Raw genomic sequence first — 249,103 nt, 5'->3', positions numbered from 1 at the left:
AGCTTCCAACTTTGGTGCGTGGCTATGTTATGGGGTCTACATGGGTGAACTCAAATGAGCCTGAACTCCTACCTCCCAGGTGAGACACAGATAACCCTTTTCCAAGCAGAAGGTCTGTCAGAAGGGCGTAAAGAAGCTGAGTTGGACCAAGCCAGCAGCCCTGGGAAAGCAAAGCACTGGGGGAGGGAGAAAATGAAGAAGCAGGAGACTGTAATTTTTTCCCTTCTTAGGCAGAAGACTTGCTTAGTGAGTGTAAATACAATCTTAAAATGCATAGAGGCTTGAAGAAAACCCATCTGTTATGGTTTGCAATGGGATGAAATAGCCATCAGTGCAGCAGAAAGCATTTTCTCCTTTACAAAGGTGAGTATTGATTCAGGGGAGAACTGTCAATTCTCACATGCACGCTTCTTCACAGAGAGACGTACACACACCATTTTGCGGGCAGATGAGCGTGACCTTTGTTGTCACATCTTTTGGGAAGACAAAAGGGGAACTGGTTCCTCCCTCACAAACAAGCCACTGCTGCTGCCATCGCAAGCAGCAGATTTTAATTCATGCGTTGTTCCTCCTGGCCCTTCTGAATCCATCAGGCTGATAACCTCATTATGCCGCTCTCCTGGTCTTGGGTCTCCTCGTTCTGCCCTGAGCTGGCACCCCCTCTTCAGCCTTTTTGCTGTGTTACATCTTCATTTCTTTTGTAATGTCATTCAGGTCATCTAAGCACTGACACAAGAAAGAAACTTCCTTTTCCTCAGCAAACTTTTAATCTTTTCCTTCTTGAAACCCAAAGAACAGATCTGGAAGTTTTTCACATGCAATGACATAATCTTTTGTATTTTAAAATGTCTACAGACATGAGCATGAATTTGAACTACTCTATATCAAGTGGCTGCTGGCTGGTCACAAGCATATTTAAGCTGGAAATTAGAAGTTTCTAACTGTGAGAGCAATCAGGTTACAGAACACGCTTACTGCAAGAGGGTTAAGAGGAAAAGAATGAAATAGGTTTTATTCATCTCTTGAATGGGATGGTTTAGCACAATGCCTGTTAGAGGAGAGCCCAGGATGTGACGGCATATAGCTGAACACCAAATCGCATATCCCGTAATTAGACTGGATAAGGCTCTGGTGAGACCCTACTCAGGGCCTCTGATTAGGCTACCACCACTGAGCTGGAAGGGTCACATCGTTGCAGTCAAAATGAGTGTGATGAAGTGATATTAGAAACTGTAAAGATTACACACGTCAGTCTGAAAGGAACATTCAGGGGACTTTCCATCTACGCACCCAGAGTCAGGACTGGATATACCGATGGCACCCATGTGAATGTTTGCCTTCCCTGCACTTAACACACACCAGGGATGCTGCCACCTCCTTGATACCCATTCTACTGCTCATTGAGTGATAGCTGGGAAGGTTTTCTTCCTGTTTATAACCTAATCAATCTTGTTGCATCTTGATCTGTTCTCAGGAGATGGGGGGACCAGCATCTTCCTTCAGTGATATCCCCCACTCCTGGTTTCTCCCTGGTAGACTCAACCCTCTTCATTCAACCCTATGCACTTTGCATCGCCTGTACTGTTTGTTACCTTTTTCCAGTCCCAACATGAACTAAGCCTGTCTGAGACCTTGTGGGTATTGAGAAAGTGAAAAGGCACTCCCTTGTCTTATATGCAGTATGACTTACTAATAATAGCCAAGAATGACATTTGCCTTTTTGTGCAACACCTTCACAATGGTAATTCATACTTAGTTCTTGGTTTCTGTAACTCCTTGATCCATTTCCTCAGTGCTGTGGTCTATTCACTTCTTCCCCCTTTTTTTGCTGGTGCATTTAATTTTCATACATCTCAGTACAGTATTTTGCACCAGCCTTATGGGATTTTAGCTGACTGATTGTGATATATTTCTTCAATTTGTCACGGTCTTTTGATTTCCAATGCTGCCTACAGTCTTGCAAGTTCTTCCAGACGTGGGGCAAGCCATGTACTTTAAACATACTTTATTTCATCATCTAAGTTATTGAAGAAGCTACTTGATAGAACTGGTGTGACATCTCTGGAACAGATCTCAGTAAGTCCTCCTGGTCTGACTGCAGACCACTGGTAACTGCTTTCAGAGTGCACACCCATAACAAATATCGTACGGGATTGTTTCAAAAAGACTTACTACGCATCAAGGTAGCTTTCAGTGCTGCACCTGCTCTCTCCACTATTCCAGTTACTGCAACAAAGAAAGAAAGTTAACCGGTTTGATATGATTTGTTCTTGGTTTTCTCTTGGCTGGCTTTTTCTTATCACCTATTATTTAATAATTTGTTCCACAATCATTCGGGAGATGGAAAGGTAATGACTGAGGACTGAAGAAGCAATGTTTTCACGAAGGTATAGGGATACTTGCTGATTTTTATCAGGGCAGTGCTGACTTTGAGGGTAATTTAATAGAACAAGCATTAAGTCTTCAATGGTAATTAAGTCTTTACTAGTAAATTAAACAATGTCAAGAAATGATCCCAGAATACAAACTCAATCATCCATGTGAAGTGTCAGCACATCCCCAGTATGGTTTGGCTTGGTCCCACTAGGACTGTCCCAAACAATGTCCGGGCATGATTTAGGAGTTTTGACAGGCAAAGGACCTTTCCCAATAGGCTTTTGCACGAGGTCACTGTTTCAGAGGCGAAGAGAGTTTAATAATATGGATGTAAGCCATTCAGTGCTAGTTTGCAGGATGTGTCCAGGAGAATGTTCCTGTGCACTCCTGATTTACTACCTTCCTACCTCTTTTTGCCTTCTCCATCTGCAAGATTCACTGTGCTTTGTAAGCACAAATGAATCAGTCCTCTGACAAGCCTGAGAGGAAGCTGAGGCCAGACACCTCACTTTATAGACGTGAAGAGTGAGACAATATCTGGCCCTGTCTCCACAGCAAGTAAGTAGCTGAGTTAGCGCTGAGTCCAGAGGCCTGATCCCTTATCCCTGACTAGGTCATGGGGAGCAATTCTCCATTCCCCAAGCATCTCCTTCCCCATCTGGTCACGAGGCAGTGTCTCAAGAGGACGGGACGTCCCAGGGACCTCCTGAGCACAGGTTTCCCCAACACAGCAGGCGGCCAGCTCTAGCCCAGTGCCACCACTCCTCTCCCATCCCGGCCCTGCTGTACAAAATGCAGCTGGTCTCCGGGACAGAAGGACACCCAGCACACAGGAATCAGCAGAACACGTCACGGGGGCTGGGGCAGGGGTTGTGTGTTGACCACCTGGAGGAAGGAAGGGCTGAGTGAGCGGGAGGGGGAAAGCGAACAGAGGTGCTGTGAAACGGATGTGAGCTATAGGGACTGGAAAGGTGAAGAGCTCAGGAACAGCTGATGAATGGCTGCTAAGGCATGCTGAACTGAAATTGGGCAAATAACCTGTCCTTAGAGCTGCCTGCGGCAACAAGGGCTTTGCTTTTCCCCCATATCCCTTCCATAGGACCAACATATAAATTCCCTCCTTTCTCCCCAAACCCTATAAGCAGGGATGAAACTGCGATTTTGAAACAATGACCAGGGGACACAGATTGCGGTGCAGATATATCTGCCCCTAGCGGGGACACTGCAGAATTAAATGCCACCAGGGAACAGAAGAGTGACAGAAAATGCTGTCAGGCTTCCACAGGCTTCGAGATGCTCCTTCCTGTAGCGTGGGGTGTTTTTTTTTTTTTTCCTCTTGGAAGATATATATAGAGAACCCAATGGGCTGCATCTTCAGTTTTGCATTCTCTGCTCCCACCTTGACGGGCTCCACACACATTCTGGGAACAGCTTGAGACTGTGGAATTAATTAAATGAAATTAATCAAAACAACTTACCCGGAGACAAAACTGGCATTGGTGAAATGCAGAGCTGGGCCAAGAAGGGATTCTGCAGCCAGGGATGATGCCTGCCCTCATCGGTAGGTTCTGTTTGGGTGAAATCCCATGTCCTACACGCCTTGGTCAAACGTGAGGGGCTCTGCGGAGTTGTACGCCTCATGCAAGACCACACAGTGCAGTAATTGGAGCGGGAGCAGATGGAGTCCTGTTTTTCGCAGAGCCAGACTCTGCATGTAATCACAGATCTCACTTTGATGCTGAATGAAGCTGAACTCCAAAGCATGCTGTCTTAGTCTGGAGGACGTGGGAGAACTGGAGCAATGGCCTTTAAAGATGTGATCCTAGAGGGATTCATAGGGTCCAGTTGGTGGGTCTCATTCTGCAAAGCTGGGAGCTGGGGCACCGATTTGCCCAAATGCATTACTGAAAATTGGAGATGCCCCTTTGCTTTAGTCGCTGCCCGTTCCCCCAGGATGTGTCAGCCCTACTTTTCTTATGCCAGGTTACCAGTTAGGAGGCATTTTTCTGGGCCTGCCCCAGCCATTTGTGTTATTTGTTCTACAAAAGCATTGCTGTCCTGCTGTGAGCATGCAGCATCACACTGAGGGTCTAAAACGTTGCGTGGGCATAGTTCCTATCTATCGAGCAAGGAGAAGAGCACAGTTACAGGAAGAAATACATGGCAGAGTGTGAAACGCTCAGATATATCGTGGGGATGGGTCCCTTATAAATATCTGAGAACAGAGAGAGAAACCTAAGCAGCTTTATGAAGTGTTGTGTTATTGGGGCCGCCGCCCTGTGACCGAGTTTATCCTGCAGGCAGCGGAGGCGCATCCATCACAGAGACGGGTGCTGCGGTGCAGAGATGGCACAGGGCCCTGCTGATTGCCCGGCAAGTCATGGGGAGCTGCGTGTTTCTGAATCAGGGCACGGCTGAGTGGAACAGCACGCCCTGCTTTTAACATTTGGCAAGCATAAGCATCACGTGAGGAAAAAGGTGGCCGTCACAGTTCCCCAGGGCAAACGTGCTTCTGACCTGTTGGGGGGAGCTTGGCAGGTGCCCCCTCGGCATCCATGGCAGTTCAAAATCAGGTGGCTGGCTTTATAGCCGTGTTTTTTACTGGGGATCCTGCACAAGAGCCTAAGCTCTTTCTTGGAGATTTATCCCCTTGAATGGGCTCCAGGGAACCAGAAAGTACTTACGAGGCAAATGGGCTGCAGTGTTTTAGGGAGCTGAAGTTGGCCTGGTGAGGTGGAGCTCGTGCACGCATCTGTCTTGGCTTCAGAGGCAGTGACTGTTTCTGGTCCTGCACTGGGCAACTGGTTTGTAGCTCAGTGATCTGGCACCCACAGCCTCCATTCCTGGCTCCTGTCACCCTATTTCCACCTGCTCTACCTCCGGTCCCGGTTGGTGATGCTGTGAAAGGCACGAGGAAGCCGAACCACATCATCTGTTCGTCGTCAGCAGCACATTCTCCTTGGGTCCCCTGGGGGGTTTGTCCTACAAGATTCCGGGTCCTGCTGGGGTACCAAAGTGCTCACGGATTTTGTAGCATTGCTGGCAGAGGCGGGAGAAGCCAAATCCATGCCTCGTACTAGTCCATCCCCGTCTGCAGGGCTGGTGAAGGACTTGCCCTGTAATGTCTTCTGTGCTTTTCTGGATGGTGGGACGCTGCCTGAAAAGAAAGGGCATAATAATCATGCTAAGTCAACCCCCCCCCCCCCCCCCCCCAAAGTCCCCCTTGCTCAGCTTGGTGCTCACTCATTGTGGGCAGCCCCCTGTGCTCCTTCGAGGACGTTGCCAACCCTTTGCTTCTTGTTTCCCCTGGGCAATGGGGAAAATGGGAGGCTTGTGAGGACAGGGTGCTGGGGGCTCCCCAGGCGGGCAGAAGCAAAGAGGTTGCTCCTACACCGAGCTGTCTGCCAGCGGGAGGTTACAGCTGTTTGCATCCCTGCACGCTCACGTGTTTTGCAGGTAGGAGAGCGATTACGTCCTTCCAGGTTTGTGCTGAGCTCCGAGGGAACGTGCGGCTCGCTGCCTCTGATCAAGGGGCTACCAGGGAGTCTGCAAATAGCATTATTTCTCCTGCTATTGCTCTTGCTTCCTCAAGTGACTTTCCGGGTGATTGGTGGAGACAAATGCTCCAGAAATGGGAACCTGGCAAGGAATCTGAATGCCCCCAAGTCTGAGATGGCCAAAGAGCCGAAATCAGACAGACAAACACACGCATCGTTAGCCGCTAGCCTGCATGTGAAATGAATTGAGATTTCCTGAGCTGGGATCCAGCTGGCGCCCTAACGAAGACTTCCCTTCGTTCTTGCGAGCAGAAAATAAAAAACAACCCAGATACACCCCCAGCTTCCCCAGGCGTTTCTGTTATATAAGTAGTCCGGGTCTTGATCAGTGTTTCTTTGATTATCTCTGTGCGCCCACATAAATATCCTGTGTGTGTGCGCACACAAAATCCATCTATTTAACCACCCCACAAACCATTTTGCTGGGAGACAGCATGGTCTCCTGAATTTTTTATGTCTCTACTTAGGTTGGAAACAATCCAGGGGTCAAACACTGCGCTGTATCTCCAGTCACCTTGCCAGTCAGCACGGAGCATGGGTCTCTGATACTTTCTGAATCTCCGATCACCCACAGGGCACTAAATTACAGCTATTACACTGCAATTCGCTGTACAATTTTATTCTTTGATACACTACCTGCCTTTGTCTGTCTGCATAGCAGCGAGAGCGGTATGCATTATTTACCAGGCTAAGTACACTGCTGCTGCTAGTGTTGAAAAAAAAAAGAAGATAAGAGAACTGGAACAGGCTTGAAATATAAAAAGATGGCACAAATACGGCTTGCTGGGAAATGGTTTCGCTGTTATATAAAACTTTCTGAGGTCTTGCCTGCCTGTGCAGAGATGTAACCGGGGCTGCCAAGGAAGAGCAGAGGTGCTGGGAGCCCAAGCTGACCGTGTCGTGGCTTCAAGGGACCCCGTGACAAGTGCCGTGCCTGTCTGCAGGGTGCTGCTTCCTCCCAGACGGGGCACGGCAGGGCTTTTAATGGGTCTGCATCCCTCTCGGTTCGGCCAGAAATCCTCCTGTGGCTCCAGCTGAGGTACCGCACCGAGCAGGGATCGGGCAGCTGCAGCCAAAGCGGTTTCAAATCTAGTTTGTGGTCAGGAAAATGTTTGCTCGCTAGCTGGATGTCATGAGGCTAATCTGGAGGGGGGAGAGATCTGGGGTCTGCTTATTGCAGGGGTGGTTGAAGAGGCACTGGCCTGTATTGTGGCTCTGATTGTTTCCACTTTCCCCAGTGTTTGGGGGCCTGGTTCACTTTCTCTTCACCGTGCTTTCCATCCGAGCTGGCCCTATTATTGCTCAGCAATACAAAGTAGATTGCAGGTTGCTTTCTCCGGTTGTCCCCAAAAGCAGTCCTTACAGGAGATGGGTTTCTGATTGAAATCCTCCCTGTCAATTGCTGCTGGGATTCTTCCGGCACAGCGTGAACACACTTCTTGTCAAATTGCTAGCAAGATAGGGCTGTGTTTTCACCGGGCTCAGGCCCCCACTTCCTTCCGCTTGCTGGCAATGTGGCTTTGCCCCCATTTCAGAAGCTTTGCGTCCCTTCAGCTTTTGCAGGTCCCTGAACCAGGAGGTGTCAGAGGAGCCCATGGATGAGCACCCCCAAATCTCTGCCCTAAGCAAGCAAGGCTGCTGGTTGTACCTCCCGAGATAGGCATCTTCCTAAATTCAGTGCTAAGAAACAAATATTTTCCCTCTTGCTCAGGTGCACCAGCTGTGTGTGAGCCCCAAAGACGGTGTTTCTGGCACACAGAGCATCAGCCGTCTCCCTGTCCCTTCGGGGCAGCCCAATCCAATGGTGTTCAAACACAGGATCCCCTGTGCTGATGGGATGCAGGAGGTGCCATCCTTTTCAGTGTGGGTGTTGGAGGCTCCGCTGACGGAGCAGCGTGATACAGTCTGAGCGGCTTTTAGCGCAGCCAGGAGGTGCTTCAGGCACAGTCTGATGGACCTTGGGCTTGTTTCAGGGGCGGCACCTCAGCTCTCAGGGTGCTGGTGTGCCGGGGGAGTTCCCTCTGCTGCAAGGTTTTCCTCTGCAGACAGCAGAGGCAGCGGCCGTGTGAAGCAGGCTAATATCTTCACTGCCTTTTCCTCTCAGATCGTCTGGCTGATAAATGGAAAGAAATTAAAAGCCAGTACCATTTTCTCCATTCCATCCTCTGCCTGACGTTCCTTACAGGTGTCTCAGACACAAGGAAGGGTTTAAATGCCCAGAAGCTCATCTGTCTTTTCCAGCCACAGCAGCTGGAAAAGTGATTCTCCCGCCTCACATATTAGGCTACCCTGGCTGCGTTCGTTTCCCTCCCAGGAAGAATAGGGCTGCTCCACGCTCCTCGGATGGCCGTGAAACTGGGACGGCGTGCACATCTCTAGGAGGAGGCCAGATACAACTGGCTGTGGTGCTGCTCCAGGCTCAAAGCCTTCGCCTTGGCTGTGAAAGTGGCGTTGGCAGGCAGGAGGAAGACCGGGGCATGGAGGGGAAGGCGGCTGCAGCACGAGGCACGTGTTTTCTTTTCTGATTTGGGATTTGATGTGTATGTGGCACATGCAGGTGGGATTTGAATGCTTTTTGTTGACTATGCAAAGGAATTCCGCCGTTCCCAGATTTCACAACCGGGAGGGAGAAGGGAATAAGCCAAACTACTTACCTCCAACCTCTAATGGCCAGTCCTTGAAATGACACCAAGCATCCTGCTTCAGAGCTGCCACTGGGGGCTTGGGAGAGGCAGGAGAGGTGCCACAAATCAGGGGAGCACATCAAAAGAGGAAACAAACAGACGGACAGAGCCATTTTGTGCACCAGCTGCTGCTAAGCCTGACAAACAAGGACCCCAGGAGGGATCCCCATTCTGCTGAGGGTGCAGAGCTTACTTCAGAGCCCAGCTGCGGCAGGAGTCCCCAAACCCAGCCCTGGGTGCGTTGCCCTGGAGTAGCCTGGGACATGGCTGGGACCTACTGTGTCCTTGCTTCTTCTAGGGAAAATGGTTTGTCCCCAGCAGGCATGTTTGGCATATGAAGGCAGCAGGTAAGCCAGCTAAGGTAAGACCCACTCTGCGAACTCTCTGCACTGAGGCAAGGCACCTTCCAAATCCAAAGGTGCTCAACAGGAGACCTGACTTTTAAATTATCAAGAGCAATTTTTATTTTTTTTATGACTTCTCTTGCATACCCTGAGTGGCTGTCAATGCTGGAAGCAGCAGGGACCTGAAGCTGCCATTTGAAAGACCTGACAGTGGGGGACTGGCAACAGAAACGCTCTGGGTGAGCTGCTTGGAGAAGCCTTCAGAGCCATTCAGTTCAGACACTGATACTAGTTAATTTCTGCCTCCCGTTGGAGTTTATTATTAAGAGCCTTGAAGCAGACACCTCACCCCTTTGAAACGTCCCCCGGCTCTCCCCCTCCAGTCTCCATCTCCTGTCACCAGCATCCCAGGCAGCTCCAGGGAAATGAAGAGAGAAGCTGTGAGTGGCAGACCCACACTCCTTGGTGAGAGAGCAAACGCCAGGAGCTGGTAGTGGTTCTGTTCAGAAGATGACATCCCAAATGACAGTGCTCCAGGAACAGAGATGTGGGCGACACCTGCTATGAAAGCAAAATTTCCTCAGCAGGGCGGTAGTTGCAGTTCACAAGGAGCCAACACCTCATTAATTTTCTGCTGTGTGTAAAATAAAGCTGTTAATGATATTTAGTCCTTCTTTTGCACCTTCCCTTTGAGGAGCTTGAAAGCATTTTGCAGGCACTAATTAGTAACGGGTTGCAACTCCTTGGAAAACATGGCAAAAAAAAAAAAAAAATCTATCTTTCATGCCTAGGGAGACTGAGGCACAAGGACGATGCATTTCCTACGTGGTGCCAGGAGAGCACCATGTTGCCATCCGTGATATTGGTGCTTTTAATTGTCAGAGTGCTGGCAACAGGAACGTGCTCCGGAGGTGACCAGGAGCTGCTCTTCAGGGGAGGCAGGGGTATGCCGAGCTGGGTTTGAGGCCTGCTCATGCTGGAGGTTATTTGCTTTTCTTTTTTCCTGTATTATTGAAGTTCAGTAAAGGAAACCCTTCATGCAATAAATGGTTAATTTATTAACTGGTTAATTGTCCGCTGCTTTTTTTTTTTTCAGGTGGGAAGAGATTCAGGTCTTCTAGCTTCTCTTGGAAAAAGTCTATTTTCTATTTAGCCAAATCTTTGTCAGCTAACCTTGTTAAGGCCCGGCACAGGCATGGCAGCTTCTGTGTGAAATGAGCTGGGTAGGGCCTCAGCTCACACCCTAGGGTGTAGGTACAGGGTCAGAAACCAGGAGCTCGTCTCCTGCCCAGCCGTGGCCAGCGAGGAATCCAGCGGCCTTTGGGACCCGGGACACTAAGAACGGAGGCCAGATCCATTGCAAGGCAGGGCAGAGGAAAGGACACCATCAACGCCTCCACCGTCAAAGCCCCAGCCTCCCTGAGGACAAAGCACGGCCTCTCTGGAGGTTTCAGCTGGCTGCCTTTGTCTGGGGCTGCACAAGAAAGCATGAGAAGAGGCACTGCAAGACGCGGTCTGTAGCCAGTGCAACGGCACCACGTCTACGCTACCCGTTTTAGAGAGGTCGACAGACTAACGGGTTAATTGCTGATGAAAAGCCTCCCCCAGGTAGCTCTTACCCTAAAGTAGCAACAGCATGGCTGTGGTGTTCTCTGATCCATTAGGGCCTTATCTGGAGCTCTTTATTCATCTTCCAAAATCTCTTTAATTCACGTCTTCCCAGAAGACAAGCAACCCTCGTCTGACTTCATCCTACTTAGCGTATATAATCGTCTGTAGTAATCCACAAAAACACCACTGATACCTTCCTCCTTGGGTTATAGAAATCTGCTTTATCCTCTGTAGGAAGAATGTTTTTATCTCTCTCTTCCTTTTTCTTTAGACAGATTAATAATTTCCTGGGTTTATCACAACCCCCATGGGTGTCGGGCTGTTCCCCGTGCCTGGTATAAACTGCAGAGCTCTTGGAGGCAAAGTTCAGCATCTCTCCCACTATTTTAATAACACTCCATCACAAGCAGATGCTTTTTATTTTCTTTGCTTTCTGCTCTGAGGTCCTTCCTGATTTACCCCTCTAGTATCACGTAGGTTTGATACCGTGGGTGACCTGTGATGTGATTTGGTGAATCCCTCAGCAATACCGGGCAGCGAGGGCGTCGGGTGCAGGGGTGCTTGGTGTGTGAGAGCGAGCAAGCACCCACCACTCACCCAGACCTGCAGGGACGAGTTGGTTGGTGCCTCACCTAGGAGCACCCAGCCCCACACAGCCCTGGGGGCTATCTGCAGGGTGGAGAGAAGGTCGCAGCTAACCCAGCCTTCCTCTGGGACTGGTACCCACTTCAGCCTCTGCAATCCCCTCCCTGCGTGAAACACACGTCTTCTCACACCGCCTCCCACTTCTCCATGGTCCACTGTAAGAACCAGGAGCTCACCAAACCATGCTCACAGCTAGTGGGCTCAAAATGGAAAACATTTGTTCTTCATGCACCGTGGCTTTAGAAATCCTGGCCACAGGGCATTGCAGTGCTTAAAGTTTGCTTAAAGTTTCCTCTTTTTTTTTTTTTTTAAAGGGGAAGCTGGATAGGTTCATGGAGGAAGAATGCAAAGAACTTTTCATGGTGACTACCTCTAGCTGCATGCACTGAAAAGACCTTGCAGGGGGAAGGATGCAGGTGGAGGGGTGCCTGGTTTGTGTATTACAAAGCTCTTACCTGCTTATGGAGCAGTGATTGTAGCCTATAGGCTCTACAGGGATGTTTTAAGGATCTGTGTTTTGTGCTCACACATGCTGCTTAATTCACATTGTTTTTTTTTCAGTTCCAGATGGAAATGGTATTCACCCACCTGCTTCCTCAGCATGTTGTGCTGCTTAGGAAATCTTAACGAAATGTTTTGGGATCTTGGGATGGAAGATGATCCACAGAGGCAAGAACTGACATGTTGTTGACTTGGAATGGTGGCCCTCGAGTGAAGGCCTACAGGACCTATTGCAGCTCTCCCCTTTGGGGCAGCTGGTGAACCACGTCCCTCTGGCACACTGTCCCCCTGGAAAGGAGGGATAATGTGCCACGTCTCACCGGGAACTATCAGCCCTCATCTCAGTGCATGGCGGTGAAAGATGCTGAGCTCTTCTGAGAGAGGATAAATGTTGAACGCAAAAAGGCACAGAAACAAGTCCAGTCTCCTCTGCAAATCCATTTAAAGGGATGTTAGCACCTAAGTATTTACTCTTCAGCTTCGGATAACTGGAGTATTTTATAACTTTGTCTTTCCTGTGAAAATGCTAAAGGTATGGATGAGGTCAATAAGACTAGCTGAAAGCAAGTCAACTCTTCTGTGAAAGAAGGATGCTTTGGTCAAATTTGCAAGAGATAAAGGAACAGCCTCATCTGGCAGAAAGCAGGCTGAATTCTCCTTTCCTCCAGAGACATCAGGCATCTCAGGCCTCGGCAGATGGCTGAACAATACAGAGACAGAAATGAAAAGCAACTAAAATCCCTTCTACCAGCACCTTATCAATGAGTGGCTCAGCTGTCCCTCAGCCCAGTGTCCGTCCTCGTTCTCCTGCCAGCACCAAGAGCTGCAGAGAAGGACACGGCAGCACTGTGATGGGGACCCGTGGGCTGGAACAGAGCCCAAGCCTAGCAGACATTTCCTCTCTTCCCTCCCAGCCAGGCAGCAGAGGTCCTGCACTGGGCTGGGAGGAGTTAAAACCCCTTACAGAGAGATTTTATTCTGTCAAGTGTAATGGTGGATATTTTCATTATTCATATCAACGGCTTTTCCTGTTCTGAATGCTGCTAAGCCTCTGTCCTCGGTAAAATCCTGTGGCAGTGAACTTCACAGGTTAATTATTCATTGCGTAAGAATAGTCTCTTCTTTTATCAGTTTGAGATGCATTGCCATTCGCTCTAATTTTGTGTCCTCTCTTCTTGTACTGTTGAACTGTCTATGTTAAGGAACGATTTACTTCTGCCCTTCCAGCCCTATTTTGTACCTGGTTTTTGCATCGCTTTTATTTATCCGCTCGGTGTGTCACCCTTGCACCCTTCAGGGTGCCACATCTAGCAAGGAAAGGTGTGCTGCCTATTGGCATTGCTTGCTGTGCCGGGGCCCACTCTGTGAGCCCACTCGTGTCTCTCATTAGAGCCCTGCGTGGCTGTGGTCCCCTAACACATCACAAGGCAACAGGCAGCTCCAAAGCAAACTCGTCTTTGAAGTCATGTTGTTGTTAAGACCTTTTTTTTTGGTTATTGTTTGAGTTTCCTCTTAAATGTTTTACTTATTTATTTATTTTAATACTTGGCAAATGCAGCTTCCAGCTTATTTATTTATTTATTTATTTATTTATTTTCTATAATCAGGATGTTTGAAATTCGATAGGGACAAAGCAAGCTGAGATGCTCATGAAATAACGTGCCTCCAGGAGGTGAGGACTTGAGACTCTCCTTTTCCTATCCATCGAAGAGCATAAGGCTTATGGAAGAAAAGCGAAGACTGATAACAGAGGTTCAACCAGCTTTCCACACATTTCTCAAAGATTGATGAAAACAGAAACTCCTGTGTGATCTGGAGAGGTAGCAGAGGTACTCTCGTAGTAAAGCTACAGAAAGAGAGGAGATTGCTAAACTCTTCTTGCCTCTTTGATCGTTTGTTAATTCTATTACCCACACAGGTGCTGGTGCTGGTGCCACTGATTGTGTTTTAGCAGTTCTTTGAACCTGGTTTTGATCTTCAATAGCTGCTTACATCTTACTTTTGATGACTTTGCTTTCAAATGGCGCCAGTCACTAGAAGGAGTGTGGATGGAGGCTTTTTGAACATCCGAAAAAACCACCTCACTTCTCCTTTATCTGCTGTTTTGCTGACATGCACAAAGCATCCTATTACACGTGTGAGGCGTGAATACTTTTGCTGAAGCAGTGTTGGTTTGTTCCTGTTATATCATCACTGCCATCTAGATGTTTTATTCTTTGCACTTTAATTATCTTTTCAGCTAATTTGCCTAGTTCAGAGTAAGGCTCATTGGTCTGTAATTCCCAGGATCACCACTAATGCCAATTTTAAAGATAGATATGCTTTTACTGCCCTCTAATCCTCCTTCAATAGAGTAGCTTATTTTAATGAAATATCATAAGCATTAGAAGACCTGGATAAACCACTGAGGCTCTCCTTCCTGATCAGTGAGTTCATTAGGCTGTTCCTGCACCTATTCTCTCAGTCCTTTACAATCCTTTTTCCCATTCTGCTTGAAAAGAGGGATCCTTGGCTGGCTTCCTCCTCTTACTCCCCTGTCCCCCAAGACGAGTGCTCAGATGGATGCTGAGAAGGAGCAATCGCCTTCTTTCCCTACAGTGTCTTTCTGCACTCTGGTGGTCCCTTTCAGTCCCTTGCAACTGACTCCCAGCAATGCCTCCTGCTCCTGGCAATGCCTTGAGCAGAGGTTTCTCAACCATTTCAATACTTGGACCAGCTGCTGTGGCCCCCCAGAGGCAGTACAGGCCACTGGTGACCAGAGGTAAGCCTTCAGATGGCTGGTGTGCCCCCCTCGCTGCCCTTTACATCCCCAAGGAGGACCAGAGGGCTGTGGGGTGAAATCACTTCTTTGCAAAGCTCTTTTCTTCAAGCATTTCTTCTATTGCATGGTATGTGGCTCATCTGAGCCCAGGTTCAGGAGGCTGAAGAACCTCAGCATGGGCTATGCCAGGGGCTAGCACAAGAGTCCCTTGTCGTCTAGCTTCCCTCAGCACCCCAAAGAGGGTGACACACATGCCAGGGGCTTAGAAATGACCTTATGGGTGAATAAAGCCTGGGGCAGATCTCAGTAAAACTGGATCCTGCATGAGGCATAAGAGGAGACAGGTACAGTGCCTTTTCCCTCACCTCCTCCCATGCTGAACTGCTCTTCTCAACTAGGATTGATTTATCTACATAAGAATGACATTTAAGGGCAATCTGTTCACATTTGGTACATAGCAATTTATAATCCATATCTGCACCTTGTTTAATCCTGCTGCTCTAAAGCAAGTCTTTTTATCATCAGCTGGAAGGCTCAGTAAGTGAAATGATACATCTTTGCTCATTAAAAACACAACTCCCCTTCTCTGTGATGAGTATGTAGCGTAAAACATTTTAGCATCCCATTTGCTTTTCATTTTCTCAAGCTCGCTATCTGTCAAATGAGTCTTTTGCCTCTTAATATACTGATTTTATATGTGTATGTATCTGCCTTTCTGCCTCCTCCATACCTGTAGGCTGCTATATCACAAATCCAATGGTGGTTTCTAAACAGCAACTCTCATAACCCCCAGCTGAATTCTCTCCTATTTTTTGCTGGTAATGTCACACCTAGGGACTTTAATATATGGATCTGATTATGGCACTTAAACATATGCTCTGCCTTGCTGGCACACAATAATCTATAATGTCTAAGCACAGATCTAAATCACCCCAAGTTCATCAGCAGTGTCATAGCTACCTACCTCAATGGACCTACCTCTATAGGTCCAAACCTACCTGGAGAAGGGGCCAAGATGTGTTTCATGCTATCTGCTGTGCTCCACAAGAGGAACCCAGCTCATCCAGCTTGGATTTGCTCATGGTTAGGCGTGGGATGGAGAAGACTTCGGCACTGAGCTGGGTCTCAGTGCTCTCACTGCAGCCAGCAGAGATGGGGACAAGGCAGCCAGCGGAGTCAGGAGGGCAATGCAAAGGGAAGAGCCTATGTCAGGGTGAGCCCCGCAGCTCTGGAGCCTGGCAAAGGTGGGATTTAGCTGCCTAAATACAGATGCCTCATGCTGTGTGGGAAGCATTGCCTTGAACTCTTATGCTGGGTTCAGCCTGGTTTTGAGGTTTGAAATGGGAGAATGGTTATTAATATCGAGTGTTAAGTGGTCATAGTCATCGCTCAGAAAGCACTGATGTAATCTCAGGGAATGAACTCAGACAGTGGTGTCTGAGTGTCTTCACCCTGCTGCATGGTGTCTATTGGGTTTGGATGTGGGGAGGAAAATATTCAAAAAAAATTGTGGAGAGCTGTCAAACTTAAAAATGAGAGTCCTTATGAATGCCATTAGAAATACCCATTGCGGTAGGCACTGAACAAGCACGAGAGTCTGCTTCTTTGCTCAACAGGATTTCTAGCAGAGGAGAGGGAAAGAAGAAAAAGACATAAACTAAAGGCACTTTTTGATAACCCCAGTACACACCAGACACCTCTTTTATATCCATCCACCTAATGCCTGTACACAGTCAGTGTCCTGAGGAAATACACTGATGACACAGCTCCTGGAGAGTTGGATCATCATACGGATACTTTCTGGAATTTCTTTCTATGTGTGCACAGAAATAATCTGGCAGCAACATGTAAGAAGCCCTGCCTGGGTAGCTAGGGGACAAATGAGGACAGCGTGTTTAATTTTAAGTGTCAACACAACATGCTGTCCTCATTTGTTCCTCAGCCAAGATACTAGCATCTTTTTCTCTTAATTTGATCTGCTACTCCTAACCCACTTTATTTCTAGCACAACCTTTCGCCACAACAGTTACCCATCTGCCAGCTGAACAGCCTTTCTTCACGCAGGGAATAAAATAAAACATCTCCTTCTGTGCTGGAGTTCCCCAAAGCCCTAGACCAAGCCTGTGGGTGATGCCTGTTGGAAAAGCAGTCCTGGTGCCACCTGGGAGGGTCCCCAAGCATCCAGTACCCACCAGCCACAAGCTCCCAATGCTGCTGCCTTCTCATTCCCACCCTGGGGCTTCTCAATTTGCTTTTTGGCCAGAGGCAGCTGTATTAAGCTGTCAGCGTGTTCTCCCTGTTTTGACGGCCAGCTGAGAGCATCAGGTACCAGAGAGTCAAGCGATCGCATCCAGGATGGAAGCTGATTTCAAGCTCTGGATGTGATCATTTTGGAAAGTGTGGGTAATTCACATTTCCAGACACCGGAAGGACTTGCATGCAAATGGCAAGCAGCTGGCGTGGAGCTCTGATATGTCTTTCAAGCCGTGAATAACACCAGATTAGAGATTAGCGAAGGCAGTGTCTCTGGTTAATAAAGGCAATAAATGTGCTCTGGGTATGTACATGCCCATGTCTGACCTCAGCTATATTTAAAGCTTTTGAGCAACTTATGAAGGATGGACAAATTAGCAGAGGTAAATGGAAAAGGTCATACAATGAAGTATGGGTTTTGCCCTGGGCAGATGATGGCAGAGCAATTTGATATCTTTGAGAAGACAGCTGATTTTCTAGAAAAAAGGGGATGTGAGAGATCATTTTATGCTTCAAATACATTTTTGATGAGGTGGCAGTGAGAAATCAGTGGAGCTGAAGGATTTGGGGATCAGTAGCACTGACAAGTAGGGTAAAAACTGTCTCAAGAGGAGATGACAGCAGAGTGTGTTTCACAGGAGTGAACTGACAAGGCTTAAAGGTCTAACGGTGTTCCTTGGGGATGAATCTTAAGACTGATGTAGTATTTTCATTAACGAAAGCATAGATGTCCTCTGGTGGAATCTGGTAGCAGGGCTTGGACCAGGTGCCTCCAGAGGTCCCTGCCAACCTCCACCATCTATTTGAGTGCTTTCAAACAAATGTGGTCTGGAAAAAGGCTTTGTAAGCATCAGAAGGCAGTGGGATTCTGCAATAGTTTCCCAGCAAGTATAATGGGAAAAAGAAATATTCCAGTGGGATTTGAAAGGGAACTTGTCGACAAGTGAGAGGACATGGTCATTTGCTTGCCAGCTGGAGCAGGGGTTTGGGCTCAGGTGTTTCAGTGGCAAGCCTGTATTTTTAAACAGCCAAGGACAAACACAGCTTTTAGGGCATTTCTCCAAACCCAAAGGTTCAGTGAGGATCTCTTGGTATCAGCAGGTCAGCGCTCTGTTTTATATCCTTTCTTCTTCTGAATTATCATTTTTAAACCCTTGCTGAAAGTTCACTTCTTCCTGTTGGCTTCCCAAATTGGAAAAAAAAAAAAAAAAAAAAAAAAAAAAGCACAGGCATAGCAGACTTATAATACAATCTTCCCTGCTTTTCTAGGTTGCTGTAAATCTAGGTTTTGGGAAATCAAATGTGTCACTATAATTGGCCTGGGCTGCCTCCCCGATGCTCCCTTCTCACTGCTGGGGATTTGTGCAGTATTTCCTGCTGTTGGAGAGTTATCTTTGCCCATCATACACCAAATATCTTTAACCGTGCTCCCTGGGAAAATGTCTCCATTCAGCAGTTTTGCACTGCTGGGCAACCGGCTAAGAAATACAGCCCCCTGATGGCACGGGCAGCGAACCGAAGCTCCCCGCTCTGCAGACTGCACCAGGAGACCTTTGTTTCCCTGCTCAGACGTGGTGGCTCACCCCCTTCGGGCATCGCTTTGTCTCTGCCTTTCTTTGCTCTCCTGGAGTTGTCAGCAGCCTGCCTTTCTGGCTGAGGGCAGGAATTACAGCTGCAGGAAGCTCTGTGCTCTTCCCTTACAGGGGCTTGGTGCATCTTCATTCCGTACATCCCTATTTTTTCCTGCAAGATGCTCCTCGTTTGCCTGCTGAACCTTGACACATCATGGGAAGCTTCCTCTACCACTCAGCTAGCATCTCCCAAATCTGGTCTGACGGTCCCCATTCCTTTGCTGCCCAAAGCCCCCTTGCACCAAAGCCAGAGGATTTGGGGGCAGGCACTGGGCACTGAGGGGCTGCCACCGCTGCTCTGTGCAGTCCCTGCCTATAAAACTGGCACTTGGGCAGGATTTTCTGATGTGATTCAAGCTGTCAGAGAAGGAGTTCCCAGGGTGTTGGCTGGGGTGGGGAAGGAAGGGAAGGTGGGCATCTCTCCCTGGTGGGATGCTGGCAGGGAGAAGGGTCCTGTGTCACTTGGAGGTGACGGGAGGTGGAGAGGAGAGCCCAGAGGCATCTCTGTGAGCTGGCCCTGAGGAGCGGGCTGCATCATCCACCCTTTCCTGGCTGTGCTTCTGTGGAGCTGAGTTTTCCAAGAGAGAAAATGCTCTGCAGCAGGCCTGGTCATAGCCACCTCAGCCCCTGCCATGAGCCCTAGGCCAGCCACTGCAACCGAGCTCACATTTGCTAGAGGTTTATGAGCACAGGAGGGAGGGAGAGGAAATTCAGGTACCCTCATCCAGGCAAGATGTGACCAGCGCATCCCAGTGCCCAGCCCAGCATGCTCATACTGGTCTGAATTACGTTTCATTTTGAGCTAATGGAGGAGCTGTGGCACAGGCTTAACCACAAGCCAAAGAGAACAACAAAGCACTGATGTATCTGTCAGATGAGAAGTGTCATTTTTTTCTTTCCTTTGGTACAGAGGTGTGTATTTTACTGACAGCTTCAGCAGTAAAAGAACAACAGCGAGATGTTTGTGCTAAGAGACAATAATCCGTGACACGCTGGGGATCTGTGCTCCTCTGCTCTCTGCGTCATAGATAACAGCAATGTCACAGTGCATCTCCCCAGCTGAACAAAAAGCCACCGCAGCAGCAGACCCGAGGCTGCGGCTCAGAGTAATGATGCCATTGCACTTGTGGCTATTACTCAGAGGCGCTCTCCTTCCCATGAATATGCTGCCTGCCTTCAGCTCTCCTGGCTGCGACGGGCGATCTGGCCAGCTGGTGAGGCTCAGCGATGCTGAGACGTCAGCTTTCGGCTCAGCTCGGTGCTGCTGGGAACACCCCGAATCGCAGAGGCAGAGGGGCTGCCAGCCCCCCTGTGCACCCCAAGACCAGGGAGGGAGCACCCCATGAGCCTGGCAGCGCCTGCTACCTGGAGGTGGCAGCGCCGGGGGAGGCAGCTTTCAGGTCCCTGGAGCGAGGGCTGACAGTCCCATTTGCTGTGCCGGTCCTCCAGTCAGTGAAATGGGGATAATGAGTAAGTGAATAATTGCTTTATTCACTTCTTATCCCCCAGTTTGCAGAGCTGTGCTGCTGTGGGACTTGTTCAAAGTGCTGCCCTACTGCAGGCAAGTGGCAGTGAGAGGCAGAGGGTCACCCACCAGACTGCTGGTACCCCTTGGAAGGGGCTGGGACCACCCAGTGCCACAGACTGGTCACACTGAGCCCATGGGTTCCTCCTCTCTGAAGGAAGCGGGCTAAGCTGCTGCTTTTTAAGGCCCAGGAGACTGCAGGGAATGTTTCGAGACTCATTGCACCAAAGCCTCCCTCGCTTCAGAGCTGTGATAAGCAAAATATGGAAACAAACCCGGGTTTCGCCTCTTCTAATTACTGCTCAGCGCTTGAGATGTGTCTCTCACATTTCTGGCTGCCATGGGAAGGTGGTGATGTGGAAAGCTGATGTATATTAAAAGAGCACTGATTTGGCTCCTTGTTGCTGCTGGCTCTGCTTCTCCGTAGTGCCTGCAGTACACCCTGATTTTCTGTAGATGTTGCTGCACGCCTGCAGTCTCCCAGCGAGGATTTTCGCAGAGTCCCGAGCACCTGGAGAAGGTTGCACTCCCAGTTCTCTTCCCTCCCAGGGCCCCAGAAAGCAAAGATACAGGGCTGGGGGCTGATCTCTGCTGCCTGGCAGCAGGTCTTGAAGAACCAGCCTGGGATGGGTGCTGAGATCACTGTGATGAAACCTGGCGAGCCACAAAGTTGGGAGTTTGCCGAAAATTATCAGCATCCTTGTGTCTGGGGCATGTGTCCGTGTTGCAGCACCAGTGCCACTGGGCTCCTCAGCACTGGCTCTGCACCGATGGGTGGTGTCTGAGATAAAAACAAAGCTGCTCTTATTATTTTCCTTCCACCCTGGGCAACCAAAGGCTCTGCAGGTATAGCACTCCCTGGCGTGTCCCCAGGCATGTGTACCCACCCTCCTGGGCGGCCTGAGTCCCCTGGCTCAGAAGTACAAGGTCTGGAGGCACAGAGGATTCCTCTTATGACTTTAGGCTGCCTCCGCAAAGTTATCTGCCGAGTTACCAGCTGAAATTCACGGTGTGCCAGCCCACGCACTCCCAGTGGCAGGTCCTGCCCTGCGGCTGTTGCCTGAAGCCAGGTTAGAGATTGATGTGACTGCTCCTGACTGCAGGAGGGGAGGCAGCAGCCAGCCGGGCCCCGGGAACCCGGAGTAAATCCCAGCAGATGGGAAATACTCCTTGTGACAGACGCAGGACCTTAGAAGCAAGGAGCCATCAGAGACGATTACCCTGAGATGTGATCTGTGCCAGGCACATACAGAGCGACTGGGGAGGCTCTTGCATCATTGCTCCCACTGCCATGTATTGTCGGGCTCCTCAGCCCCACGGGACAGGCAGGAAGGAAGTGGGCAGCAGGGTGAGGACGAGGAGTTATGCTGTTGATAGCTGTTTTTCCCCTCCTAACACCTGCAGCAAGCTACATGCTGGGTGATGGGGACAGGGGGCTATACCTCCTCCTTTCTCCGTGCTCCTCCTGCGTAAACCCACCCTGTTTAATTAATACGAATCTCTGATCTGTGAATGCAGGAGAAATTTCTCATGGGGAAATTACTTGCTCTGGTTTAAGAAACCAGACAAGAAACACGATGATGAGTTTGAAGAAACAGCCCTGACTGAAAACCACACAGCGAGAGCTGGAATACAGGACTGATGTATTCATACCTGACTGGACCAGGCTCTGTTGGTGCTGATCAACATTACACAGTAGGATTAGCACAAGTGTTTGGCATGTTTGCTTGTAGGTAGTATTGCTTTCCGATGCTTATGTCCTGAAATACAAGGTACAGTGCGTGGGGGAAGCTGGAAGTCACTGGTTGTCACTGCACTGGAGCAGGGACAGAGCTGGGGGTGCAGGACTGGGGCTGATGGTGCTCGGGGTGCTCCGAGGCAAGTGCCACGGGGATGCCACATTCAGCGTGCAGGCTGTGGATTGCCTTTTAGGATATGCAGGTCCTCTGGACTCGGATATCACCCTACAGCTTCACCTTTAGCAAAGAGGAGGAGATCTCACCAGATACCCCCCTTCTCTCCCGAAATGCCAGGCACACACTGACTGGGAGCTCCCTGTCCTGCTGGCAGAGCTTGAGGCAGGGATGGTGAGATCCTGGCTGCGCTGGGCTCCCAGCATCGTAACGGCTGCTGGGTGTGAGCTGGGCTGGCCTGGGACCTGGGCACACCTGATGGGGACAGTGCTGACCCCCCTGTGCTTTCCATCACTCTCAACATCCCTGCCTCTGCAGCTGGGTTACTCCTGCTTGGCAAGCGGAAAACAAAACCCATCAGAGGCTTCAGCCATTCCTCCCCTGCCCTGATGTGCTGCTTTAAAAAATGCCCCTCATTTTGGGTAACCCCCAAATCAGCCCTGCTTCAGGGGTGCAGCTGGGGCACGAAGGAGGTGAGCAGGGAACATCCCTGGCACCACACAGCTGTCAGGCTGCAGGGCAGGCAGGCCTTCGGCGGGTTGAATGTGTTTTTTTCTAAAGAATACCTGAGGACCTCTAAATCCTGCCCAGAAATCTGCTTTGTCAAAGGCCAGCCCTGCCTCCCAGAGTCGGCTCCCTTTATTTTCTTTGTGCTTCGGAGCAATCTGCTCCTACACATGTTAAGAAGCACTTAGCGAGTGACTAAAACAAAGCCTCAGAAAAGGAATAACCTAAGGATTTAATAAACTGCAAACGAAATTATATAAAAAAATTTCCCAGGCAGTTGAGTTTTCAGTGATTAAGAAAATACAATTTCCTGTAATTAAATCTTAACAAGAAATGTTATTAAAAACACTCTGTCCCGGCTTTTGTAATAATTGCCCATTCCCCCAGAACAGTAAACAGAATTAGAGTCTGCAACACACACTGTAATCCATGTGTCATTTTGATCAAATTTGCCTTAATAACTTTATCCGGAGAGAAAAGTTGAATCACGGTGTCTGAAATGGAAACCCCCACACGGCAAATGTGACACGCGGCTCCTGCTGGGGCGGGTGACAGTGACAGCAGAGGGGGTGGTGGCACCGGCCGGAGGTGGGTGACGCAGGCAGGCTTTGCTCGGCTCACTCAGGTGCTGGGGACCTGCAGAAGGAAGCTCTTCCAGACCCTTTCCTGTGGGAAACCGCTGTTTCTGTCAGCGTTTCTGCTGCTCTGACCTCTGCCCCGTGCTCTGTGTGCAGGGACCCTCATCCAAGCACGGTGCAGACACCCAGGGCACCTCTCCTGCTCGTGGCTTTACCCCTCAGCATCTGCATCCCAAACTTCTTGGATGCCCAGGCTTCCAGAGACAGGTATGCCCCTGTGCACCTCTCCCAGCCCCACCACATCCTCTTACACCACTGTGGCCCCATCCCATAGACCTCCATGCAACACCTGAGTCACCACAATGGCAGGGGACACCCTTTGCTCACGTGCACATGCCCTTGGCTGTAGCCCTGCCTCTTGGCAGCCACGTTGCTCCCCATACAGCACCCCAAACCTCCCTGCTGGGGAGCCCTGCTCCGCAAGGGTCACTTGCCCACGTCCATGGCTGGAGGCAGAAGGGAGGTTTTCTCCCTCTGCAAGGTTTCTCTCCCTCCCAGAGCAATTCTTTTCAGGACATTGCATTTTCCCACCCAGCTTTATTGCCCTGTGGAGGTGTAGTTCAAGAGCCCGCTGTCCTTGTTCTCCTCTAGTGACCCAGCTTCCCAGCTAGGTGCTGCCCAACCCTTGAGAGCCTGTCACCCACAGCGGGAGGCTCTCCTCACTGCATTGCAGGAGATGCAAGCCCACACAGGTGAGGGGACTTGGCCTCTCAAAGAGGATCTGAAGCCTGACCTATAAACCCCATAAGGTGCTGTACTCACAGGGAAGCACAGCTTCAAACCAGAAAGGTACGTAAAACCAGCAGTGCTCCATCCCCTCGCCCTGTGTATAGGTACCTAGCTGTGAGAAGGGGACAGGTGCTACCAAGGTGGTGCTGGCCGGCCAGCATGGCAAATAGGAGGAAGATAGATGGTTAAACGTCTCTATCTATCTATCTATCTATCTATCTATCTATCCATCCATCCATCCATCCATCCATCCATCCATCCACCTGTCTATTTCTCACTCCAGCCCTCCTTACTCTACAGTCACACCAATCCATCCATCTCCATCAGAGGACTGCCCCATTACGCTGTTTGATGGTAGCAGCTCCCTCTCTGAGTAGTGTTTCTGTGGCGGCAATCATCACGGTAAAGGCACCACCTATCAGCAAAAGAAAAGGCTCAGAAAGTGCTCTGCGCCTCTGAAATACGGCCGCAAACCATTTTCTCTCTCTGAAAACCCCCAAACAAGTTCACAACAGATGCCGTCTTTCTAAACAACAGCTTCTTGCAGAAACTAAGTTATGGGCTGTACGGCATCCAGCGGTAGCTCTGCCCTGCAGAAGCTGCGTGCTCCCCCTGGATCCAGTCCTGCATTATTTCGGGGAGGCGGCAGGGCAGGCTCCGTAGCCCACGTACTCCATCAATGCATTTTGCTGGCCAATTTCTTATCTGTCGGAGTCTAAAATGCCTGCTGCTGTCAGAGTGTTTGAACAAACTGCCAAATACGCGCTCCGTGTCACACTGCTGGCATCTGTTGCTTATTCTGGCAATAAACCAGTTTATACTGTCACGATCCAACCCAACAGTTCTCGTGAGTCTCTGTGCGTGGTGGCTCAGGAAGGCGGCTTCCTTTTCGCAAGGTTTTTATTAAAAGCAGCATTGGAGAGAGGAGCTTCTGTGCTGAGATGGTGGAAGTGGTTCGGGGATTGTTTTTTATAGCACGTTGTGCATTCGGTATTTTATGTGCGTCCTTCCTGCAGGGGATGGCCTTGATTCTTCTCTTCCTCTTGCAGGTGTAAATGAGGAGGCTTTTTAGTGGAGTTACCCTGCTGTGAAGCAGGTGTAAGCAAGAGGAAAATCAAGCCCCATCTAAACGGAATTGGCACAGATAAGGTCTTGGGAGCATGTCGGAGATTGCTGCTTCAGTAGCTACTTGAGGAATACTCTCTGTCAACCCAGGCAGCGGGGCCTTTGGCAACAGAAACCAAGTTTAAATAAAAACTTCCTCAGCTATTCAGCAGAAAGCAAGGCTACAGCAGTGCTAGGCTTCTAACACCGGCACAGCCTCCATGCCAGGGTGGCATCTGCGTCCTTCCCCGCACCTCCAAGCAGCTCGGGTGGGAATCTGGGGGATCCCAAGGCTGGTTTGGGCACCAAATGGCTTTGGCCCGTCCAGCAAAGGAGAAATTATTTCAAAAGAAACACTGTCGTGAGTGAATCCCACTGCTTTGAAACAGCTTCCTCTGTTGTCTCAGCTAAAACCACCTGAAATCTGCAGGGGGGGAGTTGTTTCACACTCAGAAGGTCCACAGCAGCATTTTTAGTTGCTGTGTATGGAAGTGTGCTGCAGACCCTTGTCTGCAAGCTGGGGTCCAGGGATCTGGGAAAATTTGTCCATATGGGAGTCATCCTGGGGTCCTCCCAGCTGCTACTTGCCAGAAGTCCAGCTCAGGGTGATGAGATGCTGTGGGTATTTCACCTTGTGCCTCTTTCTTTTGGAAGCCTGGCGTTACTGCCCACTGGAAGGACAAGTATTTGGAAGCCCGTCTAGCTCCAGCCACTGGTGTAAAAGGGTTTATCTGAGCAAAGGAAGGAGAAAGTGCACAGCTGGCCGCAGGCCTTGCTCCAGGAGCCCCCTGGGTGGATTATGAAGCTTGGAGGACAGCAGTAAGACCTCCCGTAGCACTTGCGAGGAAGGCAGCTACCATGCAGCGTGCACACTGTGCCATCAGGGGAGAATCCTATTGCCCACCTGCAGCCCTGGGCTGCCATCATCTGTTTTTCCTGGCCCTGCAAACACCCAGCCAGTGGCTGAGCTCACTTGGCTTGTACCTCACCTCCAAACTCCAGCATCCATTGCTTTGTCTCCTTCCAGGAGACACAGTCACTTCTCTCTTCCCCCTCCACTAGGGAGGGAGCAGCATGATACGATCACAAGTAAAAGGCTGGGAGGAAAGGTGTTTGTTCTTGTAGTAGCAGACAGAAACAAGAAAAACTACAGAGATTGTGTGCCTGGCTCAGTTTCATTAAGGCCTTTAGCTGTAAGCCAATGACAGGAATTGAGTTAAATCACTCAGGTCATGTTTTATTAAAAAAAGGAGAGAGAGATTTTAAGCCATTTTCATGATTTCCCCTCCCTTTGCGTTACTGCGAAATTTTAATTATCTCACTCTGCGCTTTGCACTGATCTTTGGATGTTAAAACTGAGACCTTAAGCTAAGGATCATGCTCTAATTTGGCATGGCTGCTGCACAGCAATGCAGCTCCCTTGGCACGCTGCAATCCTTGAATTCTCCCTCTAATCCTGCACTGGCTCAGGGAGCAGCAGAGCTCTCTGCTTTGCCATGGATATTTTGAGCACTGTCCATCGGATCCTTCCCTGTCCTAGGAGGCCATGCAATCAAAGTGACACTCTTCAAATCAGTGTGCCCCATAGTGGTGTGCATGCAGTCAGTAGTCTTCACACCCTCCTGGCTTTTAGATATCAAACCTTCCTTCCCCTTGAAAATGACTCAAGAACATCCAGCTGGTCCTACACCATCATGGAGAATGGGAAAGCGTCTGTTTTTCTCTAAGTGGACCCAAAACAACGAGGCGCAATGGGAGAATGCTGCTGTTGGCTCAGAGACTGCAGGCTGGAGAGCTTTTGCTCTCTTTCTCTTCTTCCTCATCTCCAGAGGCAGCATACAGTGATGACCGGGGTTGCTGCTCAGCCCTGTGCTCCTCCTTGGTCTAGACACCTCCTTGTTCTGGCAGATGGGTGGCCTGGGTTGCTCACCGACACCAGGAGCTGATGGGTGCCCGCTTCTCTGCCCTGCTGGGAGCAAGTAAATTCCAGCAGGAAGGTGGGGAGAGCAGGCAGGTGCACGGATATATGAAGCTGCTTCAGGTAAATGTTGCAGGGCTCATCTTCTGGAACCCACAGACAGCCTTTAAAGCGCAAATGTGCCTGTCTGCCTCTGTTCGTTTGAATTTTGCTTGGCTGTTTTCTGAAGGCTTTGAATGGGCTCTAAGTTTGTACTGTGTTATGCATGTTCAATAATGCATTTCCTGCTCACAGTGTTTAAATTCTTATCTTCATTGTTATTTATTAAAACATCTCCAGGAATGTCTGGACATTCGTGGCTCTGCATCTCAAGTGATTCATTAAAACACCCACTTCCCCTGTCAGAAGCTCCACTCTTGCATTGTATTCCGATCTTCACCACCGAGAGGGTGAAAGGCCCCGTGTGAGGCAGGATGAAACCTTTATCCCACCGCACACCCACAGGACAGGGCGCTTTGTGCAGTCTCTTGCGGATGGATGTGAGCGTGTGCTTCCAGTTCTCCCCTCCGGTTACACGAGCATCTCCTCTAGCCTTAATGCCAAGCTCCAGCTCTCACGCCCCCATCTCGTTGGCATCTGAATCTCGAGTTCTGGGTTAAAGCTGGGGAGAAACACCAACAAACTGCAAGGAGCCAAGGGGAGGGACACAGATGGCTGTGGGCTGGGGCCGCGGCGTGTGCGAAGTCTGGAGAAGCGAGGAGCTATTTGCTGTTTTCAACCACCAAAAGATCATTGCAAACAAGGTGGGAAAAAATTGTTCTCAGGGGTGCACAGCAAAATGATGAAGTGCACAAATCACAGGGAGAGAAATAAAGGCATAAAGGACAAAATTCTGTCCTGTGAGAGTGGTTGAGCACTGGGATGGGCACCCAGAGAGTCTGTGGGGTCTCCATCCCACAGATACTGACAGGAGGTTGGGCTGGGCTGGGCTGAGCAGTCTCTTCCATCCTGAATTAGTGTGATCATAATGCTGCCTTGACTCCTTTAGCAAGCAACATTTCATAACCTCATAGCAGCCCTTCTCTTGATCGCCAGACAGAACTTGCTCCTCAAGCTATATGGCAGGTCTGCCTTTAGCCTCCTTCTGTCCCTACACAAAACACAACCTATCAAGGAAGACATTTATTCCTTCCTTGTGCCCAGACTTGCCAGCAGGCTTCCCTGCCTAAATTTTGGTCTCCTGAATGCACTCTCCACCTCGCTGTGCTGCAGTTAACACGTCCCTCACCCCAGCCGGGTGTCCCAGAAGGAGCTTCACCAGTCTGGGAATCAGGTCACAGAGTTCCCCAAAATGCCTGGAGGAATGACAGTGCCATCCCATTCTGTCTTGTTCTTTAAATTCAAGAGCCATCACATAACTCTAGCAGGAGCTGAGCCTGAAAGAAGCCAAAAAAGGCGTTCTTCTTCCCAGGAAAGGTAATTACTCTGCCACACTCTTTGCTGCTGGATGTTATGCTAAAGTGCCCATTAAGTCCAAAAGAGGAAAGCCCGCTGGTAGTTACTAAACACAGAGAAATTACCTCTGTTTCGGGAAGTCCCTGTGCTGAAAATGATTGGAGAAGAAGGGAATTAAGAGCAAGCCTTGTGTTTGCCTGCCCGATTCTGCCTTGGCCACCATAAGGTACAGATGCTGGAGGATCCTGTGCAAATGTTCCTATGGAGGGAATCGTGTCTTCCTCGCCACAAAACTCACCCCTTTCCAAAAAGACCTGCTAACAGTCTTCTGCCAGGCAGCTAGCTAAGACAACAAGCAGCCTGGGTTTCTGTGTTTGTTGGGAGAACGTGCCACATGCCTTCCCAGGCAGCTGTGTGGTCTTTTGTTCTTAGGTGGTCAGTAGGGAGTTCGAGGAAAGTGACATTTATCTGTAGCTGTGCACACAAGCACTCCTTTGGTTAGCTACAGGAACAGTGGCATTCAAAAAACAAACAAAACAAAACAAAAAAAAAAGAAAAGGAAAAAAAAACTGGGGGTCACTGTGAAATTCATTATTTTTCAGTTTCCCGTTGAAATGAAAAGCAGAAAAGTCATCTCGTGTTGAGTAAATGACTCGATTTGAAAGCAAATGTTCTGCTTAGGGATTTAAAAATAAAAGGTCTAATGGACTATTAGAGATCAGTAAAAATAAATGGTTATTTCAACAAGGAAACCCGAAACAGGTAATTCAGAAAATATTGAAATGGAGCCTTTGAACTTCTCAGGATTTTTCCCCTCAGCAGAAATAATTCGCTGATTTTTGCAGTGTTCCGTGACTTGGCTCAGTCAAACCCCAAACGTATATTTCAGTGAGAGACAGTGACCCTGAAAATTGACTCTTTCTCCTGCTCGGGTTCACCCCTAAAATGTACTCCTTCTCCTGCCATGCTGATTTTCAATTGCTACTGCTGTGGTGCTGTCCTTGCCACTGCTGAGCTCTCCAGCTCATCCCTGAGCCTTCCTGGATGGAGGTCTAAAAAAAGCCATTGTGGGGTTGTCCACTTTCTCCTCCTCCAGCGTCTTTCTAGCTTTGCTTCTGAAGCAGCCGGGACTTGAGATATACTTTCAGCTCTCTGTGATACCACAAGGAACCCAGCTTGGTCCCTGCCTTTCTTCCTGGCATGGAAAGTGGCACTGCATAAAAGCAAGAGCAGCAAGGCTTGCAGGAACCCTGAGGAACACCGTGGGGTTCAGGGGGGTTTGTAGCATGTGCAGCATCTGACTTGAGGTCCTGAGGTCCTGTGGCTGCAAACCCCCAGCATTAAGAGAGGAGAGGGTGGATGCTGGGCATTTATTTCTGACCTTGCACTGCCAGGTGGCCGAGGATGATGTGGAGCAGCGAGGTGCTGTGGATGCAGACACTGGTGCATGGGTGAGGGAAATTTCCACCCCATCTCCACAGGGTGAACGTGAGCCCTGCTCAGCATGGGAAAATGAGACAGGGCAGACTGAGATTTCCCATGCTCTACCACGGGTGGATCGTCCATCCTTGGGAAAGTGATTTCTTCCCTCTGTGCCTCAGCTCCGTCTTCCACGAGCGCAGCGCAGAGGGATTAACCCATTTCCTTGGGGGCTGCGGGCTGTATTCATTAGCATCCACCAGGAGGGAGGAGATGTTGGGGGCAAGGCTCTGGGATGGCGGGGCGGGGGATTAGTCACTTGCAAGCACCCCCCACGCTCAGGGGGAGCCGGGTGCTTGCTCAGCCCGGTTCTGCACAAACAGAGCGAGTCGCTCCTGCCGCTGCGCTTCCTCGCAGCCCCCTCCCGGCTCCCAGAGCTGAATGCGAGATTAACACATTTATCACACGCTGTCTGAAAATAAATAAATAAATAAATAAAGAGAAAGAGATCAATTTGGAGCGGCCTGTATTTGCAAACATCCGAGCCTGAAATAATGCAAACAAACAGTTGCGTGACAACTCCGCTGTCGCTTTCCACCCGCAGCGCTTTGCCAGGATCCTGCGGGCTGCCCCCTGCCTTGCTTCTCCCTGCCCACCGAGGGCTGATGCAAACAGCTTCTGCGCTTGAGCCTCCAGATATTCCAGCAAAAGCTCTTGAAGAGGCACCAAATACCATCTCAGCCAATGGCCCATGAACATCCCCAGCTGTGCCAGTGCCCTCACCCTCTGCGTTATGCTTCCCATGGTAATTTTCGGCGTGGTGTCCTCGGTGCTCTGACCCTTGGGAGAAGATAAGTCCTTCTGCAGCAGACTCCCATTTCCAAACATCTTGAAGGAGCTGAGCGTGGCAGCCTTAACTGCTTTGTATCCATACACCCGACACTGACCACTCTCAGAAACATGGAGGAGTTTTTCCAGGGCCATGATGGCCTTCCCAAAGGACGTGTCCCTCCCACTGGTGCTGTGATGCCTCCGCTGAGGCTCATCCCGTCCACCTTCACCCCTCTGGCCAGCCGCCAGCAGCAGCAGGCTCAGCGCTTCGATGGCTGGCCGAAGATGGGTTATTTGTACAGGAGGGGACGCTAAGATGCTCCGGCAGCAGGGAGAGCTGTTTATTTTTAATCTGTACCAAGGCTTCAGAGCCAGCTCCCTTCTCCATGCGTCTTTCTCAGTTCTCCCTCCGTCCCGCCCGCCCTCTTGTTGTCACTGTCGCAGGCTCACAAGGATGATGGATGAAGGGCCTTAAAAGCAGCTGGTTTCACATTTCATCACTGTCACATAACTCGCTCTCCTCTTTCCTGAAACCGCTGCCAGGAACGCCCTTGGCATCCCAAGGTGGGCTCTTCCCTCGCCGGAGCCCAGACGGAGGTGGCCAGCTGGAGGTGAGCGCCGCCGTCGTTCTGCGAGGTGCCTGGGTGCCTTGAGAAGAGGGATCCGTCACAGCCCCCTGCTTCTGACAGCTGGGGACGGCAGCCTGGACTTTCACCACGGGGCGAAGGGGTGGCCTGGGCGCAGCAGGGATGCTGAGGCACCCAAACTGGGAGACCCTGGTGGCTGGGGATGGGTGGGTGCAGCAGGCAGGGGGAGGACCAGTGATAACCACACTGGGTGCCCCCATCACCCAGCCTAGAGCCCTCCCCTGGGTGCCCCAGCAGGGAGCCACTTGGGGGTGAGGTGGGATTTCGGGCAGGCGTATTTTCGCTGCTGCTTCTCGGGTTTGCTCCGCTTCTAGCGCAAGCAGGTGAAAGGCTCAGTTGCAATCCCCCCGCCAGCAGCTGTGATTGAATGCCCGAACAGGGGAGGGGAGGGAACAGAGGAGAAGAAAAGAAATGATTGAATAAAAACCAGGCTAAAGTAAAATAAGAATCAGTGTGAAGCAAGAGAAGACATTGTAAATCAAATCCCGCAAAAGGAGGCAGAGAGCAAACACTTCAGCCAGGCCTGAGCCACCACCAGTTATTTATTCAGATAACATATTATTAGTGAGGAGAGACACTCACATCTGATATATATCTCCCAGTTCCAGGGAAATATGAAAAGGCAGCTGGCTCTGCTCCTATCAGAACCATTCCAGATGTTTTCAGCTGGTGTCAGACATGCTCCTTGGCATGACAAAGCAAAGGGAAAAAAGGAGAGAAAGAAGGAAAAAGAAAAAGAAATGCCATAATCTTATTTTTAAAGTACAAGAGGAAAAAAAAAACTCAAAAAAAAAAAACAAACCTCTGTGGCTTCTAATATTAAATGTTTCCCCTGGCAGCCTGTGGTGCAGTTGTCATTATTAGCTGAAACAGCAAGAAGGATGGCAGAACATGGGGCTCCTGGTTACCTCTGTTAATCAAGCACCAACTGCTGGTTTAGATATTCTTAAATTATCATGAGGAACATTTCAAAAGCATCAAGAGCCCAAGACCCCTTCTGGAAAGTGCTTCCCATATCCGACTATCAACATCTGAGCTCTTTAGGTGCTTCTGAAGATTTTTCCCTGAGTGGTCCCGGCTGAGATGGGAGCACGGATGTTTTGTGCCAGCTGCTGCAGCCGCCGTGCCCTGAAGGTTTGGATGAACGCTGCAAAAGGTACAGGAGGAACTGCAACCATCCGATTATACAGGCGGGGGATGAAGTTATACAGAGATTAAGGGTGGTGCCTGTATTGCCGTATTAGATAACCCGGGGAACAGAGGTCGGTGCAGCGGTGTGTGTGCCGTGCGGTAGCCGTGGGCCTTGCTGTGCGCTTCCCAAGCAGTCCCGCTGCTGCAAGACCAGGCTTTCCGCCTTCTGTCGGGAGGAAGAAGGAGCGAGCCACTAAAGGAGCAGCAAAGATAAACACAAGCAGCGCTGAGGCAAGGCAAACACGGGCTGGGATGTAGCCGGAGCCAGTTTCCATAGCTACTCCCCATCCCTGTGGGGACGGGGCGAAGGCAGCAGCTCCTGGCACCCCAAGCACGGGGAGCAACCAGGGCCTGGGCTGATGCTGGCCTGACCCGACCTGGGCAAGGAGAAAGTCCCCAACACCCTAAAGCTGGCATGGTGCAGCTCCGCGGCTGGGATCCAAGCCCACTGCTTCTGCAGGGTTTTGCTGAGGGATGGGCAAAGATGTGGGAGTGCAAAGAGCAACCAGAGGTTGGTGGTGGGCTTAGTGGGGCTGCTTGCCTTGTAGGTATGAGTCTGGGAAGCTTGTGGGAATGGAGGGCTTCTCTTGGAATTCCTGGTGTGGGATCAAGCTGGGATTTCCAGGATAGCTGACTGCTCTTGTTCACACTGAGACCTAAGCTTAGATCTCTTTAGGGCTGCTGGAGGAGCTGCCTGGAGGATCCCACAGGCTGTTCACCCTTCTTGACTATGCAGAGTGCCTCTGTGCTCTTGGGTGCCCTGCTCCCAAAGAAAACACCCAAACTCCAGCTTTGCTTTGGGCCCATCACTGGGATGTCAAAGAACATGCTTTACCTGTACTCAGCATGAGTCTGAGCCCCAAAAACCACCTGGAAAGTGGAGCTGTGCTGCAGGATGTCAAGGGTAGAAATGGCAAGGGCCTTTCCCTGGCAAGAGGCTGATGTGCAGTGGCACCGACCAGTGGCTGGCTTGTTCTCTCATAAACAGTGACAAGGAGACAATTACATGCGAGTGAGAGAAAAGCAGCTTGGAAAATGAACCAGAAGGCCCTGGAAGTTCACCTTGAGCAGACTGGTGGCCACCTGCAGCACCATGGCCTGGGGCTTGCCTGCTGGTGGGCACCCCAGCTGGTGTGCTGGGAGCCTCGGTGCAAAGCTTGGTGTCGAGCTGCAGGACAGAAAGTTTGAAGAAACAGAGACTTAGGGGATGGTATCAGGCAGCCCCATCCCACAGGATGGGGGTCAGACGGGCTCCGAGGGCTCCGCACCCTCCAGAGGCGGTAGCTGAGAGCCGGGACCGTAACCATGGCAGCAGCAGCTCCTGCATCGCCACATGGCTTGGGGACACGAGAAACAGGAAAAGGACAAAAAAAAATAAAATAAAATTAGAAATTCTAATAATTCTCTAAGCCTGCTGGCGGATCTGGCTTGCTGAATTACTCTCTCCCCGGCAGGGCCCACCCCCGGGCACCAGTTGCAGATGGGGTTCGCAGAGGATGCCAAGCGTGTGCTTCGGGAAATCGGGTCGTGAGCGCGCGGCTGGAGGCGGGGAAGGGGCTCCGCTGGCTGCCTCGCTCCTGCAGCTCTCATTACACTAATAGGGAGCACGGGGCAGAGGCATGGGTGTCAGCACCCTTGCTGTGCACTTAATAAAGCGCCTGAAGCTCCTCTATACTTTTTTATTAAAAAAGTGTCAGTGTCTCGGTGAAAGGCGGGGGGGGGGAGGACTAAATTGCTGTTAAGCGACATGTTGAGACATGAAATCAAGTGGAAGGCTACGTTTTTAAATTAGTTTTTGACAGTTCTTTCCCCTGTGTCTCACCAATCTGCAGCTCCTGGGAGAAGTTGTCCCCTCCCTCCCCTATCCCCTTTCACCACGACCTGCGGTGCCCGTTTTCCACATCGCAGAGGCTGGGCTGGGGAGGTGGGAGCAAGGCAGACTCTGCAGGCAGGACAGAGATCTGCTCCTCTGTGTTTAGGACCGAGCTGTCAAAGCACCAAGGAGGGGCTGGGAGGGAGCAGGGCACCTCGGGTGTTCCCCTAATGCTGTGTGATTGCTCCGCTCCCCAGTGGGCTGGCTGGTTTTGCTGTGATAGCGATGATGGGTTGGTGATGTTCTGAGTTTCATGGCTCTCCAGGATGCCCAAACCGACTCTTGGTCCATGCACGCAACCCAGACCCCCTCCCCACTGCCCAGCCCTTGCCAAATTTGTATTTTTCTGGCAAAATGGGGTGCTGCTGGGCTTTAGGTGCATGGGACTCTTCCAGTAGTGCTGCAAGCAGAGCAAAGCCACGTCTCTGAGAGGCAGACTCCTTCGTATTGCTCCTCACTTACTGCAGGAGTCCAACACCTCTCCCCAGCAGGGATGAAGTGAGGGGTGAGCCCCAGCTCCCAGGATTTGGTTTGCTTCGTCTTGTCTGGGATTTATCATAGAAAAAGCAGCTTCACAAGTTTAAAGAGTCAGGGCTCGGAGCTCCGTTAGCTGTCGTGGGGAGGACAGCAGCGATGGAGCAGGGAATGGTGGGGATGAAGGCAAGTTCAGGGATAAGCTAGGGGCAGCTCTCAGGCTGCATGCCTAGGTGCAGGGAGCTCATACATAAGCCTTCATCCCCTGTCTGAACCCCCTGAGAGCTTCTCAGGTCAGAGACATGGACAGGGACCCCTGCAGGAAGGGAGGGCAGGCTGTCATCTCCGATGAGGAGGGTGCCACGAAGAAAGGAAGAGTTTCCTGCCTGACACCCGCGTGCTTCTCCCATCCCTCGCTTCTGTTATGGAGTATTAAAAATTAACCAAACCATGTTCGTCATTAACACGCGTTGCCTTTGTTCTCCAGGCTCTCAGAACCCATTTGTGAGACTTTTGTTATGTATTTTTCAGCACTTTGTCTCTTTAATTGCTTGCTTCTCTCTGACATGCCAGGCTGTGGTTTGCAAGTCAGCTGCGGGGAACAGGGGGGCATTTTGATTGCTTCACACTGGAGGAGAGTGAAAGAAAAGGCTCTGCAAGCCCTGGCAATTGCAGTTGCAGCAGGGTCTCTGGGTGCCCGTGATGGATGCTCCCTGCCTACCGGGGGGCAGCTGGCTCCAGAGTCCTTAATCCCTTGGGAACAGAGGGATGGAGGGAGTCTCTTCTGAAACTGAGGCTGCCTTTGCTCCACTCCAGCCCATTCCTCCCACTGTTGATCTGTGTAGATCTTTTCCTCATGCTGATGTGCAGTGCAGGGCAGGGATGCAGGCGCTGCTGGGCTGGGGGCCCTGGGCAAGCTCAGCAAGGCAGCAGCCACGAGGTCACCTCTTGGAAGAGGTACCCGAGGGGGAGGTACAAGGGGCTGGGGTCTCTGTTTTGGGAGCAGGGGAGGGGGAGGCTGTTTGGGACTGAATCCTGCCCTCTGGCAGCTTGGGCAGAGGAGGAAATGAATTTGCCTTTGGGTATGGAGGATTAGTAGCACTGCAGCTGGGACTCAGCTCTTTGATCAACAAATAACCCAAGACACCCAGTTTCTGGGATTAATTCAAAGGCTGCTGACTGCAGTTCGACAAACCATGCCATGAGGAAGGGCAAAGATAAACATCTGTTTCTTCTGCCCCAAAACTCTGTCTGTCACCCTGCTGGCAGCAGTATCCGGGGCCTCAACTGTGCTAGTTCATCTCCTAACCATTCTGATCCTAAAGGTGGTAGATCCCCAAAGCATCCATCAGACCTGGTGAAGGACTCAAGTCCCACCGAAGGCAGTGTAAATCTTTCTCTTGGCTTCAGCAGGCTTTGGGTCAGTGCTGGGCTCACAGTGGTCTCCTCAAGGCAAGGTGCAATGGCACTGTGATGAAAACAGCTCCCAGTGGTGGTGATGGCAGGAAGTATCAGGAGGGGAAAGGCTGGTGTCAGCATTCCCTGCAAGAACTTTAACACCCAACGTGTTGAAATTTAATAATTAAGGAGCTGCTTTCATATGTTTTTTTTTTTTTTAATAGTCTAACAGCATGAAATAAGCCATTCAATAATTAATCGACAAAGTCAAACCACATGTTCCAGCACCCGAGCTGAGGGTGTGGGCTCAGCCTTTGCAGACAAATGAAGTGAGAAGTAATTGCTTGATGAAGAAAAGGAAGATATTAACATAAGATTTGTCAGGTCCCTCGTAGGAATTCATCATAGTGGGTCTGGGGCTTCGAATGGGATTTGTGCTGCTAATTCATCACTAATTAACACTATAAATTGGCCCAGACGTGAGGGGAGAAAGAGAGCTGGGGTGATTTGAGACTTTGAAGAGAGCAAGAAGGAGGGGGGGAGAGAAAACCTTGATTTGTAGGGCACGATTTGGAGGGAAGGAGGGAACAGACTGCTGGTGCTGGATGACATCTAGACGTGCATGTGTGCCATAGGGGAGGTGTCTAGCAGTGCTGACACCCAAAAGGACGATCCCAATGTGGATGGGGACCCAATTCTAGTGAAACAGGTCCCAGCTTCACTCCTGGCTGACTCCAGCCTCCCTCCTGCTCTCCCTTGTAGGGATGTTACGACTGCTCTGACTGGGGGAGATGAGCCGTTCAGCATGGCCCTGGTCCTCCGCTGCCCGAACTTTGCTGCTTCTGCAACCAGGAGAAAGCAATAGGTGCACCAGTGAGGGTATCCAGCACCTCCGATACACAGGCTGAGCATGTAATAGGTGACAAATCCTCCCAGCTTCCACCTAAAGCTGGCAGCTGCACATACGGTAATAGGTGGCACCTCAAAGATGTCCCAATAAGTTAAGTCTGCCTCAGCAATACATCACCGAGCAGAGCTGTGCAAACGCCTGCAAAGTCTCCCAAGCATTACAGCTGCTTACAACCTCGTTTGATCTGCCTGGTTACATGGCGTTAACACCAGGTTTTGTCTCTCTGTCTCTGCATGCGTGGTAAATGACTTGGGTCCCCTAACTGGCACCAGGTGGGTCAGCTCCACTGGGAGAGACAGGGAGGGCTCAGCCAGACTGCCCCAGCCTGGCACTTAGGGTACCCTTGAGAGGTGTGAGAGCATCAGATGCACTTTCTGACCCACCAGATTCAGGAATTTGACATCAGAAATGTTCTGTTCCCCTCCATGTACTGATTCCCTGGCTATTAGAGCAGTGTCACCTTCTCTGTCAATCTCTCTTTCTCTCTCCCTTTCTCCCTTTCGCTTTCCCTTTCTCCCCTTCTCCTTTTATTCCCTTCTCCCTCTTTCTCACTTTCTCTCTTTCTCTCTCTTTCTTTCTTTCTCCTCTTTATGACAAAGCTCGAAAGTCTTGCTTCAACATGATAAAACCACTAAAACCTTGAAAAGTGTGCCTGAGCAGAAATTGTTCTTCCCTGCTCCAAGTTCATTCCCAGGGTAACAGATTAGTGGTGTTTAAGGCTGAAAAGGATCGCTGTGTTAATCGATAGATTAAAGAAGATCACAGCCATTAGTGCCAGACTTTGATTTCCATGCTGCCACTGCATTTTATATGGCTGCCTCCCAACCTGTGGCATGTTAGAGCACTCAGAGTACCTCTGTGTTACCCCAGTCTGATTTGTCCTCTGATCTTATAGTATTTGCCTACATCTTTGCTATCTCTTATCTCTTTGGATGTTCCTGGATTGGACATGATGGTGTGGACAGGGTGTCTGCCAGGCTTGGAGCACCCGAGCCAGCTGCCAGAGTCTTCCCAAGTGGGACTGCCAGGAATTGGATATTCTCTGGAGAACAAAAGGCATTTCTCCACTCTCTCCTCTTTCCTATCTTACAGCAGCTGAGGTACTTCTCTCTCCACCCGACCTGTTTCTGATCCTGGGCTCTCCTGCTGATGATAACTCTGGAGCACTCTCACAAAGGGCAGATCCCAGGCTAAGTACATTGCTGTCCACCCAGCTGCTGCTTGGAGGTTGGGAGTGCCGTAGAAAAGTCCATGCCAAGAAGTATCCCTGTGCCTCTTGTTTGCATAGCATGGAGCGCTGTGGAGTCCTGGTCGGGGACCAACACCTGCCTGTGTCACTGTACAGATAATAAATAATATTGAGAGTGGTGACAGATTTACTGTGGAATGGGGAAAAGCTCTGGAGCAGGGAAGGAAAAAGAAATGGATTGCAAAAAAGTTGTTTTCTCAGAAAGTCATCTCCAAAGGTCCCCTGAACTTGTGTAATTTTTTTTTGCTGCCTAGATGTGTCTAGATACGTGGGTGGATGGATTAGGATGCTGCAGCAGGACAGGCTACAGACAGAAATGAAGACACTGACAAATAACAGTGTTTCCTTGGTGGAGCTTATTCCAGAGACCTTGCTGCAGCTTCTAGGAAAGGAGTTACCCTTGAGGGAATACAGCAAGTTTTTAACGTCTCAGGAGACAAAACCTCCTTTCTTAAAAATGCGTTTGGGTTTCCAGCTGGGACCCCTGTGAAAAGCATCTTGATGTGTTTTGGGATCTGGTTATCTGTGCATTGTATGCACAAACATACCCCTTCCTCATCTGCTATTCACCGAGAAGGAAAATTTTAGTGGCAGCTGCTTTTATGAATACTGGACTTCCTGAGTCAGAAAAGCAGAAGAAAACTTCATTGCAGAGAGCCACCAGTCTGTTTTCTTTCTTCGTGGTACAAGTCTCTGGGTGACTTTCTCTAGATCTGCTACAGACAGGTGACATTTTCTGTCCCAGCTTTGAATTGATTGGCACTGAGCATTTCTGCTCTGTTGTTATGTGTCCAGATGGGAAAATGAGAAATCCCTAACTGAGGCCTTTAGCTCCATATTTCTATCTTAGTCTTCATGAGGCCCCCTTGGTCACTGCTCGTCCAGCAGAAAGCCTGCTCAAGGGTTTGTTTCCTGCTGATCAGCAAAGCTTATTGCAGTGAGGTTTTATGTTTGCGTTTCAGGGTGAGCTGGGAGTTTTAACGGGCTTTGGACATCCCTTTTAAGGCCAAAACAGCAATGTTGTCTGATAAGTAGCTTCCTACAAGTCTTGTCATCCATCAGTGCTGTAACTTCACAAAAGTGCAAGCTCTCCAAAGCTGGTCTGAGATGCACAGGTCAGCAGTGATCCAGAGGGGAACCTTCCACCAGACTGCCAATACCTGTTCCTGAGTCCCCATGGCTACCTCTTGTGTCTCCCGATTTCTCCTGGCAGGTTTTCTGCTCCAGAACCCACCAAGGACCCAGCTGTGGAAGGGACATTGCCTCAGTGTGCCCACATAGTCCCGAGGATAGCACAAGCTTCCTTCTTCACTGGGAACAGCAGGTACCTGCAGCTCTGGAGTCAAAACAACATCTCCAACTACTTCCACAGTGGGATTTTTAAGACAGCAGAGACAGAGAATGGGCTCTGCTCAGTGAACCTCCGGGAGACCTGTGTCTTGCCACAGTAGTGAATGTGATTGTATTCTGGGAAGAAATTCTGGAATAAAATGACTCTGGTGTGTGCTTTTGGTGTGTATTGGGTGTGTATCTCTGCACCAGGCCTGGTGTACATAAGGCAGGTGGGTAACAGTTCGGTGTATGCCTGGAAAGTGTATCTGCAACATCATGTTAGGCTTGTGCCTCCCTGGAAAGACCCAGTGAGCTGCGAGCAAAAGCAATACATTAGTGTATTGCAAGCAAAAGCAATACATTAGTTTAGAACAAGCAATAATGTTTCCCTGCAATAGCGAGCAACTCTAATAGCTTTCTCTTGACTTTCTGCTGGAAGAATGACTCTTAGCTGGAACGATGTATTGGTGGGTAAGGGTGCTCTCCAGTACCAGCGGCTGCTGTGAGCTTTGCAAGGAACACTCTTGCATATACCCTCAAATCTGAAAATCTGCAAACAAAATGACCCTGAAGCATCCTCTTCAGTGACATTGAAAGGAAATCTCGTAGCTTCATAAATCAAACTGCAGTGAGGGAAGCGAGCGGAGGCTGCCGAGCCGAAACCGGCGGGGTCAGCCGATGGAAGGAGCACCTTTGTGCTGGATGTCAGATCTATCCGACTTCCAGGAGTAAGTGACGGTGTCCTGGCTGGGTCTGATAGGAGCAGGATGGATGGAGTGGTAAAGGCTGAGACAGGCAGATCTACAGCTGAGCAAATAGGACCGAACGTGCTGTGTATATCATGCAATTCAGACTCTTTTCCTCCTGGGGGGAATGCCAGCCATCTGCCATTTCGCTGAATCCACTTAGCATTCAGAATAATGGGAGTGGCTGGGAAAGCAGGGAGATAAGCACAGTTCTTATATGTGATAGCAAAAGGATCGACTGCAAGGGTCTGATCTGCCACGGCTTGTGGCCAGGCTCTGCTATTATCCCCCAAACTGCCCCTGCCATGCCCAGGGGAGCGTGGCACCTCCGGGGACCTCCTTTAGTTTAGTATCTGCTTTGCTGCAAATGCTTTCTGCTTGGAAAATTGCCTGCTGTAGGCAACCAGTCCAGGAGGGCTCCCCATCTACCTTCCCCCTGGGGGCACCGCTGATGGGTTGGGGCAGGGGGAGGCTTTGGCCACCAGTGGAGCATGCTAGGGGTGGTGGCAGGGCTGCAACGCTCCCACTTGCAAGCTCTCAGCTCTTCCTTCACTCAGGCGGATTTAAAAGGAAATCCAATGCGCGTTTACAAGCTCCCAGCCCATTAATGAACGGGTTCATAAAGCAGCGAACAAAGGCTAATCAATATGCTGAGTGCAGTGGAGAAAGAGCCTGAAAGCATCCCCTAATCAGGGGGACGCTGTCGGCCTCGTAAATAAGCAGGGTGTCTCTCTGATGGGGAGCGGGCCCCGGGAGCAACTCGGCACCTTTCATCCCGGTCACCTGTAAATGCTGCTCGCCCGTAATGAGCCCACCGCTCTCCTGGCTCCCGGGTGCAGGGCGAGGAGGAGGAGGAGGAGGAGGCAGGCGGAGCTGCTGCTAATGGTGACTTGCCACCACGATCAATGGATGGGGAGCAAATTAGCCAGGCTCCTGGGGGCGTCGATAAGAGGGGTGGCGGGGAGTGACACCACATCGGACGGCTGTGCCGCTTCGCACATACCAGCGTGTAATGAACACCCGAGGGACCCGCAGGATGGGCGTCCTGGCTGCCTGGGAAGCTGCCTTCCCTCACCTAATCCTCCCATTAGCATATACTTGGCTTTGATTTTCCCCCTAATGAGTCCTCTCGCTGCCTCTCTCTCCCTCTGCAAGATGCTGCTTCCCTAACAAACCCCTCCTGCAGATGGCCCTGGGAGCAGGAAAGGAGCTCGGACCCAAACCCACCGCGCTGGGGCTCCTCACGGAGAGTGACCAGGGGGGCTTTGCCTTAGGACACCCCTGAACCAATTCCCAGGGGCCTGCAGCCTCCCTCACTGCCTTTCCTGAGATGACACGCTTGAAAATAAAGCCCTGGCTTTTTGCTCAGCTTAATGGCTGTTGTGGGACAGTGCTGTGAGGCAGAGAGGCAGGAGAGAAAGGGCTCGGCTGGGCTTTCCTCCATCAACCCTTCCTTCTGGGCATGGGACAGGAAGGAAGCTTCCCCAAGAAATGGAGCTGCCAAAGCACATTCCTCTCCCTGCCAGGATGGCAAGTTGGCTGATTTTTAATTTTTTTGACCAACATTCCCAGAGACTGAGGTGTCCTCAGGGTCTCCAGCCAGCACCCAGCACAGGAGGCTGGTAACCTTATGGACACGGGACTGCCGTGAGGTTGGGGTTATGGAGCAAATATCTCCAACAGAAACTGATGCAGCCTTTATGCATTGTTGCTTGACCCTGAGCTGCTCCAGCTACAAAACTGGGGGAACAGCCCTTGGCTGGGAGCTCAGGGGTGGCTCCTGTCTGCAGTCTTCTTCTGCACGTGGTGTGCCCGGCACTGTGGGTGTTAGTCCTGAACCGCAGCCAGCAGAGCAGAGAGGAGGAGAAGGAGGAGCAGGACCAAGCCTGACTTGGAAAAGGGCAGGAGTTGCAAGCTCTGGTACCTGCTGGTGGTGTTTTGAACAGGAAATTTGTGTGCAAGTAGTGGTTTCAACAATTGGACCAGATCTCATTATCTCCGTGGTAATATTAGGCAGCTCTGGCAGGAGGGTGGGTGGATATGAAGGACAAGAGCAGGGGAAAATAGTGGGCTAAGAAAAGCAAGTCCTGCTCACACGCAACGACCAGGATGACCCTGCTGGAGCATGAGTCACGTCTGCGGAACAGATCCGTGTTTAGTCACTCTCCTGTGCTGCAGACCGCAGGGTGCGGTGTTGCAAGGCATGAGTCAGGTGCCCAGAGAGCCATGGACTGGACTTCCCAGGGCAGCTGGTGGAAGAGGAGCAAGATTCAGGTTCCTGGAAGCCAGCACCAGCCTTTCTGTGGGGCAAAACTTACGTTTAGACAACGGTGGGTGCTCCTCCTGGAGAGGGCCAAGGAGACTCTCATTCTCCTGGAGCCACCCAAAGCGGATCACAAGGCTGAGTCTGGGGAGGGCACACAAGCGCCCCAGGAGGCTGGGGAGCACATGGGCTTGAGGTGCATCCCTGAGCACGCAGAGGGGGGCAGCCACACCTCTGTCTCTCGCCTCCAGTGGAGGAGGGAGAGGAATGGAGGCACTCCCACAGGCACCTTTCTGGCAGCAAGCGATCCAAAGGAGCAGGGCCATCTCCGGGCTGCACTCCCTGAGCTGCTCAGCCGAGGGAAAGTTCTCGCTGTGCTGGGAAGTGCTGCCCCTCCTCGACTGCCTGACAGCTCATGCTCTGGAGGGCTTATTTGGTGCAGAGCCAGCAGCGAGTTCAAATCACATTTAATTTTGCCCGCACGCACAAAAGAGAAAATCCCATTGTTTCTGCTGCTAGCTGCTTGACTGGCTGCCCAAACAAACAGGGAAGATAAAGTGACCCTGGGCATCTCTGCTGAGCCGTGGCCAAGGCTTGATTGAACAAATGAACCTGCAGACAGAGAACAGAAAAGGCAGGGGATTTGCTCTGCGTTGGCCGTCCTCCCTCCAAAGGCTGCCGGCACCCGAGGGAGCAGGGCTTTGAATGAGTTTCACAGCAAGCAAAGCCAGGACCTGAGTCCCTCTCGGTCCTGGGCACCCATCTTGCTGTGGGCTGAGGGGGCAGGAAGAGGGCCAGCTTTATGGTGGGGGGAGAAGGAAGGAAGGGATCTACAGCATGCCCACCTGCCCCCTTCTCTGCTCATGGCAGGGATGGGCAAAGTGCCGGTGTCTGTGGGCACGCTTAGGAAGACGTGCTCAGGACCGTGTTGTTATCAGCCTGAAAATAATCCTTCCTTGCCTCCTTCTGTCTCTCTCACCGCCTTCTGCACCCTGCTTTCTCACCCCTCCGCCTCTCCTTGCCACTTCTCAGCCGATCTCCGCCTTCCTTCCTCGCCCCCCCTCCCTCCCTCCAGTCTCTCCCCTCCCCTTACTCCCACCCTCTCTCTGCGGCAGGGCTGTGCTTCCCTCTACAGCGGCATGCTGAGGGGCCTTGCCAGAGGAGCCATCGGCTGGAAGTTCAGCAGAGGCCTGTGGTGCTGACAGCAAAAGGAGCCCTGGTGGAGGGCAGGGGGTAAGAGCCACTCTGGGCAAGCTCCTCGCTATGCATCGAGTCTGAAGGTGACAGGAGAGGCTGGCAAGCTCCTGGCTTTTTCAGGTCGTTAGGAAATAGAAGGTAATAAACATGTTTTTCCCACAAAAGCACATTGCCTTGTTGACATGGCAGGGGCTGAGCATGAAGACATCTCAACCCTTGGTCACCGTTAGGAGTGAAGAAGAATGGTCTGCAAACAAAAATGGAAAATGAGTTGGACTCGGCTCCCCACCTCTCTGTGCCCAAACTCTTCGAGGTTAAAATAATGCCTGGATTTGGGACAACTTCCACTGGGACAGTTTAATAGGACCGCTAGCACATTATCCCTTTTCCTCCAGCAGAGGTTAAGCCTAGCTCCCTCCCCAGCACCACACGAGCAGTTTCCTCACACAGTTTCTGCCCGAGCAAAGCCCCAGTTTGTTCCTCCTATATATAGGATGTAGTGAAGCTGTAGATGTAAGTCGATGTAGATAAGTGCTTAATATCAAAAAATGAGCAGCATCGTATCGGTCTTCACCTAAGTGCTTTGAGATCCCCGAATATAACAATTGATATAAATGCAAAATCACTATCATTTTGCAAAAATTATTCATTTCCTTCTATTATACTCACATGCACCGAGGAGTACGTTCCCATTGCCAAGCATTTGTGAATAATCTCTAGAGAGGGGGTTGTCTGATGTGTTTATTCAGTGTAAATAAGTTAAATGTTAGGGAATGAATGGTTCTACTAATTGAATTTATTCTTGTAAATTTAATGCCATTCTAGCCAAATGCGCCATCAAAAATGTGCATTATTTTGTTCATCTGCATGGCCACCATTGAAATTCAAAGAACACATCTGATATCCTGGTGCATGGCTGGAGGAAATGGTCTTTCCAGCAACCCGTGGAAGTGCAGTGCGGAACTGCAATATTTGTATATCCAGAACGACTACTTGAGTTCTTTCAGTAGAAGGATCACTGACTGCAGTTGTAAGGTTGGAGTATGCCCACTGTGAGGGAAAGTAGAGTTTCTTGTTTTTTCTTAGGTCTCTCATAGGGCTCCCTTTGTGGCTCACAGTCCCTCTGCTTGCTGTATGCTCACAGAGGATTTCTAAAATAAAAAGGAAGGGACCAAGGAAAATCTGTAAGTTTTTCTATAACCGTGCTTTATGTGCGTGGTAAGAATTATACTCAGGCATAACTCAGCACCAGCTAGGCATATTTTGTTCTGATTCAAGCTGTTTTATAGCCCTTATGGAGACCTGACAGCAATGAGCAGGCTGTTTGTGAGGACACTATTAAGCGGTTTGGAAGTCCTGAGTGCAGGTGTGTCTTTTCATGTCTGAGTGCTAGGAGGGTCTGTTACACTCCTTGCAGCTCTTCATCCATGCCGCAGGCCACAGCAGGCTGTGTATCTGCCACAAACCCGTTGTGATCTTCTGAGCCTGTTCAACGAGGTGGCTCGGAGGTGGAGGAAGCTCCTGCTAGCCGTGCCGTAAGAAGGAAAGAGAAGCAAAGCAGAGCACATTGTTACTCCACTGCCCATGCGCTGAGTAGGGTAGACAGTTCTGGCTTCTCCAGCTCATATGTCTTTTATATTTTAGAGCTATAATGACTCAGAGCAGGGCAGCAAGGATGACCAAAGGTGTGGGATGGCTGGAGTGTGGGAGATAATTAACAGGGCCAGGACTCCCCTGCCTGGAAGAGATGGACGAGGAGCTAAAGTTTATGAAATTGTGAGCACTGTGGGGAAGGGGAAAAAGGAATGACTGCTATTTCCTAGCCTCAGGACTGGGGGGTCCTGAGGGGAGTAGAGGAGGTGGCTCCACACCTGTGACATTGCTGAGCTGAGAAACACCATGGTACCCAGCACCTGGAGCATCCTGAACGTGACCGGACAGCTCTGTGTTAGAAAAATCTATCGTGAAGTACGAAACACAGGAATGCCATGTGCAACCTGGGACATCCTCGAGAGAAAGGTGGCTGGGAGAGCAATCTGGGGAAATCCCACAGCATCCCTGCCTTGTTCTCGACTGCTGCTGGTTGCAGACAGGCTGTTGAGTTATCTGGGCCTCTGGTCTCACCTGATGTGGCCATTATTACACGTTCGTGTCCGTTGTTCAAAAAAACACCCAATGGCAGTCAGTTCAGCCTGAGGAACACTAAACTTTACAGAGTTCTGTAACTATTAACTGCTTTATCTTCATGCCATTAAGTATCATTAGGTCCCTACCACGGGTTTAGCAAAACCCAGATGAGCCAAGAGGGAGAAATAATTGCAGCCCATATGCCTGAAATCATCCATCCCACTAAGGGCTGCAATTCAGCTCATGAGCTGTAATCACATCAATTAACCTTTGTTCCATTTAACATTAGGAGGGCCACAGAATTACAGTGTTCGTAATTAACCTCCTGGATACAGATGCATCCAAAAACAAAGAAACATCCTTGTGTCTCCCAGGCCTGTGCAAAGGCGGGGCCAGAGGTGAGGGTTATTAAGCAAAAGAAAAGAGGGATTAACATCTCCTGAGCTCTGCTGCTGCCTTGCGAGGAGAAAGGCTGCCAGGAGCCCTGTGGGCTGAACAGCCACACCATGGGGTGTGTGCCAGGGAAAGGAAGGCCCTGGATCCAGAAAAGGGAAAAGGGGGAGTCCCCAGGGTCTACATGACAGTGAATAAAGGAAGACCCCTCCCCAGCAAGGGTGTCTGCGTGGTCCCCCAGCCCCTCTGGGATCAGGTGCATCTCTGAAGAACCATGGGCTGGGTGGGAGCTGGTCTCTGCTGTCCCGTCGGAGGGGCAGAGCTGGCCCCAGGGATGGAAAAACACAGAGCAGCCGTTTAAGTGGGAAAAAAATGGAGAAGATTCACTGAGCAGCAATGGGAAAGTAATTGAGCTAAACTGAAACGTAATTGGAAAATAATCATGGTGAACAGCAGTTTAACACATTTTATTCTAATTTGAACAGAAGTTGCTTTATGAGTTGGTGTTTGTGGCGTGCTGTCTATAGCCTAGACAAAAGACTTTTTTCTGTGGCTGGGACTGAAGCCAGAAGCAGACCCTGCTCCCACATCCTCACTGCCACCTCTGTCTCCATTCTCAGTGCTGGGGGCAGAGAGGGACGAAGCATCCAATTTCTCCAGCAGTGTGCCAGAAGGACGGTGGTACCTCTGCAGGAGGTGGTGGCTGCTGGTCAGGGGGATGAGGCTGGGAGACCCTGAAGGCTTGCTGTGCAGTAGTCAAGAGTATTTTCTGTCCATCCCTTCTCCGTGCTGTTCTGCTCCAAAGCTGCTTATGCAAAGCGTTCGATAAATACCCCCTGAAACGTGGAGGAGATGAACAAGGTAATGTGAAGAATAATGAAATGTCCCTCAGCCTCCGGGGAAGCAGTATTGACCAGCCATGGAGAGAGCTTGTAATGAGGCCCACTTTACCCAGAGAGAACAGTAATAGCCTTCCCTTCCGCAGCCCCCCTCACCCCCCCCACCCCGTAAATTGTGTTTGCTCAAGAAAATGATTTGTTCAGGAAAGGAGCCAGGCAGCGAGTGCTGGCTGGAGGAGCCAGCGAGGAGGCAAGGAGAAGGGCTGGGGGGAGAGTCATGGGCCAGGTGTGGCTCCCCAGGGTCGGTCGCTGTTGCAAACAAGATGTGCTCTGTCAAAATGCTCCTCTGCATCCTGCTGGCCCAGGAGGCCTGGGGAAGGAGACTTTGGGCAGCAAGAGGTGGCAGCAGGGGTGGATCCTGTGTCCTGTGAAAGCTACCCTCATCCTAAACGTTTTCCCTTTTGCCTCACCCGAACCTGTCCGTTCAAACCTCTGTTCTTTGCACAGGTGGTGAGATCTCTCTCTCTGCTGGTCGCCCTTGCTCTGCTGCAGAAGGCTCTCACGACATGTCTGGATTCAGTGCACTTGCACAGTGGGTTTACTGCTCACTCTTTGGCCCATTTATTGAGCACCGTCTGCCACGGAGACCCCCGAAGCTGTGGCTGTGGACTCATTCTTGAATCTGCAGAGCATCCAGCAGAGATTACACCCCTGCACAAATAGAGGTGCAACCCAGAAAACTGCCTGCTCAGCAGCAGGCTGCTCAGCCCATCAGGGCTGCAGCTTCCCACCCACAGCTGCTCTTGTTTTCTAGCCCATGACCAGCAGCCTCTTCTGCACCACAGTGCCCCTTATTTCAGCATCATGGGGGTTTCTAGGGCTGCTCATTTGGTTTTAACTATGCTATCTGTTCAAGGCACCACCCTGTCTACATTAACCTTTATTGCATTATTCCTGTGTCTTCCATTCCTCATTTCCATTCCTTGCCCCCTTGTTATCTGGGGACATAGCAGGTCACTTTGCTTTGCTGTTCTTCCTGTTTGCATCTCTGCCTTTTGCTGTCAGAGCTTCCTTTGCCTGCTCCCTCCCTGAGCAGCACTCCATTTGGGATCAGCATCTCATTGGACTGCAACTCCCTTTGCTTTGGTCCAGTGTACCAAGTGACAGACCCTCTCAAAGTGAGCTGGGACTCTTGCCTCACAGCCAGCAAGGTCAATGCTGTCCAAGGAGCTCCTCAGCATGTGTGTGTGTGTGTTGTGTCCCACGTTAACACAGTACAAAAGGTAGCTTGGCAAATTTTACAGCTATCTGAGTCGTCAAGCTGGTGCATTTGAACACCCACATGCTACATAGTGTGTTTGGAACATGGAGGGAGAATAAGGGTTTATGTTTATTATAATTATACAATTTATGTCCTTAGTGATGTCCAGAGGAGAGACTCCTGCCTGCCTCCATGGCAGCTGAGAGAAGGCTGCAGGGGAAAGCACCACAGAGGAGACAGCTAGTGCAGGGACCTGCCACGTATGACTGGGATATGTGAGACCTGAGTGAGCTGTGGATCACAAACACACAGCAGCTCACCAACCATGATGGTGTGGTCTGCCCCAGGAGGGTTTCTTCTTCCCTGCTATGTTCTGATGTGATCCAGCACATGGTCAATCCAGACAAGGTGTTTCAAAACTTTGCTGTGTCCTCCATGGTCTCACCCTGGTACTCGGGACAAGGTCATGATCCCTCCCAAGCTGTGGACAGTAGTGGACACATGTCTTTCCTCTCCAGGCAGGGAACAGAGGGGTTAGACTTCACCATGCCCTGGACAAAATGCTCTGGAAGCTGTCAGGCTAAAGCAAATTGGAAGAGCCTCCCTACTGTGTTCAATCTGTTGATTAAAGCAGCAGCTGATCCTATTGTCATTCCTAACAGATCAGCGCTGTGTTTTCCAAGGCTGCTGCTGAGCCTATTGTTAGCTTGGCTGGTTGCAATGATCTGAATTTATCCTAAGGGTTTTTGTTGTTGTTGTTGTTGGTTGGTTGATTGGTTTGTTTTGTTTTGTTTATTTGTTTTGGTTTTCAAGGCTTTGAGCCGCTCAGAAAAATAACTTCATTCTCACTGTGCGTTCATTGGGGTTTCACGTGGAGGAACCTGCCCACCTGGCCACAAACATTTGGCTGTGAGTTGCTGACTCACACTAACTAAAGGAAACTCATTGAAATCAGAAAAAAAAAGCCAAGATAGGACAAAAGCAGACCACGTTCAGACAGACCTCCTCAGATTAGCCCGAACCAGACCAAACCACAGACCTACCTTGATTTGAGCAGACCTGACCTGGCATAGCTGAGTTTAACCAGGCTGTTCAGATTCTGTGGTTTGGTTTTGCTATATATTGGATTAAATCAACCTGCTCTTCTGTAGACACAGCCTCTTCTGCAAACCAAGGACCTTCTGGGATGCATCCCAGCAGGACAGACCTGTAACCTTGCATTAGCTGTTGCCCTCATACTGCTTAATGTGGGATTGCTCTCATACTGGCTTAATGTGCAGAGATCCCAGGGACGGCTCAGAGCAGTTGGTTGAGTGCCAGCAGGTGCAGTAGGCTACCAGGTGCTGCTTGGCACCTAGTGCACAACGGCACAGAATTTCAGGGGGTGACCACTTTTCTCTAGGTAGAAAAAAGACCTTGTGATAAAAGCCAAATGAAAGCAGACCCTCATCCTTACCCAGTATTTGCTGCCTTGGGAATCTCTGGAAACAATTTGGGAAACGGCACCCATCCGTATCACACCTCTGAATGTGACTTTTCTGCTATGAGTGATGCCAGGTGCTGAACTTGATTTCCTCCTACCTGGAGGTGACACACAGCCCTGATCTAAATGAAGGAGCTAGGAAGCTGCGCATCTATGACATATACCAGTGTAATGTACACGGTAACTATCAATGCCAGAGGGGCTGAGCTAAAGGAGTCCCATATGTAACATGGGACTAAAGCTCCTTTAGACTTTTGATAAATCCAGACCTGAACACCAGGGTATATATAGATCCTTGACTCAAAGTTTTTGTGTTATACCTACTTAGCAGTCTGCCACCCATCTTCCAAACTAAAAATATTGATTGCATAAGCAGATAAAATGGGCTACCTGAAATTATCCCGTTCATTGAAACCCATGTAGGCACAACACTCATCAATAAAATCAAACTGAAAAATAAGAGGGTGTTATAACAGTTAGAAGGTGTAACAAAATGATGGGCAGACCTTGCAGGAAGGTCCCGAGGTGTTCTGGAAACAAAGAGTTTCTTCATCAGAGATCCCTCCTGGCTAAAAATACAGGTTCTGTGGGAATATCACAGGTCAGATTAAAGTGTACCCCGGATTGCCCTGGAAACCAGGCTAAGACAAGTTTGTTGCCTTAGCAGCTCTTTGCAGTCTACTAAGCCTCCATCTCCAAGTGAGTTCACCTTGCTGACTGCAATAGAGCTGGGGAGATGAGGGCTTCCTGGACAATGTTGCTACGTTGATGCTCTGCAGAGCTGGAAATCCTAGCACTTCCAGTGCCCGCAGGTCCCAACATTTGTCTCTCTGGTTGCACCCCCTCCCCCCCCCCCAAAAAAAAAGTTGAGCAACACCAATCCTTTCAGATCCTCTGATGTGAAGTTGTGACCTAGTTGTGTTTTCCAGCATGAGCTTTCAAGCCCAAGTGGGGCAGTTGGGACCTCTTGAGCCCTGTCAGCTCGGGATGCCATAGTTGTTCCCACTGTAGACAGAGCTCTTGGGACTTCTAGGGTCTCTGTATTTCAGCCCTGGAAACCCTGACATAAGCTCTCCAATGCACTGCGGAAAACTTGAAGTCCTGAGAGCCTGACTTGATTAGGATCCACTTGCTTCCCACCTTCTTCATATAGATGACAGTAGACTGTGCACTCCATGGGCCAGGAGACGTGTAGGAGAGGAGAAACAAAAGATCTGTGTCGGAGACGTATTGGTGAAGGTTATCCACTATTTTGGATGCTTCGAGGAAAAAAGCTTAGAAGAGAAAAACTAAAGTCTGAATCTTGGATGACATTTTGGACACCAAAAGCTGAAAGTCAATTTCCCATCCCTTTGAGTAACATCCTTTAAAAGTCCTCACTGACCCTGACCAGAGCCAGATGTCTTGCTGGCACTCTGTCCTTCCTAGCTAAGGAGAGAAAACTATTTTCAGTAGAGCCTGATATGGAGTCTCATGGATCACAATCAGCAGCACGACTTCATACCCTTGCTGCTTTCCACACAATGAGGCATCCAAGGGCAATCCTAAACAGGAACGCTGAGTGTTAAATGCAGCAGCTCTTTGGAGACCGGGTATTTACCAGACTGTCATTATCTGTTGAAGTTCCCCACATGATTTTCCCCATAAAAACAAAGAAACAAACAAACAACCCAGCAGAAATAATTTTCTGCAGTCTCAACAATCAGGATAAAATCTTTGTTTTTAGACGCTCTTTACTTCCCTGCGATTCAGGTTGAGCTTGTTACTTTTCCCAGCTAATTAGCATGCAGCCTGCAGGTTCCACAGCATCAGCTAAATATAAACCATCGTTTTATTTTTTCCCTTTATTTGAGGGCTGTTGACAGAGCTTTTTGTTCACATGAAAGGTAGAGGATTAGCCATGTGAGGTTCATCCCTCATGTCTGTCTCCTGTCATCAGAGGACGGTGGGTCTCATCCATTAACCAGGCACACGTCCAAGGCAATGCACTGGGCAAGGCTTCACAGAGGACAATGTCACAGCCAGACTCAGGGGACTGTGTTCCTGGGCTCTGACTTGGCCACGGTCTAAGTGCTGAGGACAAGAGCTCGGCTCTTGTCAGTCCTGGCTTTTCTTCCCTGCTCCTGGCTGTCCGGAGGAGTTACCTCCCTTCAATACGCTTTGCCTTCTCCATGTGGTCTTCAGGGAACAGTCCTGCTTGGGACGTGGAGTGGCTGAGGAAGGACCTGCAGGAAGACTTGATCCCAGTCTTCGACCTTTAGCTTTAACCAGTTTGTACTTGTAAACTTCTCTGAGATTTCCTAATAAATGAACTTCCAGCAGACACGGGGGCAATGATACGTGTCCTCTCCATGTGCTTTCCAGGCTTCTACTAACAGACTTGGCCCCTGTATCTGGCTTGCCTGCCAGTTTGTAATGCTTTAGGAGCAATGACATTCCAGGCTGAGGAAGGATGAACACAGCCTCTATGTTAATTTCTCACTGTTCGGTGCCCCCTGTGTCCTTTTTATACCCATTAGGAGGACAGGGTGACATTAAGGGAGCCACAGACTGCATTTCCAACCCTAAGGGATCCCATCTTGGCTGAACTGTAGCTGACATTTCACCCACTCTGGGCTTTAATGCACAACCAAGACCCTCTGGGCATGATACACAACCGTTTTATAGAGCACTGAAACTGAGCTTTCTCCAGCTGGGATAATAAAGGAGGGGATTTTTTTTCGATGGCTCCTGTTGGAACACATTATGAAGCCCTTTGTGAGAGGCTTTAAACAGTGCCTTTAAAGTGAATTCAAATGGAGTGAGACTTGGCAGAGATTGAAGTGGAAGATGAAGGTGGGGGTGTAGGGAGAACCTCCGAACCAAGGGGAATCATTCCTGGAGCATGAAGAAAGCTCTGTAGGATTAGATCTCCTTTGTCCTTCCAGCCACAAGACTGAGATTTCCCAGTGCCAGGTGCCCTGTGCCCTCCCTTGAGCTGGCACGCAGCCAGCCAGTTTGGCACTGGCTTACTCTGGGTGGCCCCAGCACAGACTCGCTGCCTGCCAGGGACCAGGTGATTTGACTGTGCTGTGACCCCAGATGAACGTCCCCTGGGCCCTGCACTATCTCTGTAGCCAAAGGGGTTCCCATTCATGTCTGCCTCGCTCCTATTTATTTCTTTGACTCCTGCTGGAGGTGAAAACAAACTGCCACCCCCTGTAGCATCTGTCCTCCTCTCTTGTTCCCCTCTCTAGGGCTGTCTCTATGACTTCTCTCTTTTTCTGCCCAGTTCCATTTATCAGTGTCCAGCATCATCAGAGATTTCAGCACGGAGAAGAAAAACTATTTGTTAAAAAGTTGAAGAGATCCCCACGGCCAACACACGTGGAGTTTTGTAGTGGAATCTACAAAGCCAGGGAGCCTGAACCTATCAGTTCAAGAGCTAAGACCTTCACCCTGCTGAGCTGACACCTCACCTAGCCTGTGTCCTGCTTGCTGACGGTTCATCCTGGCAAGCCTAGAAGGCTGTGGGACTCCCCTGCTTCCCAGTCCCCTGCTGCTGACCCTATGCTGCCTTCACCTGAGGACAGAAAGGGAAGAGGAACAAGCCGTTTGCTGAGGGCGCAGCATCATCGACGAGCACACAACAAGGACTTCTGTCACAGATTTTTTTTCTGACTGGCAGCGAGGGCTGCTGGTTGTCCAGAAATCAATGTCCTCCTGAAGAGTTAAGATGGTAGGTTAGAGGTTTTCTGGTACCTTGTGGTTCTCCTGGGGAGCCTGGTGAAAGAGAAAGCAGGTGTTTTCTGAGGAAGCCTTGATTTCTGATTTAAATTGAAGTGTTACTATGATGAGTAAGGGCATGAAACGTAAAGACAGGGTTGAGAGCAGAAGCCTGCTTGAAAAGGTCTCTCCTACATGTTTGAGTCTTCCGCAAAAGGAGGAAATAAAAATTAGTCTGGAACTGAAGTACAAGAGAGCCTGAGCCTGCCAGAGCCTTGGGAGAAGGAGGGAGTAAGGGAATAGTGTGTTTGGGGATCTTTATGGTCTGTCAGCGAAGCCTTCTGGCACAGAACAGGTCTTGTGTCATCTCCGGGCTTTCCAACGACAGCACAATGACACATCTGTGACACACAAAATAGAAAAGAAAAGCTAGAAATCCGATAGCTTGACCGGAGCCTGACTCTGCTATCTTTTCCTTAAATCCATCCTCATTGCTGCACGAGAGCCATTAGTTTCAAAACCTTGATTCCTCTGTGCCTACTCCAAAGTTGATCCGTATGTTAACTGTGCGAGCCGGGGTTTTCAAAGCTGGAAATATGCCTCGGGCTGTTTTAATGTTTCATCTAAAGTGTGCCATTCATTTCTGAGGGGAAGATTAGGGAAAAAATAAACACCGCTGGTTTGACCACACCAAACAGAATTCTGACAGACGAGTGGCTGGGAAGTGAAAGCTTATGTGTTGGAGAAGGGAAGCAATGTTTGTAAAACACCACTCAGCCCAGCTACAGCTGCCTCCGTGAAAAGTTGTGCACCTTGGAAAACTCCCCAGCCCATATATATTCTGCAGAGAGCAGTTGCAGCTTGACTGCTCTCTCCCTCAACGTGTCTGTGTAGGCTGAGCTTGCTCTGTCTTCCCCTGGCACCTACAGTCCAGTTTGACATCTCTTCCAACAGCTCCAGGGGGATTTTTTTCTGCAGCCGTTGTGTCAGGACAGGGTTTTCAACCCACAAGGCAATCTAAAGCACTCGTGCTAAAAGGCCTCTCCCCTTTGCAGGAGGCTGCTCCCCCTCCAGGAGCTCTCCTCACTGTTGCACATGGGGAGGGTTGGGAAGGAATAAGGCAGGGAAATGCAAAAAGCAGAAGGATGATTTCTCACTGCCCATCCCAAGGAACTGGCTTGCTTTCTTCTTCTGACACTGTCAGGAGGAAGGTTGCATAAAGTAAGGTGCTCACTGAGAGCAACATATTTCTCCTCTGAGTAATAAGATTTATTTGTGCTGTCCATTATACCCAGATGGACCCATGCTTTGGACACAAAAAATCCTATGTAAACCCTGAAAAAACAGACTTTAAGATCTTTGGAAACCTAGCTTCCCAAATCAATGATGATTTCAAATAAATTTGGCTTTGTTTCTGTCCCTCAGTTCCTTAGTTATGAAGATAATAAAACCACCTAATTCAACGGGGAAACTGCTGATGAACAATTCATTAATACCTGTGGCACTCGAATGCTATCATGAGCAGAGCTTACAAAAAGCTTTGAGGAAACCCATCAGGGTTCAGCTGAAACACAGCAAATAAAATACGGAGCTGCACGTGGAGAGATGTGGATAAAGCAGAATTGTGATGAACTCCTTCCATCTTGTGCACTGAATGACCCTCGAAATATAAAACACAGGGAGGAAATCAGAGGTTTCTGCACCTACTACGTGCAGAAGGATCCAACCAAGGTCAGAAGGCAAAGCCTGCTGAGATGTTGTCCGTCCCTGTCTCCCCTCTGGGCATCACTGGTTGCACCCAGGAGATTCGGGGTGCTAACAGACCCTTCCTAAATTCTCACTCCACGGAGATCATAACCCAAGGAGGCCTCAGCCACACACAGCTGGGTGGTTCTGCCTGAGGAAGCAAAGCCAGCAATCCCACCGGGGAGCCAAGGCAGCAGCATGGGGCAGAGGCACCGAGCGTGCCTGATGGCTGGTGGAAGTGCAGACCCCCTTACAGGAGGGCAGAGGGGGATGCACAACTGCTGTCCCCTGCTGAAGTCTGTGAATGAGCCAGAGCCAGAGCCAGAGAGACACTTTCTTAAGTACTAAGTATTATCTGAAAAACAGGAGTCACAACAGACAATTCAAAGCACCTGACAGCCTTCTTCATATGGCACAGTGGTAATGTGAGGATCCTCTGTCCCACAGAGGTCTGTTAATTATCAAAGAGATCAAAGTGATCACAGTGATGGGAACGATCTGTCTGGAGGGAGGCATTTCACATCCTCCAGTGGTCTAAGAGCCTGAGCCCAGGTGACTCCAGCTTCTTCCCTCGTATATCACCAGGAACAGCAGGACAGAGGTCTTCAGATGTCCTCTGGCTGAGTTAGCTTTGGGAGGAGAGCTTCGGTAAGGCCAAGCAGTGAGCTACTGCTTGGTACCAGCTGTAAGTCACCTGTGTGGGAAAGAGCTGTGCTTTGCAACAGCCTGAGCAGCCTAAGGTAAAATCTGATAAAGTGCCACAGCAATGGGGTCTTCCACTGTAAGGCTCCCATTCATTAAAACCCAGAGTGCGCGACGATGAGAGCTGGCTTCTGTGAGTAGGAAAAAATATACATGTGCGAGGGAGAGAGGAGCAAGCATCCCGATGCAGCTGCTGGCCACGGGCTTCTCCTCCTTCCCCTCCTTCCACGGAGCCTTTGGATGGAAAATGCCACATTGCCACTTGGCGAGGGGAAAAAGTGCTGCAGCCTCCCTCCCTGCCCGCCCTGCGGCTGGATCTGTCCCTCTGGAGCAGCAGGGAGGGGAGAGGGGAAGGCACAGCGGCAGGGAGGGCCGGGCGGGAGAAGCCTGTTTGAAACCCTCGATAAATGCCACGGTGCAGCCAGCGTGAAATGAAGAAATATTGCTCCTGGTAAATATTTATTTTATATCAGAAATTAGCATACCAAATGTAATTAAAAACATCTTTATGTGCACATCCCCCAACCCCCCAGTCTGTCAAATGACGTTTCGGAATAACTAGTCATAAAGAATGTGGCCTAATTAGCAAGCTTCCCAGCCTACTGTTGCCGTTTGATAATTACCCTGCAATGAGCATCTGAAATTAGGATTTCATACCCCCATCACAGCCCTCCTCCGGCAGAAGACAGTGCTGGCAGGTTCTTGTCATCCCCACCTTCATTTTACCTCTCTCCTGGTGAACACCCAGCCTGGGAAACCCATCACTTTGTGAGCAGGGGATCAGGGAGCGATGCCTGTCAGCAGGGGTGCCCCGTGCCCCAGCCTCTGCGCTCCCCGAGCCCCGGTCCAGGTTCCCCGAGAGCTTGGGGACGGGGACAATGCACCTCGGATGGGGGGGACAGGATGGAGGCATGGGAGGAGCAATGGGAAAGGTCTTGAGACCAACCAGGGAGCAATTAATCCTGCTGGGGTGTGCAGCAGTTTAATTGCTCGTCCCAGAGCTGCTCGGGGACTGCTGGCACACAGCGAGCATGCTGCCTCCATGCACCGGGGCGTGTGTGAGATAAAAATCAGTTTTGAAGAGGGCTTGCAAAGTCTTAAATCCATCAGAAATGACGCATCAGTGAAAAAAAAAAAAAAAACACAACATAAAAGGACCAGATGGCGCCTTGTAAAAGTCTTTCTCCTTTTGTAGCTCAAGTGAAAACGGTGCTCTCTGTGAGCCTGGGGAGCTGAGGCTTAGGGCAATAAGCCCCAGGGGCTCTGGTGGGAGCTCGTCACCTGCCTCGGCCACCTGCAGCCTGCGTGTCTCTGCCCGAACCAGCCCCTTGCTCCCTGGTCCTTACGGGAGAGGACAAGGTGCTTTGAGGGCTCGGTGTGCCTGACTTGTTTTAGACATTGACTCTGGCATGAGACAAATTACGTCATGGGGGTGGCTGTTTTCTTCACTGACTAAGCAGAGACCCCAGGGTGACTTAATCAGATGGAAAAGAAAGAAAAAAAAAACAACAGCAAGATGAATCCCATTCTGAGATCTTGTTTTCCCACAAATAAGGACTAACAAAGACAAAGCAGAGCAGAGGGGCAGCTAGTATTAAAGAACAACAGGATTAGCTGTAAGGGGAAGCATTTCCCAAGAGACTCTCAAAAAAATAAGGCTTTTCATCAGCCCGTGAGAGAGGCGCTGGCTTTGTCTTTGTCTGGGATGTTTCAGCCAGAGGGATGAGGGGAGGAAGGGCTCGGATTTTGGAGGGAGCACCAGCAGGAAGAGCCATGCTGGAGCCCAGTTCCCTGCAAATTCAGAAGTGGTGCTGAGCCGCCCTCAGCTCCGTGGTGGTGCTCTTGGCAGCTTGGTCGGGAGCAGCAGGGAAAGGAGAGGTTGTGGTGAGTTTGCCGGGCCTGTAGATGAGGGGGGCATTGAGCAGATATGCTGCAATAATCAATAACCTCACCATCTCTCTTGCTCTGCTTCTCCCCACCGTTTTGCGGGGGCTTGTGTCCCCACGGAGCTCCACGTGGGTAGATCAGGGCTGCCAAGCTGGATGAGGAGCTCCAGCATGCTCCGGCCGTCGCTTCCCGGTAGCCTCTGTCAGTGCTGCCAACTTTCTGGAGATCTCCTCCTCCTCCTCCTCCTCTCAGAGAGGTCAGGGAGGATCTCCATGCTGACATTGCAAACGCAGCAGCCCCAGGCACTGGTTTCCTAATTGCTGTGCATGGCTGAGTCCTCCTGGGGATCCGGGAAGGAGGGCTATTGAAGATAAAGAAAGCTGGCGTTTCGTTTAAGTCATTAGAGAGCTCCTTGGGGAGCTGGAGGGAAGACAAAGTGAGAGGGATGGAGGGGGAGAGGGAGGGCGAGGCAGCGGGAGAGGAGGGGAGCAAGGAGAAAAGGAGGGAGGGAGGGAAGGTGTGGGCAAAATCGGATGGAAATAGGGTGAAAGTATCTGGGAGGAAGGAAAAGAGAAGGGAAGAGGAGAGAGAAGGGTGTGGGTGAGGGAGATGGGGGGGTGATGGAGGAAGGGTACCCCTACCCTGCAGCTCAGGTCCCCCTGAGGAGCCCCGAGCTGTCCCCTGGGAAGGGGATGCCCATGGGGAGGGCACCGGCTGGGGTACAGGGCAGGAAGAGGCAGAAACTAGAGATGCTGCCCGACCTCCTGCCTGTGCAGGGCTGTAGCAGCCAGCTCATGGCAGCAGGGCGAGCTCGGCAGCGCAGGCTGTGCGCTCAGGAACTTCTCATTGGAAATGGTTGGCTTGTTTTCTCTGGAAATGTTTGCTGGCTTGAAAATAAAGTCTCTTCTCTATATACATTTTTTTTTTTTTAAGGTAGCAGATTGTTGTTTCTGTCGAGCATAACATTTAGTAGATGGAAAAAAATAACAAATATGTACAACTATATGCTTTCTTTTCTTCCTTTTTTTTTTTTTTTCCCCATGTAGGACATAAAGGGAAAAAGAGAGAAAAATGTGTCTGAATAAGTGAAATATTTTCATGGATTGTTTTGAAGAAAGTGATTTTTTTTGTTGTGGTTGCAGAGCAACAGAAAGAAAATAAGAGTTTTGATGAATTCTGCTTGCATCCTGAATAGACAAAGGGGAATACCTTCACTGCAGGTGTTTCAGTGCTGTTTTGAGGCAGGGGAAACTGAGGCATGGGCAGCATCCCTGGAGGATGGGGATATGGTAGAGAGGCTTGCCAGACATGCCTTACACACCTATCTCCCTGCAGTCTAAATGGCACCGTACCTTTCCCCTCCTGCACACAGCATACTTACACCACCCTTGCTCCACCCCAGATCCAGCTCGGGGGGACTGGGCACACTGGGAACGAGACTTGCACAAAGGGCATTTCTGCAAGTAGAGAGGCCATGGAGGAGCGGGGAGGAGATGATTTAATTGCAGGAACTCAGGACGTTTTACAACACAGACTTTCTCAAACAAGGGATGCATCAAACCTAATTGCTTTCCAGGCTGACCGGCTCCTTAATTAGGAAGCATTTTAAAGCCCCGTGTCACCTCGCAGCACAAAGTGAGGACCGGCTGCCCTCAGCTCCTTGTTGCGTGCCTGGACCAAGGCAGGAGCACAGGGTCCTGTGTGCAGGGAAACCCACGGGGCCACAGCACTGTGGGGTTTGAGGGTGCCCTCTGCCCCTGCCACCCCACCTTCCCCAGCCCATTCCCACCCAGGACGTGTGTCCCTGGGGATGAAGGGATAGAAAACCCCAGCTCAGCGAGGACTTGAGGGGTTGTTGTGGGTTCAGTCCTGAGGCTGGACGAAATGAGAGCAGCAAGGGGCACGCTGGGGAGATGCTCCATGGCTTCCCTGGTGTGGAGATGCTGCAGTGTCGGCTCTGCTGGTCCACGCTGCAGCACATCCATGGGAGCGAGAGGAAGAAAATATTCCCCAGTGCAGCCTCCTGCCTCTGAACGTGCCCCCCCCCCCCCCCCCCCCCCCCCCCGCCGCCTTTCCCCGCTACCCTGTTGTCATTTCCCACTTGGCCAGCTCCACAAACATCTTAATTTCATGCCTCCTTGTCAGGACCGCTTTGTGAAACATCTGAATGACATTAGCACAGTTTAAGAGTGTGACAGACTGAGGAGCAGCAGCCTCCTGCGATTACCTACTCCAGATGGTTGAGTGACAAATCTCACTTCTGAGATCTTAACTAGAGAGGTGTGGCAGGACAAAGCCCCCCGGGGAGCACCAGACCCATCCCCACGCTGGCTCTGAGCCCTCTCTGGGGGCAGGCAGCGGTTAATCCAGACGGAAGCAGACACGCAGCAGATGCTGTGTTCTTCAGGGACCCTGAAAGCTTTTCCTCTGACTTGTTGCTGTCTCATCTCAATTACGTGCACAGCCACAAGCAAACCCCTTGTTTTTTTCCCGCAAGCATCTTCTGCCCAGTGGCTACTCTCACTAGTGTGGTGCTCCGTCGTGTTGCCTTCAAATGGCATTTGCGGTCTCATAGACGCGCTTCAAACCCCAAACCATTGCAGGATGTTTTGGGGGAGAAACTCTGTGTTCACACATGTAGTGAAAGATGAGCATTGCTGGGGGAAAGTTTAGAGTCAAAACTTGATATGCATGTGAGCGTTTTTAAGTATTTTTAAGAATGGTGAAGACTCCTGTTCAGGGTGGCACTGCAAGCTGCTTGCATCTCTACTGCCTTGCTGTGTGCAGCTTGGCTTGGCAATGCAGCCCCTCCTGGGGCATAGCTAGCTCCCGGGCCACTTACACTGCTCAAAGAGGCTCCTGCTACTGCTGCCTCGGGGAGTGGTAGAAATGCACTGTAGGACCAGTGATTGCAGGGTCACACTCTGCTGGTAAGCAAAGCTAGATGTTTCTGGGCAGCACAGGTGACTCTGTGTGTATGGATTGTTATTCTGCCTCCTGAAATGCAGCTGGCCCAGCCTGGAGCACAGCAGCCGGCTGGACAGGACAGGGCGGGGGTTGGTAGGGAAATAAATACTGTAAAACTGAGGAGGGATATTTAATGATCACCTACAGCTGGAGTTTTGTGCCTCCACTGCAGCACAGCAGTGATACAACACTTCTAATGAATAACTGGCATAAAACGCTTCCTTTCATCCTTGCAATTTAATGCGCGTTTCCCATCCCAGCTCAGGATCTGAATCCTGAGGCGACTGTGTCTTTTCACAAAAAAGTGAATTTGAGGGTCTTGGGACAAGATCAGCTTGAGCAGCAAACCCCAACACCCCACCTAGTGCCCCGTCCCAGGCAGCTCTCTGTTTTGGGGGACACCCAAGGGGCAGAAGCAGCACATGTCTCACAGTGGCTTGCTCATGCCAGTGACCTGGACAGGGAGCAGAGCAGTTTACCAGTGCTGAGGCAAGGAAATCTGTCCATCTGTACTGTAGTCCTGAAGCAAGGGCTACCCTGCACTCTGAGCCAGAAGCTGAAGTCCTGGCAATAGGTCTAAGAGGCAGGAATAAAAGACAGCAGCCGATCAGAAAATAAAACCAGAGAGCCTGAGGAGAGGAATTAAACCCAGCTTTTACCGATCTTACATAAAATAGCAGCGACCTGATGGATAAATAATTGCTTTTGTAAAATGCTTAGGTTTTAATGTAGTGGTTGAAGGTTTTCTGGTGATGTCACATGAATAATTTTGGGTGCAGCTACAGCTTTGCTCTTGGTGAGACATTTGCATTTGGCATCAGGTGGCTCACAACTGCAACCACAGTTCTGGTTTGCACTTGCACTCAGCTACTGCAGTCTGGAGGAAGATCTTTGGCTTGCAGACTCGGGAGGAATGCTCACAGGAGGCATCCATCAGCATCCTGGTCCCTGCCTGCCTGCCCTCTGTTGCGCTGGTGCAGGTCTGTTACTTCAGAAGTATCCCTTGAGCCTCTCTGAAGTAGGACTGCATGGGAATTACTATGTGCTGTGGAAACTGTCTTCTGCCCTCTGCTGAAGGGAGGCAGAAATGGAGTTGGATCCAGCTACAATTACTCTGATGGCTGAAATGATTCCCAGGCTGGTCCCAGAAGGACAGACTGAAGTGTGGGTGCAGGCAGAACAAACCTCTAAACCAACCTTGCCAGTGGAGAAATGTTTCAAGTTACACTCGCAAGCAATAAATGAGATGTTCAAGGACCAAGGAAGGTGACCTGCCCTGATTTATTTCTTCTGAGGGGCTGTGAGCACGAGGAATCACCTGCCTCCACTGGTCCATGGCATGTCCATCACCTGCACCCACTGCCCCCCTCCCGAGGGATCCAGGGAAAAGTGGCAGGCAGAGCTAAGCGGGACCAGAGGGCCTCGGGAAGACAGCAGGAAAGTCCCCAGCCATGAGCAAACGGCACATTTCTCAGTGCTTTTAATCTGCTTATTATGGAAATGGGCTGATAACTGGTTGTGTAGTTAAAATGGAAGTTGACACCAGGGCTGCGGTTTCTCTGACTTCAGAGAGATGCCGCAGTAAACATCCTGGTAAAGGGCTGTAAGAGCTGGTGTTCTGCTTCAAGCCTGTGTTAATGGGAATCTGGAGAAGTGCAAGAAAATAAAGGGAAGCTGAATTTATGGGGATGGATGCATCAAATACCTTGGGTAAATAAAGCATTTCTTGGCCTAGAAAAGGGATGGCAAGAGAGGTCACCCTGTGGGCGATGAAGAAAAAGCATGGAACATACACGTTGGGTCTGGCTTACCCCTGCCACAGCACATCAGCTGCTCCCGACATTTTTCCTTTTTGCTTGGCCCAGCTGATCAGACAGGGCTTTAATAGCATGTCAGTCTTTTCCTTTACTGGTGCTTTAATTCCTGGCTTCTGTTTTTGTACTGTCTACTTCTACGAGATTTGGTGTGGCCCAGCATGTTGGCAAAGCTTTTGCCCTCCATGCATTTCCCTTGAGTTTTCCAAATGTTTGGGAGCTCATCTCTGTTGCTTCAAATGATCTGACAACTTTCCTTCTGTCCTGTCCTACCCTACCCTATCCTGTCCTGTCCTACCCTACCCTACCCTACCCTACCCTATCCTGTCCTGTCCTACCCTACCCTACCCTACCCTACTCTACCCTACCCTACCCTACCCTACCCTGTCCTGTCCTGTCCTGTCCTGTCCTGTCCTATCCTATCCTATCCTATCCTATCCTATCCTATCCCCTCCCATCCCATCCCATCCCATCCCATCCCATCCCAGATCCCCTGGTTCATTATAACACCATTCCAGCAAAACACAGTGCGATGACCGATATCCATGGCCTGTAGTTTGTTCTCCTATCTTCACTCTTGCCATTGCTCGGCACCCAGCTGTATCTGTACAATGGGGAAGAGGGATCCCTACCATGGTCTTAGCAGTTCAGTTGCAGGTGTTAAGAAGAAGGTAGCAGGGCTAGGAACCTATTTTCTTCTGTATCTCTATGAGTACCTCTCTCCCACACTACAGAAAAAGAAGGGGAAGAACCTCTCTCCACTTGCCCTTCTGAGATAGGTGACAACAGATGAGGCAAACAGTAAACTCCTCTGAACTGCTGAGCTCTCAGTACTTTTTCAAAACCTTTGGGGAATTGCAGATTGATTGACTGATGGCTTCTGGGAAAATCCTTGTGCAGACCTGCTGGATTTACCCCAGTGAAGCTCTTTATTTGTGCTTTACCAGCCACTTAGGCCACTCAGTTCTCCCTTTGAAAAACAGAAGGAAAAAGACTGTCATTGTGAGACTCTGCTTTCACTTTTTTTTTTTTTTTTTTTAAACTCATGGTCAAGTACATTTGCGTAAGGGACAAAAAAAAAAGACCCATTGAATTTCAAGGTCTTGGGCAGCAGCTATTTCCTGCATTAAGCAGACAGACGTGGGGAAATGAGGGAAAGCATATTGATTGATTTTACCACGGTCCATTATAGGTTGTGTGGATATTGAAATATGCATCTGGCTTTGACATCAGGCAGAGAGGAAGCCAGACTCCCTAGAGATTGCTGCAATGAGGAGGTACAGGCTCGCTCTGCCACTGGGCTGGGCAGAGGGGGGATGAGAGCTCCCCAGAGATCCAAGCATGGGAAGGCAGGGCCATTGTGTGCTTCTGGAGGGAGCCTGTTGCATGTCAAAAAGCTTTGATACACCAGCTTACAAATGGAGTTATTTATGAGAAGGTTTAGGACCCATCCTCTTCCTTACGAGGGCTCTGGCACAATGTGGGTGTCCGTGAAGCCTCAGACCCCACCGTGAGCAGGTAGGCATGGGTTTGCCCAGCTCCCCAGGCACCCTGCACCCATGTGCCAGCACTGGGGTCGAGATGGATGCGGCTCCTCAGCAGCAGGAGCTGGGGACCACGCTCAGCCTGCCCCTGAGAACTGACTGACTTAATACCTGATGAAAAGGCAGTATTTACAGGGGAGTCCATGGAAGCCTAAAGCCTGAAAGGAGCTTTTTACTGGCTAGATTGGGGAAATACTGTCTGTCCAGAGTGATTAGCTAAGAGTGCAGTATTTAGTGCGGAGGCTTTTATCTAGCTGTGCGTAACACCCTCAGGTAAGGAGAAGCAAATCTGCAGGCCTGCAAAAACCCTTCACTGGCTGTGCTCCATGAGTGCTGGAAAGGAAACAGGTCTAAGGGGATTAAATTGAGATGCCCAACAAGCTTTGTGGGCTAATGGATGTCTCTCACTCTCCCTTATTCCCAGCCTCTTGAGAGCAAGGAGAATTCACGGTGCAAATCAGAGCAAGTTCAGCTCCTTGAGGCAATGCAGTACTGCAATCTGAGCTGTGCCGATTGCACAGCATGTGCGAAGCTGTGGAACTCCTTGCCACAAGAAATTATCCTACTTATGGTGAGATTAATTTAGCAAAGCTTGATGACACGTGTAGCTAGGCAAACTGTATTAGTAATTCAGTCTTGTGATCCACAGCATAAGAAAGAGTTTCTATTCTAGCTATTAGGTCTGGGGGTGCTGTCCCAGATTTTCTCAGCATGCTAAAAAACCACATCTTTGCACGTTTATTGTTCTGGTTTCAGCTGGGATAGAGTTAATTTTCTTCCTAGTAGCTGTTATGGTGCTGCGTTTTGGATTTAGGATTAGAATAATGTTGATAATATGTTGATGTTTTAGTTGTTGCAGAGCAGTGCTTACACTAAGTCAAGGACTTTTCAGCTTCTCATGCTGCCCTGCCAGAGAGGAGGCTGGGGTGCACAAGGAGCTGGGAGGGGACAGATCCAGGACAGATGACCCAATGGGATGTCCCATACCATATGGTGTTATGCTCAGCAATAAAACTGGGGTTGGCCAGGGGACAGGGGGGTCACTGCTCAGGGATTTTCTGCACATTAGTATGTGGGTGGCGAGCAATCCCTTTATTTTCTTCTTCTTCTTCTTCTTCTTCTTCTTCTTCTTCTTCTTCTTCTTCTTCTTCTTCTTCTTCTTCTTCTTCTTCTTCTTCCTCTTCTTCTTCTTCCTTCTTCTTCTTCTTCTTCTTCTTCTTCTTCTTCTTCTTATTCCTCTTCTTCTTCTTCTTCTTCTTCTTCCTCTTCTTCTTCTTCCTCTTCTTCTTCTTCCTCTTCTTCTTCTTCCTCTTCTTCTTCTTCCTCTTCTTCTCCTTCCTCTTCTTCTCCTTCCTCTTCTTCTCCTTCCTCTTCTTCTCCTTCCTCTTCTTCTTCTCCTTCTTTGTCATAAGCTAATCATGACACTAAATACCTGTATTGTGCTTAGCTGTCTGCTGAGTTAAACCACAACATTTCTGCTTGCACCCATTTTTGTAGCAGGGATCTAGAGAGAGGTGGCAAATGTCTCATCTGTGGGATGCTGCTTGACTGATGTACCCTGAGCTAGAGACGTGGACTCCTGTAAATGCAGATAACAAGTATCCATGCACTTGTTTTCCCTTCCCAGAGGTATCAGTAAATCCTTCTCATGTTTCAAACTCCTTAACCAGCCCGGCTGTTCTTTGGAGGCTTTGTGACCTAAAGGAGTCACTTCCGAGGAACTCCTGACAGTCAAGGCATGCCCTGCTCCTCTTGTCCCTTTCTGCCCACATCCCAGCTCCCTTACCCCAACCTGTGCACTTGACAGACACTGCCCATCAACTTGGAAAAAACAGCTGCTGTCTGCTACCCGCTCGGCTGCCTCCTTCCTATCCCTCTCACCGTGGCTGCATGCCAGATTCCCTGGTGGGAACTGGGCTCTTGTCTCCTCCCACTCCACGGCACATCGTTTGTGTCCTTGTCACCTCCCTGGTGCCGTACTGCTTTCTCTGCTGGCCTCTCCTTATTAGATGCCATTTGCAGAGGGCTCCCTCGCTTTACACGGTCCCAGGAGCACCCATTAGCATTAGACTTTCCCTTCGTGCAAATCACTGGCAGCCCCACTCTTTTTGGATTCAGCCTCTAGTTTTAGCATCACCTTTTCTTGCAGCTGCTCTTCCCAGAAGGTCAGTAGAGTCCCTGCCCTGTCACAGGCATTATTCCTTTGGAAACACGTATTCCCTCATGTGCATATCAGTGCACGTACCTGCAGCTCTGCCCTGTGACAGGACCTCTCACACCTCCCTTCTCCGTCTGGCACTGCTCTGCGGCCGTGTTTCCAGACCTGGGCAGGCCATCCGAGCTCTGCCTCTGGGACCTATTCCCTTTTGTCTCTTCCCAAGCTGTAGGGAATCCTTGCAGCCCCTGGTTGGTCCTAAACTTGGCCCTTATCCAAAGGCATTTTGCTCCGGATTTGCATTTTAGAAAGCTGCTTAAGTGCTCGGGAGAGCAGAGGTAGAGCAGAGCCCTCCCCTAGCTCCTCCGGGAGAAGGACGTGTTTCCCTCAGCAGGAATTGCCTGGGCTGCTGCCTGGCTCCCGGAGCGTGGCTTCTCACAGAGATTGCCCCCGATGTCTCCGAGCTGACTGACACCCTCTGTGAAGCGAGCTGCCTTTTGGTAGCGCCGCACGGACGGCACGGCAGGGCTGCGCGCTGAGGTTCTTCATGAAGAAAGGCAGCCCATGAATTATTTAAGCACCTCTGTTTCTGATTAGCTTTATGACTAACGCTCATCGCGCCAACCCATGAGACGCCGCGTGTTAAAGCTACTGGAGGAAGAAATATAATGGGTTGAATTGCTTTCTAGGTAGCAAGGTACACACGGAGTTTTTGTGGACTTTTGTGTGTTTGTTTTGCTTTTAAGTAGGCGCACACTAGGAGAGAAATCAGCAAGGCTGCTCGGGGATTGGGAGGTCACAATGGGCCTGAATAATTTTTCAAGGGCAACAGGGAACAATGGGGAGTGAATACCACAGCAGTCATGGGAATTAGAAAGAAATCTTCTTCCTGATGCTACATTAAGGTTTTAAAAGCTGTAGGACCTGGAGAGAAGGCAGGGAGAAGATATAGACTTGAGACAGCCTGTGGAAAGAAGGGTGCATGAGCAATACCAGCAAATTTCACACAACGCTGAAAAATATAAAAAATAGTGTTGGTGGAGCTCAGGATCCAGAGGCCAATGTTACAGCAAGTTAATAAAAGTATGGTGTGTGCTGACCTCTGTGCTTTATGGCCAGAAACACTTTCCCACTGGATATATGACAGCCCCAGCTACATATGTGAGTCTTAGGCAGGAGCTCAGCTCCAAGCCCCCTTGTAAATTGAAGAAACCAACCCAGAAATTGACAATGCAGAGATTTAACTAACAGTTTCATGTGGGATTCGGGTACTCAACATTATCCCAACAGTTTCCCAAATGATTCCTGTACTTATTAGCAGCCCCCCTTGCCAGGTGGCAGGTCTGGTTTGGGGTCAGTGAGGAGCACAGTACCTTTTTTGTCTGCTTCCCTTCTTGCTGTGGGTCAAATGCGTTGAAAACTCTCAGCTTGTGCTTCTTTGTTCATCTGTGTTGACTGTTATCTACAGTCCCTCCGGATACCCCTGTGATGGCTTGTTAGTCACCTTAGTTATATTTGCTAAATAAGGATACGGTCCTTGATCGCAAAACCCAAACAGCAACAATACAGGAAATTTCATTAGTCACTGCATTATTCCACAATATCAGTGCCAGCTGCACTGCGTTCCCAGTGGTGTGAGTTTCTTGCAGACTTTTCCATCAGCTGAGCTCCCTTCAGGTAAACCAGCTGTTTAAGCCACTTAGAACAAAAATTTGGGGCCCGGAAGGAAGATAAAGATGTGTCCTGCTGGGGACCGCACACCAGCTCCTGCAGCCTCCTTCAAAACTTGCATCTGGTTATGGAGCCAAACCACAGAGAAGACGGCTGTCACCCAGATCTCCTGTCCCCCCACCCCGTCCCCATAAAGGCTGATGGAAGGATATCTTGGCTGTGGCACTGGACCTCCCTTTCTGCTCCCCTTGCTGCTGAGGAAATCAGCTCAGCGACAGCTCTGAGTTTATGTGGGTGTCTGCTGCCAGTCCCAGCTCCTCCAGGCATCTCCCTGTGGTGTGCTGAGCCCTGCGAGCGCTGGGCTTCCTGGCACCGTACGCAGACCGCATACCTCAGACTAACATCTCAGGTGCAGGACCCACTTCTGACTGCTCCCTTCATTAGCTTCGAAGGGCTAATGAGGTCTTTTAAACCATCTGAAGTCTCCAGACTCCAACCTCCCTGTAGTTAAGGCTTCATCAGATCTAAAGTAAGCTGGATCTTGCCTGGTCAATGTCCCCTGCAAGGGGGAAGCCCGCAAGGCACATGCGAGGTGCTAAAGCAAGCAGAAGCAGTGGCTTTCAGCACCACTAGCGTGGTCTGATGCGAAGTGGAGCTTTGCTGCTGGATGAGCCCTCTCCTAGCCAAAACCTGAAACACAGACTTCAGTGATGCCTTGACAATTTTTAGCCCTGCTGTTGTGACCATACCACAAAACTTGTGACATTCCCTTGTGCACCAGTACCACTGGGGCTGATATTCCCCACTCCCTGCTGATTTCTACAAGTTCTGCCTCGTGCATAGATCAGCTCTAGGGCCCAGCCCGAGGCAAATGCACGGTGGGACCCCGCTGCCTGTGGGAGCCCCTGGAAGAAGAAGGCGCCGCTGCAATGCCTTGGTGGTGGCAGGAGAGAGGTCATTGCTGGGGACCAGCTGCTCTCCCTCTCTGCCATATGTCTGTCTCTGTACACAGCCCGAATGCAAATGCCTTTTATTAAATAACAACATCTTTAATTGAATAAAACTCCCAAGGCTGGTTGGATTCCAAAAAACGTCAGCTCCAGGCACCACATTGCCGCTCTCCTTTGACTTTTAGATTCTTAAGCCCAAACATTTCTCAGATATTATCTCTTCTGCATTCTTATTTGGTAGGAGTCACCAGTTTAAAACAGTTCTGTGCTCAGTTTGAGGAACAGCAGCGCCTAGGGATTGTGGCCAGCAGGCAGCATAGATGAGGACATCCTGTTTGAGGAGGAGAAGAGGTTTTAGCTGCATGGATGTGAGCCTTTAGCAAGCTGTGCTGCTTGCTTTCCTCACCAGAGAGCAGGACTCTGAGGCCAGGAGAAAGGGTGTCTCTTCCTTGTCCAGCACTTGTGGCCTGATCGACTTGTGGTTCCTCAGACGGATCACTCATCTGAGGAAAAGGATGGATCGTGCAATTTTTCTGCATCCCTGGGGCTTTTCTCATCGCACACATCCCTGGTGGACTCATCAGACACATCTCAGGTCACAGAAGCCCCGTGCCAGCCCAGCCAGCCCTGGGTCTCCTTTGGGAGAGCCATTCTGCCAGGGGTAACGTCACCAAGGAGGGACGCAGTGTATGGGTTGGTGAGGGTCCAGGGCATGCACAGGGTGCTGATCAGCCTACCTGGGATTACTGGGGATAGCCCAGACCCTGGCAGCACGTCTCCTCCATCGATTTGTCAGTCTCTGGCCACTGCACAAAGCTCCCGGCCAGGATCTCCCAGCAGATACGCAGTGCTGTGGAACACCGTGCTCTGGCACAGTGCATTGGGCAACCTGGACACACACTTAGCTGTGTTTTCCAACACAGACAGACAAGGGCAGTCATTTCTGCGCAGACATTATCTCATCTGTCCTAGTGGTGCCCACTCCAGCTCCCTCTGCATTTCGCCTGGCACCTCCTCAGTGCAGTGTGCTCCACAGGAGGACGGCTCGACTGCCTTATTCCTCTTCACTGTGCCCAACTGTCAGCACCAGAAACCACCTGTTTTCTCCCCATACCCCTTTCAGACTCGGGATTAAAGCAGTGAGAAGCCGGGAGTGTTTCCCTTCTCGGCAGCCAGGCTGCTGCTGTTAGGAGCTTTCATGCGCCTGAGCTGAAACTTGAACACGGAGCGCAGGGATCTGTAATCAGAGCCAATTGCTTCCATCACCCGGTGCTTTCTGTGCTCACCTGGACTCAGTCTCCAGCTGTTCCTGCAAGAACTGGCAACACTTCCATAGCAGCGTTGTTTCTTGCTATGAAAACACTTTGCTGGTGACAGTTGTCCCCACTATGCTCTTTGCAAGGCTCTTGGTTAATGTGTTGCGTGGTTTGTGTGATGTTGTTGCAAATCCCTGGCATCTTTGGTACTTGTTTCCAGTGCTATTCCAATTTTTTCAAGCAACTTTGGGGTCAAATCAGTCTTGCTCTATAATCATTGGTTGGGGGTTGTTTTATTTCCCTGAACACAGAGTACCCAGTTCGTTCATGCATCATTTATATTCCCTGCACCCTGGCAAAGCTCTGGCCATTTCTCTATTCCAGCCACGTATTCAGAAATGTTCATTTTCTTTCAGATTCTCTTTATAAAAACAGAAATGCTCTATCATCACCAGTGACTCTGAGGATAGGTGATTTTGTAGATTTTCCACAATCTCAGCAAATGCTTTGTCTGCAGATTTAATAGACACTGCTAGGCTATACAGCAGATTATAAATTTCAGCCTCTATTATGATCAGCAAACTGCCATTTTTTTTCAGATGTTGTGCACTGTTCACTCTTCCAGCACAGGGGGGCCAGTCTCCCCAAGCCAGAGGAAAAGCCTGTTTTCCCCAGACAGCCGGACGAGTTTAATCCTGTCTCTCTTTCCCCCGGTGCGAGTGGATAACTGCCAGCCCCGTGCTCTCCCGGCTCCCCTCGCCCACCAGCAGCCTGTCCTCCCCCAGCTCTGCTGCTGGCCTGATGGGTGGCCGTGTCCCTGCCACTTCGCCTCTCTGTATCTCACTTTGGCTGTAGAAATGCAGATCGGTGACTGAGCATGCAATGAAACACACCTTGTGAAAGCCAGATGTTGTTATTGCAGAGCCCAGCAGCTCTGGGTGTGTGGCCCCTCTCTTTGTGGTCTCCCCCTGTGATGGCAGCAGCTCGGGTCTGCTCCTTCAGCTCCAGCGAGAGGTGACTTCAGTGTCTGTGCTTTGGATGCTGGCAGTCCAAGGTTCAGGTATGACACCATCTGCAAGGTACAGCCTGTCCGTGACCAAGACTTGATGTAATTGCTCCTAATTGTAACAGTGCAGGCTCCTGCTTTTGGGGAGGAGGAGGCACTGGGGGCACCGCAGCCCTTGCTGCTGGGAAGACGAGCAGAGGGTGGCTGGGCAGAAGAGGCTGTGGCTGTGGGATGCATGGCCTCAGCATCTCGCTTCTGCAGCTGGTGAGACCTATCCATCACGGTACCACTCAGTATCAAGAAGCTGGGCACAAAAAGCCTTCACTCCTTCATCATAATTTGGAGGCATGGGGCTGGCCAAGAATTCCCTCAGGCAGAAGCAGCTGGAGCAGGAGGAAGGACTCCTCTGGGTCTGGGCAGAGGTGGCGAGGGTTGGAGATAACATTGTGCACAAGCCCCTGGGCCCAGCTTCCTCCTGGGGGGCTCTGGTGGGTTCACCCGCTCTCTGCTGATCCTCCCCGACCTCCCAAATAGGGGTGTTTTTGTTATTTTTAACTGCAGAGTCAGTACAAATAGTTGGGGAAGGGGAGGCGGGTATTGCAGTAGCCTTTTTTGTTGATGATGTTGCAGATTTTGGGTAAAAAGAAGTTGAAGGTGTTCAAAGCTGTGGGGCAGAAGGCAGCAATGAGGATGTAGGAAGGTCTGCACAGATCTGCAGGGAGTGGAGGGTTGGCTGCCACCTTCTATGGGGCTTGGGGGCCCCTCCGTGGGGCAGCTGAGGGACAAGGTAGGTCTTTGGAGGAGGGACACGGAGCAGGGGACTGCATTTGTATGGCAGAAAAGGCCACGGTTTGCCCAGCCTTGTCCGGGTGTACACAAAGAGGCAATCGCTGCCTGGAAAAATGCATGAGCTGTGAAGCCAAGAGGTAAACAAAAGGCATGAGGGATGGGAGAAAAGAAGGCCATTGTGAATACAGGAGATGCTGTATCGGACCAGACGAATGTCCCTTTAGGCCCTTATCTCAACCCTGACAGTGGCTGATATCAGATGCTCCAGAGAAAGCTGCAAAAACAATCTTCACAACACATCTGGGCATCGGTGCGATAGTATCCCCACGGGGGCTCTTCCTGCCAGAACCCATTTGCAGATCAGCCTACACATGGAAATGAGAAGACGGAGCGCTCTTGTCGGCTTGGCTCTGGTTGATATTGCAGCCAGAAGGACTTTCACTCATGTAACCTGCTTGCCCAGCTGGTTTCCTTCCCCAGTTGCAATATCCTGGGTGTGCTCTGGTCTCCTCCACCTTCTGCTAAGTGTAGACCCAAGGTGGGCTGGACAATGCCCTTTCTAGCCATGTCTAACCGCTGTGGATTGGGGGCTTACCCATTTTTCACCCCACAGTTCTCTCCCCTTGCACCTCTCAGCTCTTCAACCCCCTGCCTCCTTCTCCCGTGGGACCGACTGACGATTGCTGAGCAAGTTGTTGGGGTACGGCACTACCCTGAGGGACCTTTGATGGTCCATAAGATGACGGATCTGCAGAGCTATGGTGCACAGGCCTCACAGAAAACACACGCTGTCTGTTCATACTCAAAGCACAAGGAAAACAAGAAGAGAAAAATAAAAAAGAGTAAAAAACTTTCAAAGTTGTATTTGTCTGTAAGTGGCAATTGCTCTGGGCTCTCTGCGCAGGAGGCTCTGCAGGAAGATTTCTCAGCAGCTTAGGTAGCCGTTTACAAAACCGGAGATAATGAAACTCTGATCTGATGGGTTTTCTGGTCAAAGTCCCCATGGATCAGATTAGATGTGAGCCTGGGAATGCCTTGAGAAAGGCCTTCCCTCTGCTCAGTGCTGTGTGGGATTTGGCAGAATAAACCACGGGGAACCCCCTGGCTCACGGCGGGGTCAGTTCTTCTAATGGGGGATGCTGAACGTGCTGCGGGGTGTGGGGCTTTGGTTTTGGGTTTCCCTCCCTCTTGCTTGCCCACGTGCATGTGCACAATTGCCCAGTGGCTTCCAGGAGCCATTTTCATGATTTCCCCCAGCTGCAGGACTACATGCCTAGCAAGCAGAAGCATTTTTGCTCTGCCCCCTCCATGCCCTCCTTCCAAGAATTGATTTTGGTGAACACACCGCACCGATTTATTGCTGTTCCTTTACATCCCTACCATAAAAGCGTTGGCCGTGGATCACAGCTCCACCGGCCTGTTGGATGTGCTCGGGTGCACAGCACCACGGTCCCCAGGCAGCGGTCACAGCCTGCCACCTCGCTGTGCCCCCTCGCTGGGGGCGTCCCCTGGGATGTGACCGCCTGGCCGCCCAGCTGCTGTCAGCACTCTGCTGACGTGTGCCACGGGGGCAGTTTGGGGCGCGTGGGGTGGCACGTGCCGTGGTGAGATACGTCCTCCCCACCGGCCCTCCGTGCCCCGCTGCAGCCCCCCGGGAGGTGGCTGTCGCTCCCTGACCGCTGCGTCATCGGGTCAGGGCTGCGGTGGCTTTGTGTTGTCACCGCGCGGCACAGGGGCCCGCTGGAGTGCAGGCAGCCTAGCGAAGATAAATCAGCGGCTCTCCAGGGATGAACTCTCCGTGCACCAGCCCTTTCCCTCCTCTTTCTTCCGGCCTTTGGTGTGAACCTTCTGGCTCTCGGGGAGGCAAGTAGGGACATCTGAAAGCTATCATTCATGGGTTTAGACCTTTGCTGCATGCTTTTTTTGAGGCTCAGAATTATTTGCCGCTGGGACACTGTGCTTGTGTTCCTGCAGTCACTTCAGTGCCATCCAGGGAGACAGAGCTCATGATAAAAGCTGCCCAGAGCAATGCCTCTGCAAGGCCCCAGCTCTCCATCAGCTATCCCTGCTCTTGCCCTGGGCGTCTGGGGCAGCTTCGCACCCTGCTTTTGTATGTGTCAGGTGAGGGCAATGGGTAGTATCCATCCTTGGGCTGCTTGGGGGTCCTGCTTTGGCTTAGCTTTGTAGTTTCCAGCACTTGGTTTGGAACAACAGGCTCTGAATGCGAATTGTCACATGCATGCTCTTTCCCTTTAAATTAACACTTTCAGGATGCCAACATGGAGTTTGGCAGCCTGCAGTGATTTTTTTTTCTCTTTTTATCCCCAGTTTAGCATAATTGTTTCATATATATATATACACACACATATATATACATATATATATGCTACATATATATCTGTAGGGTAGCAATGGCTATTTTAAAGCTATTTCCAAAGAAAAAAAAATAAAATCCAGAATTACTCACAAAGTTTTTACCAGGTTGGGAAAACCTATGAATGATGTGAAATCTGAAATGGCAGCCATGTCCTGACACAAGCTGTTGAAACACACTGGACTTCTCTGTCCCCCTACTGCGAGAGAAATATTTATAGCTAACACAGAGCGAAATTTAATGAAGTGTTCCTTACGTGATTAAAACTGTAGCCCAACATATTTTCCCCTTCAGACACATTATAACCCTTCTAAACAGCAGCTTAGAGCTTGGGCAATCCTGCTGCTCACACAATATAGATCCACAGCTAAAGGATTAGGGGAGCCAGCTCTACTCCGCTGCTCTCCAAAGCACGCTGCAGGGCAGAGGAGCAGAGGAGAGAAGGTTGTTCAGATGCAAAGCATCTGAAGCCAAGCTTGGGTCTCATCAAGCTGAGAGTAAGTGGTCCATTAGCTTTGTGGAAGAGACAGAAGATTTTGAGCTTGGACACCCTGAAATTCCGGGAAGGCATTTGGGAGAGACAGGAGAAGGGCAGGATTGTGCCTCTGGCAATACCACTATGTAGAAATGCATTTTGCCGGATAAATTGAGTAAGATCATCTCAGTCTCACAGAACAAGTGTCTGAGTCGTAATATTTTGCCTTCACTGTTGGTGACATACATGGTGGAGGCATAGCGGAGACAGACGACCGAACAAGGGATTTGTAGCTCTTAACAAAGATGCTGGTACTGATCCATGCAGTGCTTGTTATCTTTCTGTGTGTAAACAAGGGAATTCATCCTCCAGGGACTCTCAGGCTAGTTTCTTTCATTAAGAATAAATTAAACATTAAAAAAAAAAGAGGAGGAAATTAAAAAAGATTTTTTTTTCTTTTTTCTTTTTTTTTTCTTTTTCTTTTTGATTGGAACACATTTCTTTAAAGCTCTGACTGGAAGCAGCAACATGTAGTGCAATGTATTTCAAACAGATAGAAATAATGCCCTAAATACACCCGCCTAATTAGATGTACTTTCTCTACAAAACCACAATTCTAATGTTCCTGTTTCGCTGTAATTAAAGAAGCATTTACCACGCATTGGAACTTTTAATTAGGTCTAACATCTAATAAACTTGGAGTAAACTAACAAATATTTTCTCTGTCAGTGGGTAGTTTTTAATCAGTGTCTGGAGGTTTAAAATTTCAGACAGCAGACACGCCAGTGCCTGGAGAACCCGAAGAGACATTTAAGCATAACCTGGGAACTGCCGAGCTCATCCCAGTGAGGACACGTCTAGGGAACCGATTCCCAGCCTTTCCACCTTTGGTGGTGTAAGTCTCCTTGGGGAATCCCTTTGCAGACCATATTTGCAGGAGGTTTCTCCCCATCCTGTACTCCAAGAAAGCCCTGCTAGGAAGAGGAAGATCTGGGTGATTTTACTGAGGTGTCCCTGCACAGAAAGCAGAGCACAGCCCACAGAAGAGCTCTCAGGGAGGAGAAGACATCTACTGGTGATGATGAGGTTGCAAGAACTCAGTGGGGAGAGCTCACGTTGCTCATCTGGAGAACTGCAGGCTTTCCTTTGGGAGGGGGAGACGGGACTGGGGAGCTGGGGTTTGGATGCTGAGGAGGATGGAGTGGCAAAGCATAACCAGTGTAAGGTGTATCTGCTTGCAGCACCTTCCCCAGGCATCTTAGATTGCCTCCAGGCTCCATTCATGCTATCTTCCTATGTCCTGCATCTTCTCCCTCCTTCTGGCAGTTATTTGAGGTTAATGGTCTGGATGATTATCTTCTACTGCAGCTCCGATGTAATGCTGTTGCTGTGGTAAAGGGTCCTGAGAGACATTCTTACTCTCAGGAGAGGAACCCCCACCTTGTACCAGTGGGGTAGCAGGGCAAAGGGAGAGGGGAAACTGAGCCATGAATTAACACAGAGACCCCCACATTCTCCACAAAAGCAGAAGAAGTGGGGGGCAGGGTGTGGGAATACACATTAAAGGAGCTCTTGGGGAAGCAGACAGAGAAGACTGGAGACACATGCACAGGGCAAAATCTAAGGGAACATCATCTGGAGAAAAGGGTGTAGCAGAGCACTGGTTGCAATGGAGAAAGCTGGGAGGATGGGGAAGGGGTAAAGGCTTTCAGGTTTGGCTGTGGAAATGGGTTCAGGACTTTTTGGAGGGGCAAGAAGGAGACCAGGTGCCTCTGTGAATGGAGACACAAGGCAGGGTCTGTGAGGGAGCCTGGAGAAAGGCAGTGTAGCATTTGCTCTGCTACAACTGGCAGGTGCCTGTGTTTTTTGAACAGAAGGTCATATATTTTGTGTGAAGTCTCCTGCATCTAGGGAATGACTTTAATGTAGCTTGAAGTGCCAATAAGTAGAACAAGTATGTGCCATTACCAATAACAATAACAGCCCCAGAATATTTTCTACGCAAGGATCTCAAAGCACTTATTTTTATGACTTATTCATTGACTCTTTATGTCCCTTGGGTGGGAAGGGATTATAACGATCACCCACTTTACACATGGTGAAACCGAGGGTAAGTGCCTGGGCTGTGAACAGAGCCGTGACTGTTCTCCTCTGACAGCATCAATTTCCCAAGTCATTGGTAGAGAAGGAAGAAAACTGCAGTAGCTGCTGGGAAATCTTTGACATCACAAGGAGTGTGGAGGGGATACTTGTCACACCTTCCTCAGGCCACTGCCAGGTGGGGAGGACAGACACACGGACACCCTGGGAGGCATCGGTGTAAGGCCACCTAACGCCTTGCTTCTTTCCCTGGGTTTGGCATGCGGTCAGGTGTATGGGGTTGTGCATATCCTGGGGAAAGGAAGCTGGGTTGGTTTAAATAACTGTCCTGCTATGTGTCGGCGATGATCTGCTACCTAACCATCCCCTCTGCTCATGGTCCAAGCTCCAAAGTGTCCTGGCTCCATCTCTGGCTTGCTCCGTCTCTCAGGCTAAAGCAAAAAGCCTGTGCTTGCCTTCTGCAGCTGATGAGGGGCTGGGGGAGCTGCGTGGCGGAGCTGAGTTATTGCTATGGCATTCATGGAGCATGTTGCTATGAATCGATATCTCACCATAATTATCTCATTTGCCCATTTTTCAAATTAGGTAACAAGGTTGAACGCTTGACCGGACCATCCCTCATCCATTTACGTTTCCTCCCCTCCTTGGCAGAGGAGGGGAGCCCCTCTGCCATTAATCAGCAGGCTTTGGGGTAGGGGGGTTACACCCTGAAGCCTCCCAGCTCCGTTTGCCTGTCATGTCTGCATGTCGTCACCAAAAGTTGGGAGGCCAGGCCCGACCTCCCCCGCAGGGTGGCTGTTTGCCCCGGCTGGCTGCGTGCTGAGGTGGGAGGCGGAGGGGAATGAGCTCACGCTCTGCTCAGACGGTGACATTTCCATGGGGCAGGGCTCATCCATCACCGTGCGGTGGCTGGGGAGAGCTGCTAACTGTTTCGAGCTGGCTGGCTGCCTCCCGTGCTGCAGCCAGGGCTGGGTCCCCCAGGGAAGCCTCCCTTTGTACCTGCCCTTCTCTTTGCGGGGACAGACAGACTCCCCCAGCACGCTTCCAGCCGGCGTGGGTGCTCACGGTGTGCACCAGACAGACAGATATCCACCTCTTAGCTCAGGGGTCGTCCCCTGGCAGGACCCATCACCACCTCGTGCTTGTGGCCAGGGTGTTTCTGTTTGAGCACCCCTGCTCATGCAGGTGGCCAGTCGGCTTCTGTGAAAATGACAAGCACTCAAAACCAGAGGCTCTGCCAGCTTAAATCCCACCCCACGTATCCTCATCCCTCCCTGTGGAGCGTCCTCTGGAGCCAGCCTCTGGGGCAATGCCTGTTAGCAGGTATTACAAGCAAAGCACATGCTTGTAGTCAGATGGCTCATTAGCTCCTGCTCCTCTGGGGATGTCCCCGTGTGTTTCTGCTGCTCCCTCTCTCCTGTGACAGCAAAGGCTGGCACCCCTCCCCGCCTTTGTCATTGCTAGATAAGGAGCAATTAGAGAGTCATTAATCTGCAGAAAGGAGGGCAGGAGGGGCGCCAGCTGCTAAGCTGCTGTTGCAGGGCTGAAGCATGGCGTTTCGGGGGATCAGAGATGGGAAACTGGCTGGTGCCTCTCCCTTGCTGTCAATTAGTCCAAGAGGTTAGCTATACCTCCGAGGAGCCAGGGGACCTTGGTGCAGCTCTGGAAACTGCAGGCAGACTCTTTGGAGACTAATTGGGGTCTTTCACCTCCTTTTAGCTGCTTCCAAGTGATTTGCTCTGGAGTGCAAGCAGGAGAGGAGGCACGCACTTTGCCAGATGCCGGGAGTCAGCAGGCATTTACCACTGCACTGGAGTCTGAGGAGAAATAGAAAAAGAGTCCCGAGAGAGATGGTCTTGAGGTGCTCTGCTGCTAGGAGCAGACCCGCATAGGGCAGGATGGTGCCTGCAAAGGCATGGGGGATCCCCAGCTCCTGCTTTCAGACCCTGCACTGAAAGGCCCCAGCTTTCCAGAGACTCCCTGCTTTTGCATCCTTCTCCGTGCCCAGATCCTCAGGTAAATGCTCACTTATTCATTTCTTCTGCTTGGTCCCAGAATCCTGAAATGCATTGCCTGACCTCTCTGACAGGCCTCTGCACTTTGCTCAGCCCTTTCACAAGCTGTGGCTAGACTGGACCCACGTATGGAAGCACAGCCCCTGCTGGACCCCAAGCCTAAAGGATTTGGATCCCCACATCTTCTTCCTCCCATCCCCTTCCAACTCCCCTAATAACACATCACCTGCTTAGTTCCCATAGGGAGCCTCAGTGCTCAACCTGTAAGGGACCACTAATCTTCTCCCATAACTTCTCCCTTGGTGGGACATATATGGGGAGGCATTTATGTGTGCAGGAGGGAGCTGGAGTTTTGCTAGTGTGCTGCAGAGGAGGAACATATTCACCTGGGGAAGTACTCCTTTTCCTATGTTGCTGGAGGAGTCTGACGGCAGCTTCCATCAAAAGGTAAAGGAAGTTGTCCCACAAAAAGGCAAGGAGAAGGCCTGTCCAGAGGTCTCTTCCTCCTCCTGAGGAGAGGAGCAAGGGTTGGGGTTGTTCTGAAGAGATGATCTGGACTGCACCAAAATACACCACGCAACGAGCTTGAATGGCGGCTGGTTATGAGCCCCTGGGGGGGCAGCTGGATTCAGGCTCAGTTATTAAGACCATAAATCATGGAGACAGCCACGGGGAAGGCTGATGAGGCAGGCACGGGCAGCCAGAAGTACTGGGAGGGAGAAGTGGTGGGCATCGGCGGCTCACGGCTGCTCCACGTTGCCTGTTATTTTAGGAGTTTTTCACTTTTATGGCGGTGCTGTCAGTTCTCTCAGAAGACGGGACCGAATGATTTCAGGCTCCCCAATTTCCTGCAGGCCTAGGCGTGAATGCCACGTCGCTCCTGATTAAGAGGGAGACGGCAGCTGCAAGGGGTGCAGAGCAGGAGGGACAGGGCTGGGTGAGTACCGGGGCACCGAGGGGAGCCTGTCCTCAGGGCAGGAAAAGGCCGGCACCGGGGATGGTGGTGCTTTCACCACCAACAGCAGAAGGGAGCCTTTGGTTCGCCTCCAGAAGAAAAACCTTTGCCACATGCGGCCTACATATGCCCCATGGAGGCCCACGTCACCACTTCTTCCTCCCCACGGTGCCCTTGGAGCCCTCCAGAGAAGGGACATTCCTCGTGCCATGGTCTCAATGTGTGTGAAGGACAATTCTGCAGCTGCATGCATGAGACGGCAGGAACCTGGGCCTGAAACTCGGGAGAGAAAACAAGGATCCCTGTCTTAGTGCCTCCTTTGGTGCTTCCATGTCACTTCTGTGAGGAGAAAAGAGGCTGGGGATTCTCCCAGGCTGGTGCAGGGCAGGGTCCTGGCCAGGAACCGCAGCTCAGCCACCATGCATGGCCTGGGAACCCTCCTCCCCATCCTTGGAGGTGACGAGCACTTTCTGGTGCTCCCCTCCCACCAGAGGTGCTGGCAGCCCCATGGTTTGCTGCAGAGGATTGCAGAAGAGCTGAAAGCTCGTGTGCTTTCCTCCAGGCCAGGCCTAGTCCCATCTGCAGAACTTGCTCGCCTGTGGCTTGCTCTGCCCCAGGGGAGGCTCCACGCTGCCAGCTGCAGCCCCAGCTCAAATACCAACAGCGCGCTGGGCTCCAGCTGCCAAAACCCCCGCCTCGCCTCCACTGGGAAGCATCAGGCACTGCTTCTCCCCAAGGCAATGTGCTGTCATTAGCTAATTAATCCCCACTCCCTCCCCACGGTGGTGGGAATCCCAGCTCTCTGCCAAAGCAGAGGCACGACATTGGGCAGCACTAATCCAGCCCAGCCTCCCCTCCCCTGCATGCCGAGCTGATGGACAAGGCTTTTCCAGCCAGACTCACAACCCCCTGCTGCTCTGGGGCTGACAGGGGCTGGCAGGATGCTGCTGTGGTGGGCTGTAGCTATAGCTCGTATCTCTAAATCTTTTTAGGTCACTTTGTTCTCCTTATAAATCCTGGCCCTGTCGTGCAAGCCATAAATCTTTCTCTCCAGTCAGCATCATTTATTTTTTTCCTCCGGTCTTGTTAAAATAACAGGGTCAGAAAATTTAAAATCCAGATTGTTGCATTTTCTGCAGTTTTGGAGCATAATAAGTATTATCTTCCTCTCTGGGAAACTGTCACAAACTCATGGCCAGGCAGGACAGCTTGGGGATTTGGGGGGAGAGAAGAATGGGGGAAAAAAGGAACCAAAAGGTGTGCTGAAGTGATCTGCACTTTCACAGCCCTCATAGGTGGGAAAAATCTCATCACAACCATCCCTGCTCAGTGCTCTGCAGCTTCTCCCCTTACCCGCCCAGTGCCAGTACCATCTTCTCAGCCACATCCTTGCCCCGCTCTGCTTCCTCACCCCTTCCCACAAGATGCTGCTGGGTACCCACGCGGGAGAGGCAGCCCCTCTCCTCTGCCACCTGTCTGGGGATGGGGAGAGGCACCGTGACACCATGGGTCTGCGTGTTGGCATAGTGGGAAATAGCCCCTGCTAAACATCAGGTACCTGGGCAGCCCTGCATGGACCAGGAGCCTGCCAACAAGGCGTGTGTGAAAACCCAACGGGTGTGACACCGGTGTGACACCAGCAGTCCCGTGCTCAGCTAGCTGGGAGCCTGCAGAAGTGCAGCCAAGCATCCTTGTGTGTCTGCATTACAGTCCTCTTCTTAATGACCGTACAGCCAGTGTTTCTGCAGGTTTCATGTGAAGGACTGTACTCACTTGAGCGTGCAGTCAATACCCTTTTTGATCTTCATCACTCACTGTCTGGCTCCAGGCTTTATTTATTCCACAACATCGAATCCCAAGCCAAAGACAAAAATGGCTCATTCTCTTGTGGCCTTTTCAGTGGGCATTCCCAGTGATTGCAAACTTTAACAGAATTAGCATTGCTCTTACCTTTGGAGGTGATATTGCCATCTCCAGTGCGTGCAGGAGGAGCTGAGCGATAGCAGCTCTGCAATCAATAGTACAGAGCACCTTGCAGGAGCAGCCTGGACCTCAATCCAGTTTCAAATCTGCTGGCACATCCTCCTCTCCCACTGGGAAGGATTGCAGCATAAGCCCAGGTACAAGTCAGTGTGGAGGCTGTGAGGATGACTGCAGATGGGGTGTACAGCACAAATTAAAGTGTGAAGTCTGGATTATTCTCGATGGTGATACCCTCTATGGGAGAGCTAGGGACCCTGCTTTTAAAGTGTGAGTGTCATTTTATAGCAGACAACATGCTGAAAGTTGGGAGAGCTTCTGCAAAGCCTCATTTATAGGACTTCTCAACCAGGTGGAATTAACAATTAAAGACAAAAATACACAGTGACAGGGCACTTGGAGAGCCCTCTTGCTTTTCTTTGAGCCTTCTCCCAGACTTTCTCCAGGCAGTCGTAGATGCCAGCATCATAATGGTAGGAGAAGCGGAGGGTATGGCTGTAGCCCAACCAACCCTACGACAAGCTCTTATAGTGATCGCTCTTACATGTTACTATAACCCTGATGTTGGGGTGAAACTTTTTTTTTTTTTTTTTTAAAACTTAGGTTCTTGCTGCAGAAGCCCTGCAGACCTCTGTCCCACAAAGAAGACACCTTCAACCGAGAGCATCTCAGGCATTGCGTGGACCACAGCCAGCACTGCCCATTCCCTAAGGGGACCATGAAATAGCCAGGCCCATGCTCGAGACCCAGGGGTGCAAGGCAGTACTGGAGGTGGGAAGCAGAGGTTTGGATAAGGCAGCAGCAGTGCAGGATAAAAGGACATCAGGGAGGGCAGCCCACTCTGTGCCCTTTCACATGGCTGCCTCGGTGCTAATCACCCCAAAACTGCCTATACCACGTCCCATGCCCAGTCACCATGGAGAGATTTGAGCAAGAATGAGAAGCCTTCCCCAGGGACCTAGGCAGGCTTTTTGGGAAGAGCCAAGGGCCAAACATCAGCATGTCCCTTGGTGTTAGGCAGCAATAGCGGCTCCTCCCTGACGCAGCCACCATGAACACAAATCACAGGCTCCATCCCAGTCCCCTGGTCGCCATCCCAACCCGGCACAGACGGACACGCAGGCTCACCCGCTCGGGTACTGCAGCTTTATTTGAATGAAACAATCCACGCTGAGAGTCTATAGGTTACACGGTGGGCGCGTCAGGGTAGGGGGGTGGACGAGGCAACGCTTATAAAACATCTCACCCTGTTTAAAAGGTTCGGTTCAGTCCCTTTGTGCTTTGTGCTTTGAACGTTGCGGACGTCTCGGTATCGTGGCGGTGAGAGGGCCCCAGCTCTGCTCGACGGCAGAGGCAGCACCCTACGAGATGTGGAGCGGGACGGGACAAGACACGGTGGCGATGAGGAGGCGGCTGGGCTCTGTCCCAGGGTCCCCACCCAGGATGCCGATGTGAAAAGACACAGGCGACACCAGAGGACCCCCCCCCCCCACTTTCTCCGTGGTATCCCCAAATACACAGAGTCTGTGCGCAGCTCCTTTTGGGGGGGTGTTTCTGAGTGCTTCCGTCAGGTCAACACATACTTTCTACTGGCCTTGGCAACCTGGAAGCATGAGAGTGGTGGCATCTTGCTGGCTCTGGATCCCACTGAAGTGGCTCACTGTTGGGCCTGAGCTGGTTCTCCCTGCCCCTTGCAAGCTGAGGACGGGATTTTGGTGTGATCCCCATCTATGGGATCCAGGGATGATCTGCTGCTGGTCTCTCCAGGCTGGAAATGAAATGCCTGGTGAGGATGAGTTTGGGGCAGGGGGATGGAGTGAGGAAGAGTGTGGGAAGCACTGCCTGATGCTCACCTCTGGCCACAGCTGCTGCCCTGTGAGACAGTCGCATGCTGGGTGACAGCCCCTTTCCTCCTCTATGTGCATTGTGATACAGGCAGGATGGTTCTGGCTGGGAAAAAAGACCCAAGTGAAACCATCCAGCACCAAATCTTTCACCCCATCTAGACACAGGAGACTGTCTGCATGCTGTTAGGCAAGGGCTATGACCAAAAGCACAAAGAAGAGCCAAGTATCTGTAGCATCCCCAGCTTTTTGGGAATGTCCTGAGAGATGGATGCATGTTGTGGAGCCCTCTGGGGTGAGAGGATAAATCTAGATGATCCCAAGAGCCATGAAAACAGGCCAGGATCATCTACTTGAAAGCACTGGCACTAGGCCACTTTACCCAGAGCTGATGCCACCAGTTACACCAATGCACTGAGAAGCTAGGGCTGGGGAGCAGAAGAGGACAAACAGCAAGGCTTGATGAGAGCAACAGGTCACCTCCAGCAAACTCTGGGAGAGTCTTCTTGTCCTGGGGCGTTACGTACCAGGGGCCCCTAGGAAACAACCAGATAAATGCACACGAAAGCTCCTTTGCTCCACTTCCCCCACCAGCATCTGAATTTCCCAGGGAACCCTCCAGTGCTCAGGACCCCCTCGCTGCCCAGCCTCCGGGCAGTACATGCTGCCACCCATACAAAAGACCTAACACACTGCCTCCAGTCAGTGTTCATGGCATTTCAAAGGCAGCAAGGACTTGATTTTCCCCTCTCACCACAATCTAGGTGCTGTCTGAGCTCACCATGCCGTTGCAGCCTCTGCTGGCTCTTGCTCCATGTTTACTGGTACCCGTAACCAATTCGTGGGATCAAGGCCCAGTGGGACAAGATATATACTAAATGTCCCCACCTTGGAGGGTGCTCAGCACAGGATCAGGCACTTGAGGGGGAACATCTGCAATCACCTCCTGGGCTGGCTGAGGGATGGGCTGGCCCACCAGGAGACCTGCAAAGGGTTCGAGTGTAGCCAGTGGGAGAAGGGAAAGGTGGGAAGCTGCTGCACCCAAAAGGGGTTTTTAAGTTCTTTCTCCTCTCTACTGCATCGCTGACAGCTGCTGCACACCCACACCTCTGTTTGTAGTCCTGATCTCTTCACATGCTGCTAAGATGACATACCTTACCTGAGCCCGACCTACACCGTGCAAGCAACTCCTACAGACATCTGCATCTCAATGCCATCTTATTATCACAGCACCAAAAGAAAACTGGCTGGTGCCTGCCAGCAGAGGCTGAGATGCAGGTGGAGAGGTGGGGCAGCTCTCTTGGAGCTGTTGGGGCTCAGCCTGCACCCAGAGCAGCTGTAACGCTAGCAGCAAAGAAGTTGCTGCTCACCCCCCTGCCTGAGCAGGACTGCCAATGCCTGGTGTATTTCAGCTCCTATCCATGGCCTGCCTGTGCTGATGATCTTATGCCGCAGGTATGCAAGTTTTGATCATCTAGGAGTAAATCCTCACAGTAACAGCTGGTTTTTATGCAACTGAAAGCCACACTGCTGCCTAAATGGCAGGACCAGAGCCCAGCTTCTTCTGCCAAAGGAGACCAGGAGGAACGTAGAGATGGTTATGCAGGGTGGCAGAGCAGCCAGTTACCCTTCAGCAGGCTCAGTGCTCAGCCAAGGACTGGCCATTATCACATCGACCACTGCCAGCAAAGCAGCGAGCCCTGGGCACCAGCCCTGCTGTGGGGAATGGCACTGTGTGAGGGCTGTCCAGCTGTGCTATGCTGCATCCAGGCCACCCTGGGGGTAAAAAATCCCACTGTAAGCCAAGCATTCATAGCTAAATCAGCCTTTAGGGCAGGAGTTAATGGAAGCATAAAATTGTGCCTCCTTCCACAGCAGCAAGTGGTTTATAGGCCATCCCCAATCTATGCAAAAAAGCACAGACCTTCCCATGTCTCCACACGAAAAAGCTATTTGCCCAGCTCTCCCTGCCAGCAGAAACAGCTTCTCCCTTGATCCTGTTCCTTCGCTCTCTGCCCCACGCTGGAAAATCCTTGTCGTGCTGAGTCCTGAGCTCTGCCTCCCTTTGCAGCTTCCCCGGGGTTTTTCACCATTTCAGTGGTACAGGTTCAGCTGGGCAATCTGATCTAAGGGCTTCTCTTTGTTCTCCTTCACCTAGCATCCAAGCAGCTGCAGGGCAGAGCCCACTGCCTGCCACCAGTGAAACGAAGGGCAACGCAGCGTGGAGCCGTCTTTCCTTTTCACAATTAATGCCATCATGCCCTGGTTCATCCTCTCAGCCATCCTTGGCGCTGTCATGAGCCCTCTTTTTCCCATGGGAAGACAGGATATGACCTTCACAAGTTCTCTGATGGGGTCAACACATGCCCTGGAGTGCTCCTGTCTTCCTGCTCCACCACCAGCACCCAGGCAGCCCCAGCAGCCTCCCAGGCTGTGCCAGGGCTGGGGGGAGCCAGACGGAGAAGATGACCACACCAGGCTGTCAGCAGCCATCTGAAGACCCCAGAATCCCCCGGGGTGGGCTGGGTGGTTGCAGACAATCAGGCAAACTGGCACGTGTCTTACTGCAAAGGGGTGACTGCTGAAAAACACCTATATATCACAGCTATCAATTGGGATGCTGAGTGTACTGGGGCTATTCAGCTCCCTGCTGGAAACCACCAGCCGCCAGTTATTACCAGGGAGTGTAAATTGGGTCCTGTTAAAATGCAATTTCCAGAGCTCTCCGGGACTTGTTTTTCTTCAAATGCCTTTTGTCTGCATTAAATGCCTTCCCAGGCCGAGCAGGATGAGCAGTTAATAGTGGGGCCAAAGTAAAACACAAACGGAGGCAGCACCTGGCTTCCCCAGCAGCTTGCATGGGGTCGTGCTGCTGCACGCCCGGTGGCTCCGCAGCACAGGGTGCGCTCGCATTGAAGGCAGCCTGGAAGAGACAAGATGCCCTGAGCAGTTCAGATCCCTGCCAAAGCCAGAAGTGTGAGAGAGGGCCTCTCTCTTGCACAGCAGACGCTCACAGTGCAGCTCCTGTCCCCTTCAAAAGCAGCATCCTGCTTCCCAGACACAGAGCTGGGCATCACCTGGGGGCGATGAAGGATGAAGGAGCCCCTGGCTATTCCCACGGGCAGAACTCCCTGCCTGAGCCTTGCTGAGGGATAGAGGGGAGCAGGGATTCCTCCTGCCAACGCCTTGCACAGGGGTGGGCGCAGCCTGGAGGCAAGGCTGAGGGCAGCGATGGAGCGATGGAGGGATGCTGCTCCCAGCAGCACCATCCCGGTGACCGTCCCGGCCGCTGGGTGCCCAAGAGCAGAGCGGTTCTCCTGGTGCAGAGCGGGAGCGACAGGCTGGGGAGGGCGCACCCTGCCCTCCCTGCGGCACTGCTGCATTTTCACGTCATTCTGGAGTAGTGCACCCGCAGGACTTTGTATAGAGAGAAATTAGATTTCCATACTTCGAACAGCAACGGAGAGTGGAACACAATTTGTATGGCGTTTACTATACTCGTTCATACATCCACAAATTATCCTTGCAGGAGATTTTCCAGCCTAAACACCTGAACACCACCCCCCCCACCACCACCTCTTTCCCCCTGATCGCAGCCCTGCCTCCTTCCAGAACAACCCCCCTCCCAGGAGCGGGGCTCCCTGTCGCTGCGGGGCAGACCAGGCGTGCCGTGCCCACCCATGCAGCTCAGGAGCCCCCAGACCACGTGCGTGCTATGCGCCGTGCTGAGATTTGTCACGGAGATGAAACATCTTTTCGCTCCCGTACGGCCGGGAAGAGCTGCGCTCAGGCATTCCGAATTACTTAAGTTCGCATCAAATGAAACATATTAGCTCCCTCGCTTTCCAGCGGCTGATCTACACGGGAGAAAAATAGGCTATTACTACTGACAGCCGGGAGCTGCTCCTCAGAGCAAGTAGTAGGCATCTATATTTCTGTTGTTAAAAGCCATTGATTAAAGTCCTGTTGACGACCTGTTATTGGGACTTGCATCAAAACGTGGAAAATTATAATACAAAAAATGTATTTTTTTTTTCAGAATACAATGAACAACTACAAAAAGAGGTTTCAAATGAAAGTTTCTTTGTAAGCCCTGCTTGTAACTACACAGTAGCAGTCACTACTTCTAATATCTACAGCTTATACCCAGGAGCCTGCACACTCACATATTTTCTGTTTTATACCCTGGAAAAAAAAAAAAAGAAATGGAGTATATATCGGCTAACACCCACACAGCATTCTTCCTAATGTATTTCTACAACTACCAAGCAGAGGTCTCCTTGTAAATAAAAGCAGTCTCTTAAATTTATATTGCACTTTTCTTCTGCAGGGACTTTCATTCTATGTACAGGAATAATCTCCACCATCACTGAAATGCAGCCACTTCTGGAGTGGAATAAAGCAGCTACTCGATAGGCACACAGCAACATAAAACATCAGGGAGAGAAACATAATGTACCCAGTTGGGACTGCAACAGATATTTAAGAAGACAGTCTGTAATTAAGTTTAAGGACAGTTATTTAGCCAGAACACTGTGAATAGTTGTGAGGGGGTCTTTAATTGCAAGGGGTAAGGGGCATGGCTTTATATCTCACCTGGGATGCATTACCTCCTCGAGAAGAATTGCCCCCTCAAGCGTGGGGCTGGGGTAGCAAACCCCAAATATCACTGCCCTTGGAGAGGAGAGATGGAGCCTCCCCCTCCACCACAGCACGCTCACACACGCACACAGGGACCCCCTCCATCGCTGCACAGCTTCTCATCCTTGCTGCTGAAGTGCCTCTTTCCTCCACTACGCTCTCTCTGCACACCTGCCAGGGAAATGAGGTCCTTCCTTTCTTCCTCGGTACTTCTGACAAGCCGAGGCACTTGGGTTAATGACTTTCCCCCAAACTCACCAGCAGCTGCTTTCAAGCCAGAGGTAAAGGAGCAGGGCTCTAAGTGGGAAGGGGCTCCCTGAGACTGTTTCTGAAGCTGCTGTGCCGGCAAGAGGCACGCCTGCTCCTGGCAGCAGGAGAAGGCTTCACCTCTGGCTGGGGCGAGCTGCTTGATCTGCCCTGGACCCATGGCCACAGGTGGGCTTCCTGAGCCGCGGGTCAGCTTGTGAGGCATTTACACCCTTCCTCACAGGTATGGGGCTGGCAGCAGGACACGGATGCCTCCCCTGCACGTCTCCCTTTCTAATAATGTGGTGCCCCTTTGCTGGCACTTGATAATGCTTTGCCCGTGATCCTGAACCTTCAGGCTCCACCAGTGCTGGAGCAAGGCCACGAGGGTCTCTGTCTCAAAGCACAGAAGGTGAGGTGGTCGCCCTGAGCTCTTACCAGGGGCAGAGTGATGAATTCTGGCCTCCAACAAACACGGAGGACAGGAAGAGCAGAGCACTGGACTGAAAGAGCTCAGCTGAGAGATGACGAGGGCACTGATTGCCTGTGAAAATGGCAACAGACAGCAAGAAGCTGAATTGCTCTGGGCACACACAACATCCCACAGCACTGCCTGGCCCTGGGAGACTGCCACAGATCTCCTGGTCAGATATTCAGTGTGATCAAGGTCTGGGCTCTGGAGGGAGGAATGGAGACAGAGCAGATGATAGGGCTCATTCTTGGAAGTGGAGAAGAGCAACAGGAGCAAGGGAGACCCCTCTCATCCCCTTTCACCTGTCTTGCAAGGCCCCCCGTGAAGGATGTCCCCTCATCCCTCAGAGCTGATGCCCTTTTCTCTCTCCAAAGCTGGATGGGAAGTGTTAGTGCAGAGGAATTCCTGCCCAGGAGCAAAGAGAGCTGGGTTTGAGGACTTCAGACTGCATTTCTTGGGAGTGAAATAAAAGCTTTCCCCCTCCACCAGTGGAGGAAAGGAGGCACCAGCCATTTCCAGAAGCTGAGCCACGCAGGAGGCAGCCAATACGTTCAGGTGGTTTTGGACAAATACAGCTGTCTCAGGGAAGCTGACATAGTCATCAGAAATGGGGAGAGAGCCATGGGTACTGGGGGGGTGGTGAGAGAGCTCATTGTACATCTGTGGTGCCCCGGGTGTGGAGTTCAGGTGGGGTGTCCCTTAGGGGGAGAAGTCACCCTCATCTAGTGGGCTGGTAAACCCCAGTCCACAGTACTATGGGGCCAACTCTGTCCTGTGCAGGGAGGCAAATCATGCTCAGAGTTGCTTCCAGTAGCAGCAAGGCTCTCACCTGGCCAGTGCAGGGCAGTCCCTTCTCCTGGTGCTTCACCTGAAGCAGCACGTGCCTCCACCCTGAGCAGGCCAGGTCTGCTGCAGAGACACCAGCTTCACCCCTTCGTGAAGCCAGCAGAAAGAAGAGGAAGCCCCCGCTCCCTGTCTGTTCCCCCGTGTCTCAGGGACAAACAGGAGCAGAGCTCAGCACAAGCCCCTCTTTTCGAGTCCAGCTTCCTGCCTCCATCCTTCCTTGGGACACTTTCCTGCCTGTCCCACCCTGCAGCTCTTAAACCTATTTCATTGCCAGTGGGAGCAGAGTAGCTGTAAGACTTCATGTGCTGACAAAACTCAGCCACCTCTCCCCTGAGCAGTGGTGCTGTTGCCACATTTCACCCTCTCTGCAGATAAGACCTCAGCAGTTTTCTGACCAGCTGGCCCGGGGGCTGCCTCACGGGCACGGGGCCTGCTGCTTGGCGGGAGGAGGTTGAAATGCCTGACCCTTCCCATAACCCAAAACGCTTGAGCATTGGGGAGTTAAGCAAAGGAATTAAAGACTAGAATAAATAACTAATGAAAGACAGACAGAGAAGCAATCCTGGGCTTAGGGCTGAGGCGACTCTTATCCCAAAATATGTAGGGGGAAGCCAATGTGCAACTGCTTCCCCCTTCCCACCCCACCCCACCCCACCCCAGCCCCACTGAGAGACCTTTCTGCCCGCAGCTCAGACTTGCTCTCACAGCTTCTCCACCCAGCCAGAGGTGCTGAGAGAGAGAAAGAGGCTGAGGCCAGCACCACGGCCGGATCCAGCCGGGCCTCCTCCACCCCTCAGCGCGGTCCATGGGATGGGTCCATTCCTGCTCCGTCTTCTTCAGGCTGCCGGGCGAGAAGCACAGACAGGTGGGGAAAGGACGGCAGCGCGAGCCAAAGCAAACCACACGGGGGGCAATTAAATACATGGGAGCCTGGAGGATGTGGGTGGATGGAGACACTGAAGCACATGCGGACGAGGCAAGGTGCTCCGGCCGCCGGCACGTGGGGCTGCCGCTGCGATGCTGCAGGGCAGCCCCAGCCAGCAGGGGAGCACGGGGCGCCGAGGGGAGCACTGCGGCGTGTCGTCCACGAAGCCGTGGGCTCTGCAGTAAAGAAGGTAACTGTTCTGGTAGAAATTTGTGCTTTAATATATTTTTTGTTTGTTTGTTTGTTTAAAACAAGTTCCCACTTCCCTGAGGAAGCCCTGTCCGACATTCCCAAGGAAACATGGGGGTGGTTTTTTTTCCTCCTTTATTTGCTCTTCACATTTCTTCATTTCTATTTTTTGTCTTTCGTTCCTTCTTTCCTGTTTTTCTGTTTCTTTCCTTCCTTCCTCTCTTTCTCTCACTCTCTTGTGCACGTGCTTTTTTAAAAAACTTGTCTTTATTTTTTTAATTTTGTTTTAGACATTGCGACTTTCTCAAGGAGTGCTCCAGTTCTGAACCAGATCCCTTTGCGTGGTCATGCCTGTCAGTCTTTGGTAACGTATGGACACTTTGGTGTGCCAGTGAGGAGGGGAGGAAGAGGAGCAGAGGTGGCTGAGTAGGAAAGGAGTAGGAATGTCTTGGTCCGAAGACAGGAGCGCTCGCTTGCCATCATCTGAGCAGCACGTAAAGGAAGAAAGTCAATGGGCCGCAAAGACAAGGGCTGTGCAGGGCTGGGACACCGCTTCCTGGAAGAGCAACCGCTGCCAGCCAAGGAGAGAGAAAGAGAATTAGTGATGGGACAGAGACAGACCTCATCAAACACGTCAGTGCACATCAGTGTCACAGCCTCTCCTCCCACCCCAAACTACAAAGCACATCTCAGATCTAATGAAAGGTCTTTATACCCTTCCCTGGACATTTTCAAGGCTTCCCAATTTTATTTCCTTTCCAGCACGGGTGAAAATGCTGAATCTTGGTTACTTTTGCAATCCATCCCTCCTCTCTTCCTCAGAAGATTCAACCTGAGCCAAAGAAAAAGTTCTGCTTGTGGTTTGGTTAGAGTTTGGCCATGCTAGGCAGAAACAGATCTTTAACTGCACTGGAAATTTGGACATTTTTGGGGTGTTCTGTCTGTTTTGTTTTCCCCTCTACCTTTGGAACTAAGAAAATTGTTAACAGGAACTCTTTCTCAACATTTTATTTTCTTTTCCCTTTAAAAATGAATAAAACAAATCAAACCTTGCTCGCAAATCTCTGGCTTGTGTACAGTGGACATCAGCTCTCCTGCCTACCTGGGGCATGTTACTGAGGGCACAGGCAGGACTAAGGCATGAGACACACCAGTGATTCCTGTCCAAGGACTAACACCTGCACACTTGTTATGCACCTTGCTACGGCTTCGACCTCAGTGAGAGGGGGCTGTCTCATTTTCTGGAAAGCCGGCACCAGGAAAATGTGGATGTTAGCTAAACACCATTGTCAGGATAAGGAGGGAGGTGATATTCAGCTCAGGTAGCTTGCTCCCATCACTCGTGTGATACCCTGCGTGGCCATGCCTCTCTGCTCGGAGAACAATGGGAAGAAGCACAGCCCTTCTTGCTCCAGGCCACAAGAGGCAGATATTTTTTCCTGGCTAAAGGTTGACTTAACCCTGCAGAAGCCCTTTAGCACTTTCCCTTTCCAAAGCTGCCATACCTAGGGCTTCTAGGAAATGAGATATAGCAGAAGCTTTTAGTGGCCTGGGGGTGACAACCCCCAACCCAACCGATTGGCATGGACTTCAGCATGCTGGAGTCTGGCAGCACAGCTCCTACAGGATCCAGCTGTTCCTCTGAGCTCTTGCTGACTCACTGCTATAAAGAATGAGTTCAAGGGTCTGACAGGGCCTCTCCTATCTTCTGTTGGTGGAGCTGACCATCTTGTTGGGTCCCACCAGCACATGTGCTTTGAAATGAGCTGCACATCTTTAGCACATGCATTCACGTATGCACTCCCACCGGCTCGTTGTCCCCTGAGGCACACACACTCTCACCCTTGTTTGGTCCAATTGGCTTCCTCGGACAGTCCCCCTTTTTCAGAGTGACATCGTCGATGGCAATGTCCCCCTCGTAGCTCGTGCCCCGGACACCTTCAAAGATGATCTGCAACCAGAGCACGGGGCAGAGCCCCCTGTGAAGCTGCAGAGGACCTGCTCCCTTCCCACGCAGGGGGAACAGCTTCACTGCAGGGCTATGCAGGGACGAGCAGGGCACAGACCAGCCCTTACCAGTCCCCCAGTGAACGACTCCCCCTGTCTCTCCAGCACTCACAGGATTTGGAGGGCTGAGCCCCATAGCTTAGTGGGCTAACCCCTGTGTGCTGAGCATCACCAGAGTAAAAAAATGAGCATGTAGAGTTTTGCTTTATTTAGTATGTTACACGAGCAAAACCAGCACTGAATAGCACTCACAAGAGTAACTAAATCCTTATTTATTATTTTACAGTACCCAAAAGCGTACTGGGCATTTTGCCACAGTACCACATCTTACCAGCCTGCACAGCCCCAGCTCTCAGAAACAACCCTACAACAGCCAAGTAGCCTGTTGGGCAAAGGCACCTGCAATAAAACACCCAGTAACAAAGACACACACTTGTCTGTTACTCATAAATGATGAGCAGATACAGCATGCCCAGTTCACATTCACAGGCTGTCCTATGGTCCTAAACCAGAGGCATCGTGGGGGTGGGCTCTTGTAAGAGACGCTATGAGAAACCTCCAGCGCTGTCACCTCTGATTTCTACTAATTAGCTCCAGCAACCCTGAGGGTGCAGAGCTCCCACGTGCCCTCCCCATGCCCGACCAGCCCCCACGCCATGGAGGTAGACCTCTGCTGGGAGATGTCCTATGGGCCTTGGCACATGGATAGGGTAGGCGGCAGGCAGCTCCTTGGTGTTGGCCCTAACTTACCTGGAAGGGTCCTGGCGGGTTGATGGGCACGTGTGCTTGCTGCCACATGTTCCCCCGGTTCCCGCTGAGTGACCACACCTGGGTGTCGATGGCCCGCTTGTTCCGCACGCGAACCAGCAGATTCAAGGAGCCTGTAGGGGAGAAACCGGGCGCTGGTGACACGGGGCATGCAGGAAACCCAGCCCGATGGGCTGACCCTTGGCGTAGCTCTTTCTCCTGGGTTGACCTGAATGTCCCACTGGCAATACTTCATCCACCTGGGCTATCCAAGGGAGGATACAGAGCCTGATAAAGACAGAGAAGAGCTGATGAGGAAGAAAGAGTCTGTGGCATGGCCAATGTGGTCTTGCACAAGAAACGGGTGGCAGAAAGGCTTGCTACAAGGGACTTCCAGAGGGGTCCTGTTCAACCTCCTGCCTGAAGCTATTTCCAGCTCTAGGTCAGAGCAGCATGGCTTTGTCTGGCCAGGTCTTGAAATTCTCTGAGGACAACAGCTTTTCTGAATGTCCAACATAAACCTCCAATGCTGCCATGTGTGGCCACTGTTCCCTGTTATATTGTCACATACTACTGGTAAGAGTTTGGACCAGTTATCTTTGTAGTTGCCCTTCAAATAGTTGGGGGCCAAGAACTGATAGCAGCCTCCTCTTTGCCAGGCTGAGCAAGTCCAGCTCCTTCAACCTCTCTTCTCCAGGACATGTGCTCCTGGCCCTTGATCAGCCTGATGCCTCTCCAGTGGACCCCCACCAATTCCTCTACATCCCACTTGAACTGGGGAGGCCAGGACACACGTTCCCCTCTCCGCATTCACCACTAACACCTGGCACGTGCAGCCTATAGCCTTCTCTTTGCTCTGGCCATTAGAAATGTGACCAGTGCCCTCAGCAGCCACTTGCCTCTCATCCCAGCCCCCACGTTTCAGAGGGACACAAACACTCCGTGAATCAACATTGGCTTTAGGCCCTTGCAATCAAAACAATTCCCCCAAGGTTTTGTCTGCCATTAAAACAAAAACAAAGCCAACAAATCTCAAAGTGTTTCCAGTTTTCACTTTGAAAAGTGTCACACCCCCCCTACACTCCACCCACAAATGAAACTGTTTACCTTCCTATACTGTCTTTTCAGCAATCCTCCCCAGCTGACTGTTTTTTTTTTTTCTCCTTTTCTGAAAACGTATTTAAACATTCGTTTGGGGTTGAACTGAAACTTTTTTTTTTTTTTTCAGTTCAGCTGGTGAACCAAAAAAATCAATCACGACTCCACGGTTGTTCATCAGTGTTTCTGGTCTCCATACCCAGACGTATTACCTCTGAGAGCAGAGAGGCAATAACAGCCTTTACTTAGGTGTCCTTAGTCTGTCTGTGCTTGGGATGCTGCTTTCCCACCTGGTGAGCTTTTCTGAGAGGCAGCGGGGAACCATCAGGTGAAGGGATAGGGAAAGAGACTTTCCTAGATAACCTCCTTCCTATACAATACCCTGAAATTCTTCTTGTCACGTCAGCCCTGGGGTTACTGTGTGAAGGACAAGGACATGGAAGTACTCCTGTCAAGTGCCTGGCTGTCAGAGAGCGAGATACATCACAGGGAGTTCAGAGATGCACAATAAAGATGATTAAATGTTTAGATTCTGAATGGCTGACTTACAAGAAAAGGTTAAAAGAATGAAATATGTGTATAATTTAGTGAACTGAGAAAAGACGGGCACGGTTATTGACTGGAAATATTCAGAAGCTCTAGCAGTAATGCTGGCTGAGAAAACTAGACGAAGGCCTGACCAACCAGGGAGAGGGCAGGACTGCAGGGTCTGCAGGGAAGGAGGGCTTCCTCCTGTCATCTGGAGGACATCTCACCACCTGGGATGCAGTCTGACCAGCCCGCAGAGCTAACACCCCCCTTCCAATTCCTGCAAGCCAAAGATGAATAAGAGAAAGCGGGGAAACATCCTTCTGCCTGGAAATATCCTGCTATCAAATTCCTTTCCCCAGTGGTTCTGAGTTTCCCAGCTGGGATGCACACCACAACCCAAGGTGAGGAGAGAAATAACTTGTTTCTCTCTTGGGATCAGCTGGCACTGTGCGAGCTCAGGGACACAGAAGCAAGCAAGCAGGATCTCTCCTGGAAGCACGGTGCCTAGGATGACAGAAGTCACCACAGGAGCCTCTGACAAAACCAGATTTGAGCCACTGGCTTCTTGGTGTCCTCCTTTACCTCTGGAGCTTCGGGGAGGTCTCACTAGGAAGGATACCTGGTCCTCACTGGGGCCTGTGGCCAAACCGATGGCCCGCGCGGGATCTATGCAACCCCACGGATCAATGTCAGCCAGAGTGTGTTCAGAGCAGCTAATTACAGAGGCCAGAGCTGGTGAGGTGAGCAACTGAGAGAGCATGAAGAATTAATGTGGAGCTGCCAGCAAGCACGGATTAAAAACAACCGCTGTCTATTCTAACCTCATTCGGTGACTTGCAGCTAGGATCTGCTGCACCAGAGCCTGGCCGAGCAGCCAGCGCTGGGACAAATCAGGCGGCAAATGAACTTTGGTGCCCTAGGATAAAAGAGAAGGAGAGATAGAAAGGGACCCAGAGAAGCATCTGGAATGCAAATCAGTGCCCCCAAAGCACTGGCTGTGAATACCTGGCCTGAACCCAAACTGAGCCTGAGCATTTCCTGGCTGACAGCTCACTGTCCTTGCAGCGAGAGGAGAAAAAGTTTCAACCTTTTGGCCTCCGAATTCCCTAGTAGAACTATACTGAACATGAGCAGGCACTCTTCAAGTGGTTTGCAATTGGAAAGGAAGCTCCCCTATCTGCCCACAAAATGCAATGTTTCACCATCCCTGTCTACACGTTAAAAACTGAAGGTCAAAACAGCCAAGCAACATGTCCATGACTGTCTTATAAATCAGTCAGAGGTGCAAAGGGGGTCAGATCTGCTGCTTGTAGCCTACGTGCAATCCCAGCTAAGTTATAAAGCCTCCCCAAGGCTGGGAAAGAACCACAAAACCTCCCTTGTCCAGTAACACTGTCACTGGGAATGTGCTTCTGGGAGACATGGCAGGGACTCTAGGCCTTCAAACTAAACAGGGGTGAAGCCCCTGTCCCATATGAGCTGGGCTGACAGTGTCGTAGGTGTTAAAGATTGCACAAGTCTTCTGCTTTAGTCCTTTCCTCTGTGCGTCTGTCTGCCACAGTCTGCCAATCCATCTTAATGGCATATATCCTGGGATGAAAGTGCCTGGAAATGAACTTTCAGAACTGAGCTACAGGCAGAGCCATCTAACTTAGCAGTCCTGCACTACAGAAAGCCCCAGGTCATCTCTCTAATTGCTCAGAGCTTCTTTATCTCTGTTTTTCAGTCTGGCCTGAAAGGCAGCTCTATGATGAAACAAGTGCTGCCAGGCTTTGTGTTTTCCAAGGGAAAGCTTTGGGTGCAGCCCACTGCCCTAGCACCAGATGTTGTTCCAGGATCCTACTTACATCAGAATCCTTATGCAGGAAGTAGATGAAGGCTCTGGCTAAAATGGAGGGAGGAGATATTGATGTCCATAGCTCCTGACCCCTGCTGAACCCACACCTCCCCACACCCACCTCTGCAATCTGGCAATGCCCCTCTCAAGCCTAATTAACTCTGCTCATACCCTGTGTAGCTTTCAGCATGACACACAAGTTCAGGCCAAACCTGATGCTTGTAAGATCCCAAAGATGCTCCTCCTGGAGCAGAAACTCAGCACCCAAATGCCACTGTGCAGAAGGTGGGCAATGCACGGGCCACTCATGCACGGGGATCGAGGACCTCATTCGCAGCTGTGACACTAACTGGCCACATGATCCTTAGCAAACTGCTTTCAGCCTCTGTGCTTTATTCCCCTTATCCGCTGACATGACATGATGAAGGTAATGAAGAGGGATAATAACATTCACTGGCTGAGAGGGGAATTCAGAAACATCAAATGTTTTACGAGTGCTCTAAGACCTGAGAAAGAATATACTATAGAACAGGAATACCTGAGCTCTTCTGCCTTTCCAATAGTCAAAGGTGGAGAAAAACCAAAGTAGGACCTACTCTCTAACCCCCATTCCTCTATCAGCGGAGATGTGAAAGGCCCTTGTGGGATGTTCTCCGGTGCCAGCTGTTGCAGCCAAGTCTTTTGTCTGTTTTTGTACTACATTCATACCCAGTTTCTTGTATCAGAGTCCAAATTCAGCTGGCCAGTTTTGTCACCTATTAGTTTAGCCTGTTTAGCCATCGCCCTTTCCCCGTCTCCTCCATCAGATGTGCCTAGCATTTCCTAAGGGCACACACAAAGACAGGCCATCTATCTGCTGCCGAATCTCTCCAGCTGACCAGAGGCAGGCAAACACAAGAGAAATCCCAGGATGCCCACAATCCTGTTGTTACCTCTCCCCAAACAAGGCAGTCTTCACATTTCTCTTGTAATCCGTATTATTCCTTCTTCCCAAACAAAAGGGAGAATAAAGGCCAGTGAGGAGCGATGAGGAATCAATTACAGCGGGAGCGAGCCCTGCCTTCTGCTGGCTCCCTTTAAGACCAAAGCTGGCATTTCAAGAGTGGCACGCACACAAAAGAGCACCAGCTGGGCTGCCAGATAGGGTAGCCCAAGGGATGCCTTTAAATGTTACCTTCTCACGAGAAGAAAAGGTCTCCTCTCAGTTTCCACGGGATAGGGACTTCACTGTCACACTGAAAAGCAGCGTGGATCTGGAAGAGCTGGAAGGGTCTGCAGGGGCAATGCCATGGGCACAGAATGTGTGGGGTGGCCAAGCAGTCAGAGGTTGCCTCCAGGGCTCTCTGCGGGGCAGCTGAGAAGGTGAACATGGGGTGGGAAAAGGCTGCTGCATGCAGAGTTGGGCACGCAGCTCAGTTTATGAGGGTGGGGGGGAAGGCAGGGGGCAAGAGCAGCCATAAAGCGAAGGGAAGACAACGCTGTGCACTGGGAGGCAGGGTGCTGTGCCAGGCAGAGCTCCGTGGGCTGCATCGGGAAGCTTGTCAGGATTCACAGCCAGGAGCAGGGGATGCTGCAGCCTCAGGCTGATCTCACCAAGGCTCCCCGCCACCTTCCTGCAGCATCCCAGCTCTGGGACCGGGTGATCCCAGTCTCTATGAACTATGAAGTTCTAGCTGCAGCCACAGTTTGGGCTTGGCACCCAACTGAAGCTGGTCAGAGAGGGGAATCCAGGGCTTGGAGCCCCACGGAAATTCCCAGGGTGTTACAACTGCATGCAAGACAAACTGAGAAGAGACGCAGAATCTGAATCGTGGCAGGAGATGTCCAGTGTGGAGAGGACTGGGACACTATGCAGCCTGGCAGAGTCATTTGCAGACCTAATATGAGGTCTAAAGCCAGACCATAGAGAGAAGAGCTCTTACCTTTCAAACAGGGGCTTTGAGCACTTCCTTAAGTGTGGTTTAGTGTAACACTACTGATCACAAACTGAAGCCCAAAGCTTAGTGCAGGCAAATCCCAGGAGCGAACAAAAGTCCCCAGAAAGAATTTATTACAGCTCATAATCCCCAGAACAAATACACGCCTCTGCCTCTCTCCCCCTCTCATTTAAATGGATGTTAATGAAAAGCAGTCCGTGTCAGGCTTGTGTTCTCAGTTACAGTGCTGTGGGGGAAAGTTACTGCTCCGAGAGCCAGGAAGCAGAGAGTGGAAAAACAAGCGTAGCACAGATAGAGACAGGGAAATAATATCAGCTTGTACTGAGTCATAATTTCAAGGAATGTGCGTTGCCTTCATGCCATGATAGGATGTATTTATTCCTTCACAGTCTCTAATGATGCTTCATACATTAATATATGCGGAATAAGACAGTTAAAGCCCTTCAGCTTCTTCCACCCCTGGTTACACAGAAACCTTATCTCAACGTGTCTTTAACTGATCCCAGCTTGGTGTGCAGGGTTCCCCGTGTCCACTCGCACGGTCGCTACACAGACCTCTTCCACTCCTTCAGCAACTACAAAGCAGGAAAGTTCAGGGAGCTCATCAATACCGAATAAACTGAGTCTTGGTCACAGTTTGGAAAGCAGGGCTATCCCAGCTCTATTCACAAGGTATCCCCTTTAGCTTTAGAGAGACTGAGCATGTTCAGTGCTGTGTCACAGGCCTGCTAATTGCTATGGGATGTTCTCTTTCAGCTTCATTATGCTGGGGAGACTCTGATGAAAAGGATCGGGGGAAGCAAAGTCTCCAGTTCCCTGCTGTGGCTGGGACTTTCTGAGGATAAACACCAATATAGTAAGTTTTGATTGGCAATTTTTCCCCTACAGCAAACCTGTGAAAATCATTTATATCTCACTACAGGGAATTTTCTTGGATTTTACTGTGTATTTAAAAATCAAAGAAACAAACACATCTCCACCCCTGACCTCCTAAACCACCGTCAAATGAGGATGGGCTTGAAGCAGCATCCCCTGACATGGCAAAGCCAATTGCACAGACTGATCTATGGTCCATCACTGTCTGACCTGCCTGGCATGCTTATGAATGTTGGGATGGAGGGAACGGACCAGCAGAGAAGCAACAAAACTGCAAAAAGGCAAAGTGGACACGTGGCTGGCAACCTGAGGGTTACATGCTGGATGGAAAGGGACCTGGGGCATGCAGGCAGTGGGGTAAATGCAATGGCATGGTTGTGCCTACCTTATGTAATTATGTAAGAGTGGAAGCGCTAACGGGAGGGGAGTGGGCAAGCTACAGCTACAGCTCCTTCTCTCCAGGATATCCCCACCTGCCTGTGTGCATGGAGAGCAGATGGTGATATGGTAGGAGCAGACTTGCAGTGGAGCTACGCTTGAGTTCCTTTGCTCATTTGATCCACAGTCTAATTAGAGAAAGTGTTGGCACATAAAGATGAATGGTACAAGACATCCATTTCTGAAGCCATGTGTACAAAGAAAAATCCTGCCATCCCTCTTCATGGAAAATTCCCTCAGAGGTTGTTTGTGACCAGTAACAGGCCTTCCTACACGTGGACAAGAGGATGTGGATTAAGAAATTCAAAAACAGGAAAAAGAAATTTCTACACTCCATAAAGTCAAATTAATGCTGTCTCAGAAGAACAAAGGCCCACCTAATATGCAGCCAGAATAGAGCAGAGGGAGGGTTCAGAGTCTGGCATCTAAAAGACGAGAAGCAGGAGTCCTCAGGCATTTCGCCAACTCCACATCTGATTCATCATGCCATCTTGCTCAACAACACCCCTTTCCAGTACTTAAAACATGTTGCAGGGGATAACGTGGACAGGCTATGTCCTTCCCCACAGGCCAGTTGGGGTGTTTCACTCCCAGCCCCAAGCCCTGCTCCATTTCCACAAGCCCTGAATGCCACCTTGGGCACCAGCTCTGCTCCTGGGTGCCAGCTCACCCTGCTGCTGCCACCCACCTGTGTCCAGCACCAGAGCCATCATAGCAATGTGCACATTGGCAGGAAAAAAAAAAAAGAAGCAGGAAACAAGCCACATCTGGAGCTGAACAAATCTCCAAACACCTGCATCCCTGTCTCTTGCCAAGCCCAGTGGGGAGAGAGTGTACTCAGCTCACGGGGACCACGCAGCCTTCCCAGATCTTGCTCTTCCCAGCCTCAGCTGAGAGGACACAAACACTTTCCCAAAGAGGTGGTCATTGACCCACAGCAATGGGACTGGGCAGTCTCTTGGTTCGCTACCAACCCCATGGGGGCTGTTGTCCCCATTCCTGCATGAAGATGCTCCATCACGAGATGGAGATTCCCACAGGGGTTCATCCTGCCTTACTACTACCCCCTCCGTGCATCCCCCTCAGGAAATACCTTAAGCCCATAAGGGGAGGGATTTGCACTACGAGAAAAACCACATATTTGTCTGAAGTGTCTCCCATTGTACTATACCCCAGACCTGCCTTTATCCAGGGATCCTTGTAAAGGCTAAGGATGTGCATCCTCGGGGACCTCCCCATCTCTACAGCATGTGAAGGAGAGAGGTGGACATAGCCCAGACATTCTGAGAGCAGAATACTATTTCTAGTGATTGTTCCACCCCTTGTCCAGCCTGCCATTTTGCTTCTAGCAGAGATCCCCAATAAAAACCAACAACAACCAAACACACACAGGATGTAGCCTGCCAAAAGTCACAGAGCAGGAGGAGGTAAGTCCTGCTCTAAATGCAGCTGTGCAGCCCTTCTTTCACCCGTCCAGCTATGAGAATGGAGTGGAGAAGTCTATCATGTTTCCATAGCCACTGCTTCTACCTAGACAACAGGAGCAGATAAACTAGACATACTGGACATTTGGATGAAATTCTTTTTTTTTTTTCTCTCTCTTTTTTTTTTTCTTTTTAAAAAAAACACACCAAAAAAAACCTCATTGAAATTCTGTCAGGAGGGAAGATGTCCTAAAGGTACAAAGTGGCTGGTCAGGGAAAGCTGGCTGTGGCAGAGAGAGGGCACATTTGATTTCAACAGAGTATGGGAAAAGGTAACCAAGGGGTAAGATCAGAGCTAGAAGCTCGGCAGGGCCACAGCTGCCTCTGCCTCAGTCAGCACAGGGGAAGCCCCATGAACCCAGCACTGGAATGAATGCTGCTGCTTATCTCAGGCTCCCAGAATGCAGGATGGGATGTGCCAGCTGGGATTTACCTGCAAAGCCCTGACTCCCTCCATGCAACATGGGCAGCAAAGCAGCCTGGCCCTGCTGTCTCTTTGGCCTTTAGTGTGGCCCTAATCCTCCCAAACACAGTATCATCTCTCCCTTAATTAAATGAGCAGTTGTGGGACTATTGCTGCACTACTTATGGTGGGCATGTGTGACGAAGGGATGGAAAACACATGAATTAACCCTTATGGGACACATGATGCAAAGCAAGGCTGGTCCCAGCTTCGGCTGCGAGCAAAGCCACTGGCACTGGGGCTTGGTAAGTCTGGATGGGGCTCTTCTAGGGCCCCAAAGGAGGTCCAGAGGGTGGCTTGGTGGGGTCAGGCTCCTGGCTGTCCTGAGCAGAAAGACAGACTGTGTTGGTCTTCATCAGACGTGCCAACCTTACTGCTCTTGCTGTGAGCAGGGCCAGGACCTGGCAGCCTGAATCCCTTACCACACTCATGGTGTTGAGCACCATAGATGAGATCTCCTGGTCGAGCACCATAGAGGAGAGCACCTAAATTCATCTCAAACCCCAGAACACACTGTCTAGATTACGGTTCTAAGGCCTTGCTGAGGACAGATGCCAGACCACGACTCCTCATTACATAGGCCAAGCATAAGGCAGGGTTTCAGACCTACTCTGGTGAGGTGTCTGTGAAGAACTACCCAAAGGCAGCAGTGCTGGCCAGCCCAGGGATTGGATCATTGTACATGCTCTGTGCCTCAGACAGGTGAGCTACAGCATCCTGTCTTTCTTCCCCTCAGACATTTTCTGGGACACAGCTGTCTGAAGGCAGCCAAGCAGCTCCTTTCCTTTCACTGTTGCTGTATCCAGTGGTACCCAGAAGGATAACTTAGCAAGGAGAGGTCGGCCTAAGGGAAAATGGAAGTACAAGGAGCATAGCACGAAGGGGATGACACGTAATTGACTTTTCCCACCAATTCTGCAGAATGAAGAAGCAGAGTGAACCACAGCTGCTGTGAGGTCTGCCTGCTCCTTGTTCACCCTCTGTTTCGCGACATGCCCAGATGCCTCCAGGCAAACCCCTCTCTTCCCCCAGCTTTGATAACTGACCCTTTCCTCTCTGCCACCAGAGGCAGCTGGCCCCTCTGTGCAACTCTTGTTCCCAGCTCACGGTCTGAGAGCGCGCACTGTGCTCAGCTCTCTGACTAGCTGAAATGGAAGCCTGCTGCACAGACACTGCCAGGTTTAAAAGAGCACTTGCATCCCTCCTGCGGGCAGGCTTCACAAAGACCTCGGTCAGAGGGGAAGGAGCCTCTCAGAGTCCCCAGGATACAAGTGGTGTTGGGGGGAGGCTTCCTGACAAAACCCCTGCAGAAGCAGATGTACTTACACTGTCTCTTCTCTGTCCCTGTTAACAGTCTATTTCCCCATCGTTGCCCAGGAGCCAAGCACAGGGCAGCTGCACGTCTACAGGGCTTGCAGCAGATGGGCTGTGTTAGTGCAGTGCTGAAGCAGGCAAGACAGCAGGGATGAGCAGCTGAGATCGAGTATTCTTCCTCCTGAACTGAAGACTGCTCAAAAGCTGCTCTCTGGCCTCCTCCTCTGTCTGACCCAAAGAGGTAGATGTTTAGGGCATGGGAAGTAGGGAGGACAGTGTCCTCTTCAGGCACTGTAAGAAGGCTGTTGAGCAGGCTGTGTTCCCAGCTTTGAGGTGGGATGGATTATTATAACCACAGACTCCCTTCCCATTTCATGCCTGGCTATAATTTCCCCAAAAAACTTACTGGGGAGAGGCTGATGCGGTGAGGCTCCCAACCAGGATGTGCAAACTCCACCAGTTCAGGTGCTGGGGTGCCTGTCACCCCTGTGGAGCGCTCTTTGGGAGAGGCAGTCACTCCTGGAAGCAGTGGTGATGGCTGACACTTGTTGAACATTTTTGGATTTTCTGGGAAGCACTTCAATGCATGTTACACAATTAAGTCTTGCTGAAGTTCAAGAACAGGCTGGAATGGTTGCACAGGTAGTGCAAGATAGTTTTGTCCCCTGCCCCCCAACTTTATCCAGTCAGAGCACCTGGGGGGTCTCTGGGGGTGCACCTGGAATGACCAGCTTCAGCCTCCACTTGTACAAGTATGAAACTAGGCACTGGAGAAATAGTTGATGCTCCATGGAGAATGAAAGAGTGACCTGGAAGTGCTAAAGAAGAATCCAGATAGGCACTTAGAGCTCCTATTTTCTCTTAAGCCTCTGTAATGCTTTGTATCTAGCAATTTCAGAGTCTGAATAATTGATACGACACCTGATCGTTCAGGAGACGATCAAGCATATGTGTCAAGCATACTGTCAGTGCTGTTTGTAAAGTAAACATCCAATCAAGCTGTAGACACCTGTTATTTACTGGGTTCCAGCAAGAGTAACTGAAGGCAGTTGTCTGCCCTTGGTTATGCAGAAACTTTGATTAGATGATATATTGGTCCCATCTGGCCTTAATAATCTTTAGATCTATGGCTTTAATCCAAAGCTCACTGAAGTCTTTAGAAAAGCAATGACTTCAACAGCCTTTGGTTCAGAGCCACTGTATTGAACCTACAGAGCTTGAATGACACTTTACGAATACGTAGTTACCTTGCCAGGTATTTATAATCCTTGCTCATGATCATGGTATTTGACTAACTTCCAAAAGAAGTGAGCAGATACTATCAGAAGAGACCACAGTCTATCCAAAGGGTCCATACCGTAGCCCACAGCAAGCTGCTTGACGGCTGCACGGAACATTAGTTGAATACACATCTATTGATGGATGAATGAGTAAAGCCAAGAACCCATTTGAATAAGTGGAAAAAGACAGGGTATAAAAAAATTGAATACATTTTTTCATCACAAACTGTTCACTTAGCTTTAACTGCAAGTTGTTTTCAAGAGCCTTGAGGGAAGTGAATCACACTCATTAGGAAAATCAGCCTCCCCTCAATCAATCCAGTGATGTAATCTCTACCGCGTAGAGATACTGCACTGGTCACAATGGCATGGATTTAATTAATTTTGCTGTCGTATATTAGGCAAACTTTGTATCTCCAGCACAATGCAGCTACCTCCAGGGTGGTACCTGTATAACTGCATGCGGTAGCATGGTGCTGTATGCTTAACCAACAGAATGCATTTATCCATGGGGTTTGGGTGGGAACGAGGGAGCTGAGATGTTGAATATTACAAAAAGGACTTCTTCATGGTTCAGGGCACTTTTACATTGACATAGCTAGTACTTGTCAATTTGTGTGACCTAACACCTCTCTTACTACTTTCGCTTGTCAGAAACAAGAAGCAACCATGGCAGGTATCCCTGCAAATATTGTCCCCTGTTGCGTTCATCCACCACGACCTCTCAGACACACCTTTGCACTAGTTGCATTATTTGATTCGAAGAAGTGAAGCAGCAATTCAGTTTGGCAGGCCTTCCTGTCTGTGTTTCCTGCTCAGCAGGAGGGTGTCAGTGGTGACACCACCAGCCCACAAACCTATTACCCTGGTAAAACAGCTTATGGATTTCTTGAACTTGGATGCTGTGGCAAACGGTGTGATCAGAGCTCATTGTTTCTACTGACTTGGAAATAAAATCCCTTTTAATCAGTCCCAAACATTGTTCCTCACAGTAGTTTACAATTTCACTGAAAGCTTCCCATCCTGACTATACACAGGCCAGGCCTAGCTCGTGTGATCAGATAGGGTCTGTATCAGCACTAAGCTGGAACAACAGCACCTGTAACTCTCCAGGTTTTTCATAGATCTTGGATGCATCTCAGAAAGTAAGTTTCTTCTCTGATTTCTGGAAGCGGGACTTGCCAAGGTAAGTCTGTGGCACTGCTAGTGCAGATAAGAGGCTTGAACTACAAAACTGAAAACCAAGAGCAGGATCTTCAGACGTTGTGTTTAAACAGGCCTTGCTCTCGAAGCCCAGGACCTGCCAGTTTTACTAGGGGAAGCAGATGAACATTCCCAGCTTGGGAGACACCCCAGGGCGAGGAGGGGTCTTTGCCTTCTCCCCTTTCAGAAACCCCATGTTATAAGCCTCTGTGCAGTCATGAGTTCTTTAAAAGCACAGCAAAAATAGTTTGGAAAGGGTCTGCCAGTAAGCTCACAAATAAAAAGGAGGCTAAAAATAGTTTGGAAAGGGTCTGCCAGTAAGCTCACAAATAAAAAGGAGGCTAAAAATTTGCTGTTTGGGTACACTCGATATCACTGCTTGGACATGGGTACCCCAGGTAGGCATCCCCCTAGTAGGCAGACTCTGGGAAGGGAGGAAGAGCCTGACGGTGGAAGCACGTGGGGATCTGTCCCCAGCTTCAAGGCTGACTCACCAGGCCAACTTGATAAAGAGTTGCACTTGATAACTGGTCACTGCCTGCCGTGGCTAGCTTCCTCTCCTGAAGGAGGGTGCAAAGCAAGCAATTCCTCATTTGACATAGCTGCACCTGCCACAAACAAGGCACCCTTGTTCTTGAATGTCTGATGGAAACCGTATTTCTTTCCTTCTCCTCCTCCTGATTTTCTTGTTTGGGCTGGCAGAATTGTAGGGCAATGCGAATGCTCGCTCTGGAGGGGGGCAAAGGAAGGAAAAACGATGACCAAATAACTCCAGAACAATGGGAATTGCCTCCAGGGAGCTCCCCTTCACCCTGCTCTCTCATCAGCTGCAAGATATTCAACATCATCCTGCTCTGCTAGCCGCTGAATATTTTATACCACGGCTACAAACGCTCCATTTGTATTCTGTTTCTCTCTTTCGTCATATCTATTATAAACGAGTAGTGTCTGAAAACTCTCCCAGGGAAGATTTGCCTGGATGGCTGTGGATATTTTATAGTCAAATTGTGAGAGTAAACCAGCTTTCAAGTTCTGTAGAGGGGGAAAAGGGTAATAAAAGGGTTATTAAAAAAATAAATAAATGTTGGGGTTTTATACGGCTTCCTTTCATAGTGACAGAGCTTCAGTTGGCTCCACGATGGAGCTGGAGCTGCTATGAGAGGCTTGAGCTGAGAGATGTCCTCTTGCTGGCACTGTTTGTCATCAGGAGCCATCTGATACGGCTGGCTCAGCAGGGCTGGCATCTGGCTTGGTAGGACTGGGCTGACACTAGGTGACACAGGGGTAAGGGATGGGTCTGCAGGCACTGGGGACAGGTGGCTATATGGAAACGATATGGACGTGGCCCAGGGTTGTGGCCAGCCCATCTTTGCCTTCATATCGACACTTACGTGATACAGGTAGGAGGCAAGGGTCTGTCCCTTCATTTGGCAGGAGTCCTAGCAAGGGGGGCTGTATCTGAGGGTAACTCTCCTCTTCTCCAGCCAGGGGCTAAAGCGGAAGGTGGCAACAAGCTGAAGAAGCTTGCTTTGCCCTCAGGCAGGCTGCCACTTCCACAGGGGGATCTCAGAGGACTTCAGCCACAAAGGGCATCGAGATTGGCACCATCCAAACAAGTTAAAGGTTTCTAGCTGGATTTCACAACCTTCACACAAGCAAAACAAGCCAGGGAGTATCCAGCATGCATTAGAAAGGCAGATTGAGCCATTAGACCTGCTGTTGGAACAGAGGGCATCCCAAATGTGGGTTCATTCATGTGTGGATACAAGGGACTGAATTTCAAATCACAGATGGATATATTGTGGGTTTCCTAGACCAAAGCACATCTTCCATAGCCCAAGAGAAAAGAACTTTCCCTCATTTTTTTCTCCTTCATTCTGACTCTATCTAATCAGTCTAATTTTTAAATAATTTATTTGCTCTCGGCTCAGCAGCACCCACCCTGGAAAATCATCGCATAGTATTAAACAGTCTATTTACCTCAGACAAATTTAACAGCCCCTTTGTGCATCCAGGGGGAAATGGGAAACAGGCAGGGACAACAACATAAAGGAAAAATCAACTCATATAGAAGTCACCTGAAGCTGGGAAATACAAATAGCACTTGGCAGCTTCCCGAGGTCTTTGGCTTAACCTTATATTTTGCTCTGGGCAATTTGTGGATGAAGAAAATGGGTGAAGAGTTAAAATGTTAAAAGCCAAAAATCAGTCATGAATTGATTCCATAGCATGCCCAGTCCACACCGTCTCTGGACAAACCACGTGAATGCTGTCACACAAAGCTCTCTTCCAATACAGACCAAAGCTAAGGGGCTTTTATTTTCCCAGTGAAATGAACTTGGAAATGGGATACACAGCTGTATTCCTAAAGGAAACAAAGCAAGAGGAGGTCTTCTCCCTCCACATCTTTTTTCCTTGTCAGTCTCCCAGTTCTCCCCATTGGTCTGTGCAACCCTTGATTGTAATCACAAATACCTAAATCCCTTACAAAAATTCAAGGAGAAGACATGTGGGCATTAGGCAGCAAAGCCAACTGACCACAAAGGAAAATGTCAGAGAAAAGGGAATTTGCCAGCCAGCATTAACAGCTGGATTCTGTCAGCTAAGCAAGCCCAGGAAAACTTGCTGTCAACCTGTACCAACAGTGCTCTGCCTGAGTAACCTGCCAGCATGAAGGCAGAGCAGAGCAGCCCATCTGCAGGAGAAATACAGGTATGTGGAAACACCTCTGACCTAGCAGAAAACACCTCTGACTGCAGAAAGCAAACACAGGTCCTCATAGCAAAGACAGAGATGGAGACCTGCTCGGTGAACCGCAATCCATCCCTTACCGCTGGCACCCACGGGGTCAGGGTTTCAGCCTAGCCCCCACCGAGACAAGAAGATTTTACAGCTTTAACTCTCTGCTCAGCCACACATGCACAGGGACGTGATGGCCAGACTCGGGAGTGTGCTCCCTTCCAATGCCATCCACGGTGCAGAGGCAGAGAGCTGTTAATTAACCCCGTTTATTGAAGGGCGGACACATTCCTGCCTCGGCCCTGATTTTTCAGTCAGGCTCCAGTCCAGCAGGTGATTAATAACCCAGCGTGCTGTGGGAAGAGTGCATCTATTATTCAAATTAATGAAATTATAATCAAGAGGTGACGAATTAGCAATTGCTCCTTGACTGGATATGGAAACTCATTAGTGTGCCAGGCACTTCTGTGGTGCTCGCTGCACTTGTAGGCTTACGGTTGGAGAGGAAGGAGCCAGGGAGAGCAGGGAGCCCCTTGGCAGAGCTTTGCCCCGGCAGGTGCATCCTGACCATTCCAAAATAGCTGTGGCCACCACAGAGCCCTCCGGTCCCACAAAGTGCCTCCACCTCCATCTCCTCTCTGACACCCCATTGTCTAGAGCAAGGTGGCTGTGGCCATGTGAGGGAGAAGCACATGAACGCAGCTGCAATGCTCTTTTTTTGTGGAAGGTATGGGGGCCTTGTGCCAGAGAAGGCACGAACCAGAGGGGAAGGGGTGATGGTTGACTTCAGGAAACCGTCCCGAGGACAGGCTGCAGCAGCCACACAATCCTAGCACTGCTAAGCTGTGGGTAAGGGACAACCATCTGAAGACCATCCTGCTGCTTTGAGCACTGGAGCGAGACTCCCACCCACCCAAATCGCTGGCTGCAGTCGTGGCTGGTGAAGCTGGGGCTGGAGGTCTTCCCCGACACCCTGATCCAGGCTGGGGCTACCCATCCCCAGACGGTACTCACCGATGTGCTTGCCGTACATGTGGTAGTAGAAGGAGACACAGTAGTACTTGGCGGTAATGTTGTAGAGGGGACTGATCAGCCGGGCTTTGTCTCCTGTCACCCTGGGCCGAGATGCCTCGATGAACATGTAATAACCTACACAAGGAGAGGGAAAGGTGGGGAAAGGCAGCACACACCGCATCTCCTGCCCTGCAAGTGAGGGGATGCTGTAGGCTGGGAGACCACTCCTCCTCCGAGAGACATGGCCTTGCTCTTCCCATTCAATTGTGATCCCAGCCAGAAACATTCCTAGAATATCTGCAGGTGTTCTCCCTGTGCCTGATGTATTCGGGGGAGAGCAGGAGAGATGGGCATCAGCAGACCCCATGTGAGTTCATGCAGCAGATGAGTCCCTTAACATGCATGCATGTTTGGGAGCAAAATGAGCCTTGCTCCTGCAGCACAAGGAGCCCCAGAGCTGTCTGGCAAGAAGGAAAGCAGAAAGGGGATGGTGAAACCAATCCAGCCTAATTTCTCGGCCTCAAGCAGAAGGAGATAGCATTCAATACATTTGGCCTAAACAACATTGTTATCTAAAGAGAACAATACCAAAGTAGTTGCTAACAACCCAGGGAGGAATAGATTAGCTACTTAATTTGTTGGCATCATTTTCAGTGCTGGATCAGGCTGGCATACTGAACACTAACGGAAAAAGCCACTTCCTTAGCTGGCCACTGGATGTTTCCCATTTTTTTCTGAGTTCAGAGAGTTGTGCTTGCATACAAATTTACTTTCCTTATTACAGAAAGGGAGAAGTAATATCCAGCTAAATCTGGAGTGTGTACCCCATGCACAGCTCATGTGAGCAGTACATAACATCATTCTCCTCCAGCCAGGGGTGAGGCACCTGGTGAGTGTCACCTCCCCCAGCCTCATTCCTCATGCTGCTGTTTGATACTGAGGAGATCTGGTTGCCCCACTGAAACCTTCTTTGAGGAAACAGCTGTCTAAAACCAGCAGGGTGATTTCTAGGTGTTAGAAACGTTCTCCTACTTGTTTATCCTTTTTTGACTTCAAAACAAGCATCAGACGGGACAAGGACATTAGGCAGTAGGCAATTAGCTGGCAACAAGAACTAATGCTCACACTATTCCCTTAAACAAAGTCGTGGGCGCTTTAATTGTGTGTTTAGTGCCAATCAGTTACATGCAAATTAACCACCGGCTCCCTGCACCCTGTGCGGAGGAGAAGCGTGTGTGCGGAAAGCAGATCAGCGCTCCGCCGGCTCCCAGAGCCTCAGGACTCCCAAAGAGCAGTGGTGTGTGCCTCGCGTCCACGGCTGAGCCAGAAGAAACCCAGAAGTGTGCCTACCCTCCGGCGTACCGCTGATGTCCGTGGGGGGCCCCGTGTTGACGGTGCGCTTGGGGTTCTGTGTCAGGGCGTTCTGCCGCGTCCAGTCGAAGTTGTCCATCTTGTCCTGCACGAAGCCACAGATCTTCTCGTCCTCGAAGCGGCAGGTGTTATCTGCAGGGAAGGACAGGGGATGGTCAGCTGCAGCTTCTCAAACCTCCTCCCCGAGGCTGCCTGGCTGCTTGAGGAGGGCACACGCTGCTGCTGCAGCACCGCTGAGGCTCTGTGTCAAGCTGAGCACAGATGGGCAGCCCCTGGCCCCAGGAGGAGGCTGGAAAGGAATATTTTCATGATTAGTGTGATTATGGAAGGGTTAATCCAGGCTGATGGATGCAATGATCTGGCAAAATAGAGTAAGGCTAATAGGACTAAAGAGAAAGAGACGGTCTGCTGGGAGGTCTCAGGGAGCAGACGTAGAGGAGGGTAAAAGCGGTAAGAGGAGCACGGAAGGCAAACAGGCCACAAGGGCTTTTAAACCAGAACAACTTGATGGTAGAATAATTTCCCCAGGAGAAAGGAGAAAGTGCGAGACAATGACCCCCACTTTGTTCTATGTATTACACTAAACTATGGCACACATGAAAAAATCAGCTGTCGAGAAGAGGTCAGCTCAGCGCTACAAATGTGTCATTTAGCTACAGCACATTCAATTTATACCAGCTAAGAGACACATTTGCTATTGCACCTCATGCTGGTTCCCCTAACAAAATAAGTTATGCAGGCAAAGGGTTTTTATGTAGGGTCAGCCACGTGTGCAAAAGGGCTTCCTCCTACTGCTACCACAAGACAGTCACACCTTATGGCAATATTATAAGACAGGTGAAAAATCTGGGACATAGGCATGACCCAATATAGACTTAAAAAGAATGGTGCGAACGGGGCTTGACCAGACAGAAGATGGTCTTTTGTCTAACCTTTGTGGTGAAAAGGTACTTCCTGAGCCACAAAACCAAAGGCAAAGGGCAAGCCTTGCACTGCTAATATGGTTGGAGAAGGACAGGGAAAATAGGCAGAAGAGAAAAGTCCAAGATCGGTTATGAAAATTGCTCTGTGTTTTTGAAAGATCCATGGGCAGAAATCAGAACTGGGGAATGAGCTGAGAGTGGGATCCTACAGCTTATAAGTGGTGCAGACACAGCAAGCACAGATCTCTACCTTCTGTCTTTATATTGGAGCCAAGAGTTTGTGCAATTAAACTGGAAGATAAGGTAACTAAAATCCATTAAAGAACACGCAGAAAAGAAAACCATGTTCTTGCTGAGGTCTTAATATTTGTTAGAAAGCTCATCCATGGCATGACGATGCGTGATTCATCTCCTTGGGGTTTACCCCCACACCGTTCCTGCTATCATGGCCAGATGAAGAGAAGCCTGAATGCTTGCCTGGGCTCCTACATTCCTCTGTCCTCAGTGGTGGTTTGCTCTGATTTCTGAGCAGGACACCTCAGACTTTCAGTTTGAGCATGGGTGACTCTAGCAGGATATGTAGGACAGAGCAGGGTCGGCAATCTATGTGCTGGGTGCCAATGACGGGATGGGGAAGGGAAGTTTCCTCCAAGACCAGGGTGAAAAGCTTGAGACATGGTATGTTGTGATGGTGGAGCTTCTCACACCTACCACACACCCCAAAAACTGCCTTCTTGTACCAGAGAGACCAGCCACGAAATGAACAGCACCTTGACTCTGAGATGCTACACCTCCCAACTCCTACCTCACAGCTAAAGCCCCTCTGATTTGTGAAAGAAAACAACTGTCTGCCACACAGAGATCAAAAACTTGCACACCCCTGTGGTAGGGACCCAGGGGCTCTGTGCTGTTGTTCCACCTTTTTGCCTATCTCCCCCACCAAAGCAGTCAGACAAGAGGAGGCAGCGTCCTCCCACAGCCCATGAAATTGTTGGACTCTGCTGCAAACCAAGGGCTCGGTTCACGGATCGGGGCAGCTGGTTTTTCTTCTAGCTCAGCAGGAAACACCGCTCCTGCGAGCTGAGCACAGCCATAGGGAGCTTGGCTGGGCTGTCCACTTAACTGCTGATTAACCCTGGCTAAGTGCTTTCCGTTCAATCCGCTCATTTCTAATTAGCATCCTAATCCAAATTAGCCGCTGCTCCACAGTGCAGTGCTGGGCGCTGGGGGCCACGTGGTGGCTGGAGCTGCAGGCAGGATCGGATGGGGCAGACGCCTGCAGGGGCTGAAGCCCGGCAATAAAACAGGCCAGAGGGGCTCTACCATCCCCAGCACAAGGAGACGGAGGGGGAAAAGGGTGAGAAAACAGCTTCTAAGGGTCCTTCCCCAGCCCTCGTGGCTGACAGGAGGGCGCTCGTGGCTGTAGCAGGCACCCGCTACAGGTCCTCGGAGGAGGCGCTGGAGCCCACAGGCTTTCTGCTATTGCTGGGGTGGTCCAGCACCCCTGCCTTGTCTCTGTTAGACTGAAAACAAACATTTGTGTGGCTCCAGCTTACAGGATGCTGGCTGCAGTTAGTAGACACAAGTTGTCTCTTACAATGGCATTACTCAACACAGCAGAATCCACCGTGACTGTCCTTTTGCAATCAAAGGTTGTGGGACAGGGAGGGTTTGCACCTCTGACCCTGTTGTGCTTGTGGACCTTCAGAGGAGGAAGGTAACATCTTTCCCCAGCACAAAATTCTCTTAACAGGGAATATCAGATAGAAAGCAGAGCTGAAATATGTAACACAGAGGCCAGACCAGCAACTGACTGAGAGTGAGCAAACCCACAAAGAAAAAAGTACAGAGACCGAAGGAGAAGTAGGCTAGGGAGAAAGCCCAAGTCAAGGTGGAGATCTGAGAGAAGGTGATCAAAAGACTCAGCGTGGGGAGAGAGAAAAAACAGGTCTCTGCAAGACAAAAGGAGAGTGTTCTTGGCTTACAAGTGCCAGACGATGGCCTGCTGTATAAGAAGTCCCACACACCCATGGGAAGAGGACCTGAAAGCTTGAAGATGGTAGGAAGAGGCTGCTCTTACTGCTGCATGTGGGACACTTGTCACAGGAGAAGACATAGTATGCTACGTACTCCTAGCTCCTTGAATGCCAAAACAGGGCCCTGACTCCATCCTCTCCTCTCACTCAGATGCAGCCATTTCCAGAAGGCAATGCTTCCAGTAGAGAGCACAAAGTGGAGGAGGACCCTGGGCACCACAGCAGGATCAGGCTTACTTGCAACACCTTTTGCTGTGTGGGAGTTTAACTACAGCATGTTGCCTCTGCTTGGCTTGGGATCTCAAGGCACTTTGCAACAGCTAATGAACAAGGCTTCTCAATATCTCCAGGAAGCAGCAACGTTTCTCTTTATATATCTCTTGCTTTACACATGGGGAAACAGATGCACAAAAATACAGGCAGACACATTTAAGGTCACAGCAGGCAGTTCTAAAGCTGGAAACAGAACCCAGGTGTTCTGACTCCTGGTCCTTTGGTTTAAAACAAACCACAGGAAGGCAGAAGCTCTGCTGTTTCTCCAAGCTAGAAGTGGAGATGCCCAGAATGACTTGGGTATGTTCGGTGTGGTTTGGGACACAACCAGTATGTCACCTCTGGATGGTTATCAGCAATGCTGACTGGGAGAAAACTGGCAGATCCATCTGAAAAGCAAACCTTTCAATGACCCGCTGTGTCTCAGAGGCCACAGCAGTGATCTAACTGCTGACCTTGTCTGTGTGAAGCAAACCTTCTTTCAGGCTCACACCATCTGCCAGGGATCCTGGCTCAGCACTGCGGAGCAAAGGAACCTTCCTGTTTAAAAATTAAACAGGGGCTTTAAATATTGAACACAGAAGTTTTTCTCTGGATTGTTAGAGGCGAGGTGGAAGTAGCAAGGGAGCTGGTTCCTCAAAGGCTGGAATTAGTGCTGTCTTCACCAAACAGATTTCCTTGGCAGGCTTTGCAGTGGCAGCAGCTCAAAGTGCAGAGATGTTTGCTCCTGGTTACAGACACCTCCCTGCATCCCCAAGGGAGAGACCCTCAGCCACGGCTATTAGCATTTCTCATTGCTTTACCTTCTTGAGAAACATAATGGAGGTTTTCATTTCAAGTCCTTAGGGGGAAGCCATTCCTGGCCCTGAAATTCTGACTGCCAGATGAATGCATACAAAAAATAATAATATGATCCTAGCTGCAAACTATGGGTGAATAGCAGATGGAAGCTCATTCGAATAAAATTGCTTTCATCATTTAGCTCTGCTATGACGGCTGAAACTGGCTTGGAGCACAGGGGACCATGATCCGAGCCTCAGCTCTGTTACAGACCCTCAGTGTGACCCACAGCCCGTCACTGGAGATCACTTTCCCAACTAGAATATGAAGACAATGCAAACTGGATAGTGACCTCAAAGTACTCTGGGATTTAAGAAGCAGCATGTAACAAAATTTTCCTTGATAAGTTTCTAAAGCATTTATAACCAGTAATGGAAGAAAGCTTCACAACACAATAGCTGTTTGGGTCATACTAGAACACTATGTGCTTTAATATCCCCATCTACCACACTGGGATAATATGGCCTATACAATCCCATTTGCCATTGTGATACAAGGAACTGGTGGCACTGCAGTGTTTGGGTTAGAAAGTGAAGGCTATATCCAAATGAAATTGCAGGGTCAGGGTAAGAAGGACAGAACAGATTCTCCAGCACTGGAATTCAGACATGACATTAAAATGATCAGTTATCCTAAGAGATATTAAAAATAATACCTTAGAAATATGATAACACCAATAAAGTTTTTTAAGATAAATTCTGGTTTCAGATGAACTGATTTTTAAGAGTTATTCGGTCGTACTGCTAACCTTTAAGTAAGTGAAATTTTCAGTGTCTTCTGTTCACTCCCTCTGCTTTTAGATTGCTTCTGCTTTATAACCCTAGCACCTGGCTATGTAATCATGGCACATGCATGCCTGCCCCAGTGCCATTAACATCTTATTAGGCTGGGAGAGAAAATGCATGAAGAAATAATTGTATTAAGTGACTCTCAGAGTTTGTAAATTAATCACCATTGTGCATGCCCTTGGATCAGGCTGCCAGAGGCATTAATCATCCAATCTTTGCCTTTCACTTGAGAGCTCTCAATGTTTGCTCCCAGAATTTGGCTGGGCAGCCTAGTGTGAGGATACCTTTGCAATCCTCTCCCAACCCCTTCCCCTGGGGCTGGTGGTAGGAAAGGAAGCGGTGGGAAAAAGTGGCAGTAGCAAGGCTTTCCATGATGCTGAGCTGAGAGGCTGGCAACTGAGCCATGGCCCAGAGACAGAGCTATGAGGCTTTGCACTCATATTTGCAATGGCAGCAGGTCTGAAAGGAAGGGGCATCTCTGAAAGCAAGTGTGGTGGATGCAGTTTTAAGGCAGTCAATCTCAAGGCGTGAACTCAGAGGCAAGACCCTAATGACTGGCCCAGCAGTACCAATGTTCAGCATAGGCTGGATAACATATTGAGGAGAAACCTTAAGTGCTGGGTTTACTGCATGAAAAGAGAAGCGTAGCTGAGTACTCCTCTGCCATACACAAATTTCACGTAACGTTCTCGTCTCAGTCAAGCTGCCAAAGCAATCCCAGATGAGCAGTCTGAAGGATCAGTTTACAAAGACCCCAAGGAGATTGACACAATTAGACCGAAGTTGCCCTGGCATTATCAGTGATATATGCAGTATAAAAAGCAAGTGGCAAAAGGCCAGATTTTGTCACTTCCTGCAGCGAGCCAGGATGCTCACCTACTCCAGCAAGTGCTGAAGGACACATTCTGGAGTGGGTCCCTGGCAATACGTTCAGGGTTTCCAAGTGAGTTCCCTCTGGAGAATGTTAGAGGAGGATCAGAAAGTGGGGAAAAGCAAAGAAAAGAGAACCAGGAACTACAGTTACAAATTCCCTCTCTCTCTGTGAGACGCTCCTGCTCTCAGGTATGGTATGGTGCATCAAATCATCCTCAGAGAGTGAACAAATGCCTCATGGCTGCCCTAACAAGATAATCCTGATCCCAATTTCCTGGTTATTACTGCGCAGTCCCACCTCCTCCTGCCCACTGGTATTCTGCAGCGCATCAGTAACACTTGCCTGCCTATACACATACTACCTAACATGACTGAATGCTGTTTCAGCTTCTTTTTATTTTACTCAGCAGCTGGAAATGAGAAAAAAAAGAACAGTTACATGGAATGAGCTCTGTGGATCACCAGCAAGGAATCTGCCCATCTCTATGTAAGAGTTTTGTCTGGGTTTATATCCAGCAATCAAAGCATGGGAACTTTGTTTCATCCCCTGGAGGTCACTCCACCACTACTTATAGCATGCTAGAAATCCTCTTCTATGCTCAATGGAAACCATCGTGTTCTTGTTAAAGACCACCATTCTGAGATGTTGTGTATTCTGCTCTCAAAATCAATGGGAGCTCTTGGTGCACACTAAGGATGGGCCTGCATCTAAATGTCAGGCTGTCTTGGCAGGAATGACTGGAAGGTAAATGAGCAAGTAAACAGAGATGACACTGGAGGGGAAGAAGATAGGAACCGGGCTCAAAGAGTTTGCAAGAGGAACCAGATCTGAGCTGGAGACTGCTCCATACCAGCCTGCAGAGGTGTCAAGCAGTACCCTTTCCAATCAACAAGAACATGGGGATTATAGACATTAAATGCAGACATTTTGGAGGACATAGAATATTCTGTTTACTGGATGCAGATTGCTAATATTAGAGGAAAGGTGGGTTCAAGTTCACAGCCTACCCAGTCACAGAGATACCAGGTGTAAATGGGAGGTATGTCTCTGGCATATGTCTTTGTGATAACTCAAGGTACAAAAAAAAAATGGCATTACTTATTGGAAGCATTATTACTGTACGAAATTTCATGCTTTTTTGGGGAAAAACATTTTTGCAAAGTCAGTGCTGTTTTCCAGCTTGCCTGATCTGCTGGAGCACTTGACTAACATGCATTACATTCAGAACATAAATACAAAGGTCTTGTTGCTTACCCGTTGGGTTGGGATAGTTGATTGCTGGAAAAGAAAATGGAAAAACAGCAAGTCAGAACAGCTTGTACTCCCTCAAATCACAAATTATAATCAAAGCCTGAAAATAAAACAAACACATCAAGAAAGGTCATAGATGTACAAATCTCCTAAAATCACCCCTGCAAAACAGCAGTGCTTGGTGTCTGCCTTGGTGATGGAACAAGCTGCTGGCTCACTGATCCAAGCAGCAACATATCTGAAGAAGAAAATCCCACCTAAGTGGTGATCATGGGACTGCACAGGGGAACTGTTCTGGTATCCCAAACAGTTTCTTTCTGGAGCACCCACTGGCAGCTAAAGCTTGGTATCTGTGAGGGATGTCAAAGTAGTTTGAGACGCTGTGGAAGTCTGAAACAAGTATCTTAGAAATACTTGATGTGGTGTGACTCCCCAGGACAAGAGGGTTCTGTGAAATCAGGCAAACATAGCAGGAAGGGGCTCTATACTTTCTGCTAAAATACAGGTCCAGACTCCTGAGGGGAATCAAGACATCATCTTGATCAAGGTTGTAAGAATGGGGTGAGCTGGGAGCTGTTGGGACACTGGTCAATGTCTATCAACGTGATGATCTGGGATTCAGGGTGTTGGACAGAGCTACAGGGTCAGTAGTTGCTAGTTAGGAAAGGACATGAATTCTTTCAGATCTAGAAAGAAAGAAGCCGGTGAAATCCTCTTGCTTTTATGGGCATGTGGCTAATATGTAACATCCACTGGCTATCCTCTAAAATACACCACTGAGCTACAGGAAACTGCAGTACGGTCTGACTGGGGATTGGGGTTTTGGTGCTCTCGTGCCCACAGAGTGCAGAGCATTTGTTGGAGCTGCTGAGTGAAGAATGAGTAGGGATTGATCCTCAGAGGTCGCTATCTGGTTCTCTGCATTGAAGGCAGCAGCCAAAATGTGGCCTAGCCTGGCTGCACCATGCCATCAAACCTTTATACAGCACACAGATCCACCCGAGGGTCACAGGAGACAATGTGTACACATGCCCGTGTCCCTAGGCCTGACCCGCTGCCAGAGGCTCGGGCCTGATCTCGCAGCCAGGGCCGAGGAGGAGACACCTACGTTCCATGTACCGGATGATGCGGGCAGCCATGTCCCCAGCCCCAAAGCTGGTGATGGGCGTCAGGCGAACTTCGTAGCTCTGAGGCACTTTCAGGTTGGGCAAGATGTGCTCCAGCAGCAGGCCCTTCTCCATCTTCTGCACAGGAATGAAGGTTTGGATGGTGCTTCTCTGAGCCAGCTGCATTGAAAGAGAACACACAGTGTCACGACGATCCTGAAATTAAAAACCTGAGAGGTTCTATTCGCCATCCAACACCTTGTTTCTTCCCTTCGTATACAGGCAAGTACACCTGGTCTGTCAGAGAGTTCATCATGCCCAGTTGGGTTAAAATTCCCTGCCCTGGTACAGAGCATTGGTCAGGAACTTGAGCTTTCACCAAAGAGAAACATCCAGGTCCTTCTGACTGGGAGTACTACTTGAACTACGGGCCTGGAGGAACTCCATGTCCAGACCAATGGCTCTCAGAGGGGAGAAACGAACCCGACTAACCTGCATCAGTGCACCAAGGCTTTGCACTCATTGCAGCGTGGCATTTTGCCAAGATACCCAAGTCACTGCTGCAGCATTCATTCATTTGCTGCCTGGGCCCCGTGGCATTTCATGTGGTGCCTCACTGGGACCTGTCTGCTGCCATGTTTCCTCATCACCTTTTCATAGGATCCACCTTTAAATCCTAACCATCACTGCCTCTGCAGACCAGAGCAAGGTGTCTAGTTCAAGTCAGTGATCCTTTGCAGTCACCAACAGGCTCCCTCTTTCTCCAAAGCCCATCGAGGAAGGAGACGAGCCATGCTAGCTGAACCTTACTAGATGAACAGTGTTTGGTGTGCTAAGGCAGCAAGGACGTTTCAAGAAAAATATGGGAAAAATATCCTTGTCAAAATCACCACCACTGAAAATGATGAATTATGTGTCAGCAAAACTTCCCTGCCACAGTCATGCTTGCTTGGCGGGGGAAGGACAAGAACAAAGATCGCATTATAAAGATACAGTTCCCTGCCTGTTGTTGTGCAGTGCCTAGATCCCTGTGGCAAGATTTGGTCCGGCTCTGTTGCTGAGGCACTGGTCCTGGTAATAAGACCTCTGGTAGGGCTTTCCATGGCCCTATCTTCACTTCCCAGACACTCGGCCTTCCACTGATATATCCTCTAGGCTGACAGGTTTAATTGCAAAGGCATTTCTTCTGATAGCTGGGCCCAGGGATCATCATTAAGTCTGCAGTTATGGGACTGAAGCAGGGATGCAGGGAGGAAGGTTTACAGCAAATCCATCAGTTTGGAGAGTGTGAGGCAAGACTACGGAGCGAGGGCATGGCAGGAGTGGAGGCCATCAGGAAGGCAGGGCAGGGGAGGGATGCAGGCAGAGCACCTGGGAACAGCTAGCGCATGCAATCCCTTCTCTGCTTGCCTCCAGCCCTACCATACGTGACTCTAAGTTCAAACTGAGAAGAAATGACTGCCTCTGAAGAGCTCACAGTGACAGAGCCCCGTTCTTTTCCAGCATGGTCAGGACCCACCACCTCACTTGAGCTGATCTACTCACTGGATGGGTGGAGCTCCCAAGCGAAGGGCAGGGCTGGACCAGATCCTGCCATGGTACTCCGGGGTCCCCTGGGGACCTGTGGTTGCTTGTGGTTCTCACAGTGAACAGCAGCTTTGTACCTGCCTTAAACAAATCAGGGTGCAAGTTGCTTGAGGAACTGCTTTTGGCACCCTCCTCCCCTGGCAAAAAGGGGCCAGAGGACTGGGAACTACTTCGGTGCCTTCCCCCATCACCGTCCCTCCCTGGGATCAGTCCCAGCGGGAAGGAGCAGGGCAGTGCCTCAGGGAACCAAGCATGAACTTGGCACCGGGATACTGTCAGGATCCATTCGCATCAACAACACCCCATCTGCACGCACGCAGGCTGGGTGCTGATCCAACTGGCATGCCTAACGCCCAGCCCTTCCATCTGCCAGCCCGCTGCACTGCTGCTCTGCCAAGCAAGAGCAGAGCCGGCTCTCGGCAGCTCCAATCTCACCTGGGATTGTTAGCACCAGATCCCCAATTACCTGGGAGGAGAGGAGGGGGCACAAGCTAGAATTAGGGGGCTGGAGTGGTATGGCTCCTGGCATAGGGCTTTTGGGGAGCAGAGCAGGACCGGGGGCTGGCACCAGCTCTTCCTTTCAGACTGCCTCGAGGCCTGGGCGCTGGGAAGGCAGCCAGCAAATAGGAGGGGGTCAGGAGCCATTTCCCTCGTCTAGACATAACCTTTAGAAGAGAAACAAAATGGAGAATCGAAGAGAAGCCTGAGGGTGAGGTTCAGACAGTGCAAATTCCACCTCAGCTGGGAGTTATGTGGAATTTGGGTATCTGAAGCCTCTGGGAGCAAAGTAGTCTCACGTAGTCTCCCACATCACCTAACCCAGGACACTGAGAAATCAGCCCCCAGTCTGGACTGCAAAGATCTAGGTTCCCCACTCAAGTCTATCTGCAGGGGCACGTGGGTTTAATCAAATAAATACCTGGCTGCCACATAGGTTTGGCTCTAAATCGGAAAAGAAAAATTGCACCTATGTCCCCATGGGTCGCAACTGTCCTGCTCCCAGGTGAGACTTGTATCTCCAGGCAATGGGCAAGGCACAGCTGGTGCACTGGACACACCTCCTCTAGTCGCATAGGAGGAAAGATTTGTGAAGGCAGAGAGGGGGAACAGACTGGAGCTCAGCACAGTTTAAAAGGCATGAAATCAGTGCAAGAGGGAACAAGGGCAAAGCTCCAGCCAGCCGCTCACCCTGTGTGTGCAGAGCTGGTGTGGGCTTGCAGTGACTAGTACAGGTCCAGTAGAGAGCAATGTTAGGGCCAAGGGCTGGCTCTGCCTCCCCCTCCCCAAACACCCTTTGCCTCCCTGACTGCCAGCAGCAGAGCTGCGTGCATCAGTCCAGCTGGAACCCATTTTCAGTCCTTTGCTCCAATCTCCCACTGCTGCTCTTCTACCATGCTGCCCTGGTATCTTCTTCCCTCCATCCCCTCTGCAGCCTCTTTCCTCCTTCTGGTCACGCTGGCCCAGTGCTCCAACTTAATGCGGCGCAGTTAATAAAGCAGAGGCAGGCACAGAGGATGGTGAAACGCTGGCCACCTTATTAGAGATGCTGAAGCCTCTGTGGAGGATCTCACGCACCAAGCTCATTCATCACCAGGCTCAGGATGCTGCCAGCAGGGCCAGAACAAGAGCACAGCACAACGCACAGCTTCATTTCTGCCTTCACCTCCTTCCATTTCAAATAATGAGAGGGAGGGGATGGGAAGAGAAAAAACAAACAAACCCACACTGTTTCTACCAGCTGGCTGCGAATATCACACAGGATGCAGAGGTGGGAACGCTCTTGCAGCACAGGTTTGCTAGAAACACCTTACAAAAGACAAAATCAGCCCAGGTGGGGCATATGTATTCACACAAACAGTATGCAAGCTGTCCCTTTCCCCATCACTTGTAAGCAATATTGGCAACCAAGGGAGAGCACGCACAAACACTCACATGTGTACTTAGCCGTCAAGCCTCCCAGAACTGCAGACTAGGTCTGACCATTCTCACTTCTCACCATCACACCCTGTTGGCAGGTCTTGTCCACCCAGTCCCCTGACTTATCCTATGAACTGGTTTGTGATCCACAGAGAGGGCTTGTGGCACTGTGGTCCCCGGAGCTGGCTTACAGTCCAGGAACGCACAGCAAGAGCCTCAGAGAGAAAAGTGAGGTGCCGCACTATCTCTGCCACCACATTTTGATCCCGGCTGGGACACTGTCTCAGCAGAGAGGTCCAAAGTATGGCACCACCATGCCTAGGCTTTCTGTTTATTAAAGGAACAAAGAATGTCGTTTTCAGACCGAGTGACATTTAAGCCAGGTATGTAACAGCTAGCAGATATAATAAAGCCTAAGCATATTAACAAACACATCCATCAATAGTTAATGTTGCACTGCTGCTCAACAAGCCACACCACGGATTCATAAGACCACGATCACCCACGTGTGCTGGGACTTGGTGCGGCCCGAGCAGCCATGCACGCGCTCTCACAGCCTGCTGCACTCTAAGCAGCTGCACGCTTGTTTAGGGAAGAAACTGAAATCAGAAAGGAAACCTGTTTCAGCATTGGGCCCTGGGGAATCGTTGCAAACACCAGCTAGAAAAATGTACACTAAAATCGTGCAGATTCCCCAGCAAGCAGATCAGAGCAAAGGAGACGCTTGGCAGGCATCCTGCTTCCCAGCACTGCTCTTCACTCCTGCCGATCTCTCCTTATTTGTCCCCCTTTTTCAACAGCTCTGCTCAGCACACAAGCTCTGCTCTCCAGCATCTTCTCTCAAAATCCTTTCTCCACGCACTCACCCTCTCTCCCGTCTTTCCTCTGCCTCCTTCCAGTTCCCGTGGCTGCTCCTTCGTTCAGCACCAACCAGAAGGGGTGGCCGCCTGCCCACTGATGCTCTCACCCCCAGCTAACTGCAGGCGTGGGGAGCTGGGGAAAACCCTGGATCCCATCCCCAGCCACGTGGGCTGAAGGCAGAGGAGATGGACACATAAAGGTGGGCCAGGGTGACCTGGCAGTCTCACACCAGCTCTCATTTTCACTCCCTGTGCATCTCCACAGGGGAGCACAACAGACAAGCGCAGTGTCCGGCATGCACGCACATGCCCCCACCACACGCCTCCTTGCTCAGCTGTGAGCATCAGGTGGCTTTTGTACTTGCTCTGCAGTGGCAATTGGGCTGCTGCACATGGAGGTAGCAGGAGTGAGCAGGGCTGTCTTGAACCCACTGCCCTGGTGAGCAGGCGTGCATCAACCAGAGTCTGTGAGGTGCCTCGAGGTGCAGGAAGCACAGGCGTCCCTTCCAAGGGGAGCACCTCACCAGGAACAATCACACCACTGGTTTTAACACGATAACGCTAGCAGCACTTGTGGTCTTCAACTGGTGACAGCCAGGAAAGATGCTCCCAGACGCCCTGTCCTTGGGACTGGAAGGGATTGAGCTTTTTTACGGTGCTGGTGGCAACTCCTGAGGTGAATGTGGGACTCTGCAATGCAAAGCACCATGCTACTACAGCAGACATGCCTTGCCCTCAATTTCTGCTCCAACTGCACCTCCAGAGCTACAGGATCCCTTGCAGAGAGGTAACTTCAAAGAGTTTAGATGCCACAGGCTTCTCAAGATTTGAAAAAAAAAAAAAAAAAGAAGAAAAAGGGAAAAGGTGATGACAGGATTTATGATTACAGTGTCAAAAACCGAGCAAATTGCCCAAAGGCCAGGCCCACAGGAGCATTTGCAGGTGCTCCATTTGCCTTGAAATGAACAGAAGTTGGGCTGGGACAATGAGCAGAGTTTTCCCCACACAGAGCTTCTCACATTAAGGTATTTAATCCTCCAGTGGCTACTGCTAGAGAAGGAGAGTCCAGGAGATTAGTTCCATGGGTGAAAATAACATCATAGCAAATTCCTTGGGAACAGAGAAATTAAAAATGCTCAAAAACAGAGGCATGAGGAAGGCGGAGACAGGGAATTTAGGAACTTCTCCTGGAGATGAAGCTGCAGGATTTTCCACTGATCCTTCACTCCCACTTCTTCCCATTCACTTTCTGGCACACAGCAGTGGATTGAGAGTCTGGTCCTTGACATCACCTTGGCACCACGGGACAGAGCAGAGGAAGATGGGTTTTCTTTAATGTTACATTTGGACACTAGGGATTTAATTCTTGCTCTCCGTATTTTGGCAGAGGGATAAAACCCCTCTGCACTGGCAATGTCCTCCCAACTTCCAGGAGTTTAGGAAAGGGAACAGCATAGCCACCACCCTCAGGGAAGCAGCAGGGGAGGTACAGTGCTGGCTCACAGAGTCCAGTCCCCTGGCACCGCAGGGGCTACTTCTGCTCGTTTGTTTTATGAACATATCACATCCCATCTTAAAAGCCGTTCCTGTTTGGCCTGCTCCTCCTGCTGGATGGCTGTTCCAGGGCCTGACCGCCCTAATGATCTCATTTCCAGCCTGAATTTATTCACAGGCAGCTTGCACCCAGTTGATCTTGTGGCAGTATTGTCCTTTAGCTTAAATGGCCCTTTTCCCTCCCTGCTGCTTGACCCTCTGTTGTTTTCATAGACAGCAATCACACCCCGCTTCACCCTTTGCTTTGCTAGGCTAAACAAGCAGAGCACTCTGTGCTTCCTCTTGTAACACACTGTCGCTCTCCCTGATCTACTCTATTATCCTTTTCTGCACGATCCCACTCACTGGGTATCCCAGCCCTGAATATAGGATGCAGTTGCTCCACTCCACCTTCCCTGGAGGTACCTCGGGCTTCACGTAGGAGTGCATTTGCCCTTTCTCACACCTGCCTCTTACCAGCAGCTCCCGGCAGTCAGCTCATTCACCCACATCATGCCTCCACTTCAGCCATTTCCCACTGATGAGCTCCCAGCTTGTAGCAGATTCCTCTGCTAGCACTTCCCACGTTCACGACCTCGCATTTGTACTGCTGCATTTCATCCCACCTGACCCACTCAAGTAGGTTTCAGTCTCCCAGATCTTCTTTACAATAGCCTGATCTTTCACTGTGGTGTCATTACCTTCCCAATGGGTATCACACACATATTTCAGCAGCACACATCTAACAAGAGATTCTGATCTGGCTGCAAGTTATGAGCCACAGTGAAGACGTCTTCCCCCTCAGCAGGGTAGCTGCCATCTGCAAAAGCTATTTAGGTAAGTTTGGGGTAGTGGAGAAGTTTGGTTTGGATATGGAGACTTACAGTAGCTGTGACATTTCCCTACAATTTCTCATCAGACTTCCTGTGCCTGTTAGATTGGATAGAAACATGTTCCTGGGTTAGTACTTCATCACAACCTTGAACTGAAATGATATGAAGCATAAACAGCATCAATTAAAGCTCTAGGATAAATTTAAACATGGATTCATTTCCTTTTCCTTGCTTGATGACCAATACTTATTAGGGATTTCTAGAGCAAATAATCACACTGCAAACAAAATTGGCATCTGCTAGACAAGCACACCGGTGAGCCGAAATTCACGCCTACGTTGTTCATCAGTCAAGCACACAGGTTCAGACTCTGGGGTTAAGCAAGCATGAGTGGCCAAGGCAAATCCGTTATTCAGTCTAAATGAGGAGTCCTGGAAGGTTTTCTTCCTAGACCGTCCTTAGCAGAAGGCTCCCTTTCTGGGCTGAGACATCCCTAGCTCCAAAGAGAGAAGTAACCGCGACCTTCAGTAGCTGCAGAGGACAGCTGGAGCCATCCAAGCCAGAAGACAGCCTCTCTCTCTCTCACGCAGGCAATCAGCTGCCCATCCTCATTAGGTGCCGAGAGCAGCAGTTTACAGATTCCCAGAGAAGCCAAATTGGTGCTGTCATGAATTACTGTAAGTGCTTGTTCCACACTCTTCAATAATGTCTTTCATTAGGGGCTGATCAGAAAGCAATATGTATTTTATTAGCATATGTTCCCCGGTCTAAGAAGAGCAGACCTAATCTTCACTCTGTCAGGGAGACAAAGTAAAAGCCTTAACCGAGGCACAGCATGACTGGCAATGTCATGAGCCATGGCCTTAGTGGAGCATCGCAAGGCTGCGCATCCTGAGGAGCCCAGGAGCTGGAGGAGAAGAAGGGTAAAATAGCACCTGGATTTGGTGAGGGGTGGGAAGGGAGGGAGAGTCGTATGCTCCCCAGTCTGTGCAAGGAGCCTGTGTTGGTGTCCCTGTGGCCTGAGAAGTAAAAGCAAGCCGGCTCTGCACAGCCCAAATCGTTCCAGTTTCAGTTAGGCTGAGCTCTGAGCCATATTGCCTGTAATATGGTTGAGACTTAGCAAGTGAGACCTGTGCAACCAACAGGAATTGCCACCTCCAAGGCCCCCTTTAGACACTGGCAGAGCACACTGTTAGGGCACTTTCACCCTTACAAACAACAGCTAATAAAGTATGGGGCTATTGCTTACTGGAGCAAAAGCAACCTTTGTGTGGGACTCCGGGCTTTCGAGTCTGGTACACATACAGAAGGTATACAGGCAAGTATCACCCCAGCACCTATGGGCCACCTCTAACTCAATTGCATTTGCAGTATTACCTCTAGTAAAGCAGGGGCAGACAGCACAGCATATGCAGGGAGAGCCATAAAAATCCTTCACGTTCCTCCATGCTGCCTGCACTGGCAGCAAGACTGCATATGCTTTGTTTCTTTCTGAAGCATGGTCAAAAAATCCTCCTAGTGCATACTCCTGCCAGTTTGTCACCAGCTACGGGAGAGATTACATCTCCCTTCCAAACCCTTCCCCCTTCACACACTTTCTCTGCTTATCTCCAACATGCTCTAGGAAGCGAGAGCCAGGAAAAAAAAAGAAAAAGGAGATGGAAACAATAGACTGAAGAGGTGGAAAATAAGGAGAGGGAATAGGGAAGGGGAAGGTGTGTAAATAAAATACTCCAAAGCAGCAGGAGGAACATGGACTGACTACTGACAACAACTGACAAGCAGAGTAAATGGGAGGAAGCTACATCACAGACTATCAGTAGGGACTCTCAAAAAGACTCGATAACCGGCATGTACCCCTTGAAGCCACTGAAGGAGTGTGGATCAGAGATGCACACAAAGGACTCACTTTTACCTTTGAGACCTAGCAAGCATTTTTCATCCTGTGCTCAGTTTTGTAAAACAGAAGCCAAGAGCCTGCTAGATACAAACAAGCACGAGGGTGTGAAAACATCATCTCAAGCCTGCAAGGCTGATATGAGGGGGTATATTGGTTGGGTGAATGTGATTATCTCTTCTCTCACATTCTCCTTACCCTGAATGAGCACTGAACAGTGGTGTTAGGAGCTAGAGATATATGAGATTTTTGTAACTAGATGTGTTTTAAGAGCATATGAGCCTTTCTAGCAAGATTATTCATACTGTTTTTCTCAGGCACTGTAACTATTCCAAACAGACCTAAGAGTGGGAAAACTGTTCTAATTATTCCCTTGTACCGGGAAAGCTAAACAATATCCTGCTTTCTCTCTTGCCCAATCAAGTGCTCGAATTGCACTGGAACAGTTCTTATGAAAAGTGAATGTTAAAATGAAATCTCAGCGGCAACACACCTTTTGAATGGCAAGCCATGTTGTAAAGCCTTTGGCTACCCAGTTGTGGGCAGGTTACTTTACTTGGTATAATCAGAGAGGAGAAATGGTAACATGAGCCTGAGGCATGATTAACTTGCCACTGCTCATATTGCCATTTTTTCCCCAATTAACTGATAGCAAATGATGTCTGGACCAAGAAAACCATGAATCATAATGAAGAGCAATGTGCGAATGCAAAAGGACAGAATTAGTCAGGCAAATTCATTTCTTAGGCATTGTTTGTGGGCTAAGAGAATTCTCACTAGCAGAGCTGGAAGATATTTGGCAGACCTAGGGAAAGCCTCATCCCACTGCTCCCAGGTGTTTCCACTGAACTCACCTGACCCATCTGTGCCGTTCAGGGCAGTGTTGAGCATCTCTGGCCAGCCTTGCAGGAGCCACCTTGACCCTCCAGCTGACAACAACCACGGCTAGGCAGACACCTCTGCCTGCAGCAAGCAAGAGCCAGGAGGAAACTCCTGGGAACTCCATTTGCACTGGGTGGAAGCTCCACTGTTGCTGACTTAGCCAATAAAGAATACATATATGAAATGAGGAAAAAGCTTCTTGCTTCCAACCCCCTCCTAACATCCATCTGGTCTGGAGCCTTTCCTTCCAGCACAGGTAGAGAGGGTCTTGTTTTAGCAGCTGCTCTTGTGGATGCATCCCCCATGGTGGATTGCTGGGGGTGAAAAGAGAGATGGCTCAGCTGCAATGACTGATGCTGTGTCCCATTTACAGGCAGGAGAGAACACAGCTGAGGCAGGATCCTGCCCTCTCTGCTCCCAGCTGCCTGTGGTACAGTTACGGCTTTACTCCCCAGGTCCTTCATAACCATCTCATTAAGACTCAAGCAGAGCTTGTCCATCAAATGCTATTGATCAGCCAGCTCTCCTTCCTCCAGTGTGTGGCTGCCACTCAGTCCCACCACGTCCCAAACTTCTCCTCCTCTCACAGCCTAAAAAGGCAGTGTCACCTCTCCCTCCCCTCGCTTTCCCTGGCTTTGCATCGTGATGGCTGTTTGAACCATCTGCTAAACACACTGCCCTGACACACTGGCTTCCTTCTGTAGCCTTTTCCACCTCCCTCAGGGCTGACTTCTCGCAGCGTCACGTGTGCCACTAGCATAACTGAAGGCAACTGGCTGGAGAGCACAAATGTAATCTGCCTATTCTCGGTGCCTGCACAAATGTTGGAAAAAAAAAAAAAAAGCATCAGCAGGGGAGACTGGGGAGTTAGAGCTGAAAAAACACCTCTTCCTGCTAGAGAGGGCAGCTCAGCAGGTAGGTGGAATAGCGTTGATTTGACTTTGTCCCATACGACAGCAGCCTGTGATCAGACATCAAACTGGCAGACGGGGCAGGCAAAAAAGAAAAGAGGACTACAGAAGCTTTCCAGCAGGTGTGACTTACAAGCCTTCCCACAACAGAAGGTCTGCTTTGAAATTCAGTCCTGGGCAAACATTGCAAGGCCAAGTCACTGCAGTCCCCAGTCCTAACACCAGTGAGACAGGCCCAGCACAAACCATATCCAGTGACATGATGAATGGTAAAGGGATGTGCCCTTTGTCACACCCCACAAATCTTTTGATCCATGCAGCATCTAACAAGCAGCCAGGGGCACTATCTGCTTCTTCGTGAGAAACCACGCTCCTCTTCCTCAGGCTGGGACAGCGATGCTGTAGCAGGGAGGAGGAAAGGAAAAGGGGCTTGCACTTCCCTTTTCCATGTGCCCTGTCTATGTCTATGCATATCAAATCACGCTGTCCAGTTAAGCAGACTCTCAGTTTCACTCAGCAGGGAGGATTTCTTGGAGGAATCAGCGTCACAAGCACTTCCCATCCTCCAGGTAACACAGGTGAGCGCTGTACAGCTCACCTTTGATCCAGAGCAGGACGGCACCCTCCCCAGTTTACCTAACATAACTCCATCCTTTAATCTTATCTTCTAGTATGAAAAGGATTTAAAAGGACTTCCCAGAGAGCTTTTTAGCTATGCTCTCCTAAAGCCTCACTGCATCACCTCCCCAGCTCCTGCGGTGTCCCCCACCTGAAAACACTAGTGGGGGGACAGGCAGGATGGGGCCGCGAGGATCATGGGGCCATCAGGAGCCTCGGGATGAGGGCTATGGACACAGCCCTATTCACAGACCCATCTTTGTTACCTTGGTGATGGCAGCGCCGGCCAGACAGCATGCAGTCCCTGGGAGGCAGCAACACGTTAGCCTGCTTGTTTGCAAAACGAGTTCAGCCACCCCTGCCTGTCTTACGCAGAGCTTTCTTCTTCTGTGGCCCTCAAGCAAGCTCCCCCGAAGAAAGAAGAGAAGGCTCTGGGGAGACCTTATAGTGGCCTTCCAGTCAGTACCTAAAGGGGACCTACAGGAAAGCTGAGGAGGGACTCTTTGTCAGGGAGTGTAGTTATAGGACAAGAGGTAATGCCTTTAAACTAAATGAGGGTAGGTTTAGATTAGACATTAGGAAGAAGTTCTTTACCCAGAGGGTGGTGAGGCACTGGCACAGGCTGCCCAGAGAAGCTGTGGATGCCCCATCCCTGGAAGTGTTCAAGCCCAGGCTGGATGGGGCTTTGGGCAGCCTGGGCTGGTGGGAGGTGTCCCTGCCCATGGCAGGAGGGTGGAACCAGGTGGTCTTTAAGGTCTCTTCCAACCCAAAGCATCCTGTGATTCCATGATTCTGTCACAGGGTTGCTCACAAGCATTGGAAGATGCATCCAGCTTCATTAGGCTGTGCTTGTCATGTGTCGAGGACCACCTATGCAGGTTCATCAAGCTACAGTGGTGCATGAAGGGGGGGAAAACAGTAGTGTGAGCTAACAGTGCTCTGCACTAAAGCGTTATGTAGAAGCATGTGGCCTCGAGTACGGCTTACTCGTCCTCCCTCTCGAGTTGCACAACCCCTGCTTGGTACGTGACAAGAGAGCGTGAGGGCTGGCCCTGCCCTGTCCTGCACGCCCTTGGAGGGGCAGCCGGCTCCATGCACTAATGAGGCCCCAAGCAGCCAGCAGCTGACAGACGCTGCTGAAGTGGGCTCCGAGGAGAGCAAAAGAATGACTTGGAGGTAGAAATGAAGCGATACAGATCTGCAGCCCGTGGGCCTCGGCGTAAAGACGATCCCGCTGGGTTGCAATGGCCGTCAGCAGAGTTAACCTTCCGCTCTAATCACAGTCATTAAATTCCTGCTAACGCCCCTGTCCTATGTATGTCCAAACAGCTCTGTTACCTGTCACCTCCCCTCACGGTGAGCCCGGCTCCCCACCGCCACAGCTCTCATTAACGCCGCTCTGGCTGGCTGATGAGGCGAGTGGCAGCCTGCTCTGGAGCCCAGATGAGTTTTGTGGACAGCAGGGGATGTTTATCCAACATGGAGGGAATGAAAGTACGAACAAAGAGCGGCCGCACAATTACTCAGGCATCGCGTAGGGCCACAGTCATTAAAGACAGTCTCCCTGACAGGAATTAATCTGAAGTGACAACCCAGTGAGCTAAATTAGCACATGGGTCCGGGCTTGGCCGGGTGCAAATCACAGGGGTCTGTCTGCCAGGTAGGGCTGAGCCTGTTCCACAGAGGGGAAAGGCAGGAAGGTGTTAAGCTGGCCTTCTTCTGCCCAAGTCTGCGTATAAGAAGGTGCAGGGGAAACGGCAGCCTCGGGTCTCCTCGAGGGGCACGATGAAGATTAAAGTCTCCTTCTGTGCCGATACCTTCTCCTTCCTCTTTCTCCTGCAGCCTCAGGTCACAGATGGGTTCCAGCTCATTACGTGCACAGTAATTCTGCCGCTATCCCCTGCAACCGTAACCACCAGCCCAGCTCAGATCTTTCCTCCAGGATGCAACCTGCTTGCAGTATTAGATGGCTTCTCATTTCTCTTTAATGTTAGAGCAGAGCTCTGGGAGGGGATAAAATACACAGAGAGAAACAAGCAACTTAAAAGGTTTTTTATTTTTTAAGCAAAGATCTGGTTTGAGGAGGCTGCTTTGAATCCCCAAGCAATGAAAAGCATTTTCAGTTGGAATGCGGTGGCTCAGTGCCTTTCCATGCTACAAGAGCACAGAGAAGAAAAAAGCTGACCAAGCAATCACCCCAAAGCCTTCTGGATCAGCCCACAACCAAATGACCCAAGGCTATGGACTCATTAAGTTCACTAGCTAGAGTGAAGTAAGACAGACGGCATTCAGACCAGTTGCCTTGGAGCAAGAAAGGGAAAACCTCCCAAACCCCCAGAACAGCTATCTGTGAGGCACCTGAAGTTTTCCCCACGGAATTGGCACTCAGTGCTACGCTGCTGCCTAGCCCACCTGACTGCTGCACTCCAGGAAATCACAGCCTATTTACCAAGACATACAACGGAGGCTTTGCAAGAAGCTTGCTCCACAATGGTATCGTATGTGCTTTGCCTGGGTCAGTGGCTCCAAGCTGTCAGGCTGTTTATTAGGTTTTAATCTAAGATTAATTCTTATTCTACTGGAACTGGTGCGTCTGCTGTGCCACTCAGCCTGCGCCGCAGTGCTGGGAACAATCGGCTCCTATGGAAATGCACCTGCCTGTGTTGCTGGAAGCCCCCATGCATTACTTAGGAAACCAAATTCCCCCAGACTCCCTGCAATCCCCGCAGGAATGCCCAGCCAGCCGGTGGAAGCTGTTGAACAGGGAGAGTTGGAAGAGCCACAGCACCAACCAATTAATAAGCAGCACTTTTGCTCTCACCCAGCCCCACTTTCAGCAGCTGCAGCAAGCAAATTTAATTCAAGGGTTCCCAGGTGCCTTGCAAAGCATTCTGCGACTTAGGGATCTTCACATTACATATGCCAAGAGCTCTTCAAGCAAACTGGGGAGAGCAAAAGGAAAACCAGCAAAGCATGTCACAGCCAGTGGGCATCCCAGCTGGCTGCTCTTTGGATATCAGCTCAGCAATAGTTAACTTCCCCCCAGACAGCCCCTCACCACCCAGCAGGTACCCTGAGAGGTGTGCTGTTGGAATCTCCTTCATCCTTAGGAAACAGAAGAGCACTTGGCCATAGAGACCAGGGAGCTCCCACAGGGCTGGAGGAGGAGCTGGCTGGGTAAGCTTTCATCAGCTTTATGACGACAATAAATCAATGAATAAATCAATTACTTGTAATGTCTTTTTTTTTTTTTTTTTTTTTTAAGTCTGGGGAGAATATCCACTTCAATCCCAGCTCTCTGGGAGGGTTTTCGTGCCACCCCCAGCTAGAACCTGGAAGCCGTAGCATCCAGTGAGGATGGTGCACAGGCAACCAGCAGCTCATCATGAGATGCAAGTGGCTTTGTAGGAGGAGGGCCAGGAGGCAATACTGTGAACTCTTTCCAGACTGCTTCCTGCTTGTGGTCAACAGAATTTGGGAACAAAACTCGCCTGCTTCCTCCTTGCTCTGCTGTCCATTATTCAGATCCAAGCCACAAAAATGGGAACTGTAGCCATTTCTAAGCACCTCCCATACATGAGATTAGATTACAGCAGGGTCACAGTACAACACTCCTCCAAAATACACTGCTCAAGTCGATATTATGCAGTGCTACTGCACAAGAAACATTAACAGCAATAACTGACAGAGTGTGAAAAAAATCAAAAGGTTTTACTTTCACGGGCACTCAGCTTCCTTTATGTCATAACTTAAAGCAGAAATGTGGCTTTTCCTTCTCTTAATCCCTTTCAGTAGGAGCTCAATGAGGACAAGATCCGAGATTACTTTTAGGCACTATGCAAAAGGAAAAAACCTCAATATCACTGGAGAAAGATAAAAATCACAAATTAGTTTGTTGAGTTGCTGTGCTGATAATAGCAAAACTTGGCTAACGGGGAAGGGGTACTATGACAAACTGCCTTCATTATTAGAGGCTCCCCTGTGTCCTGCATTATTATTAAGCACTGACAATGTGCTCTGCGCTGTATGAATAACAAACAAAGGCTGTCCCACCCCAGAGAGCTCACAAGCAAACGGAGACATAAAACTGAAGCCTACTGTGCAGAACTAGAGGAGAGAGACACTGGGATCTTTTTAATTATTTTGTTTTCTATCTGCAGTAAACAAACTTCTTACAAAATGCATTTGCTTCCAAGCTACTAGTGAATGGTAAGAACCGCCAATTTTAAGTGTCCCCATTTTTAAAATGTGTTGAATGCAGGCACTTTGCTGAGCTTGGATGAAAGTACCTGGCAATCCTGCTAGGTTAATGTGCTCTTTAAAAACATCAGACTCTTTCACCTAACCTTCTCCAACCAGTCATCTCTTCAATGTTCCCTCAGTTCACCCCCCACCCCACCTGCCCCTGCTCTGGCATGATTTCTCTTCAGATTCAGAAAACCTTGAAACCCACTTCTCTTCCCCTGCAGAGTTTATATAGTCCCAATAGCTTCATTACTGAGACAGTATGAAAGCCCTTTTGCAACACAAACAGACACTGACTTTTTCCTGCAGTTCCTGCCTGGAGAGCTCTTCAGCTTATTCCCTTTATTTCATACAAGTGGGGAGGGTAGAATTCCACTTGCTTGAATCTTTGGCCTATAAAATCTCTAAAACCTACTAATGACTGTGGGCTTTTGTTCATATTAAAACCCCCTTCAGAATACTGAGCATTAACAGTCCGAGGGGAGGCAGTGGGGCTTTGAAAGCTCTCGATTGTACCCAACACCTGACTTAATGAACACTGAGCTGTGTACTCAGCCTCTCTCTCCCATTCAGCAGGGAAGGCACAAGACCATCAGGGTCTGGCAGTTTCCTCAACTACAGCTCTTAATCAGCAAGAAGACATTGATGGAGCTGCTTTCTGAGGTTCTCTTCCCAAGAGCAAGCACTGAGGCTCCAGAAGAGCAGACCTTACCTGCCTGACTTCCAGGCGATACTTGAGGATGGGATCCACAGCATCAGGCTCCTTCTGCGTCCACTGCAAGATGTAAGAGTAATTCTTGGATTGCTTCTGGCTCAAGGTGGGGTTGGGAGTATCATAGTAAAACTCTGGGCTGTAAGCTTTTGCTGAAGGAAAAAAAAAGGAGGAAAGTAAAGTATGGGATGGAAGGGGAACATAAATTACAGAGATGCGGTGCGAGTGGAAGGGGACTGCTCACCCAATTTGCTTTTGACATGGCAAATCCCTTTAATATTCTAGTTGGTGTTGCATTGACATGCTAAACTGTGGCATCTTTCTCTGTGGATCACTACTGCTTTCCCAGCCTAACCTACTGGGAGGGTTCACAGACCCGCAACACCAGTGGGGCATGACCAACGCCCGAAAAGGTGGGAACAGCTTTAGTTCTCCAGCTGGAACCAGCTGTCATATTTTCTGTCTTGCTTTTGTAGTTTGGATTGAGGTAACAGCTTTAAACCGGCACTTCTCCTCTTTCATCTGCTGCTTTACAGAGTCCCCTGCTAACAATCCCTGAAAGAAAGATCATTTGGCCAGTAGGTCATAGGAAAAGCATTATTTATCACACAGGGACCATAGCATTTAAAAGGAGACCTTGTTCCTTCTGCATCTCCTCTGCCCTGGCGGCATAGTGCTCCGGCCTCTTTGTAACGTGACAGTCAACTCTGCAGCAAGGGGGATGCTGACCTCAGCCAGGGTGAAAACAGCAGGAGCTTTGGCAAGGGCAGAGATGTCTTTTCTAAACCCACCTCTCCTCTTAAAAACAGAGGGCAGCAGGAGGAAAAGAAACACAGAAGAAACAATGTACTGGAGAGAAATTGGATGGTTCAGAGAATAAGGGATTTCCCATCATTTCCCCAGCTACTGCTGTCCTGAACCAGTAACACACAGGGCTTGAAAGCTGGCTGCCTGCAAAGCCCATCCAGTTTGCTGGAAGTGACTGAGAGCCCTCCCTGGCACTGCCCTGCCAAATCTGCGCCACAGCGCTGCCACAATGCAATGCTGGCTGCAGCCCAGCAGGCAGCAGGCATGGCTGGACACCAGAAGGACAGCAAGTTTAAGCTTATACAGAGAGATACTACAGGCTCAAGCATTCTCCTTCACCATTATATGACAAGACTCTCCCAAAATGTCACCATGTCCACACAAATGAATTCTGGCTTAGGTGTTGCACCCAGTTCCTCAGAGTGAGTCAGTAACAACTTGAGGTCTTACCCCAAACGGGCCTGTTTGAGATTACCTTCCCTTCTCCCCGTGCAATTCAATTTTTGGGAGGTTCTGGGCAAGGCAGGAGCTGGCCCCGAACCCAAAGCCTCCTTTCTGAGGTCAGGTCCAATCCGGACCTGCACAGACCAGAAACGCGTAGAGCAGAGCAGACACAAACCGCATCTCCCCAAGCAGTCTGCCGCACCTTGCCACTTGAATCACAGGTCCTGCCATTCAGTGTGGTTATAATTAGGCTCGAAAGGATTCAATGTTTATTTTTTATGAACTCGGATAATATTGATGTTTATTTTCAAGTCCTTTTTTTCTTATTATTTTTATTGACTTGAATTTTTGCACAAGCAAGAAGTTCAGAACCACCTCAGAGACTAATTGCTGCTTATTCAACTTGTATTGACTGTGGAAGTCAAGCTTCATAATGGATTCAGAAATAAAATCAGAACTGATGATAATCATAATCTTGCATGATATTAATTCCTTATTAATTGACTCTAAAATAGAAATAGAAGCTAAAAAAAAATGCTTCCAATAGAAAGGAAGCACATCAAAATACTTTTGGAACTTCCTTTCTGGAAACTTTTACCATTGCCAGAAAGTTTTGTCTTTTTCTTTCAGCTGACAGGAAGAGCTAAAGGTTATTCACTCAGTCTTTCAGGGCTTTTGTGAGCTTGCAGATAGTGGGAGAGCAGCTGGTGACCAGTATGGGTGGGTCTGATAACTTGCTCAAGGGAGTGGGTTGGATGCCTCACTATTCTTTCAAAATATTACCAGAAAAGCTAATCTTTCATCCACAGAAGAAACTAATCCCACCCCATAGACCTTGGCGGGTTTATGTACTCTGTTTCCAGTATGTCTGAACACCTCATAGTCACAACTGAGTCACTGCCTCCCCATCAGACAGGAAGGTTCATGGACCTTCTTTCACACAATAGGAACAAAAAGTGTCTATGTTGTTCCTCCACAGAGGAAGTCTGTAGCAAAAGTGAATTTAAACTAGAGCTCAAGTGCCCTAGTCCAGCCACTGGATTATTTTTCATATTGCTCTAGAGGTTCAGAAGGTCTAATCGATTTGTAGCTGTGCAGGACGCAGGCAGAGATGTTTGGAGCTGAAAAGCCAGCATCACCTATCAACACCTTGGAAGAAGAGGAAAGATGCAGAAAAACAAATGCTTGCAGCTTTCCAGATGAGGGCTCTGTAGGGATGACCACTGCTTTCTGCTGAGGGGATCTTTTCTCATGGGGCATGCCATAGCACATAGGATGGCAGTGTGTACTTGTTACTACTTCCAGCAAGAAATTGAGAACCTGGGAGCGTTCCCGAACTTGTTAAGAACAAAGTTCGCCCTGATGCATGGCTCGTAGTGAGGTATAGTTTGCCATGTAGTTAGTGAGATGAGAATTGCAAGCATACGAAGAAAGATTAGGTAGCCAAGGCTCTGAAGCATAATCCACTGCCAGAAAAATTCTGGGAGACACCCACAGTTGAGGGTAAGGTCCTGAAAAATGTTCCAAAGAATAGAAATGGTTTGGGTTGTCCCATTCCTGAGAACTTCTCAGAGTTACAGCATAACTGAGCTTCTCCAAACCCCAGGAAAGATTTAAAGATTTGCTTTAAAGTCTGACCTCTTTGCATATTATTTATTCTCTCTCTCTCTCTCTCTCTTTCATTTTTATTTTTTTCCCAGCCCTGTCTTGACGTGTATTATAAATTGGCCCTATTCTGGAAAAACAATATTTTGGCTGAATTTACTGTTTATTAAGGCAACTTCATCTGAGAGCTTGTCTAGAATCTGGTGCCCAAGTCAATTCTGAGGTCATGGGAAAAACAGATTTAATGATCAGTTAGAGAGGCTAGGTCAGATGTGTGGTTTTAGATGCTATAACTCTGCCATCCCTCTCTGCAGTTGCAGGTGCTAGAAAGCAGCCCTGGTGCATGCTGGAAAACAAAACAAAACTGAGCAGTAAATCCACTAGTACTAGTATCCAACCCCAGATCATGTTTGTCCTAGCAGACATTGTGATACAAAGACAGCCTGGAATCTCAGGGAAGGTATAGGAACACATGGTACCGTTTGTTTGTTTGTTTGTTTCAGAGGGGAAATTAGATGTTTTTGGAGACTGCTGGCAGGATGTAGAGCCTTTCAGTCGTCCTTGGTCAATACTTAACTACCAAGCTTGAAAATACTACTACCAAGCCTGAAAGCTGATGACAGCCTTGAGTTTTAGTCCCATATCTTTCAGGCAAATTTCTGAATACTGCTAACACACAACAGAGGCTGGCACTAACTGCCCTGGGTCCATCCCAGACTTGAAGGGCTGCCTGGATGATGGAGACACAAGTCCCTGTGGGTTTACGGAAAGTGACCCCTCCTGAACACAGTGCCATGTACAAAGAAGGCAGCAGAAGTGGGACATGTTACTTGTACCAGCATTTACTGGGATCAAGCTTCCCACCTCCGTGCCCCCATCTAGCAGCTCGCTCCCACGTGCGCTCTGTGACTTACCAGACACCTGGAAGAGGCAGGCGGAGACCCCCACGTCATTAGAAATGCTGCACTCGTAGTTGCCGCTGGTCTCCCGGCTCACGCTGTCCACCTTCAGCTCCGAGTAGTCCTGCTGCTCCACTGGGGGCTGCGCCAGGAGGGTCCCGTTGAAGCGCCAGACGGAGGTGGCCACCTTCATGGGGCTGCCCTTCAGCATGGTGCAGCGCAGGGTGACGCTGCGCCCCACGCCCTGGCGCACGTCCTGGAAGGCTGGCTCCACCACCGGCGGGACTGGGGACCGAACAGAGCAACAGACAGGGATGCCATCAGCGGACAGCCACCATGGCACTGTCTCTGAAGAGACAGGTGCCAGTTATTTCCGAGGAGATATTTGTTTTCTATCCGGAGACAGATTTGTCGGACTAAAAGCAGCGATAACCACCTGGCGTCTCCTTCTGACTGGGCTGGAGCCACCTATCAACTCCCTGCCACTTATTAGGTAGGGTTTTTTTTAGCAAGTTCTCATCCCATGGGGAGACTGAGCACCACAGTTTGGGTTCAGTCCTTGGATCCCAGTCAGAATAACCACGGTCCTCATTCCTCATATGCAGCATAAACCATACCACCCAAGCAGGCAGGTACACTCACAGGCGGTAACATTCATATCCTTCTGTTCAGTGTCCAACAGGGCTACCAGAGACACCACGTTCAGATGGAGAGATGAACATTGTGTGTCCTCAGACCTCAAGGGATGTTAGAGGAATGCATCAATACAATACACCAGGGACTGGCTACCAGGACCCTTGGTCCTATTCTAATCTCTACCAGCAATGCCCTGACGTCATGAGGTGAATCACTTCTCTCCGTGCCAGTTTCTTTGCCAGTTACATGAGAGTGATGATATGTGGATGTCTTCCTAGCAAAGGAGGTTAACTCTCATTCTTTAGCACTTGCAAAAAATTACAGGAACCTCATGATTTGGGCATGGCTGAGGCAGGTCTGTGTTGGTATTGCTTGGGTCAACAACCTTATTTAACACAGTGGCAGAGGACCTCAGTCTCCACAGCCATCTGGTGGACATGTTTCATATGCAATAAGATGTTAATTAAAACACTGGAGCATGGGAATAACCAGCAACTCTCCCTCTAAAATAAGAAAAGTCTTCCTGAACACAAAGCAGCTGTTAGCCCAAACGGACAAGAGGGAGAACAGATTTATAGCAGCTCCGGCACAATCACAACTCACCTTCTCTGGGCTCAGAGCACCTGCTCTTCCACTGACAACTTCCTACAAAGCACCTGTCCCCTCTGAATGTTTGCAGAGCTTCCAAGCATGGGTCCCCAAACCTGCAACATGCAGCCGTCCCCTCCCACAGCCTGATCCCAGCAAGGCCCCCCTGCAGCTCTGTAACACTGGTGACTTCTCCATCAGCCTCCGTGTAGGTCTGCCATGCAGTGTCCTCTCCCTATGGACACTGCTGGATCTGTGGGTATGCGTCATACGAGCACTCCCTCCACCCGGCAGCCCCGCTCAGCTGTGACTGATTGTTTTCTAGGTATCTGTTCTCAGCTCTCAGGCTCTGGGCCCTTTACTGCACTTAAGTGGATTAAAAGCAACCCTTGACTGAGCTCACGTTGCCGTGCTGAGTGGCATGGTCAGCTCATTACAGATGGCTTTGCTAGCAATGTGTCTCAGCGGGTGCTCCAAGCACTGACTTGCCTTTGGCTCGCATGTCTCCCACCTCACGGTGAGAATTATGTGAGAAGTTGTTTGATTAGACCTAGTGCCATGAATGTGTCATCTCCATCCCTAGCTGCTATCCCATTTCTTGGGTCACATCTGCTCCTTAATTGAAGATGGTGGGGTCTCACATTATAATCAAGGCCGGCTGGTGACACAGGGAAAAGAAAAAAAAAAAAGAAAGAAAAAGAAAAAGAAAAATGGGAGACAGAAGAGAAAGGAAGGTTTAAAAATAACATGTCACAGCAGCTCCAGGTGTGCTCAAAACAATCCACATCACAAAAAGGAGAGAGAGGAATGAGAGACGAGCACCACGTGTGGAGCTGAGATAAAGGAAGAGAAAAGGTCTGAAAGAGGACAAAGAGCCCCCCACAAGGCCATAGCCTGTGCCCCTCTGTTAGGGAGGGCCTGGGGCTGGGAAAGGGACACAGAGGAGTGGGGCTGGGACCGTCCAGATGTTTCCTTAGGTCCCAGGAACAGCAGGGCAGCCATGGATGCGGAATATATTTAATCTTCTTCATCTGGGAAATGGGATTTACTTGGTTTGCACTGGGCCAGGCTCAGGACCTATATTATCACCTTATGAAGGGAATGTCTTAAAGTACCTACACAGTAAAAACTGATTCTATTTTCTCCTCTTGCCTCTGGCACTAGGAAACACCCAACAAGCACTGACCGTGCAGATGGTCCTGAAGCCCCCGAGTTTTTTGGAGAGAGAGCAGAAGGAGGTCATCCCATGAGCACAAAGGATGCAGCACCATGGCAAGGGGCAGCTGGTGCTGAAGGATGCCAGCAGTTATGAAAAAAATGAATGGTCAACAGCAATTACAGAGCCAGACATCAGCTCTGGCCCCGACAACTGCTGGGGAGCCCACACTTCTGCAGGTAGGCTACACATAAAAGGGAGACCCGTGACCAAGGCGGGGATTCAGATTGCAAACCTCATCGGATAACCACATGGCCTGTTCTCATTCTCAGCTTAACACAAAAGAAAGCTTGTTTAAATGAGCTGGTACTCTGACTGCCTCAGAGCAGAGCCCTCCAACACGACTCCTGCACAGACACCTTGGGGGAGCTGCAGGAAATGATAATGATTTTCCAGGTGCCTCTGACACCCACAGGGAAGCAGCATCCCTGCTGGCTGTAAGGGAACTGATCTGCTGCGCACAGCAATATCGGGCTGTTCTGGCGCTCTTTGGGGAGCCTGGGAATCAGACCCAGTTTTTAGTCTGCTTCCAAAGGAGGGTCCTTGTCCAGAGGCTCCTGAAATGCCTTCCCGTGTCTCCCTGATCTCCAGCGCAGGCAGCTGAGGTGCTCTGTTAAGCAGCAGCCACATCCCAGGCGGCAGCTTGCTACACTTCAAGAGGGAGGTGAAAAAAAAACAAAAACAACCAACCCTTTGCATACACAGGGCACCAGGATTCCCTGGTAGGCATCACAGCAAAAAAATACAGGTGATTACTGCTTTCTCTCAGCACAGCTTAGCTCCGAAAGAGCTAGCCAGCAGGAGGAGCGATGCAGGGGGTGAAGAGGGCAGCGCATTGCTGTTGTAGGCAACGATGGAGGAGCAAGGCTCCTCTGGCAACCTTGTTAAGATGCGGCTGCTGTGAGAAACAAGGCAGGGCAGCCTGCCTTCACAGTAGAATTATTGTGCAACAGAAGAAAACATAATCACTCACCTGCTCGTTAGGAGCAAATCAAATCAGCCCAACACAGGCGGCCTACTCCAGTGTGCCAGGCACCGGGACGCAAAGCCGGGCTGCAGGCAGCTCCCTTGCTGTGAGCCCGAGCAGATGCTCTGCTCTGAAGGGGTTGCTAAACTGGCATGGTGTTCACAATGATGAAGGGCAAGAGCGAGGGAAGCACAACAAAGAAGTGTCAAGTGCCAGGGGGTGTTGCTTTGTACCCCAATAAGCTCTCATTTTCTTGGTTCCATTGGAAATGCAGCACTGAAATGCACTGTCCTGCCAGATGAGTGAGGAAAGCATTGGCCGCTGGGCTGTGGCCAAGTCTGCAAATACTTGTTTTAAGAGTCCATTCTTATTTTAGCCTTGTGGAAAGGAGGACTGTTCTTCTTCACAAGACTCAGAGCATTTACTGGAGAGACCACAGTCTTTGTGCAGTATTACCTTGTGGTTCTACTCGGGCACGGCTCAGGGAGGGCTACTCCGTGATCCCTGTGATGCCATCTGCTTGCTGCAGGTTTCCACCAAGCTCAGATGCCTCCAGAAGGCATCTACTTGTGTCAAGGATGCTTCACCCACCAAGGATTAAGTCAGAGCACCCCAGGATGGCAGCAATGAACCATGAACAAACACCTTCTACTCTGCCCTCCAGAGTCCAGTCATCATTTACATTTCTATTTAAATCTGGAAAGTACAGCACTTAACATAAGCTATGAAAATAGCAAGCCTTGCTAGGTTAGAAAGCAGCTTGATTTTCAGCAGCTCTCAGCCTAATCTGCTGAATGAGTCCCTCCAAGCTTAGCCATGCAATTACAGCGCCAGTGGGACTCCTGCTTGCAGGCTCCACCTCACCCTGTGTGTGTGAGCTGATAATTGACCACTCATTTATGGAATTAAAACTGCAAAGGACACACAGAAAATCTGGTATGAAAGACTGCACTTTCTGCTTAGTTTCGATTATTAGCTGTGTTTTGTTACCCAAAGTGGCTAAATATATCCGACCATAATTTTTCTCTGGAAAAGAAATCAGCATGGGCTGCTATCAAGGCCTTACGGAACATGTATGACTCTATCCAACATCCATTTACATTCTGGTAGGTACCCTCCTGCAGTCGTACTGGATTTATCTAGATAACAAAAGCAATGCCAGCAGAGGGTACCCTTTTTATCTGGTTCCTGGTCCCATAATCCAGGGTGCTAGATATGTCACAGGCATCATGATGCTGCACTCTTGCCTTCACAGCCGGTAGAAAACGCCATGGTTTGAGTTCCAGGAGAGACCACAGCTCTCCACCCAAACCAGAGGGAAGCTCTTTTGTTGCCACAAGGCTGAGAAGTCACAGCTGAGTAATTCTATTCCCTCCAGTAGCACCCATAATCCACACACCAATAACGCACACTGGGCACCAGCCAAAGCGGTTTTCCATTTGGAGACAAATATCCAACTAATATGTGCAAGCTCAGTCTCCTCTGCTTGTTTCTGAGATATAATTGAGTAGTTAGGAGGGGGGAGATGGAGGAAGGCTAGCTCAACCAATCTGAGCTAAAAGCCAGAATATCTTTCTTTCATCTTCTATGCCTTTTGCCTTTGCACTCCAGTTTCCCCACGTATAAGGAGATAAAATGTGTATTTCTGCAAAATGCTTGAAAGCCAAGTTGCAAGTATTGTTATTTCAAACAAAACAAATTTGTTTGAGTACATTTTCTGCCAGACAAGTGGGTGGAGGAAGAAGAGGAGCAGGGCGCAGAGCAGAGCAGGGTTAGCTCTGTGCTAGTTGACTGCTTTTAAAAGAAGAACAAATGAAATAAATTCACTACCAGCTGTTCTGCTTTCCTCTTCTCTGAACTTTCCAAGCCAATTAGCTCAACCTGTCTTCACCTTGTTTTAATAAAGAGGGATTTGCTAAAGGATTTCCTCTTCTGCATGATGAGCTGTGGTGATTAATACATGAGATCCCCTAGCTCACTTTGCAAAGTGCTTTCAAGAAAGTCCATCCTGGGTGGGAATTTCCCGACCTTCTGCCTCATATTTATGTCTCCTCAAAAAAGATCTGTCCCAGACATGCTGGAACTCCACTCAGACTCACTGCCCAATTAATTCATGCTAACAAGACACTACAAAGACGAGCGTTCCCTTGCAGTGTAAAGCCACCTCATTCCCATGCCTCACTTACCTTCAAGTGCCTGCTTTCAAAACAGTGCGCTCCCCTAATTGAAACAGATGAGTGGGAAAGGATGATGTATGTGCAGAAGACATACACATTTGTATGTGAAATGCATGCTGTTAATCCTCCCCCCACCCCCACAAAACCCAATTAAAAAAGTTATTCACAAAAGAAATAAAGAGGGCAAGAGAGTGGGCATGCCTATTTCAGGACTAATACCTACAATTACTGCCTGACCAATGACATAACCCAAATCTAGACCTTGCAGGAAAATGTTGTCTCTAACTCACAGGCAATTTTGCTGGTTATGGCATAGTGAAGCAGGATGACAGCTACCCCAGATCTGGGATTCTCTTGCCCACCCACACACCCACAAGGGGAAGTCCTCCCATTTGAAACAGCGTCAGACCACCAGCTCTCCACTCAGGTTTTGCTTCTGTCTCCTAAAAGATAACGAGATGCCAGCTCATACCCATGCATCCATTATTACATGCTTCTGTTTAACAAATTGGGCTGGCAGTGACATCCTGCTCCCAATAGCATATAAATAGTTTAGATGCAAACATTCACTAACAGTCAGCCAATGATACTCTTTCCCCAAAAGCATCCCACATGCATTAACTTTTGGCAGAGAACCAGTTATCTTACTACTCAATAATTCATAGGTGAGCTACTCAGCTGGGTAGTTCTGGGAATAAAGAAACCCACTGCCAGTGCAAACTAAGGAGAAACAAAACAAAACAAACAAAAATCAATTAAAAAAAAAAACAAAAACAAACAAACAAAAATGCCAACAAAGAACGAAATGGGATTCTTCTTCCAGAATGGAGAATCCACATCTTTCTTCCTACTTCAGGGTTTAATCAGTAGTTTTTTTGTTACCATCTAACTTCATTTCCTTGCTGTAGTTTAAACCTATTGCACATCATCCCCATAGCTGGTGTTTTCATCCTAGTAATTAACTCTGACCTATCCTCGTAGCTCTCAACCTGAACAAATAACAAAAGGAGAGAAATTTTGTCCCTCTTCTGAAATCCTTGACAAATGATGTTGGCATTTCATACACATACATACCTACACATTTCCCCTTTCTCTCCTCCCTCTGCTCTTCAAGTGGCAGGGTCGCAGCTTTAGTTCCTATTTAGGTTTTTGTTTTCTCTGGGCAGAAACACTGCCTTAGAGTATTAAATGCTAGAGGAATCACATCTAGTTTGAGGAAGGAGAAAAGTAAAAGACAAATCTGAAAGTAGAGCTCTGACTCTCCTCACATGCCTGGCAGAAACAAGCAGGGCACAAGGGCCTACAAAGGGGCAGAGAGCAACAGGTACTGTTTAAAACCTTGTGAGCAGAAACAGAGCTGCTTGGCCCATTACAGCAGAACGGGCTTCCCTATGCTTCCATCCACAGTGTAAAGATTAAAACAGAGGGAAAACAACCAATCTGTGGTGTTCATAGTCCTAGGACAGGCCCTCCATATTCCTGTGAAGGATTGGAACAACTGAGAAAAGACCGATCCTCTTCCCAAGTTTGACAACAAACTTGGAGCTAGCTGAAACAGGACTTTGAAGTCCTAATTTATCCTAATGTCCTCTATATGAACCTCTCCATGAACTCCCAGTGACTTGCTGAAAGAGTTCATCGCACACATCTGAGTCGTAATACGCATTTGAAGCTTGGGCAGCACGTCCTGCTGCTGGGCAGGAGCCACCTCCTGTGTTTGAGCCACTTTGTGCCACAATGGAGTTACCCTGGGAAGGAAAACAAATACCAGCCAGCACGTTCCCTATAGCAAATCTAGCGAAAAATCTTTGGACTCCAGACAGCATTCAATTAGTGCCACTGCTAGGGCTCATGCCCAGAGTGTGCAGCTGCCTGCAAGGAATTGACTGAGTTTCCCCTTGTCTCCTCTGGAGGATCTCACAGGTAGCTCTCCCAGAAGAGCTACCAGGTAGAGGTGACTGCTGACTGCAAGTAGCAATCCGGTAACAACAGGCTCCTGTTCCATCACCAGCCGCCTGAGCAATTCAATCGCCTCCATATGTTTGGACCCTTTTAAATAAAATAACTGAAAGTTAGGGGGCAGGGAGGTTGCAGGATAAAATGCCTCTGAGAACCACAATCCTGTCAAAAGGGAGGAGAGCTTCTGCTTTAGAAATGCAATGATTTTCAGAGCCACAGGTGGTCAGAACCTTCTGCTCACAGCTGGGCTACAGTGTTACCTCACCTTCTGTTTTCTGATAGCTAAATTGGGAGCACTAGATGATCCCTCCACAGCTGCTTTCAAAACAGGCAAGCAAAACAAGAGGCAGCATAGCCAAAAGAAAAAATGTTGATTAAAAAATCAGAGCTCCTTTAATGTAAAGGTGGTGTCAGAGCTGGAAAGGGGGGAGATCCAAGCCAGAAAGAGCCTGGTAGAGGAAAAAGGGCAGTCCAAGGCAATTAAGATAATCAAATATTAACCAGCACTCCTTAATATGCTTGCTTTGAATTCTCTGCCTGTACTATTAAGCAAAAAGGATGCATGGGGCAAAACTAGACTAGGAGGAGTTAATGCAGTGGTTCTTCATTTATCTACACGGTGAAAAGAGGTCAAGCTTCCCATGAAAACTTGGCTCTTCCTCAGACTCTCCTTCAGGCCTAGTAAGGAATTTGGATCGGGGAAGAAGAACTTATCAAAGAACAACACCCAGTTCTCCATCGCTTCTCTATCTGCTGCCTCTGAGTTCTGCCGCCGACCGTTTAATACCCTGCTCTGCTAACTGTCATCATTACGCCGTTTTTCCATCCTTCACCCTTGATTGATCTTGATACATCTGAGGAAAATGACGACAATGAAAACGTAACCATTCAGAAGGAGGCTGAAAGGACGCTCAAACTAAAAGATTTATGTCAGATATTCAGTCTCGTAGATGAAGCAGCTGAGGTCAACAGATATCAAAGCAATTTTTCCCATAAGAATTAATGTAACAAGGGGGGTGGTGCGTACAGGAACTTAAGAAATGCACACAATTTAAAAACACAGGATCAGCAGATGTAGCATAGAGAAAGGAGAGGCAAGAACATTTTTTTACTATAGGCATTTTTGCTGTCTCTCTGTGGATGGTTCTCTCTTCATCACTGTCATCATCATCTTCAGATGAATCAAGATAGATCAAATCAATCAAGGATGAAGGATGGAAAAATGGATATAGATTCAGGCGCTCCACCAGATGAAATGGCTGGGGTCTTCCAGAGCAGTGACTGGCTCCAAAAAGCCAGCTGCCAAGTAGCCACCATCTCTGCCATCTAAAAGTCCTGTATTGCCTCTCCGTCCTTCACACTGTTGCCTGCATGACTTTTGAATGTGTGAGTGTCCCACGTCCCTGTGTCCAACTCCTCCTCTATTAACTAATTCTAATGGAAAAATGCACCTTCAGCAGGTTGCTGGTCACAGAAAATCACCTCTCTACACCTTGTTCCCAAAACTGGTGGCCACCTATGGTCCCTGTGGAGGCTGCGTTTTGTGTCTAGGTTGGATAATAGCAATGACACGACAGTGAAAGATTCTGGGCATCAACCAGGCCCCTGTCATAAACTGATTAAGAAAAATGGGTTGTTAAGCCATTTAGTCTCACATTTTAGAATTATTTCTCTGCTGTTTCAATAATTTAGCCTCATAGCTTCCCATGCTGAGCCTGGTGTACGCATACTTAACAACCTCATGTCATTAACAGCAAGACGTATTGAGCTACAGAGAGATCTGCTCGCACTGTTAACCAAGTATCTATTGCACAGAGGACACAAAACTAAGTATGAGGAGTTATTACAAAACGTTGCTTACTGATCCACACAACAGGAAGAACGCAAGCTTCCCATGTATATCAGCCTCCTGCTCTAACAGTGGGCAGAAAGCAGTGGCAGGAGCTGGACCAGAAGCCGGGGGAGGTGACCACCAGCTCCCAGCCAGGCCAGCAGCCTCCAGTCTCCCCAGCCATCATCAGGAGTCTGTGTCACAGGTGAGTGGAGGCTTTGGCAGCTTGTTTCTTCAGGCCTGAACGATACCAGCTGTATCAGAGGACATGGACTCGAGCTACAGAGGACTCGCTTGCCTGCTGGAAACCTCATGTCTTCTGTCTGCATCGCCACCTTGTTTCCAGACAAGCAGCACACCAACCTCACTGCTGAAGCACGCGTGCAACCCCACAGCTCTCACCTTTCTCTGCGTTAGGAAGAGCACTGTCACTTCTGACAGCTCTAGGTGTGGTGGCCTCCCAGAAATCACTCTCTGGGTCTCAGGGTCTCCTCTGCAGCCGAGGGCACAGGACGGAGGCCAGTGACAAAGCTGGCAATCATTCAAGGACAGCAGCCTGCTCTCTCGACCTCCCCATCTGGCTGTCAGCTCTGTCCCATCTCCTTTGGACTTGGACCAGGAGAAGGAAATTTATTAGCAAGCCCACTCACCGGATAAATCTGCTCTGACATTCGATTTTCCAGGCTGCTTCTGTGTCTGACCCTAAACTGGGACAGCACTGGAGAAACCACTTGGAGGAGCAGCATCCCTGCCACAGCTACTTTTTCACATTGACTGAAGAGAACTTAGGTAGCAGCGAAGATGTTCTGCAGATCAACCAGGAGTGATACACACTTCCTTTCTTCTCCTGATGGCCTCAGGTCAGAGCGGATTTTGGTCCAACAGATAAATGCCTGTAATCTGTTCCATAATGCTTCCTTTGTTCACAATCCCAACTTTTTGGGGGCACAAAAAGTCAGCCCATTACCTTCTTCATCCTCACCCATTGCATCAAGAGTTGAAACTGGATCCTGGCTTGAGTCAGTCCGTCAGCAGTTTTCAGCCTGAGGAGTTGCGGCAGTACTCACTGTAACATGGCACCCTGCTCCTTCCACCTTCTCTGTGATCGATAGCAACAGCTCCCAGAATCAGATACCCCAGGTGAAAAGGACATTTTAAAAACATTTCAACAATGTTTGCTGAGCCATCCCACTGTGGTGAGCAGAGAGAGGACATAATTCTGTGTACAGCTCTGGAAAGAACCTGCATGGACTGAAATCTGGGAATATCTGTGGCTAATTCTATGAGTAAAGCCAGAAATTAAGGGAAGACAGGCTTCTCTATGTCCTGTTTGCTCAATCTTCAAATCTTGGTCTGAACTCATCTATGCATAGATGTCAGAATTACAGAGTAACAACAGATCATAAAACCTCAAAAATGCCTTACAAAGTAGGAAAACATGGAGGAAAAAATTATTTAGCCAGGACATGGAGGGGAAGTGTGTGATGGCATTCTGTGAATACCAGAGGAGATAAAATTATTCTGTAACCTCCATGCTTGTGTAGCTTATAAGAGTAAAGATATGAACCAATTGGGTCAATGTAAGCAGAGGAGAACTTAGAACAGCAATAAACCTTTTTTTTTTTTTTTCCTCATTGATTTCAGAAAAAGAACTCATGGAAGATGAATGTGGGATGCAACTGTATAAATTAAAAAATGAATGGTGATTAATATAGTTTTATGGGTCCTTGGCAGACAAACTGGGTAGTGTTTGAGAAGGCAACAAGAAAAGTAACTATCTTGTCATAACATCCTCAGGCGTTGGAAGGATCCTGGCTTGCTTCCACACGACAGACTAATTGAAGATGTAATACTATTCAAATGTAGCCCACATTAAGCAGCTTAAAAACACATTAGCTGAAAGAGTTCAAAAAGGAATTTTAAATTGGCGCACACACCACTGCTATCTCTCTAGTGATAGGGCAGACCTCCTCTAGGAAGACTTCCCTGGTGGGATCCCATATGAAACTCTTAAGCTGGTTCTATTTCATATCACCACCAAGGTCAGAGAGACAGCCAGCCTGTTGGCATAGCTAAAGCATATCAATCACAAAGTCCCCAGATCCATCTGTGTAGCCAGCATCACACATAACCAACCACTGTTGGTGTCTAAATGACCTGGCATCCATTTGCAGTTGGGATGATGGGGTGCAGACTTTGACACAGCTCTAGAATGCGGCTTGGGCTTTGCTTCCTTCCATCCCACACAAAGGCAGTGTTTTAATGTGTGGTACATGAGAATCACCATCATTAAGCGCTTATATCAGGATAAGATAGTAACGTCTGTGGAGAACACAAAATACACAGCAGTAAATAACGTACTTGGGAGGTGTCTCATGCAGGACAACTTGGTTTGCTTGATAGAATGGGTTTACGGTAACAGCACTCAATTTGCCTCAGAAAGTGTGAAGATCTGGAAGGAAAACTGTTGAGCAGAGAATGTGTCACTCTGTCAGGACAATGACTCCAGGAGGATCCTGAGTCAATATAGCCAGCTTAATTCTGTAGTCCAAGGATGTCCAAAGCTTTGGATGATTAAACCAAAGATTAAAAAACAAAACAAAACAAAACAAATTGTGAGGTGGACATCACTGCTGTATCTGCATTGTTGAGATCATTTGTGAAAATCTGTTGAACAGGGGTGACCACCATGCTGCCAGCATGATGCTGAAAAAAAAGGGGGATATGAAAAACACGCCTTGCAGTGAATGGCTAGGAGACCCTTTCTGACTGTGTACAGAAAAAAGGCTAAGAGATTAAGAGATTACTTGTTCTGGTATCTCAGACTACACAAGAAAGAGACTGCTAATAACAAATAGTTCTTTATGTGAGAAGACAAAAGCATAAACAGAGCTTGTATTTGGAAACTGAAATAAGACGGGCTTAGATTAAGTAATGACCACTGAAGCATGGGAGTATAAATCCATTGGAACAATTTACTGAGGGAAACAACTTACTGAGGGACGCAGTGAATTCTCTGTCACTTCAGTCTATGAGTAGCTGCTGCACAAAAAATGTACAAATAGTGCAAGTTTAGATCCACAAAGGTAAATTAACCATGTTGCTCAGCTCCACTACTAAGAGTGACGACACTTGGCATTTCAATAACTCTCCTACATAGACAAACAGCACAAAAAGGTTATAAAGAGATCAGAGAGCTTTTGCTTTCTCAGCGACATCAGGAAGCTGGAGTTCCAGCATTTTGGATAGGCAGATTGGAGCACATTAGCAATTTAAAAAAAAAAAAAAGGGAAAGAAAAAAATCCCCCCAAACACCACCTTTCCTCCTCCCTTTAAAACCAGTAGATGAGCTCATTTCCATCTTTTCATTTATACATATAAACTAGTCCCTAGAAAGTCAATCAGAATGAAAACTTGTCCATTCCCATGCATAAATCTGGACTTCTGCAAGGCCTCATTACAAGCAGTTCAAGGGCAGGAATAAAAAACCCAAACCACAAAGATCTGTTCTGAATGCTGCCCTGTTTTTCTCTCACCCGCTAACTGCCACCATCATCCCATCCCTTCGGACCCATTATGCTCTTTCCAGCAAACCACCTTACACAGAGCACTGCTCCCTTTTCTTCAAGCCCCAGCTCCCTGTTTTACAGCATACCAACATATTGGCTGAAGGGCCTGAGTTACGCACATGCTGTGAATTGCTAAGAAAATGCCAGCAAAGCTAGCACTATTAAACCAATCTATATCACATTAAGCTCTTATTAGCTACTGCATTCTAGCTTATGATTACGACAGTGAAATATCTCTTTGCAATCAGCACTTGGTAGGGAAAACTCCTGTTCTGTGCAAATGCCACTCTTATTTATTGTTCTCTTGACCTCAGTCTCAGCCACTGTCAGGAACCCATTAGTTTTGGCACTCCAACCAATCCCTCCCATCAAACATGTGGCTGACTTGGACCCAGAGTTGCAGCATATTTGGAATGGATGAGATTTACAGCCCTCATTTCATCAGACATAAGCACAGGTCACAACAGATCAAGAGCCTACAAAGGGTCAGCTGGAATGGCCTTAAATTGCCTTTCTTTCCTCACCAGCAGGGATCTACCCCGGGTGCCTCTTCCCCACAGAAATGGAGCAATTTTCAGTCTCTTCTACTTCCCATTCATCCCCCTGCAGCTTTGGCAAGCAGCAAACACTCAGAAGTCAGCTTCCTCCCAGTCAACAGTAATGAAAAATTTCCATGATTTCCCGCGATCGCACATAACCCCAGAAACAAGGACTCCAAAATCATGCAAAATGCAACAGGTGTGCATGCAACTAGGAAATTTAAGCATATCTGTCAATCCCAGGGACCAATGAGGGCTTTGCAAGGTTTATCACTGGGTTCATGAAAGAAAACTGACTGTTTTATCTGAGTCCTGGAGACCAATTAAATCCAAATCAGAAGCAAAAACTGAGGTAGGGTACGAGCGTGTGCGCACACATGCTTATTTGTGTTTGCAATAGAGACACACAGAGAGAGAAATCAGAAACTATATGAAGTGAAATAGGGTGAGAGGTGCATGTTGGAAATGTGATCTCTGTGCATCGAGAAAACAGTTTCCTGGCTTCAAAGAAAAAATAGTCTATTTCTCAGAGACAGCCCCAAGTGGAAAAGCACAAGCTTGTAACTGAGCATTTTCTTCCCCACAGAAAGCTCCAAAAAGACTTACACCTTTCCTAAAAACTGAACCCTCAGTCCCCCAGTACCGTGTCCCAGACAGAACTGGTGGCAGGAAGACTTCTTAAGCTACAAAGAAGCCTGAACACTTCTGAAATGTAATTCATATGCAGACAGTTTCCCTGCAGGAGTGACTGTAATTGGTGCTGTTTCGGAGTTTGGGGTAAGGATGTCCACAGCTAATTACAATTCAGACCCCTCCCTGGGATGCTCAGATTCCCCTTAGGTTTTCTGTTCACACCGGGAGTGCTTCAGAGGGACTTCCCTGCACAAGACCCCTCTTCAAAGGCGACTTTGCTGTTCTCTGCCTTACCTCTACATGCCCTCTGCAGTCCTCCAGTGGGTCAGGAGGAACTAGCTCTGCTCCAGTGCCAGGACACAGGGAGGAGGTAAGGGATAGCATGGAAACCTATTCCTGCACCGTCACAGGTGCAGCCTGAAGGAGTTTGTGGCCCAAAAATCATGGGGAAAAAAAGCAAAGCCACAATGCCACGGCACCACGTAGTTTCTCTCTGGCAAAGAGGCTGGGGACAGCAGGCCTCAGCTCCCCAGGCCTAGGTCCTGTGTCAGGTCTGATGTCATATGTGTTCCCTTGCAAGTGTGGACAGCTATTTTCACCTCTCCGTGCCTCAGGCTCTTCTGCAGAGTCTAAGAGTTATTATGAGAAAATGACTTGGTTTTTTTTGCCTGCTCAGTGTCTTCCTGGTTCCCCTAGTGAGTCTGGATCCATGGCATCTCTCTCTGGGCGCTCAACGTGCTTGCTTCCTGGTCACCAAGAGGCAGGACTTGACAGGGACAGGCTATTCCCTCGTTTTCCCCCTTGTGATCCCAGCCTTAAAATGAGATCTGACAGCAGTTTTCTGACTCCCTTCATCTACCACTTTCCTTGCCCTGTGTCTCCTGTTGCCAGTGGTACTGTGCAGCTTGCAGTATAGCACATGCCTCCCCAAATCTATTTTTCTCAGGTGCTAGCAGCAGCTCTCTGTCTTGCCAGAACATATACACAAGCCTTCCCATCCTCTTAACTCCCATATCGCTAGCCTAGGTCCCCAGACTCAAGACTTTTCTCTTTCAGGAAAATCTTTAAACCACTATCTGATCTTGAGCAGCACTAGATGTGGTGGTCAGCCCTGAGAGGGTCACAGTAGGGAAGCAATTTTCCAAAAAGAGTTGACCAACACTGTCTGCCACCCACTATGTCTGTGCAGCTCTTGTCTCTCCTTTCCTGCCAAAATGGTATAGCTTGGACATCTCTCTCACTTGATAAAATTAAGTTGCTCTCCCTAAAGAGTCTGGCAAAAATAAAACAGAATAATGGCAGCTTATGGAAAGCGTATTTGTTTCTCCCAGCAGTGACTGAGAAATGGATTAGCTGATTTAAACTGGTTGTCTTCTAAGCAAACGAATTCATCTCTCTAGGTGAGGAGCTCTCACACAAGCTTTTACTCATCCTCTCGTTACAGCCACGGAGGTGTTTAGAGATGAGTAATGAGCCACAGAAAGGCTGAATGGCAGCACAGGCAGGCTGCAATCCAGGTAGCAGATCCAGCTCTCCCCTCTTAGGAGGGCTCCCCACCTTCCTGAGGCGCACATCTGGGTGTCACCGTCTCTTCCCTCATGGACATTTTCCCAGGACACAGTAAAGAGGCCTCATGGTGCTTTGCAGAGGTAAATCTGAAAAGCTCTCAGGATGCAAGGGAGACTTCCCAAGAAAACCTCAGTTAGTGGCAGCACATGGGAACCTTTCCCATCAGGCAGCAACCAGCGAAGAGACTAGGGTCCTGCAGAACAAGTCCTAACTGCTGTGTGCTGAAGGGAAAAAAGTCAGGCAAGCCAAAATTCATACAACTGCTTTACCCTGGGAAATATTTTTTTTCCTCCAAAGATTCACACACCAAATGCTACAAAAAAAGCAACATAGGGAGTCCTGGGGCTTTGATCCGTGAAGATAAAGACTGCAAAGGCAGTCACAAAGAAGGTTTTGGCTGAGCATCCCTTGGCATGTCAGACTAGCTGCCCCTCACAGCCATGAGGCTGGCAGGAGGGTAGGGCCAGCAGGTCCTAGACAAGCAGGAGCCATTCCCTCTTAGGCCACATTTGGTACAACCCCATCTCAAGATTCAATTTGAAACCGATGTAAGCACTGTCACAGTCTCTGTCTGCCAGGCCCCAGGCCCAATAGATGGTAATTGTTAAAACAAATCCGAGGCCAGCTAAGCCTCTGTGGTTGTTACTGTGCTCTGAACCATGGCCATTTGGATTTATAGCCATGACGGAGTAAAATGGATTCCTCCTTCAGCCCATCCTTAGACTGACAACCCTAATTACTTGTTAGCAGCCCAGGCACTGGGCAGCAGAGTGAGCAATCCTCATGCTGTAGCGCTGAGGACAGGGCTGTATGCACAAACACAAACTCGGAGCAACATAATCCCAGACGCAGTGCTGCTAGCGGAAAATGTGTTGACAATCAGGAACAAAACTCTCTGCTCTTAACAAGGGGGTTTATATGTGTTGATAGAAACACAGAAATAATATATACTCTCAGCTTAGATACACAAAACTGTATAACAGATTAGGTGGGAAACAGGGAGGATTTCCATCAGAGTGGGACCAGACGACGGGTTCAGGCGTTGTTTGTTCAGGCCGCTGGGTTGAGGTCAAGTCCATGACTGCAAATGATTTTCTTCTCCCTAATGAAGGTCTCCAGATTTGCAAACACTGAATTTGCAGAAAGCACAGTTTGCCCGTGACTTTGAATGCAGAAACCTCTTCCCCAGAACCTCAGGTAATTCTTAAACCTTTGATGGCTTAATATGATCCAGAGCACTCCAGAGCTCTGTTTGGCATGAGAGCCTAGGGTTACCCTTTTACCCTTTTTTGGGAGCAAGACCCGCAGGATATAGTGCAATGATATTGGAACATGAGTGGAAGGGCAGGAAAGACCCAGCCACTCTAAGGGTAGAAAAATCACCTCCTGCCCCCAAGTTAGCTTCCCGACTGCGCTTGCCAGCTTGGAGGAGGGTGTCAGAATAGACTTCACTGATGAAATTAATAATAATAATAAAAAAAAATACAACTACTATTAATAAATGTACTCACAAATGAATCCAGCCAAGTCTAAAATTCTTAGCAGATGGCTCCACACTCCAGCTCACGTGGCCAAGCAGCAAGATGGATAAGCCAGCTCCGTCAGAGATATGGGTCAGCTCTGGCCAGGGACATCTCCTTTCTCTTAGACTCCCTTCACATGAGCAGGGAGAGCTTCAGGGAGCTCTCAGGGGCCAAATGTCCCATCCTAACTACCCTGAAGAACCATCTCGAAGCCAGAAGCATGTCTCAAGAGCATTTTTAACAGAGCAGTTAATATCCATGCTTCTGTTTCAGAGGGGGTGGGACACCTGCAAAGAGCGCTGACACTGAGCAATGGCTTCAACAGTTGATCGAAACAGTTTAATGTGTTTCTGTTTCCAGTTGCTTGGATCCAGCGATGCTTCTTACTTATTTACAGTATCACTCCCTCCTCTCCTCCCTGCTCTTCTGTTTGCTACATAGATAACGGGAAATTGATGCTGACTATTGCCCGTCTGAGCACTGCCAATGGGTTCAGGAGGATTTTAAAGAGGAATAAGTCAACAGGGTGACTAAGAATAACATTTGCCAGCATGTGAGCCCAGATGGGAAAACAAATCCTTGCATACCCGAACATTTCTTTAAGTGACAAGGGCAACAGATGCCTCCACAGGACATATTCTGGCTGCCTTTCAGGTAGGGGCAAAGCCAGACTTTCTCGTCACTGGCCCTGTGGTCATTCCTATGTCTAGGAATAGTCACGTCTCCTGAAGTCCTGTTAACTGTGATAGCTGCCCTTCCAAAGAAAAATGTTGGTCTACTTTCCTGATTGCACCTAACATTCATTATGCTTTGAAGTTAAACACAATAATCCACCTGCTGCTGTGTGTGACAAAACTCAACCTAAGGGCAGTAAACCTAATTCTTTGGAGATCAATCCCAGGTGATTGTGGGCTATTATTCTGAGTCCAGAAGGGGCCAAGTTCTCAGGCCATGTTATTAATTTTCTAGTCTTTCTTCCTGCCAAGATGTCACCTGTAGTGTGACCCAAAGATGAAAAACAGCATCAGCTTTCAGACTGGACTATCCAAAACAAGGTCAACTCTACGTAAATATTCCCTTCTTTCTCTTCACTTCTTTCTCTGAGCACTTAGAGATACCAAGATACCAATTTCTGCCTAAGACAAGAATAGCACCAGCAAAAGTCAGCTTATCCAGTAAAAAGAATTTGGTGAACTAATTACTTCTCTCAATAGAGGAGAAGGGTGCTCTGCTATCAGTTTTTGGTGTTTAGCCAAAGAGAGAGAACCTATTCAGGCGTTCAATAGTCTCCCCTCAAGCAAGGGCCAAGTAGCAAGTAGCAAGTGCTGTGAGGATAAACAGATCAGAGGGAAAGTACTGGAGGTGATGTATCAAGGATTAGGTATGATGAGGAGGGCAGGGTTTGGACTTTGACAGAGCTGTCTAGCAGTTTTATGACATGGTCAGGACTGAAAAACCTTCAGGACTGACACAATATCATGTAACAGGGTAACGTATGGGGACTGAATTTTATACCACAATGTTTTATGAGGCTCCTAGAAAGCAAACATAACATCACCATGATAAGATAGTCATCTCAAAGGCCAGTTATTGCGAAGGCTAGAGTTTAGAGTTACTCCTGTTCTTTGTAATTCGTGGAAATGCTATTTTAGACAGGCTTTCAGGATACAGGTATATATTTTTTTTCTTCAATTTGCTATTTATATGCTTGCTAAATTTGCATCCAGGTAGCATCCTTTTCACTGATCCATGCACACACACTTTTTTTCTTTCCTCTTTTCATACATATTGGCTCAAATGACACTTTTTAAACCAAAACGCACAGAACGCCGTACATTTTCAAGCCCAGTATGTGTTTTACTGCCTTATGCTGATCTCATCTACACAGGGTGACCCAGTCCTGATTTTAAACCCACCTCTGCAGAAGATTCACTTTGCTGCTGGGACTTTTTCTTGAGTGAATACCTAATCCTGGAAAAAGGCTTGACAACAGCATTAGCAATAGCATCGATATTATTAACAACAGTACTCTGCCCTTCCATGGCTATTTTTATTCCAAGATTTCAAAGTGCTGTGTTTATTATGCCTCACAAATCCTCAAAGAGACAGATCAGTTTTATTCGTGCTTTAAAGATATAGGAAAAGACAAGAAATTGTCGCTCTGTGTGGCAGCTAGGTTCCCAGGAGTTCCGACAAGCCCAATGTCTCGCTCTAACCAGTATATAACATTTCTTTATCTTAACCACAGAGCTATGAGGCTGCAAGGACTTTCACAAACTTATTAATCTTCCAAACCCCTACAGTTCAGACCAAGAAGTCGAGGGAACAGACCATCCAGCCTGTCAGAGAGCTGATGATAGAAAATTACTGCCTATAAGATAAAAGAAGAACTAGTTTTTCAGCTTGCAAAAAAAAAAAAAAAAACCACTTTTTTTTTTTGGGGGGGGGGGTGACAGCTGACTTGTTCTTTTTGTCTTCTTGTTCTCTCTCTTTCCAATACTGCAGTGCAGTTGGCAAAGCCTCTTTGTGGGCTAGTTTGCTACAGCACAGAACTATATGCATGAGGGTGAGGGGAGAAAAAGAAAAGAAAAAAGAAACACAGAAACAGGTTCTGACATCTAATCAGATCTGCTGTATTGATTTTGCAACTTTAGCTTTGGAGCAAATCAGAGAAACAGCCACATTATCACCCAGAATTCGCTCTTCCCTTGAGCGAGCCGGTTCAAAGGGAGCTCATACAAGCACACACAAAGGCACGTCCGCATGCACACACACACACACACATGCACGCGGCCGCATGGATGCACGTCACCCGCGCGGGCTCTCCGGTGGGAAGCGCTCATCACGGAGGCTGCAGAAGCCACACGATCCCCATTTCCAACAAGATGAGAATTCCAGAGCAAGCGAGCAGACTAATGAGCTCCCCACGCTGCAGAGCAGCGTTTCAATTAACCACCGCGGCCCCCGCCGCCGCACCCAGCGCCTTCCAGCTGCCTGAACAAGGAGGAGAGGCACAAGCAGGGACTATGCACTTTGTTGTTGGCTTTTTTTTAGGGGAGGGGAAAGGGATATAAAGGGGATGGGGGCAATTCGTGCCCTACTTTCTTGCTCCACGGAGGATGCCACTCTTACCTGGGTTAGATCACAACAAAGCGTTGGTTGGCCTTGGGAAGAGCAATAGGAGGAATATGTTGAGTTGCTCTTTACAAAGAAGTTCATTGCATCTTTACCTTCTTGTGGGTCACATTTGGGGCTCTGCCCCAAAACAGCTTCTGGTTTCTACCTACAGCGTATTGCTTGTGGAGTCATGTCCACCCCCTTCCAGCCCAAGATTCAGGGCTGTGATTCCCCTCCAGACTACCTAGCAAGACTGGATTCAGCCCAGGCTGGGCATTGCCCCTCCCTCTGCAAGGGCAATGACAGGCAGTGGGGACCACACGGCCTTCAAACACCACCTCTGAACCGAGGACACCAGAAGATCTCATGGTTCTTTGCTCCAGAGTGAAATTTTGTTGCATCTCCCATCAGTTCTTGGGGTGAAAGAGTCACCCTTCCTGCTGTGTGCCTCTCCCAGCCTGCCTCCCAAAACAGCTTAAACCAAGACACCCATGTCCACCCTGCTCAGGGGAAGCTTCTCCATCCACACTTACCTCCACAGAAATCTGCACACATTTCTGTGTCCCTGTGCTGTGATTCGATTGCTGACATGCTCCCAAATGAACAGACCGATCATTTTAAAAGGGGGTTCTTTGAATATGCAAAGTGCTTGCAGGATCTGGCACATCTTTTGTTACTGCTGTGCTCCCACCAGCTTGAATCAGCCAGCAGCGTGCCTGCTTGGCTGCAGACAGGTTATCTGCTTCAGTCTTGCTTCTCCTCTCCCCGGGGATCAAGCCAGGGAGGAGTGTGGCAGCGTGTCTAATGAGTGCTGCTGTGCTGTGCTGTGCGTGGATGCTCTTCAGTCACAGCCCAGAGACAGCATGCCTGGGTGCAAATTAACCTGCTTCTACCATCCCACACCTGCCAGATCCATGTTGCTCAGAGGATTTCAGCCATCCCGCTATCCCAACAGGATGAGGTCTTCAAGGCAGGGCTGTTCCTGCAGTCACTGCTCCTTCCAGATTGAGGCATTTCACCCCGCTGCCTTCACCCTGATTCAAAATCTTGAAGGAGACAGCACAGACCCTCTGCTTCTGCCTGTCCCCAGCATGTCAAAACAGACCTCGACACCACAGGAGCACTCCTTTACCTGGAGGTAGGAGCTGCTGCAGGGAAAGGATGCAGTCACCCCATGCGGACACCAGCAGCATCCCTCCCTCCACACTCACCTTTACGCACAGATATCACTGCCAAGTGGAGCTGCGAATGTCACCCAGCACCGAAATCACTCAATACACCACACGCTACGAATCAGTTTTCTGTTGCTTACAGCTTTGCTGCACAGAAATGGGGATTATGCAGTCCGTAGTAGGGTCTGCCTACCACTGCTTTTTTGGCAAAATGTGTCAGGCATGTCCAGAAGTGACAGCTGTGGGAACTTAGTTGCAGAAAGCGTTATGGGGTAGAAGTGGTGTCATTGACATTCATTTGCTGTCTTTTGAGTGCTTGACTTCACAGCCTTATTAATATGCCCTGAAGATATTTTGCACGTATGTTACGCACGCAAATGCACACCCTGCAAAGCTGCTGTTCTGCAGTCATCCACTGATAGGGAAATGGGAAGCATCGTGTACGAACACACACAACACCCCTCCCTTCCACTTGCATCACACCGCCCGTACGGTATCCTGCCCTTGCCTTCTGCAGCCAGGCCAATTAAATACAAACTGCTCAAAGGTCCCCAGACAAAAGAGACGTGTCGGCTCAGCCCAGTAAGAAAGGTCAGCCCTGCCTGAAAGCTGCACAGTGTGTCAGAGATGCTTAGCCCACATGCTTACGCACACACAGGCATTCAGACCGGCGCCCCAGGACTGTATGGTTATACTCACACTGCACGTTGAGCTGCACCAGGGCTTCCCGGGGTCTGATGTTAAAGCCATTGTACCTGGCTGTCTGACACTTATAGGTCCCGCTCATGTCTCGGCTCACACTCTCCAGGCGCAGCTTCCCATCATATGTCTCCGCCGTCATTGTCCCTGAAGGCATGGGGGTTTCCTTATCTACCCGGGACCAGATGATGGGTGGCTTGGGCTTCCCTCGCACCTCGCACTGCAGCTCAGCCCTGGAGCCCTCCCGGACGGTGATGGTGGACTGGCCCTTGGGGACACTGATGGTTGGTGGCACTAAAAGGGACATAAGAAGGGACTGGTTTTACACTTAGTTTCCAGCATGTGAGGAATATTCTTGAGATGCGTGTGTCTGCATCACACCAACAACCCTGAGAACTACTTAACTTGACACTGGTCACACCAGTGCTACCCCTATAGGAACACAGTGCCCATGTAAATCATCCTACAGGACCTGAAGCTGCAGGGCACCAAGGAAGATCCCGAGCTTCTCCAGGAATTGACCCCTATGGGAATGGAAAGTGCCAGCTTTACTTGGATATCCCCCCAGCTCCCACTTCTCTGGATGAAAAATGCTCTCCAGCAGCAGGGCTAGCACTGATGAACCCAAAACCCAAAGCCTCTTTGATCCATGTCTCCACTTCTGGTCAGTTAATTTCCCAAATGGAAGTGCAAAATTTTGACCCAGAAATAAAAGTTGTATCTGCCAAGGCACCTAGTCCTCTTGCACAGGTGAGACCAAAACCAAGATTTATAGGATTAGTGTTTTGCAAACCTCCTGCCTTGCCAGACACCCATAAGCCCTGTATATTTTACATTGAGATACATATTTTGTTGGTTATCTCTGGCTCACATGAGAGAGGGGTTCCAGTAAAGATCACTTCTGTGCATCCTTCCAGGCCAGACTCAGAACAGATCACTGAGCCAGAACTGCTGCCTATTGGGGGCTAGAGCCGATGGCACAGCAACACTCAAGAAATACTCAGCTATCAGTTGGGAAACAAAACTTTGCTGATAAACAAAGCTAAAAGAAACCTACCAAAACAAATGAGAAAAACAACCCAAGGACTGCAGCTAAAAGGAGCAGAGGTTACAGTGGGAAGAAGTTTGTTGTTCATGTCCCCAAGTCCACCAAGTTCCCCTTCCCAGGAAGGGGAAGCTCATGCCAAAAAACATATTATGTTGACATTTTATTTGTATTAGGCTTCAGAATTAAGAGTTCAGCTAAGGCAAATATGGAAGCAATTATTTTCTGAAAGCTCCTCTTTCAGCCCTTCAAGCTGACAGTGGTAACACTTGGATTGACACTTCCATAACCACAAGGGCTACGTACTTCATTTCCATTTAAAGAAAAGTTAAGGACTACAGAGGCCATAACAAGCTGTATTAGCTCAATTCAGCTCCAGCAAAGGAGATTGTGCTACAGTAATTGCACACGTTACAGCCCACAGCAGCTTTAGAGGAGATTTAGGATGGCTCCAGCCCCGTCTCCCGCAGCAGTGACCTCCCTATGCAACAGGGAGGCCACATTTTCAATTTGCAAGTCTCCCATGGGCTGGGGAACCTCATCACTCCCTGTCCTGAGCAGCGCCACGGACGACAGCGCTCTTGGTGCCGACACCGCCAGCAGCTGTTCACCTGGCGAGAGGCAATTTTCTCCATGGGGAAAAGCTGTAAATTGTATTTGGAATTTTATTTTATTATTTTTTTTAATTAAAGTTGTCTCCTTGGAAGCACTCAGCAGAAGCTGCCACCTTGGTGAGCATAGGCTTTGTTTGATGGGGAAACATGAAGCTGCCCCTGCTGCCCTCCTGCACTTATCCTGTGCTCTGGGGAAAATCCACTGGGTTTTTATTTAGGAACAACGTGTTGGAAGTGGCTCAGTGACTGCTGGGGGGGGTGCCGTGATCTGGGCAGCCTCAGCTGCTGCCCATTCTGCATGGAGGGCTGCTCCAGCAGGGACAATGGTATTTACTCGCTCAGTCGCAAAGTAGCTCTGCTGGACCAGATTGCTGAAGGGAGGCTTTAAAATGCCCCCCTCCGGCAGCAGCACCCATGTGAGCATGTGGGTCTCACCTCCACCAGGAGGGCCAGAGCTCAGAGCAGCTGCCAGTGCCAGTGGCCAGCTGGCTCCTGGGCCAATACCTGCACCAACAGACACTGCCCAGCTCTTTGGTGGGATCATCCAGGGGCTCCCAGCCCTTTGCTGCTTCCTAGCCTTGTAGTCTTAAACACAACTGCACTCTGCCATCTAGTGATCTTGGGCAAAAAGGGTTGCTCCCAGCGGCAGCAGCCACACGAGGTTGGGAGACCCAGCTTTGCACCAGGACTGAGGGGTTGCTAGCAGAGGAAGCACCACCACTGACATTTGTCAGGTCCGTGGCTCAGCCTTCAGGCTCCTGCTGAATTTGGGTGCAGTCCCTCTGGGAACAGACCGGTCCCAGCATTTCTGCTGAGAGACAGAGGGGTCCTGAATCCTCAAAACAGTACAACAGCACTTTCTGCTGGGGTGCTGAAGCAAGCAAGGTCCAGAAACAACCCTGGGACCAGCCTGACTAATGGGTTCAGCACAACCAAGGACTGAGGACAAACTTCCCATGAAGGTTCAGGACAAACTCCATGGGCAGCTCATTGCCCCCAGGAGCCCTTACCAGATAACTAGCCCGATGCTGCTTTGTGTCATACCCTCATTGTGGCACAGATGTATTAGAGGGCAGAGCTGGACCCACCAACTTCTCCAGAAGCCAAAAGACAGCCCTAAGACCCTGAATTTTAGTCCCCACAGTGACTCACAAACACACCTACAGCTTAATGCTGTCCTCAGGAAGTTTTGACCCTCGATTTACAGGGAGGAGGCATTTACAACATATGGACTTCTGCAGAGAGTGCCCAAGACAGACTGAAATTGCAAGCCAGTGAACATTAAAGTTCTTCACAGAATTTGCTACGACTGATGGTACCAGTCTTCTGGCCACAGCTCTGAAAGAAAGGGATATTCCTCATAAGCAATGCCAAAGAAAGCAAAGAACTTTATTTCTCTTTTATTCCCTTCTAAGCAAAAGGACCTTTGAAATTTACTGAAATAACACCTCCGCTTTCTTCCTTCAGAATTTGGTGGCTTCTTTGAGCAGTCACACTCTAAACCTGTGGGATGGGGTTTGGGGAGAGCTGGTAATGCCAACAGCTCCCCTAAGGTCCCCAGCTGCCACAGAGGGGCTCACCTGTCTCTGAGGAGATGTTCACCTCCACGCTGAGGTCAGGAATGGGTGCTCCCTGGAAGGTGGCCACACACAGGTAGGTGCCGTAGTCACTGAACCTCAGGTCGATTATCTCCAAGCTGCAGGTCACTGGTGGGAGCTCGGGGTCATTCCTGGTGATGAGCAACCGGTCTGAGAACCTGGCTGGCTTCCCATTCTTGTACCAGGAGTAGACAACCTTCTCCTGGGGGACAGCATCCACGTGGCATGAGAGTTTCAAGTCCTGCCCTAACTGGATGGTCTCACTCTCTTTGATCACATCAGGGGTGATTTGGAACGTGGCATTCTTCATGGCTGGGACGAACACAGGTGCAAAACTATTTAGGGACAGCAAAGTGTCTCACAAGGCACAAGATAACAGCCCTTTGTTGCTCTGGAGGGCAACATCTCCATGCAAAACGTGTCCTGAGACCTTCCCCAGCTATGCTTGTGCAAGAGATCCCCAGGGCTCACAGCTGGTGGGCTGGGATCACTTCTAGCCCAGAACTGTACTATAGCCTGGGATGAGGCTGCAACAGCACTAGCACAGCTGCCGACCTGGGAGCAGAGAAGATTGCATGACAGCTTCTCCAGAATACTAATCTCTGCTAAGCATTGCACTCACCCTCAGCTGTACAAGAACAGTCAGGAAAAATGCAAGGCTGGCCCCTTCACCCAGAAAACCCACGCTACGAGAGAAAGAGCAACTTACACCGCACCAGCAGGTTCACTGTCTTCTTGGCTGGGTTCCCCACGTTGTTGATGGCTGTGCAGTTGTAGTAGCCTGAGTCCTCCACACGGATCCTCCAGATGGTGAGGTTACCTCCTTGCACAAGGCTGTTGGGAGGCATCGGGCCTGGAGAGTGAGACCAAACCACCTCTGGCTGTGGGTCACCGCCTGTCAGAGAGCACTGCATAGTGATGTTGTCACCGGGGTTGACCACCAACGTCTCATTGACAGACAGTTTCAGAGCAGGTGGGGCTGGAAGAGGTCCAAGAGACACTGCTGAGCTTGAAAAGGACTCACCCACTCATCTGTGCACAGCTTCATACTTCCCGGGATTTGTTCATCAAAGCCTTCAGCCTAAGAGCCTTACACAGAGGACCGGAACCAGTCTGCACCATAACAGACCATGAAGAGCAACTCCACACCCACTCCACGGGTGTCAAATACAATCTTCTGTAGACCTGTGGACTATAGACCAAGTCCCGGGGATGCTCTTTCATGCACAACTGAACAACTGGGAATGATTCAAAATGTCTAGACAACCTTCCCTTTGAATAACCTAGTACGTGGCTTTGGCTTGTTTTATTTCTGCACCCTTCTCACTACATCCCCCTCCATGAACTGATCCAAAAAACCACCTCCCTTTGTATTCTCCATTTCATCCCATGACAAGCCTTTTAAAGCCCTTGTCAGCAACATCGCTTGCTCCATCCAGACAGTGCTGAGAAAGTAGCGGTCCCCAGCACAAAGGCGGGGAGTATGTTTTAAGTAACAGCCATAATAATGCAAAATAAGACATTGTTCCATATTCATGAAGCCTGATTTAACAGCATCATTATTTCTGCCTCTCCTCTCCCTGGACCCTGTGTTAATGAGCTGTGCTGGATTGGTGTTGGATCTCTGAATTACAGCCCGTACAAACAAGACAAGGAATGCTCTTTGCTCAGTACCCACACCATAATTTAGCTGCACAACTACCTCTATGCTGGAATATTGTTTTGGTGCATCAAACCCAGTGTCCTCTCCCTGGTCATGGCATGTGGTATTTGCGCCAGATGTAGCCAGCTTGTGCCTACGGATGAAGACAACTCCTCTGCCACCTCCACTGGCCATTTTGGGGCCTGTGGTTGGAGCCCTTGAATTCGGAGAGGCCACGGCCTGAACACAGAGCCTTTGACAGGCTTATCTGCTGGACTCTTGGAAACAGCGTCCAAAGTTTAATGCTCACTAAGCAGCAACACAGAGAGCTGTGCTCCCTTTCTGGGTGCCGGCTGGTTTCATGAGACGTGGTGAAGCCCGGGGATACAGCAGCTCAACAGGTTGTGGTTGAGCAGGACGCTTCTGTGACTAATGGGAGCTGATACCAATAGCTGCTCCTGCCCTCTAACACTGAACGAGTCTCAGATAAAGGCACAGACAAGCTGATAGATGCAGCATCTTGCCTGGGGACATCCTCACATCCCCTTCAGAGCTATAGAAAGGCTGAGACCAGCTTATGTTGAGAGAGAGGATGTCAGAGTTGGGGAGCAGGAACCAGAATTCCTGCAGGCTTTGGTTAAGATTTCAGGATCTTGTGTTGTTTGATGTGCACATATCTGACCAACACTCATCTTGCTGAGCAGTGACACGTTCTGGGCAAGGCAAAATGGAAGAAAAGTGACAGGTTGGGCAAGCACTGCCTCAGGGCAGGCTGTGTGTGCATGCAAGAGGAGAGGCAGGCAAACTGCAAAGCAGCCACCCGCTTGGCTTGAAGCAGCGAGCTCCCAAAGCGTGTCCCAAAACCGAGCCCTGGCTGTGGCAGCCTGCACAGGCTCCCACTCCCACTCCTGTCAGCAGACAGAGGTTAACATGCCGCAGACATTGTTATGCAGGAGATGAATCTCATTTATTTGTAACCTGTGGCAATTCCTTTTGTTCTTGGCTCAGAAAACCTGCTGGCGGAGTCTGCCGAGAAGCAAGGGGACCATTAAAAACAAAGAGTCGCTTTCAATTCCCTTTGAAGTCCAATTTGCTGCAGTAAAACTGCAGGAAAATTAACCAGCTGGGCTGCTTAATTTTGCAGAAATCAAGGAAGGGGAAAACATCAGCCCAGCCTTGTCGGAGCAGGCGATGACAGCCGGGTGCTGAGACAGCCCCGTGGTTCTGTGGGATCCAGCCTGCTGCTCCAGAGCCACACAAGGGCAGCGGGACAGAGCAGGAGCAGGGAAAACCTCCTTCCCACCAAGGCTGCAGGCTAAGCATTGGTTGCCTGCTGCAAGGGCCAAGCTGCTGACACTGAGCTGGGGAGAAGCACATCTCCACGCTGGAGATTGTGGTCTCTCTGAAGGCCCCTGCCAGAGGAGTCCAAGTGAGCCACCTAAGGAAGAGAAAACAAACTGGGAGGAGCAGATTCCCTTGGCCTGATATGCCACGACCCACCGGCTCCTGTCAAAGTCCATTGTGGCTGGGTATATAAATATTTAAGAGATCAATTTCCATGCACCTCGGTGCCCTTTGGGCCCTCCTCAGTTACAAAGGCGAAGGCATCCTGAGCGAAGCTGCTCAGCATGCTGGGCACGGCTGAGACTATGGAGGTTGCTAATGCATGAGCACAAGAGGCAAAGAAGAAATCTATGCAAACAGAAAAAAAAGGAAAAAAAAAAAGGAGAGAATTAAGATTTTTCTTTAAATATTTTCTTGTCTATGCACAACTCTACATACAGGGTAAGTGAACCAGATAATATTTCATGTTAAATATGCTCCTGTTATTTAACACAAACCCTCCTTTCAGAGCAACACCAGCTTCATTTTTGTGGGAAGCTTTTAATACAATTTACTAGGAACACATATTCCATAGTCCCTTTGAGCTTGTGGTGTCAGGCTCCACTGTAACTGTGTATAAATATGCATTTACAGCTAAATAACACGAAAGAAGAACTAGATGTATGTGCTACATGGGCCAGGTTCAGAGCTTTGGTAAGTACCCTAAGAAGTTGGTGTGAAGTCAGCCATATGCTGGCTTCTGATCTGGCAACAACTTGAAAATACATTTTCCCTGTTCACTCAGTAAAGGGATTGGATCGAAATGAAGGATACTTTCCATGTGCTTGGGCTGTCAGGGGGAACAGGGCATGGAGAGATTTTTTATTTTTATTTTTTTAATTCTTCAAATGTAAAGCCACACCAAGAAAGAGCAGCTGCCTGAGATCCCTTTCTACACCTCAAGCACAGGTTTTTAAAGGGAATATTCCTGCATTCTCTACAGTCTCCTCCTGAGAGAAACTCAGGCAGCGATGTGAGCTGCCTGAGATGTGTTCACAGGGATCTTACCACAGGAAGAATTTTTTTTCCCAACATTAGCTATATTTCACTTTCTTAAGCTTATTATTTTTCTCCTTTCCACATAAAATGAAGCAACTATTGTTCAGCACCCTGGGCTCAGTCAGATCAATAAACATAATTTATACAGTATCAACAATATCCCATCAACAGTTGGCAACATCAAAAGAGTTCTGTTTCCACTGCACAAAGATGACACCAGGGATACAAACTGCTTTGTGCTACATTAGAGAGAGGTGAATAATTCAAGCAACTACATTGCCTTTCTTTCTGATCATGGAATACCCCAGAGCCGGAAGCGATTTCCTGACATTTACTTACTATTTGAAAATATTTGACATATGTGGGGACTTTGTCATGCTTTATTTTTTTTTTCACGTTAAATGGACAGTTTGCAGTCAGGTCCTTGCAAGCGTTTGGTATGTGATTTTGGCTATTGGTGGGTAATTGCAAGTCAAGCAATAGGCACCAAATTGATTTTGTTCACAACTGAAGGCACACTCAGGCAGTGCCAGCATGGATATCAGCATGTGTGTAGTTGTAAGATTTAATTATTGGGAAGGCAATGGAGATATTTGCTTTCCAGAAACATTGGCACCAGCAGGACCCCTGGGCTGGGAGGTGCTCTGAGCGCAGCCTTGCAAACCAGGCCAGAATCACACGTGAATGAATTATTTGTAAGGACTTCTGCAGCATCTGCCCTGCTCCAGACTGCATCAAATCTATTTTTAAAGTCACTTAGAATTATAAATAAATAAAACAGCATCTGGATTAAAAACTACATTGTACTTCAACACCTACAGGTAGTCTGCTTCAGTGATCACAGAGCAGGCCTGGCCAAGGCACCAGCGAGAGGAAATTGAAGTATTCTTGGCCACAAAACTTCTGCATTAAGGATTTACAACCCTAGCAGCCACACATGTGAACTTGAGGTGGTCCTCTCATCTCTGTAGGCCTGGAGAGGCAATGGCTGCTCAGCAGGCCATTACATTACCTGTGGTGTTTGTGAGCTGGAAGGTGATGGACTTGTCGGGGATGCTGCAGACATTGCGGACGGACACCTGGCACGTGTAGCTGGCGTAATCCTGGGGCCGCAGGTTCTTCAGCTTCAGGACTTTGGTTTCACCCTGAGAGTTGGGAGGAAAGAGGGAGGGAAAGACACAGGTGTACAAAGCTCAGCTCATCATTGCGAGTCCATCACCTGGCCCAAAGGCTACCAGCAACAACCACTGAAACCCCAGGGAGCTGTGCAGGCTCCAAGCCCTTCTAGCTCTGTACAAAGGAGACACAAAGGGTTTGCAGTGATAGCTCCACCTCCAGGATTTCTCAAAACACCCAGCAACCGACTGCCATATAACCTGAAAGCAGCGCTGAATGGGTCTAGGCATAATTTCTTGTCAACTGCTGTCAGAATCATCTTGCAGAACTCAAAAAGACTTGAACATCCAAGAACAGGCCCTGATCTCATGCCGAGATGTCAGTAGGAGCCCAAATGAAGTCAGTGAGGTCTCAACATTGCAAAACCAAAGTAAACGGGAGCAGATGTTGGCCTAAATATGACATGCTCAACAGTTAAGCTTTAAAAAATTGCACTGCAGGAAAAAAAAAAAAGATAATTCAGAAAAATATTCAGATAACCCTCTCCAACCTTTCTGATCTCCTTTCTCCAGATTCTAATCTCATTTATGCTGGCATAAATCCAGAGTGTCTGCACTGACTTTGATAGCCTTTTCTCATACTATGGTAACAAACAAACAAACACAAAAATCACTCGCTAGCACTCCATCAGTTACTGGCACGTTGTAGAAACAGAATAAAGTTGTTAAATTAACAATAGATGTGTTCTGTAAATTTTTATTTATGGAATGCGGAAAGCTCTGAGATGCATCCTGTGGTTTGCACACCCTGCAACTCATATGTCTTCCCACGACAGCTTGTCGCTGCTGTTCTCCTTGTGTTTGTCTAAATCTCTTTTGCAGAAACCATTCCGTAATTGCCTGTAAATGTGAGAAGGTGTCAGCACGACAAATCCTCTTGAGACAACCTCAAGGGACTGGGCGATGAGCTCAGGCATGCTAATAGGTGGAGAACAAGGATCCGAACTGAGTAAATTAGAAAGATAAATACCTAGGAGACCAATAACCCCATGGAAGTCCTGTCCCCCGAGATTTGTTGCTAGACCACACAAATAATGGCATTTACAATGTGCGCATCAGCTGGTGACTTACACAGTCATATGTATCCATTTTATTGATTAGCAAATGTTGGGTAAATGTGTATAAACCTTCAGCGTAAATAAGTTTTGAGAAGCGTAAACAGCAAAGTCTTCTTGTCCTTTTTATTGTGAAGGCCTAACCAAACCTGACACAGATACCAGTTTATCTGGCCTGACTCTCAGACCACAGTACCCCTATGAAGGGTGCTTTGTTAAACATAACTAATTTGAGCTCTGACAAGGTTTGCTGTAGAGGTGTGTTTTGCCTAACTTCAACTCTTCTCAACCCAAACTCAAAGATTTACACTGGTGCGAGCAGGAGGATCATAAGGGCATGCCTGAGTGAGCACGGCTGTCCTAACACCCACCCCAGAGGTGGGGATGACCCATTCTGGCAGGAGCATTGCCTGACAGGAGCTGCAGGATGCAGGGTCATTTACATGTTAATGAGGCACCACAGTGAATTTCTGTCGGATGCTTTATTTAGCTTGAGAAAACATCTCAAGTCCTCGGATATCCCCTCATTAAGCAATGGCTCCTGTTAATCACAGTGAGCTTAATGAAAGCTGGAAGTGCCCATGGTGGCTTCCTCTGAGGCCAGGGATGTCCTGCTTCGATGCCACATAGCACTGGACAAGGCAAAGCTCTCTTGAGGTCCAAAGAGCAGCAGTGACCTAAAGTATTTCTGCAAATTTGCTGCAAACCAGCATCTCTGTACTCTGTCCTAATCCCACTACAAGTTTCCATTCGGCTGCCCATTTCCACGACCTGCAGAGATGGCGCATTTCAATAAAACATGAACACGACTGCATTAACTGAAAAGTTGCCTGGGGCACCGCTCAGAAATCAAACTCAGCCACAATGTGCTTATGGCCCAGCTTTGGGAGCACTGGAGAGCAGAATGGTGTGTGGGATGAAACAGGCACCCGCGGGAGCTGCCCTCCCCTCCTCACGCTGCCTAGCGGTCTTGCAAAAGCACTAGGGCTGGTTGACATCTGAAGGATACTCAGGGTTATAGCATGGCTTAGGATAACATGCCCAAGGTGCCTTGGCAAAAGAAAAATCCCTTCAATCACCCACTGCTTTGTCAGGCTAGTGACTGTGAAGGAAGTGGCATTCAGAGGGGTAACACAGCTGTGCGGAGGCAAGTCCAGCACAGGTGAGCAGGGGAAGCAGAGAGGATGTAGCATGACAGTTTGCCCCAGGACGACAGTCAGAAAGTGCCCAGGCGGCATGGCTGCATCTGTTGCTTGTAGCCATTAGGAAAAACTCATCATTTGCCTCAGCAAGCTCACAGCAATTCCTGACATGGGCTCACACTGCTAAATATGAAGCACTTTCCCTTGTTTATAGAGCTTGGGTGCTTGTTTAAGTAAAAAAATAACACTGAGGGGTAGAGGAGGTTGTTTTTTTTTTTTTTGAGAACAGTCTCAGCCACCCAACAGTCATGTAAATTCATTAGGGAAACTGTGGTCTGCTCTCAGGGAGCATGCCAGAAGGGGAAGGGATGGCAAGCCAGGGACTTCTAGGCTGTCGTGCTTCCTCCTGCTGCTCTTTCCCCCTGAGAACCTGCATAGAGAAAAAGGTACTACCAGAGCTTCTGGAGCTAGTGCTCCTTCCAGTGCCCACCACCCTCTCCCTAGCATCATAACCCACACGCAGAGAGAAACACCATCCACTGCAGAGGGCACCATATCACACCACGATGCTCCTCACAAGCTGGTGGAGGTTTGCTTTTTTTCACCTGTGTGTAGAGGGGTTCATAGATGTCCACGCCATTGTCCTGACTGTGGGAAAGCGTCTCAGCTCCCCGTTTCCATATGAAGCGAGCTGGAGGGTTGGAGTTGACGGTGCAACGGAGGAAGACAGTCTTCTCCTGGTAGAAGCTGCCACGTACATCGCTGATGGTCTGGTGAACGGTGAGAACAGGTTCATCTAGATCTGGAAGGAAGGCAAGGAGGGCCGCAGCAGTTGTTAGTGAAGCTTGGTCTGCCTGTACAGCCTGTAGAGTGGATGAAGCTCCAGGGGCCATAGGGGAGAGGGGAAGCTCCCACACATTTGGCCAAGGACAACTGCTGAGTTCAGAGCTGATCTGAGGGCAGGTAACACAAACAATATCTAAAGGGAACAGACAGGAGAAGCCAAAATTCTCCCGCTCACCACACAACATTCAGAGAATAGAAAGCACCCTCTGGTTGACAGATCCCATGTGATCCTCCAGTAAACTGGTTGCCTGCCACACACCTCTCTGACAAGTGGGCTGTATCACCCTCCTCAGAGGCATCCCACACCCAAAATCACCATTCCACACTTCAGTGAAACTCTACTCCATCCTCATTTCCTCTGCTCCCAATTTCCAGTTCTCAGTGCTCTCCTGAAATCATGGGGCTAAGCCCATGGCTGTGAGATGCCGACACAAAAGACATGACAAACCTTCAAGTTAAGGAGGTGAGAGCAGAAACCAGGTCAAGATCAAGGTCCTAGACAGGAGCAAGTCTGGTGGGGTGCCACGGGAACATGAGATGCAAAACACAGTGACAGGTGTGCACAATTTCCTTTGCTTTTCCTATTAAAGTATCCTCTGTGTATTTTCACCTTTCCAGGTCTGCACTGACTCTCCCTCTTCAGAAGCTTCTACTCAATATATCCCTACCACCCAGCCCTAAACTGATCAGATTCCTTTCTCCCTTTACAGAAAATACTCCTTCCTTCACCATACCTGCACCAGACACTAGCCCTTTGTGATCAGATCACTGGTTATCAATAACTTCACTTGCAAGGAGGCAGGCAATAGCTCTGCAGGGAGCATACTTTCTCCCTCTACCCAGGGCACACTGCTCCCCAGGGGCTGCCCTCCTGCTTAAAAAGAGATCATTTTCTGGGGCTTTTGCACCAGACACCACTGTTGGAACATCAAGGAAACACAGGGAGAACCTCAGAGGAGGTGGATCTTCCTCCTTCCAGAACTACTTTGAGATTGATGAGGGTTAAATATAAAGATCCCACTTGGCAAGATGGAACCAACTAGCTCTCTAAAAATGAAATCTGCCCCCATGCCCTTAAACATATCTTGTAAAGTGTCTGTTGAGCTCAGTGAAGCAATTCTGTGCTTTCAGCAGCCTTATGACCCCATCTTTGACTGCAAGAAATCTGAGGCACATGCATCCAGTATGCCCGTGTGCTGCCAGCACTGTCTTCTGCACACGATAGCAGAGAGGATGAAGACACGTGCCTATCACCTCCAGCTCTCTCATGTCACCTAATTTTCAAGATATTTTATTCTAGAGATTTGCAAGTTTGGAAGTCTGGCTCCCAGGAAGGAAGTGGGGGAGCAGGGATGAGTTCCTGTTAACGTGTCATCCAAATAACGTATGTTCTGTGCTGAATCACAAGTGTTAAGTGGTGGATTTGCATATTTTAATGAGCTGTATGCTTGGTAGACAGCACTTGTAATGGGACCCAAGATTTGTTGGCTTGACCATATCATAGCTCAGAGAGACGAGAAGAGCTGTTAACTGAATGTCGACAAGAAAGGAGGAAAAAAAAAAAAAAAAGAAAAATAGGAAAAAAAGTGTAGAAAACATACAAAGGTGGAGGAAAATGGCCCCTCTCCATAAAGTGCTCTATGTGTCCATAAGATGACTGAATTTCTGAATTTTACATCAGATTCTCTTGGACCAGGTCTTTGGACAGAGTCTTTGCTCTTTGCCCCTTCTTTATTCCTTAATCCCCCTTTATTTGTTCACACTTTACAGGAGCAAGTCTGTAGCTATCATCCCTCTGAGGCCCCATCTCAGCAGGATGCAAGGCAAAACACTTCCCTCTCCCATCAAAGAAGATACTCTCCATTCAGTTCTGCTGACTCCCAGCTACTCCTCACACAGAAAATATCTTCCTTTTTCTTGCTAAACCTTTCCCCCTTCAAATCTTTCAGCCTTCTTTAATAGCAGTCAGCTCTAAGCCTAGTCCTCCTGAGAAAAGCTAAAATAAGACCTACGACGGTATACATGTCCTTGATGTACGAGTAATGCCACTGATGTCAGTGAGCTGCACAAATGATAAATTTGGCCCAAGGCTGCTCATGGAGATGATCACATGGGATGTTTCATGCGCAATATAAACTTGTAAACATCCATTCTTTCTTTCTCTTTCTTTTCCCTCTCTCCCACATGGAAATACTCCACACGACGGCTGTCTCTCTGCCAGTGCCTAGCCAATACTTTAAAGCCTCACTCAACATACATTTGGGGCACAGGAATAACTTGCTACACAGGTTAGTGCTTCTGTATCCTCTTGGCACCAATGATGCTCTCCACACAATCTGGCTGTCTAATACTAAAAGAATGAGTGAGGACTAGCACTGGCTGTCAAGGACACCAAGGTCCACATGAGAGTGATTACTTACCTCTAACGACAAATCAGGATGTAGGGAAAAGAGGGGTTTGTTTTCAGATTCTGGTTCATTCAGATGAAGGTTGCCTGGGTGAGCGTTCAACAAAAACTGTGGCTGTTCCTATGTGTTCCCTTGTACTTACTGCAAATGCCAGCAGAAAATAAACTCTCCTCCCCAAAAACCAAGTGAGCAGAACAGAGGTGTGTTACCAAGTCCATCTGCAGAGTAGATGTTAGTATGAGAAAGCCCTTGGCCACCCCATTAGCCCCATAGTTCTACAGGTCAGAGCTGCATGAGGGACCACGGGATGCTACATCACTCTAGCTCCAGTCTGCACTCCAGAAGTAAAGGGAATGCCTGCAGGCCATGAAGAGAGACTATCATGCCACAGTTCTGTTCCTAGAGACACAGGCCCTGGCAAGGAGTCATGCTGAGGACTGACAAAAACAAGTTCTTTTCATTACAGAAGGCTATTGTACACTGCACCTCAGCACAGAGGACTGTCTTCCTAGAAGGACTTTGGGAACAGGGGGTGATGGGCTCATGGATAGGAGAGTTCCAGCTATTGTAATTTGTAATAATTTGTATGTATATATATTTTTAAGCATCAACCTATTGCTGGCTAGGCCTTCTCAGATGATGTGAGTGAGAAGAGGGATTTCGTGTTAACAGGGCTGGAAGAAACTGGAATAGCGGAGAGCCAAGGACAATGAGAAGAATGATAATATTCCCCTAGAGGCCAGATCTCCTTGAAAGTTGCCTAGACTTTAAATCTCCAATTCCTCCTATCAGGGGGCATGGAAAAAGTCTAATTTCCTTCTCTTTTGATCGCAACAGCCCAAAAATAAACATTAAGTCAGCATGAGAAACCTTCACATCTTGGGGTGCAAGGTGGCATCTCCAGGACACAAGACAGACAGGCATTGCAAGCAGCCAGAGGAATGTTGAGTCACTGCTGAAACCGAGAGGTCCTCAACAGCTTCCCTCACGTTTTACCCCTTCACAACACAGCTTTCTCAGGTGCATCGCAGAATCTTTTGCTCTGTTTCCACCACACTGCATTTAGCAATGGCACTGGTTTCAGGAGTGCTCCAGGCACCTGAGGCACTACTGATTCCAAGAAGCAAACCAAGGCTTATTCAAAATGAAGACAAAGAAAGCAGAAGCCATCTACAACGCCACATCCCACACAAGTGCTAGGTACCCCTGGCAGTGACAGACATCACAGCACCTAGATAAGAGTGGTCCACGTGGACAGGCAGAGCCATCTTTTTCCCATAAGGTCCTGTTCTCCTAGGGAAAACAGACCCTGGGGACACCACAGTAGTCCCTTTGCTCCTGAATGAGATGCGCATGGTCCTAGGGCAATGCAGCTCCCTACTGGCCACGCAGCAAAGCAGAGACACGCAGTAGAACTGTGGGAAGGTCTGGGTTGCCACTAAACGACTTACACTGCACATCTACTCGAATGGACTTGATGGCTGGGACCCCAACCCCATTTTCTGCTTTACAGTAATAGCGGCCCCCCTGCAGCCTTTGGATCTTCTCAATCCGCAGGGTCTCGTTAAGCACTGACGTCTCTTGGAATTTGTCCGATGCGCTGCCAGCGGTTTTGGTCCATCTCACCTGCACAAGAAGAATGATGGAAACACAAACTGTCAGTGGCACAAGCCAGAGATCCCAGAGAATGGGTGCAATCACTTTTCTCCTTTTCCTCCCCAGTCAATCACAAAAGGGGTCCCTACATCTCCGCCAGACCTTACCAAATTTCAGCTGCTGGTCTCAGTATGTCTCAGTAGACCAGCTGCTGATTCTCACCTGTTGCCAACCTTCATGTCCTAACACCTGGGGTAACCCTTCAGTTCACCCAGACACACACTGCACATTCACCACTTCTACTCTGGTCCAGCAAACCCCAGCAACTTGCTTAGTTTAATACCACCACATGCACAGCACAGGACTTTCAGCATTAAGCCTCTGGATCCCATGTGGCTAGCAGGCCATGAAGCTACAGCAGACATCAGCTCGCACCTACAGGGCTTTTATTGCAGTCAGCACCCTTTCATCTTTCTCTGGACAGCAAGGTTATTTCTGCTGTTTGCTTTTCCAAGAGTTGAAACCACTGTTACTATCTGGCTCTAGCCTCCTTCCCACAGGGGACCCCATGTATGTTATTTTTTTTAAAGTCATTCTTCTGCAGTACACAAACTTTTACTTTGATTTGGAAGCTACAGGAAAAGAAAAGGGGAAAAAAATCCTTTCAGATTACAGACTGTCTTGCATTTTTGGCCGTATGTTGTGTGTCTTAAGGTCCTGGCTGGCGGGGGCAACATAGTGGCATGGTATTTCACGGTGAACAGTGGCAAGAGGACAGCACTCCTAAAGACTGAAGGATAATTCTTACATCTGTAATGAGGTACAGCCCAAGCAGCTGAAGTACAAGCTTGCTCTCATTTTCTGCAACCCAGACAATAGAAGAGAGAGTTGGCTTTTCTCAGACCATTGGGGCCCTATGTCAAAAACCTGCCTTCTAAAGGCTGGTGATTCTGATGGTCTCCCACAGTTGTGCCATCTACATTCTGGGGCTGAGATCCAGCAGGTTCTGCCAACAGAAAGGAGATGGATTTTCATTCAACTTTGGCCATAGATGAGAAAGACCAGATACCTTGACCCCATACCTCAAGCTTTGCTTAAAGCTCACTGCCACCACCTGATTGATGCTGTTGCTCTAGAAAGAGCAGGGGTGTCTAAATCCCAGTCCCAGAGCACCAGGTTGAGCAGATTTTTGGAGCTAATGACCATGGATTTATTTAGTCTTTGTAGGCTTATTATGAAATTGTCTGAGGGCCCCAGGACTCTCAGAGTCTCATGTTTGCAAGGACACTTCAGCCAGCTCTTTAATCTTTTCAATTTCAATCTCATTTAAGTATTTTGGCCACATTTTCATGCTTTAATGACTGGTTGATAGAAGGGAAAAGAAAAGATTAAACAAAGGTTAGGAAAAGAGCTTAACTGTGGAAGAAATCTATCCATGAGGAGGGAGGGCAGAAATAGGACACGTGCCATGTTTTATGTACACAGGTCCCAGCCTCCCTGGTCACGCCTGGTTCTACACTCCAGTGTTTTCCTTTGTGTTTCTGGGCAATGACAAGCCGCAGTGTTGCCCACTACCATGCTGTCTGCATCAGGCTCTGCTCCAGAAATCTCTCTGACTACTCAGGCTCAAATCCCCACACCCTGCCAGTACCTTCCCACGTGTTCAACATCCTTAGGCAGGGCCAGCCCTACCATCTTCCTCCTTTCTGATGTACATAGCTATCATCTAGCCATCACTGCCACAAGCCTAGCCTGATCGTTCTTGCTGACCTGGTTTAGATTTTTTTTTTTTAATTGTTTCTAGGATATGCTTTGATGGATAATCCATTTCGAATCTTGCTGGCTAAGTCTCTCTCCCTCTCTTTTGTCAACTCCTCTAGCCAGGCCTCTCTTCACAAGAAAGTCCATGGAGGGGTTGATTGGTGTATGCAGATGTATGGCTTCTCAGCACAAATGTCTTGGACTGTCAGGATTGGGGAAGGGGGCCGAGAAGGTGCATATATCATACTTGGCTCACTTGACTGTATTCTGTTACATCCAGCCTCCCAGGACACACCAGCTGCCACTCCTACAATGCTCTGTCCTGGAGCAGGCCAACCCATGCTCTGGTCCTTCACATACTGAAGACCACTAGAAGTTCTGGCTAGGCTCCTGCAAAATTCTTTGGACATATTCCTTGAAAGCACGGCTGGCCTCTTCATACTTTAAACAGAACTTGTGTTATAGGGCATCCCTAATTGACTCCAACATGTATGATGAAGCTGGGCACCCTGCTGACAGGCCAGGCTGAAAACTTACCTGTGGCCGGGGGTGTCCTGTGACCAGACACTGCAGGACCAGTGTGTCCCCCTCCCGAATCGTGTAAACTCGCTCGCTGATATTGTCCTCCTTCACCACGCACGCCTGCCCAGCATGGATGATTTGGGCCTGAGCAGGAGCTGCGGGGAACAAAGAAGAGGTAAAGAGGGAAACAAGCAGCACCCCAGCCCCTTGACCCACCACCCATGGTGGCTGTTCCCATAGCAGGGTGGAGGAGCCACCTCTTTGAACCACAGAGGGGAAGAGTCAGACAGTGCTATGCACGGGACACAAATGCCTCAGGAAATGGAGCACTGAGAGATCTTCCCCGTCTCCTGAGGGGCTGGTATCAACTCTTACTTTAAATCCTTTGGTGCTGTTGGGATTAGTAGCTCTAGGCACTGAATGCATGTGGAGCTTTCCTAAGGCCTGCATAGTGTCCTGCACAGGCTTGAGGACCAAGGCCTTCCTGCTCTCACCTCGCCCAGAAACACACATACGCAAGCGGTTAAAGCAGGGACCTGGCCAAATCACATCTGCTCTATGTCTAAAACAGGACTGACAGCCATGATTTACCATGCAGGGGGGCATAACAAACAGCACCTATGTCCCACTGTAGCCCTGACCAGCAGCAGGGAGAGAGAAGCTGTAGGAGAAGAGGATCAAATAAAGCAGCCCCGGAGGCGTGCACGAGCAGGCCTCGGCTCCCTACTCCGAAAGCGCCTGTGTGATCACCAAAGCGGCTGAGATGTATGGAAGGTGACTGCGCAGCCCGATGGGACACCCGTGCTTGTTCGAGGGGAAAACTCCAGTCACACTTCAAGGAACAGAGAAACCCACGAATGTGTCTAAGAACCAGTAACTCAGTGACAGTCCCCCTGGGATGCACTTCCCCGTCTTGCTACAGCGCTTCCAGGTGACTCCCGAGCTGCAGCTCTAGTTCCCATTAGTGAAATACAATGCAAACGAACCAGCCACTGAGGAGACGATCAAAGGCTTTAAAGCAAAGAGCCTTCATGAGCCTTCTGAAACAAGCACTGCTTTTTCCACAGCCTGTTAAAGCTGAACTGAGCACCCACTTTTTCAAAAAGGTTAGCTGAACTTCAAAACTACTTTTTTTTTTTTTGAAAACACATTTTTACTCTGCGACAGGCATGACCAAAATGCCTTAAACCCACCCAACTGGGAAATGGAAGTGCTCAAATTTATGCTGGTTTCATCCACCAGCAGCACAGACCAAGGGCAGGCTGGGCTTGGGCAGCAGAGAAGATCCGCCTTTGAGGTCGGCCTCTACAAGCTGGTGTCACTGCATTGCACTGCTCCCTGAGCAGCAGGGACGCAAGAACAGCCCCAGGGCTAGTGGGGAGCATGCTGCTCTTGCTGCTGGGATTTTCCGGCCTGCCACGAGAACCCAGCACGCGGGCAGCAGCACTGCTCAGACAGCAAGTTACTCCTTTTTGCACCTCTTCCTTCCAGCTTAGTGCCACTTTGTTGGCAAAATCATTTTGTCCTTTTGCTATCCTAACTAGGACTAAGTGAAGCAACACATTTATTCAATTAATATGATGGCACAAGCATAGACAAATCCCTCAGCTTTTCCCATCTTCAGGGCTCACAGGAACATGCCTACCATCACTTGGACACCATGCAATACTGAAACCACTTAGCAGGTGAGTGACCTTCCCTGCCTCGATGGCAGAAGATCCTTGTTAAAACAGAAGAAAGAAGAAATCAGAAACCTGTATATGTGCAGGTATACGTGTGCGTATGTATACACTTATTAAGTAATACAGTGACTTATCAGGAAAAGACATCATGATTGCATGTCAAGTGAAAAATAGCAGAGGAGCAATCCAGATGCCCATGTAACATTTGCCAATACACCTTAATCCAAAAGACAGTCTCATCATGCTGCTTCAGCCCTCAGATTAGTCCTCTGCAGACATGCCATAACACACACGCACCGCAGAGAATCATTCACAATGCCATGACCCAGTCTGTGATGTTGAAGACTCCCTGCTCTATGATGAAAGAAGGCATCCTGTCCTTTCCTATCCTGGAGCATATTCTCCCTGTGATCTGTGCTACCCATTTTTCAGTGGGATCCTGACACCCCACAGCAGCAAAGCTCTTGAAATCTCTCTACACTTTCTCTGGGCTGCATTTGCCGGCTGGTGGCTCTGTTCTCCCTTTGCAAATGTAACCTTGCTGCAAAAACTAATTGCCAGCCACCCCATGGAGAATTAGAATATTTATCTGCAGCTCTAGCTCTCAGATAAATGTTTCCTTGACTTGCTTCGCTGTACCCCATATAGTGCACAATTTCTCTAGCCTTAAGTCTTTCAACTTGTATGCTTCTGCCTTTGGCCATGCTGCTGCCATACATTCACCTGTCTTCTGTAACCCTTGTCTGCCACCTGTCTAAAGGCATTCATACATGGGGAATTTTGACAGCAAAACAATTAAGTACAGTGTTATGGGACAAGAGAGCTTTTGTCTAGCTACTTGGGTGCTAAAATACTTTGCCACCATCATTGTTGCCTGAATTTGATAGAAATATTATTTAAAGTAATCCTTATTCTGCAGTACAAAGCATTATATGGCACTAGCTTATAGCAAAATGACAATGTTAGAAATAAGACCCGCATCACAGTTTTGTTCTTCTCTCCCAAATCCCCCATGGGTCCACTGGGCTGTCATGAAGCTCAGAAGCAAGGCTGTGTATGTTCCAGTTTTGTTTGTGGGTGCCTTAACTTGCCTGTGTTACCATCAGTAATACCTTCAGCTATATTTAGTGGAAAGGGATGTCACTTTAAGTGAATCCCTACTGTTCAAGCTGTAACATCTCTCTTGCAATCACAGCATCAGGTCCCCAGCAAGACCAACAATTGTTTTGACGTGTTTTAAACCTCATATGAATCTAAATCTCTCAAAAGCGAGCCCAGAAAGCCTGGGGTTGTCTTGGAGAGAAAAGCATTCAGGGAGATTGAATAGGAGGTTGAGAAAACTGACATTGGTGGAGGTGTGGGGGCTGAGCAAGGGACCAATACAGCTCCTGAGGGATTGCTTTAAATTACAGGATGAGACTCTGGAAGGCTTCAGTTCTAAGCTTAGCCTGCCACAGAATGCAGAGGCTGGGAAAGTCACCTCATTCCATGCTATGAATGAGCAGAGAGATCGTGAGGATTAATTGCACTTTTAATGTGCTTGAACAGAAAGAATACATTATTGTTTGACATCATCACAGGTTTCCTGGAGGATTTCAGGATGCAGACAGTTTGCACATTGCCAGGACAACAGGATGGCAGGACCATGCCTGTCAGAGTCACCTGTTTCACAGAAGGCCCTTGGGAGGAAAAAGAAAGGCTGGAGCATGAGGCCAGGTGCTGGAGATGGAGCAGTAATCTCAGCCGTTCTCAGCGGTGCTTCACAAGTAGTGAGCCTTGCACAGATATAGCCTGCCCCGCTAAGCTCTGTGGAGCAGAACCAATCTCCTCAGGCTGGCAAGCCCCAAAGGAGACGGACAAGACCGACCTCTGGAGACTTCTGGGGAGTAAGAAGGGCCACATTGTTCCCTGCCCTTTTTCCCATCATTTCCATGGATAGATGCGTCATCACTTCCATTCCACTTCCAGGTGAGAGATCAATTTATGGAAGTCTCCCAGCACCAAAGCACACCAGTGAAACTGATCCAACCAACTTTTTAAAGGCAGACACTTTGCCATGCAAAATTCAGGCTCTGAACCTGCTCCATTAAGCCTTTCCTCTGGAAAGGGCTGACTTGCAATACATTTGGCATCTGCACGGAGATTTCCTACTATGCTTTCCACTTGATATATTTACACATTAAAACAAAAGGAAATTGGAATGGGTAAAATAATTTTATTCCCAATGCAATGTACTATACGATGTTATTATTACCATAATCTGGAAAGTTTATGACACTCCTGGTGCTTAGAGGTTGCTAATATCATTAAAAGGCAGAAAAGGAGGTTTTTTTTTGTTTTTTTTTTTTTTGAGAGGACTGAGTAATGTGCATTTGGTTCACACATCTAGCCACTTCATCTTTTTGAACCTGAGATCCCATCTCTGTGATGACAATGATGAGAACTCCTTCACAGAGAGGGTGGTGGGAGATGGATACTGCATTGCCAGGAGCCAAGTGAAAATCTATAGCTCAAGGAGGACAGAGCGAGATGGGGGCAGGAGATGGGGAGCAGAGATAGACAAGAAGGGAACAGCATCCTCAGGGCTCTAACAGTTTATTATCTATTCCAGATATATGTCTCCAGCCCTGTCTTCAACTCAGAAGAAAACCTCTGAACACTCAGCAGCACACAGCCCCCCAGGCACACCAGAGGGGCTGGTTGGTGTGCCTGGTCCCCCTGCACACACTCCCTCCGTCATGGCCAGCAGCCACCAGGACAACCACTCATCCCTTTTATAGCACTGTATCAACTACACTGCCACATTTACCACCTGCACGTGTCCTGCATACAGCCTCAACGATGAAGAGCATTCATCTCCAAAGCTGCTGGCGTAGGACCTCCATGGTCATGCTCACTGGGACACTACATCCTCCCCCAGTGCTGCCCTCCTGCTGGGTGCAGAAAGGGAAGCCGTGGCTGAACTCTGCCACGTGATGCCCTCTTGCATCCCTGGTGTAATTTTAATGTCAGACTCTTCTGCAAGTATGCTAGGCAAAGAAGCCAGGTTCCTTCCCTACCCCTGTTCACAGACTCCCTGGACTTATATCCCTCAGCTACGTAGGAACATGGCAGGGGGCACTGATTGCTAACCTGCTGCTGAAACCTCAAAAACCCTGCTGGTCCCCTTCCCTCCCCTTTCCTGCCCTGATCAAGTGACACAAAGTACTCAACTCAAAGGGAGTTCCCAGAAAGGGGAAAAACACACTGCATTTATGGAGCAGATATGGTTGAATAAGAACATCATCAGTGAAATCTGTACGTGACTTTTGTTGCTGCATGGCCACTCTCAGTAACAGCTTGCCCATGGGTGGCACTGCCCTATGGCACTGTTAGTTACAGACGCTGCAGTGCAAAGCACCCAGGGAGCATCTCAGACTTTGAAGTCACTGCTTTAATGTTTTATCCATCTTGTTCATACAACGTGCAACACTCTGCTTGAAGAGGAGGCGGACACAAACACGAAGACCTTTGAAAAAGAGGTCGTGTCCCCTTAGGAGGGCACAAAGGGAAGCAGGGCACAAATAAAGGGAAGAGACACCAGCAACAATCAGCAGGAGCGAGGAAGGTCTAGTAGGATGGGAAGGGTCTGCAGAGGCCATGTCCTGACAGTCAGACAAAACATCCTGCTTATGCCTGCTCTGGGAAGGGATGGCAGCTGCCTCGTTGTGTGGTCTGTCACTATTCAGCTGGTCTCATTGATTGCTCCACTGCAGATGAAGACCACAGGCCCTGCTGAAAATTTCAACTAAACAAATTAACCAGGCCAGCTCCAGCCCACAATGCTGGGCATGATATCGATGGGCCATTTGAAAAAGAAAACTCACTCCAGCTTGAGGCTGATTATGGAAATAATAATACACAATCAGTGTCCATTAACACTGTCAGGAGGGCTGTGGATCAATAGTGTATTAATGGCTGAAGAAAGACCGCCCATACCTACAGGCAGTTAAGACCAGCACGCTGGCAGAGGGAGAGGAGATGGCAGCCGACGGGTGTAAAGGAGCTCAAACACCTGATGCCTTCGAGCAGCCTGCCCTGGGGTGCCCGTGCCACCACCACTATCTGAACATGTCCCCTGGCTGCTTGGGGAACCCATCTGCGCCTCATCCCCCTCCAGACCCTCTCCCAGCTGAAGGTGCCCGGCACAGCCTAGCCTACCTAGGGTTACTCCCAGAGCAAAGAGGGAGGCTGGCGACACAGAAGCCCCCAGGAATAGCTGCAAGGAGCAAAGCACGTCCGTGTTCCCAGGTTTCCTCCTGCTCCTTGCTCTGAGCCTTCCTTCACCTCTCCAGCACTGCCTTCAGCACGCGGCCTCCTGTGAGCCCAGGGCTTCTCTCCTGAAGCTCCTCCTGTTGACTCTTCCAACACGGCGTGCTGCCTGAGTGACTCTGCTTTACCAAAAGGCTGTCCTAAAGCAAAAGCCTCCAGGAAGCCCTCCCCACATGCTGACACTAAGGATTACAGCTCCAAGCAAGACTGATCACCGCTGAGACTCTCTTGATCCCCATGTACCAGTGCTGCAGTCCAAACCACGTACACCTAAAAAAGGTCTGCTTGCTGGACTCTTGGCCTAAATTTGCAGCAGAGAATATATATTTCAGCAGCAAAATGCCTGACTCTTCATCATGATTAAAATACAAACATCAATCCACACACAACAGAAACACAGTCACTTCTGAGATATGCAAAGTGACCATGCCTAACCCTATACAACACTTCACAGCACTCTCGAGCAAAAAGGGAAGAATATAATTTTTTTTTTGATGGGAAGCACACAGAAATCACAGAGACGAGGAAAACAATCACAGAGCATGAAACTTGGCCAAAACTATCTCTTTACATCTCTGGCTGCTTGCATATCCAGAAACAGAGTTCCCTTTCACAAAGCTCAGCCAGATGATTTGCATGGTCTTAAAATAACTTCTTGCTTAATCAATGTCACTTCCTTGAAGCATCTCTATAATTTGGTTTCTTTTAGAAAAATGCCAGCAACAAAATCACGTGAGATGTCATGAATAGCAGGTACATCCCCCAGTGACTGCAACAGCTGCTTCTGAGATCTTCATTTGATTTAAAACTGAAGAGGATATTGTGTGCTTTACTGAAGTATCAGAGCAACCAGATCATCACTAACTCCCCCAGCCCCAACTCCAGTGCCTGCAGCAGCTCATCAGTTTTCCACAGTGTTCAAGAAACTTGCTTACACAGGTCCACCCAACTGCAGAGCATCACGCTGCAGAGCAAAATCAATCAGAAACGTTTTGTTGGATAGGTATCAAGTGATAGATGTTACACACACAACACTACCGTGGCATGAACTCTGCATCACTGCCTAACTCGTGCCTGAGGGGAATTTGTACAGATGACTTAACACAAGGTAGGTTGCCTTCAAACCATTTGGGGTTCCAGATGCAGTGGCAGTCAGAGCCTGCACCTGAATTATACTGTGCTGGGAGCATCCAGCTTTGGTTAGGAAATGAAAAAACAAGTGTGTCTCACGATGACCATAAAAGAGACTATCTTTCCCAGCCCACTTCCTACTGTACCAGCTTCAAAGTCTGTGCTGTATCTCTAAATCTTGCTGCAAAACCCAATGAGCCACAGAGCCACACTCAGGAGAGGCGATCCAGCCAGGCTGAGTGTTCAAAGCATCACACTTAAAAAGCCATTTCTTGTCTGGTTGCTACTTAATGTTCTTAAGCATGTTGGGGGTGGGGGGGTGGGGGGGTGCACAGAAACGAAACAAGCAGCTTGGAGGAGAAATCAAGCACCCTGTCTTCTAGGGCCCACAGACAGACTGACTTGTTTGCCAGCTGGTAAAACACATAGAAATTAAACAGTCCAGTCAGAAAAAAAAGAGGGCTGCAAGAAAAGAAACTCAGCTAGGCACAGCATTGACATTTCCTTATCCTGCCTGTGAGCTGCAGGAATGCTCCTGAGCGCAGACCAGCAGCAGGTTGATCCCTTGCTTGCCTATGGAAACTCCCACCAGGTCTCCAGTGCCCTGACTGGATCCCCAGCTGTTCCATTGTCCCACCACCGTCCAAAGGGGCACAGACAAATGCAGGCTTACAGAAAACCCACCAACGCTCCAGTCTTTCATAAGCAGCCCACACGCCCTCAGCTTCCAGCACACCTCTCACCCAGATAACTCTGTGCTCCGGATAGTTTCTGAGCACCCGGCCAGCAGGAGAGCCGAGATCAGCTCGGATGGACAGGAGCCGGCTGTTCTTCACGCATCTCACTTTCTGCTCTCTATTCTCACTCTTCTTTCCCAACACGAAGCATCCTCTGAAGCTTCACATCCCCACTCAGCCATGAAAGCTGCCTTCCACAGAGATGCTGCAGCTTCTCAGCACAGCCCAACAGGTGCCCAGGACCTGCAGTTAATAACCCTTGCAAGTAAATGGGCTTTGCTCAAACGGTCCCAAGGGCTTTGCTCCTCTCCTCCTTTCCCTGAATTCAAGGTCTGCTCATTCCCTAAGTCATCATTGATACTGCTTGCTCCATATCCTTTTCCTTCTTATGTTAAATCGCTTTGGTACGACAGTGACTTTTCAACAGAGGTTCATGCACAGATCTATAAACCAACGTAGTTTGAAACTCAGTTGTTGTTTTATTGCTGGACCATTTAACACAGGAGATGAAAGGAGATCAACAAAGACTCGTCATCCCTTCAAAAGGGAGAAAATATGTCAATTTGCTAATCATCTGTCAACTAGATTAGTGGCAAAGGTGCATGAACTCCAATCAATGAATAACTACAGGCTCCTTTTCGTATCAGAAAGGAAAAAAAAAAAGCATCAGGCAACAGCTGTGACACCTGAATCAGAAAAATAAGGAGAGGCAGAGGAAGGAAGCAGTTTCAAACCCAGTTCCCTGGCTGGCAGGACACACAAGGAATGCTACACATTTATCTGTTGAAAAACGAGGGCTCCACTGAAGTTGCACACACGTGATAACCCACCTCTGAAAACACAGGATAACAGAAACTGATGCAAGAACAATAGGAAAAAACAAAAAGCGAAGCCCTGTGTAGTCAGGGTACACTAACCCAGGCTGGGTCGGAATAGGAGTATTTCCATGAAAATCCAGCTAATGAAGTTCAAAATGCTAAACTTTGAGGCCCAGATTCTTCAGTGCTGAGGTAGAACCTGGGGTCTGGTGAGTATCAGACGGGGAGGCAGAGCAGAGCTGTCCGAGGGGGGGACTTCTCGCTGTGTGGAGAGCCACAAGGGACGTTGCACATGCAGGGCTGCTGGCCCCAGCAGGTGTGTGCAGCAGGGCAAGGCACTTGGGGTTGTGCCCCAGTAATCCTACAGAATTTACCATCTGCATGACCAAACTAGCTCCACCTCTGCCACAAGAACTTCTGCAGAGGCACAAAGCTCGGTGCAGACCACAAAGCCCATCTGAGGAGCTGGGTAAATACTCAGGCACCGAATCTACGCTAAATCCTCGCCTGTCACAGCTGAGCTGCTTCAAGGGCCCAATCTAGCTGGCTCAGAGGGAGCTGGGGACGTGAGGGCAATCACAGCTTGATGACAGCACAAACATTTGCTCCATACAGCAGAGGAAAGATTCAACAAATGGCTATGTTTACCTGCTAGTACACCCAGTCTCCACAGCAAGGGAAAGGTTATTTCAGCTGAGGAACAGAGCAGGGGCAGGGGGGAAATCACCACAGGAGCGAGAGGGTGATAAGAGCAGCAGGAGAGAGACTGAAATAAAATTTCACTGAAAGCCTCTTTTGTTCTTGTCATAGCTAGAAAAAGCTGGAAGTACAAATGCCACTCTTAATTCAAGTGTCTAAAAGTTCATTTTTTCTACTGAAAAGTGGTGGGCAGCAAGGGCCTCTCTCTGTTCAAAGCTCTGAGCCCAGAGGTACCTGCCCACAGGCTCCCCAGCCCACCAGCACCAAAGTCCACCTTGTGGGGGACAGGCAAGTGCAGCACAGACCCCAGCTCAGCCCTGGCAGAGATGCTGGGGACCCAGGGGACAGCCAGGACTTGGCACTCATCGGTCCCATACCTAATTCCAGTTTGGCACCTTGTAATGCCAAGGCCAATCTTTAGCCTCCGTGGCTGCCTAATCCAGCACTAAATCCACTGTCGCAGGGAGAGGAGGAAGGAAACCTCTTGCACAACTCAAAGGAGTTTATTTGAGAAAAACTGATTTCCACTGGATTTTCTCCCACATCCCTTTTCACCAGCACTGGGAACTCAAGTACAAAGACTACTGCCAGCAAGCAAAATGACCTAGGGAGGGAAAAGCAAATACAACAGCTCAACTCCACCCCAAAAGAAGAAAGCAAGCACAGGGAGGAAATGCCAGCAAATTGTCGGCAAACATGAGGCAACTGGGGCTGCATGACACCCCTGGAAATCAAGCCAAGTAATGTTTTATCTTGACAGCATCCTCTACATCCCTATAGTACCTTTGGTGTGAAGAGTCCTAGAAAGTCCCTGGTTCCTTCCCCCTTGAGTACCAATAATTATCAACCACAGCCTGGCACACAAGCCAGCAATTCCCCCCAGTTCCGATAAGAGGAGCTGACATCTCTCTAACCCCAGCCACCTCCATTGTTTTATTCTTTGTTTATTGATCCTTTTATGCACATGATGCAAATTGACATTTAATAATTCAGCCGAGTTAATGGTGCTTAAATATTAAAAAGCTTTTCTCTTTTAATTAGCTGTAGCAAAATAGGCAACAAAGGAGTGCTAGATAGATGCCATTTAAAACACTCTTGGACAAGTTCTTTGGCATTTTTCTAAGGATGGGAAGGAACAGTTTTGGGGGAAATTTCATACCAATTTCCCACTCCTGCTAGGAAGGTAACTAATTCATAGCAGCTTTTCCAGAGGCTTTGATTCATAGAACAAATTTATCTTTGTCAGTTCTTTGTTTTCTCTGCCTTCTGCTGATAAAGACAGAGGGGAAGGGGAAGGAGGGGCAGAAGGTAGGAGAAAAATTCTTCCTTGTAAGAAGCACTGCTACTGGAGGCCAGCACTGTGGGTAACACAGTGTGGACATAGATGCAGATGCATTCAAACATGTCATTGCAAGACCTGCAGACAGGTGAAAACTGTGTTAAATGAAAGAAGCACATGCAGTGAATTGAAGAGATACAAACAGCATGGAAATCTAGCAACTATTCCTTGGACAAGAATAACTAACCCAGGAAATTCATGTAAGATTATACTGGAGGGGAAAAAAAAAAAAGATTTCCAGATATAGCAGGGTAAGGGAACACACATTTATTTCTCCTCTCTTTGTTATGCCAAGGGTTGAGAATGAGAGGAAAAATACATATCTTTAAACCTCAGTTTCATCTCATCTGCAGCCAATGGAAGTAATACATCTTAGTCACAATGTTGCTGGTGTATGGCATCACAACACAACTTGCTGGTATTATTTGGGGTGTTTTAAGTGTGCGTATCTCCCTTCTTAATTAGCTCTCATTTTAAGTACCGGATCTGTTTGAGTTTGGGATAATGATGTCCCACCTGACCCAGAGCAGAACCACAGTCACAATAATTAGATACAGTAACTGTTAATAACTTAGCTTAATTACAACCTATTTTCTTCCAGTTTTAGCCTAGACATAAGACTTCGATGAATGTTATTTACATGCCACATTTGAAGAGCCTGTGCTGTTACATTATTCAGTTAGTTCTAGACAAATAGAAAGACTGACAAATACTAAATTCCTTACTGAGGACACTAAGAAAAAAAAAAAAAAACAAACAAAAGCCCACAACCTTAATTCAGGCCAATTAATGGATTGACTTGGAAACTCTTTGCAAATTCATTCTCCCAGCAAGGACTAAGTACTGTAATTCTGTAGAGGGTAAGCAGCATTTTTCACACATAACAGAGATCGAATCCCTAGTTAACGGGCAAAGTTGAGCTCGTCCTCAGCAGCAGAGCTGCTACCTGCATTTCCACAAAACACTCTGAATCTGCAGGGCAGGAAACCATAGGGAAGGGTGTCCCCCACCTGCCATGGCACCAGGCAACTTCAGGACCGCGGTAGGGGGCTGGTCCCCCTGCCCAGAAGGGCCAGGGTGTGCGACACAGCCCTCTGCACAGCCAGCATCCCCCCACGCACACAGGAGAGGGCAGTGGTGCCTGTAGCAGAGCCAGCCCACGATGCTTTTATGACGGATTTTAGGCTGGGGGAATTGTGATGCAGGAACTGCTACTCGTTCTCCCCTCGCACACAAGTGCTAGAGGGTCTCACAACCTGCTCTGCCCAGGATATCCCCTGCTATTTGCATGGAACATGGGGGAACCCCTCCTCACCCTCTGTCTGTCTTGCTGCACAGAGGGAGCATTTTCTGTCACTCTGCATCTGCCACAAGCTGAAATATTCTTGACACCATAACAAACAGTTTGCACTGTTTCCCTTTAACAGATTATCCATCCACTCCTCCCCAGCTGTGCAGTACATCTGGCCGCACTGCCTTTCCTAGGCAGGCACTCCTTCGCCCGCTATGCTGCTTATTAGTGCTCAGAGGACTTGGAAGTGATGGGGGAGTAGATGCCCCACAAATGGGTAGGAACTCCAGAAGTGTTCAGAAACAATAAAACACAAGCACCTAGTTGTCTGCTTTGGCCTTCTGTAGTCTCCTTTCCACACGCAGGTGTTCTCAGTACAGACAGGGCACTCTGGATGTGCCTGTGATTGCCAAACACAATACTGCAAGGCAGTTCCTGCAAAGGAGATGGGCTTTGGGCCACCTCTCCTCGACAGCAAGTGCCAGCTATCAGACACAGGAGCATTCCCCGACCCCCCACAAAATTAGAGAACCTCTGGCATTGCCACGTCCTGGCACACACTCAGCTGTGCCAGCTCAAATGATTTATCTCTTTGAGGGGAATAAGAACAAAAGAGAGAAGAAGGAAAATGGACTAGCAAAGAGGTTCGAGAGGGTAAAAAATCCAGCAACAACAAAAAAGCACACCAATTACAGGCAAGGAGAGGCGAGGCAGGCTGATGTTAGCATGGCTGTTCCCTGGTGAGAGACTGATAGCAATGAACTTCGGAGCAGCAGTTCCACAATACAGGGCTATGAATTTATTACTCTGCATCTGTGCAGAGTCAAAAGATCATCTGAAACACCAGAGATTTGCAGAGGAAATTGGGGAAGCGCTAATGCACATGGGATGGTGTTTAAAATAATTTCTCAGCCGGCTGGCTGCACGGGGGGTAGGGACAGAGATTAATTCTCTGCCCGAGATCATGCATTTGTGCAAACATTGTTGAGCACTTGTACAACAGGGGATTCGGGGACGAATGCAGCCATATCAAAGCAGCCAGGGTCTAGCTGACAGCCTTGCAAAGGAAGCAAGATGATCTTTGACACCGAGGAAATAAAGCTCTGAGAGACTGAAATGCTGACAGGCACCAGCCTCCAAGAGGAAGTGTGTCTGAAGAGGAAAGCTCTTTAAAGATTTTTGTTCTCATACTCTTTTCTGCCAGAGAAAGGGCTTTGGCCTACTTAGGCAAGGCCGCAGCAGGCTAAGACCTCAGCATATTTTAAAATGACTTATCCTCAGCTTCATCAGATGTTCTCTTGACATTACTAAGAATTTTAGTTTTATTTAAAGCAGTCCTGGGCCTTTGGCTGGCTATGGAATAACACAGAGCAACCCACCTCATGAAGAATAAAGCAGTCCTCTGGTTTCCAAGGGTGATGGGAGGAAAGCAAACTGCCAAAGAGAACAAGGTCTCAAACCAGCCTCCTTTCTTCAAGTCCTCAACCATCCCAGCCTGTTGCCTCCCATCTCTGGGCAAATTAACACAAAATTAGACAATGGGCTCCCCATTAAAAATTAAAAAAAAAAAAAAAAGTTTTAGGAGGTAAAAGAGTTCCTCTTGCACAGGCCAACAAGCATCCTAAAATATGTGGGGAACAGGAATTTCAATTGTCAGTCATGCTTTCCCTGTTGCTACCTGCCGAAGACAGGGGCAGGGAGCCAGCTCAAGTATCTGGGGAGCTACTGGTTAAACACAGAGGGATTTCACTTGCAACAGCAGAAATGATCCAAACCGACAGTCACCACTGAGCACTGATTGCAAATGGCTCTCCAGGACTCTGTTAACCACAAAGTTATTCAGTGAAACTCCCCCAACATCACCCAGGAGACATGGCATCCTGTATTTTATGCTCAGTTAGATGGACCTAATGTTCTTCAGTTCATGGCCTTCATCCTCTACTGCTCTGCTCAACCACAGCACAAAGGAAGATAGAAAGAGTAGGAGAGAAACCCAGAAACTGAGAAGAGTGAGCGCTAGTCAGTAACTGACTTGATGTCAGACCTTGGGCAAGCATGTTCTCTTCTTGGTACACCTTTGTCTCCCCATGTGTCATTTGACTAATTATACTACCTTGTCACGTAGGGTATTTTTAGAGCTTGTTTATACAACATTTTGAAGATGCAAAGCACAATATAAGCGCTAAGTATTATTGTGGCTATTACCTTCCTCACAGGGGGGTTATGAAGCTTCATAATTAATGTTTGTAAAACAATCCTCTGTCATCAGTTGGAATGTGCTACAGAAGTGCAGAGGATTAATATCCTCAGTAATCTGATGTGCATTTTACAGTTATGTGTAATACTTAATAAAATGTAATTAAAAACAAATTTAAGTTGATACTGGTAGGAAGGATTAGGCGGTGCGGCTGGACTTACATGGGGACAACATGCTCTCCATTAAGACCAACACCATCAGTCTCCAAGACAGTGCCAAGTGTCTTCTTGCTCCTTGCAATAACCTTAAAGCTGATTTTGGGTAACTAGAACTCTCGAGCACCCTAAGAAGTCTCACACTGCAAGTAGTAATACCAAACATGGCTGAAGCAGCATGGCTCTAAGCCCCTCAACCCTTTAAACAGCAATTGGTACAAGGGGAATTGAATAGACAGAGAATAAATAAGTACATATATGTTGAAGGACTCCACAAGCAGGTAGTAACAGAGGGGGAGGAAGCTGGCAATCCACCCATAGGACCCCAGTCCCATATACCTCAAGTTTCTGGTCTCCAGTAGCTAAGCCTGAAGGAGTAAAGAGATATTGCTCCTTTGACTGTGTAGGATTCAAGTCCCCCATTGCACAGGTAGCTACCAGTCCTACAAACCAAGAACCAGTAGCTCAATGGCTCTGTAGAATAAATACCAATGGCATTATATTTCTTCAGGATGATGATTAAGTCCACTGCCCCTCACAGCAGCCCAAATCGTCTCTTGGTTGCTTGTGCTCCCACTTTCCCGTGGGTTCAGCTATGCCTCTTCCTTTCCTTTAAATTCTTGAAGGCACACTCCTGCTTTGTCTTTTTCCAGTGCTGACCACAATAGCCTTTTGGCCCAAGATGGAATCACTTAGCCGCTGCCTTCAAGCAACTCATAAGTTATAAAACTAACAGCAATGACTAAAAGATACGGAAGGCCAAAAATTGTAATTTCCTTCCCTGCTCAGGCCCAGACTGCATACTGACTCCAGGGACTGAGGTAAGGACCCTATGATCTCAGGGTCTAAAGCTCAAATAGCTCCCAGTCCAATAGACATCAAGTCTACCGCTCTCTAGGGAATAGTTACGGGCCTATGCACTGCAAGTTGAAGAATATGGTATCCATCACAACAGGATGGATGATGCTTCACTTAAAGACAGTCTGAGTAGGGGAGCTAAAGGCTGAATGAGAAACTGTTATCTCTAAAGCAAAGAAGTGAGTGATAAGGAGAGAAAGCTTACCCAAGAACTGGGCTGGAAAGCACCGAATGTGATAATTACAAAGCATCTGCAGCGACAGGCCCCCAAACAGCAACGTACGTTCTGCAACACTGGAGCCTATCCAGCTTTCTGCTAAATCCCAGAAATGCAGCTGCAGAAGTGGTTCGCAGTGCAGCCACTTCCACAGGCAACATAGATGGAAAGGCCTGCGAAGAGTTTCTTGGATAACAGTTACCACCAGAGAAGGAAAATGGCTAGTAGCTGTTTTAGCTGCTTGAGTAACATCTTTCTCTCCATCACAGCAGATGCACAGAGTCAGTACCGTCTACCTCCTGTACATGCATTAACAAAAGTCCTCCAAATTCTTTAGGTGACTGAGTTCCCACCTCATATCCCCTGGCACCAGGTGGTAAAGGCACAGGCTATCCTGCATTTATGTGCACAGGTTGCAACAGTAACTTGCTGGGAGACCGAAAAAATCAACAGGATGTCCAAGGCATGCAGATTTTTTTTTACGCAACTGTTAATCAGATTTCACTCTTACTGCATCTACACACACAACTTCTCATGGTGCTAGTTCTCTTTGGTTAACAGCAAAGAATAAAAGTGTTACCAGTTTTGCCTGGCATGTGTGAATACATCGTCCAAAGACAAATGGACCAACGGCAAACTCAGAGGCGCTACAGAAAGAGCTCCAGGAACCACACACATCACAGAGAGGAGTCTCACAGTACCTACCAGGTCATCTTCAAGTTTTCCCTCCAGCCTGCTCCACAGTGCTGAGCCTGATTAAGCTTTAAAATGTCCCCAGAGAAGCATTTCCACAGCTGTTTTCATTTTTGCATCAATAAAATTGCCCTGACATGCATCCCAATTTGTCCCCACAGAAACAGAGTTAAAGACAGTGTGGAAAAACAGCACCCAAAGCACCTGTCTTGTAGCAGGATTGTCTTCTTTTTGTTTGCCACTTGAAGGCACGCAGCGAGGAAACCTGAGCTCACATCAAGTGTTCCGGTAATAGGTGTGATTACCAACAATCCTGGCTGGGCTTGACACACCACCACAGCAGGGAAGAGACACATCCTCTCTCTGCAGAGGGTTCCACGTGGTGCTGGGAAGCTGACTGCACCACCACAAGACAGACAACAGCCACTCAAGGAGTCCATGGGGTGGGGTGGGGGCATGATAAGCTAAACAAATATCCTTCACGCAAAAAGGCCCTACACAGCACTCACTTTTGAATCCTGAAAAAGCACCTTCCCTCTATAATGACTTATTTCAGACTCAAAAGGCATAACAAAGATCTGTGTGGTACTGTGTGGCAGTGTCACATCCCCTTACTTATCTCTGCCCAGCACAAAGGATCAAGCCAAATGTCCCCTCTCCATCTTCAGTTTTACATGGGGGGAGCTGGAGGTCGTTGCGCTTCATTGGAGGATGCTCTGCTAATCCTTGCTACACGGGACCGATAAGGGCAAAGGATTAGTATCACCAGCTGCTCTGCTAGGAAGTGCTACATGGAAAATTGGATGCATATATGCAGTGTGGAGCCATTAGGAAGAACTGTCTCAAACACCTCCTCCTCCCCATATTGCTGTTCATAATTCCCCATCTCATGCCCACTACGCTCCCCTTCACAACACAGTCTTTATTTTGTCTCTTCTGCCGCCTGTTACTCCAAGTGGCATTTCCACTGCCGAAACACGAGCAACACCCCTCTCCCATCTGCACTGCTGCAGAGCGTGCTACTCTCACCAAAACCACCCAGGGCAGCTGGCACGCGCCGCAGGACGAGCAAAGAATTCGGCACCTTCTGCAGCTTGCCCTCGGCAGGGGGGAAATGCCAGAGAGCCCAGCTGTGAGAATTCACTTCATCTCACATTTCATTATCGTTTGTCACATCAAAAAGACTTCAGAAGTACGCAAGTGGGGGAAGGGGGCTGCTCCTATAAGCAATAAAATACATCTTCCTCTGAGGTAGAACATAGCCTGTTAACAGGGCTCAGGAACATCACCTAATTGCTCGGGCTAGAAAAGAAAAAGCAATCTAAACTGATTTGAAGCTTCAGAGGGAATTAGGGAAGCAGAATATAATTACTTAAGTTGGAATTTGGCCAGAGGTTTGGGGGGAGGGGAGGATTCTGTTCTTTAATGACCACAAACAATCAGCAACTTAGCTTTCCATGCCTTTGCAGAGCGATGCAGGTGTGCATTTGATCTCATTCACACTTACACTGCTCTTCAAGAAGCAGCTCTGAGGTAAAGAAAGATGCGCAGTGTTTACACCAATGTGGCTGTCAACTACATTGCAGTACTATGCTGGAGAGACCACAACGGTCATAACGTCTCGCATCACACAGGTGACCTCAAATTTTAGTTTGCAGATTTTCAGTCCTTGAACTTCACAGTTTTTAAAATGCCCCTAGAAAATCCTCAAGAAAGTAAGTAGAGAGTAACATCCAACAACAGCCAAACGTTTTTCAGAACATTACATATCTGCCATCTCAAGACCTTTCACAAAGCACCCATGGAAGAACAGGAGGTTTTCTATGGCCAGTGGTCAGCTGCACAGCTCTGGGTCCTCCAGTCCCAGCAGAAGCTCTCAGTAGCAAAGGGCTTGGTCAAACCCATCCGAGCCACAGGAAGACTCTGTCCCAGCTCCTTAGCTCACCAGCTCACAAGTACTTAGGACAAACTTCTGTCCTTCCTTTGTGCCCAGGTGCTGGGTAGATCAGGGAGGCAGAGCGAGTCCTTGTCTGTGCCCAGAGGGGAGCACAGGGCTTAGGTCTCCCCTGCCAGTAACAGCCAGGTCTCAACCTGAGGGTGCCAGCAGAGTGGATGGGACCGGACAGCTTGAATTGAACAGGCTGAAACCTTTGTCTTTCTGTCCAAAATGCTTCATCTCCAAAGCATGTGTCAGTACTATTTCTGGCAGGCCTGTTGTCACAGCGAGAAGAGACCAGGAAAGCATGCAATACCAAGGCAGTAAATGCCTTCGATCTCATTAGCTCAGGCACACCGTAGCTTTGAAGCTTCCCTGGTATTTTACAAGCTGTGAGAGGCAGCCCAGCCAAATCTGGTTTGTTTAAAGGACAGCCTGACTCCCACTCAGGTCTGAAACACTACACAGCTGCCTGCAGCTCACATGAAACCCAGACGGGGAACAGGTCATGGCTAAAACATCGCTCATAGGAAGCTGCCAGCAGTGCCAGACTGGCCCTGTTCCACCTCCAACCTAGCAAGCACCTGTGAACGAATAAAACTAGGCTGCTGCCCTTCTGCTCCAGCCTACCCAGAAACAGAGACAAAGCTCAGCACTGACAAGGTCTGAGCATTGAATATTCATGTCAGACGTGGCAGGAGAGGCACAGAAGAAGCTGGGGAGCAAAGTCCACTTCTGTTTCCCCGGGGAGAGGGCTTGCCCCACAGCAGTCATCACCAGCCCTAGCTTTGAGAGCTTCAACCAGCACAAAGCAGGCACCAGGGGCATAGCCCTCATCATCCCTACTGGTTTTAGCCAAGTGCCTGTTTCACATTTTCATCATAGTTAAGGACAGCGTTTGGGCTGATCCCATCCCACTGAAAAAGAATCCCCATGATTTATCATGCTGTGTCCCTACAGACAACCCAGTGCGAGTGCTTAAAAGTAGGGCGATGTATTAAAAGTCACACCCAGTGTTAATGTTGCACTGACGTGGGCTTGAAGAAGCCCTCTGCCAGAGTGATCATGGGGGAATGAAGAGGGCAGCACTGTCCCTGCAGATCGGTACCAGTCACACCGCTTTGACAACGTTGTTTTCCTCTTCTGAAGTAAAGGATGAAGGGGGTGGGACTGAAGGCAGCTTGGGGCAATGGGGAGGTCTGCCAGGAGAAATTCACGTTTTTAGTGCTTAATATAATCCAATTAAAAAATCCCTGAGTCTTCACAGAAATTAAAATGTCACAGACTATAACACTTAAAAATACGCACACAAAAAAAAGGAAAAGATTGGCAGCAGGTTTGGTTTACACCCTGCCACTCTTCAGATCTTAGCGGTAAAGCAGTGTGGTGGGAGACACGGACGTCTCCAGTCCACTGTAGACTGGGTGAAGTGCTGGTCACAGACACCTGGGAAGAGTCTTGCACTGACCTTGGGAAAAGCGGAAGTTAGCAATGGGTTTTCTGTCTCCAATACATATGGATCCAATTCCACCTTCCGCTGCAAAACTGTAACATTCACTGCAGTCGATAGGAATTACACCTATTTAATAGACGGCAGAATTGATTTTGTGATCTCAGGTGTCTGTATGCGCAAGATTTCCAGCCCACATAACTTTAGATAAAAATCCAGCAAACTCCAAGATAATGAAGTCTTTGAGATTCCACAAACACTCCCTTACCAAGCAAAGCTCAGAGGTGACTAGAGCTCAGTGCAATCACGAGCTAAATTACCTTGGGCAAGAAACATTGCAGATCAGGACATTTCCAGCCAGGCTAGAGACTAATGCCATGAGAATTGCTACCTAAGGGATATTTTTATTGCTACTCCATTGCTCCTGGGCAAAATGCAAAAGGGATGATGTGTACACAGCACTACAATCCCCATCTAGGAGTTGAACCTGAGCTTCACATCAAGCTGTTTGACTTTACTCTGCAAGCTTTGCTTGTCACAGTGCAAACGCAATGATGTATTTAAGGAGATCCTGTTACCAGACAGAAAGAGTGAGAAAGACAGCAGGAGCAGCTGTCGCCTGCTGAGACATGGCTTTGCAACTTAGTTGGTGTCACGTTGAGGACTGTGAAGTGCCTGACAGGAGCAATGAAAGGTCACAGATACATATCTCACTAGTAGGTCTTGGCACCTTGATCTAAGCACCCCTGGGAGGTGGGGACACTCCTGCCTCCTCTGGGTTTTGCTCTCCTTGCTGAGCTTCTTGAGGGCAACAGGCTGCTGCTGGAGCCAGCAGGTGCTCGGCAGATGGGGGAGTTTGGTGGAGGGGGAAGGACAAAGACACAAAACACAAGGACAAAAATCTACAACTTTTCTCCCAGAATGTCTCATCTTTTCAGCAGCATGGGGAAGCCTCACCATGTTGGAAGGGCACGAGGCACCACCTTCCCCCAGCAGCAGGGAGGAGACACTGAAGCCATGTTAAGCAACAGGCTGGGCGCTCAGCAGGGCTTATCTCGCTGTGCCGTACCACAGCCATACCTGCTGCAGACCTAAAGGCTGGCCCAGAGTCCTACAGGTGAATTAAGAGCACTCAGACAAGATTTTGGCATGTAATCCCTGTTTCCCTTGCAGAATACAGCCTCTGCTCTTCTTCTCCACTGGGACCACTCATGAATCTTACTGCATTCAGTTCACCATGCCTTCTCCATCACCAGTAACTCAATACCAGCGGGCCCTGCAGATCCATGTGATGCATTGTTCTTGCTGTGCAGAAATCACATCATTTAGCATGCACGCTGGCCACAAACTGCACAGTTTTGTCATCTATTGGCCATAACGATGGTGGCCCTTGAGGGCCAGGTACGGCTGGTGGCACACCGCCACTTTTCTGAAGGCAGACGGCAGAAAGAGGAGCTGCAGCACCCCATGGGAGCCTGCACCATAACCAGAGGAGTGTGGGTGGGGGAAAAAGGGAAACTCATATACATCATCTCTCCTCTGTGGGGGAGGAAGTCTGCCTGTTAGGCACCTAAGGATACACCAAGTGGCTGAAGCAAGCACTTAGACTGAAAGGATTTGCTTCTCTGCGCCTCCACCCAGCCTTACACAGGCCTTTCTTTGGCAGAGGGACAGATGCTCATGCCATCCCAGTAGGCTGTCCAGCAGCTGCACTGGTAAGGGAACTGGGGGCAGAGAGATTAAGGATGGTGACCAGGGTGCTCAGGGAGCTGGCATTGAAATGTTCAGGAGCTCACTGCTAATTTGGTCCTGTAACTGCAGCAGTCATCAGTGACGTAAGGGGAATAACAGCCTCTTTGGTGCTCACTCGTGTAGCTTCCAGTCCAGCATCCCAGTCGCATGTCTCCCAGCCTCCCACAAAGGCAATCACAGTACAGAAATTACCACAACATTCAGCACCCACTTTCTGTATGGCATCCAGTGTACGCGAGCGCAGGCAGCCTGGTGCATCCCTATCCTGCTGTAGCTGCTCACTACAACAGCTCGTGCCACACAGCATCTGAGGAGCCTAGAAAAAGAGGTGCTACGAAGGCTCTGCGCCACTTGTGAGCAGCAGGCTGTGAGCATGCCCTCACCAGCTGCCCCCTCAGCTTCAGGTCCGTCATTTCCAAACCACCCCAACACATAGAGCCCCTCGGCCTCCCGAAGGGAACAAGGGGAAGGGGCATGTGGAGATGTACGACACAGCTGCTGCAGCAGCAGAGCGAACCCCGGGTGAGAGACTTGAGGCCAGCATGGCCATGAAAACCATCTGGGGAGGCTGTGCCCCACAGTGGCTGCCAGAACTGCCTTCCCATTATCCCAGCAGGGCAGATTACGGAAGGCTGGACCCTGCAGCAGGGAAGGCACATGGCCTCCCACGTAACATCTTCAACAGCAGGTTTCAGCCTACTGAACACGTGGTCTGCCATTAACTCCCACTCGCGTCTTGAGCCAAAATCCTCAAAGCGGAGGCTGATCCTCGCACGTTACCGTTTACCACTTCTCCCCTCACAGGCTCCCTCCTTCCTCGTAAAATTTAACACATATAGGCTATTTCATGGTCTGTCTCTCCCACGTTGCCACAGAAGTGCATCCACGTGGGGGCAGAACCCAGCAGCAGTTTAATGGTGTGTTCCAGCACCAAACATCGCTTGAGCAGGGCAGGAGAAAGAGGAACATTAAATATTATCTCACACCAGACGTAAAAACCCTCCTGTAATCATAAAAACCGAAACAAATGAACAAACAAACAAAGAAAAACAACCAAAAGAATGACAAGTTTTTCTTTTGGAAATCTCCAGGCAGCCAGCCAAGCCCAGAGACCGGTGCAACACTGGATATTCACACCAGCACAGCAAGCGAGACAGTGTTTTGCCATTCACCTCCCATCAATGTCACCCAAGTGCTGGGAGACGTTCCCGTCTGTTCCCAAACCAGGGATTTCTGCTGTCTCCTGTGCTCATGACACACACCACTGCATAGGATGCTCACAGCTCTACTTCATGAGGGAAGACATGGTTAAAAACAAACAAACAAACAAACAAACAAAAACAGCAGCAAATGGCAACGTGCTCATAGTGCCCTTACGTACGTGCTGGTGAAATTAGAGCTGCTGGGTAGACACTGGGTAGTTTCAACAGTTCCCACACAAAAGATGAGTTAGAGACCTAGGGAAGGCAGCTTTTCTGCAGCTGTGAGGTAGAGCTGGTGTGTCAGGAGCTGGGAAGGGTGGGAAGCAGTGAGGGTTTGCCACCTGCACACAGCCTCATCCTAGGGGGGGGGTTAGGCTTTTTGCACTGTTACGGGTAGTACTCTGGGAAGGACTTGCCTTGAGAGGCCACCTGACCTAGACAGGTCGGTAAATGACTTTATAAGGATACCACAAAAGGACAAAATTGCAGGTTCAGCCGGATGGAGACACACATGATGGAGGCTTCTTTCCTCCAACACCCTCCTGCCTACCCTACTGCTGCTGGCTGCCAAGCCCAAAGGAGGCAGGAAAATGAGGAGGGAGTTTTGATGAAGGGTAGAAAAAAAAAAAAGGAATAACCTCCTCCAATTATTTGGAGAGAATTAAGGTTATTCTCAGAGACGAAACATCAGGGACCAGCACCAGACCCACCTGGGGAAAAGCAAGCTCACTTGGGAGAAGTTCAAAGACCAAAGAGCAGATATGTAGAATGTGCAGAACTAAGTTTTAAAACAGGAATAGATGTGGTATAAGGAGCAAGTTTCATCTTATAGCATGATAATTGTCTTGTTTTTCCTTAGACTGCATTTCTCAAACATTTTTTCCCCCACCCTTTTGTCCAGATCCCTTCCAGCACTGAACTGTGCCTCTCCTGCAGGTACAAAGCTGGTGAAGAATCAGAAAGCAGCCAGGCTGGGAGCCCAAAGGCTTCAGTTCCTTGCAATGAGACAGCACTGAATCCACTGCTGCTGTCTTGGCTACAGCACGTCAGCCCAGCAAAGCTGCTCCCCTCCGTCCCCTCCTCTTCACACACAAACTCAATCAAAACTCAGGGAAGAAATGGGAAAAGTTCCTATCGCTGCCCTTTCCTAGCTTGCAGGAAGGCAGTGCTTTGGCCACAGCCTGCTGCACAGATGACCACAGCACCAGCCATCCCCATTCTCACTCCAATTTACCTCCGTGCTTTGGTCCAAGGCCTGAAATATGAACTGCTGCTCCTGCCAAACAGAGCTGCCAGGATCAGGACCTGCTCCCTCTGGTTTCACGCTATCAGCCCCACGTTAGGGGGAGATGCAGCCCCTGGAGCTTGCATGTGCACACAGGGCTTGTGGAGCATGAGATTCAGAGCTGGAAGAGACTGAATCGAGCGGTGCCCCAGCAACACGGGCAGGCAGGCTCGCAGATAAACGGATGCAAGCGAGCCCTGCTAGGAACATCCTTCCTTGAACATCTCAAGGGAACTACCCCTGCCAGTGTTGTTACCTCACAGAACACACACTTGGCAAGATGTTAAAGTGAACACAAGAATACACATCAACAGAGCTGGTGGAGGGAAGCAGTTGCTGTTTCAGAGTCCTGAAGCAGACAGGAGCCTGCTACCATCCCTAGGAGAAACACGCTGAATCAGCCTCACACAACAGCAGGGAGACCTGCTGTGATTCGGGGGACCTGTCGCAGACTCTGCTGTGCATCCCGGGGACATGCTGAGTTTCCACAGATACCCTGCGTACTTTCCTAGTAGCCTTTTCCAAGCCTTTTCTTCACAATATATGCTACAAAACTTTAAACTTGAATTGGAAGAAACAGCTTGCCTCGGTCCTTATGGTAACCTGTGGATACTGGGCATCCCTCCCTTCACACACTTCCCTGGGTGGGTAAGAGTCACCCACAGCATCTTCTCCCTACAACCAAGCCAAAGCAGGGCCTGACAACCCTCCCCTGTGCTTCTGCCCCACTAATCTCCTCCTGTCAAGCTGGTGCTTGGTGCTGTGCACAGGATTCCCCACGGGAGCAAGCACACAGCTCAGTATCTGCCTAGCTGCATCTCCTCAGCAAGGCAGCTTGCTTTGTTTGCTGCAGGACCCAGCACTGCAGAGGACAGGCAAAAGCATTAAAGATGTAGCAGGAACAGTTCAGTTCCCTCCTACAGCCTGAACCACAGCCCAGGAGGAGGCAGACAGTGGAATGAAAGAGCAGCGCATCCAAAGCAACGCGAAGAACCCACAGCTTGACAACTCTGTTTCATGAGTCATTCTTCTTTCTGCCAAAGCCCTGGGAACTGGTCACGTTTAAGGAAGGGATTGGACCAATTAGCTGGTATGAAAGGCTTAAAGTCCTGCACCTGATGGGAGCCAATCAATAGCACGTATCAAGCGAGTGGCACCTTGGATTTTAATTGCCCCCCTCTAGCTTGCTTTGCTCGGGCACCCTAGCACAGCGCTTGCTCTGCCTGCTGTCCAGAAGCGATGCTGCAGGCTGGAGGAAGGGGGCTCTCCTTCCCTGGGGAAGGAGGCGGGCAGGAGGCTTGGGGTCACCTTCTTCAGCAGCTGGTGCCTAGCACAGAGGAGCCTGCCCTGCACCGTGCCTCCCTCCAGCACCCTAACAAGCCCTCTGCTAACCGTATAAGCAGCAAAAGCACGCTCCACAGCCCTGATACCAGTAAATACTCTCCTAAATATTGCAAAATGCTGTTGTTGTCGCTCCCACACGCACTCTCCTCATGTCATTGACTGTAGGGACCTCTGTTTGCCTGCTTTAAAAATCTCATAAACTTTCACACTCTTTCTCAAAGCTGGAGTTACTGCTCTCCCCAGGATCCAGGCCAGTTCCCTGAAAGTTACAGCCAAGTCAAAAATAAGCTTGCAGTTTAAAAATTGAACAGACTTAAGATTTAAGGTGCTTATTTATTTCTTCCTTTCTAGCCCCTCTCCCTCCCCGTAAGTGTTCCTATGACCATCACTAAATTACAGCAGGTATAACAAAGCTGAGGAGAATTCCAGCCAATTTTAAAGGCTAAAAGCAATGTTAGGAGAAGAAACCCCCCCTATTACTCCCCCTACCCCTTTGCTTTTATACAAAGGAAGGTTTTTTTCCCTTGCCTTCTTCACATGAAGGATTTTTCAATGTTAGATTCCTGTATTTGGGCAAGTCATGGAAAAGAGGCAGCATGGTGTCACTGGTTAACATGCAAGCCCAACGTATGCCATATAGATATCAGTCAGCTGATGTTTAGAGACCTCCTCTAGTACTACTGTCTGTCAAGGTGATGCATTTCAAGTCACAACCCTGACTTTAGTGGCTTTCTCAGAGGCAGAGAGCACGCTGCTATGTGTGAACCAGGGCTTTCCAAATGAGCTCCTCACCTCTCCAGCCATGACTTTACATCTTCCCCATTACCAAGACAAATGGGCTAAAACCCAGACCTGGAGGCCAGCAGGGAGCAGCTGGCATTAGACCTGCTGGTGACCCGACAGACGCTGGAAACCACAAGCTTTGCTAACCTTGTCATTTTTTTCACTGCCATTAAGACTTTTGGTGGCTCTCGATAGCTGCAAGCACTGGATTTAAGGGGTGCTGATATTATTTCCTTGTCTGGATTACTTCTGAAATAATAATGTAATAGGCAACCAACTGGGAGGAGTAAAATGGGGAGCTCAATGTCCTTAGGGCACCCTCAGCACAGCTTTGTGGGGAAGCTGGGAACCAAAGCTTGTTATTAGGTGACTTTTGGCAGACCCCAAGAAAGAATCAGGATCCAGGATTCTTTCTTCTGAAAGAATCAGAAACTCCTACAGTGGGCTCTTCACTAGAGAGAAGCAGCACCCATGCTGGCCTTCTCCAGTGAGGGAAATCAGGGTCAAGCCACTTGTGAGCCCAGTTGTTCCAGGCTGAAATCCACTGCTGCAGAACACCAACCATCTTCAAAAGAAACTGTTTTCTCCACCAGTACTGACAGTGCATGGAAGGAAGGTGTAAGCAGGAGGAAGACTGCCTTTGCTTCTGCCCTCTCTCTAAAAGCCTGCAGGGAGGGAAACGATTCACCCCTTTCCTGCACAACTTGTCCTTTGGGGCAGGCAGATTTAAGTGGCCTCAACTGCAGTAAAAGAGGACTTCAAACTCCAGGACTGCTGTCAGGTTGGTCCCTTAGACCTTAGCACGAAAATTCAGTAAGATATAGGGGAATGCCTTTGTGTGTGCACATATGCCATAATGGCACAAGAAGTCCTCCTAGGAGAAGGCCTCCTCTCCTCCCTGGAACAGCTTTGGCAAGACAAGACCATGCCTCCTCCCTGCCAAGGGGATGCAAAGGGCTGCGCTGCTCCCCTTGACATGCCAGCCTGCTGTAGATAACACCCAGACAACCCAACGAGACAGAAGGAGGGTGCCCGGCTCAGAGTTTAATCAGGCATTGTGTTCAGCCTAGTTACCTGGCTCAAGCTTGATTCCCACTTGACAAGCACCAACCCACAAACCCCCCCAACAGGGCCCCCCTCTGTATACTGTGCAAATTGGAATACAAATCAGAGGAAAAAGCTTTCCTCTGTTTGAACAAATTGCTATAGATTCACCCCCGTCTCAGGTCAGAGCCCCCGATGGGAAATATTTTCACTGGCTGACTGCTAATAGACTCTGGAGCAGCCATTGGATCAATACCTGAATAAGAAAATTAGCCAAAGCACACAATCTGATTTTGCCTTGTTTTGAATTACAGCAGGTTTGTGTTTATTTCGTTCCCTTTTCCCTCCTTCCCTCTCTAGCACGCTTCCCCAGCCTTGCTCCCTGGTTACCTATCTATCACATCTAGTCAGATTTGTGGGAATATAATAAAGTACGTGCAGGAAGATGTAATGCCTTTAGAAAAAAATGTTTACATGCATTAATATTTTCTAGTGAAGCCGCAGCACTGCCACTCCCTCGGAGGAGTCAGCTCAGGAGCAGCACTGAGATTTGCACACACATACATAGCCCACCCCCCCAAAAAAACAATGCAGGGGACCTGCAAAACATGAGCAGGGACTGGCTGCACTCTCCCTCTCAGAAAACCCAGGAGGTCAGCAATGAGGTTTCCACATTGTAAATAAAAATAACAAGAGAAGTAATAATAATAATAAAAAAGGATCAGAGTCCTTTCACTCGGATATTGGTAGCAAGAGAGATGTGCAGCTGCACTTGGGCTAGATTTCAGGTGCACTGAGGGTGAGACAGACCTTAGAAGCCATCTTTGTTCCTTGAAAGACTTCACCAGCAAGGCAACCAGCAAAGGGGATGCCTTTCACACCAATTCAATGCTATGTTTTTGGCAGCTGAACACAAAGCCTTACCATCTTCCCAATCTCTTTTTGCTCGTTAAAAGCCTATTTCATTCTAATCTGGAAATGGCCCTACAAGAGGGGAAGAGACAGAGAAAAAGAACAGATACTGAGCACATTAGAAAAAAAAAATGCTACCAAACCAACTGTTCAGATAGGGCACATTGCCCAGATAAAATTCAGTGGGAATAAAATAATTTCTTCTCCTTCCTACCCCAGCATCCCACTCCCCGTGCCACCTACAATTGTGTCAAATGAAGAGAGAAAGCAAAACTGAATCTCCAGCTTCCTGCTCCAGCACTTCATGCTGTGAAGCAAAGCCACCAACCAGGTGCCTATGGAGAACTCAAAGTGCAAAGAAACCCCAGAGCATCCAACGTGAGATGAGGCGCCCCTGCCACATTAGCTCACCGCAAGTGGCTTCGAACTAAACAGTCTGAGCAGGACCTGACGTTGCCTTTACAAAGCATCCCTGAGAAACTGCACATCTTTCTTCCTAGCCACTCATTTGTTGCTACACCCTGGGGACACAACCGTCTTACGCTGACAAGGTGCACAGCACAGGACATCTGCTGGACACTCTTTGCTTTCTAATCAAGCAAACTGGAGCTGGGTACCTCAACCAACACCCTGCAAAATTTGTGTATAGCACATTAAATATGCACACATATATATACACACGTTTAAACAGAGGTTTTTATTCCTCTGGTGTGTAGTCAATGAATTTATTGACATTTTCCACCATCTCTAACCCAATGCGTGTTTAATCTTTTTGTTATGCTTGCAGAAGAACACTAAATATGGTTATTTCCAGAGATCACGTTGCACTTAATAGAAAAATGTACAAATGTCTACCTGTGTATCTTCAGTTTCTCTGCTAGTCTTTGTGGCAGGCTACATCAAGAGTGTGCTAATTACAGCAGTATTAATCAACGAACTTTAAGGATTAGGATAGGCCACAAAGAAATCCTTTCTATAAGCACCACATAGCAAGAACCATCTCACTGAAGAAAATATCTTTCCTGGTTTCTTCCAGAAAGCACCACTTACATCTCGGATCAAGTCCAGTGCAAGACCATCAGGAAGGTCAGGCAGGGGGAGCACATGGTGTATGAAGAAAGCTGAGAAAAATGTTTTTGTTCACACACATGTCTCAAGACAAAGGAGATGTTGATATTACTTAATGAGGGGATGAAGAAAGAGCCAGCCTCTCCCCAGAGGTGCATGGTGAAAGGAAGAATGCCAAAAACCACAGGTTGCAACACAGGAAATTCCCATTAGCCAATTAGAAAAAAATAATTAAAAATATATATATATATATTTCACACTGAGGTTGGTCAAATGGCAGTAGATGGGCCCAAAGAGCTTATGGAACCTTCCTCCACCCTTGGAGATGCTCAACATTCAATTGAATGAGGTCCTGAGCAATCTGCTTTAACTTCAAAGTTGGCTCTAACCCCAGAACAGCCCTGCTTGGAGCAGACAGCTGGTCCAGATGGCTTCCAGAGGTCCCTTCCAACCTCAGTTATTCTCTGAAGCAACCAAGGCAAGACTGTATTAGACTGGCACCACAAAGGAGAGGGGATTTGGTCTGTGCCCTTGTCTCCTCCAGGGGGAAGAGAGGTCATACCACCTTAATAATAAATACATGAAGATATAAATAGACATGCATCTTAAGCTAACAGATTTCAATGTAAAGATGTAGAAGCAAGGTAAAAAACCAAAATCACTAATGTCACGAACATTGCATTTATTGATAATATATGTTTGATTTCCTTTTGTTTGGTTTTGTTTTTTAAAGCTTTGTTCCATTAATACAGGAGTTGATAGAGATGAGCAAAGGATTTTATGGTTTAAGACCTCTAAACTGGGCTGCAGTCCAGACTGTAGGAATTTCTGTCAGTCCTTTCACCAAGATTCAGACTAAATCCTCAATTACAATTATTTTGGTGTTGGCTTAAATCCCCAGGCCTTAGCATCTCCCAGGGGAAAAAAGAAAAAAAAGAAAAAAATACAAGGAATGGAAAGATGCCAGAGATTAGATGTAAACTCAGTCTCAAAACAAAAAACAACAAGAGATCTGTAGGGTATCTTTTTTTTTTTCTTTTTCTTTTTTTTCCTTAAAAAACAAATGTGGATTTCCTTCTCCCCTCTTTGTATAGTGTTGTTCTTCACCATTATGGAGTTACTGTACCATTTCCCTTTGAAGACCATAAAACCCAGAAAGAGCTTCTGGGAAGGTGGTCACAGAGCTCCTAAAACAATGCAAAATGACACCGCTTTCCCCAGGCAGGGATTCCAGGGGAACCTAACAGATTATCAGAGACACAAAAGCAGTGTTCCCCAAATGGATGAACGATGCACTTGTTCCAAAGCCTACAACCACACTGCTCACCTAAGACACCTCACTGCTGCAGGCTGTAGGCATGCATGCTCCTGGGGGAGAGCCACCAAGTACTGGAGAAGATGAATAGACCAGCTATGAAAGGGGACATGCTCCCGAGGGACGGGAATGAAAGAAAGGTCACTCTACAGTTTAAGTGGAAAAGAGTTGAATGAATCCCTCATCTTCGGTACAAAAGAGGTGGTACTTGCTTCTATTTAACCTAGCTATCCCCAGACACTGTAGAAGTTCTGTTTTTTTTTTTTTTTTTTTTTTTTTTTTTTACAGTTACTAAAAAATTACTTGAGGAAGCCACAAAACACTGATCCAGCAGCAATGCATGCTATAAGCACACAAGTATCACGAGGGGACTGCTTCCTTTCTCCACCCTGGGGAGTTTAGTGCCAGGTTATTCTGCCTAGAGGTTATTCTGTCCCAGAACATGGAGAAGCTGAGTTGTGGCTTCCTTTCAATGCCAGCACTGGGCTTAGGAGCAGTCTGGCCCAACTGGCACTCACACCAGGAAGGGTAGCACTCCTGGAGACACATTAGCCCAGAAATACACGAGCAGTAACATACCCAAACCAGCTTTTCTTCCTAGAGGGTGATGGAAAGATGGATTGATTATCTGGGAAAATATCTGCTCAAGAAAAAGGTAATAAAAAAAAAAGTAGAGATATTAGTAATGTCTGTGATTCCACAAGAGCTGACAAAAACATACTTTAACCATTTATTTGGCCTCATCTCTAACCAGAGGTGGTTTGTAACCATGGCTTTATCAAAACTGGTCCCAAACTTCCAGATACATTTACTGCATAAGACTGCTCAGCATATGTAAGACTTTTGAGGACATAACAGGGCAAGCATTCATATCCCACCTGCAGAGTAGAACATCCTGCACCAGCCCTTCATTTCCCAGCACAAGCTCCTATTCTACTTGAAACACTTTTTTTTTTTCATTTACTCTGGCAAGTTAATAGCAAATCCAGCCTGTGAAGTCAGCACAGCCACCCATCCTCAGGTGCTTGCCTGAGCACCACACACTGAACCAGAGAAGGCAGGAATGTCCCGTCAATGAAACCTGCAGAAGAGCTGAAAGGCAGATTCAAAGTGAAAGTTCAGGGTAAGAATACCTTAGAAAAGGATACAAATGGAAAAGGGAGAAGGAAAGAAGGTCTGTTCCCTGCTTTGAGGAAGTTAATGATATCATGGGCAGATTCATGTGTGTGAAGCCATACACATTTGCCCACAGAAGGGGCAAATGTGTATGAGGCTACCAAGATGACTCTAAGCAGAAAGGAAAGCAGACTGAGGGAGCACTGGGAATCCCAGAAGCTACTTGACAGGGAAAATGAAAGTTCACTGAAAGTTCACTCTTGCTTTTAAAATGGAAACAGTGATGACCATTCAGATCAGAAAAGCAAATGCAAGAGCAGAGATGGTTAGCACTGCCGCAGAAGCAGCCCTGAAGCCTGTCTGCCCTGCCTCAGCTTACATCAGGCCTCACACAGTTCCTGAGAGACTCAGGAGCTGCCCCTTGATTCCAAACTCCCTTATCCATGTTGACGACCAGGCTAGGTTCTCACCACAGTAGGATGATACTTTTAATACCAAGCACGTACAAATATTCAGAGAAATATTACCAGGAAGGAAAGGGAAGAGATGGACACAGCAGAAAAAATCATCTTCTCTGTGTTCAGAGAATAAAGACCAAAGAAAGAAGCAGAGGGAGGGTAAGAAAATGCTGTACCACTGCCATCCCTACCCAAAGAGAGACAGTGTTAGAGAATCCAAGCCAGCACAGACAATCCATAAACACAGGACATGGAGAAGGACAGCAGACTGCCATGCACGGCAATACCTGAGGGGACATCCCCCAGGGGCTTGGGAAGCTCCCCCTCAAGTGCCATGTGCCGCCAGTCTAACTCGGTAACAATCAACCATCCAGATTAAAAATTACAAGAGTCAAGTTGCAAATTTCAGCCCTATCAAATGGAGACTTTAAAGGCACAGCTGGTCAAGTCACACACACACAAACACTTCGAGGTATACCAATACCCCAATAAGGGAGAGGGACACGGGCTAAGTAGTGTCAAGCTCTTGGGTCACCATTCCTTCAGTAGGAGCTGAAGTTATTCTGCGCTTCTCCAAACCTGCTCAAAAGCTTTGTGAAAAGGGATCAGGAAAGTAGCTCTCACCAGCACCATGCCTGCTACTTAATCTTATTCATACAGAAAGATCAAACCAAGCTTCCAGCTGCTGTTTGCCTTCAGTGTTATAGCTCAGTATAAAGGTATCACTGGCATGATTTCAATGCCACTTGGTTTTCCCTTGCAACAGCAACTCCTAGCGAAGCAGCAGCAGCAGCATTTGGGCATTTGCATGCCAGGAAGCAGGAGAAAAGGGCTTTCTTCAGTTGCAGACCTCTTGCAGGAATTTAATTGCATACTCATTTTATGTGCAAAAGCATACAGTTGGACTTTCTTTGCAAAGCTGTCTCTCACAGGACCAACATGTGTATCTAAACTAAGCTGATAACACATTCCTTTAATACAGCTTTTACTATTCAAACAAATATTATTTTAAGCAAAGTGAATACAGCTAGGATTCTGAAGGTGAAACACCAGGAACCAATGAAAGAGAAGAGGCAGCGGGAAGACAGCGGGACAAAGGAACAAAGACTCCCCACCACGAGGCACATATCTCCAAACCTGAGTGAGATCCTGAACACTAGCTCTATTTATGTCCCTTCCTTCTAGCTGTACTTTTTAAGGCCACCAGATGAGCTAGGGAATAAATGTAGGTGACAAAGGCAAGGAAAAATGGTCTCAGCCAAGTATAGTGCAATTAAGGAAAAGAGGAATTTTTCCTTTCTGTAGCTAACACAACAATCCTGCTGAAAAGCAAAGGCTGGAAAACTACTCTTTTCAGCTACCCCAAATTCACTTAGAGTGACAGGTCTGCAGTCTCTAGGAAAGGGCGCACAAATAATATCACATGCTGGACAAAAAGGACAAAAATATTTGGGATAAGAAATACTGTTTTTCCCATCATTCCAAGATTAGCCAATGAAAACAGAGGCATGACTTGCTGAGAGTTGAACTATACTTCAATATAATAGGAATTATCCCACTCTGGAATAAACAGAAGCATAATCTAAATCATCCATAGCAGTGGATTTTAAAACCAAAGTATCTGGACACTTTCCACATCCATAGAAATGAGGAAACCCTCTAAAGAAGCCATCATCTCAGACAATAGGTCCAGAAAACCCTGGCTACAAAGCTTGGCTCCGTAGAAGCATTTTATGTGGCTAGCCTAAGGCATTGCACACTGTACAAAGCAAGCATCCTCCTGCTTTATGAAGCAGGTTCACACACGGGGATTTTCTGCACTTAGATCACACATGGGTTCTCCAGCAGCATCTTGCTGAAGGCAGCTCAGGAGCTGCTTGAGAGTGGCAGCAGCACAGTGACCACAGCAACCAGCCATCAATGAAAGGATGCTCCCCAATGCATCGAAGTGGAAACTACCACAGGACTACAAAAGTCTTGAGTCAAAATTTAATGCTGATGGGGGGACAAGGAGGATGGGGGTGGATATCACATCACTGAAAAACTCAACTACTACACAGAAACTGAGGTTGCCTGTCTGTGCCCTCCCTTCTCATCCAGCTGGAGACACCTCACTGAAGCCAACAGCTTTATTTTCAAAACATGAGGCAGACAAATGACACCACCTTCTATTCACACAAGCAGAAGACCAGGAGAAACTAACAGACATGGCATCTCTTGTGGTTTGTTTTAAGGTTTATTTTATTTATTTTAACATGCTTGGCTTCCACTGAAGTCTTGAAAAAAATCAGAAAGGAAGATTGACAGAGACAGGATCCAAGCCATTATGTGCAGCATTTCAGGCCAGCATTTTTACCAGAGGAACAGCTCATCTAGATTCAACTCCCCTCACTTAGAATTAAAACACCATCTACATGAGTAGCACAGCAGAGCCAAAAAAAACTGTAGCCAGGAAAGCGATACCCAGTAGTTCCTCTAAGATTTTATTTTTCCTTCTAACGTCTGCTTTCACAGAGAAGCTGAAGAAGCACAATCATTCTTCCTAGCCAAATGGTAAGATGCTGAAATGAGTTTGGCCAACTTTTTTTTTTTTTCTTTTGCTAATGGCAATGCCGAAGGCACAATGGCTGCCTGCTCATACGCCTATAAGCTGTATTGTTCCCTTCTGGGCTAACAAGTAGAAAGCTCACAGTACCAGTACGGCAAGCAGGTGTGACAAAACCCACGTAAGAAATAAGAGCTTATACATATAAAAAAAAATGTAATCAGAAAAATATGCCTTAAAGACTAATTACAATGACTTTAACTAGATTAGAAAAAAAAAAAAGAAAAAAGCGAAAAGAAATCAGAATAGGTTCTACAAATTAGCCTCTAAATTACAAGCTCTTGCCTATTCTGTAGCATCCTGGGATTTGGGCTCCATCCTCAGTGTTACCTAAAACTGTTCCCTATAGACAACAGCTCTTCCCTGTCACAAAGCATACAGGGCCTTAAAAAAAAAAAAAGAAAAAAAGGATTATAAGAGCATATATGCACAATCTACATTATATCCTCCCGTTTCTTGTGGGGGGTGGTGGTGCTAAGAGCAGCCCCCTTTTCCCTGACCCTAATATAACAGCTCCCACCCTCCGGGAGATCTGTGAGCCTGTTTCAGCAAGACTCCCGCCTATTGGAGACAGCACTTCTCACTTGCTCTTCCAATCCTTCATTTTGAACAGCAACAATGTCACGGGTATTATCATGAGGGCAATGAAAGAGAGAAATATTCTCACTCCTAGAATTTACACACCGTCAACAGCATCAATTTCTTTTCTCTCTTTTTAAATCTAGCAATAGCTAGACACATTTCCTTCTCATTTCCCTGTCTACCTCAACAAGCACATCACAGATCCTGGTACTTTTTAGCACCTTCCCCTGCTTCCTTCTTCTGCAAAGCTTTTATTTAGGCCTAACAAGCAAACAGCTCACACTGATGTTTCCTTCCCCCAGCCTCCTCACTCTCTGCTTCTAGACTTGCTTTGAAATAATTGAATGCAATTCTTAAATTAAAACCCTGTTTATTATTAGCTCTGCTGGAGCTGTTCAGTGTGTTGCTTGGTACTGCTGACCTACGCGAGGAAAGAAAGTTTGCAATGCCACTTTGAGGGCCTCGCTCCTCGTTTCTCTCTACTGCTCTTTTAAGTGTCTGTACAAAATGCCCTGCTGACCCCTCGGAAGCGGAGTGATAAGCAGCTGATTTACTGTGTCTTACCGAACGTCTCTTAGCTAAAACGATCTTAAGCAAGCCATATGCTGCAAACATACTTTGAAATGTCTCCATAATAATCTGAGAAGCAGAACGGTTTGTCAAATAGCGCACACACTACTGCTGGCCACTTGGAATAACCATCAGCCACAAGTAGGTACATATGCTCATTGTGATCTGCAAAAATCAGCATGTCATATTTGCCAAGGCTTAGCGAATGCCACAGAGTGCTTTTGAGCTTTGATAGCCACCGTAAACTTTGGCTAATTTCTCCTTTTACATCATGTTTCAAGCCTGATTACCAAACACGAACATGTAGCAAACTGCTCCTTTCAATTTATTGTGATAATACTCATTCATTTCACCCAGCATCCCCACATGAAAGATTTATGGTATTAATCATGCACATCATAGTAAACAGTCATTCTCTACTGTCTATTTCATTTTTCTGCAGGAATAAGGATGAAAGTCCTGATCCGCTGTATCATTAGACCAACCAGAAAACAAACTATTATTGCACTATTTTAACCAAAGCTGGAGCTTAGTTACTATGGGGAACGTCTTCAGATGCAGCTATGTGCTTCAGGAGCTCGACTATCCCATTTTGAAAAACAATTTAGAAACTTAATCACAGTTAAATGCAGGGCTTGTCTTTGCAGGGAGCTATTCGAGAATAGCTTTTCAAGTAAAAAAAAAATTTAAAAAAATAAATTGAAGATTAATTTTAGACCTGTTGCCCAGAGCTTTGCTTTCACAACAGCAAGCTGCATTAAGGCAACCTGCACTCTCGCATTGCAAGCTCTGCTTGCTTGACAGATACCACAGAGCAAGAACAACTGTGGCATTTGTCTTGCCAGAGTTAGCAATCACTGGAGTGCGCTAGCAAAGCTGCTACAGCCTCAAGCTTCAAACTACACCCCACGACAAAGCTGGGTTTACAGGATCTCTACCCGGTTGCTCAGGTGGGACTCGAGCATATTTGTTTGCTCTGCAGTCCAAAAGCAAGCATTAACCTGGTGCAGGCGTCCTCAAAGTTTTCGTCAAGGAGCTGAGCCCAGCGTTTGGTGACCTCAGATGCAAGGGGCTCTGCATGCTGTGCAGCATCCTGAGAGGGTTTTGCAGCAACAGCTGGATCGTGAGCCAGACCGAGCTCCACGCTGTTAGTGCTGCACTGTGACCAGCAGCTGAAACAGCTCATTTAAGGCTTGCTCAGGAGCGCGCCCGCAGGATACAGTCCCACTTTTGCTCAGGCACAGCGTACACGTACCTCAAGTCAACGTGCTCGCAAAGGCATTCCCCTAATCCCTCTGTCTCATAGCATGGGGAAGCTCCTGTCTTCCTATCCAATATCTAAGCATTTCTCTTTTGTGGAGGTAGTGCAAGGCACTCTCTTTCACAACACCTTAACATAGGGATTTTCCCAATGTGCAGCTAACACCACTGCCCTCTTCTGATTCCCCATTGCCAGAGATAAAGTCTTCTTGTTCAGCAACTGTTTGATCACTAATCATGATTATCCCCTTCTCAAAAAATCACTTGTAAAATTTTGATTGCTCTAAATATAATAGGAACATCTCTTTTTCAAAAGAGAAAAAAAAGTCGCTGTCACTAATTCCTTTCAGCCTTTGTTAGCATTTGGGAAACAAACACTGAAGATTTCTTCTTCCTATCTTTGTACTTGTAAGAAAAACAAGAATACAGACTTAGCATGTAATTAAAATAATAAAACTTATTGGAATATTCAGACTTCCCTTCCTCAAGGCTGCACGCTGCTCTGGCATCCAGCCTCACTTTGGAACCACAGCTCTGACCTCGTTACCATTACTTCTCCTCTGGTCCAGACAATGCCTCCAGTAACACACCTATGATATTGTCCCCTGCTTTTTCCCCCCCTTCCTAAATCTCTGTTCCTTCATGGCATAATCAATGTTTTTGTCCTTCCCTTTGGTGCCAGAAAGTTATTTAGCCTCACCCACTCATGAAAACAGCTTTTTATGTATATACAATTTAATTTTTTGATGCTTTGATCAAGTGCAAAATAATTTAAATTGCTGTCAAATGAATCAACGTATTCCACAACCAATCTTTGCACTACCCTCAGAGCAATTTTCCAAGCCACCTGCAGACTCGAGCAGAAGAGAGACACGTATGTACCCATGTCTGAAAGATTTCCCTCTTTATACCCCAGTGCTGTACAGTAAGGCTCAACTTCTGGTACACCCTAAAAGATATCCCCAAATAAACCTTTACAAGTGAACAAAGATGAGCTAAATTAGTACTGGAAAACAAACATGTTTTTGTTGTTTTTAATTAAAAAAAAAAAAAAGCAGCTTAATTCTGAGATACCTGTTCTTAATGGCTTATTCCTTCTTGAGGATGTATTTACCTTGCATCTGTCAGCCACAGGGATCGCACATAATACCAGCTGCACTTTACTGGATAGAAAAGGATGTTTAAAACTTTGCTGGTGTTCGATTCTCCTTTCTGCCAAGGGCAAATCACTTAATCTCCATCTCATTTCCCCACAGGCAGAGTGGAATAACTGTAGACAAGAGGGGCCGCGTAAAGGTGGAAGTTCATGGATATTACAGTGATGGGAAACACCTAAACTAACAAGAAATCCTACTCGTGTGCTCTGAGATGATTTTCAGGGTCTAACAACGACAGAGGAAGCTCTCAGCTGGTCTGGAGCACTTAACACCCCAGACGTGTACACTTGCCTGGCAGGGGAGTTCAGTCACGCATCCCCAGCTGTCTTCTGCTGAGGTCAGGTTGTTTTTGTGAGCCTTGATTTCTCACATCCCCATTATTTCAAGGGGTGATCTGAGTTGGAATAATCCATTTATTAAACTAGCAAGAGACAGTCATTCTTCACCCTGTAATTCTACAACTGCCTTTACCCACCACAGAAGGTATAGAACAAACACCAGTGAGTCAAACGATGTCTGTAAGCAAAAGCCATTTTGCCATGTTTCTCAAACATGTCTGAATCACATTTCTTTTCCCTTTTTATTTCATCATGAAGGCACACAAGAAATGCAAAAGATTCCCCATCCACATTTATCTTAAAACAATTTGTGCCAATTAGTGAAGGACCATTTCCTTCTGAAACTGGAGCAGCAACAGCGAGCATCTCCTCTTGTTTTAAATGTCCACCTGCAGACATCCTAAAGCTTTTCTCACAGCTTGACTTTAGCTTTCAGTGTTATATCGGTTCTTTATGCAACACGCGCTAATTTTTCTTCAGAAATTACAGTTCTTACTGCACCTTTGGCAATTGCTACCCTCACACTGCCATCATTTCCACTTCCACGAAACCCAGCAGAAGTGTCTGCAAGCCATTTGTCCTGTGCTACAATTCACAGTGGAGACACCATCAGCCAACACATCACAGCCAGATTTTTTGGTACATCCCTGGGATCTCCCTTATGCGAGGTACAGCAGGATAGCAGCCGACAGCACCTCCACGAGTGATTTGCAGCACGAACGAGAAGAGCAACAGGAAAGCGAGAGGCTGACCGGATAGATCCATGCTTGCTGCTTGAAACACTTGTTCCCCGCTCTCCCTGCAGGTCTGCAGCCCTGCTGAGCCGAGACCTGCTCGCAGGACAGCAGAGGTGACACTGAACTGCCATGCCACTCTGCCACCATGGCTGTCCTGCCTCATCTGCAGCCACTGAGATGTATAACTTTGCACTGCTGCTCATTACTAACACAATGCTGAGAACACAGTGTGCTCCACAGGAGTGTACAAAGGGAACGTCTTCCTCGTAGGAGTTTACACATTACGAGACCATAAAGCTCCCGAGATTTTGAGGATGCAGTCATACAAGCATATGCTGGTGCACCCAGATTGCCTAGTCTGGAAAAACATGTAGGAAATTTAAAGAAGTAATCATTTGTGTTCAGTAGTATTTCACCAGTTCCCTGTTTACTTCAGGCATCTCCCTTCACCTGGACCAGAGTGTTTAGGCATTAAAACTTATGGTATTAACAATCAGAAGCTGACCTGGGATATCATGCAGCCAGCACACTGGTGCACAAAGAGCTCCCTGTAGGCAGCCGTGATGCTCAGGAGAAAACGTTGCAGTGAGCCAAGCCCTAAGTCACACTTTCCCAAGAGCCAAATCTGACGTATGAGCATCAATACAAGCCTCTGCTGGGGCACCCTCAGCTCTGCTGCCTCGTGGCAGCACCACAGCACCTGGGTGCTCACCTGGGTGCATCAGGGGCACTGCTAGCCAGCTGCCACCTCGCTGTCATCTTTTCTCCTCCTGCCAGAGGAAAGCTATGCATGAGGATCACTCTTCCCTCATAACTGTTCAGATTCCTCTAGCCTTGTTGTTCTTTTTTTTTTTTTAAATAAAAAAAGAAAATGTAAAAACAAAACAAAACAAAAAAAACATAATCCATGATCACCCAAGTATGTGAAGAAAAAAGAAATGGAGACTATGGCTGAAAAGCTAACTAGGGGTTTAAGATGCCTGCACTTATTTATTGTATGATCTTTTATGGGAAATTGACAATGAGATACTCCTGAAAGGGAAAAGAAAAATAGGATCATGAACTGCTGGGACACTGTGTGATAGAACTTCAGACCCTAAAACAAACGAGATTTGTACAGAAGCAAGCGAGCAGCCAGAGCTGACAAAAGGGAAGGAGCGGCTCCAACCCAGGTGCTGCTCTTGGTGGGCAGAGCCAGTGGGAGCACTGGGCTGCCCTTTCCCCAAGCCCACCTGGGTGGCTGCGGTGTCCATGCCAGAAAGCAGACCCCACACATGTCTGTGGGGTCACTCCCCAGTGCCCCGTCTCCACCAGCTTTTCTTTCATCGAAGCCGTGGCACCCCAAGGTGCTGGAAAGCCTCCCCCTGCCGGGCACATCCCCACCACCCAGACATGCCCTGTGTCCCCCCAGCCAGATGTGCCCCATCCCCATCCCCTTGGCCAGACGTGGCACAGCTGGGCTGAGACCTGTGGGCTGCCCTTCCGTGGGCAGGGGGCAGGAAAGCAAGTGGGGAGTGGGAGCCTCTGCTCCAAGAAACGCCCCGGTGTTGGCCTGATAACTCAGCCACCAAGCGGGTCGTGGCCCGGCTGTCCCGTTGGTAAAACCTCTTCTTGGCTCTGCTTTTGCTGCACCACGATCAGAGATGCCCAGGATTTCCCTTTCCTGGCTCCAGTTCTGAAGTTCTTTCCCAGATCTTTAATGCAGCGGTTTTTGATCACCAGCTCCACGGGGTATCACACATTTAATTTCTTCTTTTAAACACTGAGCTAGCGCTTGGCTATAAAAATAAACCTCTGTTGTTCCTTCAACCCTTTCCCCCAAGTAAAGGGCAGATGAAAGCTTTGTTTCCTTTTCAAAGCGAGTGCTTTGGATCCTGACAGAGGAGAGATCTCCCCATTAAACACAGGCACAGAGACATGAAACATGCACTCCCTTCTCCCACCTCTTCACAGCACATCGCTGTCTCCGGTCGATCCCAGAGCCCTGCCTGATCTGCCTTCTGCTGCACAGCGCCGGTACCCCACAGCCCTCTCCTCCTTCCTCCGCAAGCCAGGAGGATGCTGGCACGTTTTCCCAGTCTGAATTCAAGCCAGCAGCTGATGAGAAGCAGAAGGTGACCAGGATGGGAGCACTTGATGTGCCCACCTTGACTGCCTGAGACTAGAAACAAAGTTTTCTTAATAGTTTTGATAAGACCTTAGCTGCTAAGGATAGCCTAAAGATACTCCTAGTGTATTACCAGATGCAGGTACCTGCTGCATCTCTGAGACCATAAACCATGTTTTCCACTTTTTTTTTTTTTTTTTTCCTGGAAAGAGCCCATCATAAGCCGAACACCCAGCTTCTCCACAGCAGAACACAGCCCCCTCTGCGGGCACAACACAGCAATCCCTTAGCACAAAACCCACCAACGCTTATCTACCATGGTGAGAACTTCACCACTAAGCTCTCTCTGCAGAGCTACGCAGGCTGCTGCCTTACCTAATGCCACCTAAAGAAACCCTTTGCAGGTAGGGTTCAGAGGACTTCCACCAGAGGAGCAGAGCACACCCCACCAGGCAGCCTTTCACTAGTAGAAATGCACCCGGCTCTACTGCTTTCACCAGCACACAGAAATTGGTCACAGTGCGATTTTTGCCCTACCCCTCAGTTCTTCCCTCACCAAAGAAGCCATAGCTGTGCAAGCAAGACTCATAGGCATCGACTACACTTAATGAACCAAGAGAGCACGATATGTATGTATGGAGGGAATGGAAGCCTGAAACCGCACTACTCAAGAAAGCAGAACAGCAATAACTCCAGTCAAAACATGGGCAAAACACTAAGGCTTCTGGCTGATGGGAAGTGTCACAGGATCTCTGAGTCTCCAGCATGGAAGTCTCTCTGTCTTGTTATTTAAAAATAAGAACAGCAGTCCCAGATGCACAGCATCCCTCATTGCCACTACTGAATTGCTGTCTGACTATTAAACCTCCAAGGCCATCCTCAGCTGCATTTTCCACTTACAGGGAGTCACTTACTGCATATCCCTCCCCTATCTCTTAAAATCATCTGAAATATATATAACTAAAAAGAAGGAAAAAAAAAAAAAACAAACAAAAACCACAAGATAAATCCAGTGCAAAGCTGACATGGTGATAATTTTAAAAGCTGTGCTGCTCATGTCAAATTATTCAACATCTGTCTTCATGTTCCCACAAAAATTAGCATAGGATGGTGGTTTCTGGTGACACCTATAGTGAAATATTTTGACTTCTACCAGCAAAGTTGCAAACAACCTGTCAAGAAGATAATGTCAGTTTTCTAGTACTGCATATTAAAGTCAATTGAGGGTTTATCTGGTGTGTGAAGCTACTGACCTGACCTATAAACAAAGGCTCTGGTGTCAGGAGGGTGAGTCTGACGCACTACAGCTGGAGGATGCCAAGGCATGCTGGAGCACAGGGCTGGCTAAATGTAATGTCTTGGACTTAAAGAGCTGCCAGAGAACTACGCAAATGTTGGAGCAGGCCAGCCTTTAGGTGTAGCCTTCCAGTTACAAAACACCTGTGATGGGAAGGCTACAGCGAGTCGCCACAGATTTCAGGGCTGGACAACAAGGAGAAATGGCTGAGCCCACAGGGGAAGATGTGTGTCTGCATATGTTTTATACATAAAAGATGCATATACACACTCGTACATAGATGTCTGGAGTACTGCTGTGCTCATACATCCCCTTTTCCAGGGAGGATCAGCCAAGCAGGGGCTGACAGGAGCCAGCTCCGTTGCTGCTTTAGCCAGCAATTTTCTCACTCATTTCAGAGGGCACGGGGAGCACTGGGATAACAACAAGAAAACTGAGGAGCTACTTGCCTGGCCCCCTGCTCCTGCTGGCAAAACAGGTAGTGAGAGGCAGTGGAGGGGGACAGATCCATGCCACCAGGCTCAAGGTTAACACTAGAGTGTGCCTGCTCCCTCCGAAACTGGCAGCAAAGTCACACGTGTGAGCTGAGACACCCCGCTTGAGCGGTGGTGCACTGAAAGCTCCAGGAGGAGAGGCTTTTACTTCACAGGTAAGAGGAGCAGGAAACAAATCTTGTCATGTGGACATGAAATGAAAGAGTGGGGATGTTTATGGCCTAAACCTAGGATATGTTTTACCATGACACTCCCCTGTTGCAGGCACAAGAAAACATTCTCCCGCTAGATTTTCTGCCTGCCTGCAGTGGCACCTCAGAGGTGATTCAGTGTGATGGTGTCTCTTTAAAGAAAGGGCTTTATGGGGTCATTTATCCCCAACCTCAGAGGCCAGGACTACTCTGTATGTGCTTCACTCACACCAGTTTTAAGTATCTGAAGCACCACAGCCCATCCAAGCCCCCCAGTCTCCGTGCCAGGCAGCTTTCCCTGCTGCCCAGCTCAAGCCTTCCTTTTATTCCCTGTCCCTTGCCTTGCTGCAGCCCCTCATCGCACACTGCCACGACCATTCCTGAAAGGCTTCTCAGACGCCTTTTCAGCAGGTGAATTACGAGAGGCAGGGGACAAAACAGCCCGCTCTCTTTTATCCTGCCCCAAAAAAAAAGGCTGCTGCTGATCATCTGGACTGGGCTAGCTGCCAGACACCCCAGAAATGTTAATTATACGCTACACATGGAGTAAGCAAAGCAGCAGCCCTGGGCACACCCTGAATCAGAGCTAAGTGTGTTCTGGAGTCTGCAAGGCTGACGAGGAAGCAAGAGGCGTGCTCATCGCTTTGGAAACCCTCTCTACCCTCCCCTTTCAGTCTAATATATAGCCTTTAAGCACCGATAACTTGAAACATGGGAGGTCAGGACCCCTTTCCCCCTTACCTCCTCTTCTCTCCCTCCAAATTATGACATTTCCTATAAATTGGTTACTGCTTGCTCCTTATCTTGACCGGCAGCAGTAATGCACCGGGACTGACAGGCGCACACAGAGTTTGGGAAATGGGGCACCACGAAAGGCTAAGCCTGCTGAGCTGCCTCCCGTGTCAGGCCAGCTTTGTCTTATTTCAACAAACAAGGCTGAAGGGATGGGATCAGCTAATGAGAAGAGGGTTTCAGACACTCTTCAGTCATTACAACAAATGCCAATTTATATAACAAGCCTCTTCAGGTAGCAGGCTAAAAGCACCTTGACTCCTAATTAAATCGCACCTCCACTGCGAAAGCTTCTTTCCCAGCAACCCCCTTACACACATTTTATTTATACCATTCATCTCAATAAACCTCTCCAACAACTTCACTCTCCTAGACAGAGGTCTTTTGTGTGCGTCCATGTGGGTGTATTATTTAAAGAGTACATCACATGGATACTTTATCTAGTTTAATCTGATTTAATCTTAGCAGATTTACTAAAGTAAAATATATTTATAGACCAATATACATGCCTCTCCCTATTCCCATCACCATGAATCCTCAAAAGCAGAAAAATGGACCTGAACCATGACACCTGAGTTCCCAAAACTGCCACCATAAGCGCCACACGAGACCAACATTCACAGCACAGAACACCTGAGTGTGATCAGCTCGAAGCTACGGTGAGAGGCTAACATTTCAGACAAAGCAGCGGGGCAGTAGGACTGATTTTTAATCCCGCTTTAGTTATCCTTGTAAATATAACGGTATCAATCCAGTCCTGTGTGAGCCATCAATAACAGCAATTTACCACCCAAACAGCGCTGGCTGCACAAAGCATGAAATCAGTGCAGATGGGGGGACCGAAGGCAGGGTTGGGAGAGACAAAATGAAAACTATTAGTCACCGCAGAAGTTTGCGGTGTGCTGCTTCCACAACACGCTGCTCTGGGCTGCGCTCAGGGACGGCTGCGTGCTAAGACTCCCGACAACCTCAACAGATAGTTGGAAGACGTAGGGGAGGGGAGAGGAGGGAGAGAGCGGGTTTTTCCTCTGCGTAGTTAAGTAAGAGAATAGATGGGAGTAGTACCATTTTGACTCAGAGATGCCGTCATTTTAGTGCATGTCTATCTATCTGGGCTTTGTTTTGCACGCTGCTTCTCCAGTCTCTCACAGAGAAAAAGAGAAAGCCACCTGTAAGTTATCCTGAGCATCTGATTCAGCAGCAGCTCTAACAAATGCAAGTTCATGGAAGTAAATGAAAAAGCCCACAACAGCCAGCCTTTTCAGGCACATTTAAGTAAACCATGTGTAAGCTCTGTCCCTCTTGCTATGCTCCTGAGCAAAGAGGCCGTTCTACAGCATCAGCTACTCAGCAGCAAGCACATTAAGACAAAATTAAGAAAGTTCAGCTAGAAACACATTGCCTGGTTTCAAGGATTAAATAACCTGCCTTGACTAGGTTTCTGCACCACAAACTCATTCTGCTCTTCATTTCCCTCTGGACATGCGGACTGCGAGAAAACGTAGTGGGAGGAAGAAAGAGCAAAGGAAGCAAAACCCCCTCTATTTAAAAATGGTTATTTTACAAACCAGACCTAAACTCAAATTAACATCCCAGCCCTCAAAGAGAAAGGAGGGATTGTTCCCATTAAAGAAATCCATCATTAAAAAGTGACCTACAAAGACTTACCCATAGCCAGGGAGACTGAACTGATCTTTGCCAGGGCTCACACAAGAGACTGGCTGCGTGCTGTTAAAAAGGGGGAGGAGGGGGCTGGCTTCTCTCACTGGGGTCTCTCTTCAGAGCTCAGAGAGCCGGGCTTGTTAGAGGCAGAGGCATGCCTTCCAGAAGGACTTTACAGCAACGCACAACTGAGTCGCAAGCCAAGATAAAGCCGGCTTGTTAGGAGAGGCAAGTCTTGGGGGTTGCTTTTATTTATTTTTTTTCCCAGTGTGTTGGAAATGCAGACACTGGAAAGGCAGAATTAAGAGAGGGGGCTGGGGGCTGGCTCACGCGCATCCCACCCAGGGCTGGTGCTCGGAGGGGGCACGGGGGGGTCCCCAGCCGCTGCCCCCCGCCCTCCTCTGCTGCTCTGGGCTTGCCATTTGCCACCCTGCCTACGAACGAGTTGTGGGGGGGAAAATAAGCACCACCACCGTCCGAGAAATAATATGAAAATAAAAATAAACCCCAAGCAGCTCCACATCAGCTCGGGGCAAAGTTTACCAGGGCGCAAGGGCAGCTCCCAGGGAGAGGGGGGAGCCCGGCGGGGGTCGCCCTGGGGATCGGGGGGGGGGGGGTTTGGGGCAGGGCAGCACGGAGGGCAGCCGAGCCGAGCCGGCACCGTGCAGGGGAAGGGGAGGCATCCGTCCCCTCCTGCCGGCATCGCGTCCCCCCCCCGGGGCGGCCGGGGGTTACGGGGAGGAATTAGGAAGAAGCCACAGGCTCCGGGAAGCCTATCGCTGCGTAAACCTCTCCGCTCGGGCTGCGGCGAGCGTTGGCAGCGTCATTTACTTTCTCCTGCAGGTGCTTTTTAACTTTGATCCCATCGCCGCCGCCCTGCGCCCTCGCTTCCCCCTCCCTCCCTCCGAGCAGCCACCGCGATGCCGCCCCTTACCGTAAACCCCCTGTCCCCTGCTGTAGGCTGGCACCAGAGACAGGAATAAAAAACAGATCATCTCCATCTTCAAGGCAGCGCCTTCATCGCCGGCGAAGAAAAACAGCCAAAAGAGCCCAGGCAGCATCCGGCGGGGGAGCGAGGAGCGGGCGAAAACCTCCCGAAACGCCGCCCCATGCGCCCCGCTCCGGACACCGGCGGAGGAAGGGACCCCCCCGCCGGAGCCGCCTGGGGATAAAAATTAAAAAGCAACAAGAAAAAAATGGGGAAAAAAAAAAAAGAAAAAAGGGGGAAAAGAGAAGGAGGCAGGGAGGGCAGGAAAGCGGAGAGCCGCTTCTCCCTTCACAAGGATGCTCGAGGATGCCCAGGAAAAGGAGCAGGGCAGTGGGCAGCCCGCAGGAGCAGGAGTGGGGTCGGGGCCAGCCCAGCGCTGCCCACCCCCCCCACGGGAAGGGGTTTCCTTTGTGCAGGGGGAGCCGCCGAGCGCTGCCCGGAGTCCTGGGCTGCCCGAAGTGCTGCCAACTGGGGCCAACTTGGGAGAGTCCTCGCCCGCCCTCCTCCCGACGAGGCTCTGGCCGCAGCCCCACGAGCGAATGGGGGAAAGGAGAAGGAGGTGGAGGGAAAAAAAAGAGAGGAAAAAAAAATTGGGGGGGGGTGGGGGGCGAGGAGCCAGCTGCTGAAAGGCGGAGGGAGGGCTAGGTATCCTCTTCTCCAGATCTTCTGGGGAGGGGATTGTTGTAATTAATCAAATCCAGGATTTTATTATTATTATTATTTTTTAAAGCGTCTCCCAGGAGCTCCCCCAGCTGCACTGCATCGCCCCAGCCAGCCTGAAGAGAGAAGCGAGCGAGGAGCAGCCCCAGCAGGCGCCCTGCAGCTCAGCCCGGCTCTCCTCTCCTCCTCCCCAGCCTGCCAGCTCCTTCTCCCTTCAAAACTTTCCCCGGTGTTGCGTGCAGGGCTCTGCCGGCTGCTTCTCCCCCGCCGCTCTCCGGCTCCTCCCGCCTCGCAGGTGCTGTGCAGCCGCGGGGAGATCCGCGCCGCTCCCCCCCTCGACGGCTGCCGGAGCCCCCCCCGGGGAAGCAGCGGGGGCTGCAGCTGGAAGGGAGCCGCCGAGGAGGATGGAGGAGCTGCAAGAAGTTGGCTTACTCCCGGCCGGGTGCTCGCCCCGAAAGGCGACGATCCCCAGCACGAAGTTGCCGGCGGCGTCCCCGCTCCCCTGGCGGCCCCGGGGGGCTCCGCTCCGCTGCCCCCCCGACGGGGCGTCCGGGGGCACCGAGCCCCGGGCTCGCCTCAGCCCTGCCTGCCAGCTCTGCCCAGCACGCCGCGTTTTCCTCCCCCTTTGGCTTTCCAGTTTTTTTTTTTTTTTTTTTCCCCTCCCCTCTTCACCATTCCATTCCCCTTCGGTTTTAAAAAAAAATAAAAAAATAATAAAAATAAATAAATAAATAAATAAAATCCGAGCCAATTAAAGCAGCCGTGCTCCGGCAGAGCCCTGCCTCCTGCCCAATTCCCCGAGCCTCCCCGAGCCCCGGCCCAATTAGAGGCGACACCGCAGGGCTGGGGAGGAAAGGGGCTCGCTCCGGGCGGAGAAATCAGCCGCCAGCCCCGGGTCCCTCCGTCCTCAGGATGCTCCCGGCAAGGTCGGCTTCTCCCGGGAAGGGATGCGCGCTGAGAAAAGCCCGGTGCTGGGGAGCGGGGCTCGGGGGCGGCGGGGACGGGGACGGGGGGGGCTCCTCCATGCTTGGATTTTCGGGGGGGGGACAAGGTTTGCCGAGAAGTTTGTGCCCCCCTGTAGGAGGGCTGCGGGGGCTGCCCTGTGCCTGCTGGGGTGGGGGCTCGGCGGTGTCCCCCCCCCCCCCACCGGCACCCGAAGAAAGCGTCCCCCGGCGGGCGGCGGTTCGCCACGCGAGTGCGTCGCTACCTGGATAAAAATGTAATTAAAGAAAAAAATAATAATAAAAAATAACAGTAATTGAGAGATACAGCCCAGAGAGCGGCTGGCTGCTAAGTCATGCTCTAACAAACAAGCAATTAATAGATACAGCCGCTAATTACGAAGCAGTTATTCCTGTTGTAAACGGTGCTCGGCGGCAGAGAAAAGCGGTACCGAAAGGCAGCAGAGGGAAGGCAGCGATTGGGACAGGGCAGCATCACCCCCCGGACCAGCATCTCCCAGGCAGGGCAGGGGAATTCCCCTTCCTCTGGACCCTGCCGGACCCTATCTCCTCCCTTGTAAGGATGCCGCGAGTCTGAAACTGCCTTTTTTTTTTTTTTCTTTTTTCTTTTTTTTTTTTTCCCCTCCTCCCCAGCCAATCTAAGGCAACGCTTGCCAAGAAACCGTGGGCTTCACGCTCCGAGGTGTCCTTCCCAAAGATGATGGCACGGGGAAAGACCTTACAAAGGTGTCTGGTGTGAGCAAGTTTATAATTATTATTACTATTTTTAATTCAGTAAGCCCTTCATTGAGAAGGATGTGATCCTTCCCACGGTGGGTGCTGGCAACACGGCTGTAGGGTCTGCAGGCAGAAGGAGAGTGGAGGGCGGCACCGGGAGGACAGGAGGAGCAGCCCCTTTGCCAGGGCATGGGGAGAAGCAGGAGCTGACACTGGGCAGGGAAAGTAAAACCGTCCCCATCTGCACAAAGCAGGCTGGCAGCAGCGCAAGGAAACAAGGCAAGGAGATGTTTGCAGATCCAGGAAGCTGAGTGGTGATAAAAAAAACAGTGAGACATGAGTCTCGTTTTTTTCACTCTTCATTTTAAGATAAGGATATTTTGGGGGCGCTTCATAGCCTTTCTCGTATTTTTTTTTTTCGGGGATTCTCATTTGATTATGAAATAATGCCTTGGAGTTTGAACGACTCTGAATTACAGATATGGATAATGAGTCTTCAAAAAAAAAAAATCCCAGAAATGTATGCTTCACACCCCTTTTTTTATGCTAACTTTCAATGCACATGCTCATGTTTCCTTGGCACAAATGCTCATGAAAAATGAATTTCAAAGTAAACTGCCAAAGTATGTGAAACAACCCAGCTTTCTCTTAGCAAATAATAGTATTTGTGCCAAAAGTAGCTTTGAACTCATCCAATTAAGGAATAGTTTAAAAAAATACAAAAAGGAAAAAAAAAAAGCCCATAAATAGAGAGTGTGAATGGTCCATTGAACTGAAAGGAAAATAACTGGATAATAAATAATTAGAAAAAGCTGTCACCTGTCAATGGATACTATGAGTGAAAAAAAAAAAAAGAAAAAAAAAGATACTGCCAAAACCTCAGTACACCATTGCATTTGCTAAATAAGGTAATTAATAATTATTTGTTGAGTCCTAATAAATCATAACAGTCAGAACAATAGAGTTTCCAAGCACAACAGTGGGCCAGCCTTCCCGACACACTTGTAAGCAATCCACTTGTCATAAAGAACCCGCGCCCTGCGGTGATTCTACTTGTCAAAAGGAGCGGCTAAGGGGTGCTTTCCTTCCCCACAGGCCGTTTCTGCAGAACAGATTTGCCCCATCCTTCCGGCTGGGAGTCGGCGTCTCCAGTCCCTTCTCAAGCCCCGACTTGTCAAATGAGTCCTGTCTCCCTGCAATATTTATACGCACTACATCACCTATATTTCACAGCTACGTTGAGGTAGACAGTCTCCGGGACGGATGTGGTGTTCAAAGAGAGCAAATCATACCCGGCACAATGTCACCAGGCAAGAGACCATTGAAGAAGTGTGTGAGGCCAAGGTCCAGTTACAAGGACATTAATTCTCTTTGTGTCAATGTTTTCATGCTATAATCTGGTGCAGGCTGTCATTTATTTCTTCTCGGAGATGATGCAACTATCTGTGGTTCCCGGTGATCTCTTGAGCATGTGGCCTGACATTTCGGTCACCTCTTTCTTGCTCATTTTCTTCGCAGCACAACAGCCACGAATGCCTCCAAGTTTGATCTCTTCCTTCCTCCCTCCCCACGCACACACATGGAAGTGAGGGCAGCCCAGCTGGAAGCTTTCCTGTGGCATTTCCCTTGCTATTGCCTCCTAAAAGGGAGTAGAAATAGGAAGTGGGAAGGGGAAAGGAAAAAAAAAATGGGGCACCTTAAAGACAATGGGTGACTTCGAGTGCTGCAAGAGAGCTTGGAAGGGGAAAGCCAGAGGACTCTGTAGCACTGCAGCAAGGATGGGAAACCCAGGGAATTATAACTGCAGCACAGGGCTGCATCAAGGAGCTGGGAGCACTGGGGTGCTCCTGCGGTGCTGCTGTGCCCTGCTGAGCTGGGGAGGCACTGACACAGCGCAGCACAGGCCCGGGGCAAGGGTCTGACCCGAGGTGATGAGATAAGGCACACAGGAGCCAAGCAGAGGGAATTGGGATGGGCAAGGGAGAGCCAGAGTGTGTGGTGTCTGTGTGGGGAGAGGGAGCCCTGTAGGGCTGCTATAAACACGTTAGGGAAACAGCACCAAGCGCTCTGCAAAGCGAGAACTGCTGGAAGATGGGGAAGCAAGGGCTAAGCTACAATGACAGGATGAAATCTGTCCACTGTCTGTTTTCTCTCTGTTTAATTGATCTTCATAGGAGAACTATAAAAAAATTTAAAAAATAAAAGCATAAAAATGTTAGTTTGTGATTCTGAAGTGCTGGAATGAGCATCTCTTTGGGGAAAAAAATCTCCCTAGCCTGGAGCGGTGCTTGCTGCCATCCTTAACACAAGGCTGGTGCTGCTTCTGCTGTGGATCCTCCCGGGTATCTCCTGCTCCCCATACAAAGCATGCCAAGGTAGGGCTATAAATCCCAAGGGCTCTGCTTTGCTGTCCTCAGTTCTCTGGTGTATTCCACCCCAGGGAATATACCTATGCTGTGTTTGCTTTCTTCCCAGATGCATTTTACATAGTACCTCTCAGCCTCTTGTGTATTCTCTGCTTTTTTTTTGATTAACTGTCCCCATCACCGAGTGTGTTGGGCACTGAAAGGAGTGATGAAGAGGGAACCCACCTCTATTCCTCACCCCGGGTACTCACCCTGCCCCGGCTTCACCACCCTTCCTCCCTGTGCTTGCGTGATGCAGCCAGTCCCTGGGCCATGCTGGGAGTTCTGGCACCTGGCTGACATTGCACTGGGTTTTGCTTTTCCTGCCTTTCCCCAGTTACACTTTGAGAAATTTCTATTTCCTGGTTCAGGCTTATCTGAGACCCGTTGCAATCCCTTCCTCTGTGATCTCCATGTGTGGCCACTTTTCTTTCCTCAGCTCAAGTGCTGACACACTCGCACACCATCCCACTTCTTGTGCACTAAAACCACAGGCTTTTAACTCAACATTTTCTACCAATCTTTACGCTTTTTAGACTATATATCTAGTTTGCCAGAAATCCTGCTGTTTTTTTTTGCTCTTGTGCTTTAGGACAGATAGGAGCTGGTGTAGGGGTGCAGACAAGTGTCTCAGCACCACTGGAAGCATCTTTTGCCTGTTTCACCTTTTCTTTGATCTTTTTTTTCCTCTGCCTCCTTCTCCTCCTGCATTCATGCTTTCTTCTTCTTTACCACCCTCCCTTTCATCTGTAAAAAGTGAGTTGGAAAAATGTCAAGCTGGTGCTGGTCAAAGAAACTTGTTCTCCTTTCTTCCACTTGCTTTCATTGCCTCAGCCCCCATCTTCTAGCATGTCTCCCAGAGGGCACAGGTAAGGGATGTTTTTTCACTGAGAGCAGATACAAAAGGCTGGGTATGATCCTCCCCTGTTGGTGCTGTCTGCCACTGTCAGCAAAGGGTGCATCGATCGCTGGTCTTTTTAGCGTCAGGCAGATGATCTGAAATGTGTGATCTCTAGCCCGCGGTGGAGAGCGGGGTGCTGGGGAGGGTGCAGGAGCTGCTCCTCAAGATGCCTTCAGCCAGAGCCTTGTTGCTCGAGCAGCTCTCCCAAAGGGCTGTGCTACTTTTCCTGTGAGATGTTTCAAACACAAGTCACAGCATGGAGCGGATTGTCAGGAGCTGATGTAAAACATGCACGGGACAACCTCAGATGGGGTCTTGCCATCACAGCCTTGGTGGAGACAGCCCCTGGCCACAGGTAGCACGTTACGTCTCCCATACCCTGACACGAGGAGGAGGCCATCCTGCAGAGGCTCTTTTATGGGATCTCTCAGGTTAGGCTGTGGTCTCACAGGCTCTGAGACCGCTGACTGGTGAGAAAACGCCCCAGCTGGTACCTCCTCACTTCAACTGCCCCATGACCACCCTTGTCTGGGGAATCTTTGCAAGGGAAGCTGAACTATTAGCAATGCATTCACTTAAAATTGCACACGAGGATTTCCTCAGTCCCTTTTTGTCTCCAGGCAGAGATGCCTTCACTTTAAGAAGGTAAGCATCTGTATTTTGGATGAAAAAAGAAAGCTGCAGGGAAAAAAAGTATTTTTCCACCAGAATCCCCCCTCATTACTGATCCTAGACCACAGCAAGGTGGTAAAGATTGTTACAGAAAGATTCAGCAATGTGCCAGGCAGACTGCAGAAAAGAGCATGCCATTCATTGCCTGAAGCATCCCTTTTGCTTTCTGAGGAGCCATGTTCATCAGTGCTGCAGCTCTCTGTAACATGACAACAAAAAACACTTGAAACCCAAAGGTGTCAGGAGCCAATGTGCACTGCCACCATCCAAAAGCCTAGGGGGTCAGACTTTGCACAGGTATATTCCTTGCTGGATGCTCTACATGGACCATGAGTTACCCCCTCAAGTTACTCACGGCTTTTCATCTTCAGATGTTCTTGGCCACTGCTGAACACTCTTGACTGGAGGATCCAGCGATTGTTGTCCTTGTGTGAACCTGTATGTACATCCACACACACACGTCCTTTTCCCTCCTGTCCAGTGATGCACTACAGCTACATTTTCACAAACCACCTGTTCAAGTCAAAATACCTTAATCAATTCTTTGTGAAAATTCAGAGGATGCAAAAGAACTGTGTAAAGAAGCAAAAGCATTTGGAACTGTGCCTGCTGAAAGGATGCTTTATACACATACACCCCCTCCCCAAAGGTTGCTGCTCACTCCTTACCTTTGGTGGGTCTGAACCACAACTCCCTGGTGCCTCAATGCTTAAATACACTTACATCCTTAAGGCACAGTGGTGTCCTTGTCTTTCCTCTGTAACCTGATAGACTGTTCCATTTTAGAAAACTCATGGTGAAAGACTGTTTCGATTTATCATGACTATTTATAACACAGTTCTCTGGCAAACCAGAGTTAGAAGCACCATTACTGTACAGCCGTGTAACGTGAAACAGCTCATACTAGAAATTAACAGAAAAACCCTAGTGGGAGGAAATTATAGAAGCACCAACCACTTCTTTTTCATCTGAGCTGCCCCTAATCATTTTAGCCAAGCTGGGGCTGGCACTACCTGGGGACACAGGATGGATGTGCTGAAGCAGATAGGCAGGGTTTGCCAGCACAGGGTTTACCTGCCCCTGCCAGGAGCAAGGCAGAGGCACGGGCAGAGCTGGGAGGGAGTACTTTCTTCTCTCATTCCTCAGTGTGGCTCCAGACAGACAGTATTGCCACTGAACTGTGTATTCCTATGTATAATTACTTGCTTATTAGCTGGAGAGCTCATCATGCCAAGAAAGTTAGTGGGAATACAGAGCAAAAACATTTCTCCTCTCCCTGTCTTCCAGACCAGAGAAGTAACAACGGATCTTGCAACCTGCAGGGAACCTCCACCTCCTCCACCCTTTATCGCCTGGAGGAGGTTGGAGTTTGATTGATTTCTCAGTTACATTTAGTCCCTAGAAGAAAGAGAAAAAGAGCTAATCACACTAGCCTGATGCTAGAGCCAGAGATGCTGATGGCCGTGGCCATTACCACTTTCAGTGCCATGCTGGGCACGTGTCCCTGGCTGGGGACCTCGCAATGAGCCGTGAGGATGAGGGGAGCTCAACCACACACCGTTCCTCAGCCCTTCACAAAGGACTGAGACAGTGGGAGGAATATCACAGTGTCAACCTAAGGTAAAGACGAATACAGGGCCACAGGAGTCGAGAAATGGTTTGGTTTATTTATTGTACAGAAGGCACTCTTTTAAAAGCTTGGAAATGCAATGCAGCTGTTGCAACCTCCCGCTGGGGGCTCACCAGACGCTGAGGTATTTTCCTGCACTTCCCTCTTGTCTCGAGCGTTGCACACTCACCCTGTGGGTTTCCAAAGAAGTTTCTCCATGCAGCTCCCCAGAAGGCTGTACTCCAGCGAAAGATGAAGCCATTGCCATGGCCAGACAAGCTGCAGTATCCAAACTTCCCTAGGAAAACTAGGTGAGGTATTTGAGTAACAGCAGCAGACTTCCCTATCAGCAAAGTCAAGCAGGGAAATTAGTGGAAAATAGCATAATTTTTATATGGATCAAATCATTCACAGGTTACAGAGACAGAAGGAGACACTGCTGGTCCGACCTGTTCTAATCAGAGCACATTGTGAGGAGTAACCTCCAGTCCTGATTTCTAAGAAGCCGATAATAAACCATTCATTTGTATTTCATACAGAGTAATGCCATATTTCATCAGGATGCACAAACCTGTATTCTGAAGGAACAATACACATTTGGGATTGGATTTACAGCTGTTTAGTAGCTCTCGAATTTGCAGGCAAACTGCAGTACCTGAATGGCCGGGAGGTTTCCTGGCATGCGGCGGTGGGTGTCAGGACAGAGGAGCTGCCTGTCCACCCAGCTTCAGCAGGGACTGGGGAAACCAGCAAGATCCAGGAGAGAGGGAGAAGCCAGGGGAAAGCTGGGGCAGGATTGACTTAGGAATTAATGAGGGCAGGCAGAAAAAGGAGGGTGCGAGAAATGGCCCAAGGGGGGATAAAATAGGGATGCTGGGGCAGCTTGAAGCGTGGTAGGAGAAACGAGGGCTGTGGGAAGGATGCTGGGGGAAAGCAAAAAAATGAAACTTGGAGACAGACAGGTTGTAGGCTGGCATTGCTGGGTCATCGCAGGGGCAGGGAATGATGGTTCCGGGGGCTGAAATGGGGTCCTGGGCCAGAGGCAGGGTTAGGGAGTCCCAGGGTTGGGCAGGGACCATCAGATCTGGTGGTGCCCTCGGGACCCTGGCCATTCTGCCCCCTTTTCTGCTCTTATTTCTCTCCATCCCAACCCGTCAGACTTCCCCAACATATCCTGTCCTTGCAGGGAACAGGAAGGGCTGGAGAGGCTGATGGGAAGGTGTGGGAGGAAAAGCCAGCCCAGATCCCCTGGCTGCAGCTGGCCTTGGGGACACCGTGCAGTCTGACCACCTCGGACAACCTGGAAGTGAGCTTACCCTGCTCCAAACAGCTTGCGTGAGCTCTCATATTAAATCCACTTCCACAGTCATCACGTCTGGAAAAAGGACCTCTGAGCCCCCACAAACAGCAGACATTTTGATGAAAGATGCTCGAGAAAGAATATTTTAGTGAAAACAAGAGATGCCTGTCTCTTTGGAAAATGAGCATTGGCCGATCAAGAAATTACCAATAGAAATTTATCATATTAGTACATTTTTTTTCCTCCTTGCTTGTCTTGGTGGAGAATAACATTTCATTTTCAAACCACAGTTCTACATTTATCATCCCTGATTTGGTAAATTGCCTCTTGCAGAAGCGGTGTCTAACCTACCTTTATTTAAGACTTTGCAGGATAATGTGTTTATGTTGGACTCAGAGAGGGTCACAAAAAAAGTGACAGGTGCTGCAAACATATTGAAATGGAGGTAATGTAAATGATTTTAGATTTAAAATATTCCTCCTCAAGTAACTTCACACTTTCTGAAAATATTGTATTGTCAGTGAGACTTAAATCTATAATCTTGAAAGCAAGAGGAGTTTTATTGTCTTTCTCCTATATTTTCTTCTTAACAGGGATCAAAATCAACCTTTCAATAAGCCTCTCTTTGTAGTCAAATAGAAGGAGGTGAAGATACCTCTATAATCAGAGTTGGCTCAAGGCTTATCAGCAGGGTAGGCAGAATTTAATTTTGTAGCCCAAGGATTTTCTGTTCATCCCTGGGCAGGCAAAATTCAGCTGTGTGGTAGCGGCAGGGTGGGTACCTCCTGTGACGTGTTTCTCTTTTTCTACCCCCATCTTGATACCGCACAACTCTGGGGGCAAAGGCTGGGCGGGCAGCCTGCTACTGCTGCTGCAGCAGCCGTCCCCGTCCCTTCTAGCATGGGCAAGGGGCTGCTGGCTGCCCCTGGCAGGCCACCACCTTTGGCAGCCAGCAGCTTTGCCTGTTGCCCAAAACCAGCCCTGTCTGTAATGAGTTACAGAAGCTCGTGCCTGCAAAGCCGAGCCTGAAATCATTATCTTGGAGCTGCAAACGCAGCCTCACACTTAAATTAAAGGATGCAGATAATTGGGTTATCTTGTATAAAACAAATTCTGCCCTGTAAACCATAAGCAGGGCACACGATGCATACTCACGGTGCCAGCCGGGAATGAGGGGTGTTGGGACTGAGGTTGGCTTACCCCAAACCGAGAGAGAACCGCTCCTGCGCCCCTGGCTTCCATACCTGGACTGCAGGGGATCACGACATTCATGCGCATGTCCCCTGTTCGTGCTCCGTGGCAATACGATCAAGCTGATGCTTTCCAGTGGAATCAATACGAAAGGCAGAGGGCATCAACAAAATCATTAATAAATTTCTCTCAATTATAATCCAGTTTCTTCAAATACAGCTGTTGCTGGAGCCTCCAGCCAGAATTAATGATATGGAAAATCTGAAGGACAATAAACAGTATATTTGTGAGCTAGAGGGATCAGAACAAACAGTACACAAAAAGGGAAATGTCAAAGGGGTTAAATCTTTAATAAACTACTGCTCCAAAAGCATTTGATAAGCTCTCCTTCAGATGGTTCACAACCACACTCCCTTGTTTTCAGAGTCAGGCTGGTCTTTTTCAAGCTAAACATGTTTCACAAGACAAAATTGTAAAGGAGCCATAATGGGCCTTTAACAGAGACACAGATTGTAACCTTATTTTTACATTTTCAAATATATTTAAAACATCATGAATGAAAAGATTACACATTTGTCATGGCTGGAATTCCTCATTCCTCATAGGTATACAATGTTCAGCGTGGAGCATACCAATATTCGATAATTTCTGTTTGTTTTTTTTTTTTTTTTTTTAAGTGAATCAAGCAGGTACATTTTGCAATTGTTAGTACTAAGGGTAATAATATACACACACATATGCATCCACCCACATAAGCACGGAGAGGTTAATGCTGATCTAAAAATATTTTGCATGCCACAAAGAATACAGAAACATTGTCAACAGAGCTGTTGGAAGACACGGCAACATTTAATGGGAAGTTTGTAGTCTTGGGCACGTGAGTGCAGGATTTAATCTGTGTTCATCTGTCCAGCCTGGGCAAACACTGCATTTACCTCTTTTAAAGTAGTTTATCAAACGCTTTGGGATGAAAAAGGCTACAACCCTTGTATGGCTTAAATAAAGGAGCCAACAACAGAGACGAAAAAGGCACATTTATGAAGCCAGGAAGGAAACAATAAGTTTTCTTAGGCCTGATTTCATGTCACAGGTGCATTTCTGTTACTTTTGAACTTGCCAAGAGCGACTCAAAATGCAGAATTCTAATCCCCCCAAGGCTCAGAGACAATCAATCACTGATGAAGGGGAAATGCTGAATTCCCAGTATCTTGCCTTCTCCAAGAAAGCCTGTCAGCTGTGTAATGCAAACTAATCTGTTCCAAGAATCAGCTTTTTTGTTTCTTGCCCTGGTTCACGTACATACACACATCCAGGGGGAAAGAGAGAGAAAGACAGAGAAAAAGAGAGAGAGGCCACATCCACACATATCAATGACTGCTCGAAGAAAACAGCTAATACACGGAGCTGGAGCTGGAGCAAGGTGGGACTGCTCCGCAGTTCTCCTAGTGAACTGCAGCTGAGATCAGCCCAGAACCAGCAGAAATAAAACACTGCACAGAAGATGAAAACCAGGGCATGTTTTTCTACTGGCTGAGGGAGGGGGGGGGAATAGCTATAGATTGTAGCTGGGAGAAGCAGATGGCAGTGTATTAAGAGGACAGGGCACTGCTGCTGTTGCAGCCGCTGCCGCAACTGCCACAGCTCAGCTCTTTCCCATCTGACAGAAGGGCCCCTGGGCAGCCAGGGATGAGTCAGGCTCACGTGTGTTGCACAGGCGTCTCTGGAGGACCCCACTCTTCTCCTCTCATTTGTGTCACGCTGCTTCAGGGTTCGAAGCGAGTTGTGCAGCCCCGACATCCTACGAGCACCGTCCTTCCCAAGCAGCTGAGCCGCGGCCAGCCCCCGATGAGCACCCTGTAGATCACACAGGATGGGCCCCTGCAGTCTCTAACCAAAGGTGCCACTGGCATCTTCCGAGTGTTGCACCAAAAAGGCTCCACCTGCAAACGCGAGGATGGGCAGATGTGTCTCAAAGATTCAGGATTTAGCAAACCCACTTAAAACTCCAGGTTACCCTTTAGCACTGCTGAATGGTCTTTGTTGGCTCTGGAGACATCTCAGCCCCTGACCAACACTGGCCCCAAAACCCCATAGACAGAGAAAGCAGGAAGACAGCATTTTAAACTTGAGATTGGTGGAAACACATATCCAGTGTATCCCACCAACCACCAGCTGCTCACAAAAGACAGCGACGGCACCCTGGGTTGCTCTCTTTTACGCAAGATGTAGCTGTTGGTTTGAAGCTGATGAGCAGTTTCCTATCCTCAAAAGACTATTTTAAGATCCACACAGAGCAGTTGGTGGACAAGCTGTGTTGATGAGGAAGCGAAGCAGCAAATCCATTCCACCTTCATCGCTAATGCTTCCTCCTCCTGGAGAAGAGACCTGAGGCTCCCTGCAGCAGGCTGCTGCCCTGGCAGCTGGGAGGGGAAGGGGTACCCCTCTGGTGAACTGGTCTGCCCTCAAACACCGGCCTGCTGGCTGAGGGCTGTGCTAGAGGAGGGGAGACAGTCTGGATGAGGATTTATCACTCTCTGTGCTTTGATACTTTCTGTGGGAAAAAAAATAATTTAAAAAAACAAAACAGGGTTACTTAGCTGCTGTCATGCAAACATTTTATGCAAATCTTATCTTTGGCTTCTGCATACTGGTACATAATTTGCATCTGATTATCAACTTCGGGTCTATTGTTTTTTTCTAAACAGAATTCCTGCTGCTGAAAGGTTTTGGATTGACAACCCTGGTGAATAAAGTCATCTTTTTAACTGGGGGGGCAGGAGAAGAACAGCTTCCCACACAGAGTGCCCTGCCGTTATTTCTTATCCAGGGCCAACAGAGAGGATGCCAGCCCTTGGCCTCTTCTGAGCCTGCCAGCTGATGTAAAAGGAGGTCGTGAATATGAAACCCATGTGAACTTTCTACAAAGACAACCCAAAATCCTTTAAAAAGGAACAGATAGTCTGTTAGGTTGGATTCACATTCATACTTCATGCACAGTGTTCCGGTACCTAGCTGGCTCTCACGTGACACTCAAGTATCATGAGAAAATTCACACCATGGGATCTTCCCAAGGAAAATGAAAACCTTTACCCTCTTGACCTAGAGGAGAGGAGTCTTTTGCTCCCCCTGGCACATACACAAACACTGCCAGTTGGATATAGCCCCGTCCACAGCAGCAGAAACATGTTGGGTCCTTTTCCTGACTGTCATAGTGTGTCTTGCTTTGTGTCAAGGCAAGTCAAAATGACTTGCCTAGGGTTGGAGTGGCTCAGCTCCACTGGAGTTGGTGGTGTGACTTCAGTTTACCTTGGTTAAGATAGAATCAGTTACACTATGTTAGTAGAAGCTTTTTGGGAAGCCCTGTGTAGAAACCAATGATAACCATAGATCATGGTCGTTTAGTTCTGCAGCCTTTGGATCTTATCCATTGCCTCCTCTGTGTCTAGAAAGATGCTTTTTTTCCACCTTGAGCAGGGGCACAGGGCCCTCCCAAGTGCTGAGGAAGCCCAGGGAAATATTCACAGCAGCTACAGGATGACATGGGGACTGAACTACCAACAGCTTACCTTGGGACACAGGGCTGCTTCTATCAAGCCAAACGATGAGGACTAATGAATGTTAATTCTGATCCTTAGGCTTCAGCAGCCACAGCACTGAGTGCTATGAGTCTGTCCACTTGACTTTGGGATGGATGGCTGCTCTAGCTGTATTTGTCCTGTCAATAAAGTATTCAGCCCCAGTAACAGCTGCTTCTGAAAGAGTGCCAGATTAAGACAAATAATACAGACTTAGTGCTCTTTACATGGATTGCATGGGCCGACCCAGCTGCAATATGCACACCCACAAATCTTCTCAGCTCATTACCTCATTGAACACTGCTGTTCCTCTGTAAGGACAGGAGACGGTGATACCCCGAGAGAATTTGAACACAACGTGCTAAGTCAGAGCTGGAAATTGCTGACTGAATGCTCTGGGCCTGGCCTGGCAGGGAGATGGGCCCCACCAGCAAAGCACAGCCTGAAAGACACGTGGCAGCCCTGCTGGACAGGACCCTTGCCTTTGAGGAGGAGGGGGAGTAGCTTTTAAGTCAGCCCTTTTTATTTCTGCACTTGCTTTTTGCTCAACAACCCCTCAGTATTTCACTTCTTTCCTTCACTGCATGGCCAGTTCTGGCTTGAGAAAGCAGGAGTATGCATTGTGTAAATAAAGGTTGTTGTTTTCCTTTGAAGTATGCAGGAAGGCTTTGAAAACGCAACTGCAGCTGTTCCCAATAATCTCAACTTTCTGCTCTATTTCTCTGGTTAACCTTGCTGACTCAAAACAACAAAAAGCATAGCCTGGAGGAAATAGTGCTCACTGCTTTCTTAACTTTCCAATGGCATTTTACTGGAGATATTTTCTTTTTGTCAAGATCTTTGAAGTCCGCTCCTCTTTGTTTGTGTGGATTTGCATTGAGACTGAATGGCTCTTAACAGCTTGCTTCCCTGGGCACATGGGTAGGAAGCATGACTGCCTTCCCCAGGTTATAACAAGAATGAAGAGGCAGTGAGAGGGTTGCTGAGATGTCAACAGTAAACAATTCATCACAGAGATGCGGTTGATTTTCCAAGCATGCTGGGAGTTAGATGTCTCACAGGCATGTCCCAACCAGAGAGCCAAGATATGCGCTATTAGCCCACCACTCTGCTGGTGAACAAGTCTCTCTTTCATCTTGCTTTGCAGTCAACTCAAGAGGTCACTCTTGACTCAAGCAAATTTGCTTCCCCCACACACTCTTGCTTCCCCTTCCCCTAGCTGTGTTTACAAACTAATTGCTTGGAGAAGGAAACAACAGGAGCTTCACATCAAGGCAGGCTCCTGCCAAGCTTTGCTAAAATATCTGCCTAGCTGAAGAGGGTGAAATCTGCCAACGAGGTCACTTGAGGGAAAGCAGACACCCTTCCTTATACCCTTCCCACTACCGTACTGCCGGGCAAGAGTCCATCTCCCCTCTTTTCTGACCCAAAGGACTGTGGTTTGCTTGTCTGTCTCAAATGCGTTACTCAGAAGGGTTTTCCACATGCTGGTCAATGACTTGAGGGACCACCATCCCATCTCTGCAAGGTATAGATATTGCTTCTGCTGAGGTGCAAATCATGAACATGAAGACCATGAAGGAGAAGTAAGTTTGTCCTTCATAGGACACCACATCATACAGCAGGCTAAAAATGGGAAAGACCCACAGCTGGGGGATATATCTGCCAAGATTTTGTTGAAGTCCTCTCCCATGGATAGAGAAATAGGGTTTACCCGACCAATTAAACAGAATACACCAACCACCCACCTACAAGGATTTAACATCACCATCTCCTGCCTATCTCTCTTCATTAAGGAAATGTCTAGTCCTTCAGTGGAAGATGAAGATAAAAAACTTGTTCTGCCTCCATAAATCTCAGCCCATCCATCCTAGAGGCACCAAATAAAGGGAGGTGGAAAGAGCTGTATAAACAGGCCCCTTGAACATAATTGAAGGACTAGACTAATTTGGCTTGTCTTTATAACAGGCCAGAGCTGGGCACTAGACTTACCCACAACAGATAAAGATGAGTAACTACATAATGAGGTTAAAATATTCATTAAGCTAATTGCATGTTAATTAAGTAAAGGATGCTATTAGGGATCCATTGAGCTCCATCTGTGTGTGCAAACGGGAGTGAGAATAATCACACCAGAAAACAGAAGAGACAGTGACAGCTCCGGAGCCCCCAGCACACAGGAACCACAAGGGTCAGGGGCAGCTCCATGTGCTGGGGGAGCTGGCAGCCATGAAGGGGAGAATGGTCTCATGAGCAGAGGGGGAGCTGGTAAGGAGAAGCTATGAGAGCTGTTACAAGCCATCACTTATGAATGGGCATTTCCCCACATTCTGCCTCCATTTACAGGTATGTAAAACAAGAACTATAACCATGTCCCCAGTGAGAAAATTCATAAGAGAACTCAGAAACTCAGGGTCTAGACAAACATACCTTTTCTATTGTATCTGTTGATTTTATCAGAATTGCTTGCAGGGGCAGAGATCCATCACACCAGAAAGCACCACGGCATTCAAGTCAACAGGCCGCAAGGCACTAGAAAGGTCCATTTTTGAAAATGGCCTACAAGAAGGCTAAAAATAAGGAGGCAGAAATTAGTTTTCAATTTAAACTTCCTCTGTCAGCACCACAGAGGACAGTTTCTAATAAATACTTCTTCAAAAAAGGAGAAAAAAATTCTATTTGACATAATTATGGCCAACAGTCCATAAGGCAGAATAGGGAAAATGTCTACATATTTCATGTTAAAATTCATCAATAATGGAAGACGAGGATTAAATTATATAACTGCCACCTTTAAGTTAAATAATATTTTCAGCAAGAGGCAAGGGAGATGGGATAACTCTATAGCCAACACGTTTATTTCAGCATATGAATAATTTAGGTAAATAATACAACAGCTTTTTAGAAGGGAGAAGATTCAATGAAGAAGTTGGTTTAGAAGGGACTTGCACTGCATTTGGAGATTTGAAGGACTGGGAGAATAATTCATATTCAATCATTTATTTGATTAATTTCTCCTTTCTTTCAGGCCACTAATGGGCAGATCGTTCTTTTCACAAATGCACTTACAGTCTGAAGTTACTGGAATAAATCTGGTCCATGGTTCCCCTTCAGTGGCCTTTCTCTTGCAAGTAGTCACTGTGCTAAATGGAAGTAATTTTGGGTGGGGATACCAGCTCCCAGAGGGTTTCTGATCTCAGACCAGCTCCTCCAATACCTTCTATACCTTCTGCAATGAATGTAACCTTTCTCATTTTCCTGCAGTAACTGCTTAGAATTTCCACTTTCACAGGTAGACCTGCCAGCTCACCTGGCTCATCCTGCGTGGGTAGAAACTGGGGGAGCGAATGTGGATGAACCAGATTCATTAGCAATTTCAGACCATTATTCATGAAAAATTAGTTTATTGTGCTAGCCTGTCCCCAGTGATGCTGGCATTGATCCAAAGCACCCTTGTGATGAGTGGGAAGGAGAAGAACTACCTAATTCATTCATAACTCTGCATTAAAACCTGACAGATGAAGCTTTATCCAGGGGCTGATTATTGTCATGTGCAAAACAAAAAATCCCTGTAGAACCTGATAAGCATACAACCGTATGTGTTCTTCTCCACAGTCCCAGAGCCTCCCAGACACACTCTGACTCACAACAGATGCCCAGGAGAACTGGCACAGCCCTTTCCACAGGCTCCTAGATAAAACCAGCTGCAGAAGTTAACCAGATTTCTCTGAGCCACTGGAGCTGCTGGCAAGAGGATGGGATACTGGTCTTGGTATGATGATGACTGCATAAGAGCAGAGCTTGGGCGCCCAGAAACCATTCCTGTGACTGACTCAGCAGGAAGCCTTGATCCTGATTGTTTTATGGCTGTTAGAGGCCTGCGCCTAATGATTTTTTCCAGGGTGCCTGCCCATTTCCAGGTAGATAAATGCCTGTGGAATGAAAACAGAAGCTCTGCTTGGCACTGAGCTGCCTGCCAAGCTAGAGATCTGAGTAGGCAGACCAAGGGCTTAGCTCAGTCTCCATCGCCATCTCACAGTCCCCATCTGGAGAAGGCTGTTTTGCAGTAGAAGAGACAGACAGTAAAAGGAACGAAAATGCATGGTACTTCTGTTTTGTCTGTAGCAGTAACAAGCAAAGAACACTCAGAGCCTATTTAATTTTGCATTCTATTCTCCTCATTCAAAGAAAAATTAAAAATAATAAAAACTTCTGAAAATATTTGCTGTGGGTTTGAGATGCAAGTGAAATCAAGGGAGTTTATATGTGCATGCAAATGGGAGGAAGAGCAAAAAAGAATGAGAGAGGAAAGGTAGGTGAGATGGAGACTGTTGTTTTATCTGAGCTGCTTTATGGGCTAGATGACCTAATAAGTCTTTTCCATCTCTAATTTCTCTGCTTCACCTATCCCTAGTTTATCATTAAGAAATCACTTATGCAAATTCAATTAAGTATTTAACATTTTCCTTCCTGTGGTTCCCCGCCTCACTGACTTTTCATCCCATTTCAAGTCTCAGCTGACAACATCTCTTACCTCACTGGCTCCCACTTCTATGCCTTTACACTATTAACTCAGCAACTGTGTGATTTAATCCAAAGAAATATTTTGGGTTTTCACTGCCTTGTAAAGGAGAGACAAAATGAAGCTACAGTGTAGTGCTTTAGCAAATCCTTGCTCACAGCTGCTGGGTGCACTGTTGTATGCTACAGGGACTTAGCACGCTGACCAGGCAGCTCTGGTGACCTGGCTACATTAAGTCAGGAATGAAAGTGAGGTTTTCCTTTCTATTATTTCTGTTCACTTTACTACATATGACATATGGGGCTGAGTTTAGCAAAGTGTTTTCATGAGCTTACAATGGGAAGAGGCAGGTTATGGTGTGGGCCAGAGAAAGGGGAAGACCAGCACATAGAGCAAAGATATGTAAGCACTGCAAAGTCTTGGCCAGTAGCTACCATTCTTCTGGGCTTTAGGAAACAATTTAACTGTTTAGTACCTTGGTTTTTATCCTCCTTTCTGCTATTCTTCTGGATTTTCATGCCTTACAGTGCATGTTACCCCCCTCCCCAAGTAAACACTAATGCAATTGTATGCAAACTTGCTTGAGTTGAAAAGCAATGTTCTAGAAAGGCTCAGGAGCAAGTCACAGCTAAGTGCTTAATTATATAGTACTTGGAGTAATTTTCCTTTTCCTCTGAAAACGCACATTGGCTCTGATTTTCCTATCTGCAGATTGTAAGCTCATAATTAGCAGTAAATTACTCACACAAGTGACAAATTTTGTGCTTTCAAGTAAACAGACAAAATACCCACAGTTTACAAATTGCCTCTTGGTGCCGCAGACACCTGGCTTTTCCTGCTCCTATCTATCCCTCTCGCTGGATGGATAGAAGCAGCAGAAAATATCTCTTCGAGGAGCTTGGATGATGACATCAATTACTGAGTTACCACATAAAGCTATAAAAGGCAACTGCTGAGCTAATGCTAGCCAGTCCCCTGGGACTACGTGTCTTGGCTGGGTGTGAGCAGGAGCATGCTCAGCTGAAGGCCCCTCTGCAGGCATGTCCCCAGCCTGCCTACTCAGAGCTTCTGAGGACATCAGTAAATCCTTGAAGGATGACCTGCAGAGGATACATCCAACCCTCTCAAGCAAGAGGAAGCAATGTTAAATAATACGTTCTCTTGGGAAGCTGCTGCAGAGCACTGGAGGAAGGTGAACTTGCTGAGTTACGGTGGAGCAAGGGTTGGAGCAAGCATTAAGGGAGGAATGAGCTCCTTACAGCCCGGTCTGGTCTTGGGTAATGCTGTATGGTGAAGCAATAGTGATATTGTTTGTTAATCACTGTTAAACACATATTTAAATGCCACTGATGGCCAGATGTCTTGCTGGGGAGACAGCCCAAGCAGAATGAGTGGACTTCAGAGCGAATGAGCCTCTGATTTTTCAATTTTAAAAGTCATCGTCTGAGAAATGGCTCCTGGAAGAAGCCCCAGAGATGGGTGGAGCTGGATGGAAAATCATCTGTCCTGACTCGGCATCTGTCTGAGGTTCAGAGAATGGCAACAGTCCCATTCATCTGGTTAATGAGCAATACATTTTCAGGGATCTGACCTGATGGCCATCAGTATATCTACCACATAGCAAGAAGATGTCTCAGAAAAAAAACTGTCATGGCAATTATCAGAGAGACAGAGATGACAACAGGAAAAAAAAAAAAAAAAAGATTTTTGGGGTCGAAAGGTAGCTGCCTGGCAATGCATAAATGCAAAGGAGGGCTTATTGGAACACGCAATTTAGAGTAGAGGAACAAAAAGAAAATGTGAGGAGAAGATGCTGGGCAAGAGAGGTTGTTTGCTTTAGAGTAATTTGCCAAAAGGCAGTGTGTGCAGTGGCAGCGTGAGCTTGTTCCCAGATCTGGGATGCTGTCATGGATGCTGCTGTGAAAACGGGCATCAAAAAAGGCAAAAATTATATTCTAATTTTGGTCATTGGAAATTTGGGAGGGGTAAACAACATATTCTACTCAACAAGCAGGAAAGAACAAAAGAGGAAACGAAAGATATTTAAAATGAAATTTAAAAAAAAATAGAAAAAGGGGGGAGATTACATGGAAGTTTAAAAAAAAAAAAGGTAACCAAAGGTTAAAGTTGGCTTGGTATCATAATCCTTTCATTATTACATATTAATATGTAAGGGATGTTTGCACAGAAAAGATAGGATAAAACAATTAGTCTAGAGCATCCACCCAGAGAGAGGCAATTCTGTCCTATATGTAGTATCATGTGAATACATTAGCAACAGGCCTGATCACAGAAGTATTTCACACTAAATTCAGTCACATTTTTAAAGGTGGACTGAAATTTTCTAAAATATACATATTTAGGAGTACCGTTAAAGTTCTTGAATAACAGTACTTTGCACTTTTGTAGCAACTTCCTTCTGAAGGACTCAAAGGACTTTACAAATACGAATTAATTAAGTTTCTCCAACCCACTGTGAGGGAGATAACTACGATTACCTTATTATACAAGGGGAGGAGGGGAAACAGCAACACAGAACAGTTAAGCAATTTGACAGAAGTCGCACAGTACATCTGATGGTCTGAAGGAATTGAAGAATGAAGCTGTTAAGACGCTACAGAAAGTGTGCAGCCTGGCTGATATTGGCTCTAAGGAGAATCAGGGGGTGGAAACATTGCAGCAGCCCTCTGAAATGAGTGCTTGGGAGAGCAGAGCGGGGTGTGTTGGTCACCTGGGATGAAAACAGGACTGGAATGACAACATATCTGAAAGTTGCAGATATAACAGGGACTCTGGAAGGGCATTTGCAAAACCACCTCAATCTATTAGCACTCTTTGTGTGTGTCAGCAGATATGGGACAAATGAAAATTGTCTGCCTCTTTCCACTTGGATTTTCAAAACTTTCTCAACAGGACCCAAAAAGAGGGTAGACAATCAGGTACTGTATTAATGAGAACATCCTGCCATGTCAGAGGGAAACAGGCTAAGGGTCTGAAGAAAATAAATGTATAATGTAGATTCAAGTTTTCCATTTCCAATATGGCAAAATATTAGTAGCAGCATGCATCTAGCCTCTAGAAAGATCAGCATTGGTCTGTACATTAGCAGATAATATGGCAAAAGTGAGTAGTCAGGGAGGTGGCAACGCTTGCAAACAGTAAATATTCCTTGTCAAAGGTGGTGAAACGCGAGGAATCAACCACATAGCAGTGTAAAGTTTTTTGCTAACAAACACACATTCAAAGAACTCATTTGGATCATCCAGATGTGTTGCCAGGTTTGACATGAGAATGATCTGATGTCTTCCGAGGCTGCGTTCTAATTTCTCGTGGCACTGTGCTTCTCTGGTCAGTGTTCTCCATTTGCTGGTGCACACATAGGCGCTAGGGTGGAATTTCTTACTAAAAATGGTGCAAGATCAGTAGGTAAGCACATTATGTCTGGAACATTGTGTTCAGTTCTGTATTCAAATAAAATTATAGCAGAAATCAAAGGGGTCCGGAAATAGTCAAAACAATTGTTTCAAGGCATTGCATGACTTCCATGTAGGAAGAGAATTAAATGGCAGGTGTATTTATTTTAGAAATCATATGAATAGAATAGGCATTCAAAATAGTTAGAATAAATTATGTAGAAAAGTAAATTCAATGTTCCTATTTACCTTGTCTTTCACACTCCAGCACCAAAGGCACATCTCATTAAACTGAGCGATAGGGAAAGTATTCCTTCAAAGGGAATACTTTTCCTCAGGCATCTTCATTCACCTGTGGAAATCTCTGCTACAAGATATCTCTGAGGTGCAGGGTGTGGAAGGATTTGAATAAGAAGATACTCATGGATATTGAAATTTTCCAGATTTTCAATAGGTGAAGTTAAGATACAAATGATGAATATAAAAGCTTCAACGCTACAGCATGTAAGCCAACCACTAATGAGAGTGCTAGGAAGCATATTTCCTGAAGCAACAATTTTTAAGTGCCCAATGTGAGATCCTGTGAGCCTTCTTTCATGGCTTCTGGTGCTCACCAGTATCAAAGACAAAAGGGGAAACAACTGGATAACTGGCCACATCAGACATGGAATTTCCTGTGTTCTTGAGCCTTCTTCTCAGCTTCTTTCTGTCTTTAAGGCTGCCCTTCCTGTCATCTAAAGTGCAGGGAGGTACCACTGAGTGATTTAACATTTCTATCAGTGTTTTTTTGGCCCTTTCAAGCAATTGAACTCATGGTGCCCAGTGTCAGGCTCACTGCCAATTTTGACTTGACCTGGTCACAATTTTGCAAGCACTGTCAGTGCCAGAGCGAAAGCTGAAATGGAAATTTTAATGATGTTAATGAATAAAAGCTTAAGCTGTGCTTCCTGCACCTGGGCAGCAAAAGTACATTTATAATTACTTGCCAAACAAGCCTCCTGGCTGCATTCTATCTGCCCCAGGCAAGCAGTTAACTGAGGTTCTCTCCTTTCACGAAGATTATTTCTGAGTGAATACTTCTACCAGTGAAAGGTGTTGGATTGACAGCTCTGGAGACTGAAGTCCTCTATTATGTGACAGAAGTGAAAAAATGTGTAACAACAGTTTTTATTAGGTCACCTAGTTCATCCCTCTGTCAACACAGGATTGTTCTCTCTAATACATTCTTGAGTGATTTTCCCCACACACTCCTCCTGCTCTTAAATATAAATCCCCAAGTTTTTTCCATTTTGCTGCACGGCTCTCATCCTCACAGCCTCTTCCACGCTGACACTGTAGAAAAC

At 48.7% G+C, this 249,103-nt stretch overlaps 1 protein-coding gene and 2 long non-coding RNA genes across 7 annotated transcripts; 2 read left to right on the top strand and 1 right to left on the bottom strand.

Annotated features, from left to right (window-relative positions):
- Positions 1–91,471: 91,471 nt before the first annotated feature.
- On the bottom strand, positions 91,472–225,912 carry MDGA1 (MAM domain containing glycosylphosphatidylinositol anchor 1). Of its 4 annotated transcripts, none has more exons than XM_080587260.1 (17): positions 225,780–225,912; positions 179,216–179,355; positions 176,773–176,947; positions 172,673–172,869; positions 169,708–169,840; positions 165,381–165,650; positions 164,654–164,983; positions 161,415–161,708; positions 139,235–139,504; positions 135,465–135,616; positions 119,472–119,649; positions 118,367–118,390; positions 111,358–111,510; positions 110,008–110,142; positions 93,797–93,927; positions 92,882–92,990; positions 91,472–91,610 (listed from the first exon to the last, which is right to left on the bottom strand). In XM_080587260.1, exons 1-17 carry the CDS (start codon positions 225,904–225,906, stop codon positions 91,519–91,521), a joined length of 2,910 nt encoding a protein of 969 aa, XP_080443386.1. In that variant the 5' UTR covers positions 225,907–225,912; the 3' UTR covers positions 91,472–91,518. The 4 variants fall into 4 exon arrangements, with proteins under 4 accessions (XP_080443386.1, XP_080443387.1, XP_080443388.1 ...); XM_080587261.1 differs by having other exon boundaries at positions 111,370–111,510; XM_080587262.1 differs by having other exon boundaries at positions 165,381–165,566.
- LOC308193059 lies at positions 140,784–145,240 on the top strand. Its single transcript, XR_013949337.1, has 3 exons — positions 140,784–141,495; positions 141,608–141,838; positions 141,932–145,240. It is a non-coding gene; the product is annotated as an uncharacterized lncRNA (long non-coding RNA).
- LOC308193058 lies at positions 224,952–229,403 on the top strand. Of its 2 annotated transcripts, none has more exons than XR_013949335.1 (3): positions 224,952–225,073; positions 225,806–227,419; positions 229,268–229,403. It is a non-coding gene; the product is annotated as an uncharacterized lncRNA (long non-coding RNA). The 2 variants fall into 2 exon arrangements; XR_013949336.1 differs by lacking the exon at positions 229,268–229,403 and adding an exon at positions 228,089–228,195.
- Positions 229,404–249,103: the final 19,700 nt, after the last annotated feature.

The sequence above is a fragment of the Anser brachyrhynchus genome, assembly GCF_964034855.1.
Source record: "Anser brachyrhynchus genome assembly, chromosome: 3".
Taxonomy (NCBI): Eukaryota; Metazoa; Chordata; class Aves; order Anseriformes; family Anatidae; genus Anser; species Anser brachyrhynchus.
Note: the sequence above shows the minus strand (reverse complement) of the source record. Positions and strands in the feature narration are given on the sequence as shown.

What these genes read in the sequence shown, in the direction of transcription:
- MDGA1 (XM_080587260.1), bottom strand. Translation starts at nt 225,906, where the DNA reads ATGCTGCCTGGGCTCTTTTGGCTGTTTTTCTTCGCCGGCGATGAAGGC. An exon ending in GAACATCTCCTCAGAGACAG is followed by an intron (nt 161,709 to 164,653) that starts GTGAGCCCCTCT and finishes TGTCCCTTTTAG; the next exon opens with TGCCACCAACCATCAGTGTC. An exon ending in CATCATCCGGTACATGGAAC is followed by an intron (nt 118,391 to 119,471) that starts GTAGGTGTCTCC and finishes TTTCTTTTCCAG; the next exon opens with CAATCAACTATCCCAACCCA.